Source organism: Cylas formicarius, unplaced genomic scaffold, assembly GCF_029955315.1.
Source record: "Cylas formicarius isolate icCylForm1 unplaced genomic scaffold, icCylForm1.1 PGA_scaffold_10__41_contigs__length_53128322, whole genome shotgun sequence".
NCBI classification, from domain to species: Eukaryota; Metazoa; Arthropoda; class Insecta; order Coleoptera; family Brentidae; genus Cylas; species Cylas formicarius.
In genome coordinates this window covers 29983678-30272035 of record NW_026844214.1, presented here as the reverse complement: position 1 = coordinate 30272035, position 288358 = coordinate 29983678, and the positions used below count along the sequence as shown (strand labels likewise).

General features: G+C 34.0%; 9 protein-coding genes and 3 long non-coding RNA genes across 45 annotated transcripts; 6 read left to right on the top strand and 6 right to left on the bottom strand.

The window, feature by feature from the left end:
* Positions 1 to 6484: 6484 nt before the first annotated feature.
* Positions 6485 to 51438, bottom strand: LOC132707562 (uncharacterized). Of its 4 annotated transcripts, XR_009619750.1 has the most exons (9): positions 50796 to 51438; positions 50570 to 50725; positions 41023 to 41218; positions 37662 to 37780; positions 37363 to 37609; positions 7698 to 7780; positions 7415 to 7474; positions 6988 to 7038; positions 6485 to 6708 (listed from the first exon to the last, which is right to left on the bottom strand). It is a non-coding gene; the product is annotated as an uncharacterized LOC132707562 (long non-coding RNA). The 4 variants fall into 4 exon arrangements; XR_009619747.1 differs by having other exon boundaries at positions 6485 to 7038; XR_009619749.1 differs by having other exon boundaries at positions 6485 to 7038; positions 7702 to 7780.
* Positions 51439 to 51712: 274 nt separating this feature from the next.
* Positions 51713 to 53440, bottom strand: LOC132703015 (dnaJ homolog subfamily C member 21-like). Its single transcript, XM_060672023.1, has 2 exons — positions 52771 to 53440; positions 51713 to 52716 (listed from the first exon to the last, which is right to left on the bottom strand). The coding sequence occupies exons 1-2, from the start codon at positions 53288 to 53290 to the stop codon at positions 51734 to 51736; spliced, it is 1503 nt and encodes a 500-aa protein (XP_060528006.1). The 5' UTR covers positions 53291 to 53440; the 3' UTR covers positions 51713 to 51733.
* Positions 53441 to 58382: 4942 nt separating this feature from the next.
* Positions 58383 to 65022, bottom strand: LOC132699927 (uncharacterized). Of its 7 annotated transcripts, XR_009618577.1 has the most exons (7): positions 64825 to 65022; positions 62840 to 62930; positions 62705 to 62786; positions 61419 to 61596; positions 61124 to 61361; positions 59352 to 59456; positions 58383 to 59254 (listed from the first exon to the last, which is right to left on the bottom strand). It is a non-coding gene; the product is annotated as an uncharacterized LOC132699927 (long non-coding RNA). The 7 variants fall into 7 exon arrangements; XR_009618575.1 differs by having other exon boundaries at positions 62705 to 62930; XR_009618576.1 differs by lacking the exon at positions 64825 to 65022 and having other exon boundaries at positions 62840 to 64817.
* A 379-nt stretch (positions 65023 to 65401) lies between these two features.
* On the top strand, positions 65402 to 113524 carry LOC132708820 (WD repeat-containing protein 7). Of its 7 annotated transcripts, none has more exons than XM_060681440.1 (28): positions 65402 to 65512; positions 65799 to 65941; positions 65999 to 66209; positions 66353 to 66496; positions 69514 to 69742; positions 70424 to 70556; positions 72305 to 72392; positions 72505 to 72778; positions 73369 to 73509; positions 73561 to 73781; positions 73840 to 74059; positions 74117 to 74213; positions 91282 to 91445; positions 91657 to 91839; positions 103088 to 103156; positions 104607 to 104702; positions 108342 to 108511; positions 108678 to 108985; positions 109322 to 109451; positions 109508 to 109632; positions 109692 to 109848; positions 109910 to 110108; positions 110288 to 110464; positions 110514 to 110640; positions 111047 to 111233; positions 111286 to 111412; positions 111495 to 111665; positions 112084 to 113524. In XM_060681440.1, the coding sequence occupies exons 2-28, from the start codon at positions 65805 to 65807 to the stop codon at positions 112254 to 112256; spliced, it is 4458 nt and encodes a 1485-aa protein (XP_060537423.1). In that variant the 5' UTR covers positions 65402 to 65512; positions 65799 to 65804; the 3' UTR covers positions 112257 to 113524. The 7 variants fall into 7 exon arrangements, with proteins under 7 accessions (XP_060537423.1, XP_060537415.1, XP_060537447.1 ...); XM_060681432.1 differs by having other exon boundaries at positions 72302 to 72392; positions 73369 to 73506; XM_060681464.1 differs by having other exon boundaries at positions 72302 to 72392; positions 111495 to 111613.
* A 19795-nt stretch (positions 113525 to 133319) lies between these two features.
* Positions 133320 to 163731, bottom strand: LOC132708437 (serine/threonine-protein kinase D3). Of its 4 annotated transcripts, none has more exons than XM_060680802.1 (17): positions 163524 to 163730; positions 163172 to 163327; positions 162467 to 162611; positions 161107 to 161247; positions 155562 to 155746; positions 145983 to 146241; positions 145325 to 145493; positions 144982 to 145117; positions 144675 to 144807; positions 144426 to 144617; positions 143550 to 143701; positions 142719 to 142949; positions 142276 to 142459; positions 142043 to 142225; positions 141816 to 141901; positions 141670 to 141761; positions 133320 to 136473 (listed from the first exon to the last, which is right to left on the bottom strand). In XM_060680802.1, the coding sequence occupies exons 2-17, from the start codon at positions 163301 to 163303 to the stop codon at positions 136470 to 136472; spliced, it is 2424 nt and encodes an 807-aa protein (XP_060536785.1). In that variant the 5' UTR covers positions 163304 to 163327; positions 163524 to 163730; the 3' UTR covers positions 133320 to 136469. The 4 variants fall into 4 exon arrangements, with proteins under 4 accessions (XP_060536785.1, XP_060536786.1, XP_060536784.1 ...); XM_060680803.1 differs by lacking the exon at positions 133320 to 136473 and adding an exon at positions 136524 to 138388 and having other exon boundaries at positions 163172 to 163264; positions 163524 to 163731; XM_060680801.1 differs by lacking the exon at positions 133320 to 136473 and adding an exon at positions 136524 to 138388 and having other exon boundaries at positions 163514 to 163730.
* A 1044-nt stretch (positions 163732 to 164775) lies between these two features.
* LOC132699410 (prolow-density lipoprotein receptor-related protein 1) lies at positions 164776 to 215634 on the top strand. 8 transcript variants are annotated; one of them, XM_060666092.1, is made up of 47 exons: positions 164781 to 165196; positions 168934 to 169145; positions 172679 to 172922; positions 173033 to 173209; positions 174858 to 175102; positions 176041 to 176320; positions 176380 to 176676; positions 176732 to 177063; positions 177153 to 177351; positions 177427 to 177818; positions 177873 to 178203; positions 178383 to 178612; positions 178941 to 179195; positions 179614 to 179894; positions 179946 to 180245; positions 181316 to 181912; positions 181967 to 182329; positions 183155 to 183486; positions 183803 to 184022; positions 185451 to 186640; positions 186696 to 186947; positions 187280 to 187640; positions 187696 to 187986; positions 188247 to 188447; positions 189199 to 189438; positions 189501 to 189743; positions 189858 to 190112; positions 190468 to 190783; positions 190850 to 191036; positions 191175 to 191681; positions 191737 to 192301; positions 193246 to 193556; positions 193626 to 193803; positions 193871 to 194018; positions 194068 to 194428; positions 194477 to 194635; positions 200556 to 200829; positions 200936 to 201103; positions 201464 to 201792; positions 206303 to 206672; positions 206966 to 207247; positions 207724 to 208055; positions 212289 to 212510; positions 212568 to 212647; positions 213782 to 214004; positions 214120 to 214379; positions 214494 to 215634. In XM_060666092.1, exons 1-47 carry the CDS (start codon positions 165103 to 165105, stop codon positions 214620 to 214622), a joined length of 13815 nt encoding a protein of 4604 aa, XP_060522075.1. In that variant the 5' UTR covers positions 164781 to 165102; the 3' UTR covers positions 214623 to 215634. The 8 variants fall into 8 exon arrangements, with proteins under 8 accessions (XP_060522093.1, XP_060522108.1, XP_060522075.1 ...); XM_060666101.1 differs by lacking the exon at positions 174858 to 175102 and having other exon boundaries at positions 176045 to 176320; XM_060666110.1 differs by lacking the exons at positions 214120 to 214379; positions 214494 to 215634 and having other exon boundaries at positions 164776 to 165196; positions 213796 to 213938.
* A 579-nt stretch (positions 215635 to 216213) lies between these two features.
* Positions 216214 to 218580, top strand: LOC132700599 (uncharacterized). 3 transcript variants are annotated; one of them, XM_060668034.1, is made up of 4 exons: positions 216214 to 216559; positions 216702 to 217305; positions 217364 to 217417; positions 217748 to 218580. In XM_060668034.1, exons 2-4 carry the CDS (start codon positions 217099 to 217101, stop codon positions 218435 to 218437), a joined length of 951 nt encoding a protein of 316 aa, XP_060524017.1. In that variant the 5' UTR covers positions 216214 to 216559; positions 216702 to 217098; the 3' UTR covers positions 218438 to 218580. The 3 variants fall into 3 exon arrangements, with proteins under 3 accessions (XP_060524017.1, XP_060524024.1, XP_060524008.1); XM_060668041.1 differs by having other exon boundaries at positions 216214 to 216826; positions 216914 to 217305; positions 217751 to 218580; XM_060668025.1 differs by having other exon boundaries at positions 216214 to 216826; positions 216914 to 217305.
* A 647-nt stretch (positions 218581 to 219227) lies between these two features.
* On the top strand, positions 219228 to 221574 carry LOC132700617 (uncharacterized). The gene is made up of 2 exons (XM_060668048.1): positions 219228 to 219349; positions 220531 to 221574. Exons 1-2 carry the CDS (start codon positions 219270 to 219272, stop codon positions 221045 to 221047), a joined length of 597 nt encoding a protein of 198 aa, XP_060524031.1. The 5' UTR covers positions 219228 to 219269; the 3' UTR covers positions 221048 to 221574.
* Positions 221575 to 227872: 6298 nt separating this feature from the next.
* On the top strand, positions 227873 to 235962 carry LOC132705140 (zinc finger MYND domain-containing protein 10). The gene is made up of 8 exons (XM_060675576.1): positions 227873 to 228093; positions 228994 to 229102; positions 229157 to 229337; positions 229389 to 229569; positions 234528 to 234693; positions 234810 to 234959; positions 235057 to 235247; positions 235752 to 235962. The coding sequence occupies exons 1-8, from the start codon at positions 228008 to 228010 to the stop codon at positions 235930 to 235932; spliced, it is 1245 nt and encodes a 414-aa protein (XP_060531559.1). The 5' UTR covers positions 227873 to 228007; the 3' UTR covers positions 235933 to 235962.
* A 48-nt stretch (positions 235963 to 236010) lies between these two features.
* Positions 236011 to 241542, bottom strand: LOC132695578 (DNA helicase MCM8-like). Of its 3 annotated transcripts, none has more exons than XM_060659928.1 (13): positions 240512 to 241542; positions 240346 to 240449; positions 239928 to 240293; positions 239398 to 239645; positions 239101 to 239205; positions 238885 to 239037; positions 238605 to 238821; positions 237406 to 237566; positions 237083 to 237295; positions 236899 to 237017; positions 236629 to 236848; positions 236271 to 236432; positions 236011 to 236214 (listed from the first exon to the last, which is right to left on the bottom strand). In XM_060659928.1, exons 2-13 carry the CDS (start codon positions 240410 to 240412, stop codon positions 236011 to 236013), a joined length of 2235 nt encoding a protein of 744 aa, XP_060515911.1. In that variant the 5' UTR covers positions 240413 to 240449; positions 240512 to 241542. The 3 variants fall into 3 exon arrangements, with proteins under 3 accessions (XP_060515911.1, XP_060515893.1, XP_060515902.1); XM_060659910.1 differs by having other exon boundaries at positions 240346 to 240511; positions 240570 to 241542; XM_060659919.1 differs by having other exon boundaries at positions 239934 to 240293; positions 240346 to 241541.
* A 9383-nt stretch (positions 241543 to 250925) lies between these two features.
* LOC132695552 (interaptin) lies at positions 250926 to 284443 on the top strand. Of its 5 annotated transcripts, none has more exons than XM_060659867.1 (11): positions 250926 to 251372; positions 253701 to 254021; positions 260660 to 260799; positions 262294 to 262440; positions 263849 to 263990; positions 265290 to 265310; positions 275322 to 275422; positions 277481 to 277660; positions 280244 to 280388; positions 281630 to 283437; positions 284012 to 284443. In XM_060659867.1, the coding sequence occupies exons 1-11, from the start codon at positions 251165 to 251167 to the stop codon at positions 284159 to 284161; spliced, it is 3363 nt and encodes a 1120-aa protein (XP_060515850.1). In that variant the 5' UTR covers positions 250926 to 251164; the 3' UTR covers positions 284162 to 284443. The 5 variants fall into 5 exon arrangements, with proteins under 5 accessions (XP_060515850.1, XP_060515861.1, XP_060515857.1 ...); XM_060659874.1 differs by lacking the exon at positions 275322 to 275422 and adding an exon at positions 275679 to 275767 and having other exon boundaries at positions 250927 to 251372; XM_060659878.1 differs by lacking the exon at positions 265290 to 265310.
* LOC132695591 (uncharacterized) lies at positions 259551 to 262356 on the bottom strand. Its single transcript, XR_009617857.1, has 3 exons — positions 262217 to 262356; positions 260485 to 260625; positions 259551 to 260431 (listed from the first exon to the last, which is right to left on the bottom strand). It is a non-coding gene; the product is annotated as an uncharacterized LOC132695591 (long non-coding RNA).
* Positions 284444 to 288358: the final 3915 nt, after the last annotated feature.

Genomic DNA, 288358 nt, shown 5'->3' with positions numbered 1-288358 from the left:
TAGTGCCATGAAGATGGCTTCCTGCGTAAACGAAACGTCGGACAAAATTTTAAATCATTGCATCGTCTTCAGCGAACCTCAAAACCCCCGGAACCACCTTCAAATTCCAATTATTACGAATTAGTGCTCTGAAGATGGCTTTCTGCGAAAACGAAACGTTGGACAAAATTTTAAATTATTTCATCGTCTTCAGCGAATCTCAAAACCCCCGGAACCATATTCAAATTCGAATTATTAAGAATCAATGCTCTGAAGATGGCTTCCTACTAAAACGAAACGTCGGACACAATTTTAAATCATTGCATCGACTTCAGCGATCCTCAAAATCCCCGGAACCACCTTCAAATTCCAATTATTACGAATTAGTGCTCTGAAGATGGTTTTCTGCTTAAGCGAAACGTTGGACAAAATTTTAAATGATTGCATCGTCTTCAGCGAACCCTAAAACCCCCGGAACCACCTTCAAATTCCAATTATTACGAATTAGTGCTCTGAAGATGGCTTCCTGCGAAAACGAAACGTCGGACACAATTTTAAATCATTGCGTCGTCTTCAGCAAACCTCAAAACCCCCAGAACCACCTTCAAATTCCAACTATTACGAATTAGTGCTCTGAAGATGGCTTCCTGCGAAAACGAAACGTTGGGCACAACTTTAAATCATTGCATCTTCTTCAGCGTACCTCAAAATCTCCAAAACCACCTTCAAATTCCAATTATTGAGAATCGGTGCTCTGAAGATAGCTTTATACTAAAACGAAACGTCGGACAAAATTTGAAATCATTGCATCGTCTTCAGCGAACCTCAAAACCCCCGGAACCACCTTAAAATTCCAATTAATACGAATTAGTGCTCTGAAGATGGCTTTCTGCGAAAACGAAACGTTGGACAAAATTTTAAATTATTGCATCGTCTTCAGCGAATCTCAAAACCCCCGGAACCATCTTCAAATTCGAATTATTAAGAATCAATGCTCTCAAGATGGCTTCCTACTAAAACGAAACGTCGGACACAATTTTAAATCATTGCATCGACTTCAGCGAACCTCAAAATCCCCGGAACCACCTTCAAATTCCAATTATTACGAATTAGTGCTCTGAAGATGGTTTTCTGCTAAAGCGAAACGTTGGACAAAATTTTAAATGATTGCATCGTCTTCAGCGAACCCTAAAACCCCCGGAACCACCTTCAAATTCCAATTATTACGAATTAGTGCTCTGAAGATGGTTTTCTGCTAAAGCGAAACTTTGGACAAAATTTTAAATGATTGCATCGTCTTCAGCGAACCTTAAAACCCCCGGAACCACCTTCAAATTCCAATTATTACGAATTAGTGCTCTGAAGATGGCTTCCTGCGAAAACGAAACGACGGACACAATTTTAAATCATTGCGTCGTCTTCAGCAAACCTCAAAACCCCCAGAACCACCTTCAAATTCCAACTATTACGAATTAGTGCTCTGAAGATGGCTTCCTGCGAAAACGAAACGTTGGGCACAACTTTAAATCATTGCATCTTCTTCAGCGTACCTCAAAATCTCCAAAACCACCTTCAAATTCCAATTATTGAGAATCGGTGCTCTGAAGATAGCTTTATACTAAAACGAAACGTCGGACACAATTTTAAATTATTGCATCGTCTTCAGCGCACCTCAAAACCCCCGGAACCACCTTCAAATTACAATTATTACAAATTAGTGCTCTGAAGATGGTTTTCTGCTAAAGCGAAACGTTGGACAAAATTTTAAATGATTGCATCGTCTTCAGCGAACCTCAAAACCCCCGGAACCACATTCAAATTCCAATTATTACGAATTAGTGCTCTGAAGATGGCTTTCTGCGAAAACGAAACGTTGGACAAAATTTTAAATCATTGCATCGTCTTCAGCGAACCTCAAAACCCCCGGAACCACCTTCAAATTCCAATTATTACGAATTAGTGCTCTGAAGATGGCTTTCTGCGAAAACGAAACGTTGGACAAAATTTTAAATTATTGCATCGTCTTCAGCGAATCTCAAAACCCCCGGAACCATCTTCAAATTCGAATTGTTAAGAATCAATGCTCTGAAGATGGCTTCCTACTAAAACGAAACGTCGGACACAATTTTAAATCATTGCATCGACTTCAGCGATCCTCAAAATCCCCGGAACCACCTTCAAATTCCAATTATTACGAATTAGTGCTCTGAAGATGGTTTTCTGCTAAAGCGAAACGTTGGATAAAATTTTAAATGATTGCATCGTCTTCAGCGAACCCTAAAACCCCCGGAACCACCTTCAAATTCCAATTATTACGAATTAGTGCTCTGAAGATGGCTTCCTGCGAAAACGAAACGTCGGACACAATTTTAAATCATTGCGTCGTCTTCAGCGAACCTCAAAACCCCCAGAACCACCTTCAAATTCCAACTATTACGAATTACTGCCCTGAAGATGGCTTCCTGCGAAAACGAAACGTTGGGCACAACTTTAAATCATTGCATCTTCTTCAGCGTACCTCAAAATTTCCAAAACCACCTTCAAATTCCAATTATTGAGAATCGGTGCTCTGAAGATAGCTTTATACTAAAACGAAACGTCGGACAAAATTTGAAATCATTGCATCGTCTTCAGCGAACCTCAAAACCCCCGGAACCACCTTCAAATTCCAATTAATACGAATTAGTGCTCTGAAGATGGCTTTCTGCGAAAACGAAACGTTGGACAAAATTTTAAATTATTGCATCGTCTTCAGCGAATCTCAAAACCCCCGGAACCATCTTCAAATTCGAATTATAAAGAATCAATGCTCTGAAGATGGCTTCCTACTAAAACGAAACGTCGGACACAATTTTAAATCATTGCATCGACTTCAGCGAACCTCAAAATCCCCGGAACCACCTTCAAATTCCAATTATTACGAATTAGTGCTCTGAAGATGGTTTTCTGCTAAAGCGAAACGTTGGACAAAATTTTAAATGATTGCATCGTCTTCAGCGAACCCTAAAACCCCCGGAACCACCTTCAAATTCCAATTATTACGAATTAGTGCTCTGAAGATGGCTTTCTGCGAAAACGAAACGTTGGACAAAATTTTAAATTATTGCATCGTCTTCAGCGAATCTCAAAACCCCCGGAACCATCTTCAAATTCGAATTATTAAGAATCAATGCTCTGAAGATGGCTTCCTACTAAAACGAAACGTCGGACACAATTTTAAATCATTGCATCGTCTTCAGCGCACCTCAAAACCCCCGGAACCATTTTCAAATTCCAATTATTACGAATTAGTGCTCTGAAGATGGCTTCGAAAGGTCGGTCACAATTTTAAATCATTGCATCGTCTTCAGCGCACATTAAAACCCAGGGAATCACCTGCAAATTCCTATTATTATGAATTGGGGCTCTGAAGATGGCTTCTTACTAAAACGAAACGTCAGACACAATTTTAAATCATTGCATCGTCTTCAGCGAACCTCAAAACCCCCGGAACCACCTTCAAATTCCAGTTATTACGAATTAGTGCTCTGAAGATAGCTTTCTACTAAAACGAAACGTCGGACATAATTTTAAATTATTGCATCGTCTTCAGCGCACCTTAAAACCCCCGGAATCACCTTCAAATTCCTATTATTATGAATTAATGCTCTGAAGATGGCTTCTTACTAAAACGAAACGTCGGACACAATTTTAAATCATTGCATCGTCTTCACCGCACCTTAAAACCACCGGTTTCACCTTCAAATTCCTATTATTATGAATTAGGGCTCTGAAGATAACTTCTTACTAAAACGAAACGTCAGACACAATTTTAAATCATTGCATCGTCTTCAGCGTACCTCAAAACTTTCGGAACCATCTTTAAATTCCAATTATTACGAATTAGTGCTCTGAAGATGGCTTCCTGCAATAAACGAAACGTCGGACACAATTTTAAATCATTGCATCGTCTTCAGTGAACCTCAAAATTCCCGGAACCACCTTCAAATTCCAATTATTACGAATTAGTGCTCTGAAGATGGTTTTCTGCTAAAGCGAAACTTTGGACAAAATTTTAAATGATTGCATCGTCTTCAGCGAACCTTAAAACCCCCGGAACCACCTTCAAATTCCAATTATTACGAATTAGTGCTCTGAAGATGGCTTCCTGCGAAAACGAAACGACGGACACAATTTTAAATCATTGCGTCGTCTTCAGCAAACCTCAAAACCCCCAGAACCACCTTCAAATTCCAACTATTACGAATTAGTGCTCTGAAGATGGCTTCCTGCGAAAACGAAACGTTGGGCACAACTTTAAATCATTGCATCTTCTTCAGCGTACCTCAAAATCTCCAAAAGCAAATTCAAATTCCAATTATTGAGAATCGGTGCTCTGAAGATAGCTTTATACTAAAACGAAACGTCGGACACAATTTTAAATTATTGCATCGTCTTCAGCGCACCTAAAAACCTCCGGAACCACCTTCAAATTACAATTATTACACATTAGTGCTCTGAAGATGGCTTCCTGCTAAAACGAAACGTCGGACACAATTTTAAATCATCGCATCGTCTTCAGCGCACCTTAAAACTCCCGGAACCACCTTCAAATTCCAATTATTAAGAATCAATGTTCTGAAGATGGCTTCTTACTAAAACGAAACATCTGACACAATTTGAAATCATTGCATCGTCTTCAGCGCACCTCAAAACCCCCGGAACAACCTTCAAATTCCCATTGTTAAGAATCAATGCTCTGAAGATGGCTTACTACTAAAACGAAATGTCGGATACAATTTTAAATCATCGCATCGTTTTCAGCGCACCTTAAAACTCACGGAATCACCTTCAAATTCTAATTATTAGGAATCAATGCTCTGAAGATGGCTTCCTACTAAAACGTAACGTCGGACATAATTTTAAATCATTGAATCGTCTTTAGCGCACCTCAAAACCCCCGGAACCATCTTCAAATTCCAATTATTAGAAGATGACTTCCTACTAAAACGAAAACTAAAACAAACAACAAAACTAAAACGAAACGTCGGACACAATTTTAAATCATTGCAACGTCTTCAGCGCACCTCAAAACCCCCATAACCGCCTTCGATATCGTTATCACTTCTGACGTTGTCATTCCAACGAATATCTATAATGAAAAGAGCCTCCCACGGCATGCATAGACCAATAGGATTAAAGATTAATAAAACTGCACGTAAACGAAACGTTGGGCACAATTTTAAATCATTGCATCTCCTTCAGCGTACCTCAAAATCTCCAAAACCACCTTCAAATTCAAATTATTGAGAATCAGTGCTCTGAAAATGGCTTTATACTAAAATGAAACATCGGACACAATTTTAAATCATTGCGTCGTCTTCAGCGAACCTCAAAACCCCCAGAACCACCTTCAAATTCCAACTATTACGAATTAGTGCTCTGAAGATGGCTTCCTGCGAAAACGAAACGTTGGGCACAACTTTAAATCATTGCATCTTCTTCAGCGTACCTCAAAATCTCCAAAACCACCTTCAAATTCCAATTATTCAGAATCGGTGCTCTGAAGATAGCTTTATACTAAAACGAAACGTCGGACACAATTTTAAATTATTGCATCGTCTTCAGCGCACCTCAAAACCCCCGGAACCACCTTCAAATTACAATTATTACAAATTAGTGCTCTGAAGATGACTTCCTGCTAAAACAAAACGTCGGACACAATTTTAAATCATTGCATCGTCTTCAGCGCACCTAAAAACCTTCGGAACCACCTTCAAATTACAATTATTACACATTAGTGCTCTGAAGATGGCTTCCTGCTAAAACGAAACGTCGGACACAATTTTAAATCATTGCATCGTCTTCACCGAACCTCAAAATCCTCGGCACCACCTTCAAATTCCAATTATTACGAATTAATGCTCTGAAGATGGCTTTCTGCTAAAACGAAACGTTGGACAAAATTTGAAATCATTGCATCGTCTTCAGCGAACCTTAAAACCCCCGGAACCACCTTCAAATTCCAATTATTACGAATTAGTGCCCTGAAGATGGCTTCCTGCGAAAACGAAACGTTGGGCACAACTTTAAATCATTGCATCTTCTTCAGCGTACCTCAAAATCTCCAAAACCACCTTCAAATTCCAATTATTGACAGTTGTACTAACTATTTGTTGATTTCAAAACTTTACAAGATCGATTAAGATAAAAGGCAATGTGTTTCTGATAATGTAATTTTAATTTTAATTAAAAATTTTAAATAATTGTAAGAAAAGTTAATTTTTTTTGGCATTTGCAGTTTATTTTTAATTTCAGATTTATTAAACTGTTTTTTTTTTACTTTATTTTATTAAGATTATTTCATAGATATAAAATAATTTTCTGAAATGTAATAAATTAATTATTACTTATTGTTTAATTATGCATTAATTTCTAATGAAGTAAAAATGTAATATAAATAAAAGAGTCCATGTAATATTTTAACTATTTATTATATTATTTAATATATTCAACTGCAGTTTTTTTAAATAGTAATTTCTTCCCATTCCTCTTCGACCCCTTCCCATTCCTCTTCCACCCCTTCCGGCTCTTCTTCCACCTCTTCCGGCTCTTGTTCCACCTCTTCGTTGTCCTCTTTCCCCTCTGTTATAAAAAATTCTTCCCTCTACTTTTTCGTTTTCTTTTTTTTTAATTTTTCAATTTCTATTTGTTGTTCTTTATTAATTTTCTTTAAATCTTCAATTTTATCTAGACGTTAAATAAAAAATAGTATATATAGTATATAGAACGTCATTATATCTGGACTTATTTCGCATAAAAAATTGTTATCCAGAAGTAGAAAGTTTCTAGTCATATCTCTTATTTATTTCGAAAAGTAATGGGAAGAATTTTATTAGTAGTTATTTAATGTAATTTTTATTGTATATATATTTTAGTAATAATAAACTCTTTTAATTTTTGCAATTTTTTTATTTTACTACTAATTAAATCTAAAAAATTAATTATTGGTTTCTTAATTACACTTACCACTCATTTCCCTGTCGTTATTTTTTTCTGCTACATCAATAGGTGGAAGATCTGTAATATTATTTTTATGATTTTTTTATGATTTAGAAATTTTTGAAAAAATATATGTGTCTATATTAATTGAATTTACATTTAAATGAAAATTTAGAAAAGTGCTATAGTAGGTTATTATTTAATTTTCAATTAATATGATATTTACTTATTGTTTAATCATGAGGTTATAATTTTTCAATATTTTATACATGAATTAAGTTGATGTTTTTTAAAACTATTTTGTTGAATTATTTTTTTGTTGATAATATATTTTTATTAAAATTGTAATACTTTATCAATTTTCTTTTGAGTAATTTATCCAAGTGTTTATTTTTATTATTATTATTAAAAAATGTAAATACGGTATTTTTATAATAAAATAATATATACATACCATTTAAATTATCTTCAATTTGAATGGTCGGGGTTGCCATTGTTTTTGGATTGCGCAAATCTGTAGATAGCGATATTAATATGTTAATTTTCAAAATTCTATTGTCTCAATATTTTAATAACAAATTTTATGAATGACATATTACAAAAATTTGTGTATTAGATTTGTTCAGGCAGAATTTGTCAATTATTGATTATTAAAAGTAAAAACTAGCTAATATAAAAAACATTTTTAAATACGGTGATTTTAAACTGAGAGAAATTGAGATCTATATGTTATATACCTACGTCCTTCCTCTATCCAACAACACCAAAAAGTTTCACACAAGTTGTACCGTTTGCCGTGGGGAACGGTTTTTGTGGGATGCTGAAAATTTTAAAATAATGCTTAATTACAATTCAATGGAGGGGGCTGGGGGAGACTTTATAGTATCTGCGGATAGGTCTCATTGACCTCCATCTACAGTTAAAATTTCAAGCTTCTAGTGGCAACGTAGATATTTTAAAAAATTAAAAATTTAAATTTTGGGAAAAAATCACGACCAAGAGCTCATGAAAATTTTGGATCGAGGTCGATGTTAACCGATTCGCTTGAAATTTGACACGATGATACGGGCATCACGGAGGAGGGCCTGGAGGGGCTACTGCGACGGAGTAATGAATACCCCGGACGCGGCTAGGCTCCTTAGGGTACTCAGAAGTGACCCTGCGGGAAGACTGGGGGTGGTCCGCAGGACCGGCGGTGGCTACACAGCGGGACCAGCGGACACACTACATCAGCTGCTGAACACGCACTTCCCAGGGTCCGCTGATCCGGACACAGGGGGGAATATTGAAGCCGGGGGTCGTCTTGGAGGCGACTACGCCACGGCAAGGAGGGTGGTTACCCATAGTAGGCTGAGGTGGGCTATTGACAGCTTTGGCCCCTTCAAGTCGGCGGGCGGGGATGGAGTATTTCCGGCTCTGCTGCAAAGGGATGGAGGTCTCCTGACCAGCCCGCTGATGGACCTATTCAGGGCCTCCATTGCGAGGGGGTACGTGCCCGAGCTGTGGAGACACAGCAGGGTAGTGTTCATTCCCAAGGTAGGGAAGAGTGACTACACAGACCCGAAGTCGTACCGGCCTGTTTGCCTCACCAGCTTCATTATGAAGACTCTGGAGAGGCTGGTGGACCGGTATCTGAGGGACTGGGTGGAGCTGGAGGCCCCTTTAGAGCCAGCTCAGCATGCGTACCGAAGTGGCGGGTCTGTGGGCTCAGCTCTTCACCATCTGACTTCCAGGTTGGAGGAGGGTATGGGCTCGGGACGGCTGTCGGTGTGCGTGTTCGCTGACATCGAAGGGGCTTTCAATAACACGGCCCTGTACTTGATCTGCAGGGCGGTGGAGAGTACTGGAGTGGGGACGGCCATTGTAAGGTGGATCCGCTCCATGCTAACCGACAGGAGGGTCGAGGCAAGACTGGGTGTGGAGCAGGTCTCCATCGGTTCATCACGGGGTTGTCCACAGGGCGGGGTCTTGTCCCCGTTCCTGTGGTGCCTGGTGGTGAACGAGATATTGCATATTCTGAGGGAAGAACACGGGGTCTATGCTCAGGCATATGCAGACGACCTTGTGATAATGACGCAGGGGACGGACGTGAGGAGGATGCAGGGGCTCGTGAACGGGGCATTGGCAAGATTCTCACAATGGTGCCTGGACAGCAAGTTGGCTATCAATCCTAGCAAGGTGGAGATGGTCATCTTCACTAGGAAAAGGAAGATGGAGTGCAACCTCAACATTTCTTTGATAAATTGACCTTTCTCTTTCCATCAAGGGAAGATTGGAGAGAGGGCAGAGTCGGCTCCTGGGATGGACTTGTCTGGTACACGGACGGGTCCAGAATGGGAGATCTGGCCGGAGCTGGAGCGTACTGCGAGACAACGGGATCAAGCTTGTCGGTCCCTCTGGGTCAGTACTGCACTGTGTTTCAGGCGGAAATTTTCGCTTTATTGATGGCGGCCAGAGAGGTGCTTCGGCTCAACTACGGAAGCAGGAGAGTCTTCTTCTGCTCGGATAGTAGGGCTGCACTCATGGCGCTGAAGTCAGTGCGTACGCGCTCCTTGTTGATAAAGGAGTGCAAAGGGGTACTGAGGAGGGTGGCTGAGGAGAGAAAGGTCACGTTGGTCTGGGTCCCGGGTCACACCGGTGTCCGGGGCAATGAGGCAGCGGACGCCTTAGCCAGGGAGGGCTCCTCGCATAGGCATATAGGGCCAGAGCCCCGCTTGGGGATCGAACCGTGTGTGAGGCGGGGAGCTCTCGAAGCCTGGGCGAGAGACCGGGCCGCGGGGGGCTGGAGAGTTGCTCCGGGAATGAGGCAGGCGAGGCTTATGATGGATGGGTCCGCCCTTCCTCGGACCAGGGAGCTGCTTAGACTGACCAGGAGGGAGTGTAGAGCACTAACAGGGGCCTACACAGGACATTGCAGGCTTAGGAGGCATCTCTGCTTGCTAGGCATTGGAGATGACCCGGAGTGTAGGTGGTGCATGGAAGGGGAGGAGACCCCGTATCATCTGCTCACCGAGTGCCCTGCCTTGACATGGGCAAGATTGGGAGTCTTCGGAACGGCCCTGATCGATCCGGACTCAGTGCACGGTATTGGGCTAAAGGAATTGCTGACCTTCTACAGGAGGGGCGGCATTCTGGACGCCCTCTAGAGCGGCCTGGGGGCACAACGGGCCCATCTGGTGGCCTAAGTGCTTGGACGCCCGCGAGGGCGCCCCCCTTTAATACCAATACCAATACCAATAAGGGGTCGGGGGGGTATTAAAAAAAAGTCAGTTGTTTATATATAAGCTCCTTAGTCCTTCCGGGGGACAATATATTAACAAAAAAACGAATTTTTTATATAAAATATTTTATATTTCCGTTATTTATAGTTTTAAGAATTTGAAATTTATGTTATATACTTTAGTATTTTCTCCATTTAATGATACCAAAAGATCTTAGTCAAGTGGTATAGTTTTTTGTCGGAAACGGTTTTTGTAGGAGACTACAATTTTTTTAAAAATTGTATTAATTATTTTTTATAATCAAATGGTGGGAGCTGGGAAGGACTTTATAATTTCTATGGATAGAGCTCATTGACCTCCATCTTCAAAAAAAAAATCTTTTCATAGCAATCTAAGTATTTTAAAAAAATGAAAATTTGAATTTTTGAGGAATATCATGATATCCATGAAAATTATAAATTGAGAATATTAACTAATGATAGGGGGGCTGGAGGCAGACTTTATGGTATTTGCGAAAAGACCTCATTGACCTCTAACTTCAATAAAAATTTCAATCTTCTCGGAGAAAGGTATATATTTAAAAAAATTAAGAATCTAAAATTTTTGAAGAAAAACATGATAAATATGAAAATAATATATTGAAGATATTAACCAAAAATGGGGGTTTGGAGGCGACATTGTAGTATGTGCGAATAGACTACGTTGATGTGCATCTTCCATAAAAATTTCAACTTCATCGGATCAATATAGATTGAGAAATAACCTTAAAATCTCATTTTACATGGAAAAATCGGCTTAAAAATCAATGATCAATTTTGAATGTTTTATATCTTATTTTATATCTTATTTTGAGAATTTGAGATTTATACGTTAAATACTTTGGTTCTAACTCTATAAAAGAATACCAAAAAGATTCCCACAAGTTATACCGTTTGTCGTCGGGAACGGTTTTTGTATGAGGTTGCAAAATTAAAACAAATAATTAATTATATTTAAGTGGAGGGGGCTGGGGGGACTTTTCTGGTATTTACGCATAGACCTCATCGACTTATATCTTTGCTACAATTTTTCTATTTGTCCATCAATCAGGGAGCGCAGGTTATTTGAAATAATATAAATGGAAATCGCAATTACTCGTAAAAAGTTTTATATTTAACGAACGAAGTTATCGAAATCGGCAACTATTTGACTCAGAAAGGGGGGTTTTATATCGATATCTAACGGTTTATAAAGGTTTGCGTTACTCTAATACACGAAGACGCCAACTTTGAATATAATTTGAAGCATATTGACAACAAAAGGTAACTGTGTATTGGATCAAAAAATAAGCCGATTTTGACTAGAATCTGCAGTTTTAATGTAGATTTGAGTCCGGAAAGTTATAAAAAAGCAGGTTTTAACTATAATCTGTTCGAAATCTAGAGCGGAAACCAATTATTTGTCCCAAAAAGAGGGTTTTTAAGTGCATATCTGCTTTTCTAAGGTTAATTTTTGTAAGTAGCAAGTAGTTACCTGAAGTTTTAATGTAGATTTCAGTCCGTTAAGTCATGAAAATAGCTGTTTCGACTATAATCTTATTGAAAAATGCAACAGGTGTCCCAAATTTGCAGCTATCGACTTCAAATTTGGCAGGGTGGTAAAAGTCCACCCCCGCACCCGAATACTTGAAGCTAGGCGCAATCGGACATCGGCAAATATTTTTTTAAAATTTTCGAAAAATTTTTTGTTAGTCTTTTTGGGCTGCATAAAAAAATTCATTTCGCGAAAACGATCTACCCGATCGACAAAATTCTTGAACCAAAAGACGGACAAGATCCGGGACTATAACTTTTATTACAGCCATTTTTTCGATTATATGCATAGTTTTTTCATTATAGACAAAAATCTTAATGACTCTGAAAATTGTCCATTTCCAGAGTACATTATTAGCAGTTGGTCAAAATTCGTAAAAAATATGGCCGATTGGTTAGAACGTAGGTGTAGACCACACCCAGAGCTGCAATTTTTGTATTTACGGTTTTCATCTAGAACACATGCGTAAATCAAACTTCTTGAAAAACATGGCCAACTGGTTTAAACGGTGTTATACGGTTTTCTTCTACCGGACGCGCTGCTCGAGATATTTGAAAAAATGCATGTGAAAATCGCGCCCAATTTAGACGCGATGACAACACCATTACAACGTGCTGTGCGCTACATTGTTTCAGATAAGTATTATTTTCTCGAAAACCATTTGCTCTATTGGCAAACTTCATCTACCACGGAACGTGGGAGATTCAGGGTTTTAATCTCGATTACCGTAATTTTTCCGATTATGTTTCGTGTATAAAATATTATCTATAAATGAAAAACTGTAAACATATGGTTTCAAACGTATTACGAACTGCATCGAGAGCTACAATTCTCGGATTTAGAGCTTTCGTCTACTATACAGGGTGCGTGAGATATTTGGGAAAACCTAATCAATATAATCATAAATCGTCATGAAATGACAACATTTTCGAAAAGTAGTTGCCGATTCGGATTTCTGATCTTCAGAAACCCCTTTAGCCAAAATTTTGCAACCTTTTGGGACATTACCTCGAAATCACATTTTGGGCTGAAATACCAGCTTAATAATCGATGTTGTACCGTTTGCCGTGGGGAACGGTTTTTGTGGGATGCTGCAAATTTTAAAATAATGCTTAATTACAATTCAATGGAGGGGGCTGGGGGGGGGACTTTATAGTATCTGCGGATAGGTCTCATTGACCTCCATCTACAGTTAAAATTTCAAGCTTCTAGTGGCAACGTAGATATTTTAAAAAATTAAAAATTTAAATTTTGGGAAAAAATCACGACCAAGAGCTCATGAAAATTTTGGATCGAGGTCGATGTTAACCGATTCGGCTGAAATTTGACACGAAGATAAGGGGTCGGGGGGGTATTAAAAAAAAAAGTCAGTTGTTTAATTATAAGCTCCTTAGTCCTTCCGGGGGACAATATATTAACAAAAAAATGGATTTTTTATTTTATATTTCCGTTATTTATAGTTTTAAGAATTTGAAATTTATAAGTTATATACTTTAGTATTTTCTCCATTTAATGATACCAAAAGATCTTAGTCAAGTGGTATAGTTTTTTGTCGGAAACGGTTTTTGTAGGAGACTACAATTTTTTTAAAAATTGTATTAATTATTGTTTATAATCAAATGGTGGGAGCTGGGAAGGACTATATAATTTCTATGGATAGAGCTCATTGACCTCCATCTTCAAAAAAAAAATCTTTTCATAGCAACCTAAGTATTTTAAAAAAATGAAAATTGGAATTTTTGAGGAATATGATGATATTTATATACATATTTTGGAGTAAAACTTGTTGCATTCTTAGTTTTGCCTTTGTTTACGGCAATTATACGTCAAGTTAACAAGTGTCATGGGATTCGTTACTGGCGCAGTTGCCAGGCTGTGGAATATTCTTTAAAGTTTGTAGTGGAGGATAATAATTTGTTGCTAAAATTAATTCTTCTTCAGTTTTTGGATAATTTACCTCAATAGTCAATGGCCTTTATTTCCTGTTAAGTGTTACGCTTTGCTCCATATTCTTGATTATTGAAATTGACTGCGCCTGGATACATTGATTTGCCGGTTGTTTGCCATTATGCCTTGAGTTTACTACCACCTGTGATCGTGAATGCGATGGAGTGGGATGTTCAATGGGACGACTGTATGAGTGTCGGATAAGAATATTTTAATCATGTGTTCGTGGTGGTGGATTCTGCATGTGAAAAAAATTGATTTTGACAAAAGATTTTTAGTTTCCGTACCGTTTGAATTTTGAATTAATTCAATTTTTCGGTGTGATTTTAGTGATTTTTATATACGTCAAAGATTGATCGAATAGACTTTTATAACGATATCTTGTTTGTATCTTTGAATGTTTTTGGATTTATTTTCATGCCGGTTGTCCACATAACTTTCAGGGTTGAATATATATCACGCATCCATATGAGGTTCTTATTTTTGCTTTGCTGTCATTATGCATATTTGTTGATGCATTTGCACATAAACTTCGATTAACACTTACAGAGGCTTTTCTCCTTTTTTCCACCAGTCAATCAATCACCGCTGTGCTATTGGATACAGGCGGATGCTTAATTCACAAGCCTCAAGTTATAACAACTTTTTTTATGTGGCTGATATTTAACATAATTTAAAATTAGCACATTTTATAGTTGCTATATAAATTCCTTTCCATTTGTTATTGGTGTCTGCATATAAATAGGAAATTCTGAAAAATTATAATTATGAAATTTGATTGTTATCTTTATCATTAAATTGTATTATTATACGTTACCATTTAATTGTATATACATTAAGCATTAGAGAACGCCTCACTTTGTACTGGCATCTTGACAATATTTCTTCTATAATTATTCTAGGTGTATGGTACATTAGTAAAGAGATATAGTACATAATTATTACATAATTGATAGTATATAAAGAGATGTAAATTTGAAAATGTATGAAATTAATACATTAAAAACATTCTCCAAATTTTATGTTTTGAAATATTAAATTCGATATTTGAATTAAGTTAAAAAAGAAGTTATTTTTTTAAGTAGAGCCACTAAGAGGCATATGGTTTCTACTAGTGCTCATAAGCAATAGCTAAAAATAATTATTTTTTAAAATTTCATTTTTTTTAGCTTTGATATATCTTTTATTTATGATTTCATTATTTACATTTTAAAAACTAATAATTCAATCACGTCAGTAATTTTCTAAATTTATTTAATATTGGTATTAAATATCTACATTCATCATTTTTATATCAATTTAATCACTAGATTAGAAAAATGATAAATTGAACATAATTTTTTTTACTTAATGACGTTAAATGTATTCAAAAATTATTGCACGTCATATTTTAGCTATTGTGTTGGAGCAACTAGCGGTGACGCTGCCTAATGCTTCGATTAAATCGAGAGCATAATTTATTTTCCAGACTCCTCAACCCCTACATCTGGACCAGTCCTCCCATGGCAATCGGGAATATTGTATGATAGTTGTCATAATTCTTATATAATTAATAATAATCAGTATAATAAATAATTGAATTAGTTAATGATCAATAAAGAAGTACTTCAAAATGTAATGAAATGTACGATTTAAAGTAAATATCATAACAACTACATATTCGGTATACATATCTGCTTTTCTAAGGTTGATTTTTGTAAGTAGTTACCTGAAGTTTTAATGTAGATTTCAGTCCGTTAAGTCATGAAAATAGCTGTTTCGACTATAATCTACCGTAAATCAACGCCGAAAACCAATGTTTTGTCCCCAGTACATACCTGCATTTCTAAGGTAGATTTGGGTACAATAAGAGGCGAAAAAGCAGATTCTGACTAAGATCCCATTGAAATCGGCAACTATTTGACTAAGAAACGGGGTTTTACGTCAATATCTAATGGTTTATAAAGGTTTGCTTTACTCTAATGCCCGAAGACGCCAACTTTGACTAGGATTTGAAACATATTGACAAGAAAAAGTAACTGTTTGGATGAAAAAATGATAGTTTGAGCTGATATCTGCAGTGTTGATGCGGTTTTACGTTAGATATGTGTCGGAGGAGACGATTTTGACTGGAATCTGTTTGAAAAATGAAAGAAAAGGCTACTATTAACCCAAGAAAGTAGGTTTTTAAGTAGTTATCTGCAGTTTTAATGAAGATTTGAGTCCCGTAAGTTACAAAAATGCAGGTTTTAACTATAATCTGCTCGAAATCAAGAGCGAATACCAATTTTTTGTCCCAAAAAGAATGGTTTTAAGTACATATCTGCTTTTATAAGAGATACTATAAAATTAACCCCAGCCATCTCAATTTACTTGTAATTAATTATTTTATAACAAAATTTAGCCTACCACAGAAACCGTTCCCGAAGGCAAAAGGTACGACTCGTGTGAGACTTTTTGGTATGGTTGGTTAAAGGAAGGACGTATAGATTTTTCGAGTCTTATTGTACCGAAATCTACCTTAGAAAAGCAATTATTTACTTAAAACCTTCTTTTCTGCATTTTCATAACTTATCGCACTGAAATCCACTTTAAAACTGCAGATAACTACTTGAAAACCCACTTTCTTGGATTAATAGTAGGAATCTGCTTTTTCGCCTCTTATTGTAAGATTTAAATTTCTCACAGTTTGAAATAAGCGAGATATAAATCATAAATTACTGACCATCTTGCCATGCTTGCAAAATTTAGCCTAAAGTGGTTTTTAAGGAATCTGAATCCGAAACTACCTTTAGAAAATATTGACATTTTATGATGATTTCTGATTTTATTTATTCTGTTTTTCCAAATATCTCCAGCACCCTGTATAGTAAACGAAAGCTGTAAATACGAAAATTGTAGCTCTCGGTACAGTTCAAAATACCTTTTAATAGTATATTATACAAGTGCGGTAAACGTCATTTGACTCACGAGTTTATTTGACACGAGCGGAGCGCAGCGGAGCGAGTTTTTAATAAACGAGTAAATTAAAAAGTTTACCGAACGTGTTGCATACTATACTTTTTCTACGACCGCTAGTTTTTGGGTACATTTTCGCAAAACGATACGAATACATCCACTGACATGACCGTCAGAATTGACAAACGTCAAAATTCAAAGCGTGGGAAATATTTCCGAAAACATTCGATTGCTCCCAAATCCGTGCGGTAAAATCCCGGAAATGTCCGAAGTGGCTCGGATTCATGGGAAACGAATCTGACGTGGTAAAGTGACGCTTCCCGCACGCTAGATCGGTGGGTAATTAGGTATTTTCAGACGGGAATAGAAAACCAAATTTTTCTATCTTTTACAGTTACCCATTTGCGGCTAATATTTTAACCATGAAAACGGCAATTTTTAGAGTCTTTTAGATTTTTTTTCCATAACCGATACACCCTGTCCATAATGGAGAAAATTACAGAATTAGAGATTAAAGCCCTGGACCTCCCACAATTCCTGGTAGATGAAGTTTTCCAATATAGCAAATGGTTTTCGAGAGAATAATATTTATTTGGAACAATGGTATACATATACGTGTATTACATATATATATATATATATATATATATATATATATATATATATATATATATATATATATATATATATATATATATATATATATATATATATATATATATATATATATATATATATATATATATATATATATATATATATATATATATATATATATATATATATATATATATATATATATATATATATATATATATATATATATATATATATATATATATATATATATATATATATATATATATATATATATTCTATATATAATGATGCACACCGTACTTCGTAATAGTAAGTGACGTCATCGCGTCTAAATTGAGCGTGATTTTCACATAGATTTTTTCAAATATCTCGAGCAGCGTGTGTGATACAAGAAAACCGTAAATACAAAAATTGTAGTTCTCGATGTGGACTATAACACTGTTTAAACCAATTTTTGACGAATTTTAATTTACGACTAATAATTTAATTGCAAAAAGAACAATTTTCATAGTCTTTTAGATTTTTGTCTATAATTGAAAAACCCTGCAGATAATTGAAAAAATGTCTGAAATAAAAGATTTAGTCCCAGATCTGCCGCGTTTCCCTATTCAAGAATTTTTCCGATCGGGTTAATCGAGAAAATATTTGTGTGGAAGCCAAAATAAACCAAAAAATTTTTTCAACATATTTTAAGAAATACTTTGCGATGTTTGATTTCGCCCCACTTCTAAGGGTTAAGTGCGGATATGGACTTCTACTTGCCTGCCAAATCTGAAGTCGATAGGTTCAAATTTAGGACACCTACCACATTTTTTAATATTGAAGAAAATATACCGAACTCACTGTAAAATTTGTGAAAACATTAAATACAAAAATCACGAAAAAATAACCATGAAAATTTTTACAGCCTCCAACTTTCTCCGTCATTAGTTAATATTCTCAAATTATAATATTCATGGATATTATACTCTCAAAAATTTTGGTTTTCATTTTTTTAAAACACCTACGTTGCTTCAAAAAGATTGAACTTTTTACTGAAGATCAAGATCAATCAGGTCTATAAATGAAAATTATAAAGTCCTCCTCAGCTCTCACAATTTAATTGTAAATAATAATTAATATAAATTTAAATAAATTGCAGTCTCCGACAAAAACCGTTCCCGACAAAAAACGATACAACTTGTATAAGATCTTTTGGTATCATTATATATAGAAAAGATTAAAGTATATAACGTATAAATTTCAAATTCTTAAAATTATAAATAACCGAAATATGAAACATTCTAATAAAAAATATGTTTTTTTGCCAATACTTTGTCCCCTGGAAGGACTAAGGAATTTATAATTAAACAACCTAGTTTTCTTTTAATAATCCCCCGACCCCCTATCTTAGTGACAAATTTCAACCGGATCGGTTAATATCGACCTCGATCCAAAATTTTCATGGGGTTTGGTAGATATTTTTCCCAAAAATTTACAAATGCCAGTGAAAATCGGCTTTTTCGAGTCTTTTTGTACCGAAATCTACCTTAGAAAAGCAATTATTTACTTAAAACCTTTTCTGGGACAAGTAATTTGTTTTCGCTGTTGATTTCGAGCAGATTATAGACAAAACCTGCATTTTTATAACTTACCAGACTGAAATATACATTAAAACTCCAGATGACTACTTAAAAAAGCAATTTCTTGGATTAATGGTAGGTTTTTCTTCAACATTTCAAACAGATTCCATTCAAAATCGACTTTTCCGGCATATATCTTATCAAAATATGCATCAAAACCGCAGATATCAGCTTAATCTATTATTTTTGATACAAACAGTTACCTTTTCGTGTCGATGTCTTTCAAATACTAGTCAAATCGGCCTTTTCGATCTTTATAATAACTAAAGCCGTAATAAACCATTAGATATCGACGGGTCTTCCTGCTAAAACGAAACGTCGGACACAATTTTAAATCATTGGCATCGTCTTCAGCGCACCTCAAAACTCGCGGAACAACCTTGAAATTCCAATTATTACAAATTAGTGCTCTGAAGAGGGCTTCCTCTTAAAACGAAACGTCGGACAGAATTTTAAATTATTACATCGTCTTCAACGGACCTAAAAACTCTCAGTAGATGGATAAAGGGACTTCCAGGGACCCCATAACCTCACTTTCTGGCCTCCCGGCCACGGGCCCCCCGCCCACTGGCCACTCGTCCACGGGTCTTCTTCTTTTTGGCCAATCGCCCATTGGCCACTCGCACATGGGCCAGTCGCCCATAGGTCTTCTTCTTTTGTGTGCTGGCCGTTCGGCCATTGGCCGCTCGCCCGTAGGTCGCTCGCCCTAACCTAACCAAACCGTCGTCCGTGGTGCCAACCTAACCAAATCGATGTCCGTGGTGCCAACCAAATCGTTGTCCGTGGTGCCAACCGTGGTCCGTGGTGCCAACCAAACCGTTGTCCGTGGTGCGTAGTTCGCCCACGTGCCGTTCGGGGGCCCGCGCGGGGGGGCGTAGCCTCCGCTGATAGAGTCCCCGCGGGGGGGCTGCCGCTGGTAGAGTCCCCGCCCCCCCGCCCTAACCTAACCGTCGTCCGTGGTGCCAACCTAACCAAACTGTCGTCCGTGGTTCCAACCAAATCGTTGTCCGTGGTGCCAAGCCGTCGTCCGTGGTGCCAACCAAACCGTTGTCCGTGGTGCGTAGTTCGCCCGCGTGCCGTTCGGGGGCCCTCGCGCGGGGGGGCTGCCGCTGGTAGAGTCCCCGTGGCTTAGCCCCCGCTGGTAGAGTGAGGAAATCATCGTCAGATTGGAGTTGAAAAAGCTATCATAAATGTTGATTTTTAACGAGGTCGTCGAATATAAAGGTCCTAACAAACCGTCGGTAGAGTCAGTCACGAGACCGAGGGGTACCTGTAAAGGATGCCTTACACCGATGAACAAGCAATTTCTTCGTTCGCTGGGCTACGATGTTATCCAATCAAATTTTCGACATACACAGAAAACCAAAATATGACGAGTCGATTCAGCGCGTGGAAAGTCGCACCTATCACCCGTTTGTGAAATCATTTCTCAACAATGACACAATCGAGATAACGATCAATCAAGGAGACGCGTGGTTGCTTATGCACGACGCCGCCATTTGTGTTAAAGGAACGCTAAAAAGGCTCACGGGGACCGACGATTTGGAGTTTGTAAACAATGCCGGAGCATTTTTTTTTCGAAACTGTGACTTACGAGCTGAACGGAAAGGAAGTGGACAGCGTGCGCGATCCCGGTATAGTCAGTACGCTCCGCGGCTATCTATGTCACGACGAGAAGGATTCGAAGCATTTAGACGTCGGCGGCTGGAATTTCCCGCAACGAGTTATTCTCGACAAGGACGGATCTTTCAGCATGCGGATCCCATTGCGTCATTTTTTGAACATTTTCAACGATTATAATATGATAACGTGCGGAAAACAAACCGTAAGATTGGTACGGGCGAGACACGACAAAAATTGTATGGTTATTACCCCGAAGCAAGGCACCGCCGCCGTCATTTCCAGCGAGGCGACCTCGGCGGAATTAAAAATTGATAGCGTCGATCTCAGGGTCAAACATATATTTCCAAATGACGAAATCAAATTGCAATTGTTGCAATCGATTCGAGCGGATCAGCCCATTCTGATACCGTACCGAAGATGGGAACTGCACGAACATCCAGCCCTGACCGCGGGCGCTGTCAAAGAAATTTGGTCAGTAAAAACGTGCGCGGCGGTTGAGAGTCCCCGCTATGTGATCGTCGTGTTTCAAACAAATCGTAAAGATAATGAAAATAAAGACGCCACTTATTTCGATCACATCGATATTACGGATATACGACTAACGCTAAACGGATAATATTACCCTCACGAACGCTCGCGCCTCGACTTTGACAAGAACGATTTTGTGGAGGCGCATCACAATTACACGGATTTCTATCCTAGTTATAAGGGATGCGAGGAGAGACGCGCCCTGCTCAACTACGAAACGTTCAAAAGTCGAGCCGTATTCGTCATCGATTGTTCTAGAAGAAACGACAGTCTGAAATCCAGCACGGTCGACGTTAAGTTAGATATCGAGGCTAAAAACGGATTTCCTGCAAATACGCACGCCTATTGCGTCATCATTCACAATTGCATCGTGGAACACCGGCCGCTTAGCGAAATTGTCCGAACGTTGTCGTAATAATAAATACGAGGCAAATTTGATCGAGCGGCGCCAGTTCGTGGTACAAAGTTTGTGAAGTCAAAACATTTTGTGGTAAACATGCGGTTCGTGGTGGTCGACATGCAGGGATTCCAGCTGCAAGACGGCGGCGAGGGCTTCGTCGTCAAGGAGTTGGCGGCATGTAATGGCAGTCAAAGCTGCCATTTCATTTTCAAGCCGCCAAAGGAATATGGGCGGCTGTCCTCCGCCGACAAGCGGGGGGTGCAGTGGTTGGAGGATCGCCTCCATGGATTGATATACAGCGGGGGATTTGTCGACTATGCGAGGGTGGACGACGTGATAAATCATATTAGCGCACAGGCCGACGTCATTTACGTGAGGGGACAGGTAAAGGCGGACTTTCTGGCCAAGAGGCTGGAGTCGTCGGCGTGGAAGCCCAGCATCATTAACGTGGAACAGTTTGACGACGGCGAGCCACGACGACGAGACGGCCACGCCGCAACTGTACCTCCGCCGCCGCCGCCGCCAAAGTTGGAGAAAAAAGAGAGACCGAACTGTATGTTTCACAAGGGCGGAGCACGACGGATGTGCGCCCTAAATAATATTTTCGAATTATATTCATGGGTATACGCCAGTATACCCATTATTGTATAAAAAAAAATTAAATAAAATATTTTTTTTTTTTTAAAAAACGTTGTCGTTTTATTTTGATCTGCGCAACATGTATTATTAAAAAAAAACACGTAAATATGAATAAAAAATCATCTCCCACGTCCCCTCTATAAAAACGCTAGTTATGATCCGCGTATATTTAGTACTGCAGTTACTTTGTTCGAGAGCGGGGGCAGACTTAAATTTACTTTTTTTTCCGATATTTTTGATTAAAAAATTGTATCCATTTTCGATAGGCATTTTTTTTTTAATTAACTTACCAACTTCGTTAATTTTGACTAGCATTTTGTCACTCAACTCGCCCGATTTGTGCGGTGACTCCCCCCTAGGTTAAAGTTAAAGATTTTTTTTTACAGATAACTATTCTAATAATTCCCGACGAATTTTATGATTAACGAGGATTGGATCTGTGTGAAATGCAAAACATTTTTTTCTATACTATGTTTTTTTATTTTTCAAAAAATCTAAATATGAACTACAACTGTTGTTGGTATCCCAATCATCATCTGCTGTTGTGACTGGTCCCGTCCAATTTGTTGTCGTTTGATATGAACTACAACTGTTGTTGGTATCCCAATCATCATCATCTGCTGTTGTGACTGGTCCCGTCCAATTTGTTGTCGTCTGTTGCTGTTTTTTTTTGTTGCCTTTGAGCTTGCAAGGCGTACCACTGCCGGTCCTCTTCAATTTTTTCATTAAATCTTGCTACGTGTTGATTTAGCTGCTGCTCCTTCCATGCCGGCCACTCTTGTGGGTGTTTCTTCCAGACGTGATTTGTGAGGCGCCGCTTAAGCAACAGTTGTGATTCGTCGATGGGACAGAGAGTTAAATCTTTTGAAAAGAAGAAAAAAAAATTAAAAAAATTTAAAAAAAAAATCTTCAAAAACTTACCAGCAGCGGAGTAGCAGCAATAAGGACCTTCTTTATTCATTGACATATTGAAGTTGTTCGAAGACGTGTTTTCGGAGCACGAGTACACACACAATGTTTCGCCACGAATTGCGCCGCTCGATCAAATTTGCCTCGTATTTATTACGACAACGTTCGGACAACTTCGCTAAGCGGCCGGTGTTCCACGATGCAATCGTGAATCATGACGCAATAGGCACGCGTTGCCGGCTCGCGATGTATCTCGGGAACGGCCGGTCCGATCGGGATGAAACTTGGCGGGTCGGCGGAGGGGGCGGCCGCGATTTCGGCGCCGCGAGCGGAACCGCCCCTGACTTCGGGGGGCGGAGTTACCGCCCCCGAAAAAACTTTTTTCCGGAAAATGGCGGAAACGATGTCGGATCCGGGTAAAACGGGGTCGGAAACCGTCCCATTTGGGGCGGAAATTCGCTCCGTTTCTCGATGCGACGAACCGTTTCCGAGATACGGCGGTTTTTTGGAAAATTTTTCAAAATTTTCAAATCGTCGTATCTCGAAAACGGTGCGTCGGAGGCGAAAAATAAGCGAATTTTCGTACCGGCCTCGGCATTATTAACTAAGCGGACCGGCGGACTCGGCGTGGGGAATCGACTGACAAAGTCTCAACCCCCCCCCTCCAAATTTTACCCCCTCGGTTTACGTAATTTTTGAAAAAAAAATCGGAGAAAATGCCTTCTAAGGGTAAACGGGGGGGAGAAGCGACCCCTTTGGGGCGAAAATTTCGTGCGTTTCTCGATCCGACGAGCCGTTTTCGAGATTTCGACATTTTCGAAAAATTTTCGAAAAAGGGCCGTATCTCGGAAACGGTGCGTCGGACGCGAAAAAAAACGAATTTTCGTACCGGCCTCAGCGGCATTGATTAGACGGACCGGCGGACTCGGCGTGGGGAATCGACTGACAAAGTCTCAACCCCCCCCTCCAAATTTTACCCCCCCGGGGTTTTTTAATTTTTGAAAAAAAAAATCGGAGAAAATGTCTTCTAAGGGTAAAGGGGGGTGAGAAGCGATCTCTTTAGGATGAAAATTTTGTCCTTTTTTTGATTGCACGAACCGTTTTCGAGATATAGCCATTTTAAAATGGAAAAAAAAATTCGAAAAAGGGCAATATCTCGGAAACGGTGCGTTGGAGGCGAAAAATAAGCGAATTTTCGTACCGAGTTTTTTTTTATCGCGCGTAGAGTGGTGCGGTTTCGTAAACACTATAGCCTGGTAGGTTTCCGACGGTCCTCCTATCCATTGAAGTTTGAAATTTTAAATCGAGGTAGGCTCGTAAGACTATACGATGCCGGCGGGGGTACCAAAATCAAGAAAATGAGGAAACCGATATCGGATTCCCGTAAAATGGGGCCATAAACCGTCCCCTTAGCGGCAAAAAATTGCTCGGTTTTCCCAAAAAACGAACCGTTTTCGAGTTATGGCCATTTTAAAATCGAAAAAAAAATTCGAAAAAGGGCCGTATCTCGGTAAGGGTGCGTCGGAGGCGAAAAATAAGCGAATTTTCGTACCGAGCTCATTATAGTGCGCGTAGAGTGGTGCGGTTTCGTAAACACTATAGCCTGGTAGGTTTCCGACGGTCCTCCTATCCATTCAAGTTTGAAATTTTAAAGCGAAGTAGGCTCGCAAGACTATACGATGCCGGCGGGGGTACCAAAATCAAGAAAATGGGAAAACAGATACCGGATTCCCGTAAAATGGGGCGGTAAACCGTCCCCTTTGGGGCAAAAAATTGTTCCGTTTTCCCAAAAAACGAACCGTTTTCGAGCTATAGCCATTTTAAAATGGAAAAAAAAATTCGAAAAAGGGCCGTATCTCGGTAACGGTGCGTGGGAGGCGAAAAATAAGCGAATTTTCGTACCGAGTTTCTTAAAATGCGCGTAGAGTGGTGCGGTTTCGTAAACACCATAGCGTGGTAGGTTTCCGACGTTCCTATCAAACCGCCACCGAAGAGGTTCACGGTCTAGGCAATATATATATATACTCAACTTTGGTCCATTTTGGTTAGTTTTGGTTATCGCTTTGGTGATGCCAACCACCACGGAGGCGGTCTACCATCTAGGCGGTCTATATACTTCACTTTGGTCCATTTTGGTTAGTTTCGGTTATGGAAGCGGTCTATATATAGAGACGACCTATATATGGGGGCGGTCTGTATATAGAGGCGATCTGTATATGGAGGCGGTCTATAAATGGAGGCGGTCTATATATACAGGCGGTCTATATATGGAGCCGGTCCGCATATGGAAGCGGTTTACATATAGAGGCGGTCTGTATATGGAGGCGGTCCGTATATGGAGGCGGTCTGTATACGAAGGCGGTCTGTATTTAGAGACGGTCCGTATATAATGGCGGTCCGTATATGGAGGTGATCCGTATATGGGGGCGATCAGTATATGGAGGCGTTCTGTATATCAAGGCGGTCCGTATACGAAGGCGGTCTGTATTTGGAGGCGGTCCGTATATAAAGACGTTCCGTATATGGAGGCGATCCCTATATGGAAGCGGTCCGTATAGGGAAGCGGTCCGTATACCAAGGCGATCCATATACGAAGGCGGTCTATATATGGAGCCGGTCCGCATACAAAGGCGATCCGTATACGCAAATTCAAGGTGAAACCGCGAAAGGCTCATTAAATCAGTTATGGTTCCTTAGATCGTACCCACAATTACTTGGATAACTGTGGTAATCCTAGAGCTAATACATGCAAACAGAGGTCCGACCGGAGACGGAAGGAGTGCTTTTATTAGATCAAAACCAATCGGTGGCGGGTTCGCGCCCGACATCGTTCAACTTGGTGACACTGAATAACTTTACGCTGATCGCACGGTCTCGCACCGGCGACGCATCTTTCAAATGTCTGCCTTATCAACTGTCGATGGTAGGTTCTGCGCCTACCATGGTTGTAACGGGTAACGGGGAATCAGGGTTCGATTCCGGAGAGGGAGCCTGAGAAACGGCTACCATATCCAAGGAGGGCAGCAGGCGCGCAAATTACCCACTCCCGGCACGGGGAGGTAGTGACGAAAAATAACGATGCGGGACTCATCCGAGGCCCCGTAATCGGAATGAGTACACTCTAAACCCTTAAACGAGGATCAATTGGAGGGCAAGTCTGGTGCCAGCAGCCGCGGTAATTCCAGCTCCAATAGCGTATATTAAAGTTGTTGCGGTTAAAAAGCTCGTAGTCGAATTTGTGTCTCGCGCCGCCGGTTCATCGTCCGCGGTGTTAATTGGCGTGCCGCGAGACGTCCTGCCGGTGGACTTAGCCCGTTCACGCGGGCGGTCCAACTCAATCCTGCCGCGGTGTTCTTCATTGAGTGTCGAGGTGGGCCGGCACGTTTACTTTGAACAAATTAGAGTGCTTAAAGCAGGCTAAAACTTCGCCTGAATACTGTGTGCATGGAATAATGGAATAGGACCTCGGTTCTATTTTGTTGGTTTTCGGAACCCCGAGGTAATGATTAATAGGAACGGATGGGGGCATTCGTATTGCGACGTTAGAGGTGAAATTCTTGGATCGTCGGACGGACGGACAGAAGCGAAAGCATTTGCCAAAAACGTTTTCATTGATCAAGAACGAAAGTTAGAGGTTTGAAGGCGATCAGATACCGCCCTACCAGCGGGGGCTACGCCGCGGGGACTCTACCAGCGGTAGCCCCCCGGTGGCCCCCGCGGGCGAACTACGCACCACGGACAACGGTTTGGTTGGCACCACGGACGACGGCTTGGCACCACGGACGACAGTTTGGTTAGGTTGGCACCACGGACGACGGTTTGGTTAGGTTAGGGCGAGTGGGCAATGGGCGAGCGACCTACGGGCGAGCGGTCAATGGCCGAGCGGCCAATGGCCGAACGGCCAGCACCCAAAGAAGAAGATCCATGGGCGAGTGGCCTATGGGCAAGTGGAAATGGGCGAGCGACCTACGGGTGAGCGGCCAATGGCCGAACGGCCAGCACTCAAAAGAAGAAGACCCATGGGCAAGCGGCCCATGAGCAAGCGATCCATGGGCGAGTGGCCTATGGGTGAGTGTCCTATCGGCGAGTGGCCTATGGGCGAGTGGCCTATGGGCGATTGGTCAATGAGCGAGTGGTCTGTGAGCGAGTGGTCAATGGACGATTGGCCAAAGAGAAGAAGACCCGTGGCCGAGTGGCCCGTGGGCGGGGGGGCCGTGGCCGGGAGGCCAAAAAGTGAGATTATGGGGTCCCTGGAAGTCCCTTTATCGATCTACTACTCTCGTAACCACGTTTGATACCGTTATCATTGACGACGCATAGACCAATAGGATTAAAGCTTAGGAAAATTGCACGTATAATCGTCGAACCAATCAGAATAAAGCATTCAAATAAATCTCATAGAATTAGAAACATTATTGTCAGAATATTTTCATTTTTAGTTTTTTTTTTTAAATACTTACGTTGCTCCGAGAGGGTTGAAATTTTTTTTCATGATTAATAATGTCTAATCGCAGATACTATAAACCCCCCCCCAATTTTAGTTAATATAACCGACGGCAAACGGTACAACTTGCATAAGACATTTTGGTATCGTCAGATAGGGGAAGGACCAAGGTATATAACGTATAAATTTCAAATTCTCAAAATTATAAATAAGCGCGATATTAAAGTTTCAAAATTGACCATTGATTTTCGGGCCCATTTTTAAGCCCGAAATGCGATTTCGAGGTGATTTCTCAAAAGTAGATAAAATCTTGCATAGGGGGATTTTCGAGGACGAGAATTTCGAATTTGTAATTATTTTTTCGAAAATATTGATAAATTATCGATGATTTATTGATATAACCCATTTTCACGTATACCATGCATTTATTTTTTTTTTAATTTTTTAAAATACGTTGTTCCGAGAATGTAAAAATTTTTAGCAAAGATAGAGGTCGATGATATTTAACCACAGATACCATAAAATTCCCCCAGCCCCCTCCATTTAAACATAATTAATTAATTTTTACATACAAAAACCGTTCCTGCCGACAAACGATATAACTTGCGAAAATCTTTTTAGTATCCTTTTATAGAGGAAAAACCAAAGTATTTAACGTATTAATTTGAAATTTTCAAAATTATAAACAAATGAGATATAAAACATTCAATATTGATTAATGATTTTTAAGTCGATTTCTCCATTTAAAATGAGTATTTAAGATTATTCCTCAACTTGTATTGATTCGAGAAAGTTGAAATTATTTTTTTTTTTAAACAGATTCCACTCAATATCGGCTCCTCCGACACATATCGAACCTAAAACCGCATCGAAACTGCAGATACCAGCTCAAACTATCATTTTTTGATCCAAACAGTTGTTGTTGTCAATATGTTTCAAATACTAGTCGAAATTGGCATCCTATAGAAACGAAAACCTTTATAAACCCTTAGATATCGGTGTAAAACCCCATTCTGAGTCAAATAGTTGCCAATTTCGAAAAGATCCCTGTCAGAATTTGCTTTTTCGCCACCTAGTGCACCCAAATCTACCTTAGAAAAGCAAATATCTACTTAAAACCGGGACAAATAAATGGTTTTCGCTCTTGATTTAGAGTAGATTATAGTCAACACCTGCATTCTCATAACTTACCAGATTCAAATCTACATTAAAACTGCAGATAACTACTTAAAGACCCACTTTCTTGGATTAATAGTAGGTTTTTCTTCCATTTTTCAAGCAGATTCCAGTCAAAATCGGCTCCTCCGGCGCATATCCTACCTAAAACAGCATCAAAATTGCAAATATCAGCTTAAACTATCATTTTTTGATACAAACAGTTCCATATTCACGTCAATATCTTTCAAATGCTAGTCAGAAATTGGCGTCTTTAAGCATTATAGTAGAGAAAACCTTTATAAACCATTAGATATCGGTGTAAAACCCCATTTCTGAGTGAAATAGTTGCCGATATTGGATAAGATCCAGATAGAAAAGATGAGAAATCCAAATATGTACTGAAAACCCTTCCTTTTGTTTCGCTCTTGATTTATAGCAGATTATATCCAAAACAGGCATTTGCATAACTTACCGGGAAGAAATCGACATTAAAACTGAAGATGACTACTTGGATTGATGGTAGATTTTTCTTCCTCATTTCAAACAGATCCTGGTCAAAATCGGGTTTTTCGAGTCTTATTGTACCGAAATCTACCTTAGGAAAGCAATTATTTACTTAAAACCTTCTTTTCTGCATTTTCATAAATTATCGCACTGAAATCCACTTTAAAACTGCAGATAACTACTTGAAAACCCACATTCTTGGATTAATAGTAGGAATCTGCTTTTTCGCCTCTTATTGTAAGATTTAAATTTCTCAGTTTGTAATAAGCGAGATATAAATCATAAATTACTGACCATCGATTTTAACTGGTATTTCAGATCAAAATGGGATTTCGAGGTAATATCCCAAAAGCTTGCAAAATTTTGCCTAAAGTGGTGTCTGATAATAAGAAATCTGAAACCGAAACTACTTTTGGGAAATATCGACATTTTCTGATGATTTATGATTTTATTTATTCTGTTTTTCCAAATATCTCCCGCACCCTGTATAGTAAACGAAAGCTTTAAATACGAAAATTGTAGCTCTCGGCACAGTTTATAATACATTTCAAACCAAATTTTCCTGTCTTTTATAGTTTCTCATTTGCTTGTAATATTTTACCCATGAAAACGGCAATTTTCAGGGTATTTTAGTTTTTGACCATAACCGATTCCCCCTGTACATAATCGAGAAAATTATAGAATTAGAGATTAGAGCCCTGAACCTCCCACAATTCCTGGTAGATGAAGTTTTCCAATATAGCAAATGGTTTTCGAGAGAATAATATTCGTAATAGTAAGTGACGTCATCGCATCACAGTCACAGTCTTTTAGATTTCTGCAAAACTCTGTAGATAATCGAAAAATGTCCTAAAATAAAATATTTAGTCACAGATCTGCAGCGTTTTCCTGTTCAAGAATTTTTCCGATCGAGTTTATCGTTTTGGAGAAAATGATATTTTTGTGGAAGCCAAAATAAACCAAAAAATTTTTCTAAATTTTTAAAAAAATACTTTGCGATGTTTGATTGCTCCCACTCCTAAGGTTTGAGAGCGGGTATGCACTTCTACCGGCCTGCCAAATGTGAAGTCGATAGCTTCAAATTTAGGATACCTACCACATTTTTTAATATAGAACAAAATATACCGAACACCGTGTAAAATTTGTGAAAACATTGAATACAAAAATTTTAGCTGTGTATATGCTCTGCATCACTTTGTATTGTATGTAATTTACTTTAAAAGAAGAACCCACTTTTTAGTTTTTCCAAAATTGCCGACGCACCCTGCATATATTCAAAAAAACTGATTTTTTGATACGAATCTCGCGCTTCTTTTGATGCAAACGTTTTTTCGATTCTGTTTACAGTTTTCGAGAAATGATTAAGTCTTTTAGATTTTTGCCTATAATTTGAAAACCCTGTATATAATCGAAAAAATGCCCGAAATAATTAATAAACCAACCAAATAAATTAATGGAGGGCGCTGGGGAGAACTTTATGGTATCGGTCGATAGACCTCATTGACCTCCATCTTCGATAAAAATTTCAATCTTCTCGTAGAAACGTAAATGTTTTAAAAAATTAAAAATCTAAAATTTTTGAAGAAAAACATAAACATGAAAATAATAAATCGAAAATATTAACCGAAAATGTAGGGCTGAGGTGGACATTATATTGTCTACGGATAGGCCTCATTGATCATGTTCATTTATATTTTTTTAATATCTTCCCGACCCCCTATCTTCGTGCCAAATTTCAGCCGGATGGGTTAATATCGACCGCGATCCAAAATCTTGATATTTCCAACTAATTTACATTTTTGATTTTTTAAGATTCTTTTGATGAGTGGAACGCTGAGCGAACCCTTTGTTAAAAAATTAGAAATCTATGGACTGCTTATTAATTTATTTGCCAAATGCCAAAAACAATCAAACCATCCCGTCAATTTATGGGTAAAACCGCAATTTTCACCACAATTCGTTTAAAGACACCGGAGTTTGTCTAAACACTGAACTCTCACTACATTGTCCTTGCCTGGGTGAAGTTCTGTAATTCGACCCAACCTCCATTGTTTTGGTGCCAATTTTTCTTCCGAAAGAAGAACTAGATCGCCGATTTTGAATTCTCTTCCGTCCTTGGACCTCCATTTTGATCTGGGTTAGAGAGAAGTTAGATATTCTATCGACCAACGTCGCCAGAAATGCTGAAGCAGTTGCTGCAGTCTCTCATATAAAATTAGTCGATTCTGAGGAACATCTGTCAAATCTTGTTGTGGAATGGCAGTCAATATGTCGCTTATAAGGAAGTGACTGGGTGTCAAAGGGGAATAATCGTTTGGGCCATTAAGGATGGCCTCTATTTGGCGCAGTACCGTACAAACATGTTCAAATGTCAAATGAGCATTTCCCAGAATACGTGTTAGATGGAATTTCGCTGACTTAATTGCAGCCTCGAACAATCCGCCAAAATGTGAATGGGGTGGTATAAAATGCCATTGAATGGCATTATCCGACAAAAATAATTGAAATTCAACAGATTTAGTAACAACTTGTAAGTTTTTATAAATATTTTTCAACTCCTGATCGGTTCCTACAAAATTTGTACCATTATCCGTGTAAATATTTTTAGGTAACCCTCGACGCGAGACAAATCTCTTGAATGCGTTTAAAAAACTATGAGTTGTCAAGTCTCCTACCAATTCAATATGAATTGCATGTATGATGAAGCAAATAAAGATGCAAATATATGCCTTTACTAATTTTCCAGTTCGTAATTTTCCGTCCTTTATAAAAAGTGGTCCAGTTAAATCACACCCCACGTTTAAAAACGGCCGAACAGCTGTCAAACGCGAAGATGGTAAATTTTCCATCATGGGAATCTTAAAAGACGGCCTTGCCTTAAAACAAATAACACATTTGTGTATGACGCGTTTGGTAGCATTTTTGCCATGTATCGGTCAAAATTTCAACTTAACTGCAGCTAGTGTTGCTTGCGTCCCGGAATGAAAATTACGTTTATGTTCAAAGTTGATAATTAAATCGGTTAAAATGTGTTTTGGTGGTAATAATATCGGGTGTTTTTTGCCCGGAGTAATCTCTGAAGATTACGCTAACCTCCCCCTACCCTTAATAAATCATCGCTATCTAAAAAGGGGATAATGAATGTAATTTACTAGTTTTGGGAATCGGACGTTTCTCCCTTAAGTTTTTAATTTAAATATTGAAATTGAGCTTGAGCTACCTTTAATAAAAGTATTAACGAATTATTGAGTTCGAATTGGGATAAAGCTCCTTTATATGATACTCTTAAATTTTTATATTTCAAGTTAGAAATAAATCGTAAAACATATGCAATCATTCTAATAAGTTTTGAAAAATTTGAAGTGAGTGAAAATATTCAATCATCGAAATTTTGGAAAGCAATTAGTGACACAATTGTTGGCTTCCGAATTTCAGGAATTTCTAGTAGGGTCCAGTCCACCAAATGTGAGATTCGAATAATTACTGTGGACTTGCATCTCGAGATAAAATATATGCGGGGTTTTTCTTGGAACTGACGTGCCGCCACTGACATTTCTATGACAGTTCGTGAATTTCTGTTATACGATTTGCTACGAATGCAAGAAAGGCGTCGGCGGTCTGGATTAACTGTTACAATATAGACACACGCCCCGTACGCCACGATTGAAGCGTCGCAAAAACCGTGTATTTCTATTTGGTTGTAATTTTGTGTCGTAACTTGACGAACAATTTCAATATTATTTACGAAAGGCAATTGATCGTAAAAAGTTTTCCACGGAGTATGCACGTCAACAGGAACAGATTCGTCCCAATCAAGTTTACATTCCCAGAGTTTTTGAATTATTAATTTTGCCTTAACAATAATTGGACCTAAAAATCCTAAGGGATCGAATATTTTTGACACAGTTGATAAAATTTGACGTTTTGTTATCACTTCAAAGGAGTCTAAATTTATATTAAATTTTAAATTGTCAAATTGGTGATTCCAAAATAATCCTAAAGTTTTAGAAATTTCGTCATCAGATATTAAATATTGATCGGAAGTTCCGAAGTCAGAGTTCGCGATAACTTCCGTATGATTCGAATAGAATTTACGCAATGGAAATCCCGCTGTTTTCAAAATATCTGTTATTTGTTTACGTAATATTATGGCGTCTTCAATTGTGCCCCGACCTGTTATTAAATCGTCCACGTAAAAATCTCGTAAAATCGGATTGCTTGCATCGGGGAATTTTTCCATATTTTCAAAAGCGACCTGTTGTAGAGAACGAATAGCCAAAAATCCAGCCGGTTTTGCGCCATATGTAACGGTAAGCAATGCGTAATGTTTCAGTGGTTTATTGGGACTGTCTCGCCAAAGTATACGCTGAAGATTTTTATCGTCTTCCCAAATTTTTACTTGACGATACATTTTTTCTATATCCCCAGTGAGGACTACGTTGTGTTTCCGAAATTTAAGTGATGTATTAAATAAAAATTTAGAATTTGGTCAATAGCTTCTTTGTCGATCTCCGCCATCTGTCTCAATTTTTCATATTGTGTCGTAAATTCTGTATATTCGCGTTTGTGTTTTTCACTTTTCTGCAATCGCCTTTCCAATCCGTAAAATCGTTTAATTGCTTGATTTTGGGAATTGCCTAAATTAATATAAATATCTTTTAGAGGCAATCTAACCTGTGCGTCGCGACTATAATTCTGGAGGAAATGTTCCTCGCATAGACTTTCTTCGTGAGAATATAAATTTTTTACATCCCCACAATGTTCAAGTTCCCAAAATTTTTCAATTGGTTTGTTTCTAATATGGAAATATCAAAATTGAATAACGGCAAATTTTCAGTTATTTTATCCACAAGTAAAAATGTTTCATTGCGCTTGTATTTTTCATGAATCGACAAAAATGTAGTTTCAACTTTGCTTATAGAATTGTTGATTCCGGCAACCGGGATCTCAATTCGGAACGTCTTCAATCTTAATTTTTTAGCGAACGAATTAGTCATAAATGAGGTCTGGGAGGCGCTGTCTAAAAGCACGCGCGCAGGGATTGCGTTACCATATTTATCCGATACATTAACTACCGCGGTGGACAAGATTACTTGGGTAGAGTTTTTGTCTGATTAACAATGTAAATTAATTTTTGCGTGATTTTGATTATTGTCGGTTTTCAGATTGTGGAATATGTCGTTCCAATAAACACCGGATTCGTTACTAAGTGTTCTCTAATGTTTAAATATTAAAATATAATGGTGGAAAACGGAAAATAACACGTAATTCTTAAAAACAACTTCAAAAGTGATACACTAACATTATCAAACGTTCAAAAGTCAATCTAGCGTCGCGTTCTCGATTTTTGTTTGTTTATTCGCATAGCACTCCGTCACTAAGTTACTGTTTTTTAACATCCTCCCAGGCCGCGAAATTATCGATTTCCGACGGATATAAACACTGCACTGGACGTTTCAGCTTATCACCGGTACTTGTCTTTATTTCGCACGCTCTTACTTTTCCATCGCGTCCTTGAAATGTCTGAGTAACTCCCACGAGCTTCCAGGTCAAACGCGGTCTGTCCTGGTCTTGTAAAAGTACAACATCTCCTTCTTTGATTTAGTTAGACTTTCTTGCACCGTGAATAGTCCACCCTACTTTAGTTTTTATAGCTCCAAGATCCAATAATTTTCGCTACCGATAAGCAACGATATTCCTGCTGCTTCTAAAGGCATTGTCTGAATATCCACTAACTGATTTTGTTTTGCAAAATCTTCGATAACTGGATCGGTAAGAGAATGGGGGTTAATCGAATCGAAGCATATTTCGGGAGCTTCAACTGCATGTATTGTAATTAACTTATCTGAATACTGACTCTTTACAACAACTTCAACTTTATTGCACAGTTTGGCAACACCGCGTTGCGAACTTCCGAAGACACAAATTGAAATCTTGTGCTTTCCGATAATTGGTAGGTTGAGTTGCCGTGAAACATATTGTTTTATATAAGTTAATTGGCATCCTGCATCAAAAACCGCCCGTAATAATACTTCTTTTTTATCTTCATTCGATTTTACAAAGACACACGCAGTTTGTAGATACACATTTTCGAGACGTCCTGCAGAAAATACAGTTACAGCTGCTTGTTCTTTAGAGCTGTCGTTACGTTCATTTTGACTTTCATTTTTTGTTTTTGGTTTGTATGAAGGGTCGCATAAGGCAGTAACATGTCGCCCTTTACACTTTTTGCACGTTATGTCTTTTGTTTTGCAAAATTTTGACCTATGCTTTTGCCCAGTACAACGAAAACATCTGTTACTGTCCTGCAAAAGTTTCTTTTTATCCGTCAAACTAATATAAGTACTTAAACAATAAAATTTAATAAATCTGCGATCTGTTTTTTATAGTTCACTGAGCCCAACTCTGCGTTAACCGACACACATTTGAAGATTCAGTTTCGTTAGAAAAACTCTGTATTTTAATTTTATTAAACTGAACTCGCAAATTGTACGGTAAAACTTTAAAAATCATGGATTTGAACATTAAACCATACTGATCAGCTGATATGCCCAATGATTCCACCGAGCACGTTATTGAAGAAGCCGTGTTGTACAAGCAACGTAATCCACTAACATCTTTGTCGTATTTTACCGACGCAATACCGCATAATTTTTGCACGTAACAGTCAATAATTCTTTCCGCTTGTCCGTACTCCGATTTTAATAAATCGATTGCATCATTATATGAGTTTTCACTAGATGTTAGGCCCGAAATCGTTAGAGCCGCCTTACTCGCTAAAAGCGACTTCAAATAAGTAAATTTGCAGTTCATACTTAGCTCAGAATTATTATGTATAGCTTGACTGTATTGCTCCCAGAAAGCTGGCCATGCTTCCAGGTCGTCGTTAAATTTTAATAAATCAAGTTTGGGTAATCTTACCGATTTCTGATTGGTTTGGGATTGTACGTTACCAATACTCATTTCTGGAATCGGAGAGATATCCTGAGGGTCTCGCATGTATCCAATTCCCACGTTCTGCAGCTGCTTTCCGTTCGATCTGCGTTAATGTCATATTCTGTCACTTTGTCACATTCCATTTCGATGAAATTGTCCTCTAACATCGGCACGATTTTCGCGTTCAGTTCGTTCAAAGTCACTCTTAGAAGTTTAATTTTTTCACACAAAACTGAGAGTTCGTCCGGTGAAGATTCTGCTGAATTTACGGCCTCATCTCCGGCCTTGCACAACTTCGTTAATTGCCCGCGATAATTTTTACGTAAAGACACGTCGTTTTTTGATTCCATTTTCCAAATATTATTTCGTTCCAAGTTAATTCCAATACTCAAACACTTCCCGGGTTTCGGCACCAAAATGTGGAATATGTCGTTCAAATAAACACCGGATTCGTTACTAAGTGTTCTCTAATGTTTAAATGTTAAAATATAATGGTTGGGTCGTCGCGACACTGAGGTTAATTTAAAGCGGACTGTAATTTTTTTTTAAGCAGAGCCCGCAAGACGTGGTCGTGAGGGTAGAGACGGCATCGTGTTCCTCGAATTCCGCGTCATCGGCAAGCAACATAATTACGGAATTATGAGACTTGCCGAATTCACCGTACATTTCGTCACACTCATCGGCACGAACCAAAAATTGAACTTTTTTTGAAGGATCGGTCTCGACCTTTACCCCGACCTCGTAGGTTTCCTTTAACCGATTAAGAGCAGCAGTGCATTTCATTACGAGCCTTTTCAATTTTTCGGTCATTTCGAATTAAATTGTAAAAGAACTAGACACCAAAAAATAAACGGCTACGTAAGTAGTACTAATCGACAGGAAATGTAACAAAAAAATGGCAAATACCGACTCTGTTATTATTTGTTAAAGAAACCAAAGCGGAGTAACCAACGTTTTTTATTTGATAATTTTTTGAAAAGTTATTAACACTACGGTCGTAATGCGATATCGTAGGCCTTGGTCAAACCGTGCGCCCAAACACTTGTTTTTATAATCTATATATGGATCTACCAACAAAAAAACTTTCGATATGCCGGAGGATTTAACCTATTGATGCATTTATGTACCTACCCGCAAATAAATGTTTTGAACGAAATACGCCAAGCGAACACTATGACTTTTATATGATGCAGAAAATGAGCATGTAAAATATTGAAAATATAGAAAGCGCGAAACATCCGGCATCCCGGTCGAAGGATCAAAATGGGTCGTCGCGACCCTGAGGTTAATTTAAAGCGGACTGTATTTTTTTTTTAAGCAGAGCCCGCAAGACGTGGTCGTGGCGGTAGAGACGGCACTAACCTCTTGTCGCTGCTGTCTCGCTGGACTGGGGCCCCAATAGCAGCTCCTCTCCGATCTTGAGGATCACGGTCTCGGTACGGCGGAGGTGGTTCACAGGCACACGCAATGCGGAGGGAGTCAATAGTTTTTTTCTTTTGGGGGTTCAACACTATCGGCGTGCTATCGATGCCAAGTTCGAACGCGAAAACGTTAAGCACGTTCTTCCTCGCACGTGCGCGCGCTCTCCCTCTCTTTTTCTAATTTTTCACTAAAAATATGCAGTAAGGAATGATGTTTTCTACCGCAGTGTTTGCAATTACCGGATTTACATTGTTGCTGTGAATGATTTGGCCGTAAACAGTTCAAACACAACCTGTTTTTTCTTACCTCCGCGCAAAGTTCGTCTCTCGGCATTTTATTGATTTGTTCGCAGTTATAACTGAAATGATTTTGTTTACAAAAAGCGCAAGATGTTTTTGACGTTACAACGTAAGATAGTGACTTTCCAATTTTTAAATTTGATTTTCTTAGAATTTTGTCGCCAATTGTTTCCAAAAATTGACATCGTTTTGTTAAAAAATCAGTTAATTGCAAAATTATAGGACATTTCGAGTTCCCATTCACCTTTGGTGGCGGTATCAACTTTTGAAGATAAAATTTGTACTAATAAAGTGTTCCAAGAATCAGTCGGTTGCCTCATTAACGCACGTATGTGTTTATTGAAATTGTCAATGAGCATTCTTAATTGCGAGTGAGATTCTTCTTTAATTGCATTTAGATTGAAAATGGCATTAACGTGTGTGTGAATAATCAATTTTTTGTTTTCATAGCGATCTTTTAACATTTCCCATGCAGTGGCATAATTATCGCCAGTAAGAGCGTAAGTAAATAAATTTTTGGGTGTTAAGTTGATCATTGGGATGTACAAGAGACTTAAAAATGTCGGAAAATGCTAGCCATTGACTATATGTTCCGTGAAATTCGACAAGATTAACTTAATTACTTAATTGAACTCGAAATATCCGCAACGCCCTGAAAAGAACTCTGGACATCGTCTTGCGATTGACGATTGCCGGCCGCGCTGCTGTCGACGGCAAGTGTTTGATGTTTCGCGATAATCGATCGTGCGTCTGATATAGCTTTGAAATATTTATTATCACATTCTGTGCGTACGTCTTCTTGGGGTGTCATTTCACCCGTTAGAAGTTCTATTTGGAATTGCATGTATTCAAAACTTTGTAAAATATTCTCTGTTTTTTCAAGTCCTAAAGTTAGTTCTGAGATATCTACTACGAGTGAATGTCCACAAAACCTTGTAAAAAGTTACAGAATTTTGTTAAGGTAGATTTGAGACCAGTGAGTTTTAATTCGAGTTCTCGAATTTTATATATATATATATATATATATATATATATATATATATATATATATATATATATATATATATATATATATATATATATATATATATATATATATATATATATATATATATATATATATATATATATATATATATATAATATTTAATTTATGTAAAAAGTAGTCGAAGTGTGGGGTCAAGTAGATATTTCCTAAAGTTTAAAAAATTCGACGCCTGCAAAGAGCTGGGCGTCGCGACGGGTCGAAAAATTATTCGATTGCAGAGACTTTGGAAATACGCGCATACAAAAGTACATATTATTTAAAAACTTTTTTGTTATTTACTCAAACTTATTTACTTTACCCGTTTCTAAGTTATACCGATTTAAAGTAAACATTTTTTGATTAATAAAAAATGTGATTAACGCTTATTTTTACAAGTATGCCATGAATGTTAGTTATTATGGCAACCATTGTTGTCGCAGTTGTTTTAAGTGCAATTACAAACAATAGATTTCAACTATTTTAGTATGATTTTATTTATTATTTTTTATCGATTTAGTTCTGATAACATGATAAATAAATGAAAAAACAGTAAAATACCTACAAGTTAATAACCAAAATTATTATTGCAATTAACCACATAATAAGACATTTCAAAAATTTTGTTCAAAATTATGTCCATCTGCTCGAACACTATCAAAAACTTTTAACAGGTGAGCTTGGGTCACTTGTAGGAGAGTCCTTCTTGTGATAGCGGCACACGCTGCACTAATTTTGGTAATGAGATCAGCCATATCTTCGATAGGTTCTTCATAGATAACGTTTTTTAGGTAGCTCCAAAGAAAATAATCTGGTGGTGTAATGTCCGGGGACCTCGCCGGCCACCTTACCGGTCCATTAGTACCAAACCATCTATTGGGATATTCTCGGTTCAAATGCCTCGTTACTATTTGGGCATTATGTGCAGGCGCTCCATTCTGCTGTAGCCACATATTCATTCTAGTGTCAAGAGGCACTTCTTCTAATAGTTCCGGAAGTGTAGTTTGAAGAAATTTTAAATAGCGATCTGCATTTAAAGATCCTTCGTAAAAGTAAGGTCCAATAAGGAATCCATTTAATATGCCGCACCAAACATTGATACTAAAAATTCGTTGGTTACCTCTTTCTGTAATCCAACGAGGATGGTTTTCGGACCAAAAACGACAGTTGTGTCTATTAACGATTCCATTATTTTGAAATCGACTTTCGTCGCCCCATAAAATTTTCGAGAGAAAATTTGCATCTTGGCTATACAAATCGGACAATGACGCTAAGAAATACATTCTTCTAGCATAATCGCCTGGTTCTAGTTTATGAACTAGTTTACTTTTGTACGGGTAAAAAGAGTTTCTATGTAGAATTCTCCACGAAGAACTTATGGTAACACCGGTATTTTCTTTTATCTCTGATAGGGATATCTTGGGGTTATTATCAACCTGCTGAATTGTTTTGTAGCCGTCCTGTTCCTATCTCTTTTAGGTTTTATGAAGCTGCCATATTCTCTTAAGTTTTTACATAAACTTGAAAAGGTTTTTGCATCGGGGACTCTTCTATGCGGATAACGCCGTGCGTAAACTCTTTTTGCTTCTCTACAATTGCATCTGCATTCTCCAAACACCAGTAACATGTCTACTTTTTCCTCATTGCTAAATTGCACCATTTTCACATAATTCTTAGTTTTTTTTTTAAAACCGACCAAATTTGGATATTTCTTGTGACAATTTTTTGATACAGCAATAACAACTTACGTTTGTAATTGCACTTAAAACAACTGCGATAACAATGGTTGCCATAGTAACTACATTCATGGCATACTTGTAAAAATAAGCGTTAATCACATTTTTTATTAATCAAGAAATGTTTACTTTAAATCGGTATAACTTAGAAACGGGTAAAGTAAATAAGTTTGAGTAAATAACAAAAAAGTTTTTAAATAATATGTACTTTTGTATACGCGTATTTCCAAAGTCTCTGCAATCGAATAATTTTTTGACGCGTCGCGACGCCCAGTTCTTTGCAGGCGTCGAATTTTTTAAACTTTAGGAAATATCTACTTGACCCCACACTTTGACTACTTTTTACATAAATTAAATATTTCTTTTCGATTTGGACTTATTGGCGTGCGGAGTTTTAAATGAAAAACCCTGTATATATATATATATATATATATATATATATATATATATATATATATATATATATATATATATATATATGAATAAATGGATAAAATAAAGGATGCGATTTACGTTTTCTCTCGTTGTGTGTGTGAGCTACCTTGAGATTGCGTGTTCCTTAATTCCTTTGAGAGAACGTAGGTCCCGTAAGCTTGCTTGAATCTTCTTGTGTGTATGGATGCCGTGTCAACTTAAGTTTTTAGCCTTGTGTGTGTAGACTTGGATACTTGAATGAATCTGCGTAATATCCGTTTCGAAGGACCAATGTTTTGATGAGTGCAACGCTGAGCGAATCCCTTTTTAAAAAATTAGAAATCTATGGACTGTCTATTAATTTATTTGCCAAATGAACAACATAATTTCACTGGCACCTTAGCGCCTATTACAACAACCTGCCTATACGAAGATATAAACAAGTCTGGTCAACCCTTTTTCGGAACACGGGCACACTGTCCTTTTATAAGCCGCGCACTGTTGCCACTGTTGCAAAATAACAAAATACGTATTTACAGAAAGAAACCCGTACAAAGATATCTACGTTGCTCCGAGAAGGTAGAAATTTTTATGGAAGATGGAGGTCGATGAGGTCTTGCCGCCGATACCATGAAGCATTTATTGAAAAATTGCAGCGTCCCACATGAACCGTTCCCGACGGCAAACGGTACAACTTGGATAAGACTTTTTAGTTCTGGCAGGTAGAGAAAGGACCAAAGTATATAACGCATAAACTTATAAAATTAATCACCGTTTTTCGTTCCGATTTTTCAGCCCAAAATGGGATTTTCGGATTTCTCAAATGTGGATAAAATTCTGCATAGGGGGGTTCCCAAGACGAGAAATTAGAATTTGTAATTATTTTTTGTAAATGTCTATAAACTATCTACATTTTTTTGAAAAATTGAAATTTTTGTGACCAATATTTTGTCTCCCGGAGTAGCTAAGAAACTTAGAATTAAACAACCCCCCATTTTTTTAATATCTTCCCGAAGCTTTATCAGCAGATACTATAAAATCCACTCAAACCATCTCCATTTACTCGTAATTAATTATTTTATAAAAAAAATTTGCCTCCTACAGAAACCGTTTCGCGCTCCGAGTTCAACGAGTGAACGGATGATATCCCGGAATATAGTGTCATCACATTTTTCCATCCGTGAATCAATACATGAGAATATATATATATATATATATATATATATATATATATATATATATATATATATATATATATATGATGACACTATATTCCGGGATATCATCCGTTCGCTCGTTGAACTCCGGCTGGAATCCTGCATCCGACTGGAATCCTGCAGACGTTTCGCCAAAATCTCACTTGGCATCTTCAATGCCCGCGCTCCGAAAACACTTCGAACACGGAGCGCGAGCATTGAAGATGCCAAGTGAGATTTTGGCGAAACGTCTGCAGGATTCCAGTCGGATGCAGGATTGGCAGGATTCCAGTCGGATGCGGGATTGGCAGGATTCCAGTCGGATGCAGGATTCCAGCCGGAGTTCAACGAGCGAACGGATGATATCCCGGAATATAGTGTCATCACATTTTACCATCCGTGAATCAATACGTGAGAATATATATATATATATATATATATATATATATATATATATATATATATATATATATATATATATATATATATATATATATATATATATATATATATATATATATATATATATATATATATATATATATATATATATATATATATATATATATATATATATATATATATTGTTTTTTTTTAAACGAAAAAGAAAAATTTAATGTTTACGTCCTGATACTTGACATCTCTTCTCTGCTATTATCTTTCCTATTTCTGGACAAATTGTGACCCAAGGTGAGCATCATGGATACGGTTTCTAATAGGAGACTTATTACCTTTCATGACTGAAAATAACTGCTCGCACCGATAAGTACTACCAAACATGGAAATAATTTCATATGCGAATTTTCGAGTATTTTCAAATATGGCTGGTAAATATTTGTAATTCAGGCACGCCCACTTGAATGAATTTTTCTTTCAAATTTGAGTCGCATTGAATATCGATCACCTCCATTTGCATATGGCTTGGTATTGAGTCTATACTTATTGAGAAAATCGAAGAAAACAATAAAAATTTGTCTTCGAGGGACCTAAAATCGTTAAACCTCATTTCAAATTCAGCTATTAAATTTGCAATTTTTTCTGCGTATTTTTGATATGACCAAGTATCATCTAAACTCGTTTTGTTCATGCTGCACGTCGGGAAGTGTGTCAAATCTTCATTTTTGAGTTGTTTTTCCCAAAGAACTAATTTACATTTGAATGCTTTAATTATGTCAAACATTTTCGTAATAATACGATCTTTCCCTTGTAACGATAAATTTAAATCGGTTAAGTGTTTGGTTATATCCACTAGGAAAGATAAATCTTGTATCCATATTGGATCGGAAAGTAAACTTACGTCTTGATTTTTCATTTTTAAAAATTGACATATTTCTTCTTTCAAATCCCAGAACTGTTTGAGAATCTTGGAGCAAGATAACCAACGTACCTCGGTATAGTAGGACAAACCCGAATATTCACTATCCAAGTCGCTTAAGAAAGCAGTGAATTGACGCTGATTTAAGCCTCGAGATCTTATCAAATTTATAACTTTTTTTATATATGACAAAACATTCTCCATGTTTATTACCTTCGTGCATAGAACTTCTTGATGTATAATACAATGCGTATGATGAATGTTTGAACCGTGAATTTCACTAATTTTTTTTCTTAGTAATGCGACGAAGCCCTTGTTTTTCCCGGTCATTGATGGAGCGCCATCTGTAGCGACAGAATTTAATTTTGCCAAAGGTAGCTCATATTTCTGCAGAAGTTTAAAAACACAAGTAAATATATCTTGTCCTGTGGTAGTACCAGGCATCGGTATTAATTCCAGTAATTCCTCAAAAATGTTAAAATTCTTGTCACAAGAACGAAGAAACACTGCTAATTGTGCTTTGCCACTATAGTCCGTGTTGTCGTCACAGGCAATGGAGAAATTTTCGAAATTAGATGCTTTTGCTTTAATCTGATCACTTAAATTGGCGGCTAAATCAGTAATTTTTTCCGCAACTGCATTTCGAGACAATGAAATTGATTGAAAAGCCTTCACATTTCCAGGACAAATAATTTCTCCAGCTTTTATTAGGCATTCCTTGATGAAATCACCGTCAGTAAAAGGCTTCGACTGTTTAGCCATCAACTCGGAAACGACGTAACTTGCATGTACCGCCGCTTCACTTTCTTGCAATACTTTACTAAACATCAACTGTTGCTTTTTCAGTCCTAATTTGAGTTCTTTCAACTTTTCTTCTCTCATTAATCCTTCATAATTGTTATATTTTGACTGGTGTTGTTTGTAATGACGTTTAATATTATATAACTTTGGTACATTAATAGTATTTTTACATATCATTATTTTATCTTTTATTTCACAGCAAAAGTATTCTAATTCCCATTTTACTTGGAATATCCTATGTTCGTCAATGATTTTTCGTTTAATTTTACTACCACTTGGTTTTAATACAGACATACTGAATACAATGGGCTGGAATAAATACGCTGTTGTTAAGAAAAAATAATACATTTTAATAAAATGTATAAAAAAACATTTTAATAAAATATTAATGTTAACATTAACTTACCAGAGAAACGGAATAACTGTATAAATAAATGAGAATACTATGAATTAAGTTATAATTAATATTAAAACAAAATTATTCCTATTACCTGCAGTAATTCATGTATATCGTACAAAACAATGTTCAGAGAACTGAAACCATGTGTTTGGTTACATTCGGCTATCGTTGGACGCTACTCACACGTATTTATTATTATTTGCGGATATATTGGGCGGGCCGCAAGAATGTTCGTAGTTTTTTCAATTATAGACAAAAATCTAAAAGACTGTGAAAATTGTTCTTTTTGCAATCAAATTATTAGCCGTAAACCAAAATTTGTCAAAAATAGAGCCAATTGGTTTAAACAGTGTTATAGTCCACATCGAGAACTACAATTTTTGTATTTACGGTTTTCTTGTATCACACACACTGCTCGAGATATTTGAAAAAATCCATGTGAAAATCGCACTCAATTTAGACGCGATGAAGTCACTTACTATTACGAAGTACGGTGTGCATCATTGTTCCAATTAAATATTATTCTCTCGAAAATCATTTGCTGTATTGGAAAACTTCATCTACCAGGAAATGTGGGAGATCCAGGGCTTTAATCTCTAATTCTGTAATTTTCGGTAATAATCGGTTATGGTCAAAAAACTAAAAGACCCTGAAAATTGCCGTTTTCATGGGTAAAATATTATAAGCAAATGAGAAACTGTAAAAGACAGGAAAATTTGGTTTAAAAGCATTAATTCGTAATAATTGGATTTTGAAGGTGGTTTGTATGATTCTTGAGGAATTCTGAAAACAAAACAATTATTTAATATTGTGTCCTATGTTTCGATCCAATCAAGTGCTACAATCGCAATATTGAGCCCGATCCGACCACGGCCCGATGTTTTGCCACTTTTGTTTCAATTTTTCGGCTTCGCTATAAAACACGATAATTGTCCGAAATTTGAATCTATCGACTTGAAATTTTCCACGAGGGTAGAGACCGGCCCCTAACAGAACCTATTGAAATTGAGAGGGATGGGTGATTGGGAAGTATTTTTAAAAATTCAAAAACGTTTTTTAAAAAACCAAAAAATGACTATATCTCGAAAACCGTTTATAGGATCGAAACAATTCACGAACGAGAAGATGCAGAATGTGGATACCCATAAACCTTCATTCTGTAACACTACACTGTTACCCGGTCTACTGCTTTTTCTACATGACAGTGTAGGCCGTAGGCTAAAATCCTTGTATTTAAGGTTTTCGCGTATTGTACAGGGTGTTTGAGATATGTCGAGTTTTATTGAAAAATGCAACTATTGACTTCAAATTTGGCAGGGTGGTAAAAGTCCAACCCCTCACCCAAATCCTTGAAGCTAGGCACAATCGGAAATCGGCAAATATTTTTTAAAAATTATAGAAAAAAATTTTGTCATTTTGGGCTGCATAAAAAAATTCATTTCGCGAAAACGCTTTACCCGATCGACAAAATTCTTGAACCAAAAGACGCAAAAGATCCAGGACTATAACCTTTATTTTGGGCATTTTTTCGATTATATACAGGGTTTTTTAATTATAGCCAAAAATCTGAAAGACTCTGAAAATTGTCAATTTCCAAAGTACATTCTTAGCCGTAAATCAAAATTCGTGAGAAATATGGCCAATTGGTTTAAACAGTTTTATAGGCCGCATCGAGAGCTACAAATTTTGTATATACGGTTTTCACACACGCTGCTCGAGATATTTGAAAAAATCCATGTGAAAATCGTACTCAATTTAAACGCGATGACGTCACTGGCCATTACGACGTACGGTGCGCTGCATTGTTTTAGATAAATATCTTCATCATCTACCACGGAACGTGGGAGATTCAGAGTTTTAATCTCTAATTCCGTAATTTTTCCGATTATGTACATAGTGTCTCGGTTATGGGCAAAATATCGAAAGTACCGTGTAAATTGCCTTTATCGTGTATAAAATATTAGCTGTAAATAAAAAACTGTAAAAGATGGGAAAATTTGGTTTAAAACGTATTATGAACTGTATCGAGATCTACAATTTTCGGATTTAGAGCTTTCGTTTACTATACAGAGTGCGCGAGATATTTGGAAAAACCTAATCAATAAAATCATAAATCGTCATAAAATGTCAACATTTTCAAAAAGTAGTTGCCGATTCGGATTTCTGATCGTCAGAAACCCCTTTAGCCAAAATTTTGCAAACTTTTGGAACATTACCTCGAAATCACATTTTGATCTGAAATACCAGTTCACAAATCGAAGGTCCGTAATTTATGATTTATATCTCGTTTATTTTAAACTGTGAGAAATTGAAATTTATATGTTATATACCTACGTCCTTCCTCTATCCAACAATACCAAAAAGTTTCACACAAATTGTAACGTTTGCCGTCGGGAACGGTTTTTGTAAGAAGGTGCAAATTTTTAAAAAAATGTTTAATTACAATTAAATCGACCGGGCTGGGGTTGTCTTTATGGTATCTGCGGGAATACCTCATTGACCTCCAGGTTTCATAAAAATTTCAACCTGCTCGGAACAACGTAGGTATTTTAAAAAATTAAAAACTTAAATTTTTGGGAAAAATCACGTCCAAGTGTTCATGAAAATTTTGGATCGAGGTCGATATTATTCGGGGTGGTATTCAAAAAAAATAGTCAGTTGTATTATAAGTTCCTTAGTCCTTCCGGAAGACAAAATATTGACAAAAAAGGGATTTTTTTTATAAAATATTTTATATTTCCGTTATTTATAGTTTTAAGAATTTGAAATTTATACGTTATATACTCTAGTATTTTCTCTATTTAATGATACCAAAAGATCTTACTCAAGTTGTATGGTTTAATCGGAAACGGTTTTTGTAGGAGACTGCAATTTTTTTAAAAATTGTATTAATTATTTTTTATAATTAAATGGTGGGAGCTGGGAAGGACTTTATAATTTCATTGACCTCCATCTTCAAAAAAAAATTCAATCTTTTCAAAGCAACGTAGGTATTTTAAAAAAATGAAAATGAAAATTTTTGAGGAGTGTCATGATATCCATGAACGTAATAAATTGAGAATATTAACTAATGATAGGGGGGGCTGGAGGCAGACTTTATGGTATTTACGAATAGACATCATTGACCTCTAACTTCGGTAAAAAATTTCAATCTTCTCCGAGAAACGTAGTATATATTTTAAAAAATTAAAAATCTAAAATTTTTGAAGAAAAACATGATAAATATGAAAATAATAAATTGAAAATATTAACCGAAAAGGGGGGGTTGGGGGCGACATTATAGTATCCCCGGATGGACCTCATTGTTGTGTATCTTCCATAAAAACTTCAACTTTCTCGGATCAATATAGATTGAGAAATAACTTTCAAATCTCATTTTAAATGGAAAAATCGGCTTAAAAATCAATGATCAATTTTGAATGTTTTAAATCTTATTTATTTATAATTTTGAGAATTTAAAATTTATATGTTATACACATTGGTCCTTCCTCTATCCGACGATACTAAAAAGTCTCATCCAAGTTGTATTGTTTGCCATTGGGAACGCTTTTTGTCGGATGCTGCAAATTTTTAAAAAATGCTTAATTACAATTAAATGGAGGGGGCTGGAGGGGACTTTATAGTATGTGCGGATAGACCTTATTGGAGCAACGCACGTATTTGAAAAAACCACTAGAAATGTAAATATTCTGAGAATAAGGTTTCTAATACAGGAGTAGGCTTTGAGATTTATTTGTATCCTTTATTTTGATTGGTTCAGAGATTATACGTGCAATTTTCTTAAGCTTTAATCCTATTGGTCTATGCGTTTACCTATAAATAGTAAGCTCTGCATGTCGTCGATAACTCATTACATTATTTTCGTTGGAATAACGTCGCTAATGACAATGGTATCGAAACATAAAATATTTTAAAAAATTTAAGGAAATTCCGGGGGTTGTGAGATGCGCTGAAAACGATGCAATGATTTAAAATTGTGTCCGACGTTTCGTTTTAGCAGGAAGCCATCTTCAGAGTACTAATACGTAATAATTGTAATTTGAAAGTGATTCCGGAGTTTTTTGGATGCGCTGAAGACGATGCAATGATTTAAAATTGCGGCCGACGTTTCGTTTTAGCAGGAAGCCATCTTCAGAGCATTAATTCGTAGTAATTCAAATTTGAAGGTGATTCCGGGGGTTTTGAGGTGCACTAAAAATGATGCAATAATTTAAAATTGTGTCCGAGGTTTCGTTTTAGCAGAAAGCCATCTTCAGAACATTCATTCGAATTTCAGGGTGTTTCCGGGTTTTGAGGTGCGCTGAAGATGATGCAATAATTTAAAATTGTGTCCGACGTTTCGTTTTAGCAGGAAGCCATCTTAAGGGCATTAATTCGTAATAATTATCATTTGAAGGTGGTTCCGGGGGTTTTGAGGTGCGCTGAAGACTTGGCAATGATTTAAAATTGTATCCGACATTTCGTTTCACCACGAAGCCATCATCAAAGCATTAATACGTAATATTTGGATTTTGAAGGTGAAACAAAGCAATTATTTAATATTGTGTCCTACGTGTCGATCCAATCAAGTGCTACAATTTTTGTATTTATCCATCAATAAAGGAGTCAGATTATTTGAAATAATATCAATGGAAACCACAATTACTCATAAAAAGTTTTATTTTTTAAAAAAGTTTGCCGTGATGTTGAAACTCGGCTAGACATGAACGATCCTTTATACAGGGTGCAAACATAATAAAATTACATTTTGCGAAAGTTCCATCGTGGTCCGCAGGAGCACGATAGAAAAACAATGCTTTCTCCTAGGACAAGAAGCCACTTAGCGGCTTCTCTGAAATACAAAGCCGTAGACTGCGTAGCGCATAGCACGGAGCAGTCGCCCCGCGCAGCGACGAGATTGCGAAAGCAATCTTGTTTTCATGGTGATAGTAGCAAAAGCAAAAAAAACTAGGAAAATTTTTAAGTTGACAATAGTATATTATACAACAAGTGCGGTAAACGGCATTTGACTTACGAGTTTATTTGACACCAGCGGAGCGGGTGTTTAATAAATGAGTGACTTAAAAAGTTTACTGAAAGTGTTGCATACTATACTTTTTCTATAACCGTTAATTTTTGGGTACATTTTCGCCAAACCAAACCGAATACAGTCACTGGCATGACCTGTGCGGTAAAATCCCGGAAATGTCTAAAGTGGCTCGGATCAGTGGGAAACAAAACTGAGGTGGTAAAGTGACGCTTGCCGCTCGGTGTGTAATTAGGTATTTTACAGACGGGAGTAGAAAAAAAATATTGCATGAAAATAGGACTACTTTACTGTCAAACTGAAAAGTCATATATGTTCTAGTTTTTTTTTGCGCTCGATAGTATGAAATACGTAAGTGTATACCTACATATATCGTGGAGATTAATATATAGTATATATATTAGTGTATACCTACATATATCGTGGAGATTAGTATCTAAGATCACTTTCATTTGAGTACTACCAGCGTCAAATAAAACCTTTACTTAAAAGGCGGATGTAGGTATTTTTGAAATCTGTTTTTTAAACATATGATACCAGTCTCGTTCTTTTTATTTTTTTTAAATAAAACCTGGGTTTTTCAAAACTAAAATATTTTGGGATGCAGATAAGAAGGCACACACATCACAAACATCAAAACAATGTTAGAATTAAATAGCTGGCTGAAAAAAGCTACTTTCATCAAAGAATGACACAAAACCTGTCAAATATTAGTTATTCTTGAGAGTTTAGTTCATGATATAGTATCTTACTCTATTTTTAAAATACTTTAGGTTAGGTTGTTCGATATTTTTGCTATATTATATACCTACAATTTTTTCATATCTACAATAGAACAAAAAATAGTATGAATCGGCAGTCCTTCACTTTTACCATAAAAAGCAAAATTAAACATTAAATATTAATTGGAAAAAACTTGTGCATTTCAAATATCACCTGCTATTCCAGTGATGACTTCACCAACCATACCCAATAGGTTAATTCCATCACACGCGAGTACCAAATACTGGGATAGAATTTTTATAGTCGTACAACCAATTGGACTACTGGACCATACCTTTCTAGCATTTCTAATAGGCTGTTGGAAATAACCTAGTAATTAAGTAAGGTACACTGGTATATCTATATAAGATCCTATATCCTCACAGTCGGATATACTAACCATATCTGAACTAGTATAACTGGATATCCTTAGTATGTCCTAACAAACGTCCTACGGACATAGGCATCTGATATTAGTAACATCGTATATCCTTGCGACGTCTTAAGGATGCCCCTTAGCTGAAACAGTATATCTCTAGGATAGACGCCATGTCCTGTCAGATATCCCGAGGATGTTTTACGGACGTCTTTGTGCTATTTGGGTTACCACATGTTCACATCACCGTCCGACCCAAAAATCATCGGTAACCAAAACTATTTCAGCCCGAGTCACTGACCTCTGCTCTTCTCTCTAATAATTTGCACAATAAAGATGTCCTGACAGATATCACGCGTTCGATCACAAAATACACTTCACCAGAACCTTCCAATAGCAACGAAGCCGAAAGCGATCCTACACTTGCAAACTGTGGTCCTTCCTTACATTCAAAACATCACTCAAAGCCAGATTTTCTAACCAAAAATCTTTCATCTTCGATTCGGCAAATTCCATTTGCGATGCCAGTTTAGAGCATTCCATGCATATGCGGCAAAGAATACATTGGAAAGACAGGACAAAAAATATCAACTAGGCTCACAGAACATGAAAGAGCCTTAAGACTAAAACAAATATACTCATTAGCAGTTGCCGAACACAATCACGAAACCGGACATAAAATTTTATTCGACAGATCGATGAAGTTCCGGGTGGGGCACCCTGTATTTAGTAGTGACTTTTTACTTTAAAGGCAAGTTGGTTATAGCCCTATAATTATGATGCAAATCACACTATATAAAAGTAATTTCATATTTGTCAAATTTTGGTTCAATTAAATTTAATATTTCCCTAAGAAATTACTTATATTGAAAACATAAGGGATAATATCAATATGCAGGTTATCGGAACTTTTTAATTAAAAAAAAAAGGCAAAACACAGACAGTAGTTGTATATTTCAGTGCTATTTGTGACATTTTGCATTTTTCAGGGGTACACATACTTCATGTCCCATGTTCCTCAAATGCTCAAACAACTTGTTTTTAGAAGTAAAATTTGAGTTGCAGGTTAAACAACAATGATGTAAATCGATATCTGTTAACTCAAATATGGCAGCTTTCTTTGACCCCTTTTTACCTTTATTTTTATTATATTGCCTTTGCACATCTTCTCTTGACATATTTTTATTAATATTATTTGTGCAGGATTTATTCTTTTCTATTTTATTTTCATCATCAACTTCGCCATTGTATGACAATGTTGCTAAAATGGGCATTTTTTTATTACTATGTCTATTAACATCTGCAACACTTGCTTTAGGCTCCTCCGGACTATTTTTTTTCTGTTTGTGTTTCCTTTGTTTTATCTTTCCGTGATCATTTAATTCTGAAAAAACTGAATTAGCATCATCAAGTTGTGTAGTTTGAATGTTGTCATCAAAATTATCTGAATAGTTTAAGCTTTCCTCACACATGATTTGTTTCAATATTTTCATATTCTGTTTATGTTTTTTACTAAATTCGTGATTTTCAAAAGCTTTAATGTTTTTAAATATTTTATTACATCCTATACAGTACAAATTGTTTATTTGGTCGTCAGCGTCTCCATCCGAACTTGTAACTAAAGTACCAAATTCTCTATCTAAATGTTTTTCTATCTCTTCTAACTCCGATTTAACATTTTCAAATTTGGTCCAATCTGCCTGATTTTCATCCTCACATAATTTTTTCCATTCCAATCTTTTTTGTCTATTTAATACTTGCTGCCTCTTTTTGTTTTTCAATGATTTGGCTTCCACTTCCTTTTTATTAGCTTGGACTCTTTTGTCTCTTTTTTTAACAAAGGCAACCAAATTACGTATTTCTTCATTTCTCTCTTGTCTTGCCTTTTGACGAACTTTTTGATTTTCTTTGTCAAAAATTTTAGATACTTTTCGGTTACCTTTAGCTAAAATAATGTCATCAAATTATTTTTGGTATTGAATAAATTAATTAGTATTACCTTGCTCAATGTCACAAGGGTCTAACCAAGAATAAGTTTTCTTAGTTGAGTAACCCAACCAAAAAATGTAGAAAGGATTTACAACACTAGTGTAATCACTTGTTGAATTTCCAAAAGTGGGAACTTCAATAAATTCATCCTTATTCATGAATTTGATATCTTCATTAGCAATTAGTTCAAAAACTTTTCGATATACAGTATAAAAACCATTTTCATCATCTCCATAACCTCGGAAACAGGATGTTGTAAAGAACTGATACACATCCAGACTATTTTCCAGATATTGGGAACTAGTTCTCCTCAAAATTTCTTCCTTATGTTTATCATACCATACACGCTCCTGTTTATCGCTTAACACTTCATATGCTTGCTGAACACATTGAAATTGTTCTTTTGCATACTCTGCGTTGTCCAGATTTTTGTCAGGGTGCCATTTCAGTGCCAATTTCCTGTAAGCCGTTTTAATTTCTGCAGCATCTGCATTCAGCGACACAGCCAATATTTCATAATGACACTTCATAATTAACTACATCAGATTGAGAAGCTATTATAGTTGAGTTTATTTTAACCAAATATAGTCAATCGTTTACGTGGACAACAAAATCAGCCAACTTCGAAAAAATAAACTGTATTATAACTTAGGCTGCATGGCTTATATGGAATACTCAGGTTAGTTATAGTTATACCATACCTTACTTACCACAGAACCTTCTCTTCTTCCTTTACGTTTCACCAAGCGATAGGCACGAATGTAATGAGACCTTCGGCGGAAAAAAGTGTTATTTCCATATAACTTTCATATTTGTGTTGTATAATTGTTATTGTTATTAGTAAAAATATAGGTGGTGTGGTATCATTGGCGATTCACCTTTATGGATTCATCCGAGTGTTCAACATTCAAGAAACATCTTAGTTTGAAATTTAAAAACAATTCAATCAATCTAAAAATTTTATTATTTCTTTCTCTTAATTTCAGGAGTGCTCTTTATTTTTTTTGTTGTTGCTTAATTTTTGTTTGTTGTTTAATGTCGTTTAAAGTTATCGGTGTGTGCAGTAGACTCCATTAAAATTATTTGTTTGGAATAATAATAATTGTTGAATATCTCTAACAGCGTTCGGGTTCGATTGGGAAGGGTGGTTTGTGGGAACACCTTGAACATTCGACTGTTTGTGGTGTTCCTAAAGGGAAAACCACAAATGTTATATGGTGCATTTGTCCAAATCACCGGGAAAACCACAAATGTTATAATGTGCATTGTGCATATCACCCCAGGCACCGGCGACGAACACCTGAAAGCGGCCGAACCATTTATCCAAATTAAGGGAGAGGTTAAAATACAAGTGTAAACACGGCTCAGATAGCAAATTAATTTATAAAATGCGATTCAAATATTTTACTTTGGTTAATTAAATACATAGGTGGTTTCCACTTACAAACAAAATAAAATTAACAGTTTACAAAATAAAGTAGGGGTTATTGGACATGATATAAAGAACACCAATTTACGCTATTGTTTAAGCTAAAAAACTTACAACTTCTATTAAACATACTACAATGAAAGTGTAGGTAGGTATTTCATTGGCACCTAAGGGATTTTTATTTTACAATTAGACCTTTTTAAATTGGTTGGTATCTTTAAATAGTGGGCGCTGTTCTTTTCTAAAATCTTAATGCAATTTCAATTTTTTCATACTTGTTATCCAGTTAACTACTTGGGTAACTTTTCGTTTTCAATTCCTGGGTATGCTAGGTAGCTGGTTAAATTTTTACAAAATCTAAAATGTTTTAATTGACAATCATATCCTCAAAATAGTCGCTGGATAAAGATATTGATAAATCCTATTGCTCATTGAATGAATTTAAAAATTCTCTGTCCAGCAAAAATTATTTTCACGGAAACGCTTTGCCGGCCTCCCTCTTAGTCTGCCCCGAACGCCCCGATACGATTTGGACATATGGACATTTGGCCAAATACGGCCTTCTGATCGGACACACCACAAATGATCGAATGCATAGACAACGTGAACAGCACAAATGATAGAATGTTCAAATGATCGAAAATCCCAAACGACGTTCGGTCTCGTTTCGGAAAGTCTCGGTGATTCTCGCCCCGCGAGGGATCTCGATGTAGCAGACCAGGGATGTCAAACTCGCGGCCCACGGGCCGGATGCGGCCCACTACGAACATTTTTGCGGCCCGGCCAACATATCCGCGTTCTCTGAACATAGTTTTGTACGATATACATGAATTAGTGCAGGTAATAGGAATAATTTTGTTTTAATATTAATTATAACTTAATTCATAGTACTCTCATTTATTTATACAGTTATTCCGTTTCTCTGGTAAGTTAATGTTAACATTAATATTTTATTAAAATGTTTTTTTTATACATTTTATTAAAATGTATTATTTTTCTAAACAACAGCGTATTTATTCCAGCCCATTGTATTCAGTATGTCTGTATTAAAACCAAGTGGTAGTAAAATAAACGAAAAATCATTGACGAACATAGGATATTCCAAGTAAAATGGGAATTAGAATACTTTTGCTGTGAAATAAAAGATAAAAATCTGCTTGATATGGAAAAATACTATTAATGTACCAAAGTCATATAATATTAAACGTCATTACGAACAACACCAGTCAAAATATAACAATTATGAAGGATTAATGAGAGAAGAAAAGTTGAAAGAACTCAAATTAGGACTGAAAAACAACAGTTGATGTTTAGTAAAGTATTGCAAGAAAGTGAAGCGGCGGTACATGCAAGTTACGTCGTTTCTGAGTTGATGGCTAAACACTCGAAGCCTTTTACTGAGGGTGATTTCATCAAGGAATGCCTAATAAAAGCTGGAGAAATTGTTTGTCCTGGAAATGTGAAGGCTTTTCAATCAATTTCATTGTCTCGAAATGCAGTTGCGGAAAGAATTACTGATTTAGCCGCCAATTTAAGTGATCAGATTAAAGCAAAAGCATCTAATTTCGAAAATTTCTCCATTGCCTGTGACGACAACACGGACATTAGTGGCAAAGCACAATTAGCAGTGTTTCTTCGTTCTTGTGACAAGAATTTTAACATTTTTGAGGAATTACTGGAATTAATACCGATGCCTGGTACTACCACAGGACAAGATATATTTACTTGTGTTTTTAAACTTCTGCAGAAATATGAGCTACCTTTGGCAAAATTAAATTCTGTCGCTACAGATGGCGCTCCATCAATGACCGGGAAAAACAAGGGCTTCGTCGCATTACTAAGAAAAAAAATTAGTGAAATTCACGGTTCAAACATTCATCATGCGCATTGTATTATACATCAAGAAGTTATATGCACGAAGGTAATAAACATGGAGAATGTTTTGTCATATATAAAAAAAGTTATAAATTTGATAAGATCTCGAGGCTTAAATCAGCGTCAATTCACTGCTTTCTTAAGCGACTTGGATAGTGAATATTCCGGTTTGTCCTACTATACCGAGGTACGTTGGTTATCTTGCTCCAAGATTCTCAAACAATTCTGGGATTTGACAGAAGAAATATGTCAATTTTTAAAAATGAAAAATCAAGACGTAAGTTTACTTTCCGATCCAATATGGATACAAGATTTGAATGAATGAAGATTTGACACACTTCCCGACGTGCAGCATGAACAAAACGAGTTTAGATGATACTTGTTCGTATCAAAAATACGCAGAAAAAATTGCAAATTTAATAGCTGAATTTGAAATGAGGTTTAACGATTTTAGTTCCCTCGAAGACAAATTTTTATTGTTTTCTTCGATTTTCGCAATAAGTATAGACTCAGTACCAGACCATATGCAAATGGAGGTGATCGAGATTCAATGCGACTCAAATTTGAAAGAAAAATTCATTCAAGTGGGCGTGCCTGAATTTTACAAATATTTACCAGCCATATTTGAAAATACTCGAAAATTCGCATATGAAATTATTTCCATGTTTGGTAGTACTTGTCGGTGCGAGCAGTTATTTTCAGTCATGAAAGGTAATAAGTGTCCTATTAGAAACCGTATCAATGATGCTCACCTTGGGTCACAATTTGTCCAGAAATAGGAAAGATAATAGCAGAGAAGAGATGTCAAGTATCAGGACGTAAACATTAAATTTTTCTTTTTCGTTTTAAAAAAAAAACTATATATATATATATATATATATATATATATATATATATATATATATATATATATATATATATATATATATATATATATATATATATATATATATATATATATATATATATATATATATATATATATATATATATATATATATATATATATATATATATATATATATATATATATATATATATATATATATATATATATATATATATATATATATATATATATATATATATATATATATATATATATATATATATATTCTCACGTATTGATTCACGGATGGAAAAATGTGATGACACTATATTCCGGGATATCATCCGTTCTCTCGTTGAACTCTTCGAGTCTTCGAAGTGTTTTCGGAGCGCGAGCATTGAAGATGCCAAGTGAGATTTTGGCGAAACGTCTGCAGGATTCCAGTCGGAGTTCAACAAGCAAACGAATGATATCCCGGAATATAGTGTCATCATATATATATATATATATATATATATATATATATATATATATATATATATATATATATATATATATATATATATATATATATATATATATATATATATATATATATATATATATATATATATATACATATGTACATATGTATACAAAATAAACGTTTCTATGAATAATGATTTTTTTGCGGCCCTTCTAAAGTTAAACCTTTGTTTTGTTTTGAGTTTGACATCCCTGAAGCAGACGGTCAAATGGCAGACTTTGCAATTTGACAGTAAGTACTTGATAGGTATAATCCGAATGCGAATTAGGAAAACGCTGCTTAATTTAAAGATACAGGACGTACATCGGTTGCTAAATCCACACAGGACACATGAATGGATCCGGTCAATTATTGTTTCCAAAAAAATATAGGTTAAAATTTTATCGAAGGGTGCTGCAATCCGCATTCAAAAGAATATTTTTATAACCCGTGATTATCTTTTGAATATTTTGTTGTCATTATCGCCCACTATTTATTACAGCCACCGACTAAGATAAAAGTTGACGTCTATGAAATCAAATTTATCAATATTTTATGAATGACAATGTCCACAACAAAATTCATTTTTTAGCAAAATAGGTAGGGTTTACAGCTGATGATGGGAATAAAATGGATTATAAGGTGACTGAATTCACTGTACAATTTGTTCTAGCCAGTTGCGAGTGAGCCTTGGAATAACACACATTTATGGGCCCCTACCCATAGTCTACTTCACCAATATGATGGGGCATTTCCTATAGCCACATGAGAATCATATAAAAATGTGCTTATGGTGATACAAAAGTACTTTAAATCTACAGCATCATGGATCTGGTTTCTGGACTCATGGCCCCAGAGCGGCCCAGAAATGTCCCTAGTGGTCCCATCAAATCTTTTGTTGTTGAACTGGTGTAGCACAAAATATTTGTAGATTGTTCTCTTTTATGATGTAAATCTGTTTAAATGGTTGAAATGAAACAAAAATTTTAAGCACAAGCATTTTAATAATCCTTCCCAAAACATAGTATTTACGCCATAATTTTTTTCCATCCACATTTCCTTGTATTTGACATACAATCCACAGTGCCTTGTCCAAGTAAAATCCTATACTAATATTTTTTATTTTTAGGACAAAGGCCACCTTTATATACCTTATTAGGAGTTTTTAATAAACGTCAACTAAGTTTATTTACGAAAATTACTACTTAACTTATACAAAGGTAACGGTTACCTGCTGAAAAAATATAAAATACTTGCTAAACCCACAAAAGAATCAAAATTTATGCCGATATTTGATGAAGGGTAGGTCCAACAAATTGGTTATCCTTTCATACAGGACCTTGCGATAAAAATGGCTCATGCCAAGCTTTGCCAAACTGTATAACCAAACTAATATCTAGGTCACTCGCTTGCTCCTAGAACTCTAGTCAAGTCTTTCAGTTTTACAGGTACATTCGATTGCCTCAACCTCTGCCTACAGGTACATACTGAGTTGAAGTAAGACACCTTCGGCATTTCTAAGATTACGTTAACATAATTGAAACTTATTAATACTTATGTAGTTTCAGTTATGCAGTGTAATGTACTACACATTTCTACAAACATTTTTATCATTAATAACATCTTTACCTTGTCACAAGTCTATTGCCTATATTCTTTTGGTCTCCTTTCTTACACATGTTTGCAACTCCTGTCTTGCATTTGGTCCTTCAACTGTTCATGATTATGTTGTCCCTTCCTTAAGATGAACACACCGATCTCTTCAACTTTTCCTGATGCTTGATATTCTGGTTCTGTGCTGTTGAGATATCTTTTTGCAATAACTCGAACATACATATATTTATTAAGCTTTAATCCTATAAATTGAATAATGTTATAAAAAACGACGTTCCTGCACTAAACATGCAAAATGCCTTTTTTGTGAGCTACTATAAAATATTAAATCAATTTTACCTCGTTCCGTTACACCTTCTGCATGAATAATATATAAAGTCGTTGTGAAAAACTATTTGTTAAGGAGTTATGTTCCTGTTCTGCATTACCCTATGAATTTACTACCTACAATTAGATGAATTCCTGTTTAAGAAAAATAATAAAATGTTAACTTAGTAAGATAAATCATTTTAAATAAGTTTCAAACTTATATCCCTATAAAAATCGCTGGAAATCATCACCCCAACCCCCTCCCCCGCCAGAACCCGAACCCCCACCCCTCCCCCGCCGGAACCCGAACACCGTTCGTAATTTTCGATCATTTGAACATTCGTTCAGTTGCTACCATCTCGCCTCGGGAGACCCATCCACATGGAAGTCACAACTTGGTCACAAATAATAATATTTAACCAGTACATTTACTGTTAGTAGTTCAATATTTTAGGCTTTTCCCATTTTACTTGTATTTATGGAGAGAAAGTTGAAGTCTCTGTATGAAGCTGTATTACATCATCACATTACCGAGATATTTCCCCATAATATTAATGGTACTATGGTAACAGATTATGAATCAGCATTTATTAATTCATTGAGAACGGTATACCCACAAGCAGCTATGCATGGATGTTTCTTTCATTTTTGCCAGGTATTTCTAAATTTTGTTAAATTTGACTAGTGTACTGTGTACATAGGTACAAACTCATTAGATGTAAATATATTGTTATTAATTTAAAGAGAATCCCTTATTTCCTTAACCTGTCATTGAATATAATATTAAAATTTTTCAAATTAAACGATTGAGTATTTATTTCTAAATTATCTTAGTTTCCTTACAAGAGTATCAACCAATGTTAAAAAAATATACTTCATTTTTTGTTTAAATTTAAATTGAAAGTAATTCTGCCATCACACTGCCATTTTGATGTTAAGTAGGAATATTATATCTACCAAATGATTTGACTTTTTCGAAACTATAAATATTTTGTACAAAACGAAATCAGTTTCAGTAGAAGCCGGTAAAATCTAATTTAAATTTTATGAATATGTGCGTATCAACTTCATAAACAAAAACCACCCAAAAATAGCGCCATTTCGCCCGGTTTATCATGTAATAATATAAAGGCATAATTACATTTGTTGAGCTATTTTATAACAAATGTAACGAAATAAATTTCGTTACAATATAATTTCAATTAGACATCAAGATTTATCGGTTTCCGTGCCGCTTGTGACGTGTTTGTGAGTGAAGTACACAGTAAGTAGGTCAACCTCTATTCTGAGATACATTGTTCTCTCGGAACTATTTTGACGGTACGGATATAAAACGGATGCGCGGTCGAACCGGGCGCTTTTTTCTTTTTTGGAACAGGTTCGAATTAAGACGGGAGAGATTTTTGGCGATTGGAAGAGGGCACATCGTGGTCTTGGTATTTTATAATGGTGATATATTTGATTTTATATTTTTAATTTGGCTTGGTAATGTTAAAATTCCTTTAAACGTTCAATTTTTCAGTTTGCGACAAGTAATTTCTTTTATTTTACGGGTTATGCCATAAGGCACATTTTCTTTGATTGTCATTTTTGGATTATTTGTGAAATAATAATCTCGTTTTATTTTCAAATGTGTTAGCCATCGACAGTTTAAAGTATAAATTTTGAATTTATATATTGAGGAAGCTTATGGTGCACGATATATTTTATTTTGTTTACCCACCAATCGTGATACATTCTAGTGTCGAGGTTGGGGGCCTCTTTCTCCCTTTATTGTGCCCGATATATTTTTGCTTACCTACCAATCGTGATACGTATCTTGTGTGTTGTATCGCCTTCATGCTGCAACACGTGTTTTTTTTCTTGGTATCTAGATTGGGGGCCTCTCTTTCTCTCCTTTGCTTGTGATAAATTGAACGCTGATACTGCCGGTTTCTTTTAGTGTAAAAAGAACATTGTATCAGGTTTATTTCCATTTAAAATCCAGTCGAAGAGACACCAAACAAAGGAGGTTTCTGCCAGTACTTTCAGCGAGGATACCTGCGAGTGAGTGGTTGTTTTTTTTTAACTTTACTGTTGTAAGAAATCATAAGTTACCACTGCTTAAACACCTGCACGTATCTCTCGATATCTGTGGTTTGAGACTCCTTCGTTTGAATAGTGTTCGATACCTCCTTTCAGTAACATTTAAAATTTATATTTTCAGTATTGTTTTAATGATCGATGAGCTTCATGTTCTTTTACTGATTATTTTTGCAGTTTTTGGTTTTGATACCTAAAATACAAGAAATTATATTTTGAATATCACCATTATAAATACCGCCCATCCAAAGGCAACTTAATTTTGAATTATCCATTTCAGTCATTTGTTTATTTATTTTTTGTATTAATTTGATAAATTCTATTCTAAACACGCTTCGTCAAATAGTGTTTTAATTTTTGTATTTGGGCTAAAAAAAAGGCAATTTTTGTAATAATTTTAAGGTTCTGTTGTAATTTTCATTTCATTGTTAGGGTGCCTGAGCACCATCATCATTGTTGTTAATTATTTTTAATCATTAGCCGTTAGACCTTCAGTCTATTTTAAATTTAGAAAACTGATGGTTTTGTACTCTTAAATTCCTCCGTTACAAGTTACTGCTGTTGCCTTGTCTTATTTGAGATTAAATCATCCAGAACCGCGTCAGGATCTCGGGGAACTGCCGTTCTACTCCGACATAACCTAGAAATTTGTTACCCAACCAGTCGAGCGACCAGGTTGACGGAACCAGTTGCACCGTCCTGTGACATCTGCAGCCAGTCAAGCATCAGCACCAAAACCTCAGACAAGTAACAGGGTACTTGTAAAGGGGTGCGAATTAATTAAGTTGTAGAATCCATGCAGAATTAAATTTTAACTGTTTTATATTATTTTCTGATTCTGAGACCTTGTTTGCCTCCAAATTTTTTTTTGAAATAGTAGGAAGCTAGATTTGTCCTTTTCCTAACTTCCAATTTTGTTCCGTTGTATAAAAAAAGGACTGGCGCCCGACAAAATAAAAGAAAGAGAAAAAAAGGAAACAGATAACTTCAACCCCGCCCTTCCCGCTATCAATCTGAGCAGACCAAAGGCACTCGGTTTGGTAAAGATACCACGGGTTAAAGAATTTTACTTGACACAAATTAAATAAAATACAAGTGTAAGCACGGCCCGGATAGCAAATTAATTTATAAAATGCGGTAAAATTATTTTACTTAAGTTAATTATCTATATAGTTGGTTTCCACTATATACTGTACATACAAACGAAATAAAATTAACAGTTTACAAAAAAAGTAGATGTTATTGGACATGACGTAAAGAACAACAATGTACGCTATTGTTTAAGCTAAAAAAAAACTTACAACTTCTATTGAAGGTGGAGGTTGGTATTTCATTGGACACCTAAGGGATTTTTATTTTGCAATTTGGCGTTTTCTTTTTTTTCTAAAATTTTAATGCAATTTCAAAATTTTCATACTTTTTATCCTGATAACTACTTAGGTAACTTTTACTTTTTGGCTCTTGGGTATCCTAGGTAGCTGGTTAATTTTTTGCACAATCCAAAATGTTTTCATTGACAACCATATTCTGAAAATAGTCGCAGCTGAAGTATTTAATTTATTTAATTAGAATTTAAAAATCATCAATAATTTTAGCTGTGAAAACAATTGGGCACACGTTTTTATTAACCTTTCATGATTCGTGATAATCGCCGTATGCAATTTTCCTAGTAAAAAGGTACGTAAATACAATTTTACTATGCCCGCAATGATTTATTTAAAATAATTGAGAACCTTTGAACAAACACATTTAGCTCTTTGATTAATTAAAATGCAACTGAATTTTTTAAGCTGAGTCACTGGAAATATTATCAAATAGATGTATTTAAAAAAAATTGTAATGTAAACAAATCATGGTTATTTTCTCTCCATGAAAATTCTTTCTCCACATAAACGCTTTGCCAGCCTCCCTCGCGCGAGCCCGGAACGTCCCGATACGATTTTGGACAAATACGGCCTTGTCGTTCTCATCACATAGCTATGAGATAATATAGTGACCCTACTACGGTAAAAAGTGATGCGCCGCAGGTGGCTATGATATTTTCGTAGAGGTGTGGATCTTATGCGCATGCATCACAGCCAAATAACTGAGTTGTCACATTGCCGTAATTTTTCTGAAAAAATAGCCCAATTTTCATAAGAACTCAAAATCAGCATCTGAAATCCGAATATAATTGGCAACGCCGAGCTAGGAATTGCTGTTGCCAGAGAATATGTTTTAGTGTACAAGAATTACAGGAACTATAAGAAAACGATTAAGCTGTAAGTTTGCTAGAACAATCACAAGAACTACTGCTTGACAATTACAAATCCTTGTAAAACTCAATGTGGGCAAGTTGTCACTCTTAGTGAAAACGAATTGGTTAAAATTTACTTTTCCAAAGGAATGAATTAAATCGTTGCCATTTTTTCTAATAAAATTGTATAAAGCATTTAATTCAAAACTGGCTGCTACAAAATTAGTTCCGTTGTCCGAGAATATTTGACTCGGTTTCCCTCTGCGAGACACAAATCTACGTAAAGCTAAAATAAGTGCATCCTTTGTGAGGTCGGTTACCAATTCCAAATGAATTGCCTTTATCAGACCTGTTTTACTTTTCATGGAAAATGGACCTGCGTAGTCAACACCAGTTATGTCGAAGGGATGGGTTGCTGCTTACAACATGTTTTCATTTTAGAAGTACCAGGACTAGGGAGTCAAAGAGTAGAATGTTTTATCTATGACGAAGGCTGACAAATATCAAGGAAGCTTGAGTATAAGAAAGTAACCTCTTACGAAACGCCATCGAAAGAAGCAAGAAAATGCAGGAGGAAAGAAATAAAAGTTTACAAAAAAAGAGCAATAAATTATAAAAACATATTTGCTATTTGGTTCCTCTCCTCATTTCCACCCTCATCTGCAATATCTACTTCCAGGTGTGGTAGCTCCTCTTCTAGCATCTCTTCTAAACATATCAAATGTCTCGCTGCTCCAAAACGTGCTATGTGGTAATTAATATGTTTACAAATGTCGGCCTCAAAAATATTCTAAGAATAAGTTTTCTTCATAACTCCTTGCACTCTTAGTAATACTTCTGATTTTTTGGTATTGGACACTCATCACCTTCAGTATCCTCAAATATTCGAATTGGTTCTGCTAATTCCAAAGCCATTTGACCAAATTATCCTCGGTCATTTCGTTTTGAATTAAAATGTCCATAACTCCCGTTTCTACTAGTTTCTGATGTAGTAGGTACTAGTGTACAAAGACATGTCCGCTACCGCTACGTATCGGGAACGCTTTGCTACGTCGGCTGAATACGACCATTGAATAATATCTTTGTTATCAGGTTATCACCTTTCTCATTTTTTTAAAAGGTAGGAAAAAATTATTTACCATAGGACAAGGAACAGTAGCACAAATGTAAAAAATAAAGTTTTACCTTTTATGTTTCCTTGGCACTTCTAAAAAACTATTTTGTGCAATTGAGCCCATTAAATATAAAATAATCTATTTACTCATCTACCTACATAAAATCGTTTTCAAGAAATAAATTATTTGCCCAGATTTACACCGACAAACTCGGGAAAAAGTAGGTGGTGATTTTATTACCAGCTATCTTACTTACATTAATGCATAGAAAAATAATTATTGAGAAAGAACAAGAACACGGAGTATGGTTACGTCGAGCACATACCGATAACAGTGACGTCACGTACCTAACTCTGAACAAGGTTAATGGCTTATTTAACCTTGTTTTACCTTTTGATATTTGATTTAATGACTTTTATTTTGTATGCAGATATTTCAGCCTTTAGCCGAGTAACCGGCTTTATACTGTCCGGTATTCCCTTAGCGTGCCACAAAAAAATGACACCCATTAGGACAAGACAAGTCCACATCGGTATAACTAGAATTTTTTGAGTGCGCACCGTTTTGTGCGTCAGGAACTGGCAACACATTTTAGTTAACTTATCACCTATTTTGATTACAAAAGGGCTTTGTTCGTTGCAGCTGATTATCAGTCAGAAATATATTTATCTATGGTTAATAAGACAAAATGGTTGTAGATCTTTCGTATTTTGAAATATTTTAAATAGCTTTCGTCATTTTAATTATTTTGAATAAAGGTAAGAAAGACTAATTCGAAATTATTTTGAATACTTCCTTAAGATCATATTTAAATTAACTGTTATTTAATAAATAAAGAATCTCTTTGGGTGCGTAGCCAAGCATTTAATTCTGGTTCTATTGTTTTAATTGTATTAATTTCCAATTTTCCCGTGTTTGCATTCCAAACATTATTGTATGCAAATTTAATGGACACAAGAATTAACGTTGATCAAAGTGATCATGTGATGCATTGGTTAAACAAGTTACAGCAGAAAAGTGAAAACTGTTAATGGCTGATTGTAGGACAAAATGCCTGGAACAAGTTTAGTGGTACCTGTGGTGTTGTGGGGTAAACATGCTCCAACACATTGTATATCTTGTATATTTTTATCCAAAGACCAAAAAACTTTGGCAACAGGTTGTTATGATGGCCAAATTTGTTTATGGTAAGTTCTTGGGACAAGTCTTGTCAGTATTATTGTTTGATTTATTTTTATTTTTAGGCAAGTGGATCCTGATACATTAGAAATGATTCCCAGATGTTTGTTAGTTGGACACACTGCACCTGTTTTGTGTATATCCAAAGCTTCAATAATGGTGGATAACAATTATATTGTGTCCAGTTCTGAGGCTGGTGAGATGTGTACTTGGGATATGACTGATGGCAAATGTCGGGAAGTTGTAAAATTACCTCAAGTTCATACAAATATGCAGGTATGTTCAATTATCATTTTCTAAAAACATATTTAAACCATAAATTATAGAATTATAAAAAATCTGTCCCTTATTATTAGGGACAACAAAACCTTATAATAATTATAAATACCTATTTAATAACTTTTTTTTCTGATTTCCAGTCTTATCATATGTGCAACTGTGAAGATGTGCGCCTGTTCTGCAGTGGATATTATCCAGAAATTCTTGTCATGGATCCTTTTAGCTTAGAAATTTTATTTACCCTCTCATCAAAACAAAATCCTGATTGGATTAGTGCATTACATGTAAGTTTGATATAAATTGATCATTTTGTTTTCCTATAATTTTTATATACTAGGGGTCCAAAAAAGGAAAAAAATGTAAGGAGTGATTCTACTTCAAATATAATACACAGCTTTCTATACTAAAATATGTCCAAAACTACTTTCTTATCCCTGGAAGGCCTCTTAAAGAGGGCTTTAGTGTGTCTCATATCTTCCGCTTTAAGCCACATATTGAGAAATCTATTGTTAGATCTCTGGTCAGATAGAGTTTTAATGAAGCTGTTGGGTATTGCGGTAGGAGAGATAGGTAGTGTACTTCTGTAACAAGCTCCATTTTTGCTAGTCTATCTGTCCCCTCTTTCGCGAATATATGTATATATATATATATATATATATATATATATATATATATATATATATATATATATATATATATATTTTCACGTATTGATTCACGGATGGAAAAATGTGATGACACTATATTCCGGGATATCATCCGTTCGCTTGTTGAACTCCGACTGGAATCCTGCAGACGTTTCGCCAAAATCTCACTTGGCATCTTCAATGCTCGCACTCCGAAAACACTTCGAACACTGGGGGATTCCAGTCCGATGCAGGATTCCAGTCGGAGTTCAACAAGCGAACGGATGATATCCCGGAGTATAGTGTCATCACATTTTTCCATCCGTGAATCAATATGTGAGAATATCATACACCTTTACGGGAAGGAGACCTTTACAGCCACCAAGTGTTATGAAAAACTAAGATCAGTGTTCGAAGTGTTTTCGGAGCGCGAGCATTGAAGATGCCAAGTGAGATTTTGGCGAAACGTCTGCAGGATTCCAGTCGGATGCAAGATTTGCAGGATTCCAGTCGGAGTTCAACGAGCGAACGGGTGATATCCCGGAATATAGTGTCATCACATTTTTCCATCCGTGAATCAATACGTGAGAATATATATATATATATATATATATATATATATATATATATATATATATATATATATATATATATATATATATATATATATATATATATATATATATTATATTAATAGCTGCCTCGTATTTCCGAAAATTTGAACCAAAAATTGCATGTAACATGCTTGTCAATTAGACAATAAAGTTTCACATGATTTACCAAATCATGCTTAACCACATTAAGCTAAGCCTAATCCGAAATTTGAAAAAATATTTTTGGGGAATTTGTCTGCTAACACTACACAGGATTGCTGATTAATTTGTAGACAGAACATTGTTAACCACAGAGATTCAAACCCCAAAAATTAATTAGTTTTATTATTAGTGTTATCAAAATTTGACCACTGTTATGATTAAGCAGTCTTACTATTTTGTCTGCTAAGATTATAGTTGATTAATTTTTGGTGCAAATCGAGTTATAAACATTGCTTCTATCATAAATTCAAGTAAAAATCACAATTAGTTCCTCAATAGAAGGTGACTGACTCACTAGTGCATCTACTTTTTCTTTCAGCACCACAAAAAATACTTGCATTCAAAAAAAATCTAATTCATTGGAGAATACACAATTTTCCAAAAATAAATGAATGGATACATGAAAAAGTTCTCTACATATTATTCAACAAGTCACAGTTCCATTATTTAGGCATTCCGCTGTTGTATACAATAACATCTCCAGTTTAATTTGCTCATGACTTTCTCTAATCTTCTAGTTCTATTGATTTGTAAACACTTTTCTTTTTTGTACCTCTACAAACAAATTCTCTCAGAAACTTTTATTTGCAACCAAAAAATAATGACAACCCTTTAGAACATAGATGGCGTCCCAATTATCTCCTTTTTTAACAATAACAATATGACCCGCTCTCATTTAATTAATATTTAATTAAAGTGTATATTTTTTAAATAGGTAACCAAAGGTGCTTGAATTTTAATCCTTAGACAGATTTAAACTAACTATCCCGAGAGCTATGTAATTAGGTCAAGTGTTTGAGATATATACATTATAAAATTAAATTAGGTGAGTTATAAAACTTGCACCTATAGAGATTAATTTGAAACTAGCTTATCTTTATCTTTGTAAACTAACTAAAATTATGAAGAATTTTTGCCTCTTTTTACTAATTAATTGAAATCGGCGCAGTTTGAAAACAAAACAATCCGAATCATAACAATACTTTTACTTACTTAGTTTTGTTCCATAACAATGAATTCATTATGCGCAGCGTACTTCTCGAAATTTGCATAAAATACTTACCGCAAAAATATTCGGATTATTTAGCAAGGTTGGGTTGTTGGATAGCCACTGTGATTGTCGGTCTAGTGAGATGGGTTGCCGTCATAGTCGTTCGGTTTGTGTATCACATGACTAACCTTAGGTTTACCTTAACCTTTTGTATCTTTATGGGCAAAACTGATATTAGACAGTTGGTATGTTGATGAATCCAGTTTCCCTAAGACCGCTAAACGGACGAGATGTCTTTCATTTTTCCGCTTCCTCTTTGCAAAAAATTCCAAATTTTAATACAAAATAAGAGTTTGGTCTGATAAAGTTACAAGAAAACAGCCTTTGATTGTCTAATTTTGATCGGAACAAAATATTAATTTGGAATCAGGGGGGCCCGATTTACTTACTAGTTTATATGATATAACACCCTGTATATACACCACCTTAAGCATCAAAATATATCTTTACATATTAAAAATTTTTTTAATTTGCACCAGTGCGGTTCGTGGTGTGAACAAAAATAGTACACTGCATTTGGTACAAATAAGATTGTGCCTAATATCCCACGCTGCTTTTAGCATAAAAAAAATAATTTTTATACATCCAACGTTTAAGATTTCTGTATGCAGAAAAGTGGTACACATTAAAGAACTATATTTCGGTAAAGAATTTCACTACATTGGTTTACATGGGAACCCAAAGCAACTTGAGAATTTTGATCTCCAAGGTATTAAAGAATATAATTTAATGATTGAACCTTAAACTTATATTATAACATTTTTAAATGAACTGGTATTATTTAAGTTAGTTTATTATTTTTATGACAGGTGCTGAGACCTGTAAAACGCAAGGATGATGTTGTGTTAGCTATAACAACCACTGGAATGGTAAAGGTTTGGACATTACTGGGCCATGAAAATAAACACTCAGAGCCAATTTATGAAAATGAAAGCAAACAAATAAGGACGTTAAATGCAGTTTGCTTACAGTGTTGCGCCTACAATCAAAGGACTGTGTTAGTTGTTTGTACCAAATATTGGCAAATATATGATGCCGGTAAGTTCCCTTTTAACTTGTGAATTGTGTGTTTATTATATGAACGTAAAATATTTGGAAAAGTGTAAAAATCCTACTATTCCCACATCCTCAAATTTCATAGAACCACTCTAGAATGAAACGAAAACAAAGCTTATGTAATTTGATTTGTCATGGTCTGTTGTTACTGAATCTGGCAGCCTATAATAGTTTATGGATTTTATGAATATTCACTCTAAAATGTAACTAGAGATTTTTTGGTGGAATACTTTTTAGTTATTGTAAATTTAGAAATTACTATAGCTGAATTCGACAATTCACATTAACAGACAAACATTTTTGAAAGGCAATTTATTAATTAAGTCTTATGGTGTTTCAAAAATGAAGAAATTATGTACCCCGGTTTGTAAGAATTTGTATCTTTATTTTAATGCGTAGTGATAAAATATTGATGTCTAATTTCAGAACAATTTGTATTTATTCCATAGCATCATACTACTTCACCTTTATAACTTCATCTTAGACTTTTTTTATTGAAACTTTTTAATTAATGTAAATTCTTTGAAAAAATGTATTAGGGGGAGTTTTCATTAAAAATTAAAATTAAAGGGTCTTTGAGACCGCTCCGTTTTGTTCTTTTTAATGAGTATATTTTTAAGTGAAAAAAATGCTAATACTGTATATCTTTATTTATTGTTTTAGGAGATTTCAGCGTTTTGTGCTCGTATTTGGCACCTAGAGGTGAAAGATGGATGTCAGGTGATTTTTTAGCAGTTGATAGGATCATTATGTGGTCCGATGCTGGAAAAGGTTATTTGTATAAATTACCTGCCAAGTAAGAAGCATTTTTAAATTCATTGAGTTAATATAGTATATTTGATAAATTTATATACACTTTTTGACATTTTTTAAAATTGTAATTAATATTACTAAACTATACCATTACCATAAAAAAAATTAAAATTAAAATTTGTGATTAAAAAGACTTAAAAACATACTTACTTACTTAAAATAATTAATATCTAACAAGGAAGTTGATTAATTTTTTACTATCTTGTAGTATTTTGAATGTACGGAATTAAGTTTTTACCAGTATAGTGACGATTTTTAGGAGCCTGTCATTTTGTCTTTTATTTTTAATACACTTTCATTAGCTTGCTCTAATAATATATATTTTTTTAATTTTCCATATGCAACCTGAAGAAAACTTCATGGCAAGGGTATCAGTAGGTTAGCCTGCTATTAATTTTCATATATGTTATATTTCTGTGTTTTTTAAAAACCTTTTTGCTGTTGGTGGAAGGTGCTTATAATTTTAACCTTACATTTTTTACATTGGTTTATATAATGGCACATGTCTGTCTATCTTAATTTCTTAAATATAGGGAGTTTATTTAAGGTCAGATATTTTTCCAAAAAGGATGCTAATCTATTTCATGGACTATAACAAAAGTTACAGCAGTATTACATTGTAATAAAAAATGTCTGATAAAGAACATAGCGAGATTGGTTGTTAATGTTATACTTTTGACATCTTGAGTGTTGCAAAGGATTTTGTTGACCATGTTCATTATTGATAGAAATCACCGACAATCTCACTTTGAAATATTTAGAAGGAATTTGATTATTATCATACCACTTTCTTTCTTTCATTGCATTGACCGATTTTGCATTACTGTTCTGGTGATGCGCTTAACATTACAAGTCAGTTGTATACAATATGAATAATCTTGTAATGAATTTATCATATCCTATTGGGGTGTTATATGTTTTGTTTTTTATTTAGTGCGATTTTTTGGCTTTTTTACATGTTCCTCATATGTACTGCATTGGCCTCAGTTTCTTCAACACCTTCGCATTAGTGTGTGTGTATTGATGTTAATCCTATAATTAAAGGTTCCAGAAAATTTCTCGAGTTTCTCAAATTTAATTGCATAGCTAGAACGCGCTGATAGGTTGTTTTCTTCTGAATGTATTTGAGTTCATTGAGGGCAACAGGGGTGTAAAGACCCTTCCCCCACACCTTTGCATTGGTTTGTATGCATTGATATTAATCCCTATAATTAACGGTTCTACCAAACTTCTCCAGTTTCTCAAATTTATTTGGTTAGCTGGAGTATATGGATAGATTGTTTTCTTCTGAACATATGTGACATGAGTTTGAATTTGCATTGAGGGGGTGAGGGCAACCAATTTTGTGTAGTACTCCAAACGTACAATTTTGCATATGAAACTTAAGGTTTTCAGGTGCACTGCAACTGTATATTTTTACTATGTAGGTAGCCTGTGTTTGTTTTCTAAAATTGTTTCAGATTTGTTGTTTGTGTATTGTATTGTACCTATTCTTTTAATCTCAAAATGTATGAAATGCCAAATGTTTTATTCTTAATTCACAAGCAGCTTATGTACTATTTCCATATAATATCAATAATTATTATGAAGATTGTTAATAGTTTTTGCTTTTCTGTAGCGACACTCGTAATTTTTACATTGTTATTTATGTAAAAGTACTAGCAATCTTCATATAAAATATTCTTTCCAATATTTTTTTTAATTTAACTTTTTAAATGAAATTTTTAGCAGTACTCCAGATCATAAAGATTTTCATACCGTGAGTGTGGAAAATGACAGTCCATTTTTATACTGTTTGCTTAGTCAAGCAGATGGAAAGGTAAGGTTTTATAAAAAAATAGAAGACGTGCTACACTCCTACAAAGATATTTTTTTTTACAACCCAAATTCGATATTTTAAGTTATTTATACCTATTATTTTGTTTTTTTAGCCTTTATCATGCCCTCCTGCTATGCGTCTTGTTACCACACATAGAAATGGTCAAGGTAAACGTTATTTGTTAAGAGGAGATTCGCAAGGCAGTGTCCTCCTATGGGCTATTCCTGACATTTCTGCTGCGCAGTTAGCGGCAATCAGATCGCAAGCCCCACCACAGCCTGTTACCTCTTCTGCCACATTGCTTACAAGTTTGACAAAAGCTTGGAGTTCAGTAAAGCCAGATCTAGTTGGTATATTAGATCAAATAGAAAAACAAGAAGGCCAATGTAAGAAAATATTACTTAGTAAATTCAATCAATATTATCGCAAAATAGATAAAAAAATATTTTAACACTAAGCTAAGCTAAGCATCATAGCCATTGAAGGTCCTAAGATCATCAGTTTGGTTTCATATTGCTTACTATGGTTTTTAAGGTATTTTCAAACTTTTTTATCCTTATCTGTTAATACTAATTTCTTGTTTTGATCTACTTAATTTATTTGTGAAATGATTCCTTATTTAACAGAAAACTAACCAATCTGGTCTTAAATTGTTAAATCTAGGGAATTTATTTAAAGTTAGTAGTTTTTCTAAAAATTGTTCTAATCATTTATTTAAAAAAAAATTTGCTATCTTCATACTTTCCAAAAAAATTTGAAATTTCTTTCAGGATATTCGTCTGTTTATAATTTATTATGCCTATTGCAAAAAAAGTTAGTTTTGATTTGCATAGCAATGAGAGGAAACAATGACCGAATGAAAAAATTTTGGAGTATCTGACCCTAATGAGATTGTAATTCATTTTTGCCGTACATTGTCTGTCTATTGAATTCCGCGGTTATTAATTGGTTGAGATTGTTATTTATATTATTTTAGCAATCAAGCTTACGGCGAGCATTTACTTACCATTGCAAAGTCGTTTAGTAGTTGGCAGGGAAGATGGCACAATTATTATAATTCCTGCCACACAAACTGTGATGTTACAATTATTACACGGTACCCATCAACAATATCGTAGTGAGTAAACTGTTTTGTGCATAAAAAATCAATCATTTTATAAATTTTTAGATTGGCCGTCACATCAGGTTTTAACGGGACACCATGGTCGAGTTAATTGTTTGTTACATCCTCATCGAGAACATCCACGTTATGACCGTAACCATTTGGTTTCTGGAGGTGTCGATTTTGCCGTTTGCCTGTGGGATCTCTGTGCCGGCACTCTTCTACACCGATTTTGCGTCCATGCTGGTGAAATAACGCAGCTCTTGGTACCTCCTAATGATTGTAGTGTAAGTAAATTACATTTAAATACAAATAAGTTTGACATTTGCTTATGCTTGTTCATAGGCCCGAATTCAGAAATGTATTTGTTCTGTGGCTTCTGACCATTCTGTCACACTTTTAAGTCTTGCAGAAAGAAAGTGTGTTTGCCTGGCATCGAGACATTTATTTCCGGTGACAACAATAAAATGGCGATCTAAAGATGACTTTATAATAATTGGATGCTCAGATGGAACTGTTTATGTTTGGCAGATGGAAACTGGACATTTAGATAGGGTCTTACAAGGTAAAATCTGATTTGCTTATTATGCAATTTTTGTCTAATAAGGCGTTAATTGTTTAGGGATTGCAGCCGAAGAAGTATTATATGCATGTGAAGAAGAACATGAGGCTACTAATTCCGAAGTAGGATTAGCGAATCCTGCAGTGCACTTTTTCAGGTGACTTAAAATTCAATGACAATCGTTTGTGAGTCAATTTTTCAAATTTTATTCCAAAGCTTGTTATCAACATGAATCTGTAATTATGGTTAATTAATTTTGATGTCAGTGATATATATATATATATATATATATATATATATATATATATATATATATATATATATATATATTTTATATTTCACTTTTCAAAAATAACTTTTTAAAAAATATATTTATTAACTTTAAATTAAAATAAAAATCAAAATGAAATTGGACGTAATAACCTCGTGACGAGAGAATGTTATTAGACCGTTAAAATACAAGTAAAAATGGACATAATAACCTCGTGATGAGAGAATGTTATCAGACAACGTTTTACAATAGAAATTAGTATTTATAATAAATTTATGCTGACGTTGACGGGGTCGACGGCTGCAGATGTTGCGACATATCGTTGACACGACGTTTTCGCAATCGTTGCACTCTTGCAGGTCGGTGGCATTTAACCCATGTGGACAATAGGATTTCCGGATATAACAGCTCCCCCATTAAGTGAAAAGGTGGAGCCTAGCTGCAGCTTTTCGTAGACTAATTAAAGCGTAGCTTCTCGGGTAGTTACTTCTGGGTGGATGCTAGTCCGTCTTTTCGGAGTTAGTGATTTGAGTTGCATCGGGAGCAGGGGTCTTCGACTTGGCTTCGGAGGTTGTTGGGGATCGTTACCATCGGCGATGCTGAGTGTTGTCGGTTTCTTTCTCCGGCACTTGCAAACGAAATAGCAAAGTACTAAAACAGTCATTAAAATAATCGAAATAATTGTCAGCCAGTGAGAATGTTTCTGAAGGGTTGGTTGATGAAGTAGGTTTTCTAATTTTAATTCTAATTCTAATTAAGGTCGTCGGTGTCGATCTTACTTAGCTTCAAGGGTTTCAACTCTGGGGGTTGAAACTTCTCTGGAATGTGAGAACAGCAATCATATGGAATCTCCACGGCGTGGCTCTTGTAGGTCACGTTCTTATATTCTTCGACAAAGTATTTAGCTCGTACTCTGGAGCTTCCAATAAATGCACTGCAATCTGCTTGTAGTTTAAGTAAAGAATTAGTTTTTAACATTTCGGCTACGAGGTCTCTTTTTCCACATTTAATGGAGATTGGTAGTGGTTCGGATACGGTAATTAACCAATAATTAAAGTCGATTTCTATAACATTGTAATCGGAGGCCAAGACGATTGAAGATTGACATGTAACAGGAACACGATCGGAATGTCTAAGCAACTGCGCTTCGCAAAGGGCTTCTCTATCGATGGGATATTGCATTAAGTTAAAACAGATTCTTTCTTTACCGCGAATTTGTTTGCAGCTTTTTAGATCTTCAGGTAGTACATAGAGTAAAGAATCGTCATCACGCGCAATATATTTTATTGTTGATGGAATTATATGAAATAATCGTGTTCGATTGTCCAAAATTGGAATAGGTAAAACACGATACAATGTGTATATTTCAGGCTCAATTAAGGGTATTCTTGGTACAAAAACAACTTTATTTTCGGTTTGAAATGCTTTTAGCTCCATAATATCTACAATACCTTGCAATGCTCGAAGTATAGGGTGGTAGTGGTAAATTATTTTTTGTCAAGGATTTTGAAATTTCCTGAAGAGAAATGACTAAATCTCGTGGGTAAATAATAGAACTATGTAAAACTTTGATTCGTGCGAACGTGATTGCGTTTAATATATCGCTGAGGTAAGACTCTAGGTATACATAACTTTCCATAAGGCTTTCGCAAAGATTAAGTGTTTTAATTTGACTTTCGTAAAATGCTACGGTGTCCGAAATATCATAGAGAGATTTTTGAATTTGAGTTAGATCCTGATTGAAAGTTTCTTCGTCGATTCGGAAACTTTGAATTGTAGAATTAAAAGATTTTATAACAGATGATGTAACCGATATTTGATTTTTTAACAGCTTTTCGATTTCGTGTTCGTCTTTAGTTACTTTATCTATGCATTCATTAAAGTATTCGCCGTCTGTAGAGTCTAGGTTTCCGGTAATTGATTTAAAAATAGTTCCTACACCGTTAATTAAACCGCGTTTAGTTCTAAAATTAAAATTTTCAGTGTCGATAGTAATTTCTGAAAATTTTTCTTCGACTGAGTCAGCAATTCTGGTTAGAAGACTAAAATGAGTTTGGATACTTGTTTTGAAGACTGTCATCCGAGGAGAAGAATCGTCTAACATTTCTGTGAGAGAGGAAAGTATTTTATTATTATGTCGTATGGCTTCTCGCAGAGGTTCTAGTTTCTTATATACTAGCAGCGTCCATTTGTTGTTGGATATTCTTAAACTACTTTCTTCATGGTAGAAGATGCCTACTGTATTATTTACTGGAGTAATGAGGAATTGGGGTGCGACTGTAGAGATCAGTCCCAAGATCCTGAAAGAAATTTAATCTAATCGTAATAAGGTTTAAACTTGTCAAAATTGAATTTTGAAACTTGTTCGGTAGTTAAATTTTTGACAGTGGCTGAAGTTTCAAATACTTCAAGAATTTCATACGGACCGTTAAATTTATTCTGAGCTTTATCGCTAATTTGAGTTTCCTTAACATAAACTTTATCTCCTACATTATATTTAGTCATATTTCTAGAGATTGCTTGATCAAATCTTACTTTGGATTTTTGTTTTTGTTGATCAGTGCGGGTAAGCGCGACTCTGTAATAATGCTGCATGCGATTATTTAGGTCTCGGATGTATTTGGTGATGAGTTGTTTTTCATTATACAGAATTTCTGGAGGCCTACTAGAAGTGTGCCCAAATATTAGTTCATAAGGGGAAAAACCATGTGTTTTATTCTTTGTGTTGTTGTAGCAGATTATTGCGTATGGAAGAGCATGAAAGGGGTGTTCTTTTGGATTTTCGGCTTTATGAGCTCGGATCATTTCTGTGAGCGTGGCATGGAATCTTTCTAGTGATCCATTAGATTGTGGGTGGCTAACGCTGGAGAAAGTTAACTTTATATCGTACAAAAGACAAAGATCTTTGACGAGGGATTTATCAAATTCCTGGCCATGGTCACAATGTATTCTAAGAGGAGTTCCAAAATGTTGGAAGTAGAGAAGAAGGGTAGTAACGATTGTAGAAGCTTTTTTGTGTTTTATTGGATATGCCTGGGTGAATTTTGTGAGTTCGTCTCTTATGGTAAGGGCGTAATTACGAACTGGGAATTCGAAAATATCGATGTTAATGCGCTCAAAAGGAGTTTTAGGAGTTTCTGTGATAACTAATGGTGTGTTGAGGTTTTTACGATAGATCTTGACTTTTTGACATATTTCGCACTTTCTAATATAGTTTTCGACATCTTTGGTCAAGGTTGGCCAATTGTATTTTTGCTTTATGCGCTTAACTGTTTCGTTGATTCCGCGATGTAAATTATTTTTTCCTGAATGGTATTGGTCTAAAATGTTAATTTTGTTAAACGTAAAATTTATATCTTCTTCAAAAATATCGTCCATTATTTTGTTATGCAAATCATCAAGTTTTGATTGCCAAAAGAAAGTGACAATATCTTTGTGGTTTTTGTCGAGAAGTTGCGAATTAGAGGTTTCTATTTTGGAATAATCTATAAGGGATGTGGTTTTATGAAGGTATGCGAAGTTGTTGTATTCTTCTGTAACTTCCGCTGTGTCGTCTTCGATATCTGAATTATTAGAATTGTCATCGTGAACGATTTCTTCTTTACTTGTGGATGGTCGGTTGTGAATGTCATCGTTATTAGGTGCAAGGATAAAAATTTTCTTTTGGAGATCGACACAATCTTGAATATGGTTAATTTTAACACGGGATAAAGCGTCTGCGTTTTTATTTATTTTATCGGGCTTATACACAATGGTATAGTCGTATTCTTCAAGCTTAAGACGCCATCGAGCTAAACGACTACCAGGATCATTTATCGAAAATAGCCAAGTTAAAGGACGATGATCAGTAACGAGAGTAAATTTTCTTCCGAACAGATAAGGGCGGAAGTGTTTAACTGCCCATACTATGGCGAGAAGTTCCCGTTCTATAGTTGAATATTTCGTCTCTGCACTACATAGAGTTCTAGAGGCATATGCTATGGGAAGGTCTTTTCCAATTGGACCTTGTGAAAGAACTGCACCAATGGCAAATGCACTGGCATCGGTGGTTAGGACAAAAGTTTCCTCGAAATTTGGATAAATGAGTATTGGGTCACGTATTAGAGCGTTTTTAAGCTCATTAAATGAATTTTTGCATTCTGAATTGAATACGAAGGGTGTGTCTTTTTGGAGAAGTCTAGTTAAAGGTTTTGAGATCTTAGAGAAATTGGGGATAAAACGTCGGTAGTAACCGGCTAAACCAAGGAAGGATTTAATGTCTTTTGGTGATTTTGGTTCTGAAATTTTTTGAATAGCGTCTATTTTCTCAGGGTTGGGTTTGACTCCATCTGGGGTCACAAGATGCCCTAAATAAGCTACTTCCTTTCGAAGAAATTCACACTTGTCAGGTTGGAGTTTGAGGTTTGCACCACGAAGGCGTTTGCAGACATCAGTTAACCTTTGTATATGTTCGTATATGGTAGCGGAATAAACGATAATATCGTCCATGTAAACGAGACATCGTTCGTTTTGAAGACCTAAGAGAATGTTGTCCATGACACGTTGGAAAGTGGATGGAGAATTTTTTAGTCCGAAGGGTAAACGGAGAAATTCAAAATGACCATTTTCAACTGAAAATGCAGTTTTAGCAACGTCCTTGGGATCAATTTCAATTTGGTGAAACCCAGAGGCTAGGTCCAAAGTATTGAAATATTGACATCTGCCTAACTGGTCTAAGAGATCGGAAATATTGGGAAGAGGGTATCTATCGTCGACAGAGACTTCATTTAGTTTGCGATAGTCGATGACTACGCGCCATTTTTGTTTCATAGAAGCGTCTAATTTTTTTGGGACAACCCAAACAGGGGAAGACCATGGAGAAGTGGAAGGTCGAATGATTCCTTGTTCGAGCATTTTGTTGATTTGTGACTTTACTTCTTGTTTGTGGACATGTGGGTACCTATATGATTTGGTAAAAATCGGTCTGGCGTTGTTCGTTTCAATAGTATGTTTAATTTCATTAGTAAAACTTAAATGATCTCCTTCTAAATAGAATATATCAGAAAAATCAAGACATAATTGTGTTATTAATTCTTTTTCTTCTTCGTTTAAATGATCGGTGCGTAACTGGGATTGAATTATACCGCGCCTATCAACAGGTTGAGGATTTAAATTGAAAATATTGTTTATTTCTTTTTCGTTAGGATTTATATTAAAAGGTTCGATAGATAAATTTAAAAAATCTATAGTTTTTGGGATTGCATTAGCGTTAATAACAGTAGTAAAAAATTCACCTTTGTTATTTACTTTAACTAAAGCATTAGGTAACCTAACTTTTTCACATTCTTGAGAGTGGAGAATAGCGTCTGTGTTTGTTAAACTACATTTTAATTTGAAAATTCTTTCGGTCCTAGGTTCGATTGAAATTCGATTTTGAATATTTTGTTCAGGTTTTTTACAAATTTGGGGAAGAACAGATTCGTGTCCTACTTTATGCAAAGGCATTGTTTTGAAATTCGTTATAAGTTTTTTGGACTTTAAATCGATTATACATTGGTAGCGATCAAGAAAATCTAAACCGAGAATTCCGTCAAATTCAATATCAAGATCGTAAAGATAGACTTTATGTTTGTCGTTATCGGTGAATGGAATAAGTGTGGATTCTTTAATAAAAAGTGTTTGATTTGTTATACCTTGGATGGTAATATTTTCCTTAACTCGTGTTCTGTAATTTTCAGCGGTTTTATATTTAAAGATAGAAATACCTGCGCCTGTATCTATTAATATTTTGAATTTTTGCGTAGCGTCAAAAATATAGTATAAATTTTTAGAATTTACCGTAAGAAGAGGGTTTAACAGAAGTTCTGTTCTGGAAAGTTTAGATTGGGATTCATGTTGTCTAAATTCAGGGTTTGAATTTGGGAATTGATTTCGAAAATCGGGTCTGGAGACATTTCGTCTGGTGGGATATCGTAAGGGCTTTCTTGAAAATCCTGCTCTGGTTCGCAGTTTTCTGGATGGTTAGAATAATGATTTTGAAGTTCATTATCTTCTTGAAAAGTGTAATTTTCATGTGAAAATTCCTGGGAATTTCCGGAATAACCGTCGATGTAGATCGGGTTTGAGTTTACATGATGAGTTCGCTGCGGGTTTGGATTCATAAAATGTGGCTTAGGATAAGAGTTTGAAGATTTCATCGGTATTTGATTCGAGTTGTTGCTAATGTTGCTTTGTTGGAACCAATTAGAAGGTCGCTGTGGATATTGCGAAAAATTTGGTTTGACATGCTGATGCGTACTTCTACATTGATTTGAAGTATGGCCAATTTTATTACACCAAGTGCATTTGGGTTGCTGAAGAGGGGTTCGAATATTCGCAGAATGCGATTTAGGAGAATTTAATTTGACAGATTTTTGATTTTCAAAATATGAGAGTTGGAGTTCTCGACGAATTCTTGCTTGGGCTTCTAAAAGTGAAGTGGGATTACTAGCACGAATGAGTTGACCTAATCTAGGTTCTAAACCTGTAAGAAGTGTATTAAGGGTCATAGTCTCAATTAAAGATATCTGAGCATCCTTTTGCTCTTTGGATCCTAATGTGGTGGATTTTTGAACACATGAATGCATTTTCGCATTTAGGACTTGAAGACGATTGAAAAATGTTAATGATGAGTCATTGGGCAATTGTTTAAGACGTTGAAGGTCATGAATTAGGGAAGGTAAATCTCTAGAATCACCAAAGTGTAGAGTTAATAGTTTCTTTATTTCTAGATATGAATCAGGATTCCTAGAATTAATTAATTGAGCTGATTTACCGCGGAGCTTATTTTTAATGTGAATCACTAAAAGAATTTTTTGTTGCGTTGTTGCCATATTATAAGCACAATCACACGCGTTTATAAAATTTCCTAAAAAGATTTGGTCTCCCTCAAATTCAGGTACGATACAGAAAATTTCCGAAAGTTTATATGGTTCAACTTCCAGCATTGTACTAGGTTCGTCTGATTGAGTTGCCATTATTTTAGGTTTAAGAAAAAGCAAATAAATTTATAAGAAGTTCAAACACAATTATTTTTTGTTTTAAATATTGCCAAGTTAAACTTGGAGACTAAAATTTAATCAAAATAATTATCGCGGAACGATTCTACGTTGGGAAATTCAATAAATAGGTAATTTTCAACCTTGGGTAATCGAACGTAATAAATTCAACAATGTTGCAAATTAAAAATAAATTATTCGTAACGATTCTTAACACTTACAGTACTATTTTCATTGCTGCCTTTCGAGACGGTTGATGGGTTTATCCTTGTTCCGGTACGATGGGCTGTTTTCGTTGTTCCCTAGATTTAGGGGTCGGAATCTGCCGCTACTAGTTAGAATACTCGTGTTCTAGCAACGTGAACAGATCCTACTCCGAATTCTTGCCTCTCGAAACGGTGATGGAAGGTTCCTTGTTCCGGCACGACTGGGCTGCGATGGTTCTTCTTTCCGTCTAAGGGATTGGAATCCGCCGTCACTAGTTAGAATACTCGTGTTCTAGCAACGTGAACAGATCCTACCGACTGCGCCAATTTTTATATTTCACTTTTCAAAAATAACTTTTAAAAAAATATATTTATTAACTTTAAATTAAAATAAAAATCAAAATGAAATTGGACGTAATAACCTCGTGACGAGAGAATGTTATTAGACCGTTAAAATACAAGTAAAAATGGACATAATAACCTCGTGCTGAGAGAATGTTATCAGACCGTTAAAATCAAACTAAAAATGGACATAATAACCTCGTGATGAGAGAATGTTATCAGACAACGTTTTACAATAGAAATTAGTATTTATAATAAATTTATGCTGACGTTGACGGGGTCGACGGCTGCGGATGTTGCGACATATCGTTGACACGACGTTTTCGCAATCGTTGCACTCTGGCAGGTCGGTGGCATTGGTATTGGTATTGGTATTAAAGGGGGGCGCCCTCGCGGGCGTCCAAGCACTTAGGCCACCAGATGGGCCCGTTGTGCCCCCAGGCCGCTCTAGAGGGCGTCCAGAATGCCGCCCCTCCTGTAGAAGGTCAGCAACTCCTTTAGCCCAATACCGTGCACTGAGTCCGGATCGATCAGGGCCGTTCCGAAGACTCCCAATCTTGCCCATGTCAAGGCAGGGCACTCGGTGAGCAGATGATACGGGGTCTCCTCCCCTTCCATGCACCACCTACACTCCGGGTCGTCTCCAATGCCTAGCAAGCAGAGATGCCTCCTAAGCCTGCAATGTCCTGTGTAGGCCCCTGTTAGTGCTCTACACTCCCTCCTGGTCAGTCTAAGCAGCTCCCTGGTCCGAGGAAGGGCGGGCCCATCCATCATAAGCCTCGCCTGCCTCATTCCTGGAGCAACTCTCCAGCCCCCCGCGGCCCGGTCTCTTGCCCAGGCTTCGAGAGCTCCCCGCCTCACACACGGGGCGATCCCCAAGCGGGGCTCTGGCCCTATATGCCTATGCGAGGAGCCCTCCCTGGCTAAGGCGTCCGCTGCCTCATTGCCCCGGACACCGGTGTGACCCGGAACCCAGACCAACGTGACCTTTCTCTCCTCAGCCACCCTCCTCAGTACCCCTTTGCACTCCTTTATCAACAAGGAGCGCGTACGCACTGACTTCAGCGCCATGAGTGCAGCCCTACTATCCGAGCAGAAGAAGACTCTCCTGCTTCCGTAGTTGAGCCGAAGCACCTCTCTGGCCGCCATCAATAAAGCGAAAATTTCCGCCTGAAACACAGTGCAGTACTGACCCAGAGGGACCGACAAGCTTGATCCCGTTGTCTCGCAGTACGCTCCAGCTCCGGCCAGATCTCCCATTCTGGACCCGTCCGTGTACCAGACAAGTCCATCCCAGGAGCCGACTCTGCCCTCTCTCCAATCTTCCCTTGATGGAAAGAGAAAGGTCAATTTATCAAAGAAGGTCATCTCGGGGATCATGACGTCACTCGGCATGCCCATGACCCCGCGATCCCCGCGACAGCCCTCTAAAATGTCGTACGGACCCCGATTGAGGGTTCCCTCCCTCCAGAGCCCGCAGCTCGCCAGCCTCACAGCTGTCCTGGCCGCCTCCATCTGCACCCGATCCGCCAGAGAGGGCAGCCCCACCAGAGCCTCCAGGGCCCTCGTGGGCGCCGTTCTCATGGCGCCCGTTATGCAGAGGCAAGCCAATCTCTGCAGTCTGTCAAGAACTAGCCTTGCTCCCGCTCTTTTGGTCCCCGGCCACCATGCCACTGCCCCATGCGTGAGCATAGGCACCACCATGGTACCGTAGATCCACTGCATGATCTTCGGCCCCAGGCCCCAAGTGCCCCCTACCGCTCTCCGGCACGCCCACAGAGCTCCAAAGGCCGACCTGGTCCTTGATCTTATATGTTCCTGGAAGGTCAACTTAGAGTCCAACCATACGCCCAAGTACTTGACACTTCCGCTTGCAGAAAGAGGCACCCCATCCATCGAAATGTTGAGGTTGCACTCCATCTTCCTTTTCCTAGTGAAGATTACCATCTCCACCTTGCTAGGATTGACAGCCAACTTGCTGTCCAGGCACCATTGTGAGAATCTTGCCAATGCCCCGTTCAGGAGCCCCTGCATCCTCCTCACGTCCGTCCCCTGCGTCATTATCACAAGGTCGTCTGCATATGCCTGAGCATAGACCCCGTGTTCTTCCCTCAGAATATGCAATATCTCGTTCACCACCAGGCACCACAGGAACGGGGACAAGACCCCGCCCTGTGGACAACCCCGTGATGAACCGATGGAGACCTGCTCCCCACCCAGTCTTGCCTCGACCCTCCTGTCGGTTAGCATGGAGCGGATCCACCTTACAATGGCCGTCCCCACTCCAGTACTCTCCACCGCCCTGCAGATCGAGTACAGGGCCGTGTTATTGAAAGCCCCTTCGATGTCAGCGAACACGCACACCGACAGCCGTCCCGAGCCCATACCCTCCTCCAACCTGGAAGTCAGATGGTGAAGAGCTGAGCCCACAGACCCGCCACTTCGGTACGCATGCTGAGCTGGCTCTAAAGGGGCCTCCAGCTCCACCCAGTCCCTCAGATACCGGTCCACCAGCCTCTCCAGAGTCTTCATAATGAAGCTGGTGAGGCAAACAGGCCGGTATGACTTCGGGTCTGTGTAGTCACTCTTCCCTACCTTGGGAATGAACACTACCCTGCTGTGTCTCCACAGCTCGGGCACGTACCCCCTCGCAATGGAGGCCCTGAACAGGTCCATCAGCGGGCTGGTCAGGAGACCTCCGTCCCTTTGCAGCAGAGCCGGAAAAACTCCATCCCCGCCCGCCGACTTGAAGGGGCCAAAGCTGTCAATAGCCCACCTCAGCCTACTATGGGTAACCACCCTCCTTGCCGTGGCGTAGTCGCCTCCAAGACGACCCCCGGCTTCAATATTCCCCCCTGTGTCCGGATCAGCGGACCCTGGGAAGTGCGTGTTCAGCAGCTGTTGTAGTGTGTCCGCTGGTCCCGTTGTGTAGCCACCGCCGGTCCTGCGGACCACCCCCAGTCTTCCCGCAGGGTCACTTCTGAGTACCCTAAGGAGCCTAGCCGCGTCCGGGGTATTCATTACTCCGTCGCAGTAGCCCCTCCAGGCCCTCCTCTGTGATGCTCGTAGTTCTTTTTTGTACTGTCTGCGGACCTCCCTATAGAGATCCCAGTCCGCACCTTGGCTGCCGCTCCTCGCTGTATTGAACAGCCTCCGCACTTTCCTCCTGAGACGCTCCAGGGAAGAGCTCCACCAAGGAGTCCTTCCCGCCCTATGCTCCTCTGTCTCAGGGCAACTATTCTCGAACGCCCGCATCATAGCGGAGCTGACTCGGTCGGCGGCCTCGTCAATCTCCTCCATTGTGCGGTGTTTCCTTGGTAAGCCCCCTAGGCGCCAAGCAAGTTCCTCTCTATAGAGTTCCCAGTTTGTTGCCCGGGGGTTCCTAAATCTAATGGGTTCCCGAACACCCATCTCCAACCCAAAGGATCTATGGTCCGACATAGAGTCCTCCCCACAGACACACCACCCAGTTATCTCCGAGAGCAGAGCCCTGGTACAAAGTGTTAAGTCTATGACCGAGCTCCGACCCGTCGTGAAAAACGTGGGTTCTACCCCTCTGTTGGCCACCTGCAGCCCTGCAGAGGCCATGAACTCCACAAGGTCTCCCCCCCTTCTATTCGTTGCCGCGCTGCCCCACAAAACGTGGTGAGCATTGCTGTCGCAGCCAATCAAAAGAGGAAGATTCGCCTCCTCGCAGTAGGAGACCAAGTCACTGATCTCCTGCGGAGGACAGCTGCGGTCGCCTGGAAAGTACGCAGAGGCGACCACTACCTCCCTCACGCCGTCCCGAGTGGGGGATCTGACCAGAATTGGAACCAGGTCCCTGGACGCCTTATCCCTTAGGAAAAAGGCCTCCAGCCCCATGGTTAGAATACAAGCCCTGGGACCGTCCTCTAAGGAGTCAACACTATGCAGCATCGATCCTCCCAGAGATAAGCCCCTAACCCTTGATTTTACAATCCAGGGCTCTTGGATCAGTACAATAGATGTACCGCCCTCCGAAATTTTCCTGCATAAGTGGGCCGTTGCAGCCCTGCTGTGTTGCAGGTTAATCTGTAATATCCCCGTGAAGATGTTATTGCGGGAATACCACCTGCGGGTCACGATGCTAGCCTCAGCCCGAATCCCAGGTCGGTGGTATTTAACCCATGTGGACAATAGGATTTCCGGATATAACATCCAAGATAAGGATGCACAGCATGGGGATCTCGGAAACTATAAGAGATACAGTGTCGGTTAAATTAGACCAAAGTTGCGCATTTTGATACCGAACAAGATCCCGTTTTACAAATTTGAAAATTCCAAGCCGTTCCGGAAATATCCGAGAAAAACCGAAATATTGCGATTTCGTTTTTATTATTTTTTAAAGCTATTTGAAAAGATATGAAAAAACGGAAAACACTTTTCCATTGGCACTTTTTAATCTCTCCAAATTGACGTTAACAAATTTTCATTACAGCGTTTCGATTCCATGGAACCACCATCAACTTTGATTTTTCTTATGAGACGGAAAAAAGTACACACAGTATTAGGTTGTGCTTTTCATTGCGAATTCAACGATGTACGATACAATACGGTTACTTATGTTTTTATCCAGAAAAATGGCTTTTTAATACATTTCTAGTATTTTATTGTAGTAGGCCATGAGATCCGAACGATGAAAGGCAAAAGAAAATGGTTGACAAGTTCGAGTTAATGTGTTTATTTATTTACTAACTCTAACTGTTCATTTAACATAACAACTAAATCCAACAAGTTAATGAAAAACAAATTCTATAACAAATGTTCGAATAAATGACCTCCATTTTCTAGGCATAAGTACGCCCGTCTCACGGTAGACTCCAAAACACGACTTAACATTTCAGGAGTAATTTTATTAAACGCTGCTCGTACTGATTGACGTAATTGTTCCTCGTTGTCAAAACATTCTTTGAATACCTCATTTTTTATGTAGCCCCATAAGAAAAAGTCCAAGGGAGTTAAGTCCGGGGACCTTGGAGGCCAAGGTGTTTCACTGTAAGTCCCAATGTATTTTCCATCAAACCGTTCAGTTAAATATTGGCGAACTTCTCTGGAGTTATGGGCTGGGGCACCATCTTGTTGGAACCAGCAGCCTTGCACAGCGCCTAGCGGTAAATCATCTAAGGCATCTTCTAAATCGTGCCTCAAGATGTCAAGGTACCGCTCGGAAGTTAAGGAATTATTATAGAAAATAGGGCCTATAATCTTGCTACCAAAAATCCCACACCAAATATTAAACCCAAAGCGAACTTGATGTCTGGATAGTCTATTAACACGTGGATTTTGTTGCGACCAATAGTGTGTATTGCGCCTGTTATAAATACCGTTATTGGTCACCATACTTTCATCAGACCAAATCACTTTATATGGAAAATTAAAACTCTCATCACACATCCTGGTATACCACTCACAAAAATGTCTACGTCGTTCGTCGTCACCCGGTTTTAATCCTTGACATATTCTGAATTTGTAAGGCTTAAATTCATTTTTCCGTAAAATAAACTGAGCTGTAGATTTAGCTACCCCATTCTGGTCTTCAATTTCTCTGGTAGAAGTTTGTGGATTTTCGATAACAGATTGTAGAACAATGTATTGGTTTTCTTCATTGGAAGGTTTTTGTCGGGATAATGCAGGCTTCTTAAATGATCCATATTCTTTCAGATTAAATAACAAACGCCGAAAAATACTCTTGTCAGGTTGTCTCCGCTCTGGGTATTTGTTAGAATACATACGCTCGGCTTCCACACAATTTCTTTGGCATCAGATGTAGCAAGACAGCATATCACATTTTTCTTCGTTTGTAAAATTACCTCCCTCCATTGTAGAACAAAATAAATTAGAAAAAGACAACAACAATAAAAATACAAAAACAATAACTAAAGGAATAAACTTATGATCGACTGATAACAAAGACAAATAACATTAATGTGTCATTGAAATTGACTGGATGTCATTTTGTCATGTCCTACTCCATTTAAATGCTGAAATGTATTAAAAATCCATTTTTCTGGATAAAAACATAAGTAACCATATTGTATCGTACATCGTTGAATTCGCAATGAAAAGCACAACCTAATACTGTGTGTACTTTTTTTCCGTCCCATAAGAAAAATCAAAGTTGATGGTGGTTCCATGGAATCGAAACGCTGTAATGAAAATTTGTTAACGTCAATTTGGAGAGATTAAAAAGTGCCAATGGAAAAGTGTTTTCCGTTTTTTCATATCTTTTCAAATAGCTTTAAAAAATAATAAAAACGAAATCGCAATATTTCGGTTTTTCTCGGATATTTCCGGAACGGCTTGGAATTTTCAAATTTGTAAAACGGGATCTTGTTCAGTATCAAAATGCGCAACTTTTGTCTAATTTAACCGACACTGTATCTCTTATAGTTTCCGAGATCCCCATGCTGTCCATCCTTATCTTGGACACACTGTATATATATATATATATATATATATATATATATATATATATATATATATATATATATATATATATATATATATATATATATATATACATGTATATATATATATATATATATATATATATATATATATATATATATATATATATATATATATATATATATATATATATATATATATATATATATATATATATATATATATATATATATATATATATATATATATATATATATATATATATATATATATATATATATATATATATATATATATATATATATATATATATATATATATATATATATATATATATATATATATGTATAAGTGTGTGAAGAATACTATGTTTTTCTCTTCTTTGTTCCTCGCAAATGAAGCTGAAATATCGGGTGGCCAGTATTGAGACGGCCTTATCAAAAACTGCACCATTAAACAATATGAGATAGTGGAGCAATTGATTGGGAAAGAGTCCTCTACTAGCACACTAGCACTAGCAGGACTCTGTTCCGACGGAACATGTCACCAAAACTCATGTGTAATTTTTGCTTGGCTCACACGATTACACACGAAAATATGCCAATGGTGAGGAGACAATTTGATCTAAACTTGGAGTCTGACCAAGCAACAAACTTTGCAATAATTAGTTTGTTTATATAAGATTTTCGAACGAGGTTAACTAGATCTGCTAGTAATGGAGCTACACAAAGCTCCAAATGTGGCAATGACATTTTTTTAAAAGGAGAAACCTTTGATTTTTCAACTATTAGATAAATCTTGAATCCACTGTCCATACTCAATCTGAATAATAATAACTACATCGTCGGCTGCCTCAACCGCGTGCACCTCATATTGGTCCTTCTGACACCAATTCTGATTGAAATGTCATCCATTCCAGTATGATTTCTGGTTGAGGGTTTTGATTCTTCTAAAACTAAAATCCATAGACCATAGAATCAGACTTTTAGCAAATACGGTGAGTGAAGATGACCCATTAGATCGAATATTGGCCAAATCGGACCTATTTGTACATCCTTTTAAAAGAATAGAAACTTTGTAAGTGAAACTGGTTGCTGATTATCAGCAGATCCCAATAAAACCTGACATGAATTTCTTGCCCATTTATGCAATTGGAAACGTCCTCTCAACAACAAGAAGATAATTCAAACTCGATTTTACTCAAACGTTCCGCAACCAGTTAGAATATCGTCCACATAGATGCCAGAACGAAGAATCTGCGGAGCAATTAGAAATTGTTTCTTTTCGTCTCGAGCTAATTCGTTTATTGTATCATTGGCCAAATATTAGGTACACAGAACACAAACAAAAATTTGTGAAAACATTTGCTGGATGTTAGCAATCATAGCATATTTATATACACGTAAAAGGTCAGTGACTATGTTGAAATGCAATTTCAGTCCTTTTCAAAGAAATTCCACTTGACGAATTCATCGAGGTTTCGAAAACAACTCTCAGCTTACGAGATATGCTCTCCTCCCGAAAAACGTTGGCGAGGAATAAAAACATTTTCACTATGAATCGCAGGAACTGGCGACATGTAACCCGATTCCAGGTAGTTCTGTATGAAATCCTTGAACAGCTTCAAGAGATTTTCGTCTCGATACAATTTGTTTTCTAACGAATTAAACCTACGAAGTTCTGGACTTCAGAATCACAAAATTTCCAAATCCCGAAAAAGGTTTTCACAAAATTTTTCGGGGGACACTATGACTTCATTTGAAATACTTTCTATTTCCCACAGCCTTTTCGTATTTTGATCGAGAGAATCGAAATTCGAACATAACGAGACAATTTGTGCCCTCTTTTTCATTGAATTCACGCTCACATTATCGATCATAATTAAACCAAAGATAGTAAGAACATGGGATTAATAAACCCACATGAGACAGAACTGGCTTTGACCATAAGAAGAAAATTTTCTGCTCCGATTAGCAGATCTAACCACTGGGCCTACAAAAACTTTTGTCGGCTAGCTGAAGATTATTTTGATGTTGCAAATTGATCCACGCTATTGGAGTAGCGGGCAACTGAGAACAAAACGTACCTTTCAGAATTTTGCTAAAAAAATTGAACATTTCGGTAACTTACAAGATTGTATACAAAGTACACAAGAATATTTGTTAGTCGAAAAGAAGACTGCTTGCGTTTTCTGACTATAATTATTAGCATGGCTAAATTTTGTTTTTTTGAAATGATGGGCTTCCAAAAAATTTACAAGATTTTGATAAGTAGGCCTGTCAACATTAGTGTGTTCCAATTCGAACCGATTCCTTGAATTTTTGTCTTATCCAGTAATAAATTAAACAAAATGAAATCCCATTGTTGAGTTTGATATTTCAAGGTTTTAAGTGCTTCTAAATTTCCAGAAAACGTGCTTAGAAGATGATTAAGCTCTTTAATGCTAGTATTTTTAAGATTAGTCCTAGAAAAAAAATTATTTCAATAGCAAGAAGTTTTCAATTTTGGTATTTTTTCGCTAAACCATTGAATGCTATTGTATAATTTTCACAAGTAAGTGTCAAAGAGCCTACCACATTCAACAATGCAATGTTGAAGCAATGTGGACTATATCACTATTTCTGAAAATTACTGAAAGGCGTTGTCTCTGATTTTTAAACCATGCAAAAGAAGAAACGGGGTTTTGTCCAGCAGCGGTTGAAAACGGTCTCCTGCCAATGGGCAGTACTGCATGCAAGTGCTTGATGGTGCTGCAGCCTGGACAACACTCTATATGTTTAATTTTTTAATTACCGAAACATTCAGTTTTCCCCCCAATACCCAAAATAAACAAAGACATACGAAAAATCGGCATGTACTTTGGTGCGGAACAACTTTCTAATTGACATTTTGACATTGACAAAATTGCAGCGTTTGTTTTTGTTACACTTTGGGCAATATTGCAAATTATTATTATTCTAGAGGCCTTCGTCACCGGAACCTTTCTGCTATCCGTCATGCAACTCAGAGAGGACTCCATCAATTGCAACAACTGGGCACTCATGCTAATAATGATGATCCTCATATGCAACGAAATCACGGCCAAACTCCCCTTGTTGTGCAAGGTTTTCACACTAATCCAAAAGGTAACAAACGTGAAGTGCCTTTTCAAAATTTTGAGTCAATTTAATCATGGTCTGCTAGTTTTACTTTAGTTGGGCCAACACATACTGATAAAGGAAAAAGTAAAGTTAGGCAAACTACACCAAAATTTACAAATCATCAACAATTTTTATTTATTATTATCAGTGGGACTTATTTGCTAAATTATTGTAATTATTTTTATATTGGGTCTAGATCCTGAAAGCCACATCTTGTTCTTTGACATTGAAGCATTAATCATTGAATTATTGAGCGAAGAATATGCCATGATGTCACCAGGTAGCTTGGAGGCCGCTGGTCTTACCTCACATACTGAATACATGAAGATGTTAGCAGTCACACAAAGTGCTAGTCCAGACGCTCATAAAAAAATTGCAGGTAATTATTTGCTAGAGCTTATGAAGTATTGATATCAATAGTTACACATAGATCCCGCTATCTTCCGAGCGTTCTTTCATGGATCCGTCTCTGAGCGTCAAGTAGCGTTTTCTTCAAGATTCCTACTTTAACAAGTGAATATTTTAAAGTTTTGTAAACGAGATGGCGTTGGGTTTCCTTAGGCCAGATTTTACGAAGATCATTTTTTTGAAGTTTTATGATAATGATATGTCGACGTCCTTTCATAGAGGTGACTTGGTAGCATCCAATATACACCGGAAAACTTTTACATTCCAGCATCCTAGCGTCCTTATGTATATTTTTCATTTATTGGGCAGATAGATTTCTGAGCGTCTGAGCAACGTTGCCGATTGATTGTGTAGTAAGTACATATAAATAGGTAAAGTACATATAAATAAGAAGCCTTTGTCTTCAGAACTCCTTTTTAAAATGACGGTGCACAATCGAGCGGATAAGGTGATTCATATTTCCGCTACATTTTGAAAAATCCTTTGTTGCGAACTGTTTTATTTTTTTGGTATTTTTGTTTTTGGCAGATTTGTTAGTTTTTGAAGCTTTTTGCTAAACTTAAAATAAAATAACTTAACTTAACTTAAAATATCTTTGTGTAGATGTTTTCTTTAATACGATTTCGGAAAGTAATTCTTTGATCGATTTTAAAGCAATATGTTTGCCAGCAATATTAAATATAAATAAATATAAAAACTGTGAAATTGTCGAAACTAGAAATCGTCATTTCAAAGTACATATAAATAGGTATGGTCGTTGGTCTTCAGAACATGCTTCTCCTTTTTAACATGACGGTGCACAGTCGAACGGGTGTAAGGCGATTCATATTTTCGCTACATTTTGAAAAATACTTTGTTGCGAACTGTTTTATTATTTTATTGTATTGTATTTGTTTTTGTTAGATTTGTTAGTTTTTAAAGCTCTTTGCTAAATTTAATATCTTTGTGTAGATGTTTTCTTTAATATGTGGCCCGATTTCGGAAAGTAATTCTGTGATTGATTTTAAAGCAATATGTTTGCCAGAAATATTACACTTGTATCTAGATTAGTCAGGCGCTGGTTGTACCTAAACCTGCATAAAAAGTGTTAATTTCAGGGGTGCCCTAATTTTTAAATGATAATCTAAACCGCTTCTTTACAACTTAATAATTGAAGATAAATACTAATACTTAAATATTATTTGATAAAATTGTTTTGCAAGTTCTTAACGGTTGACTTATTCGCAGATCAATAAATTATTGTATCAAATTAAGAAAAACTGTTAATTTATAAATTAGTGTCAGGAGGAATCCAGAAGTTTTGTAAAAAGTATCAAAATACTTTATTACCCAATTATTTAGATAAGTATTTAGCAAATGATGTTTTAATTTACTAATTTCTTCTTTCTTCTTTTTCTGTTGGATTAGACAACAATTTATATTGAATATTTCTATAATATAAATATTTATATTCGATATTTGTAATATTTCTAACACCGCTCTAAATAGTATTTAGCAGAAATTATCAGAAGAAAGTAATAAATCTAAATATGTACCCAAACAACAATAGCAAAACAAGGAGATTGTATATATATATATATATATATATATATATATATATATATATATATATATATATATATATATATATATATATATATATATATATATATATATATATATATATATATATGATGACACTATACTCCGGGATATCATCCGTTCGCTCGTTGAACTCCGACTGGAATCCTGCATCCGACTGGAATCCTGCAAATCCTGCAGGATGCACAGCATGGGGATCTCGGAAACTATAAGAGATACAGTGTCGGTTAAATTAGACAAAAGTTGCGCATTTTGATACCGAACAAGATCCCGTTTTACAAATTTGAAAATTCCAAGCCGTTCCGGAAATATCCGAGAAAAACCGAAATATTGCGATTTCGTTTTTATTATTTTTTAAAGCTATTTGAAAAGATATGAAAAAACGGAAAACACTTTTCCATTGGCACTTTTTAATCTCTCCAAATTGACGTTAACAAATTTTCATTACAGCGTTTCGATTCCATGGAACCACCATCAACTTTGATTTTTCTTATGGGACGGAAAAAAAGTACACACAGTATTAGGTTGTGCTTTTCATTGCGAATTCAACGATGTACGATACAATACGGTTACTTATGTTTTTATCCAGAAAAATGGCTTTTTAATACATTTCTAGTATTTTATTGTAGGCCATGAGATCCGAACGATGAAAGGCAAAAGAAAATGGTTGACAAGTTCGAGTTAATGTGTTTATTTATTTACTAACTCTAACTGTTCATTTAACATAACAACTAAATCCAACAAGTTAATGAAAAACAAATTCTATAACAAATGTTCGAATAAATGACCTCCATTTTCTAGGCATAAGTACGCCCGTCTCACGGTAGACTCCAAAACACGACTTAACATTTCAGGAGTAATTTTATTAAACGCTGCTCGTACTGATTGCCGTAATTGTTCCTCGTTGTCAAAACATTCTTTGAATACCTCATTTTTTATGTAGCCCCATAAGAAAAAGTCCAAGGGAGTTAAGTCCGGGGACCTTGGAGGCCAAGGTGTTTCACTGTAAGTCCCAATGTATTTTCCATCAAACCGTTCAGTTAAATATTGGCGAACTTCTCTGGAGTTATGGGCTGGGGCACCATCTTGTTGGAACCAGCAGCCTTGCACAGCGCCTAGCGGTAAATCATCTAAGGCATCTTCTAAATCGTGCCTCAAGATGTCAAGGTACCGCTCGGAAGTTAAGGAATTATTATAGAAAATAGGGCCTATAATCTTGCTACCAAAAATCCCACACCAAATATTAAACCCAAAGCGAACTTGATGTCTGGATAGTCTATTAACACGTGGATTTTGTTGCGACCAATAGTGTGTATTGCGCCTGTTATAAATACCGTTATTGGTCACCATACTTTCATCAGACCAAATCACTTTATATGGAAAATTAAAACTCTCATCACGCATCCTGGTATACCACTCACAAAAATGTCTACGTCGTTCGTCGTCACCCGGTTTTAATCCTTGACATATTCTGAATTTGTAAGGCTTAAATTCATTTTTCCTTAAAATAAACTGAGCTGTAGATTTAGCTACTCCATTCTGGTCTTCAATTTCTCTGGTAGAAGTTTGTGGATTTTCGATAACAGATTGTAGAACAATGTATTGGTTTTCTTCATTGGAAGGTTTTTGTCGGGATAATGCAGGCTTCTTAAATGATCCATATTCTTTCAGATTAAATAACAAACGCCGAAAAATACTCTTGTCAGGTTGTCTCCGCTCTGGGTATTTGTTAGAATACATACGCTCGGCTTCCACACAATTTCTTTGGCATCAGATGTAGCAAGACAGCATATCACATTTTTCTTCGTTTGTAAAATTACCTCCCTCCATTGTAGAACAAAATAAATTAGAAAAAGACAACAACAATAAAAATACAAAAACAATAACTAAAGGAATAAACTTATGATCGACTGATAACAAAGACAAATAACATTAATGTGTCATTGAAATTGACTGGATGTCATTTTGTCATGGCCTACTCCATTTAAATGCTGAAATGTATTAAAAATCCATTTTTCTGGATAAAAACATAAGTAACCGTATTGTATCGTACATCGTTGAATTCGCAATGAAAAGCACAACCTAATACTGTGTGTACTTTTTTTCCGTCCCATAAGAAAAATCAAAGTTGATGGTGGTTCCATGGAATCGAAACGCTGTAATGAAAATTTGTTAACGTCAATTTGGAGAGATTAAAAAGTGCCAATGGAAAAGTGTTTTCCGTTTTTTCATATCTTTTCAAATAGCTTTAAAAAATAATAAAAACGAAATCGCAATATTTCGGTTTTTCTCGGATATTTCCGGAACGGCTTGGAATTTTCAAATTTGTAAAACGGGATCTTGTTCGGTATCAAAATGCGCAACTTTTGTCTAATTTAACCGACACTGTATCTCTTATAGTTTCCGAGATCCCCATGCTGTGCATCCTTATCTTGGACACACTGTATATATATATATATATATATATATATATATATATATATATATATATATATATATATATATATATATATATATATATATATATATATATATATGATGACACTATACTCCGGGATATCATCCGTTCGCTCGTTGAACTCCGACTGGAATCCTGCATCCGACTGGAATCCTGCAAATCCTGCATCCGACTGGAATCCTGCAGACGTTTCGCCAAAATCTCACTTGGCATCTTCAATGCTCGCGCTCCGAAAACACTTCGAACACACACATATATATATATATATATATATATATATATATATATATATATATATATATATATATATATATATATATATATATATATATATATATATATATATATATATATATATATATATATATATATAATTGCAACTACAATAATAATATTGTTTTAAATTCTAATATCATTAACATCTAACATCATATAAAGAGTACGGCATTGGCAGCAGGATGTAAATATGATTTTTGTAGATTTTGAATTCTTTACCACACATTTCAAAAATAAACTTTTCTTAATTATTTAATTTTTTATTAGAAAAAAAAGTCTTGTGTATTTCCGTTACGTTTACGTTAATTCCAACTTAGCATACTTCTTAATTTGTGGTAAATCGATTTCATTCAATATGAAAAACAAATCAGCTAGGCGGTGCGGACCCGTTACCCCACAATTTCGCGCCAGTCTGGAAAAGTTAATATTGACAGAGCCACGTAACAAGGGCGCAAAGGACGCCTGGAAATTGACTAGCTAAAAGTGGAATATATCTTGTAAAATATACAGAGACTGGGTCTCGCGCCTCTACCGGGTATACAGTTGAAGTAACAATATACAAGAAAATTCAGTTTACTATGATCGTAGCATCCTTCTGAAAATTTTAATTTAATTTGTATATACCGTTTTTATAGCGTTTCATCCGGGCGTCCATATATGGACGCTTGGTTGTGGACGGACGCTCGAAAGATAGTAAATTGTTAATGTACGGACGCTATAGAAGCGGTATATACATCAATCTAAGTAGTCTAAATTAAAATTTTCAGAAGGTCGCTACGATCATAGTAAACTGAATTTTCTTATATATTGTTAGTTCAACTGTATACCCAGTAGAGGCGCGAGACCCAGTCTCTGTATATTTTACAAGATATATTCTACTTTCAGCTCGTGGATTTCCAGGCGTCCTTTGCGCGTTTGTTACGTGGCAACGCTGTCACTATTAACTTTCCAGACTGGCGCGAAATTGTGGGGTAATCTGCAACGCCTAGTTGTTTTGTTTTTCAAATTGAATTAAATCTTCAGCTCCATTAAGCAACATTATTAAAATATTGTTTTAATTAAACAAAGTTGCACCAGCAAGTTTTGGTTTTTTATATGCGAATATTATGCAATAACTTCTGAATCTTTTTTAATTTTTGGGTACATTTTTAGATTTATTACTTGCTTTCCATAATTTCTGCTAAATGCTATTTAGAGCGGTGTCTAATGCAATAGGAAAAGAAGTTGTTGGAATTCGCAAATTAAAATATCATTTGCTAAATACTTATCTAAATAATTAGGTAATAAAATATTTTGAATTTATAGTCTAATAATATTATATTAATATTAATATGTCGCCTATTAAAGCCCGCAACATATAAAAACTATTTTAAACTATTTTATTGAACGATTTAAGTTTTTGACTTTTGCTTTTAATCTATATTTTAGTAAAAATTATCATTTTGAAATGAACTTTGATAAAAGTTATTCGATAAAAGTGTCCTTTTTAATAGTTATTTTTCTTCATTGTCCCCTAAGATATAAATAAAAATAAAGTTGAACAAGGAATGAGGGGGATAAAAAGTAAAGTACGGAATATTCAATAATGTGCCACCACTGCCACCGATCAATATTTTGATATATTACTTTTTTTAATGTACCTAAACGTAGTTCGTAACAATGTTTTTCTAGATATAGTCTCAAAATGCATAACTAGTGTATAAACCTCTGAGCTAAAGTATCTTTTTAGGTGATTTTCGACATGTTTTCTGTAAACTTTTGCCTCGGGATAAAAAGTGTCTTTAGTTCCTTGGATACCATCTAAATTTTTTTCCCAAATTCATTTAAAAAATCCCCTTTAAATTCCTGCTCTAAAATATCCATTATACAGTGTGGCTTAAAGACGTTACCTAGGGCTGCGAGCCACATGGGATATTACCGGTGATATATTAGCCAGGGCTTTGGTTTGTCAATTCTGATGGTCAAGGTACGCATATAGTATGCAACACCTTGTAAACTTCTTTAGTCACTCATTTGTTAAGCACTTGCTCCGTTCGTGTCAAATAAACTAATATGGCGTTTATCAAAAATTTCTGATGATTTTTTTTTTAAAGGAAACTTTCACAGAATCATGTAAGACTATTTAGAAATATTCTGCATTCTACCTGCATCGGTGGTGGATAAATCGAACTTGCTGACGTTTCGCCAACCATCATGGAGATCTCACAGCTGGTTCTGTTCATAAATTTGACCGTTACAAGAAAAATATGTTCCAGACAAGCATTTTTCAATTCGGTTGAATAGGTTTAATTCCAGATGCCCGAATTGCAATATATCTGAAAGAGCTATGTCAAAACTAACCAGAGAAACAGAACAAAAAATATACGACTATGACTAAGTCATAAGCAGTTGCCGAAAACAATAATAAAACCGAAATCTCATTCGATCAAATTAAATCAATCAATGTAATCAATTTTTCTACCCGGAAATATCCGAGAATCTATAGAAATCTCTAAACAACCGCGACTCTTTCTTTCACTAATATGGAAGTCTGAGACAATGTTCATGTCCCTCTTTTAGCACCGCCTCTCTTAAACAGTATATAAGTGGATTTAGAATAGAATGTGAGCAAGCTTCACTTAAGCTCTGAAAAAGCGATCGGGATGATTGGCGAAACGTCAGATAGCTTTATTTATAAACAAACGATGCAGTTGTCTCTGTTCTTTATAATTTTATAAAAATTTAAAAAGTCCTTATTTTTATTAAAACTAAAATAGTAACTTCTAATTCTTCTTCCTAAATATTCCAAATAACTAACATTGGTCCATTTTAGACCAACATTAAACACATACAACACAGTGATACGATGCCTCAGTTGGCCTTGTAAAAGAAAATAATTGAAAATTACATTAATTTCTAAATTAACAGTTTTTATTAATTTGGTACAATAATTTATTGATCTGCAAGTAAGTCAACTGTCAAGAACTTAGAAAACAATTTTGAAAAATAATATTTAAATATTAGTATTTACTTTTTACAAAACTTCTAGGTTCCTCCTGCGTCGGTTTTTGCTGAGTCGAACTTGCTGACGTTTCACCAATCATTCTGTTGACTTCTTCAGAGCTTGATTGAAAGTGGCTCGCATTTTACTCAGTACCTGCATGTTGGTGACAGGTGAAGACCAGAGTCGCGGTTAAGATTGTTAGGTTGTTTATAGATTTCTATAAACTCTCGGATTTTTTGTTGATAGAATAATTGATTACATGCAAGAATTTTAGTGTGATTGTGTTCAGCAACAGCTGATGGGTTTATTTGTCTTAGTCGTAAGGCTCCTTCATATTCTTTGAGTCGAGTTGATATTTTTCGTCTGGTTTCTCCAATTTATTCTTTGCCGCATATGCATGGAATGCTGTAAATCTCATCTCAAATGGAATTTTATCTTTGACGGACCGAAGATGTCCAGAGATTTTGGACAAGTGATAAGTCTGGTTTTGACGTTATACTTCTTTAGAACTTTTGATATGTGTTCAGTGATATTTTGAATGTAAGTGGCAAGTGTAGGATTGCTTTCGGCCTCATTGCTATTGGCTCATTTAGCTCCGCCCCCCTCAAACAATATATAAGCAAGTACAGAGTAAAATGCGACCCAGTTTCAGTCAAGTTCTGAACAAGCCAACAGGTTGATTGGCGAAACGTTAGCAAGTTCGACTGACCAAACACCCACCCAGGAGGAACCCAGAAGTTTTGTAAAAAGTATTACAGTAGCCTGTTTCTTTGAATAATTAATATTAGTATTTATTTTCAATTATTAAGTTGTAAAAAAAGTCTTTTAGATTTCCATTTAAAAAATATTGGTTATTAGGGCACCCCAGAAATAAACACTTTTTATGCGAGTTTAGGTCTAATCATCGCCTGACTAACGTAGATACAAGTGCAATATTTCTGGCAAACATATTACCTTAAAATCAATCAAAGAATTACTTTCCGAAATCGCGCGACGTATTAAAGAAAACATCTACACAAAGAAATTCAGTTTAGCAAAGAGCTTTAAAAACTAACAATTCTACCAAAAACAAATATAATAAAATAAAAAAATAAAACAGTTCGCAACAAAGTATTTTTCAAAATATAGCGAAAATATGAATCGCCTTATACCCGCTCGACTGTAGACCGTTCATGTTAAAAACGAGAACCGTGTTCTGAAGACGATACCTATTTATATGTACTTTAATACACAATCATTCGGGCATTGTTGCTCGGACGCTCAGAAATCTGCGCAATAAATGAAAATTATACATAAGGACGCTAGGATGCTGGAATGTAAAAGTTTTCCCGTGTATATTGGACGCTAGCAAGTCACCTCTATGGATACGTCTCTGAACGTCCAGTATCGTTTTCTTCAAGATCTTCAAGATCAAAAAATACACTTCACCACAACCTTCCAATAGCAATGAGGCCGAAAGCAATCCTACACTTGCCACTTACATTCAAAATAAAGAAGTATAACGTCAAAACCAGATTTACTAACCAAAACTAACCAGATTTACGACTTGCCCAAATCTCTCAACATCTTCTGTGCGTCAGAGATAAAATTCCATATGCATATGCGGCAAAGAGTACATTGGCGAAACCGGACGAAAAATATCAACTAGACTCAACACAACCGTTGCCGAACACAATCACGAAAGCGGACATAAAATTTTATTCGATAAAACTAAAATTCTTGCATGTAATCAATTCTTCTACCAACGAAAAATCCGAGAGTCTATAGAAATCTATAAACAACAAATAAAGAACATGGACAACTGCGATGAGAGCGGATTCGTTACTCGCCAAAATTAACATTTTCTTCAGAAGGGTATTTGCAAATCTTCTAGATCCCTTCTGCATCGTTTGTTTATAAATAAAGCTAGCTGACGTTTCGCCAATCATCCTGATGGCTTCTTCTTCAGAGTCGCGGTTAAAATTGTTTGGTTGTTTAGAGATTTCTATGGATTTTCAGATATTTCCCTGGTAGAAGAATTGATCGAATGAGATTTCGGTTTCATTATTGTTTTCGGCAACTGCTTATGACTTTATTTGTCATAGTCGTATATTTTTTGTTCTGTTTCTCTAGTTTTGACATAGCTCTTTCAGATATATTGCGATTCGGGAATCTGGAATCAAACCTATTCAAATGAATTGAAAAATGCTTGTCTGGAATAAATATTTCTTTTAACAGTCACATTTATGAACAGGACTATCTGTGAGATCTCCAGGGTGGTTGGTGAAACGTCAGCAAGTTTTATCAACCACCAACGCAGGTAGAATGCAGAATATTTGTAAATAGTCTCACATTATTCTGTGGAAGTTTCCTTTAAAAAACTTCACAAATCTTTGCTAAACAAGTTTGATAAACGCCATATTAGTTTATTTGACACGAACGGAGCGAGTGCTTAATAATTGAGAGACTGAATAAGTTTACAAGGTGTTGCATACTATATACCTTTACCATAAAAATTCACAAACCAAAGCCCTAACTAATATATCACCGGAAATATCCGAAGAGGCTCGCAGCCCTAGGGGACCTATTTAAGTCACACTGTATAATGGGTATTTTAGAGCAGGAATTTGAATTGGAGATTTTTTTAAATGAATTTGGGAAAAAAATTAGATTGTATCCAAGGAACTAAAGAGGCACTTTTTATCCCGAGGCAAAAGTTTATAGAGAATATGTAGAAATCACCTAAAAGTTACTTTAGTTCAGAGGTTTATAAACTAGTTATGCACTTTGAGAGCATATTTATAAAAACATTGTTACGACTTACGTTTAGGTACATTGCAGTGGTAACACATTATTGAATATTCTGTACTTTACTTTTTATCCCTCTCATTACTTGTCCAACTTTATTTTTATTTATATCTTAGATGACAATGAAAAAAAAACTATTGAAAAGAACATCTTTATCGAATAACTTTTATCAAAGTTCATTTCAAAATGATAATTATTGCTAAAATATAGAAATGTTACTTTTCACATTTATTTTGGTTTGAATAAAAGCAAAGGTCAAGAACTTAAATCGTTCAATAAAATAGTGTAAAATAGTTTTTATATGTTGCAGACTTTAATAGGCGACATATTAATATTAATATAATACTATCAAATCAAAATACTTTATTACCCAATTATTTAGATAATTATTTAGCAAATGATATTTTAATTTGCAAATTCCAACAACTTCTTTTCCTATTGGGTTAGACAACCATTTATATTGAATATTTCTATAATATAAATATTTAAATTCGATATTTTTAATATTTCCAACAACACTCTAAATAGTATTTATTAGAAATATTCGGAAGAAGGTAATAGGTCTAAAGATGTTCCTAAAAATTAAAAAAGATTCAGAAATTATTGCATAACATTCGCATATAAAAAAACAAAACTTGTCGTCTCTACATGCTAGCACTATGGAGCGCCAATCGATTTCATTCAATATGAAAAACAAAATAACTAGGCGATGCAGACCCGTTACCCCACAATTTCGCGCCAGTCTGGAAAGTTAATAGTGGCAGTGTTGCCACGTAACAAACACGTAAAGGACGCCTGGAAATCGACGAGCTGAAAGTAGAATATATATTTTAAAATATACAGAGACTGGGTCTCGCGCCTCTACCGGGTATACAGTTGAACTAACAATATACAAGAAAATTCCTTCCTTCTAACAATTTTAATTTGGACTACTTAGATCGTGTATATACCGTTTCTATAGCGTTGCATCCCGGCGTCCATATATGGACGCCCGGTTGTAGATGGACGCTCGGAAGATAGCAAATTGTCATATATTCTTGAGGCTTGAGTTATAAAGACAAGAGTGACTGAGGAGGTTGATTTACTGTAATTCTAACATATTTTACTTATTAATTCTTATCTTTTTATTGCAAGAATTTTTTGGAAAAGTAAAAGACAAGGCCGAAAATATGGAGAGGATCATAAAAGAAAAAGACAAACATGGTAAAGGATTATTGAATTAGCTTTTTAGATTGCCAGAAAAGTTTTGGTCCTTCTTTTCAATGGTGCATTTGTTTAGTGCATGTGAATTCAGTCTTGTCAGCAGAATTAAATAGCTTTATTTACTTGGTTTATTTTTTAACGAAACGTTGAGAAGAGGCTTGTTTGAAGCTAAGTTTGAGTATGAAAATATTTTGGAAGTTTGTGTTTAAATTCAATGTTTTTACATCCGGGGTTTTCTTCAAAATGTTTGTATTTGTGCGATAGTTTTGATGGACGCATATTTTGTTAGTGTTTTCAAGGCCGGAGAAATATGGAATATATTGGGACGTTTATTACCATATAGAATGCAGCAATTTACGTTAAAAAGACAATCCAGGGTTCAGTTAGGACGAGGTTTGCTATGGATGACGTTACCATCCAAAATTTGTTGGTTTTATGATATATTATTCTTACCCAATGTATTAGCAAACCAGGAAGTCGACAATCGGGACTGTTTATACAATGATCCCGATGGATCTGTAAAATGATTAGGAAAGATTTGATTACATCTTTGTCTTTAAACTGACTTTGAGAACCATTGAAACTTACATAAATTGTGTAAAAAGAAATACAATTATTAGTTTTAAATTTGCTAAATGTTTCTCTGCTTCTTTTTTTTTAGGGTGTTTCTGTATTTGCGAGAATCTTACGTACATATTTAAAATTAACCTACCCAAAATTTGTGCTTGGAAATTTTGGCAGACAATTTATTCTTTCTTAACATTTTCACCACTTCGTTGATTAGTTTAAGCATTAAAAAAAAAGTTGTAATTAGCAATAATTTATTTAATTCCCTATAAAATTCAGGTCGAGACTATAAAGCACCCATTCATCAGGCGACTACATAAGTCAAGAGGCTGTACTACATAAACCAGAACTCACGTTATTTAGATTCTCAATTTAATTGAAAGCCATGTTTCATTGCAGTTTGTGGTCATATCACCCTCTTCAGATTTATGCATGGTGTGTATACTGTGTTTTTTTCTTTAATAACAAAAGATGGTGTTTACATTTAAATTTGGGTATTGCACTCCTTTGGACGAATTTTTTGATTTTTCAGTTCATCTTAGAGTGCCTACTAGTGGCCTTTTCGAACTTCCATTTTAAAAATTTGATTTGGTAACATACTTGTTGCATCAGTATTTGGAATGTATTTGATAGGTTTCGCATGTGTCACGTATCATCTATAAAACACATTTGATTTTTTTGTTATAGATTATATTATTAGATAGGTTGTCCGAAATAATTTTATGTTAGCCTTGTTTGTTTTTGATTTTGTGTTTGAGCTTGTAGGTTTCTGTTTGAATGTTTTAAATTTGCCATCAAATATCATTCCATTTGTTAATTCTACAAAAGTTCTTATGGTATTTCAGAATTTTCTAGGGTCTGTAACCATATTATTTATATATAGGTATATTGGCAAAAATGAAGGAAGGCGCTGAGACAGTACACACTAAAATTCAAGCCAAAGCCGAGAGTGTCTTAAAAGGAGGTGATAACTGCAAAGGTTGGTTTAAGCGAATTGATGGGTATATCCTGATATATAACAAATAAAAACGCGGGTTTTCGTTATATTTTATTTTTTAATATATGTGCCTTGTGTAAGTCTTTAAAATGGCGATGGCAAAGTGCGTATCTTATAGCGTGTGTAACAATCTGTAAAACGCTCTTCCTGTCATTACTGTGTTACTAATCAGAACCTCAGTCCTAAAAAAACGCATATGTCAACAAATTATCTGCTCAAGCTTAGTAAGTATTTTTGAAGTAACTCTGACAGTCTGTAAGTTTTATATTTTTTAAGATAGTTTTTTTTTATCTTGGTTCACCTAAAACTGTGTGTGCACTATATTGCTTTCAAAGAGGGAATCGACAGCCTCATGTATATTTTTTATAACCCTGATTTTTATTGTTAGAACATATTAGACTTTTTTATTAGTTCATTCGTTTGACCAGACTTTGCTCATTTGTAGTAAAAATTGCAATTTTATAACAAAAAAAATAGAATAAAACTGAGACAAGTGTTTCTCGTTACTTTGCTAGCTGCACAACGTTTCGAACAAATACCACTGTCTGGTATCAAATGTGAAACTATATATTTACCTCAATTTCTATTTTTGAAATGTTACTTTTGAGAATCCGTTATACTATGTTTTACTAAACGCAACTCATTACATATCAAACAAACATTACAATAAGAAATTTATTAGTTATACAATAATTACAAATAATATCGCTCGCATTTGATGTGTAAGTAAGTAACTGCAATGATCGATTACAGACGAAAGTTTAAAGTATAAGAGTAAATTATATTTTTAAGAAATAATAATGCGTTCACCCATCCGGTTTATAAAATAAAGACTATGTTAGTTTAAACAACTCTTTAACTAAATACACAATTGAAAATTGTGATTTAGGTCTCCAACAAATAAATTAAACTTATAGTTATCTGCGATTCCATTCTGTGTGATGTATCTTCGCGGATGTAAGAAATTCACTGAAGTTATGAAAGCGATATTGCAAAGCCCAACAGTTCTTTCAAGATAATCTTGTTTGTTTTATTATTATTGTTTATTAATTCCGCTAATGCAAGGAAACTAGTTTGCAATCGCATAATTTGTGTGGCCTAAATATGTATATAAATATGGTCAAAATATAATATTTATTATTTTTTTTACATGTTGCCATTAATGCATATCGGACCCCAAAAATTCGCTCTGGGATTCTAACCTTGGAATCACCGCGTATAATTTAATAAAATTTTAATATGATATATTAATTGAAAAAAATATAATAAATATAAATATCAATAGAAAGACTTCATGGTGTGATTTTCATTTTAGAAAAAAGCTATATATATTTACAATTAAATCATATTCTGGGAATTTGCCCACAACTATGTTACAAAAATCGAGATTTTTCAGAAACTGTTCGCATACGATATCCACACTTCCACTCGTTTTTGCGAACTTGTCTGTATTATCAGCATATATCTAGTAGTGATATGGTCTGCAAAAGTATTTCTTTCACACTACTCCTATTTTAGCGAAAGAAGTTTTTCATTGAAGTGAAATGAACATCTTATGCGAAAGAATAAACTAATAAAAAACGGGAAACTAATGGAAAAATTATTTATTTTAAATAAAGCACTGAAAATAGCGACTGATTCGAAGATGTTTACAACAAAAAAGGGTTTTGGAATTGACCGGTCAAATATTTTTGTGTTAATTGACCAAAATAATTTAAAAAATACCATGAAATTTATATTTATTTATATTGTGGGTTACATCGCCGTCGCGTCTTTCTGGGAACCAGATGAAATCAATATTATTGGGATTTCCCGAATTACACAGAGTCTTCAAATGTTTTTTGAAGGGGACTATATGTAAATTGGACATCACAAACGCATAATTATTTGTTATAAAATACATGTTATTATTAAATAATGATAACACTCTACAATTGCAAGATGTTTGACTAGTCAATTAAGAATTGGTCAGTTGGTTAGCCCAAATACTACAACAAGATCTATTAATGTAAATCTGATCGAATGGAGCGAGTATAAATAACGGGTGATTCAATAAGAGTTTCCACATTACAATCTGAAATATTTTTGAAATGCCACTGTATTTGTTTATTATCATATGAGATTTATAACCTCAAAACATAAACAAAATTAGGCATGGAGCAATATACGACTGAACAACGTGTAAAAATGGTGCAAGCCTATTATGAAAATGGTCGATCAAGAAAAAATGCATTTCGGGCTCTACGTGAATTTTTCGGCGCGCAAAATCGACCTTCTGGGAGGACAATTTGGAATGTGGTTCAAAAATTTGTTTGCAGAATGGATACGAGAACAAGGAGTTCATTTTTCAACGAAAATCATCTTAAGCGATGAGGCACAGTTTGACGTTGGTGGCTTTGTAAACAAACACAATGCTAGTATTTGGGGATTAGAAAATCCAAGAGAGATTGTTCAAAAAGCAATGCATCCCCAAAAAGTGACTGGTGCGGAGGAATAATTGGCCCTTTTTTTTCGAGGATAATGCGGAGAACGCTGTTACGGTTAATGCTGTTCACTATCGAAACATATCTGATTTTTTCTGGGAGCAGTTGGAAGGTATGGACATTGAAGATTTGTGATTCCAACAGGATGGAGCCACTTGTCACACATCCAGAGAAACGATGCAATTGCTGCGGGGCAAGCTTCCTGGTCGGAGTATCTCACGTAACTGCGATATCAATTGGCCGCCGCGATCATGTGATCTTACTCCCCTAGATTTTTTGTTTCGGGTATCTAAAAAGCAAAGTGTATACAAATAAACCAAACACTATTCCAGAGCTGAAACAGGAGATGAGACGCGAAATAGCCGGCATAGAAGCTGAATTGTGTCAAAAAGTGATAGGAAATTTCAATAAACGAATTACGTCATGCCACATGAGTCGCGGGGGCCATTTGAATGACATCATCTTTCATACCTAATTGTAATACACTAATCTAAAATGGCAAATAACAATGTTTGTATATTTTTATATTCTTCCGAGTTTTTTTTATTATTTTAATGTGGAAACCCTTATTGAATCACCCTTTATAATATGCACTTCAAAATAATCGCAAAGTTGCACTTTTCCCAGAAGCGAGGCTTTTTTCTTTTTACTCTGTTGCTCGTCGAACGATGATTATCTCGGGAAGGGGATATTTTATCTAGCTAAATAAAGCATGCGTTATTTTGCAGATAAATTTTTGACCTCTAAGTGTACTGAAAATTTAGTAATGCATATAATTTGGTCCTTGTAGGATATCTCTGTTTCAAACATTAGTAAAACAACTATGGAAAAAGTCAGTCAAATTTTGTGATTAAGAAATACTCTCGGGACACTATAATATGTATTTATTAATATTAATACTGGAATAGACTTCATTATTTAATTTAATAATTAAACCTGATATCCTAAACTCATGCTAATTAAAAGCTTTATGGAGGTTTTCGTTCTAGTTTTCTCTTAGTAGTTGTTGTATTTAATTATGTTCTCTAACACTCAGGTTTTTAATATGATAATGTTTTTCTATTTCAAATTGACATTCAATTACTAAATAGTTTTTGTTTTTGTAGTAAATGTTCGATTTTGTTTAACTGCGTTTTAGACAGCAATGATAATTCGAGGCAAGTGGTCAAGCCTGGATCTCTGGGGGTGCTTGACACGTCGCATGGTATGGAAATTGCACAGCTACTTCTATCTCTGTTGCATTCTTGGGGCCTAGATGATGATCTTGATCGCGTTTGTCAAGTAAAACTGGGCTTACTGAGACCAATGGTAATATACAAACATGTATAATTTACTACAAATATAAGCAAAGTAAAGATGATAATAATGGCGTAAAACGATACAGAATTTATAAAAACACCACACAACAAATTTGGCAAATTTTATTCATTAACAGGCAAAAGTAAAGTAATATAAAATATGTTTTATTTGTCAGGTGCCTATATCATTTGGTGTACTGTCCAAAGCAAATCATATGTCGCTGTTCCTTCCTACATGGCACAATACAATTCCCATTGATGATGATTTCGGGTTAGACCACTTAGGATTAGCAGACAGCTTACCTCCCGAGCTTTTAAGAAGAGAAAAGATTTGTCGTGTATTTACCAGTATAACTCATTGGGAACTAAGTACAACTTTAACGACTAACCATCTACTAGCTGTGATTGCCTTAAGTCACACCCTTATGAGCATGAGCAATGCAACATTCATACCTGAACAAGAAAGAAATCGAAAGCTGCATAGGTGAATAATAATTTGTTTTGGTTGTTTTGTACATGGTTTAGTAAAAAGCTGTTTTCTTACTTTAGAAAGTCTTAAAAATAAATTTAAGCTGAACTCTGATTTGAATAACAGAGGTACCAGAAATAAATTACTTAACTTTAACTTTATAATTTTTTGCCACTTGATTTAATAAATGATAATGTTGAAAAATTCAAATACGTTTATTTAACAAGCAAGTAGAATCACGCTTATTTTGATAAAAAACAAAATGAGCATTTTTCATTGTACTAAAATGGCTTCTAATATAAGGTACTTTTTATTAATTTTTATTTTTATAAACGTATGGTATTTTTTGAGGGCGTCAACAAGACTTAATTGGAGTAAAACAGATGAGGAACAGGAGGAAATATACACCCAGCAGCAAGCCCAAATTAAGCAAGGCTGGTCTCTTTTAGCAACATTGCACTGTGTTTTACTTACAGATAAAGTAAGATATTATATTCAATTAAAAAAAACAACATAGATCGTGAATATCATTTGTAGGTGGTTGAACATGGTGCTAAACATTTCAAAAAACCTCAGGTTGAAATGATGGCAAAACGATGGCAGCATCATTGTGTAGAAGTTAGGGAAGCTGCACAAACATTGCTTTTGGCAGAATTGTCTAGGTATCTGGGATATAATTTGGTATAAAAAGCAGTTTTATTATATTAAAACAATTACTTAGGATGGGCCCAAAAGGGAGAAAAATACTAGTAGATTCTTGGGCGCAATATCTTCCTTTGTACACGCAAACTGAAACTATTAACCAGCAAGCCGCTTCTCCACCTATAGGACAGAATAATGTAAATTCGAGTCCTACGCCAAATACACCGGACTCAGTGGTAATAATTCATAGTTTGGATAATTTTATAAATACAAACATCTTTAAATAAAATATTTTAGGATGAAGAATTTGAAGAAGAAGAAGAGCAAGAAGTTCGAAAACCGTCGAGTCTCTCGGAATTGAAAAAGAAACAATCAACTGCTGTCATTTTGCTGGGTGTAATAGGAGCAGAATTTGGCCAAGATATTACAAGTACTGAGAATAATAAGAAGAGAATAAGTGATGACAGAAGGAAGAGTTCATTTGTTGAAGGATTTGGTAAGTCCTTTATTGCATGTTTCTGCTTCTAAGTTAACAAGTAAAATTCTATACTAACAATGTAGCACCTGTAGCAACTCTACGAAAAAGCTGATCAATATGACCACCCGAGGTGAAAGACAAGATGTCATTAAAATCCTTTAAGTTTATCGATTTTTTCATAACTTTTTTAATTCCAGGTTCAGGAAATAACAATTTGGCACGATTGACAGCTATGGCGCTTTCCCATTTGCTTTTAGCGCCTCCTACCCCACGTCTGCCTGCGCATATTCCACTGCGCCGAGCAGCAATTGACCTCATCGGGCGGGGTTTCACTGTGTGGGCACCTTTCCTTGATATTAGCAAAGTACTATTAGGTAAGACCAAAAGTTCTTTGTTTCCATTATTTACCCTGTATAATTTTAGGTTTATTAGAATTGTGCTCGGAGGCTGATAAACTAGTTCCTAGTATGACATACGGACTTCCTTTAAATGCACAAGCTGATTCATGCAGGACGGCTAGGCACGCCTTGACCTTAATCGCCACTGCAAGGTTAGTATTTAAAACTTTCGACGATGCTAATAGATCAGTTTCTTTTAAAAATTCTATTTACCCTATTAATTTTATTATTTACCATTGTTTGCCATGTATCCTCTGTTGAGAAATATTTTATATAAACACTTGTTAACTTAGCATTAACATTAGATATATGTAATTACTACTTTCAATTATGAATTTCGTATTGACATTACTTATAGCATATCAGCCGTTTAAGCGATTTATCCCATAACTCGTGTCAAATTTGTACGCATTTTTAACAAGTATTCAAATTGAATTAATTCATTTCATTCTGATTAAAATATTTTCGTAATTAACGTTGGCGGTAACCCAAGTTTTTAATTCCAAATATTATGTAATCCTGCCAAACTAATTTAGTGTGATATTTGAAATGTTTTAGGCCAGCAGCATTTATAACTACTATGGCTAAAGAAGTGGCCCGCTACAATGCGATGCAACAGAATGCACAAACTCTCAACATTAATATGAATAACAACGTATTGCATAAAGCCAAACCTGAAATTTTAAGAGGTGTTGAACTACTTATTGAAAAGATGCAGACTGAAATGAGTGACCTTCTAGTCGAGGTTGATCCAGTTTTGAATTTGTACAAGTTTATCTATTTGTATATTTTTGCAGTTGATGGACATTATCCTTCACTGTTTGGATCCGAGTCAAATCAAGAATAAAGGATTGCAGGAGGTATTTCCTGCTGTATGCAAGTTTAATCAGGTGTCACACTGTTCGGCCACAAGAAGAATAGCAGGCAAGTGGTCATAAAATTTAATTTTACAGCAAAATTTCCAAATCCAAGAAATGAAACTAGATTATACAGATGTATTTTTTAGTTGGATCGAATAGCGGGTCACTGACGATTTACGAATTAAGACAAAGTAAATGCACAACCATTCCAGCGCATTCTGGTGCAGTAACAGCATGCGCCTTCAGTCCAGATGGAAAATTTTTGGTTAGTTACGCTTGTTCAGAAAACAAACTAAGTTTCTGGCAGACCAGCACAGGTAGGTGAATTTTGGCAAATCTTTTCATTGGATTTATAATTCTCCCAATCAGAAATCTCAGGCAGTGAAAAGATGACCTAAGAACATAGCATACTTTAACATAACATACATATAACAGGTCTAAGTTTTATAGGTTGGCGCCATTTTGACTACTAACAAGAGTAGCTACGATTAAATTAATGGACCACCCTCCTTGCAATGTTTTAAATGTTAAACAAAATTATTCACTAATGAAACGAAATATATATTGGAATTGGGAAAAAACAAGCTAATATTCTCAGAAATATAAATTAAAAAGTTATTAGTTGTTTTCTGAATATAGCTGGACATGGACAAAATATATTTCCTCCAATCACCCAATCATCTCAGTTGTGAAGTAGAATTAAAAAAAAAAATGTATAAATTATTTCTTTTACAGGCATGTTTGGTTTGGGGCAGGCGCAAACCAAAAACGTTAAATCTTATAGTACGGCACCAATTGCGGATGTTGCTCGCCTCAATCCAATGCGACTCGCCCGCCTTATATGGATAAATAATCGTACTGTCACACTCATGTTGGCGGATGGCTCAGAGACCCGATTTAATGTTTAAATGCTTTAGAAGTTAACGGTCGCAATAATTTTTTGAACAATCTTGTGAGGCATTTGTAAAAATGCCAACATAAGTATGTTAAAGCTTGTTGAAAAAAAAACAGAAATGTAACATATTTTTCAAATTTTAAATGTAAAAAAGAGATGGGCGCACAATGAATGTTCATTACCAATATTATAGATATGTATCCTATACAGGATGTCCCAGGAATTGCAACGAGATACAATATTAAAAAGATTAAGGGTTTTTCCTAGATTATAAATCGTGCTATGAGTTACGCGATTGTGATTGCTTCCAGATGAAGTGTTATGACATAATCGGATTAAAAATAATTTTATGAAAAAACTAAACACAACGATATGATGTAGATGTAGGCGGTAAATTTTAATTCATAACCACTGAATTACTAAAGTACATCAGATTTAATTTTATTGAGATTCTTTTAATTTACGGCTTAGGTTATATGGAGTATATAAACCTAAAGTTTAGAGTATAATACTACATTATAAAAACTAGATATTATATACTTTTTTAATTGGATTAAATTAAAATCGTTTGGTTTGCATGGGTAGCATTGATTTCTTGGTCAATAAACATTCGCGTCCGAATATTTATTTGTCAGCAAATTTGGTATGTTTCCGTCATTTTGCTATGTAATTCGTGCGAAATAAAAAATAATTCATCACAATAGCACTTTGTGTGCTATCGTAATGTGCGTAAATTGATTATTCAATCGACAAAGCAAAAAAAAAATTTAAATAGATATAAAAATGTCTTTATCATTTTTTACATCGTCCGAACATTTAGTTGTTAGGGCTGTAGTTGTTTATTTTTGAATATTTTGTGTTTCTCTGAGTATAAGAAAAAATCGTAGATAGCGTTACTTAACAGGAGCCTGGATACTGACCATGTGATAAGGATTCTCTTAATAATTGTTTTTCTTCTAAATTTGGTTTAGCAATCCTGTTGTTGTTTGTATGTCGCTTCTTTTTTGTTGATGTAAATGTCAATTGTTTGACCAATTTTTTGTTTGCTGGTTCTAAAAATTAATTCTTTCTATGTCTGTTCTTATACTCACATTCAGGCAATATGGAATTTGTTTTTAAAGAATTCAGCACTTTTAAGTTTTTTAACATAACATCATATTCATCGGAAGTGTAATGTTTCTTATTAAGGTTTGTAGTTAAATTTAAGGCAGCATTTTTTACCAATATTTTCTTTTTTTCTGTATCTGAGACAATGGAATTATTGGAGACATGTGATGAACTATTTAGGTTTTCTACCAAAATATCAAGTTTTTAGATTGTTCTTCTCCTGACAAAAAATTTAAAACTGATTGATCGTTAAAATCTTTCAACCTTACAATATGAATATGTTTGCATATCATATTTTTAATAATATAGTCAAGACATGTACATTCATAAATATGCCGGCAAATGCTAACAATATCGGCATGTTAATCCACAGCACACATCTTCACTTTTTTGTCTAAAAAGTAAATATGGATTTTCATCTTCTTTTCCTATGAAAAAATAAAACAATTATCACTCCCAGATATTTTTAAATCACTACTGCACATCCCACACTTATTAATCTCAATAAGATGTTTGAAAGTATCACCTTTTGTTACTTTTATTAGTCTACTAACTGCCTTCTGAGTAACAAATTTTTGAAGTGCGTGCGAAGTTTTATCAAGCCTTTTTACATTTTTACCATCCATATATTCATATTTTATTACCTTATACCTGTTCTCCAAAAACATCGTGTTTATGCCTTATTTTTTCGATAACAGTACGCCCACTTTTCTCTGTTATCATAATAATAATTTTATTTCTCGTGTATAATCTCTTGTCAATAGCATGTTGAGAAATGAATGAAGCTGTTTTTCAAATTTTTCCTCACTTAATAATGTTTGCAAATGCTTTAAAGTTTTATAAACTTGACTTCTTTCAGCAATATCTTTCACCTTTGTCAAATTTTGTTGCCATGCCTGGAGTAAAACAAATGAAGAGAAATTGAACCCATTGTTGATATCCAGCTGTTATAGTAAATAAGAGTAATATCTGTCATAAATGTGTTAACATTTGCAACTGTCATATTTACAGCATCTTTAATATGCTTTTAAAAAAATCATAAATGAATTGATGTTTTCTGTTTGAAAACAAAAAAGCCACTGGGAATCTTTCTCGGAATTCATCTAACACTAAGATGGTAGTCATTTCAAAATCATATGAGTTCAAATCATGTGTTCCATCTACACATACAAAATTATCTGCAAGTTTTTTAAACCATTCTTTTTGTATTTTGTTTATCAAAATTTTCAAGACAGTCTTCTTGCTTTTTGTAAAAAATTACAGAATTATTGTCCCCTAATTGAATACATTCAATAACATAGATTTCTACACTTGTAAAATCATTTTTATGCCGTAGTCTATCTTTTAAGGGAATATTAACAGAAGTCTTTATGTTGTTAATGTCCTTCATAGTTAACAGATCAGATCAGAATTTGTTGTCTAATTGTAGATAAAATACTGAAGGAAAAATATAAAAACGTAGTGGAAAAAATAAGAACAGAAGATAAATAGTCAACATTTAAAACTGATCAATCAAAGTTTAAACATTCATTAGGTACCACGTATTACATAACTTTTTTTTTTATTTTGAGAAAATTTTTAGGTAACAATTTCAATGTATTTGGATATAATACATGGTAAATAAAATATTTTAACATTTTTATTACTATTTTTTTCAGTGGATGTGTGCTCCAGTACATATTAAGCATGTGATCAATCACTTAACATCTTTTACAGTGCGTCCGTAACATGTACTCAGCATGTGATAAGAACATGCACAGTGTAATTTTGGAACATGCTTACCATATGCTTTTGCCTTTATGCAATATGTTATGCATGTGCTAAGTATATGTAAAAATGCTATGTGCACACTTACTATTGAGGAGCAACTTCTACAATTTGTTGGGAAGCAAAATTTTCACGAAAATCCTTGGATAAAGGAATGTGCTTCAAATCAATATCATGTTGATAATGGTCTCTAAAATATTGTGCAACAAATTGACCTGATTCAAATTTCTTTAAAATGATTTGGCTAGAGCAACCCAAATTTAATTTTGCTTTGCCCTGAACTTCCTCATCTTGCTTTCGAGGTTCCTGTGGTATTGTTCTTGACTTGCCTGTGAAAAATATAAAGTTTATTACAGAAAAAAGTAATATTTATAGTATATATAAAATCCATCACCTGATCTACTACAATTAAAGTAAGATAATTGTGAGTTGTCCACATTCCACAACCGGTTTCTAGTTCTTTGTTCTAAAGCCAAAAGCTAAAATTCTACTTTGCAAATGTAGGGTTGCCATACGTCCGTTTTTTTAACGAACAGTCCATTATTTTAATGCCATCTGTTTGTTCGATCTGTTGAATCCGGTTGTCCGTTATTTTTCATATATTCCTTGACCCCAAATTTTACTGGGTAAAATTGTGCATATAGAGCTACTTTTTCTAAAAAAAATTCACCTACGGCGCCAGCGCGCGGCGTAACTTAATTTTTTGTAAATTTATAAATAATATGGCAACCCTTTCTATAGAAAAATACTTGAACCAAAACCTCAAGATATATATTATTTAACTTACCTTCAACCCTAAAAAAATTAAATGTTTCTGAAGATATCTGAAAACTGTGCTGAGATTGCAAATGATTCGGTAAGTCTGAATGTTGTCACGCATCCTTCTAAGCATTTAAATATATATTTATCTTGGTAGTAGGCTATTTCATCATTTCTTTCCACATCACTTTGCACTTCTCTTGTGAGTCTATTAAAATTTGACTGAGTAGAAAAAATTTCTTCGCAAATGAAACAAAATACTGGCATACTTTCAACTTTCGTCAAAGTAGGTCCACTAAGAAATCAAAACAAAAATAGTAGTGAATAATGAGGTTTAGTCAACTAAGCAAAACCTAACCAAGACTAACCAATTTTATAATTTATCGAATTATTTAAGTAGTAAAATGTATATTGAAATAATCATTATTTTTCGACGATGAGTTTAAAAACGATTTTTAATGCAATAAATATTAACCAAATTTAAACTTACTAAAACGGTAGGTAATCAAGAAACTTTGACAAGCATCAAATAATGACATGAGACACGGGTTTTCATGCCAACCTTGATATTTATAAATGAATTATTTATTATCTCCAACAATTGACTAGTGACCGAGTTAGTGATTAAATATGATCGAAAAAGTGAATAAATGTTTGGAAAGAGCTAAACATGTCAACTGATTATAAAACAAAATAATAAACATAAATAATAACATTTTATTTGGTAAACCGAAAAAAATAAGCCATTAATAACAACCCGTAAAGTGATTTTTTTCCCCAAAATCCAACTTTACGTAAGCAAGTAAGCAACCAGAATTGCGTCAATCATAGCACTATTGTTAGCCTAAAAAAACCTCTTTGCCCACTTCAAGTTTATTAAATGCGTTAAGCCTCGCTCACCACTTTCTTTCCAGAGATAGAACAAACAGCGTTAAAAACAAAATGTGAACTTGTCTCAGCTTTAAAATAGTACGCACTTACAAATTTTTGTAGAATCGGAGTTTTAAATTTTAAGATAACAATTGCGCCCCCTGATGGTCATTTCAGAAACTCAAAAATAATTCTCAGCATTTCATTTCGACCGATTTACTTCATACATTTTCTTTTTCAAAATTCTAGGACCATCTCTTTCTCCCTTGTCGGCCTTTTTGGAACACCCGGTATGTGCTTAACAAATGTAGAGTTTTGGATCCAATATAAAAGAAAAAAAATCAAGCTTTTTTAGATATATCACTTTTGTTTTGTTATGTTAGTTGGACATCGGGAAACATTTATTTCTGGGTGGTGAACTTATCTATAAAGAAAAGAAATGGAAGTTAATTTTCTTTTAGCTATCCAAGGCCTCTCAGATAAACTGATAAAAGTCAAACGACAATAATGTGCAAAACGGACGATCGAATACAGGCAGCTGCATCATTTTCGAGATATTTTTAATTGGCAATTTAGATCTTGTATATTAAAAACTATATAAATATGTTGAAAATAAATACCAATGCTTTAAATTTGCCTAACTACCAAGTGCCTCACTTATAAAAGTTTTTGAAAATTGCGAAACTGTTCTTTTTGCACTATATTTGTCCACCATTTTAACATCCTTTAATTTTTTATCGGATATTTTTCAAAATTTTTCCTTCAGTGGCAATCTTATTTTTATTAAAAATTTCAAACATATTTGCAACTTGTTATCAAAGCAGTATTGTGTTTACCGTCTGTAAAAGATTTTGAGTTTTTAGAAATATTTCTGTATAATTTATGTTAAATATTGCTTGATGATTTTAAGGTTGAAGGTATGAACTGAAATGACTTTTGTTAACAATTAATTCAGCTACATTTCTCCTTCTAATTATTAGTCTTGCATTTTATAATTTAATTTAGGCAAACATAATTAACTAAGAAATTGATTCCTATGCTCAAGTGAGCTTATCTGGTTTTCATCATTTATTAGGGTTTTTGTACTTTTTTATCGCAATGGGGTATTTTAAGTTTTCTTGTAAACACATTAATATTGCGTTTCACCAACGTCTCTCTCTTTGACTTAAAGATATTATAATTCATTCCATTAGATGTGTTTGGCATAGAACTAATTATGAACTGGAAATAGATTGAATATTTTAGACATTTATTGCCAACAATAATAAGTAAAAAATACCTGGATTTAATGTATAAGTCACATAAAATTCCCAACTATTGAACTATTTGTGAATATCTGGATCAACTTGAGTGCAAGCAAAATGTTATAGAATGTTCCAACAAGAAAGTAAAGTTTAATATTTTGTATAAAATTTTGCTATTAAAATATTAGAATATTGTTTGGCCTTTTGGTTGGTTAATTTAAAACTGATATGTTTTGGTTTGTACTTATTCCCGATTGAGATTAGAGTCCTTAAATCGCATTTAGAATATCGATCTAAAAAAATCGGTTATAGACGATTTTTAAATAATTTTCAAAATAATTCTGTTTCAGATTTATTCCAATATTTATGTTCAATATCAATGGCTTCCCTGTATACCATAGCTTTAAAATTCGGCTAATGCTGCTATATTAATGTTGCAATTATGCTTAATATTCTGCAGTACGTACCGATACCCTATGATATAAGAATTACTAACACATTAATTTTTCACTTTTAAACTGACCGCTTAATGGTCTTACCGCTAAAATGAAAGGAAATATTTTATTTTCACGTGGGAATTCTAAATTGGTGGATAAAATTGTCATTCGTGATTAGAAAATTTTTTATTACAGTTATTAACTTATGTATCGCAAGTTTAAATTGATATTGTTACGTTATGTTATTTATTTGTATCTATTAAAATATTTAGTTAAATTATACTTTTTATTTTTTAGATATTTATAGAAATTGGCTTAGTTATATTCGTGTCTACATATTTTATTTAAAGTAAATGTTTTTGGAATATATACACATAGATGTTCATACAACGTTATAAAATTAATTGAATTCATCAAACAATTTTACTGTAATCTGGAGTAAAATGTCTTGAAGGTTTCATTACAAATAATGTCACTAAGTTCACCATTTTGCGACTATATTTTGAGGGCATACAATTTTTAGCAATATTTTTGTCGTGAAGGTCAGTAAATTTGGTAACTGAATGTTTAAAAAGTTATGATCTGAATCGCCCACTATTATTTGTGATAGTATGATTCATTAAGAGAGGAAACTACTGCAGCATTTTTTCTGCTTCCATCACATCCCAGGATGCTCTTTGCTTGAACTAAATTATTAGGTTTATTAAAATTCCGTCAATTTTTTAGTACATTGCCATCCAGAAGTGAAAATTTATCAGAACAGACTTATGCCAACGAAAATGTTTTAACTGTTTTTTGTTTTATTATTTGGTGCATTCTCATCTGCGACTGGATGTCTAAGAACGTCCAGGCTGTCTCTGAAATCCCAAAAATTCAAACTTCAAAGAGTTCTTCAATATGCACGTTTTTTGTTTAATAAAAAAATAACTTTATTCTAAAATAAAATGTTAAATATTTTTTCTTAAAAAATGTAGTTAAGTGTTGAAAATATCTTTTACTTTACTTTTCTAATTTTACTACTCTTATAAGAATCTTATTAACATGATGTTGAATTTTGATGTTGAAGTTTGAAAATCAAATACATTTTTTTGCAAAAATGTGTATATTGTAATGTTTTTTGTAAATGTGATTGAATGTAATTTCTATTTCAGTGATTTAATGGAATATTATTTACCAATCAAGGTTTTTTGTATTTTCATTTTTGTTAACTTCCCTTAAAAGGAATATAATTATGAATATTTAAAACTTTCAATGGTAATAAGTAATGAAAAAACAAAGAAATTCTAAATGTCCTTTAAACTTGTTACTTCTTGTTCCAGTTATTAAACTTCTACTTGTTCAAAGTTTATGCCCTAAGAATAGCCCTTTTTATTTACCCTCAGTCCCTAAATAATATTTTTAAACAAGAACACCAAAGATTTCTGGGCATTGAAATATATCTCTGTAAACTCTACTTTTAACGTTCTTATTAAATGTATATATATATATATATATATATATATATATATATATATATATATATATATATATATATATATATATATATATATATATATATATATATATATATATATATATATATATATATATATATATATATATATATATATATATATATATATATATATATATATATATATATATATATATATATGAAAAGGTTTTAGCAATATGTATGGCAAATATTCAAAATATATAAAAGTACAGTATAACTGATTGTTTTTCTGTTGGGCCAAATTATTCACACATCATGTTATCGAAGTATCTCCTATGGTTTAGCCCTCCGTAAACAGTACAGTATGATATTGATTGAACACGCAGGAAAAAAAATAAGATTTGACTACACTGTCTTCTTAATCCATTTATAAGCTATTCTTTATCCGATGTTGATCTCCTTCACCAAAGATTATATAGTTCTTTCACGTTATTCAGTGAACATATTCGTGCTGTGTTGCAAAAATGTACCCAAAAACTTAAGTCATTGGAAAAGTGTAGTATGCAATATGTTTATAAACATATTCAGACCTTCTGATTACACACTCACCCCGCTCCTGCCTAACCTCCCTCGTAAGTAAAACGTTGTTTATATTATTGCGGAAATAATAATAGGTTAAATAAAAAAAGTTCACTACAACTTGCCACGGGCATTATATTTTTTGGGGCTTACCCCACACGCATTCACTCTATCTGAAGGGTTCTTGGCTTGGCTTGGCGTGTGTCGAAATAGATCAACAGGTGCAGCGAAAGGATGGTATAAGGCTTAGGCATATACACTAAATCATGTTAAGAAATATCAAGAAATAAGTACTGAGGGAAGAAACGGAGGCGTTTAAAGCCATTTAATAATGTACATGTTATCAATTTAGATCTTGTATATTAAAAACTATATAAATATGTTGAAAATAAATGCCAATGCTTTAAATTTGCCTAACTACCAAGTGCCTCACTTATAAAAGTTTTTGAAAATTGCGAAACTGTTCTTTTTGCCCAAAAACTTAAGTCATTGGAAAAGTGTAGTATGCAATATGTTTATAAACATATTCAGACCTTCTGATTACACACTCACCCCGCTCCTGCCTAACCACCCTCGTAAGTAAAATGTTGTTTATATTATTGCGGAAATAATAATAGGTTAAATAAAAAAAGTTCACTACAACTTGCCACGGGCATTATATTTTTGGGGCTTACCCCACACGCATCCACTCTATCTGAAGGGTTCTTGGCTTCAAGATTAAATCTGATGTTATAGTGAAAGCTAGGGGCGTGTGTCGAAATAGATCAACAGGTGCAGCGAAAGGATGGTATAAGGCTTAGGCATATACACTCTAAATCATGTTAAGAAATATCAAGAAACAAGTACTGAGGGAAGAAACGGAGGCGTTTAAAGCCATTTAATAATGTACATGTTATATGTATATAAAATATTAACAATATAAGCAATTTTATTTTAAAATTAATTCCAAGATGAATAATTACGTCTCCCCCGAAAAAAATCATTAAAAGTAAATTTTTCGATAGGCTTTGCCCGATCGGAAAGTGCAATTTCACTCTTGCTTAGAACGACAATACACAATTCACTTTGCGCTCTTAAACTAATTTGAACCAGCATTAAAATATAAAAGACACTCTCCATTTGTAGTCACAGACTTTTTTTTAAATTGTTCCTTAAGAGCTGCTATATGCAGACTAACGGACTTTATATATACCATTATAAATATATTTACATTACATTCCATTACTTAAACTCCTGTTTTATAGCGTGAGAAGATAAGGGAAGGAAAATAAATGGTCGATTATAAGAGACTAATAAAATAGTGTGGGAAATTACTAGTTGGGCATAAAATCAAAAGATATACAATAGTTCGATTATTGTTTCATAAAACTGGCGATAAAAAAATCTGTATTACTTTAGTCTTTAAATGGATCTTTTGGAAATTTTATCTGGTTATTCCCTTAAAACGGAGTTGTCAACTACAGTATATGCAGGTGTTTAAATCTTAAATCTTGTATAACATTTTTTTCAAAATTTAATCAATAAAGTAACTTGAATTATACAATAAAATATGTTTCTCTAATGAGAGCCTGATAAGCTATATATTTAATTGGGTTTGAAATATTTGTATTTACTTGTGCGCTTATAGTTAGTGTTTACTAGCTCGAAAGCTTGTGACTTAATGACCTCGTTTAAGGTTGTAGATGTTTCGACATTTTCTTGGATTGACTCCTTAGACTTAACAACAACTGGATAATTATTAGTATCAATTTGTTCTTTTACTTCAGAATGTCTTTCTGTGTCTGTTATTTAAGCTCTTTGGGCAAAATCAAACCATTAATGATATTTTCTACGTCTAATTCACATGTACACAACAATTTTCTTGGGAAATTTTTCAACAGATATATATAATTTGAAACCAATTGGATTTGGTTCCATAGCTGAACTGCAGGCAATTTTGTTGGTACCTTGTTTAAATTTCCTATCTAGTGAAGAAAAAGTAAAATTTTGATGTTGGTACCTTGTTTAAATTTCCTATCTAGTGAAGAAAAAGTAAAATTTTGAAATATTTTTGGATACTTTGATGGTGCCCTAAATACATAAAACAAGTCATCATTTATTGGGTGCAGTCGTACTTGATGAGACTCACATTCCAATTCTAGAATAAATACTGAGGAAGTTAATAAGCTTCCTTTGTGTACATTTTCGAAGTGTAATAATATGTCATAAGCTGAGCCTTGAAAGGTACAGTTAGGACAGTTATAATGTCCTCCAGTACATACTTTCTCCCGCCACTAAATCCAACAGAGAAATTATGCCTGGATAGCCATTGATTGACATCTACCACATAGAATTGCTCTATTCGGATAAATAAATAATAAAGTTCATAAACATTTTAGAATAGAAAATGTAAACGCTTCGCAAAATACAGTAAATTAGGTTAAGTCTTCGTCTTTATTTCATAGTTGCATAGTCTACCAGGAAAGCTTTTTGTCAATTGATTTGTTCAGCGATGCGTGGTTGATTTTGGTCGACCGTTGAACTTCAATTACAGCCAGTTTTTTTTGGTGGTTATATTTAAATTTGAAAACTGTGATAGATTAATTATTTGGTTTCTGACAAGATTCCCACAAATTTGGGATACAAATTAAAAAATTATTGAATGTGACTACTAAAATGGAAATTTCCTTTGACAAAGGTGACCCTTTCTTTGAAAACGAGAAACTTTTATAACAAAGATGAGGACTCGATGCCAATCGCGACGTTCTGTTGAAAAATAAATATTTCTACTAATTTCTTTGGTAAATGTTATGAACGCGTTGCGACTACGCCTCCTATACTACAAGACAGTGAAACGCTAAAATATGAGTCCTCACATTAGGAAGACGATATAAATGGCTGTATGGCGTTAATATCAAATGTCAGTGACAAAGGATAAAAAACACATTGCTTTATATTATTTTAATGTTTAAAATGTAGTAATAATATGTAGAATAGAAATTTATACAGAGTGCATAAGTAGGTATTTTAATCTAACTACATTGGAGCTTAAATAAATAACTCAGACAACTAGGTAAAATACAAAATAAAGTCTTGATCAAGGGAATTTTTTTAACTGAGCTGTTAGTACTTCTCATGTTGAATCAACACTGTCTGTCTCTTTCAATTTCATGGGGTTGAAAATGAAGCTCAGATACCATAAAATGAATAAGATTAGAAATTTTTTAACTTGCCTGCCCATATTAAAAACTATTTCAGTTGTTTTTTTATTGGAACAAACTATTATCTTTTTATTGCTGGAATCCATTTTTTCCGCAAGGTCTCTGCTTCTGGAAATGAGAAAATTGTCCCTTTCGGTCCATTCTTACATTTCCCAACGTAGCAAGTGTTTATAATTATTAAATGCAGTCTTTAGTTTAAATAATTAAGGAATATCTCGCACACATAAACGATTATCTAAATATCAGCCTACAAAAAATAACAAATATTTTGATTTCGCATATTAATCTGAGATTGGTAACGACGGCTAAACTATTCACACGTGTTCGCGAATACTGTTAATTTGTCGCTTTTTCATTATCAAGAATCTCAATTAAAACGTATAAACGAACATACAACCCTACAGAGACCGACATTATTCTCACATTCATAACCAGTCATCCTTTGTTTACAGTCTATCGTTTTCTCTCCGTGTGGCAACTTCTACGTCACCTTAAAGGTTTGGTATTTGTTTTGATATATTCTAATCTTAACAAATCTTCTGGATGTTTATAAATCAAACTTGCTGCCGTTTCGCCAGTCATCCCGTTGGCTTCTTCAGAACTTAGCTGAAACAACCGAGACAGGAGGAATATAGAAGATTTGTAAATAATGTTACAGTAGCCTGTGGAAGTCTCTATGAAAAATTAATCAAACTTGTTTATACCAAAAAATAGCAGTTTAAGCTTCAACAGATTTCATAAATTTTTGACGAAATAATTTTTCGTTCATTTGTTAAAGATTACAAACATACTTCTCAGAAACGATAAACGATAAGGATAAGTTCAAAAGTTGGGTAATGGGGATCCATATAAAAATTAAACTTGTCTTTTTTTGTTACGAGTTTATTTCGCAAGTTAGAAAAAACCTACAAATACATTCACATTATTGGACCTTTTTAAACTTCTTAGTTTGTCAATTGCAAAATTGGCTTTTTCTGGCTTGGCGCTTTCTCACACCTACATCAAGTATTTTTTTATAAGCGTTATCTTCAACGAAAAATTCAATATATTACAAAAATCATCGATCTTTCACTTTCTCTTATTTAAGTTTAAGGTAGGTCAAAAAGTCACAGTTGTACTGTATAAATGGTACTGGTTAAATTATAACTTGCATTGATTTTTTTTAAGTCGCTTTAAGCCGACAGTGGATTCCTCTAGTCAAAAATCTAAAGAAGTTGCGAAAAATCCTAAATAACACCTCTGTGACAAAAATAATAACAGTTTTCAAAATAGCGCTTGTATTGCAAAAAAAAATAGCCTAATACATTAACTACTTTCATTGCGCGTTTTAAAAATATATATAAAAAATAAAATATCTATAAATAAATGCAAAAAATAAAACATTACTAAATAAAGATCTAAATGCTTAACATATTTTAAAATCTATTATTAATACATTCGAGTTATAAAGATAAATAAATACTGTAAGCACGCATATTTCGCATTAATAACTTTCAATTAGATACAATACATAATAAATAACAATGCGCAAGTCCCTCGCCATTACCAATTGCAGTGTTATACAGTTAATAACAATTTTGTTGGCGTATCAAAGATTTTTCCTTTATAAGCTCCTTCTGTTAAAAGTTGTTAGAAACTGTGTTTTAATTTAGTTTTGTTTGTTTGTTTGCTTGCTTTTTTTTGTTCCAACAGCTTTGCCGCTTAGGTAATCGTTTTACGAGAAAATGGCTTTTGATAAGTGATGCTTACTTTCTACCCTCTTTATCAACTATATAATGTTTAGCATCTCTACTGTTAGCCGATATTAATATATGTATATGTGTCAATAATAAACGAATTTACATTTAATAAAACTACATTTTAAGGTGGATTTGGATAACAAACGTATGACCAAAAAAAAAATCAAGATAATAGTTTCTGCAAATAATCTTTTGTGCAAACTGAAAAAATGACCAAGCCGCTTAATGACATTTTGACTGCATAAATTACTTATAAACAATTAAACCGTCTTGGCTTCGTTTGTACCAATTATATAAGAGACACCCTAAACCGCAGTTTGTTTTAAATGTGGCATTTCCACTCCATAAAACTTAAATATTATTCCAAACGATACCTTAGTTAACTACTTCTACAACAGTTTATATGACTATGTGATGTGTAAAGGGGCACTATTTAGTTTTTATCATTTCGCTCTCAGTAACTCAATCAAAATATTAATACTGAAAATGAGTTACACTGTTCTGTCAGCAGGTGAAATTTCCAAAAATTGTATTATATAAATTGTAACCTACAATGGCTATAGAAAAGACAAACATATTTCTACAACAAAATGACCTTTTGAAATATACTGTAAACAATCTTTTCACTAAATTTAGGTCAATTCGTTTGTGAAAATGAGTCACAGCCAAATTCTTATCTGTAAAACAAAAAACAACGTGCTTCTATTCAAGATTTGATGCCTATTAGACACTTCTTCATATTATATAACCATGTCTTATCTCGTCATTGTTTTGCTCGATACCTAAAAGGATTAAGTATTCTAATTTTAGTTAAAGTTTAGAATAAGAAAACGGGACACAAAAAATGAAAACAACTTTACACAACCTTCTGGGCGAGCATTTCGCTAATCAAGTTAGTATCATTAGTATCATTAGAAAATACATTGCTGAATCAATATGCAGATAACAAAAAAAAAATCATCAGCAAATAGCGGACACTTCGAAGGTAACAAACAAATTTGAGCGGTCAACAGATAAAAACGCGGTTCAACTTTCGTTTCTAATAGGTCAGATGTTACTGAAAAACAGACATGACCTAATACAAGCTTTGTCAGTTACATATTGCTCGTGGTACCTTTTAAATGCCAATGCTTCTAATTTTTGAGCTACTTTATAAATCAACTGACAACAATAATTACCATTAAAACCAATTAACTCCAAAGTATTCTCCACTAAGTAGTTAAAATTCTGTCGCGACCTGTTTTTTTCCCGATCTATAAATTGTTATCGAATACGTCTCGTGTATTTAGTTGATCGTTTATCAAAAATGTGGAAGTAGTGGAAAATAAAGCAATAGGTGAAAACATTTACATGGCTGGAAGAAAAGAAAATGGCATATATCAGTTTTACATTAAAACGATAGATTCAAATAAACCTGGATTTGTAAAATCTGCAAGAAAAATTCAAGGGATAGTTCAAAGACTTAAAGCACACCATGATGTTTGAGATAAGTAGCAATGATGTTTTGTTTTATTATTACTTATTTCATTTTTACAAAAAAAAAATGTTAATGTTATTATTATGTTTATTTTGAATGATGCATAAAAAAGTATTTCGTATTCATATTGTATATTTCTTTATCTTAGGAAAGAATGTACACGATTTTCAATGTATTAAAAAAATAAATAAATTTAATCCAATAAATCCAATCCCTTTACTAATTTTTTAAAAGAAAATTGAGAGCGTATTTGGTTTAGTAGATCTTGCTATTACATCGTCTGCCTCGAGTTCCCTGACACTCACGACAGATTTGTCAAGCCTTTGGAAATCTCCGCAAAGTCCAAATCAAGAAAAATAAAAAAAACTGAAAATTAGCCTAACTTGAGTAGTTTCGTAATGCAAACATCAACAGTTGAAAAAGAAATGATTGAGAAATAACTAGCAAAGGCAAAGGCACCTGGTTATACGCCGCCATCAAGAAAAACGTTATCATCAAGCCTTTTAGATGATATCTATGAGGAGGAAAATGCACAATGTTTTTCGTCTCCCTCAGGATATGTGAATATGTCCATTGACGGGTGATGAAACGTCCACAATGAGCCAGTTATATAACATAATATAATAATAACAACTAAAGATGGACGAGCGCTTCTTTACGAAACTATTGATACTTCGGGAAAACTTCATACTTCACAATATTTGACTGAACTAGTTTGTGTTCTAATTTCTTCATGTAAATCACAACAGAGGTAAAATCTTTTGTGACAGATAATGCAGCAAAAAGACGTACTCAAAAGTTATAACTTATGGCTGCTCTGCACATATTTTGAATTTACTGTACAGACTTACAAATACCCGACGTCAAAGAACATGTAGTCCAAATTGTTAAGTATTTTCGCGATAACGATTTAGCTCGAGCGAAATTCAGTCAAGAAGGAGGCAACGCTTTAGTCATTCCAATTCATGTGCGATGGAATAGCGTTGCTGACTGTTTAAAGATGTACGTCACTCAGTCACTCATTATTAATAATCTGTGAAGTAAACAAAAACTAAAATGATTCGACCATTTACCAAAAGGTGTCAAATATTGGGCTTAAAATATCAATTGTTCTTGAAACGCTACTATCTCAGATGCTGTAGAGCAGTGAAAAAATACAAAGAATTCAGGATCGATGTAAGCAGCCACTCACGTCATATCATTTTATAGCCTATACGTTGAACCCTCAAAAGCAAAAATATGAGTTAATACTGGAAGAAAAGATCTTACTTTCGAAAGAATTAATAATGGACTTTTGCCATTAGTAATAAAGTTGAATGCCCGCAGTTGTTCATTTAAAAAAGAATAAAAAACGTAAATGGACATCAGCTTCCGCAGCGTCAGTAGTACTTTTCAGCACTTTTGGTTTTGTACACTCCGATATAAGGAACAGAATGGGGATAGAAAAACGAAGAAAATTAGAATTTCTGTTCAAACTACACAACGAAAATGCAGAAGCACAAAGTGTATATTATTGTGTTATTTGTCTTATAAAAAGTTGTGTTTTACTTTTTATTTGTGATAATATTTTTTACGTTGTACTTTTTGTGTTGGTCTCAACAAAAAAATATTTTAAAGAATAAGAGTTTGATTTAAATCGTGATTTTAATCACTTTATTAAAATTAGCTCATCCCTGAAGACGAGTTGTTGGTACTAAATTAGAACGGTAATTACCCGTGGACCGCATAATTTATTTCAAAAGTCTCAAAAGTGTCAAAGACAGATAGTGAAGTACCCACTTCGCCACTAGATATATGGGGGCCTTGCATAGGTCGCTAATACAGGATTTTTTTAAGCCACAATAAGACCTTGCAGCATTTAACAATCAACCTGGCCGGACAGTTCAACAATTTTCAGTTTTATATGCGGCATTTTAACGGCAGTATTTTCTTAAAATATGGCCAGATCCCGTTGAAGGTTTAGGGAAAAACAAATTAAGTGAGTGGAACTATGTACAAATTGGCATGTGCAGATCATGCCCATCTCAACGAAATCATTATAGCTGACCAAAGCAGATCAAATATTTACCATACTGGCCACTATATTATCAAATAGCTATATGGGCGTACCAACCAAAGAAAGAAAACAACAATAGACAATGTTTTCTCGTGTGATATTTATATGGGAGGATATTTTTTTAATGTACAGTAAAATAAAAGAAAAAAAATTAATAATGATAACTAAATATTCTAACAAAAATGTTTCAGCCTTGTGGCATATTAATAAGTAAAAATATAGGCACATGTTATTTATCCTATTTTAACCATCGCAAGTACCAACAAAGAGTTAGTTTCTTGTATGTTGTTACAATTATTATTTTTAAATAGTAATGCAAAGAGGAATTCATCACTATGAAATTCAACCATCAATAACTTAATTTTGTACAATTATTTTAAAATTAAAAAATATTTTCACTCTTGGTTACGATTTTATGCATTTTTGCAGTAAAACGCAATGTTGTGAAATTATCTTTTACAGAGTAACCCGACGCAATATTAAATTACAAATAAGTAACTAATTGAATGTAATCAAAATTCAAAAACTTACTTTTCCCATCTAGCATCATCTGATTCATGAGTCAAATACCTGACACCAATTTGATTTTCCAATGTTCTCAAGTCACACCAAGTTTCATAATCCTAAATAATGCGAAAATTTATTTTGGCAATTTAGATCTTGTATATTAAAAACTATATAAATATGTTGAAAATAAATACCAATGCTTTAAATTTGCCTAACTACCAAGTGCCTCACTTATAAAAGTTTTTGAAAATTGCGAAACTGTTCTTTTTGCACTATATTTGTCCACCATTTTAACATCCTTTAATTTTTTATCGGATATTTTTCAAAATTTTTCCTTCAGTGGCAATCTTATTTTTATTAAAAATTTCAAACATATTTGCAACTTGTTATCAAAGCAGTATTGTGTTTACCGTCTGTAAAAGATTTTGAGTTTTTAGAAATATTTCTGTATAATTTATGTTAAATATTGCTTGATGATTTTAAAGTTGAAGGTATGAACTGAAATGACTTTTGTTAACAATTAATTCAGCTACATTTCTCCTTCTAATTATTAGTCTTGCATTTTATAATTTAATTTAGGCAAACATAATTAACTAAGAAATTGATTCCTATGCTCAAGTGAGCTTATCTGGTTTTCATCATTTATTAGGGTTTTTGTACTTTTTTATCGCAATGGGGTATTTTAAGTTTTCTTGTAAACACATTAATATTGCGTTTCACCAACGTCTCTCTCTTTGACTTAAAGATATTATAATTCATTCCATTAGATGTGTTTGGCATAGAATTAATTATGAACTGGAAATAGATTGAATATTTTAGACATTTATTGCCAACAATAATAAGTAAAAAATACCTGGATTTAATGTATAAGTCACATAAAATTCCCAACTATTGAACTATTTGTGAATATCTGGATCAACTTGAGTGCAAGCAAAATGTTATAGAATGTTCCAACAAGAAAGTAAAGTTTAATATTTTGTATAAAATTTTGCTATTAAAATATTAGAATATTGTTTGGCCTTTTGGTTGGTTAATTTAAAACTGATATGTTTTGGTTTGTACTTATTCCCGATTGAGATTAGAGTCCTTAAATCGCATTTAGAATATCGATCTAAAAAAATCGGTTATAGACGATTTTTAAATAATTTTCAAAATAATTCTGTTTCAGATTTATTCCAATATTTATGTTCAATATCAATGGCTTCCCTGTATACCATAGCTTTAAAATTCGGCTAATGCTGCTATATTAATGTTGCAATTATGCTTAATATTCTGCAGTACGTACCGATACCCTATGATATAAGAATTACTAACACATTAATTTTTCACTTTTAAACTGACCGCTTAATGGTCTTACCGCTAAAATGAAAGGAAATATTTTATTTTCACGTGGGAATTCTAAATTGGTGGATAAAATTGTCATTCGTGATTAGAAAATTTTTTATTACAGTTATTAACTTATGTATCGCAAGTTTAAATTGATATTGTTACGTTATGTTATTTATTTGTATCTATTAAAATATTTAGTTAAATTATACTTTTTATTTTTTAGATATTTATAGAAATTGGCTTAGTTATATTCGTGTCTACATATTTCATTTAAAGTAAATGTTTTTGGAATATATACACATAGATGTTCATACAACTTTATAAAATTAATTGAATTCATCAAACAATTTTACTGTAATCTGGAGTAAAATGTCTTGAAGGTTTCATTACAAATAATGTCACTAAGTTCACCATTTTGCGACTATATTTTGAGGGCATACAATTTTTAGCAATATTTTTGTCGTGAAGGTCAGTAAATTTGGTAACTGAATGTTTAAAAAGTTATGATCTGAATCGCCCACTATTATTTGTGATAGTATGATTCATTAAGAGAGGAAACTACTGCAGCATTTTTTCTGCTTCCATCACATCCCAGGATGCTCTTTGCTTGAACTAAATTATTAGGTTTATTAAAATTCCGTCAATTTTTTAGTACATTGCCATCCAGAAGTGAAAATTTATCAGAACAGACTTATGCCAACGAAAATGTTTTAACTGTTTTTTGTTTTATTATTTGGTGCATTCTCATCTGCGACTGGATGTCTAAGAACGTCCAGGCTGTCTCTGAAATCCCAAAAATTCAAACTTCAAAGAGTTCTTCAATATGCACGTTTTTTGTTTAATAAAAAAATAACTTTATTCTAAAATAAAATGTTAAATATTTTTTCTTAAAAAATGTAGTTAAGTGTTGAAAATATCTTTTACTTTACTTTTCTAATTTTACTACTCTTATAAGAATCTTATTAACATGATGTTGAATTTTGATGTTGAAGTTTGAAAATCAAATACATTTTTTTGCAAAAATGTGTATATTGTAATGTTTTTTGTAAATGTGATTGAATGTAATTTCTATTTCAGTGATTTAATGGAATATTATTTACCAATCAAGGTTTTTTGTATTTTCATTTTTGTTAACTTCCCTTAAAAGGAATATAATTATGAATATTTAAAACTTTCAATGGTAATAAGTAATGAAAAAACAAAGAAATTCTAAATGTCCTTTAAACTTGTTACTTCTTGTTCCAGTTATTAAACTTCTACTTGTTCAAAGTTTATGCCCTAAGAATAGCCCTTTTTATTTACCCTCAGTCCCTAAATAATATTTTTAAACAAGAACACCAAAGATTTCTGGGCATTGAAATATATCTCTGTAAACTCTACTTTTAACGTTCTTATTAAATGTATATATATATATATATATATATATATATATATATATATATATATATATATATATATATATATATATATATATATATATATATATATATATATATATATATATATATATATATATATATATATATATATATATATATATATATATATATATATATATGAAAAGGTTTTAGCAATATGTATGGCAAATATTCAAAATATATAAAAGTACAGTATAACTGATTGTTTTTCTGTTGGGCCAAATTATTCACACATCATGTTATCGAAGTATCTCCTATGGTTTAGCCCTCCGTAAACAGTACAGTATGATATTGATTGAACACGCAGGAAAAAAAATAAGATTTGACTACACTGTCTTCTTAATCCATTTATAAGCTATTCTTTATCCGATGTTGATCTCCTTCACCAAAGATTATATAGTTCTTTCACGTTATTCAGTGAACATATTCGTGCTGTGTTGCAAAAATGTACCCAAAAACTTAAGTCATTGGAAAAGTGTAGTATGCAATATGTTTATAAACATATTCAGACCTTCTGATTACACACTCACCCCGCTCCTGCCTAACCTCCCTCGTAAGTAAAACGTTGTTTATATTATTGCGGAAATAATAATAGGTTAAATAAAAAAAGTTCACTACAACTTGCCACGGGCATTATATTTTTTGGGGCTTACCCCACACGCATTCACTCTATCTGAAGGGTTCTTGGCTTGGCTTGGCGTGTGTCGAAATAGATCAACAGGTGCAGCGAAAGGATGGTATAAGGCTTAGGCATATACACTAAATCATGTTAAGAAATATCAAGAAATAAGTACTGAGGGAAGAAACGGAGGCGTTTAAAGCCATTTAATAATGTACATGTTATCAATTTAGATCTTGTATATTAAAAACTATATAAATATGTTGAAAATAAATGCCAATGCTTTAAATTTGCCTAACTACCAAGTGCCTCACTTATAAAAGTTTTTGAAAATTGCGAAACTGTTCTTTTTGCCCAAAAACTTAAGTCATTGGAAAAGTGTAGTATGCAATATGTTTATAAACATATTCAGACCTTCTGATTACACACTCACCCCGCTCCTGCCTAACCACCCTCGTAAGTAAAATGTTGTTTATATTACTGCGGAAATAATAATAGGTTAAATAAAAAAAGTTCACTACAACTTGCCACGGGCATTATATTTTTGGGGCTTACCCCACACGCATCCACTCTATCTGAAGGGTTCTTGGCTTCAAGATTAAATCTGATGTTATAGTGAAAGCTAGGGGCGTGTGTCGAAATAGATCAACAGGTGCAGCGAAAGGATGGTATAAGGCTTAGGCATATACACTCTAAATCATGTTAAGAAATATCAAGAAACAAGTACTGAGGGAAGAAACGGAGGCGTTTAAAGCCATTTAATAATGTACATGTTATATGTATATAAAATATTAACAATATAAGCAATTTTATTTTAAAATTAATTCCAAGATGAATAATTACGTCTCCCCCGAAAAAAATCATTAAAAGTAAATTTTTCGATAGGCTTTGCCCGATCGGAAAGTGCAATTTCACTCTTGCTTAGAACGACAATACACAATTCACTTTGCGCTCTTAAACTAATTTGAACCAGCATTAAAATATAAAAGACACTCTCCATTTGTAGTCACAGAGTTTTTTTTAAATTGCTCCTTAAGAGCTGCTATATGCAGACTAACGGACTTTATATATACCATTATAAATATATTTACATTACATTCCATTACTTAAACTCCTGTTTTATAGCGTGAGAAGATAAGGGAAGGAAAATAAATGGTCGATTATAAGAGACTAATAAAATAGTGTGGGAAATTACTAGTTGGGCATAAAATCAAAAGATATACAATAGTTCGATTATTGTTTCATAAAACTGGCGATAAAAAAATCTGTATTACTTTAGTCTTTAAATGGATCTTTTGGAAATTTTATCTGGTTATTCCCTTAAAACGGAGTTGTCAACTACAGTATATGCAGGTGTTTAAATCTTAAATCTTGTATAACATTTTTTTCAAAATTTAATCAATAAAGTAACTTGAATTATACAATAAAATATGTTTCTCTAATGAGAGCCTGATAAGCTATATATTTAATTGGGTTTGAAATATTTGTATTTACTTGTGCGCTTATAGTTAGTGTTTACTAGCTCGAAAGCTTGTGACTTAATGACCTCGTTTAAGGTTGTAGATGTTTCGACATTTTCTTGGATTGACTCCTTAGACTTACCAACAACTGGATAATTATTAGTATCAATTTGTTCTTTTACTTCAGAATGTCTTTCTGTGTCTGTTATTTAAGCTCTTTGGGCAAAATCAAACCATTAATGATATTTTCTACGTCTAATTCACATGTACACAACAATTTTCTTGGGAAATTTTTCAACAGATATATATAATTTGAAACCAATTGGATTTGGTTCCATAGCTGAACTGCAGGCAATTTTGTTGGTACCTTGTTTAAATTTCCTATCTAGTGAAGAAAAAGTAAAATTTTGATGTTGGTACCTTGTTTAAATTTCCTATCTAGTGAAGAAAAAGTAAAATTTTGAAATATTTTTGGATACTTTGATGGTGCCCTAAATACATAAAACAAGTCATCATTTATTGGGTGCAGTCGTACTTGATGAGACTCACATTCCAATTCTAGAATAAATACTGAGGAAGTTAATAAGCTTCCTTTGTGTACATTTTCGAAGTGTAATAATATGTCATAAGCTGAGCCTTGAAAGGTACAGTTAGGACAGTTATAATGTCCTCCAGTACATACTTTCTCCCGCCACTAAATCCAACAGAGAAATTATGCCTGGATAGCCATTGATTGACATCTACCACATAGAATTGCTCTATTCGGATAAATAAATAATAAAGTTCATAAACATTTTAGAATAGAAAATGTAAACGCTTCGCAAAATACAGTAAATTAGGTTAAGTCTTCGTCTTTATTTCATAGTTGCATAGTCTACCAGGAAAGCTTTTTGTCAATTGATTTGTTCAGCGATGCGTGGTTGATTTTGGTCGACCGTTGAACTTCAATTACAGCCAGTTTTTTTTGGTGGTTATATTTAAATTTGAAAACTGTGATAGATTAATTATTTGGTTTCTGACAAGATTCCCACAAATTTGGGATACAAATTAAAAAATTATTGAATGTGACTACTAAAATGGAAATTTCCTTTGACAAAGGTGACCCTTTCTTTGAAAACGAGAAACTTTTATAACAAAGATGAGGACTCGATGCCAATCGCGACGTTCTGTTGAAAAATAAATATTTCTACTAATTTCTTTGGTAAATGTTATGAACGCGTTGCGACTACGCCTCCTATACTACAAGACAGTGAAACGCTAAAATATGAGTCCTCACATTAGGAAGACGATATAAATGGCTGTATGGCGTTAATATCAAATGTCAGTGACAAAGGATAAAAAACACATTGCTTTATATTATTTTAATGTTTAAAATGTAGTAATAATATGTAGAATAGAAATTTATACAGAGTGCATAAGTAGGTATTTTAATCTAACTACATTGGAGCTTAAATAAATAACTCAGACAACTAGGTAAAATACAAAATAAAGTCTTGATCAAGGGAATTTTTTTAACTGAGCTGTTAGTACTTCTCATGTTGAATCAACACTGTCTGTCTCTTTCAATTTCATGGGGTTGAAAATGAAGCTCAGATACCATAAAATGAATAAGATTAGAAATTTTTTAACTTGCCTGCCCATATTAAAAACTATTTCAGTTGTTTTTTTATTGGAACAAACTATTATCTTTTTATTGCTGGAATCCATTTTTTCCGCAAGGTCTCTGCTTCTGGAAATGAGAAAATTGTCCCTTTCGGTCCATTCTTACATTTCCCAACGTAGCAAGTGTTTATAATTATTAAATGCAGTCTTTAGTTTAAATAATTAAGGAATATCTCGCACACATAAACGATTATCTAAATATCAGCCTACAAAAAATAACAAATATTTTGATTTCGCATATTAATCTGAGATTGGTAACGACGGCTAAACTATTCACACGTGTTCGCGAATACTGTTAATTTGTCGCTTTTTCATTATCAAGAATCTCAATTAAAACGTATAAACGAACATACAACCCTACAGAGACCGACATTATTCTCACATTCATAACCAGTCATCCTTTGTTTACAGTCTATCGTTTTCTCTCCGTGTGGCAACTTCTACGTCACCTTAAAGGTTTGGTATTTGTTTTGATATATTCTAATCTTAACAAATCTTCTGGATGTTTATAAATCAAACTTGCTGCCGTTTCGCCAGTCATCCCGTTGGCTTCTTCAGAACTTAGCTGAAACAACCGAGACAGGAGGAATATAGAAGATTTGTAAATAATGTTACAGTAGCCTGTGGAAGTCTCTATGAAAAATTAATCAAACTTGTTTATACCAAAAAATAGCAGTTTAAGCTTCAACAGATTTCATAAATTTTTGACGAAATAATTTTTCGTTCATTTGTTAAAGATTACAAACATACTTCTCAGAAACGATAAACGATAAGGATAAGTTCAAAAGTTGGGTAATGGGGATCCATATAAAAATTAAACTTGTCTTTTTTTGTTACGAGTTTATTTCGCAAGTTAGAAAAAACCTACAAATACATTCACATTATTGGACCTTTTTAAACTTCTTAGTTTGTCAATTGCAAAATTGGCTTTTTCTGGCTTGGCGCTTTCTCACACCTACATCAAGTATTTTTTTATAAGCGTTATCTTCAACGAAAAATTCAATATATTACAAAAATCATCGATCTTTCACTTTCTCTTATTTAAGTTTAAGGTAGGTCAAAAAGTCACAGTTGTACTGTATAAATGGTACTGGTTAAATTATAACTTGCATTGATTTTTTTTAAGTCGCTTTAAGCCGACAGTGGATTCCTCTAGTCAAAAATCTAAAGAAGTTGCGAAAAATCCTAAATAACACCTCTGTGACAAAAATAATAACAGTTTTCAAAATAGCGCTTGTATTGCAAAAAAAAATAGCCTAATACATTAACTACTTTCATTGCGCGTTTTAAAAATATATATAAAAAATAAAATATCTATAAATAAATGCAAAAAATAAAACATTACTAAATAAAGATCTAAATGCTTAACATATTTTAAAATCTATTATTAATACATTCGAGTTATAAAGATAAATAAATACTGTAAGCACGCATATTTCGCATTAATAACTTTCAATTAGATACAATACATAATAAATAACAATGCGCAAGTCCCTCGCCATTACCAATTGCAGTGTTATACAGTTAATAACAATTTTGTTGGCGTATCAAAGATTTTTCCTTTATAAGCTCCTTCTGTTAAAAGTTGTTAGAAACTGTGTTTTAATTTAGTTTTGTTTGTTTGTTTGCTTGCTTTTTTTTGTTCCAACAGCTTTGCCGCTTAGGTAATCGTTTTACGAGAAAATGGCTTTTGATAAGTGATGCTTACTTTCTACCCTCTTTATCAACTATATAATGTTTAGCATCTCTACTGTTAGCCGATATTAATATATGTATATGTGTCAATAATAAACGAATTTACATTTAATAAAACTACATTTTAAGGTGGATTTGGATAACAAACGGATGACCAAAAAAAAAATCAAGATAATAGTTTCTGCAAATAATCTTTTGTGCAAACTGAAAAAATGACCAAGCCGCTTAATGACATTTTGACTGCATAAATTACTTATAAACAATTAAACCGTCTTGGCTTCGTTTGTACCAATTATATAAGAGACACCCTAAACCGCAGTTTGTTTTAAATGTGGCATTTCCACTCCATAAAACTTAAATATTATTCCAAACGATACCTTAGTTAACTACTTCTACAACAGTTTATATGACTATGTGATGTGTAAAGGGGCACTATTTAGTTTTTATCATTTCGCTCTCAGTAACTCAATCAAAATATTAATACTGAAAATGAGTTACACTGTTCTGTCAGCAGGTGAAATTTCCAAAAATTGTATTATATAAATTGTAACCTACAATGGCTATAGAAAAGACAAACATATTTCTACAACAAAATGACCTTTTGAAATATACTGTAAACAATCTTTTCACTAAATTTAGGTCAATTCGTTTGTGAAAATGAGTCACAGCCAAATTCTTATCTGTAAAACAAAAAACAACGTGCTTCTATTCAAGATTTGATGCCTATTAGACACTTCTTCATATTATATAACCATGTCTTATCTCGTCATTGTTTTGCTCGATACCTAAAAGGATTAAGTATTCTAATTTTAGTTAAAGTTTAGAATAAGAAAACGGGACACAAAAAATGAAAACAACTTTACACAACCTTCTGGGCGAGCATTTCGCTAATCAAGTTAGTATCATTAGTATCATTAGAAAATACATTGCTGAATCAATATGCAGATAACAAAAAAAAAATCATCAGCAAATAGCGGACACTTCGAAGGTAACAAACAAATTTGAGCGGTCAACAGATAAAAACGCGGTTCAACTTTCGTTTCTAATAGGTCAGATGTTACTGAAAAACAGACATGACCTAATACAAGCTTTGTCAGTTACATATTGCTCGTGGTACCTTTTAAATGCCAATGCTTCTAATTTTTGAGCTACTTTATAAATCAACTGACAACAATAATTACCATTAAAACCAATTAACTCCAAAGTATTCTCCACTAAGTAGTTAAAATTCTGTCGCGACCTGTTTTTTTCCCGATCTATAAATTGTTATCGAATACGTCTCGTGTATTTAGTTGATCGTTTATCAAAAATGTGGAAGTAGTGGAAAATAAAGCAATAGGTGAAAACATTTACATGGCTGGAAGAAAAGAAAATGGCATATATCAGTTTTACATTAAAACGATAGATTCAAATAAACCTGGATTTGTAAAATCTGCAAGAAACATTCAAGGGATAGTTCAAAGACTTAAAGCACACCATGATGTTTGAGATAAGTAGCAATGATGTTTTGTTTTATTATTACTTATTTCATTTTTACAAAAAAAAAATGTTAATGTTATTATTATGTTTATTTTGAATGATGCATAAAAAAGTATTTCGTATTCATATTGTATATTTCTTTATCTTAGGAAAGAATGTACACGATTTTCAATGTATTAAAAAAATAAATAAATTTAATCCAATAAATCCAATCCCTTTACTAATTTTTTAAAAGAAAATTGAGAGCGTATTTGGTTTAGTAGATCTTGCTATTACATCGTCTGCCTCGAGTTCCCTGACACTCACGACAGATTTGTCAAGCCTTTGGAAATCTCCGCAAAGTCCAAATCAAGAAAAATAAAAAAAACTGAAAATTAGCCTAACTTGAGTAGTTTCGTAATGCAAACATCAACAGTTGAAAAAGAAATGATTGAGAAATAACTAGCAAAGGCAAAGGCACCTGGTTATACGCCGCCATCAAGAAAAACGTTATCATCAAGCCTTTTAGATGATATCTATGAGGAGGAAAATGCACAATGTTTTTCGTCTCCCTCAGGATATGTGAATATGTCCATTGACGGGTGATGAAACGTCCACAATGAGCCAGTTATATAACATAATATAATAATAACAACTAAAGATGGACGAGCGCTTCTTTACGAAACTATTGATACTTCGGGAAAACTTCATACTTCACAATATTTGACTGAACTAGTTTGTGTTCTAATTTCTTCATGTAAATCACAACAGAGGTAAAATCTTTTGTGACAGATAATGCAGCAAAAAGACGTACTCAAAAGTTATAACTTATGGCTGCTCTGCACATATTTTGAATTTACTGTACAGACTTACAAATACCCGACGTCAAAGAACATGTAGTCCAAATTGTTAAGTATTTTCGCGATAACGATTTAGCTCGAGCGAAATTCAGTCAAGAAGGAGGCAACGCTTTAGTCATTCCAATTCATGTGCGATGGAATAGCGTTGCTGACTGTTTAAAGATGTACGTCACTCAGTCACTCATTATTAATAATCTGTGAAGTAAACAAAAACTAAAATGATTCGACCATTTACCAAAAGGTGTCAAATATTGGGCTTAAAATATCAATTGTTCTTGAAACGCTACTATCTCAGATGCTGTAGAGCAGTGAAAAAATACAAAGAATTCAGGATCGATGTAAGCAGCCACTCACGTCATATCATTTTATAGCCTATACGTTGAACCCTCAAAAGCAAAAATATGAGTTAATACTGGAAGAAAAGATCTTACTTTCGAAAGAATTAATAATGGACTTTTGCCATTAGTAATAAAGTTGAATGCCCGCAGTTGTTCATTTAAAAAAGAATAAAAAACGTAAATGGACATCAGCTTCCGCAGCGTCAGTAGTACTTTTCAGCACTTTTGGTTTTGTACACTCCGATATAAGGAACAGAATGGGGATAGAAAAACGAAGAAAATTAGAATTTCTGTTCAAACTACACAACGAAAATGCAGAAGCACAAAGTGTATATTATTGTGTTATTTGTCTTATAAAAAGTTGTGTTTTACTTTTTATTTGTGATATTTTTTACGTTGTACTTTTTGTGTTGGTCTCAACAAAAAAATATTTTAAAGAATAAGAGTTTGATTTAAATCGTGATTTTAATCACTTTATTAAAATTAGCTCATCCCTGAAGACGAGTTGTTGGTACTAAATTAGAACGGTAATTACCCGTGGACCGCATAATTTATTTCAAAAGTCTCAAAAGTGTCAAAGACAGATAGTGAAGTACCCACTTCGCCACTAGATATATGGGGGCCTTGCATAGGTCGCTAATACAGGATTTTTTTAAGCCACAATAAGACCTTGCAGCATTTAACAATCAACCTGGCCGCTGACAGTTCAACAATTTTCAGTTTTATATGCGGCATTTTAACGGCAGCATTTTCTTAAAATATGGCCAGATCCCGTTGAAGGTTTAGGGAAAAACAAATTAAGTGAGTGGAACTATGTACAAATTGGCATGTGCAGATCATGCCCATCTCAACGAAATCATTATAGCTGACCAAAGCAGATCAAATATTTACCATACTGGCCACTATATTATCAAATAGCTATATGGGCGTACCAACCAAAGAAAGAAAACAACAATAGACAATGTTTTCTCGTGTGATATTTATATGGGAGGATATTTTTTTAATGTACAGTAAAATAAAAGAAAAAAAATTAATAATGATAACTAAATATTCTAACAAAAATGTTTCAGCCTTGTGGCATATTAATAAGTAAAAATATAGGCACATGTTATTTATCCTATTTTAACCATCGCAAGTACCAACAAAGAGTTAGTTTCTTGTATGTTGTTACAATTATTATTTTTAAATAGTAATGCAAAGAGGAATTCATCACTATGAAATTCAACCATCAATAACTTAATTTTGTACAATTATTTTAAAATTAAAAAATATTTTCACTCTTGGTTACGATTTTATGCATTTTTGCAGTAAAACGCAATGTTGTGAAATTATCTTTTACAGAGTAACCCGACGCAATATTAAATTACAAATAAGTAACTAATTGAATGTAATCAAAATTCAAAAACTTACTTTTCCCATCTAGCATCATCTGATTCATGAGTCAAATACCTGACACCAATTTGATTTTCCAATGTTCTCAAGTCACACCAAGTTTCATAATCCTAAATAATGCGAAAATTTATTTTGACAATAATTTAGAAGTCCTATTATAATACCTGCAGCCATGCATGTTGTAGCGACTTATCCACTGTATACCTTTTCCTTTGCTTAACTTGGAGTAGGTTATTAATTAAATCAATTGCTAAAAATAATTATTTAATTATTATACATGATATAATTATAATGCGACCCAATAATATATTTTGCATATTTGGTTTAACATGATACGACTCTGTAAATCTATCTAAATTTTTTTTCTTGTCTAAAATGTTACAATGCATACCATCTGAAGAAATTTCCTTCCATGGATTAGGAGGATACATAAAAGCGGCATTCTGAATTTGATCATTTATGTCCTCGTCCTCATTAAATGGAAAAGTTCCACTAAGGCTTACATAAACAATTACTCCAACACTCCACATATCTAAAGATCTGTTATAACCTTTATTTCTTAAAACTTCAGGTGCTGAAATATAAAGCTTATTTTAAAAAACTAATGGCAGTTTTTATTTGTACCTAGATAAGCGGGTGTGCCGACTACAGATCTTCTAAAAGATTTTTCACCAATAATTCTTGCAAAACCAAAATCGCACAACTTCACTTGAGGAAATTCTGAATCTGAGTTTAACAGAACATTTTCTGGCTTCAAATCGCAATGCACAATGTTTTTACTGTGCAAATGCTTCAAGGCAATAAGGATCTACAAGTCAAATAGTTTTAATTGTCCCTGGTGAATGGTAATAATTACGAAAAGGATTTGGAACTGATTCAACAAATTATCGAATATTCAGTTGGAAATATAAAAAAAAGACACATTTTAAACGTCATGAATTCGAGAAATCGCCATTTACAACAATTACAATTACAAATACAATTAGAACCAAAAATTTGAAATGTGCATAGTTCTGATCCAGTTTCAAATCCTCTCTTCCAACACATTTAAGTTTTCATCATATCACCTGAGTAATCAAAAACTTTGTAACTCTTTCAGTTAATCGACCTTTGTCATGCGATAATATCATTTCCAACATATCACCGCGCAGTTTCTCCATTACAACGAAAATGCGCTCAGGAGTTTCAAACATCCGTTCTAAATTCACTACACCAGGATGAGATAAATTCTGCAGTATTGCTACTTCATTTTTAAGTTGCGCTTCCTGTTTTGTCGGAAATCTCAACTTATCTATAACCTAAGAAACATTATAATGAATGGTTATGTATAAATGTTCACTTACAAAATAATAAATCCAATAATTTAAATTACTGTTTTGTCGGAAATCTCAACTTATCTATAAGCTAAGAAACATTATAATGAATAGTTATATATAAGTGTTCGCTTACAAAATAATAAATCCAATATTTTAAATTTGATTCAGCTAAATGTCTGAGAGAGAAAAACAAGCATTGAGTTTTAGAGTCCAAGAAGCTACCAGCCAAAACAATATACAGCAAACTGATATTAAATCCGACGGCCTAGGTGTACAATCCCTGCATGAAATTCTCAGAGACAGAAACAACCTCAAAGAACAGGGAATCTACATAAAATCGGATCAAACACCTCTTTAAGAAGCACTTCTAAAAACATCATAACTTATGTCAAAATAATCAGATCTGTTAGAAAAGTGTTTTTATTTCGAAAACCTTACCATTTAGGTATAATAATAAGTATATGAATTATGCATATTATTATAAGTATATGAATGCTGCTTAAAAGTTACATTTTCTGGAGTGTGAAAAGAAAATTTTTGAACACAACTGCAAGATTAAAATTATAAACTTAAAAAATGTACCTTTATTGCAACAGGCCTTGTACTACGCTTATGAACACCTCCATAAACTATACCGAATTGGCCAGATCCCAATACTTCATCTGGGTAAATTTGATACAGCTGACTCATATCTGTCACTTGATCTTCACTCACTACAGGCGCTTCAACGGTCTCTAGAAGAATGTTTAAAACCATTTTTTAACAACCAAATATATAACATTATCCGATCACCACATATAAATGAGTTGTCCACAACATTCTGCCATCATAAACACACCGCAATGGTCTAGTGATAATTTTAATATTCACAAAAGGTTTTCTATTTATATCATGTACTTTCAGTGAAAAGAATTGTGTTACTATATGACTTTTTGCTATTCTAAAATAATATATTTTTGTTCTGCCAATAAAAACACAAAAAGTACTAGGTACGAATCACGCTGTTGTCTGGCATAAGACTGGGCGGAATATCCAATACAGTTTAAGTAGATATGACAATATAGTCACAGTTCTTATCCAGACCAGATAATTAATATATTTAAAAAATCACAATTTACTATTTATACTTTGAGTTATAATTTGTCTTTATTCCATTGTGAGCAAAACCAAGAAAACAGGACAATTTCTAGGTATCCACAAAGTTTTATTTCATCATTGTACAACAACCGAAATTTTCAGGAAAAGAAAGTGCATGTAGATTATTGTTTAGAAACAAAAAAGCTGGTTATAGTGTGACAATTATAGAAGAAGCAAAACGTCATATATCATATAAAGCTATATGGTGACATGACTTATGAAATAAGTGAAATATAACCAATTTCTCCTGGGGCACATATAAATAGTAAACTGCAAAACTGACAAATATTACCAAAGATTCAAAACTCTAAAATTACTCACTTCCAGTATTTGCTGTAACTGGTATTAAAGCTTGTCTAATTGTAGTTTCCCAACTTTTGGCTAAATACGCGCCAATCCCACTATCAGGAGGCGGCAAATTTACACTAATACCATCTTGTAAGTCATATAATGGATCTTGCCCAACAAAATAGTCAACATTTGCTGTACGAATTTCAAAACAATGCATTGTTTCTACGAAAATTAAATAAAACATTTATAAAGTGATATTATTTGCGCATTTTAACTTACCTCCTTGCTTTGTTCTAGCTGTATCAATTGTCAAAATTTCTGATAATGGAATTTCTTTATAGTATTTAGTGCTCGTCTCTGTTTGAAAGAGAACAATCGATTTGGTATCTAAACGCCAAAAATGCCTTCTGATCTAGAAATATTAGCAACATATTAGTTGTTGCGATACTTAGTACATCAGCGATCACGGCGCAAAAATTTTTGACGGCCCAAACTTTCTGCTTTCTTTATCAATTACAATTCGAGAAGGAATTCAATATTTTCAGTTTGTTGCATATTTCCATTCCAAAAAATAAAAAACAATTACCGTTTTATCGCGACTAGTAAAGTGAACTAGCCAGCCTTCTTTTATAACTTTCGAACCTCTCCGCTTAGTATGTTTGACAGATTGAACTATTCGTTGTAGAGGAATGTTGGCACTTGGAGATGAGGAAGAACTACATCTGCAAATATTAAACACCGGTGTTTAAAGCGAAAATATATGACGAATGAAAGGAATTAATATTTTTTAATGTATGTATGACGAATGAATAAAAATTTTAATATTTTACCACCTATTCAAATAAACCACCTATTTAAATAAAACGAAGTGTTACTGAGTTACTGTTAATGAAAATAAATAAACAAAAACCAGACAAAAGAAGTCTCACGTGGAAGATGTATAATCGTTGTCATCATCATGAACTGGAATAACTTCAATGAACTTGTTAGCACCATTTTCGCTAGGGTAAGTGCTTCTATCTGATTCGCTTTCCTCTTCAACAAGGGTTGCACTACAAGAACTCTCGATTTCTACGCATTCCGCATATTCAAAATTTACTAAAATCAAAAAATATAAATTAATAACTGTTCTCATTAAATTAACGAAATTGTCAGTTAGTTTATAAATCTAGAGCTGAGGTTAAAATAAAAAGTTGTTTCTTAATAGTTTTTTGGCAACAAATTAATTTATTTCGTATTCTATGGTACTGTATACCTAACTCATAAATCAAAAATGACCTCGGTTAACTGAAAAAATGCATTTTTCAGAAACTAAAGTGGTATAGTTGTTTCTACTTTGGGAGATCCCAATATAAATAATTTCAAAGCAATGGCGCAGTAAAATTTATCATACCGCATAATACTATAAATGACCTAAAATAAAAGTAACTTTTAATTACAAGTCTAAAGCCAAATTTTAAAATTTCTTCACTATTTCTGTTGTATGTTTCACTCAAAATTCTACTTGAGTAGTTTAATTTTTGAATTGAATTTTGAAAATTGAAATTTACTGTCCATAAGAATTACTAATATTAATGTTTTGCTTACCAGCTGAATCCCGTTGCACCTCTCCAGTACAATCTTTAGGTACTTTATCAAGACACTTTTTGTGCACATTGTAATTACAATCTTTGCATTGCAATCCTTGTTTGAACAGTCCCTTCAGCAGTTTTTTACACGACTGACAAATAGTTGGTCGAGTGTAAGAGTGTATAACGAATGTGTGCGGTATTTTAACTCGTGACGATGTGTCCTTTTCTGTCCACTGTGGGCGTCCTCCCAATGATGGTAAACGGTTATTGTAAACCTAACAACAAAAATCGTAGGCAAAAATGAGAAGTATCCATTCAAATCCAGGAATCTCCGTTGGATTAGTTGCTTTTGATTTTTTTTTTGGTTTTGTATGACCAAACGTGAAATATTCAAAACAAAGTAAAATAATGGCTTCGAAGCGCCCAAAATAATTGAACTTACAAATTAACTAAAATTTGAAATTTTGACATTGTTCTTACGCGATTAGGGACCATCTAATTTTTTCAATAAGGGTCGCTTACAATTTCAGTGTTTTTTGCAGAGAGACTTCAAGTTTTGAGAGCATTTTTTTTATAATTAATACGTATGCAAAAAAATACGAATATATGAATAGAATATCAACTCGTTAATTTTGAAATTCTTAAAAAAAAATATTATATTCATTTCATTACATACATTAATGTGTGTTAATGTGTAGCATATTTTTATAAAAACATTAGTAATATCAAAACATATTTTTTAAAGTTTTCTAAAACTGTTATTCGATTCTAATGTCCACAAGTAAATTACTTAATTATATACATATCTAATTTTAGTTGCACACTATATAACTTTTATATAATTTTTAACTTACTTAGGGAAATAATACCAGAACAATCTAAAAAAGGATTTTTAATGCAAAACGATCCAAGCAAACTTTCATTTGTATTTGTTGACAATCAATCTTACAACCCCCAATGATGTCTGCTACGCGCTTCAGCTATCCCATAACATTTTGCAGTGAAAGGTCTCTTTTTTTATTTGTTTATGGGTCAACCCCAAATTGTATTTAAATGTTTTGCATTTCAATCAATTAATCATTTCCCTTAACTTATTTGAAAATAATTCAATAAAAAGTAATGTTTAACGGATTGTTTAACAGTAATAAAAACAGATACTTCACGCAATTTTTGCACGCGTTATGAGCATTTACTAGCTGCATCAGGCCCAATATTCAAAGATACTGCAAAAATCATACTAAATTCTTATTTTTTTAGAAAATATAATGCGATTAAAACATCCTATTATTATTTGGGATTAACATATCAAAAAAAGTCATTAAAAAAATATACAACAAAGAATAAATTATCAATTCAAAACAATCACCATAGACTTCAACATGTTGCTACCAATATTTCGTTTAGTTTCAACTTTGCCATTTGCTTCCAAATTTTCAAACATGATAGAAACAATCATTTAGTAAACTAATAATAATAAATAAAAACAATAAAATAATAAATAATAAGGATAAAAATGGGTGAAGAGGAAAATAAAATAAACAAACAAATAATAAACTAAATATTTTATATTAAAGATCATAAATACAATAAATATCAAAACCTTTTAACAATATTGTACTACAAATCTTAAATAGATACTTCGGAGCTCAGAGAGTGTGCAAGAAATGACCCGCTGTTTAACAAGTTATTAATTCATGCAGCTAATAAAGCAAAGGCTTTGTTATATATAATAAAGATTGTAAATTATGTGAAGTGAAAAATAAAATATCAGCTATCAGTTTAACCATGGATTTTAATACAATAGATTTGTTTGTTTATTTAATCTTTAATCTGCTAATAATCCAGCTTCCATAATAGCGAAATAGAAAAGGCAAAAGAAAAAACGGAATATTCTAAAACTTTTTTATATACGTATTCACATAAACAAAAGGATCAATATGCAAAAGCCTAAACAGTAAACGAAATTTGGTGACACTAAAGTATCTTAACAGATTTTCCCTGCAAATTGAATCAACTATAGTGGTTATTAAAGAGAAAAATGTCATTAATAAATTTGGTAGCAATTTTAAATTCATTAAAATTCTTACTTTCTTATTTTTCTTGACTTTCGGCTGTCTATTTTACTACGATATTTAAAGCGTAGCTCTTAAAAAATGAACTTCCAATCCAAACAGCAATAGGTATAATAATAGCAGATATATATTGTAAGAGAGAAGCGGGCATAATACCTTTTTTTCTATTATGAAAAATCTGGCAGCATTCAAGGTTCTAACTGTAACCGGCAACATTGCACTAGCCGCAGTAGAGATTGGCTAGTCCAAGTTACCAATCTATAAATAATAATTTAATAAATGATTCAAAGGCTGTCAGACCTTGATTCCGGTAGCCACGTTTTGTGCTTATGTGTGCTGAATCGACTGAGAAGGGTTGTTTTGTCCGACTAACCACCCGAACCCAGAGAGAGGTGAGTTCGATCTGACTAAAATGATTTGTTTTGTTGTACTGACTTTATTAACAATTATTGTTTTAATTTCAACGTGTACGATCTCGGCACGGCGCGGTAGCCGTTGGCCAACAACTCAAAATGGATTCCTCCGGGAGGACCGAAAAAAGATATTCGAAGTGACAGGCATTAGTTCTCAACACATTAATAATGACATACAAAAAAATAAAAACAATACAATCTATAATAATAAACAGAATGATACCAATAATCATGTACAAAAACAAAGTTTCTTTTATGGACGACAAGATTGTGGACCATTTGTAGTATACGTAGAATCCACACAAAGGGAAGGTAATGTGGGAAGATTCTCTAGTCTAAAAATTGCTCGCGAATTATTTAAACTTAAACTAAAAGATGTATGTAAAATTAACATATGGTCTTAACAGAATCTCTGTGGAATTTAATAATTTTCAAGCGGCAAACAAATTCTTAAAAAGTGTGGCGCTCGCGGGGAGAGGATGGAACCTATACGTTCAGGAAACCTTGTGTCCTGCAAGGGTATTGTTAGAAATGTTGATGTAGATGAAGATATAACTAAGTTTTCTCAATTTTGTAGGGCAAATGTATAAATACTCTATGGTAACCGTTTTAATCGCAAAAAAATGGCCAAGCAGAATTTATACCAACAAGAACTATTTTATTCACATTTAAAGGAACAATTCTCCCGAGATCAGTGAGTTTGTATGGTCTACCCCATCCGGTGCTGGTCTACATCCCATCAGTGAGACAATGTTACTCCTGTCTACTCTACGGACATACAAAAAACTGCAAAGGAAAAGAGAACTGCTTCAACTGTGGGGATAAGAAACATGACGAAGATGATAATGATGATTCGCATTCGTGTCCCACTAAGTGCCTTTTTTGTAGGGGCAATCACAAAACCACAAGTAAGACATGTCCCGAATATATAAAGCAGCAAAATATTAACAAGTTAAAAATAGAATAGTACAAAAATCTTATGACAAAATAGAACATAACGAAGAATTATATTTCCCAAAGGCAAGACCTGAAAAAAATGATTGGAATTCGTTTATAAAAGACTATTCGTAATCGAATGAAGTGCCTACTAATAGTGCCTTGAATCAGAGCTATGGATCGAAAGATGAGGCTTCTTTTGTAAATTCTATCTTAGTAAAATTTAAAAATATCTCTAGAGAGAATCAAAATACAATAAAAAAAATTGTTTTAAACCACTTGAGTAATAATAGTTATATGGACTTGGACATAACAAGTCCTTAAAGTAATGGTAGCGAAGTACCCTCTAACACGGACATCCAAAGAAGAAAAACAAGCTTCCAATTCAACAACCCGAAAATTATTCAATGGAATATTAGAAGCGTTAAAGCCAATAGATCGCTAGTTAGAATAGAACAATAGAATGCTAGTTGTAGAACACAAACCAGACAAAATATGTTTGAACGAAACATGGACAAAGATGGAAACCAGTTTTTATTTAAAATCATACAACATACTAAGACAAGACAGACAGGACAGCTACGGATGGGTGGCAACATGTATTAAGAATAACTTAATCTATAATCAGGTAACAACTTTCAATGACGAAAACTCACAGTTATAATCAAAATAAGCGATTTAAATATAATTAATGTTTATTCTAACTTTATAACAAACCAGTTTTTGTCCACAGTTTTTGAAGGACTCACTGATAATTCAATTGTTATGGGTGACCTTAACGCCCATCATCCATTATAGGATGAAGCCTCTCCGAACAGGGGAGAAAACTTGATAGCAGATTATGTTACTTTTTATATAATATTAAATGACGGTTCACCAACTCTTTTAAAACCACCGCAACCTCCGGGTAGCGTAGTCGACATAACGATAGTATATAACAATATAGCTCACTTGTTAAACTGGGAGGCTTTGAACGACTGCGGGAACAGTGACCATTTTCCGACTATCGTGGAGTTCAAGAATGGGAACTATAGTAAATTAAGACACAAAATGATTACTCATACCTATCGAAACTTTGGTAGGGCTGCCTGGAACAAATATTATGAAACTGTTTTAGCTGATGTATCTATTAATAGCCAAGGTCTGGGATTTGTTGCATAAAACAACATAATAAATAAATCGGAGGGTCGCTCCATCCCCATGGGAGTTAAATTTTCACCAGGAAGAATTTCCGATTCTTGGTGGGACCACGATTGCTCTGAAATAATAAACAGAAGAAAAGAATGTATTAAAAATTTTAAACTGAATCCAACTCTAGACAATTATATTCAGATAAAAAGGAATATAGCTTTCGCTAAAAGACAGAGGTCAAAATTGATTGAATTTTGCGAATCTCTTAACAGAAAATCGAATATATCGTATGTATGGAAAAAAATTAATAAATTGAAAGGGAAAAAAGAGTCTAGCAAACTTCATAATATTGATGAAACCCTGAGCGAGGGAATTTTGAATAAAATGGCCATTTGTAATATGGAACCCAATTTCACACTGAAGATTCCTATGGAACATATTAGACCATTTACCTTGGAAGAACTCAACACCGGTATAATATATAAGAAGTCCTCAGCCCCGGGTCTCGTATAAGATGATTAAACATCTACCAAACGAAGCAAAAAAAGCCTTACTAAAAATATATAACAACCTTCTGGATGGGGATGTCATCCCTCCCGAGTGGAAAAAATATAACATCATCCCGATACTTAAACCCAATAATATTGACCATTATAGACCTATTACCCATCATGTTATATTAAAGTTTTAGAGATAATAATCAAAAACCGTATGACACATATACTTGAAAGCAAAAATACTTTCTCTCCTTTCCATTTCGAGCTGTAAGTAAGTATAAATCATAACCTCGCGCTGGTTACTACACATGTCAATCTAGCCTTTGCCCGCAATTCATTGTTAGAAGCAGTTTTCCTAGATATAAAATTTGCTTATGACACAGTTAATATCTATAAACTATATAATAAACTTAACGACCTTAATATTCCTGTGCAGCTTTCCAACCTCATGTTTAAAATTCTGGAAAATAGATCTTTACTCTCCAAGAATAATGAAGTCTCCCTAACGGTTCCACAGGGGTCTCCCTTGAGTACAGTCCTTTTTAACAGTTATATATTAGATTTATATAAATTCTTTCAAAGGAAAGTCAAGATGGTGGGTTACGCAGATGATTGGGTGCTACTCTGCGAAGGGAAAGACATAGAGTTACTGGTAAGCAAACTTAATAGAGCTCTAAAAACTTTACAGAACTGGCTAGAGAACAACAACCTTTTCCTGTGTACTAATAAATGTGAAGCCGTCTGGTTTACAAAAGGTAGGAGAAGAGCCCCGCCGGTAAATATCGAAATAGATAAGGAAATTGCTTTTAAGAACCATGTTAAATATCTAGGAGTGGTTCTACAAAAAATTTCAAGTGGAATATGCACATGATAAAGCAAAAAAGGCAATTAATATAATGAAATGCGTAAGTAGTTTCTTGGGGTGCAGCCCCGCAAATCTTAATGACCTTACTCCATACTCTGATTAGGACCCACCTAGATTATGGGTCCGTTTTATTGAACCCCAACAAGTCTGCACTTAACAAGCTTAACGTGATCCATTTCGAAGGTTTGAGAAGAGCGCTGGGATGTATGAAGTCAACCCCAACGAATGTCTTGCTGGCTGAAGCATCGGAACTGGACCTGGATACAAGGACGAGAAAACTGGCAGTGTCCTTTCTGTCTGGAGTACTCGCCATTTCGGACCACCCCATAACAGAACTCCTAGAGAGATTCCGAAATTACTGTGGTATGTACGGAGGTGCTTTAGACAGAGATCTTGACAGAATATCGGGTGCCCCATAGAGGGTTCAGGCGTTTAATATGTATCTGCCTTACCGTAACAGGCTTTACTCGAGTGCGACATTTCCATGCTTTAACATAGACTTCTTTAACTCAAAACATGGTGAGAGTGTTGGATTTGGTGTATATATACTAAAATTAATTATAAATTTTCGGCAAAACTTCACAAAGAAATGTGTATTGCCACAGCAGAGATGATAGCAATAAAAGAGGGACTAAGAGTTGCTCTACAAAGGGCCTTTACAAAAATTATTATTTTCTCAGATTCCCTAAGCGGGATTTCTAAAATTTCAAATGGAAACACCGATACTAAAATGTACTACATAACTCTACAGGTTCGAGAGATGATGATAAAGGCTAAAAGTATGGGAGCAGATATTATGATGGCCTAGATACCGGGGCACTCGGGTATTAAAGGTAGTGAAAAACTGGTTAAAATAGGAAAAGACCTAAACATCCTCTTGAATATTAAACTGGACATACAAGACGTGAAGAATAAAGTTCTTAGAGATATTACTAATATTTTTCGAGAACGGTGGGAAAACTCAATACAAGAAAAAGTTAAGAGATATGGAAAGTTAATACAACTTAATTTTCCAAATAGAAGATGGTTTTCAGAACTTGCTTGCATAGACAGACGCCATATAACTACAATAATTAGAATGAGAACTGGACACTGCTCTGTGGGGGAGCATTTGGCCCGGATAGGGGTTAGGGACTCCCCTTTCTGCGAGTGCGGCGGGGTTATAACGAAAGTAAGTAGTTTAGATCTTAACTTACCACTTTGTTTTGAAAATATTCTAAGCACCCCGAGTGCGGAGATCATACGAATGGTCATATGCTTTCTAGATGATAATAAGATAAAACTTTAAGTTAGGAATCAAGGTCTGACAGCCTCTCCCTAGTAACTAGTGTTGTGTCAATCGTTCATTTTACGAGGACCGAATCATTTCAATCAATCGTTCATTTCAATACTTTTTGATACCGACATAAGCGGCAATAGTCACTGAATCCGAACAGTCCCAACGACCGATTCAGATTCATTTCAATTTGAATTATTGTTGTGTCTATATGTTATGTTTTCTGTTCTAGTTAGTATAATATTTAGCTGTGTTCTGCCTTTTATTGAATCATGATTTTATCAAAATAGGTACTACGTATTCAGTTGTACCTGTAATACATTAATTTGTTTAAACTAAATACCTGTGTGGAAATAGATATTTCATTCAATATTCAATTCAGCACATAAGCAAGTCTACCATTCGACAACGATGTCGCAACTCAATACTATAGAATAATTATAACATTACTCCCATTCCTTTTCCGTGACCTGTCTCAGTCATGCATTTAAATTTTAAACCATTCTAATGAATCGTATTCCGGCGAATTCGATTTGTTTTGGTACGGTCGGTCGGTCCTGTTCGATTACTTCAGATCGGTCAGGGCGGCAGCGGGAGCGAACAAGGTGATCGAATCGTTACAAACAAGCGGAATTCGGTCGTTCGATCCTATGAAGTGATTGAATCAGTGACCGAATCAATCGCGCTTGACACAACTCTACTAGTAACAATACTAGGTAATTTTAAATTGAATTGAATTTGTTATTTTTTCTCAGATCTGACGAGCCTGGTCCCATGGTTCATCCTAGGCCAGGAACGCCCGTCCAAAGTTCCACTGTGCTGGAGATTGTTTGTCCTTTTTTTTTTTGAAATGTGACCGTCTTGACTGCTTGTCTTTAGTTTTCGTGTGCTCTGAGCCTGCCTACTAACGGACCCTATCTCCTCAGCAGCTTTTTATGTCTCTTAATTAAAAACAGAAAACTGAAAAGTAAACTTCCCCAGGAGAACATTCTCCATTATCTGTGGCAGTTCCAAATAGTGCTGGCAAATTGCATAGTAGCAGCGCCAACCCCAAAAAAAAGAAGAATTTAATAAATAGTAATTTAATAATAATTGAACTGTTCATACCACATTTTCTTGGTTAATTAATGGCGGACAAATTGAATTGGTATGTCGTTTTGATCGTGTGTGTTTCTTAGGCGTTTAAAATTAATGTTTTTGCTAATAGATGGTTTACTCGTATAAAAGAACCACTAATAGAGGAACATAAAATTAGGTGGATACGGAGAGAGTTTACAAGCTATCCGCAATCATGAAATAGACTTTTTCAAAGCAAGTAAATCCTTTAACGTACCTACAGCAACATTACATCGTCTACTCCTAGCTTTTAGAAAAAAATCTCGTTTTTTTTTCGACAACTGGCGTATGAAGCTGCCGAAAGTTTGAATATTAAATACCTCTTAATGGATTTCATCAACGTAATTCCGGATTATCATTACAAATTTCAGAAGCAACGTCGCTTGCCGGAGCGGAAGCCTGTAATAAACCCCAAGTGAAAATATTTTTTCCAAACTGAAACAGGTTATCGAATATCAAAAAAAAAAAAACAGCAACCCTGGAGATTGTAAGTAGTGCATTTCATGATTCCGAAATATCACCGCTGCTCCCTAAAATCTTTCCTGACTACCTATTTTTACTCACTTTAACAACGTTAAAGAATTAGTGACTGAGAATAAACAACCTGTTAATGAAGATTCAGAAAATCAAAAATCTAGTGACCAAAAACAACTAACTCTTACAGAATTATATAAAAACTATATTTGTGGGCTTGACATAAACTAACTTGTTTAATCTTTGTTTAGGGAGAGAACTTAATTCTGAACTTATTCTGTTATTATCTTACTTCTGTATGCCCGACCTTTTGATGATGATTTTTAATTGAGACATATGTTTTACTTAATCAATAAAGACGGATTTTATTATGTCAAGTTATAGAGTAGAGTCATAAGCTATCAACAAACAATTCAGATAGTTTTTATAACAAAAACAAAAAACCTAGGTAAACAACAAAGTTTATATGATATTATGCCCGCCTTTCCTCTAAAAGATTAGAACTCATAATTTACTTGGACAGTGACAAATTAAAAAAAAAATAAATACATGATTTTTTTATCACAAAATATATTTTATAACAAAAACAATAAACACGACGCCCATATTGATATGCATTTGCCCAGTAATCAGACGTAAATAAAAAAAAAAATGTGTAAATTTAAGAACAATTAGAACATTCCACAACAAATTTCAATTAAAATTTTCTGGTTAACATTTCAATCAAAAGTTAACACAAAATATTTAATTGACGATTTCTTGTGCAAATACTAATCATTGAGTTGAACTCCAGTAAAAAAATTGGCAAGCCTTACCAAGCCACTCTCTTCAGTTTGTGTAGAATTTGCAGAAATTAAAGAAGAATTGCTACCTCCCGATGGACTTCGGGGAACTTGCAAATTGGCAGAACGTCTACGCTGTCGGTTGTCATCGTACGATGTATAGGAGCAGTTGCTAGGCACCTTAACAACACATCTCTTATGATAGTTTTGACCACAACCTGGCAATAGAAATTTAGGCCCCATTTAGATTAGCTGATGGTTAAAATATTTACAATGGTTAAACAAAGTTTTAAAAAATTGATTTAATATATTTGCAGAAGATACTCTCATATCATATGAACAAATTGAATTGTCAAAAAACTAAATGTATGATAATAGCATCAGCATCTAACTTTGGTGGCTATGACTATAAAGACTAATAAAGATCATTTACCAAGCCGACTGGTGATGGGAAAAATCATAATTAACTAATTTTTAATTTAATTTAATTAAAAATTCTTATTTATTTGGATACACTTTTATTGATTTCTGAACTGGTCTATTTTCTATATATCTCGAACACTAGCACCATACTCGTGAACAGAACGAGTATTGACCATATTTTTCATTTGCTTTCTGAAATCGCTACTGGATCCGAACATAAAAAGGGCGTTTTTTTTTTTAGAGGTATAGAACTTTAAGTTGGCAACAGTTTTATAACTGGTAGCCATTTTGTTAGCCATCAAGTGATTTATTTTCAGGAATTTCAACATGAATAGACTGACGCCTGAACAAGGCTTCAAATTGGGCATTTTTTTTTTGAAAATCATGGTTCTGTTCGAAATACGTATCGCGCACTAAGTCCATTTTACGGTCAACATAATCGTCCATCAGAGCAATTAATTCGATTAACTATGGACCGCCATCACACTTTACGTTTACTCTGAGTGATGATAAGCATCCTTAGAGACGTCGTACACTGCTGCTGTAAAGCGTAGCGCAGAGGAAGACCCGAATCAGTATAGCAGCCATTGTGCACAGGAATTGGATATGTGCCCATCGACTTTTTGTAAGATTTTTTTATTTATCAACGGGACAACCGCCCAATAAAAGATAAGATTCACATAAAAAGATAGTAAAAAACAAAATAAAATAAAACAGAATGAGGTAAAACCCAACCCTAGTATGAGAAACATTTGTTTTCCAAAATATTAATATAGGAGTCGTCACGACAGTAAGAACACATATAACAGTAGCGAGGCATCAACACGTTATACAATGCTATTCAGAAGTCAGGCAACTGCGTTAAGAAATAGGTTAATAATCGGCAACATATAACATGGCAACGTACCGTTTTGTTAGAATTAAGAACAGACAGAAGAAAAAGCGAGACGAGTTTATAAAATGGTGGAAGTAATAAAAAGCAAGTTTCGTTGGGTTTTCTTAAAAAGGTGTTTATTCCCATAAAAAACATCAATCGTTAACCACGACAAGTCGGAACAGGTTATGGGCCCAGAGTAGCTAAAGCTGTTGATGTGAAAAAACAAGTAAAACAAACGGTTTGTACATAAAACCATAAAAAAGTATGAAGACTTCTTACAAATAACAAAACTATCAAGCAAAGACGATTTCAGAATGTGGAAATTTTAAGTAGGTACCTTAAAAGCAGCGAGAATATATAAAGTAATATTAGCAAAAGCACAACATATAATAATATCGACCATTTCGGAGACAGCTGTGACGCACATTATGGATTGTACTACAAGTAAAGAAATGTATAAGTTGATTAAAATATATTAAGGTGATACAGAACAATTAAAATGTAAACTAATGCAAGAATTTTTTAGTGTAACAGTTAAAAAGAGTACAAACATGTCAACATTTCTAAGTGACAAAAAACTTAGTACACAAACTTAAAACACTAAAATGTGATATTGATGATGATATAGTCATATCACGAATATTCTCAGCACTTACAGAAAAATATAAATACTTTGTGAGTGCTTGGGAATCAACTGGCCAAAGTGAAAAACAACTAAAAAATCTACTGTCAAGACCATTAATTGAAGAAGAGAGATTCAAAGAAAGACCCAAAGAAAAAGAAGTTGCTTTTATAAGTGAAAAAAGGTGCTATAATTGGAATAAAATTGGGCATGTAAAGTTTCAGTGCAAAAAAACAAACCATGCAGAGAAAGATTGTTTCGTTAGGAATAAAAAGAATAAAAGTACAAAAATAAAAAGAAAAGAAAACAATGAAAGGAACAACAAAAACTCCAATATGGAATTTATTTATTGTGGATTCAGGTTGCACTTCACACACGACAAACAAAAGTATCTCCAGCAGTTTTAACACCTTAAGCGTTGAATTAAATGTAAAATCAGCAAAAATGGACATCAACGTGATAGTAAAAGGGCAGGTAACAATAAACTATGAAGAATGATTATTAAATATTCGTTAAGGCAATTACCAAAAAAAGATTTGAAGTTACAATTACTTAAGAAAAAGTAAAAATTACAAAAGATAAAATGAAAGTTATAGAAGACATAAAAAGGGCGTTTTTTTTTAGAGGTATAGAACTTTAAGTTGGCAACACTTTTTTAACTGGTAGCCATTTTGTCAGCTGTCAGGTGATTTATTTTCAGGAATTTTAACATGAATAAACAAGGTTTCAAATTGGGCAATTTTTTTTGAAAATCATGGTCCTGTTCGAAATACGAACAATAAAATATGAAGAATGTTCATTAAATAATGTGAAATTTGTTTCAGAACTCTTAAAAAAAACTATTATTCGTTAAGGCAATTACCAAAAAAGGATTTGAAATTACAATTACTGAAGAAAAAGTAAAAATTACAAAAGATAAAATAAAAGTTATAGAAGGCAAGAAAAATGAATTCATAAGAAAAAGAGGCATAGCTGTTGACTATACAGTACCGTCTTCACCACAATTAAATAGCAAAGCAGAGAGGTTAAACGGACAATTAGTAGAAAAAGCCAGGGCACTGATCTTTGACTCTAACCTCGAAAAAAAGATGTGGGATGAAGTGATCAGAGTAGGAAATGATACGGTTGAGTGATGAAGAAAATGAGGACCAAGAAAGTTATCACAAACATCAATAGGTAGAAAATACTGATGACAAACAAAATGTGAATGAAGAATATACAAAAAATAACAAGGATGTAGAAGAGGACTACTTCATAGGTAAAGACGAACAAATTTTGGAAAAATTCTAAAGTTTTATGAAGACTATAACTTGAATTATGAGCTGTTAGCATAGAATGAAGCTATAACATGAAGAAACAAAGACAAATGGCTAAAAGTAATTGAAGAGGGAAAAAGAGCACATGAAAAAAATTAAACATAGATACATATTAACAAAAATGAAGTTCAATATGAGGAAAAAGTTCTTAGTAATAAATGGGTATTTAAAATAAAAAATGATGATCGTTACAAAGCAAAGTGTGAACAAACATATGGTGTGAACTACGATGACATTTTTAGTCCAGTTGTAAACATGACAACGTTCAGAGCAATACTGGCCATAGCAACTGCAAAGAAGTGGATTTTTACATATTTTGACATAAAAATTGCATTTTTACATGGTAAATTGGATGAAGATATATTCATGGAAGTACCAGAAGGATATGAAGATAAGAGAAACAAGATCTGCAAACTACAAAAATCACTTTAGAGAAGCAGTAGGAAGTTTACTATATCTAAGTAACAAAACAAGACCAGATCTTTCATTTGCATATGTAAGTAACATAAAAAGATGTTTAAGGTACATAAGGGGAACAATCTCTAATGGCATTCAATATCTGACAAATAGCAATTTAAACACAATAAAAGCATACTGCGACTCTGATTTTGCTGCTGATTATGAAACTAGTACTACAGGTTACATAATATTCTTCGCGGGAGGACCCATCGCATGGTGTTCAAGAAGGCAACCAATAGTGACAACTTCTTCCACAGAGGCGGAATTTGTAGCGGCGGCAGAATGTACAAAAGAACTAATATATTTAACTGAAGTGATAAATGATTGTACAGAACGAAAGACAAACATTGAACTAAACATAGACAATCAAAGCGCAATTAAAAATGGTGTCTTTAATAAGAAAAGCAAACATATTGACGTAAGATATAAATTCATTCATGAGAAAGTTAATGAAGGTTTCTTGAAAATTTTGTGTTGTCCTACAGAACATCAAATAGCCGATATTTGTATGAAACCCTTTAAAAATGTTAAGTTCAACAAATTTAAAAATATGATTATCGTTTAGTTTATACAAAATTAATTCTAACAATGTTATCTTTACATGGATGGTGTGTTAAGAAATAGGTTAATAATCGGCAACATATAAGATGGCAACGTAGCGTTTTGTTAGAGTTAAGAACAGACAGAAGAAGAAGCGGGAAGAGTTTGTAAAATGGTAGAAGTAATAAAATGCAATTTTCGTTGCGTTTTCTTAAATAGGTGTTTATTCCTATAAAAACATCAATCGTTAACCACAACAACTCTCAACAAAAACAGTTTCATTGACGGCCTTTTTGTTCTTTCTTAAATATTTTTGCACTTTGGAAGCAGTCAAGTTGGTCCGAAAAGTGATTTGCTAGTGCCGCTGATGTAGTAAGAAAAGAACTCTGCCTATAGTTAGTACGATGAAACTCTACCTGGAAGAAGTGGTTTATTCTGGTCTGGAGCGGCGGAACGCGAAGCCTATCTTTGCGCAAAGATCTTGGTTTGCGTGTTTACAAAATCCAACTCGTCCAAAAATGGAACCAAAATAAGGTAGATCCAGATTTTCATAAACGAATTTTGTTTAGTAGCGAAGCTCAGTTTTGGTTGAATGAATACGTCAATAAGAACAACTGCCGTTTTTGGAGTGACGTAAATCCTCAAGTGTATGTTTATCACAGTTATATTCAGGAAAACTGCTTGGTGTACTTTAATGGCTAGTCGAAGAATGGGTCCGTACTTCTTTAAAACGATGCTGGTCAGAATGTTACATTCAATGGTAACCGCTATTGAGCAATGATTAGGGACTTTTTTCATTTATAAATTAAACAACTATGATGTGAAGGAGCTGTGGTTTCAACAAGGCGGCCCAACATGTTAACAGCTCATGCCATAATTGATTTATTGAAGGAAACTTTTGACCTTTCGGACCCGTGGATTGGCCTCCACTAGGCTACATGGATAGGCCCGAAACGATTAACCACTTGGAGGATTCGCATTCGCATTCGCTGTGTTACTGCCGATATATAGTCACACATGTTGGAAAAAGTTGAAGTTGAAAATTGGATCTTCAGATTAGACTACATCCTCATCAGCTGGGGCCGTCAAATGCCAGAAGACATATTTAAATTATAATGCCAGAAGATTATCTTTCGAATAAAGTAAATTTCATGTCAATTTATAAAAATAATCTTTGTTTTATTCCATTTCAAAGTTAGATCACATACAAAAACACCCATTATATGTTTGTAACACACATTAAAGTCCTAAAATTCCAAAAATTAAAGACAGATGCTAAAACTTTATAGGCCAAACTGAGTACTGAATATGTTAATGTCCAAGGTTTGTGTGTCTACTTACCATCACATTTTAATCCCTGACGTACCAAACCAAAGAGCATTTCTCCACAGAAATCACAAAATGTCGGTGTTTTATAAGAATGAACAGAAAGAGCATGTGGTCTGACGATATTCACTTCCAGTGACTGTTGTGGATGTGGGACTAAAACAAACAATTATCAGTAATAGAGCCATGTGAACAATAACTAATTATAAGCAAGGATGTATGATATTTAAGTTTAGTTTATTTAATATTATTTCATAAAACTTTTACAAATATCAAGCTTAAAACTAAATTTGGTAAACATTTTGTGCCAAAATAAAAATTGTAAATAATTTAGTATTTATTGTGCCCACTACAAGAAAACTTGTAAAAGGTATAAATCATATATGACAAGAAACATTAAGACTTGTGAGAAAACCCTGTGTCGTGACATCATTGCCATCTTTTCTGTTTTCTTTGTTTGCTTTTTTTACGAATCAAATCGTCAATAATTATATACGCTTCTGCTGCAACATCCATGGTGTATGCCAAACTGACTGGAACGCATGTATGTTCCCTAGAATATACGGAAAGATGCCATGACGCAAAAATAAGCATCCAAGTTCGCCACTGCAACAAAATGTTTGCGACTGTATCGAGATACGGAGTTCTATCACAAGTCTGGAGCCACTTTTACAATGAAATTTAATTAAAGAAAACTTTACATCAATTACACAAGACAAAAAACATTTATTTAAAAATTAAAAATTTTCCTGAGAAAATGAAATACATTTTTTAATTAGAAGAGTTTTGACTACAATGCATCTTTTTAATATGATAATATGATGCAGTTTATTAAATAGTTTATGTAACTGCTGTGTATTCTGATGGAGCCGGACACTTCATAATATGACACAAGGCCAGCCTTAGGTCATTCCCATGATGAGTTATGTTTATCATGATGTCTCTTAAATTTTACCAAGTTCTTTTTCACATAGATGAAATTTTTAGATGATGCAGATATAAAAGTAAAATTATTTGTATTACAAAATAAATCTACCATTATCCCTTTTCTAAGAAAATACAATCTGCCAGCTTTCTATGAAAAACTATAATTTTAGTTTTTTAGAAACTTCACATGAATATCCTCAGTTTAGCTTGAAATTGAAGTCAACTAAGAATCTAATACCTGAAGATTGAATGTGTCTTTCATGTGTTTTGTGCAGATGTTTCAAGAATTATATCACATTATACATATAGACTTATATGTCTAAGTCACATAAGTGTTACTGCTGTTTTTGTCTATTAACATTATTTAGTAAATAAATAAATAATTATTGCACACAACATTTGAAGCTAACCATTATCTCAGTATGGAAAACAAGAAACTCTCACTTACTTTTTCCAGTTAAAACAATCTCTATCAGAGTCTCATCTACAATGTCAGAAGCGGAATTAATAAATTGAAGCATATTTGTAGAATTATATTCATGCCGGAAAAGTAATAATCTATCCTCTAAATGATTTACACCATGATCCGGAATCTGAAACAGGTGAAAAAATAAATGTCATAAATTTAACTAACAGTTTACTCAACTTTCTGTAATATCTTAAATATGTGAACTCTGTATTAAAGCCCACTATTGTGACTTTTTCAGGAATTTCAATGTCAATGAGATTAGTATCAATAAATATAGATATGTTTCAACCAAACTTCCACAAGGTACTGTAATACTATTTACATATGTTCTGGATTCCTCCTGCGTCGGTTGTTGATAAACCAAACTTGAAGTTTAATGAATCATCCTGTTGGCTTCTTCATTATCAGTTAAGCTCTGAAGAAACCAACAGGATGATTGGCAAGTTTGATTTATCTGGAGGAATTCAGAAGATTTGTAAATAGTAAATAGAGAGATAGTTATAAATACCAACCATTTTTTGCACCTTTATTATATCCAATTAAATTAAGGAAAAGAGAAATGTGATATTAGAATTTGGAAAAATGTTAGTCAAATAGTTGCTCACATGGTTTTTATTCAATTAACTTCTTCCAAAAATGTTGACATCTGGATCTGGTAAAAATTGTAAGTTGAAAGAAACATACCTTTGAATTAAGAAAATCACATGCCAAATTTTTAATAGTTTTTAAGTTCAATGTGGACTGGGGTACTGTGATGGCATCTCGAAGAAATCCAAACTGGAACAAAAAGGTAACTTCTGGTCCGTGGTCGTCCATTATTAATACTAAACAAAAAATAACCTAAAACATTTCATCAATATTGTTTAATTAGCATTAACCCTTATAGTGGGAAAATATTATCACAAATAATCTGACTAACTATATGACCTTATAAAAGTTGAAGGGGAAGGTACCGTTACTTTTGGTTTACTTTCTTTATGTTGGATTTCGAGCCTTTTATATGATAATATATAAAAAAGTAATTACGTTTCCTTACACGTTTCTATTCCATCTATGCTGAAACAAAATAATAAAGTTTGCGTTTTCAGCTGCTTTGATTTTTTAAGTAAAATTTTCCGATATCATAAACAATCACATTTCGCTGTTCACTCAATTTTCCTTTTTTACGAAATCACTGAAAAGTATTAGGTGACGCTACTTTTTAATGGCCACAGTAAAACAGCAAGCTTCTCTTTATTGGGATTATCATTTCAGCATTGAAGTATAATGATGTGCTAGTTTCATTCAATAGTTATCTCTGTCTAAATAATAATTAGCAAATTACGAAATTTGCAATTAGATTTGGGAAAGCTCGTAACCTATGTACAAAACGTAGCTAACCGATACTTAAAGCCTAAGGCAAGTCAATAAAATTAGAACAAAAAATGTTCATATTTTCACAGTTTTTGGTTTATGACCGCTGTTTCGGCAACACAAAATATGACAATATTCCCACATCTATATAATAATATAAAAAAGTAGTAATCATTATTTAAAATATGAAAATTATCGTCAAACTTGTACATTTCTGAATTTAAATGAATTTCATAGTTATTGATATTTAACGTAATGAAAAATTTTTGTTCTAATTTAATTGTGTTAAGTGGATTTTCATCAAGTAAAAGTCAACTCAGTTCAATTGCTAATCGTCTTCTATGCCATGCTTATAATGTATAATTTTACTAAATAGATCAATTGAGAATTGCGCGAGCCTTCCTAGGAACCTTTTGATATTGTCATTTTGGTTCTTAAATTTCGTTTGAAAGGTAAATTTCTATTACAGATTATGTAATTTCAATTTGAGTCGTAACTTATCCGACGAAACTTCATGTAACGAAAGCGTGGAAGTGGGAATCTTATTTCGTTTGTCGTCCTTGGATTTTACCTACCAAATTGATCAAATGAGCGTTTCTAACTTAATTGGTTGAAAAGAACCGTTATTGACTTTTCCATCGATTTAAAGAATTCCTATTCATCAACAATCGTCATAAACATTGACTAAAACTGATAATTATTTATTCTATACCATTATTATGGTATACTTAGAATTTATGTTCCTACCCATCGGGAAGAAAATAGTAGAATATGACGGTAACTAATCACTTCAAAATTTCAAAATGCTTGCAGCTTCGTTGAAGGAGGGATCTAGAGATCATTCGTCTGGTAACTTCACAACCATAGATTAAGGAGAAAAGTTGGTTATTCACCAAGATCGTCTCTCTCTGCAAATTTATCAAATCGTTCGTATCTGTTCGTTATTAATCGTTGTAGAAGCATCTTTCGTTTGTTTGCGTACAATTTGGCATCGCCGACCCTTCGTGTTTGTATCGACGTCCGTGATGAAAATAAAAATTGTATTGGTCTTTAAGCGGTTGCCTTATTTTTAGAAAAAGTTATAAGTAGACAGGTTCACATCAGAATTGTGAATAGTTGCTATTTATCGTTTTGGTGATGGTTAATAAGGAATTGATTTCCTTATTTTCATTTTGGTGGATGTGCGTATTGTGTACAATATAATTATAACAAACTTTTTATAAAAAGAAAATGAACTATTAACTGATCTTGGTGTTTTCAAAATGAGACAAGCTGTGGTTTTAGTTATGTTTTTAATTTCCTTGCCCAAGGACTCAATCAATCTCAACGAATCTATAGAGCCTCTGTTTCAAATTGGTAAGTATTTTTGGTATTTCGTTCCAATTATGAAGTGGAAAAACCATATTGGAAATTATATTTTGCATAACTATTATGCATAAAATTCATAAAAACCTGTTAAGTATCCATTTTTCCAAACATTTTTTTTAAATAATTTTCAATATAATAGGTATATAACAATAAAAGTAAGTCTTAATTGCTTTATCGGTATAGTTACTTAGTTGTTTACTTGTTTATTGTTGTGTAGCGCCTAGGTACTAAAAATTTCACTTTCCTTAATTTTAAATTGTCTTAAAAAAATACTGAGCTCATCAAAATGATTGGGGGGAAGTTCTCCTACATATTTGTATCGTGTTTTTGCACAAAACTTCATTATAAACTTCAAAATATAAAAACTGGGAGAACGCAGTGGCCACAAAATTAGATAGCTTAGATTAGCCAGAGTCTATTAATTTAAAAATATAAATGTATAAAATATAAATATTTTTGAGAGACTACAGGATTCTCAATCATAATAAAAGATAACATATAAGGTGTTTCACTTACAAAATAGAGTAGGATCCAATACCTTTTTGACATAACCTCTCTTTTAGGGATGCATTATCCAATAAAGAAAAATCTTTCTATCTTAAAAGTGTCGAAAATAGGTGGCCCTCTGCATTTATCGCCAATTCATAACTTACTACGTGGAACGTTTATAACATTTATTTTTTGGGAAAATAATGTATGGCGTTACTTTTCAAACTATTGTATTTTATCCTTTCCCTAAAAATTTTAGACATCACACAAAAGAATTACAGCGGCACTTAATAAGTTTCTTAGTATCTAGTTTCGGTGCGTCTTGGTTGAGGTGAACTTAAACCGCTAAATTGTTTTGTCGTCTTAAATTACCACTAAATTCACCCGATTTTGCAACTATTTTTTCAGATGTTTGCCTTTTCCAATGAAATCTTGTCCGAATGCTGAAAAAAAAGTTAATATTTGTTTATTTTTTGTTTCATCGTAATCAGGTTTGTGAAGAAATATCTGTAATTTTATCAAAAAGTTCGTTTTTTTTTGCATTTAAATGAACCTTAGTGTCTCTTAGTTTGGTAGCAGTATCTTTTCTTAGTGCTGTGTTGTGCAAATTGTCCTACTGCGAAAAGCAGTAAAAAGAAAAAAGTATGAATTACAATACTTCCCTATTAGCATCGCAATTACCTAATAAAGTTTGAAAGCTGAAATAATCAATTGTTCAACAACAGTTCTATATTATTGTAGAGCCTTAAACACCTACATACATTTCGTTGTCGTTTTTTGTTAGTTTTCCTTTGAACGTGATTTCGAGACATTATCGGATTAACGAGCACTTGTTTGAAATTATCTTCTTCCTCCTTAACCTGTTACCCCTGTTCGTCATGTTTTATTAAATATACGTGAACTGGTTAGTCAAGACGATGTTGTAGAGCCTTCTTCAATGTTAATTACGCATATACCGTGTGAACGACCAGGTTTATTAGACGTACCTACCCAGCCGAGTTACCGATTTTGCCATCATTAATTCTATGCCTTGGCTGGTGAAGGAGTAATTTAAAGATAAGAGATATAAGGGGAGTAATTGTTGCTTTGTGTTCAAATGAGTGGTCAGGAATCAGACCTGCAATGGTTTATGCTAGTAACTTTTTAAGCAGTACATATAGAAATACTGGTTTTGAATTACTTCCGCTGGTTACTACACATAATGCAAACCTTGTGTTGTAATTTATTTTTTTGGTAAGGAAAATTTAGTTTATAAAGTAGATCTGTGGCAAACTTCCCCTCTACAATTTCAAGTCTGTAGCGAGGTTATAATACACTTTTTGTAACTCGATGTTACCTTTTTTATAGGTAATAATTATTTGAATATATTTGGATTTTGGTAGCCGCCCAGACGATTCCTAAGAGGTTTTTCCAAAGTATTTTAGATTTTGTTTTATCTATCTATCTATGTTGTTAGGTCCGTTGAATCATTAAATAATAATTTTCTTATCTCAATTATTATTATATTTAGAACAATAAAAATGTAAGTCAACATGTGAAGATGACTGCTAGTTAGTTAACTATTCTATGCGGTTGCGATGTTAGAATAAATATTGTTTTGGCATAATTTCCATAAATAGAATAGCCATGAATATCTCTAAATATATATCAAACTTATGATAAGTAGGAATTTTCATTGACTTCTATAGGCAGGAGATTCTTTATTAATTGTGATGTCCAGGAGGTATTATTATTTTTAAATTTTTATGATATGCATAGCTTCTTATTTTCAAAAATAAACAGCATAGAAATTCTTCAAATGTAACAGTGATCTAACAAAAAATGATTTGCTTGATTAACTGACAATAGATAAAAAAAGCATGCAAGTGTGTATAGTTACGTTTAGATCCGGATTATTTTAAGGAGCTATTCTTCCGATTATGAGTAGATGAAATGCAATTTCTTTATGCATCTGAATAACATTCCTTCACTCGCACAGCCGCTAATAAAATCTCTAGTTTTTTCCAAATACAAGAGAAATATTTTGTATTAATTGCGATGACTTGATTTGACCACTTATAATTTTTCCAACGTCTAGTAATTATCACTAATTTTTCTAGGCACTATAAAAATGACTACTAACTAACTACTTAAAAAATACATGTTTTCTACTATTGAATTAACCGGAAAACATTATTTTATAACTATGGGGGTTAGAATATCCAGGGCGAACAACTGATATTTCTTAAAAAAAAAACAATTTTGCATAAGCACAAAAACTGTTTTAAAGATTTTTTTGTTGTTGTAACCAAGTGCGTAACAGAAATGCAAGGGGTGGCGTTACTTTTGAAAAAAACCTCAAAAACATCGAAAATTGAAATAATACTGCTAAAGCGTGCGAACCTTTGTATATATTATATTTCATACATGCATAGATAAACCACTTCATTTAATTCATTTATGCTAAAACTAGCTAGTTTATAAATATTATATATAAAAAATGGTGCTTCCAGAATATGCTTTTGCTTATTTTGTTTTGTTTTAAAAATTATGATCAGTGTACATATAGATCTGCTTTTTAAAGCAAGTTTATTATTTTTATTGAATGGGAACATTTTAGGAATGACAACTCTTTGGTACTGTTTGCTATTAATCCAAACTCGATATGGTTCTTACGTGTGAAACTTCTTGAGAGTAGATTAAAGTAATGAACGAATACGTTGGGCTTGTTATGCGAAATTCCAAAGGTCTGTCATTTAAATTCTACCATTTGTCGAGCTTTCGAATTATCCGGTAGTTTCAAGACAATTTTTGATATTTGGTGAATACAATTTTTCGACAGCCAATCAAAAACTTTTTTTGAATGGGAATGTTCGAGTAACGATATTTATTTAAATTATATAAGTTGCTGGTTACAAAATCCATGTAAAATTCATAAAATATGCTGACTGTGGTCACTCCAATTTGTTGTGAATTTGAATTATTTCGGTATAGTATGACTGCTTATGTGAGCATACATTTTTTGTTAACTGTGACTTATAAACGTAATTCTTTTGAATAAACAAATAAATAAATAAACTAAACCGCGAAGCTAATTGAAATAATTTTTAATGAAAAACGAATCACACAAAACTTAAAACTAAATATTTTCTCTTAATCGTATTTGACTGTAGTTTTTAAAATGAGGCTATTATTTAAAGTAATGTTAGTGCTAGTCATAAACTAAATGAAAATTTACTGGAAAATGTGGATTTCAGGTTCATGTGCCCCCAATTATTTTCGTTGTGCCTCCGGTCAATGTATACCATTGGCATGGCACTGCGATTCTCACCGAGATTGTGATGACGGCACTGACGAGCCACCGGAGTGTATTGCAAACCATGCTTGTAAATTAGAGCAGTTCCGCTGTGTCCTGACTGGAAAATGCTTGCCCAATGGATGGGTTTGCGACGAAGAACCTGATTGTGGGGTAATGAAATTGTTTGGTTTGATGTAAACAAATAGAATGACCTCGATATGTCAAAAACAAGTCCAGCCATAAAGAAATAACCCTATAGGTATTAGATAATATAGTGGCCCTACTACCGTAAAAATTGATACACCGCAGGCGGCATTCGTATTTTCGTAGAGTTGAGAATAATTTTCCGTGCATGCCTGTACATTTCACCCACTAATCTGCATTTTTTGTCATTTTCTTTCCAAACAGAGATTTCCACACACTTAACTCGTTTTCCCAGAACATGTAACAAGATTTAGGCATATGTTAAGAAAATACTGCCGTAAAGATGCCGTATCCAAACTTATTGACGATCTCTCACCGGCTATGTCTTTGAATGCCGCAAGGTTATTGGTGAAAAGAAAAATTTTAAATTTCGCATGTTGAATGGTCCCTTTCAATTTTTTTTTCATAGTTGCTTCATGAGTTTCTGTATTATTGACATGGGCAGGGCCTCTATATCTCTAGTGCCTATATGGAAAGAACAATTCCTGAACTATATATCGGTTCATAATGCGAGAGGTTCGCCCAGGTCAACAGCGAGTTCGTGGACAAGGTCAAATCAATAAGAGTGGTTCGAAAAGCAAAAATTCTAAAACTAATGTTTAGATAACGGCAAGCCAGGTGCGCAGGGCAATGTCAAGCAGGTACCAAGTCAAGCATCAGTGTCGGAACGCCCTAGGTCGCGGAGATCGTTAATAGGCTCATACGTCAATACCACAGTTGTTTCCGCACGTAAGCTGGGCATGACAGCCTGCAATCTTTTTTAAGGGGTTAGGCCCCAAACATTGACTTTGGGTGTAAGGATCATAGCAGAACTGAGAAAAATTAAAGAACGCCTTACTCTGGTTCCGCAACTAGTACTGAACGCATAAATTTTCCAACAGTTTAAACGTCCGTTTGGTTATCAAGACAGTTCTTCGGTTCAGATTGGCTGAGATTGCTTTGGCGTCTGCCACATTAATATTAGCAGCCGAAGAAATAAAGTTGTGGAATTGTATCTTCTCCTTTGCTCGCTTCAGTTTTGACTGAAACCTGGTGCCTTGATGATAAAGTTAGTTTAGTAATTTTTTAAGGGTGAAGGATGAGCCATATTTATGAAAAATTATATTTCATTTAATATTAAATCGACTAAATGTGCAAGAACTGATAAAAACTTTAGATATGCTCTTTGTGAAATTAATATGTCGAATGAAAATCTGTTGATTGGATCTTTTTATCAGTCTCCTACTGGTGATTTGGATTTGTTTGTCCATTATCTAGATTTTTTGAGTGATGAAGCTATAAAAGGTAATGAAAGAAGTTGTTTTTGTTGTTTGATGGTGATTTCAGTAATAAAAATACTTCTAAAATTTCAAATGTTTTTATTTCATATGATTTGTATCAAACTATTTACGAAAGCACTCGGGTAATGATAGTACAATCGATAACATTTTTATCAATATTGATCGATCAATTTTGAACTCCCAGGTAGTGATGCCTATGTTTGAGACCATTTTCTGCAGTTGATTTTATTTCCTATTTAAGATAAGGAACCTTCAAATACCGTTGTTCAGGCGATTATTCAATGAAACTTCGAATATTAGTACCGTTCAAACTAAACTGTCAAAAGTTGACTGGTCTGTTTTAGGTGCTCTTGGAAATAACTTAGATGAAAAATTTGTTTATTTTCATAGCACATTTTTGGAAATTTTAAACTTTGCCTTTCCTTTTGAAAAAATCGTTTCCAAAAACTCCTATTCCAGGAAACCATGGATAACTCCAGACATTATTAGTGAGAGTGCTAGGTTTCGGGATCTAAATAGACAACGCAAATTCTTTCCATGTCAACACAGTCTAAATAGTTATAAAAAATTGAAAAAATCATCAAAAAATGTCCGCTTCGCAAGGGATAACTCTAACAATGATCTAATAATATTTTGAGAACTACATGGAGTGTTATTAATCAAGAAATGCTGCCATCTTTGAAACTTCCTGGGTGCTTTGTTAACTTGAGTGGTCAAGAGACATCTTACAGGGCGGTTGCTGTTGAAGAGTTCAATCTTCACTTTTTTAATAGCATCCAGGGACTTTTGCTTGGTGACCCAATTGCTTCGATTTGTTTACCATCTTTATCTCCAATAGTCTTAATCCTGCCCCAATTACTGATGCGGAAATCGTGGATATTATTTTGTCAGTTACACAGAAAAATACTTCCTGTCGTGAGCCTGAGCATATCTTGCAAATTATTCTTTCTCCACTGGAACTTTTACACCTTGCTTACAGAATGCAATTGTTTTTCCTCTTCACAAGAAGGGTGACATTAGGTCAGTTTCGAACTATAGAGGTCAGTATTTTCCATAATCTTTGAAAAAGCCTTTTACATGGGTCTGTTATCATTTTTGTAGAAAGCGTTAGACAGATTAGGCAGTTCTTTCACACTACAAACATATTCTCAATTTAGATCAAAACCGGAGAACTGCCTGTGCATTTTTTAATTTGCAACGTGCATTCGACGTTATCAATATTCAAATGCTTCTCAATAAACTATTTGTTTATGATGCAAGTGAAAATGCACTCAAATGGTTAAAATCTTCTTTGACTGATAGAAGGACAGCTACCTATCTCTCTTTGCTGATGATGCAGCTTCCGCATCTAACAGCAATATTTTCGAAATATCGGGCAACAGTACCAACAACGTCCTTAGCATGCAATCTTATTGCCCATCTAATAATCTTATTTTGAATGCGGAGAAAACGGAGTTGTTTATATTTTTGACATTATCCGATACCTGAAATCAGGTCTATGAAAATACATTTGATTTGATTTGACAAAATTTTGCAATTCAATAATGATTTTTAACTCTCTCGCATTAAGAAACAGAGCATAGAATTCAATATTCTCATTTTACCAGGTGACATTTGTGCCTATGTCATTATTTTAGATGTATGAATTTATACGTAAATAACTGGATTTGTTTTCCGGATTTTCGTATTATGACACCTTAGCCACCTAATCTAAATTATTTGAGTGGCAATGGTTGTGGAATTCTTCTGAACCTGCTACAAATTTCACATTCACATTTTCCTTATTATTCGAGATTCGTTATTTCTCGGTTTTATTCGTCCTATAGAAGAGTCTGATCCAGCGTTAATAAAACAAATTTCGTATATTCTTTGTTTCCGACTTTTTCAAAAAAACGCCTGTAGATCTGTAAATATGTAAGTCTACTCATTGCACGCATTGGCAAAATAAAATTTAAAAAATGTAACAATGTTATCTTAGGTGCATGAAAAACAAACTTATTTTCATTTTTCATATAAAAGGTGAAGCGAACAGATTTAAAGTATCTTTTTAAGTTTTTGTGATATAAGAATCGTTTAAAATACGTACATGCCATTTAAATTTGGGTGTAAATATCTAAATTTGGTTGTAAATCAATTAATTTACCACATGTTTTTATTTTTAGTAGTTCTCTTTTTAGGTTCCTTAATTTATTTTTCAAATGTTTTTGATTTTATTGAAAGGTATCTCCTGAACTTGGACCAGATACGTCTGACGAAGACTCCCAACATTGCGCGCGAGGTGTACATTGTCGCTGGAATGAGGCCTCTTGTCCTAGTGGATTAGTGTGTGCTCATTTGGAAACATTTTGCGATGGCATTCTGGGCGACTGTCCCGGCAATAGTGATGAATGGGACTTTTGTTCTAATTCAACGACATCTTGCGCTAGAATGCAGTGTAGTTACAAATGTAAACCAACACCTTCAGGTGATTTAATAATGCTTCACTAGATCGTGTTATGTTAATAATAAAGTTTCTTGGAGTATGCTAGAAATTTAGTCATCAAATCTAAACTGTGAAGCCACACATTTTTTCAGGACCTCAATGTTATTGTCCTGAAGGTCAACATTCCGATGGAAGTAAATGTCTAGATGCCGATGAATGTGAATATGATGATTCATGTTCACAAATTTGCACCAACACAATTGGCTCTTTCATTTGTTCCTGTGTTAATGGGTATGTGGCGAATGGTACCGATTGTGTCGCTGCCGACGGTAAGAGAAATTCACTAAAATCCTTTACAACAACAATTATTGATATAATATTGAGTGTCTAGTTAACAATTATCAGGGTTAGCAATACAGCTAATAAGCACTAATTCGCAATTTTGCTCGAACATTGACTCCTTGAACAACTAATCACTACCCAAATCACAGTGGTGAGAGTCAACTTAGGAACACTGGAACAAGCGTGCAATAACGAGAAATATTGTCCATAAATATGGGAAATATCCTGTGTAAAAAATATATGCAAAGATATTCGAATCAACTTGTTACTATTGCTTACAAGTGTCTATGCTGAAGGATGGTGGTGTATTTTATTTTAAAGAGCTAATACTAATGTAGCTACAGAGAGATTTGTCAATATCATAACGTTTTTCTTACATCTATTCCTCGGTGTGCTTGTCGCATTTGTTAATATTTTTGTATGTGAACAAACTGTTGAATATGCTTCTTTTGTACCTATATTATGTTATCGGCTTGAATCTTACTTTTTTACATGCTATTCTGCCTATGCCAATTTTCACGCGGGTTTCATTGGCAAAATGAATGCATGAAAGGTTGACCTTTCATTGACGCACGCGATACCAGTTTTTGTATGTCATTGTATGTGTTGTATCTATTGTATGTCAACTGCACTGGTACATTTTTTGACTGACCCAGTGACACCAACTATAAAAGGCTAAAAAGAAGTTAAATATTGTTCCATATTTGGTTAAATGATAAGTGTGTACCAAAAAAAATCAGTTATCGACATAGATATATTACAAAATATTTATGTGTTAAGTTTTAAGTGGGTTCTTAAAAGGCTCCACCTAGAACCAGAACATGATACTGGCCATTAAAATCTGTTATAAATATTAATGTCTAGAATTTTGTTTACTAGCATGAAATGTTTTTGTTTAAAATATAAAATATGGACTGTTCTTAAATGTTTAAGCAAGTTTACTGCTAAAACATCTCAACTTAGGCAAATGTTCTATGTCCTGCTGTCGTTCTTATTCACATATTAATTTCATGTAGAGTAATTTTTACAATTGTGAATCTTTGCCTTGATCTTAATAACGATTGCTAGTATTTTGGGTCTTTGATTGCCCGTTTGATAGAACTAAGGCAAGTCCAAGTTCTTGTGATTATATTCGATATTGCGTGTCCTTTTGTTTCATTTTATAATCAAAATTTTGTTTTGTTTGATTGTGATGATTTTGTGGACAAATGGTTTGTTTGACTTGGGATTCATTGCTGCAAAGATGCTGAAATAACGTCCCATCACATTCTATAATATATAGTTTGTCTCTATAATTAAGCTTTCTAGGTTCATATCTATGATAAGACTTCATAACTTCGGTAATGACTTTCTGGTGTAGTTACACACTATCAAGAAACGCTAACATTCATATTACATGTTAGTGCGTTTATTTAACTCTGCTTGCTCTAATCAGTGTTTCTTGCATTTCCGTTTGGCTTAAATTTTGCCAATGAATTTTTGTAAAAAGGACATTTTTTAAAAGTATATTGATTTAGAACAAAATCTGTAGCTACCTTTTAAAATTTATTGAGCCCTAGAGTTGAAAAAACACACAATTATATTTGTATAAAAAAAATTTCACGCTTTTTGTAATGTGTTATATTTGTTTTGTAGATTCAACTTCACCTTCATTAATTTTTTCTACTCAAACGGAGATACGAAGAGTAACGTTAGGTGGAGAGACTTGGCCAGGCAATTCAGTTCTTTATCTGCTTAATAGCAATGCTTTAGAATTCATTCACCGAAACCACAGTACTTGTTATATACACCACAATGTGACAAAAGCTTCTTTGATGTGTGCTGATATTAATGACTTCAATCAGAAATGGCAATTGACTGTTATATCACCGCTGCTGGAGGTAACAAACTACTGTTTTCTTAGAATTAGTTTAGAGCACAAATTAACAGGTATCTAATTTAGAAAAAACTACATTAAAATTTAAACGAGAAAATAACTCAAGTGACTATAAAGTTTTTTTTTGTTTTCCCTGCTTGCTGATTTTGATTGCATTTAATTATCAACCTGGAAATATGTTTTTAAACTGTCATTTCCGTTGCTTCCACAATGCTTCTGATCTGACACCTATTGCTGTTTTGTTTTTGAAATCTAAAATGGGGACAAAAAAAATTGAATATTGTTGATGTTTCATGTTGTTTCGTCCAGCACTGTTTAGTTTTTATGATGTTCTCTTTCATAACACTCAATTCTATACTGATATTCGGAACCGGAATTGAGTTTTAATTTTGTTTGATGTGTCATAATATTTTATTTATGGTGATTATGGTTATCATCCTTACTCTAACAAACGCAAGGATTTTCAAAAGTTATCTATGATCAAGTTCATTCACAGCGTATTGACTGGAGGCACCCTTCTAATATGCAAACATTAATTTTTGAAGACTAGTTGCCGTATTTGTAATTTTAATCGTATGACTTTGTTGTTGTTAATGAATATGAATGAAGTTATATGTGTTAAAATTTAGCACAAAATCTTTTTGTTTTTTTTTTTGGTAGGTACTAGAATGCACGATTCATGTAACAAAAAAGCTCTCGCCAGATAGTTCACACAGTATTGGTTATTTAAATCTTACACAAAGAATTTTCTACATAAACAGGCAATATTTTCTTATTTTATAAAAGTCTATGTTGCGGTACAGTTATAACATACACATACTTGTAAGAAATCGAAATGAGGTAGCAGTGGGCAAATCCGTTGAAATTAAGGGAATTATTTTTGTAATAATTAATCTATTGTAGTATTCGCTTTTATGACTTTTAATTGTTATTATGGTATAGGTAGAATTTATACAGCAAATAGCAGTGGATTGGGTGTCAGAAAACTTTTATTTCTTAGACGATCAAAGAGAAATGATCATTTTGTGTACTAGAAGTTTGCAGTGGTGTAATTTACTCATTGAATATGAATTGGCGAAACCTAGAGCGCTGGCGTTGGACCCAACCACTGGCTATATGTTTTTTACAAAATGGGGCCAATCGCCACCTATGTTAGAAAGATGCAACTTGGATGGAACAGGAAGAAGGACCATCGTTCAACATAAAATCGTTTATCCCTATGGTAGTTTATGCCTTTAATATATCTGGCTCATAAAGTTTACATTTAATTTTATGTCTGAGGTGTAACTATTGATTATCCTACAAAACAAGTTTATTGGGTAGACACATATTTAGACTACATAGAAAAGGTGGATTATGATGGCAAATACAGAAAAACTGTTTTGAGAGGGTCACTGGTACAAAATCTGTATGGGATCACGGTGTTTCAGAACACTGTTTTCGTTTCCTCATGGTACAATAATAGTATTCTTGGATTTAACAAATTTGAAAGGGATAAATTGAATCCTATGACTATTGTGAAAAATATTAGTAGGCCATTCAATGTTTATATTTATGATAAACTGAGACAACCTGAAAGTGAGTTTTGACACTATTGCAGTAAAATAGAGTTTAATTATTTTTGTGGTTACAGTTTTGCATCCTTGCAATGAATCTCTTCACTGTGACCATCTATGTGTACCATCTTGGACCACAGAAGGTGATCCAGTAACTAAGTGCCTTTGTGCCTCTGGTTATATCCACGTTGAAAGTAAATGCATCGTGAGAACACCTCAAGTCTTTCTGTTAGTACTGAAGAGCCGTCCATATTCTGTTAGAGGTGTTAATTTAAATACAGGAAACGATACTTTAGTTCCTATACTGAATATCGGCAGAGCTAGTGATTTGGAATTTGATGCAGTAACAAAATCCATATTATACTTTGATGGACATGGTGAAACTATACAAACCATTTCTATCGATCAGGTAAACAGTTTTGGTTAGTTTCTCTATAGTAAGCTGTTGATTGGGTGATTCTTTCACGTCTCAATGACTTATTGATTGAATTTTTTCAGAACACTCCAGCTAGAGTGCTCTTAAAAGACGTAAGATGTGATGGTTTAGCATTAGATTGGGTCACAAATAATCTATACTGGACGAATTTAGAGAAACACACAATCGAAGTTGGAAAGTTATCCAATTTCTCCTTAACTCGGACACTAATACAAGATAATGGTTACCATCCAACTGTGATTGCATTAAACCCAGCACTGGGTAATTTAATCTCTTTCCCTCAATTTTAACTCTCATAAATTACATTAGAAGGTGTTTTGCACCATAATTTTTTAGGTATAATGTTTTGGGCTGACTGGTCTAGCATGAATCCAGAGAATGGTCGTATTGGCACTGCATTTATGGATGGATCAAACCAAAGAATATTTTTAAATGATAGTGTTCATTGGCCAAGCGGTTTGACCATAGATTCATTGAATGGTCGACTTTATTGGACTGATAAACATTTAAAAACCTTACAAAGTATCAATTTAAATGGCAAGGAGCGCAGAATTGAGTTGAGTGGCTTAGGCTCACCAATGAGGCTAGCCTTTGGACCAAACAAGAAGTTATATTTCATTGAATCTGTGAATGGAACCGTTTTGAGTTATAGTAAACAGGAGGGAGTGAAGAAAGTTTATGACATGAATGGAACTTTGCAAGACCTACAGATATATGATTCTAACAGAGTAAAATGTTTTTTTACTTTACTTTACCTTTTAAAAAATAATATCTTATTTCAGAAACACAACTTGCATTCTGATTGCTTATCCTGTCCTGAACTTTGCCTGCTTGGAGGCAATGCGTCGTCAGCCTGCTATTGCAGGGATGGGTATGAATATTCGAATGACACAAACACTTGTGTAGTACTCAAAAATTACAAAATACCTTCCCTGTGTTCCGAGGGTTTTTTTCAGTGTTTTCACAAAAAACATTGCATTCCAAATTCGTACCTTTGTGATGGAGTTGATAATTGTGGAGATGGTTCAGATGAGTCTGACAGTGAAGGCGGCCCTTGTGAAAATATTAAGTGTGGAGAACAGCAGATTATGTGTGACAAAACCACATGCATAGGTACGATAAGAAATAAATCTTTAATTAAATTATCAAATTGACTAAATTGACTTAACTTTAACCAACAAACACGACATATATATGTATGTTTGATGGTTGCATGGGTCAGTAATTGGTGAAGTTACTTTTTATTTCAGTTGATAAGGATAAATAAATAAATATATTTTTTTACTTGTTAGCTCGGCATTGGGTTTGTGATGGCGAAAAGGATTGCTTGGATGGGACTGATGAGGATCCAAAAATGTGTTCAAAAATATGTCCAATAAACCAATTTAAATGTAAAAAATCTAAAAGGTGTATTCCGATGGTATGGCGATGTGATAAGGTGAATGATTGTGGCCCAAGTGATGATAGTGATGAAAGTGATTGCAAACTTAACACTTGTGATATTAACGAGTTTACATGCAAGGTAGGAGACATTTCAGTTTCTTTCCTTTAGTGCAAATTTGCAATTGTACACAATTGAAATTTAAAAGTGTTTCTTTCATTAATAATGTAATAATAAAAATTCATAAAGTTCCTTGCTTACAATTAAAAGACATATATAATAAAAATCAAAAGTATAAACAGCATGCATATCTGTTGCAAAGGTAAACAGGTCGCGTTTTTTAAAACTTTCTTTTCTGTTAATAATATTTAAATTCTAGTTCACGATTACTTATAACAGGGTGATGAATCAAAACCCCTATATACAAAATTGTTTATTTCATGTTATTTTGTTTTTCCTGTTTTTTTAGGATGGCCATTGCATACCATCGCGTTTTTATTGTGATTCTATTAAAGATTGCGATGATGGATCTGATGAAATAGATTGCATCGTATGTAATCCTATGAATCAGACAGTGTGTAAACCCTTAGGTGATTGCTTATCAAAAAGTTTGCAATGTGATGGCAAAGTAGATTGCCCTGATGGTTCTGACGAAAGAGAGTGTGGGACTAGAATATGCGAAGAAAATGAATTTGCCTGCACCAATTATGAATGTATACCTCAGGTAATGTATGTGGTAAAATGTAAATAATTTAGGCTGAAATTAATGCCAAACGCGTTAATTTTATCGGGTCAATCGCACTGACTCATCAGTATAAAATATGTACTATTGGTTTTGAAACTAAGGGCATAGACTTCGCCGATGACTCATTTCTTTAAAACCATCATAAACGTTGAATTCTTATAGAAAAATTAGCAAGTGGGTTGTGCTTCCACTAAATTCAAAAATACTTCTATTTTTAGGAAACTTGTGAAAAGTGAAATTTAAAGTCAAACAATGGTGTTCCATTAAAAACGCGTGTTTTAAGCCAACCGAAACTAAAAAACAACAGAAAAAAACAATAATATTTTTTAAATTATACCCTTTTTTCATTTAAGTTTTTGTATTTAATGTTTGTAATTTGGAATGTGTTTTATTTAAGGTGTTTATTTGTGATTCAGATCTAGATTGTGTAGACGGATCAGATGAAATTAACTGCGATATGACAAAGAAACATAACATTACACAGCCAAATAGAATAGATTGCCCTCTACCTAATAAAAACTGTGACAATAACACCAAATGTATCTCCCATTCTCAACTTTGTGATAACAGGCAAGATTGTTCCGATGGTTCTGATGAAGGTCAAAAATGTAACGAAATGTTAAATGCAACCAACACTCTGACGACTATGTCGTCGCTTCCTTGTGAATACCCCTTTAGGTAATTCTTACCATTAGAATGTTACTGCTGAAGCTTTTAGAATGTTTCTAGGTTTTGTGACAATGATACCAAATGTATTCCAGTTGTAAAACTTTGCGATAATAGGAAAGATTGTCAAGACGGATCTGATGAAGGGATGAGATGTGGAGATATGCTCTGTGATCACAGTTTCATATGTTCTCACATTTGTCATAATGCTCCAGAGGGTCTAATTTGTTCCTGTCCGCCACATCTGCATTTGCAAGCAGATAAAACTAACTGCCTAGAGACACACCCATGTAAAGCATGGGGTGTCTGCTCACAGCAATGCGTAGCTAGAGGTTCAAGATATAAGTGTACATGTTTAGATGGGTAAGTTTGCTGAGGTTAGATTTTAATGTTTAATTGAAACATTAGAAAATTTGAAATTCCATACTAATGAAATGAAATGAATGAAACTATAAAAATATCAAGTTGGACTGCATTTTTTTTTAAATAAGAAATATGTACATTACAGAAAGTTGCTAAATCAAAGTTATTGCTCAAACATTGTTAGAAAATGATGGGAAAGTCTTCATTACTCCTTAAAGTACGCATACATTGGCGAGCTCCGCCGCGAACGCGAATGTCAGTCTCACGACTAGAACTACGAAATTTTAGTGATAAGATCTCTTTATGGCAAGTTTAGAAAGAAAGAAAAGAAGAAAACGACTTTGGTGACGTACTGATCTTTTCAAAAAAACACATTACTGGCCACTCCATTACCAAGCAATCTTCAATAACACAATAAAAGCGCAAGGAAAACAGCGAACCTCTTTTATCTCCGTCCCAATTGCGCCGGGAACATATAAAGGGGGGCGTCGAAAAATCGACAGGAGAAGCATCGAAGCGCGCGCCTGTTTCAGACCAGTACTAATATAGACGAATCGGTGCGCACTTTAAGACTTCTTTGATTTTTATTTTAACATAACATAAATACCAAGTTATTTAAAACAGTATCATTGATATTTTGAAATTTTTAATTTTGAAGGAATTATTTAACAAAATATGCATATCGTGACCTATACCTGCTGTTACATTAATTCTATTTTTCAATTTTAAGACGTTTTAAATATTTATATTGAGGAAATGAAATGGACTGTATTCAAAATATAGACCCTATGCTAGAATCAAATTTAATTTATCAGCAGGATAAGTTAATAACTTTTTGTTTTTTCCTTCTTGAATTTTTCTTTCTTTTCATTAGTGTGTAACAGGACAAAGATTAAATGCTACTATTAAATTTACGTGCGGGAGCACTACTACAACTTACATACATCATCATGAACATGAAATTCGGATAAACTTTCAATACACAATAATTTTATAGTTTCACTGTTTACTGTTAACAACGCGTTTCTCTCGTAATGTGCATAATAAGTTCATTAAGTTTTTTATTTTAGGTATGTGCTTCAAGAAGATGGCTTCACTTGCAAAAGTGTTGATAGTGGTAGACCACATGCAATATTTAGCAACAGACATGAACTTCGGGGACTCGATTTGCATACTTTTAACCAAAAATCGTATATTTCCAGCCTTAAAAATACCATAGCGTTGGACTTTTATCACTCCAATAACTCTGAGATGATCTTTTGGACCGACGTCATTGATGATAAAATCTATAGAGGCTCCGTGGTGGGTGGCAGTTTAGGAAATATTGAAGTTGTAGTGCAGACAGGTTTATCTACTGCTGAAGGATTAGCGGTTGATTGGATAGGACAAAACCTTTACTGGGTTGAAAGTAATCTTGATCAGATAGAAGTAGCGAAATTGAATGGCAGTTTTCGCCGAACTCTAGTTGCTGGAGAGATGGAAAGTCCTAGGGCAATTGCTCTGGATCCCAGAGATGGATACTTGTTTTGGACTGACTGGGATAATACCTTGCCGAGAATAGAAAGGTGTTCACTAGCTGGTTTAAACAGACGCATTGTTGTGAGAATAGATAATTTTAGTAAGGGGGGATGGCCTAATGGAATAACTTTAGACTACACTATGAGACGGTAAGAGTTCTTGCAATTTTAGTTGTTCATGTGTTATATCATTTTTCAATTTAGTATTTATTGGGTTGATGCTCGATCAGATTCAATACATACAGTTACTTATGATGGAAGTGATCATCATGAGGTTATGGGAAATCATGAAATGCTTTCGCATCCATTTGCAATTACCTTATTTGAGAACTATGTATACTGGACAGATTGGAGAACTAATAGTATTGTCAGAGCAAATAAGTGGACAGGGGGAAATGTCATGGTTATTCAGCGAACGCTCACTCAACCTTTTGATATAAAAATAATGCACCCCAGCAGACAACCCAGTGGACCAAATCCATGTAAGGAAAATAATGGTGGATGTTCGCATTTATGCCTGTTACACTTGAATCAAACATATCGATGTGATTGTCCCCATATAATGAGGTAAGATTTTCTGGAACATGCAAAGATATCGTTTTTTTTTGCGGGTTTATGCAAGTTTGGACATGGTATTAGAGTACTAGGAATCAATATTTGTTAATAATAATTTATGAAATCGTACGACATTATGTACATATTTTTTATTTATAATTTGACACAATTTAAGTGGAACACTTTGTATATTTTTAGTTAAATGAAAAGTCTTTTTTAACTCGATTTGAAAAATATATAGTTTATCTGTATTTGGTTTTGCTATTTTTGAAATAACAATATAGGCAAATAAGGCACATATGGGGTCCAATATTTAAACTTCTTTTTTTTCGTTAGACTTCGTAACACGAGTGGATAGGTTCCATTATTATCGGCAGACTAAATCTAAAGTCTCTAACAACCGTCGTGCAACTTTGGAATCATTAAAAAATAACATTCTTCACGAGATAGTATCGTTTGCTATGTGGGAAAGAGTCCACAAACACCTTGGCGACAGTATCGACATCTGCAACAACGGTACACGCTTCTTTTTTAAATAACGTAATTTCAAATTTCCCACGATTAATGCTAATAAACAAATACTTTTTTATTTTTTTGGTCTTTGAAAAGAGGAAGTTGTAATACTAGACCCTGTATTTGATACCAAATATTTTAAATTAATTTGTTTCCTTTATTTGGGAAATATTCTTTGCGATTTGTGAATTGAAAGATCCGATTCAGATTTTTTAATTCTGAGAAACTTTACTTAATGCTTTAAATTAAAACTTTATTTAGTCATTACATTTTAGAAAAAAATAATGTAATTATCTTATTAATTCGTTTATTTTTGTATTATAGGTTGGGCAATGACAGTCGTACCTGTGTCATCAATGAAAAAGTCCTTCTAATTGCAAGACACGGCGAAATTCGGGGTGTTGACATTAATCAACCTTACTACCACACTATACCTACAATAAGTCTTCCACAGGTTTTGAGTCCCATTAAACTAGAATTTGTGGCAAAAAGTAAAACTTTGTTCTGGGCAGATTCCCAAATTAATGAAATTAAATGGTCAAGTCTTATCCATGGACCCACCCAGACACTAATTGACACTACCTTGCAAAATCCATCTGGACTTGCTATTGACTGGATTTCAAATTTGATGTTTATTTCGTCAGACACTGGCATAAGTATGAACTTTAAAAATTTGTCAATCTAATTTGCTGATGTAGTATTTGTCCGTTATGTGTAAAGTAACGTCATGAGGGCCAAATTTGATCGGCGATGCATTCTACACAAAATTTTTGCTTATTATTTATGTTACGAAATATATACACCAGGTTTTTGGGAAGATGTTTTTGTGTATAGTTTTTGTTTCTATCATAAATTACAAATAATGTTTTAACTAAAACGTCTAACTAAATTTCACTGGTTGATTGTTAGAATGGTTCAAATGACATTACTTTAAATTAATTTAAGTAATTGATGTTTATTTGTATTTTACAGTGGTCTGTAACACAGATGGCGAATACAGTGCCCATTTGCTACAAAATGAATTGATTCTATCAATCATTGTCGATCCAATTCGAGGTAGATTGTTTTGGATTTCCAAAAACACTGTAACAGCTGTACTGGAAACCAGTGCTGAAGATGGATCTGGTAGGGAATTTGTTTTAAATCTAACCATAAATTCAAAAGGCCTTTTTTTTGATCCCGACTCCCAACGGTGAGTTATTCAAAATGGTATACATATGTACACATATAAAATACATACTGTATATATACATACATACGTATGTAATAAAGATTGCGGCGCAAAATATACCTCTCAAGAAGTAATATAAATATAAAAGTTAACGTAAACATAAGTCCTTTTTCAAGATACAGTGCTAAATAGTTTAGCAACTTCATTTGTAATTATAAAGGGTTAAAGTCTAGGTCCGCTCCGGGAGCATAAGGATAAGTAACCGAAAATTGACTTGATTTACCAAAACTAATCTAATACCTATATGAAGCCAACAAATAAGATATTCGGTTGCTTAATATCTCAACAATCGGATTGTTTTGGAAATTGCGAATACACGGATTTTCAGCTACTTATAATGCGCCGCGGAAGGTATCCTAACTAATAGTATTGTCGAAGATATGAATGCCATCCACTTTTTTGTGTTTTTTGTGATTTAGTTTGAATAAGGCACTAAAAGTCTTACTTTGACTCTTGAGTCACACTTATTTTTTGAACCCTGTCGTAAATTTAATTCCACAAAATTAATACTTAACAAAAAGTTGAAAATGATGAATCAGATTATTAGCAGGGGCGTAAAGGGTTTTCGCACAATCCGTTTTTTTTAATATCTTGTATTTTAAAAACCAAAAATTTTCAGGACTACGTTTATATGAATTCCTTTTTTTTTGTTTTTTTGATGGACCAATCTCCAGCCAAGCTTTGGGGCATGTTTTTTAAAACACTTTGTATATATGAAAAATTAATAATTTAATTCCCAGAGAGTACGATAAGGTGTATAAGGCCAATTAATTATTGTAATGTATCAATACCATAACTTGTTAATTCATGTGAAGAAGAGATCCTTGATTGGTTGGACACAAGATCCAAAAATTAAACTTAACTAACTAAACTAAACTTAACTGTGTGCTGTGCTGTGTGGGAGGGGTATTGAAATTGACAAGTTCTACTATGTTTTTCAATCTTTTTTTTTTTAATCTTTGTAAAGTAACTATTTATATACTTGATAAGAAAAAAACAGAAAGAAAAAATATTTAGTGGCAATTAAGGCCATTACTTGTGTAAATTATTTTTGTTGATTTTTAGTTTTTTATTTTAAACGACAGAAAAGTTTTGAATACAGTCAAACGCATTAGACGTAAGGTAACAAGTGATGTTAATGTGGGTTACAAAGTGAATGAATAAAAAATATAAGAATTTATATGTCATTCCAGTACACGTCTTTTATCGCATTTATAATACTATAAGCACAAAATTTAAGTAAACAATTTCAATTCAGAAAAGAAAAAAAGTAAATATTTAAAATAACTGATATTCACCAAATTAGATATTTCTGAAATCACACTTCATATACTAGTTTATTCTCATTCGAACCTTTGAAAGTAGGTACCAATGGAATTTTTGTTGCAGATTATATTGGATTAGCAATTTTGAAATCATGTTTTGCAATTTGAATGGCACAGGACTTACTACACTTGATTTACCAACTACAGTCAGTGTCTCGGCATTTACTGTATATAAAGGTCAAGTGTATTATGCCAATGATCACGATCATTCAATTTATATTGCAAACAAAACATCGGGTCAAAAAAATAATATTTCGACGTTGAGAAACGGAACCAGTAGCATTCTATCTTTAAGGATATATGATCAATCTGAACAATATGGTCATCACCCTTGCGAAAACGGTAGTGAATGTCAGCATCTGTGTTTGCCAAAATCGGAAACTACTTTCACGTGTAAATGTGCAATTGGATATACAACTGATCCTCTCAACTTATATAAATGTATTGGCGTTGCCGAGTTTTTGCTCTTTTCAATCAATTGGGAACTTCGAGGATTGTCATTAAGTAACGCAAGTAACACGACACAAGTATTAGGACCAATATCTAGGGTATCTAGTGCCACTGCTATCGATTTTATTGCTGACGAAGATTTGATATTTTGGGCAGATAGTGAACATGGTACTGTGACTTGTATAAAACGAGATGGTACGGAAAGAAAATTAGTAATTGAGCAGAGCGAAGTTGTGGATAATATTCCCATAGATTGGCTTACTTGTCTAGCAACAGATTGGATAGCGCAAAATATATATTGGTGTGACTCAAAAAGGGGTACTATAAATGTAGCACGAATGGATGGTACCAAAGAACATGTGTTATTGTCTAATGATACTATTAAACCAAATTCCATTGCCCTTGATCCAGTAAAGGGTTACATGGTTTGGACTGCAGCTTCGCGCCTTGAAATCGCGACCTTAGATGGGCAAAATAGAAGAACCTTGATTGCTAAGCCAAGACATTTTGTAGATGTCGCTTTAGATTCAGAAAACGAACTTATTTACTTTTGTGATTCAAACTCTAACACTATTGAGAGAATAAAATATGACGGCACTAAGCATATGGTGGTTTTAAACCATTCCTTAGAAAATCCAGTAGCAATAACACTGTTTCATGATAAATTGTTTTGGATGGATACTTCTCATGTGAGGGGCAGTATAAAAGAGGCCCCAGTCAGTAATCTTTCTGATTACAAAATTATTCAACAAGGGTTAGGAGAGTCTCTTAAAGACATTCAAGTTTTCTCTAAAGTAAAACAAGGTATGTGTTAAAAAACCTAATGATAATGTCTACTTAAAACTGTATGCTGTTTCAGGTGGTACAAATGGATGCGCGCAAAATAATGGCGGATGTGAGCAATTATGTCTCTTTAATGGTACTATCCCTATATGTGTATGTTCTCACGGTCGAATATCACGAAACGGCAAAACCTGCGAACCTTTTGAGACTTTTCTAATGTATTCGCGAGTGGTTAGTATTGATTCAATCCAAATGATGAGTGATAGAAATCTTCAAAATTCTCCATATGCTAGCATTAAGAATAGTACACTTTTAAAAAATGCCATAGGTTAGTATTCCCTAGATTAGATCCAAATATTAGAAAATAATCCTATATATATATATATATATATATATATATATATATATATATATATATATGATGGAAAAATGTGATGACATATTCCGGGATATCGTCCGTTCCTTTGTTGAACTCCGACTGGAAACCTGCAGACGTTTCGCGTCTTCAATGCTCGCGCTCCGAAAAAACACTTTGAACACTAGAATGAAGATGCCAAGTGAGATCTTGGCAAAACGTCTGCAGGATTCCAGTAATGTATTACATAATTTACCTAGTTCTAAGACACACATTTTTAATAACAATAAGATTATTGCTTTTAGGTCTTACTTTCAGTTATAAATATCAACGGCTCTTTTATTCAGATATACAGAAAGGTTCCATTAATTCCGTCCACTTTAATGGTTCAGATCACATAACAGTGGTTGAAAAACAAGGTTCGGTTGAAGGTTTGGCCTATGAACAGCTACATCACGCTCTCTATTGGACATGCAACAACGCAGCCACAATCAGTAGAATCAATTTAACTCATTCCAATAACGTTGTTAATACAGTTGAGATGGTAGTCAAGCTGAGAGTTCAAGATAAACCTAGGGGAATAGCAGTTGATTCCTGTGGTGAACGGGTTTATTGGACCAATTGGAATGCTCATGAACCTAGTGTAGAAAGAGTATTCTTTTCCGGGTATGTAGTAAGAGTATCACAGCAACTTATTAATGCATATGTACTAATAATTTAGGTACGGTAAAGAGTCAATAATCACAACTGATATCCGAATGCCAAACGCAATTACTCTAGATCATAAAGCTCAAAAATTGTATTGGGGAGACGCGCGACTTGACAAAATAGAAAGATGTGAATATGATGGAACTAAGAGAGTAACTTTAGCGAAAGTTACTCCTCAACATCCTTTTGCGTTGGCCGTATATGGAGATTTTCTTTATTGGACTGATTGGATGTTACATGCTGTACTGAGGGCCGACAAATTTACAGGGCAATACGTAGTTGTACTTAGAAGAGATGTTGCCAAGTAAGAAACTTATTATTTACAAATCTTCTGGATTCATCCTGCGTCGGTTATTGATGAATCGAACTTGCTTCGCCAATCATGTTTGCTTCTTCAGATCTTAACTGAAACTGAAAGGAATGCAGAAGATTTGTAAATCGTATTACTGTGCAACTTTCTTTCAAAAATTAAGTAAGAAATTTGTAATTTTCATTTATGTGATTTCACTACCGTTTATACTAGATGATTATACTAATTGCTCTATGTTTTCATTAAAATTGTAGGCCAATGGGCATCGTAACAATTGCCAATGATACTGAAGACTGCTTTTCAAATCCTTGTAATATTGGAAATGGGGGATGTGAAGAATTTTGCGATTTGACTGTTAGTGGAACTGTAAACTGTTCTTGTTTAGACGATAGAATACTTGGAACAGACGGAAAGTGCTACTATACCAGTTTAACTTGTGGCAGTTTTGATAACAGGTAGTTTTTTACTTTTGCCTGAGCTTCCATTTCCTTATGTTCGCCAAAATACTATCCACATAGCAATCTTATTTTGTTTCAAATGTTTATTTTTTTCAAAAATATATTGAATTGAATTGAATTCACATTATATAATCTAATTAGTGCAGCGAAATTTTGTTTGATCAGATGTAAATAAAAATATGCCATAGTTTTGTAATCTTACAGACTGTACATATATTTAGCATTATTTTTTTCTTAATGGTAAAGGTTTTCTAAATTTTTTCTCATTCTCATTTGCAAAAATTTATGGGACATTAAAGTCTCACCATAAGAAGTACTGTCCTTTCCTCTTTCAACAATGTTATGTTTATTTCTTTGGCACATCTTTCCAAATAGTCTTGTCTATCCCACTGAATCGTTGTTAGGTGGCATTTTTCTGAAAACCAGTACTATTCGAGACAACCTATCATGCAACCCAATCTTGCCAAATACTCGTAAAAGTATTCCATATTTATTTATTAACTGCACTGCACTTATTAACTGCACCAACTTGTCATTAATTGTTAATTGTTTTGTGTTTGTTATAATGCTTCTTCTAAATTTATTGAGAGGATATATACATTTATTTCAATAAAATACAATTTAAAAATTGTAAGAGTATTTTTCTAAATAGTGATAATTAAGGGGGATATAGTATTTTTCCACTATTGCGTCACCTGACATATTGTATAATTTTGAAAAAATACTACAGTATTGTTCTTTTTTACAGTTTTAATTGTTCGGATGGATCTTGTATTCCTTTCCATTTAACTTGTGATGGCGTTAGTCATTGCGCTGATCAATCTGACGAAGAACCAGCGTATTGTGGATTTAGGTCATGCCCCCCGTCTTGGTTAAAGTGTATTAATAAAAAATGTGTTCCATTGAACCTTACTTGTAATGGAGTTGACGATTGTGGAGATGCCACAGATGAAATAAATTGCAACTGCTCCAAAGAACAATATTTTAGGTAATTTAAATGCACAAATATTTGGTTATCAAAACCATTGTAAAACCAAGTTCTTTTTTTAGATGTAATAATGGAGAATGTGTCCCAAACAGTGTCCGTTGTGATAGTGATCCTGATTGCAAGGATAATTCAGATGAGATTGGTTGTCCCGCACCAAATTGTACTGCCATCCATGGTGCCAATTTTATTAACTGCAATTCCACTACTTCATGCATTCATATAGATTGGATATGTGATGGTGAAGATGATTGTTGGGACAATTATGAAGAACTAAATTGTTCTACATCCAATAAAAAGTGTGACTGGTAGGTATTTTAGTAAACCTGTTTGCTGTTAATAAAAATTCATTACTCGTTTTAAAAATTAGAATATTCTATGTTAATTGAGCAAAAATTTACTTTTAAAAAAATTGGTTTCAGGTACCAGTGGCAATGTCCGGGAGGTCATTGTATTAATTCTACTGCCAGATGTAATGGCCAAGATGATTGCCATGATGGCGATCATATAGCGGGTGTCCTTAGTTCTGATGAAAAAAATTGTGGAACAAATTTTTGTTCAACTGATGAATTTATGTGTGTTGGAGATACTATATGCATTCCTGTGTCTTGGCATTGTAATGGTGTCTATGACTGTTCAGACGGTAGCGACGAAATTGAATGCAAGCATCATTGCAGGCATGATCTTATTCAATTTTTATAAAAATGGGTTTCTAAGCAAGATATTTTTCAAGTTGAAAGAAAAGTATACTAACTCACATAAATAATTCAAATACCATAAACTCTGTGAAAATAAATTTTATATCTTAATACAATTAATAAGGATGACATCCCCAGAATTCAGAATAAGTTGATTGTGCATCTTTTAATTTTCAGAGGAGGAGGAACCTATTTTCTAATAGTTATTTATGTAGCATAGATTCATCAAACATTTTTCCTTAACTTACTTCATACTCTTTCTTGTTACATTTAACCGACATTTCATCTCTATACCTGCGGCAGTTAATTTTTGCAATAAGTTTTTTTTTCATAGATTCGACAAATTTCAATGTAAAAATGGTGAGTGTATTCCAAAAGCTTGGCAATGTGATGGAAGCCCTGATTGTTCGGATCAATCAGATGAAACAGAACACTGCAGTCACACCTATTGCAGCAAGTTAGACTTCCGTTGTAATGCAACTGGGCGCTGTATTCCATTGGCTTGGCTTTGTGATGGTGAAACGGATTGTGATAATGGTCAAGATGAACACACCGACCAAGGTTGTCTCAGCAATGTGTGTACTGAAACTCAATATCAGTGTCGAAATGGATTTTGTATTAGTAGAGAATATTTTTGTGATGGAGATAAGGTAATAGTACAACCGGCGCATTTAATTGCGAGTTCCTCCCTGAGATCTATAAAAAAATTGTTTTAGGACTGTAAAGATGGTTCCGATGAACTTGATCATTGTTATCGAAGTTGTTCGCCTGGCGAATTTCGTTGTGATAATGGAAAATGTGTCTTGGAACTACACCGATGTGATGGGGTAGACAATTGCGGTGATAATAGTGATGAAGGGCAACAGTGTCCTTCCGAACCAGGACTATATTGCCAAACGAAAGGTAATTTACAAAAGTTTTAAACTGGTTCTCTGTAATGGAATCTCAGATGTGAATGTTGGAGGTTTTTGGTGAAAGTTTGCTAAAGTATTTTGAGTAATTACTCAATTTGTAATTTAATTCAAATATTTGCTTTTATAGGTTGGTTTCATTGTGCCAATGGTGTTTGTATTAATGACACGCTGCTCTGTAATGGTGAAAATAATTGCGGTGATTACTCGGATGAGAATAAGTGCAACATAAATGAATGCTCTGCATTACCTCCGATCTGTGCACAACAATGTATAGACCTTCCAGTAGGTTATGAATGCAAGTGCGACTTAGGATACCGAATTTCATCAAAAAACATCCATCACTGTGATGATATTGATGAATGTGAAGATAGACCTTGTAGCCAAATATGTAAAAATACTAGGGGATCTTATCACTGTAGTTGTCATGAACATTATGTCTTGCATTTGGATAAGAAGTCTTGTAAAGCCAACAGCACAGAAAAAGTTTCCTTGCTGCTAGCCAACAGGTATTACATAAGAGAGTTAGATTTACAGGGCAATTCAAATTTGTTGGCTCACAATCTCACCAATGCTGTCGCGTTAGACTATGATTGGGAGACACAGTGCATCTATTGGTCTGATGTTACCCAGCTGGGTAATAAATTTTGCAATATCTCTTAAAAATCTTACGTCTTCATTATATGTTCTAGGCAGCACCATTAAGAAACTTTGCGATTATAAAATGAATACAACTGTTTCAACTGTAGAGCTACTTCATTCTTCCTCAAGTTTACAAAATCCCGATGGATTGGCAGTAGATTGGATTGGAAGAAACTTGTACTGGTGTGACAAAGGTTCTGATACAATAGAAGTGTCAAGTATGGAAGGCCGTCATAGACGCATACTTCACTCTAAAGATTTGGAAGAACCTCGTGCCATAGCACTGGATCCTATAAGGAAGTTCATGTATTGGACAGATTGGGGCTCAAGAGTTCATATAGGTAAATCAGGCATGGATGGATCTAATCCCCGAGTGATAGTAAATAAAAATTTGGGCTGGCCGAATGCTTTAACAATCTCTTATGAAACAAATGAAATTTTCTGGGCGGATGCGCGTGAAGATTATATCGCTGTTGCCGACTTTGAAGGAAATAGGATGAAAGTAATTGCAAGTAGGGAAAAAGATAGCAACCTACAGTTGCACCATGTATTTGCTATTGACGTTTGGGAGGATTATATTTTTTGGACTGATTGGGAAACCAAAACAGTTGAAAGGTAGGCTAGTCTCTAGTTTTGCTTTTATTTTATTTGGAATATTTAAATTTTGATAATATGACGCATGTCCTTTAGATGTAGGTTATCTTTTTGGTTTTACATTCACTAAAACACTGAATAGTATTAACCAAGACAAGGTCTGTCTGTCGAGTCTCCTTTAGATATAGAACTGTAGGTAATGATTTATTTTATTTTTTTCAACTTTGCTTTTTCATTTAATTTTTTGGATAAAAAAATAAAGCAAAATGTTTTCGCCTGCCTTACTCTCAAAAACTTCAATTTATCTTATGTCTATTTTGATTTGTTTTATACGGGACTCTACAGAAATTAATACCATTCACATTCCATATTTAAAATTTAATAGTATACGTCCTATGGAACCTACAAAATTAATTTCTGCTTGCTTAATAATATTAATAATAATAATTGAGAGTTTCAGTGTTAAAATTGTAAAAAAATATTAAAATTATGAACTTTAATTTCTATTTTACTATAACGCGCAATTATTTTTTTACTACTTTAGTCTACTCCTTACTCTAAAATACCCAATTATGCGCACCAATAAAGCGTGTGGGACTTATCACTTTAAGACATCTTTGTTACCCACGGTATTTGTGTTTTTTTTTGCGAAAATGTACCTAAAAAGTAATGGTTGTAGAAAACGTGCAACACGTTGATAAAGTTGTTCGTTCAATCGCGCGCTTATTTAGCACTCGCTCCGCTTGTTCCAAATTAAACTCGAGACCAAAGTCGCGTTTATCAACTGTTTTGTATAATATATGATTTTCGTCTAGAAAGTGAAGACGTCAGAATCAAATTCAACTCAACTCATCAAACTGGTGACGAAAATTGAGTTTATCAAACTTGTTTTATAATATACTATTAATTGAAATTTTCTCGAAATTCCGAGCGGCTGAGTATTCAAGAATTTATTAATTTTTTAGATGCAACAAATACACTGGAAAGGATTGTTCTTCAATCATTTCCACAGTTCACCGTCCAATGGACATTCGTGTAGTCCACCCTTTCCGACAACCCAAACTAAAGGTTAATCCTTGCGATCAAGCAAATTGTTCAGCATTATGCCTTCTTTCCCCTAGAGCTCCATATTATATCTGCGCCTGTCCAGAAAATTATGTTCTCGGAAAAGACGGTAAAAATTGTGAAGCAAATTGCACCAGCGCTCACTTTGAGTGTAAGTCCAGCTATAAATGTATACCATTTTGGTGGAAATGTGATACACAAGACGATTGCGGTAAGCTTTGTAATTGTACCGCTAAAGTTTATCTAAACATAATTTTTGTTTAATTATTATTTCACGTAGGCGATGGAAGCGATGAACCACCGGATTGTCCATTATTTAAGTGTATGCCAGGGCAATATCAGTGCAAAAACGGTCAGTGTATTCACCCTACCGATTTATGTAATGGCATTAATAATTGTGGAGATGGATCTGATGAAACCGATTGTGAACATTATACGTGTCTCAATACTCAGTTTAGGTAAATTAGTCTCGTCAGCAGTGTATACTCTCTGTTTGCTAACAGTTGCCTTTTTTTATTTATGTAGATGTGAGGGCAATGGAACAATAGGACCAAGATGTATTCCTTCAAACTTGCGTTGTAACAAGGTAGAGAACTGTCCATTAGGAGAGGATGAATTAAACTGTCCCCCAATTACATGCCCCTCCAGTCAATTCAAATGTGACAATGACAAGGTAATTAATTTAAATTATTTTCTTTGAACTTGAAGCAAGTGCGTTTTAGTGTATTCCTGCAGTTTGGGTTTGTGATAATGATAATGACTGCGGCGATAATTCAGATGAACAGCAAGTTTGTGATAAACGTACTTGCGAAGCTCAACACTTCCGTTGCAATTCTGGGAGGTGTATTCCTTTGTCTTGGAAATGCGATGGAGATCATGATTGTGGTGATGGGGAAGATGAACCAAAAAGTTGTAGCGAGTTAGAATATCATACTTGCGAACCAACATATTTTAAGTGCAATAACAATCGGTGTATTCCCGGCAGATGGCGCTGCGACTATGAAAGTGACTGTGGAGATCAATCGGATGAACACAATTGTGTGCCTCGAAATTGTTCAGAATCTGAATTCCGATGCAAAAATGGTTAGTAAATTATGGTTTTTTAAAATTTGCTATGGCAATGTATTTTAGGAAAATGTATAAGAGGTAACATGAAATGTGATGGAGAATTTCAATGTGAAGATAGCTCAGATGAACTAGATTGTGACACTCAGTGCAAAGATAATGAATTTCAATGTTCACACCCAAAGATATGTATTTTTAAAGAATGGCGATGTGATGGAGAAGCAGGTAAGCTTAATCAAAAGTAGTATAGTAGTATATATATATATATATATATATATATATATATATATATATATATATATATATATATATATATATATATATATATATATATATATATATATATATATATATATATATATATATATATATATATATATATATATATATATATATATATATATATATATATATATATATATATATATATATATATATATATATATATATATATATATATATATATATATATATATATATATATATATATATATATATATATATATAGACACTATACTCCGGGATATTATCCGTTCGCTCGTTGAACTCCGACTGGAATTCTGCAAATCCTGCATCCGACTGGAATCCTGCAGACGTTTCGCCAAAATCTCACTTGGCATCTTCAATGCTCGCGCTCCGAAAACACTTCGAACACTGGGAGGTTATCGGCGGTGTGTGCGGTATTTATACTCTGCGCCGGAGATGGTAACGGTGCCGCTTGTGCGTGGGGGGAGGTGTGTCCGCCCCCTGAATTGTCGCGTTGTTAATTTCGCCCGATCGTAGTTGCGATGTCCCCGTTGGCTGCTGCGTATCGCTCTGCTGTTTGATTATCGTTCTCCACGTGTTGGATAAATGCAAAGCGTCGTCTCTCGTATTGAGGTGTCCCGACTTTTCTATTTCAATGGCCTCTCGTATAATCCTAGTCCTAAAATCAGGAATATTAGCTATTTGTTTGCAAGTGCCGAAATCAATTTTATGGCCTGTCTGATGTTGGTGCTGAAACAAAGCAGATGTTGTTTGTTTGTTTCTTATGGCTAAACGATGTTCCTCGAGCCTGGCTGAAATCCTTCTGTTGGTCTGTCCCACATACGTCAGGCTGCACGATCCGCATGCTACACTGTATACTCCTTGGTTTTCCAGAGTAATTTTTCGTTTTGGGTTTCTTAGTATTGCTCCGATGGTATGGTCAGGTTTATATGCCGTTGATATGTCGTGTTTCCGTAATATTCGGCCGATTTTGTCAGTAACCCCCTTGATGTATGGCAGGACAGCGATCGATCTTCGTTGGGTCTCGTCCTGCACTCTCTGTTGCGGCTGTTGTTGTTTACTGATTGCCTTGCTGATGGTATGCCTTTGGTATCCGTTTTGTCGAAGACAGGTACTAATTTTCTTCAGTTCTTTATCTCTGTTCCTCTCGTTTGTGAGCCTGAAGGACCGAGCAATTAATGTATTTGCCACTGCCTGTATCTGTGATGGGTGGTGATGAGATTTAGCGTTCAGATATCTATTAGTGTGTGTTGGTTTTCTATAGACAGTGTGTTCCAAGTGTCCATCTTCGGTCCTTGTGATGTGCACATCTAAAAAGGGCAGACTGTTATCCTCTTCAAGTTCTATTGTAAATTGAATCCTTGGGTGAATGGAATTCAGATGATCTAGGAATTTCAAAAGCTCCTCCTTGCCAAAAGGCTATACAACAAATACGTCATCAACGTATCTTGTCCATAGTTTTGGCTTCAGATTTGCCTTCTCTATTGCTTTCTTTTCGAAGTAAATCATGAAGAGGTTGGCAATCACAGGTGAGAGAGATGATCCCATTGCTGCTCCATCTATTTGTCGGTAAATTTTCCTGTTGTGCATAAAGTAAGCGTTTTTCAGGCAATGTCTTGACAGATCCATTATGTATGGCAAAAGATCTTCGTTTTCTTCTATAAGCAAGAGTGCCTCTTCTACTGGAATACTCGGGTAGAGGGATTTGACATCGAAACTTGCCATAATGTCGTCCTTGTCCATCCTGAGAGAACCTAAAATCTGAGTGAAATGTTCTGAGTTTTTAACATAGGAATCTGCCTTTTCCACTATAGGCTGAAGTGCACTGGCCAGATGTTTTTCCAGCTTGCATAATGGTGAGTTAAAGGCGCTTACGATTGGACGCAGGGGAACCCCGTCCTTATGGATCTTTGGGAGCCCGTAGAATTTTGGGCAACGACTCGATTTTTCCCTCGGAATAAGTTTCTTCTTTGTATCCTCGTTTATGATATATATATATATATATATATATATATATATATATATATATATATATATATATATATATATATATATATATATATATATATATATTCAATTGTATTCCATTAAATTTCATGAAACATTTATGGAGAAATGTTTAAAGGGGTAACAAAAGCCTCACGATATATATGCAGGTGTAAATTGCAGCTGATCCTCCCCGACGTAAAATAACGTATGTTCTCGATTCTAATAATAATAGTTAGGCAGGCAAACAGGTTGATTTCCATCTTTCGTTTGTTGAACTTCAACTGGAATCCTGCAGACGTTTCGCCAAGATCTCACTTGGCATCTTAATTGACTCTTAAGACTATATACTTATTCAATTAAATCCCCATTAGCGGCAATAACGGACTGAATCCAATATCGGAAACGACTGCATACCCGATCAAATGTTCTTTATCATGTTGATCATTGTGGAGTATCTTTCAGCTATGCAATAGTGTTATGGAGTGTTATTGGTCTCTTGCTCAACTGCGTCCTATAGTAGAAAAAAAAACATGTTAGGAACTACAAGGTTTTTAAGCTTGTTCGAAACACGTTTTCCTCGAATAAGTGTCTGATTCCGAGTTTGTGCCGACATAAACTGTCCTCTGTGCATAATGTAAAACTTATAGCGGAGGTCTTCATGGACACTCGACCAATTAGACCCTCAGAGACATTAAAGTCCCTTGCAATGGTACACATGGACTTTGAAGGGATTTCGTGAACGATCTCTTGCACTTGTTGGAAAAATTATTTATTTTTAGTAGTGTTCGAACGTTACTCATTGTCTCAGTTTCTACATCGACAGTTGAGAAAATTGGAGACTTCTAAATCGGTGTGTTTGGCGCATATAGCGCTGATAACTAAATAACTGATAAAATAAATCATTTCTTTCTTGCTTTTCTTACTTCTTACTTTATAGTCCTCTATTGATGAGCTAACAAAAAAAATTGTTCTCCATAAATTACAGCTACATATATGGATGTCCTCAATTACCCTACGCACCCTGAATCATATGCATTTCTTGTGGCTCAATGTTTAATCGGTTGCGTGTTAGTGGTTTATTCTGCGCTATTGTATGAATGTTTTAACTGTAATTTATATTTTTGGTATGTGTGAAGATATGGTACATCTTTGAAAGAAGTTAAAGAGAGACATTTTTTAAAGCTGCTAAAATTCAATGGATATTAACCATATAAAAAACAATGGTAATATAAAGTTTACAATTAAAATTGAACTGCACAGAATATTCTTTGCAAAAAAGTGATCAAATTAATTCAGAAATGTTTTAACAGTAAGAAAGTTATAGCACATTTGCAGCTGCTGCTGGTACAACAGCTATGCAAAGATCTTCAATCAAGTTTTCCCCATTTAACTCTTTAAAAATCTCAATAAAATTCTATTTCTTTACAGCAGCGGTCGGGGAATTTTTACCCCAATTTTTTTTCCCGAAAAAAATCTTTTAAACTAAAAAATATTTTTTATGGGGCCATATATAAAATTTAAACTAGTTTTTTCGTCTAATAATACAAGAAAAATATCATATAAATTACAAAATAACAAGAAATTATCATTTACTTATATTTTCTGTGGGGGCGATTTTTTTCCTCAACTGTATATAACAAATTGAAACCCATTGGGGTACAATTGAGGGTTGAGAATTTGGGGTACTGTAACCAATAATAATAATAATAATAATTAATAATAATAATAATTAATAATAATAATTATAATAATAGTAATAATAATTATAATAAAAATAATAATAATAATACAGTGCTTCTCTGTCTATAAAGTCGACCCCAAAATCATCAACTTTCTCACACATGCTATGGACCAGTGGGAGACACAAATAATTCCGAGAGATCAGGGGGCGCAAGAAAAGCCGATCAGCATAAAAATCCAACGAGGTATTTTCCAGGGCGATGCTCTGAGTGCCCTCTGGTTCTGCATAACGTTAAACCCACTCTCCTCCGCTCTCAATAATCTCAAACAAAGATATCCACTTAATAAAGAACTTAAGCTCTCCCACTTAATGTACATGGACGACCTTAAGATATTCTCGGACACCGAGAAGGAACTAAAACGGCAGCTCAGATGCATCGAGAAATTTTGAGGTTCGGTCTGGAGAAGTGTAAAGTTGGCAGCCTTCATAGAGGAGAGTGGCGTCAGATGGACGGCCATCAGTTTACACAACATAGTGGTGGTGGAAAAATAACGACGCTGGATAAATTTGAAACCTATAAATACCTAGGTCTTGCCCAGGCGCGAGGAATAGACTCTAAAAGTGTCAAGACGCTGCTCACCGAGAGATTTAAAGAGAGAGTCAAGCACATCTTAAAAACAAGATTGGCAGGCCGTAACATGGCGACTGCAATCAATTCCTACGCCGTCCCTGCAGTGGCGTACAGCTTCGCTATCGTCGATTGGACGCCGACAGAGCTTGATGATCTGAATAGAACCTTAAGGACAAGTCTAACTAAATTCCACGCTCACCACCCATGAGCTGGCAGAGAGAGGGTACATCTACCTCGAAACATCGGAGGCAGGGGATTCTCGGATTTGCGAATATGCCACAAGACCCAGGTGGAGCGGCTGCAGAAATACTTCTTCAAAAAAGCGAGAGCTCAGCGCTCTACCGAGCAGTGACAGGTCTAGATAGATCACTTACACCCCTCATGTTGCAGGTCACACACTATCAGTGCGACCCTAAGTATTCAATTTTCGAGCTCGAGAACCAATGACGGGGAAAGGAACTACACGGCAGATACCCAAACTTGCTTGATAGTGCTGACCTTGACAAGCCCGCATCAGTTGGCTGGCTAACGAACGGCAACCTTTTTCCCGAGACTTAAGGTTTCATGTGTGCAATTCACGATCAGGTCATACCCACTCGATCTTATCTTAAACACATAATCAAGGACCCGACAGTAACAACAACGAATTGTCGCATATGTGGAGAGGGTCATGAGAATGTTGAGCACCTCATCAGTGGGTGCCGGATACTGGCCCCGAAGGAGTACACCACAAGTCACGACAACGTAGCCAAGATAATCCATCAGGAAATAGCCTTCAACCTTAAACTTCTAAAAGAGAAGTGTCCGTACTACCGATACTCACCAGAATCCGTGCTTGAAAATGAGGGATTTAGGATATATTGGGACAGAACTGTCCAGGCGGATCGCACTGTTCAGCATAACAGGCCAGATATTCTTATTTATGACAAGGCAAATAAGGTGGTGACCCTCGTCGACGTTGCAATTCCCGCACCTAACAACTTGCAGAAGAAAGAACGTGAAAAAAGAGAAAAATACATACCGTTAGCGGATGATATAAAACAGACATGGCGTGTCGATAGGGTTAATATTGTTCCTATAGTGATCGGTGCAATGGGAGAAATACCAAAGTCCCTCAGAACCAACCTGACAACACTCACCGTAAAACCAGGCACCTACTTTGAAATGCAGAAGTCTGTGGTACTAGCTACCTGCAACATAATTAGAAGACTTCTTAATCAACCTCAACTTCAATAGCGCACATTTCATGTTTTGCTACTCACCTAGCCGACATGAGAGGACTCCATCTTCCGATGAGGAAAAAAAAAATAAATAATAGTAATAATAATTATGGTGGTACAAACAAAAATTAGAATTAAAAAAACTATAAAAAAAAAGAATAATTGAAAACATTCTTCCTTCACGTTTTGAAAAAAATGCTAACCGGCTTAAAAATAGCAAATTAAATTAATTAATTAATACTTTTAACTCACAAAGGTTTTATTTTTACCCCCAAAAATTTCATTTTTAGCCCATTTGGGTTAATTTACCCCGGTTCCCCGATCCCTGCTTTATAGTAATGTAGAAGCTAATTTTAGATTGTGGTGATGGATCAGACGAAGCAAACTGTACAGAAACATGTCCACAAAACGGCTTTCATTGTGATAATGGCTACTGCATTTATGAGGAATGGCGGTGTGATGGTACAAAAGATTGCAGTGATGGTTCAGATGAAAGTAATTGCTTTTCTACTGCTTGTCCGGCCGGACGTTTTAGATGTAAAAATCATACTTGTGTACCGATCAATTTTTTGTGTGATGGACAGTACCAATGTAGCGATAAAAGCGATGAAGACAAACACATTTGTAAAAGGTATAGATTTCCTTTTTTTCCTAGATATCATGGGTTATATGTTTTTTGCTTGTTTAATAAAAAAAACTTTTTGTAATATGAAGCCGAATTCAATTTTTCATGGCAGATATGGGTTGTGCCCTGCACACCAATTTACCTGCAAGAATGGGCGATGCATAGATGGAAGATATCATTGTGATGGCAATAATGATTGCGGTGATAACAGTGATGAGGCAGATTGTGAAAAACCATCTTGCGCTTGGGGCACGTGTTCACAAGTCTGCATAGAAGTCAGGTAATTAATTTTGTTTATTGTTAGATAGGTTTGAATTTTCTCTGAAAGGTGTTTAAGAAGTTTTTTGGGAAACTAATTAGAAACCGGCGTTTTGTACTTAAAATGGATATTTTGTAGGTGAAGTGACTAGTGGTAAGTGCATGTAAAACACTAATATTTTATGAAATTTTTTAGTTTTTTAAAATTTTGCTGTTTTGCATATAAACTCTTTTTTTTTTCATAATTATTACAAATTCAAACGAATAAAAACAAATAAGTTGAATATTATTTAGAGCAGATAGTGTATGTTATATATATTTGATTCCTATATTATCTTTTCTGATGTTTTATATTCAACTTATACAAAAAAGAATATTCCAGACAAAATTACACCACATGTAAATGTGTTGATGGATATAAACATATTGGAAGTGGCAAATGTCAAGCAGAGGGACGATTGGCCGAGTTGGTTTTGGCTTCTGAAGCAGAACTAAGAATGATTTCACCATATAAAATGGGCGATATAAATAAAATGCGAAAGACGCTAGCTATTGCTCCGGGATATAAAGTGGACGCAGTAGATATTTTATATGAAAAAAGGCAGGCTGAAGCATTTTGGACAGATCATCAGAATAAACGGGTTCAGGCAATGGAAATACAAGTTAGTGAAGATGGTAGAATGAACAGGGACGCGGAAACTGCTAGAACGGGTTAGTTTCAGTAAATATCTTCGTTTAATGACTAATTTTAAATGGAATTTAGAATATCGGGTTTTGCATTACATAATATTATGATTTGATATATACATTTTTTTTTTATTCAACGTTTTGCTTGTTTTGGAAAAAAATGTATTAAAATCTGCTTGTACTCCCAAAAAGCTACTTGATATTGTTGTAGGAAATGGTCAATTCGGGATATTTAAACAAGTCCGAAACTCAACAATATATTGACACTACAAAACGCAACATGAAAAAGTACAAAAAGTAACCACGCGTCTCTAATTCTAACATAACCTCACCTTAACTAGACCCTAGTCTGTATTCGTTCCTCGGACCATAGATGTATATTTTATTGGTTCGTTTAACGATTACCAACACGCCCCCTCAATAAAATTATTCCTTAAATGATTGTTATACATAACAAATAACACTCATTTTAGCTTTTCTATTCTAAACCTAAACCCAAATGTAACGTTTTAAATTTTACGTATGGTAATGGTTTTGTAAATAAATCTGCTAGTTGCTTTTCACTCTTAACATATGTTACAGTTACAATACCATCATCGATCTTTTCTTTGATAAAGTAAAACTTAACATCAATATGTTTTACTCGTTCATTGTTTTCAGGAATTTGAGCTATACAAATTGCTGATTGATTGTTGGGCTATCAACATGAAAACCAAAATCATACATTATTTTTCTCGGCCAACATGCTTCAGTTACTGCTAGACACAACGCTATGTATTCTGACTCTGTTGATGATATTGCTACTGTTTGCTGCTTCTTGGTGGTCCAGACGATAGTACAATTAAACATCTTAAATATAAAACCTGTGGTGGATTTGCGATCAATCATATCCCCACCCCAATCGGAATCAACATATCCTATTAACAAATTCTTGTCATCTGGCTTAAACATTAGCTTTAAATCTAGTGCCCTGCACATAACGCAATAAATACCCTTTTTAAAGCTATGCATAAGTTTTTGTTTGCTTTGTCTTTAAATCGACTTAACAATTAATGCTCTCACATAAATCAGGTCTAGACCCCCTTGCGGCATACATTAAACTTCCCACAATACGTCTGCATAATTTTTGCAATGCCAGGTCAACTTTTTTACATTTAAAAACTTTCAAATTTATATTACTGTCTAAAGGAGTGTTAAAATATTTACAACCCTGTATACCAAAACGAGTTTACACATTTTTAGATCTTCTTTTTGTCCTAATTCAGTAGTCCCTCATTTAGTCTCTGTTTAACTTCTATACCTAAGTAATTTGAAATAACTCCTGAATCTTTCAAATGAAAATTTTCATTTAAAACTAGCTTTAACCTATCTAATTCACTATCATCTGTATATATTATTAAAAGATCATCTACATATAACAATACAAATGATTTGTTGTTTTTATTCAATTTAAAGTATAAAGAATAATCATTCTGTGACCGTTCAAAACCTTGATTTCGCATGAATGAGTGAAATTTTTTGTTCCAACATTTTGGAGATTTTTTTAGACCATACAGTGACTTATTTAGCCTACATACTGTATTACTATTACTTTTATTTTTACCTGGTAACACCATGAATACCTGTTCTTCTATATCTCCATACAAAAAAGCACTTCTCACATCCATTTGGTGTATTGGTCTACCCATCTTGCTGCTCACTACCAGTAAGATGCGAAAAGTTGTTAACTTTGCTACAGGAGCTTATATGTCATACAACTTAGGATCACTTCTTTGTTGAAAACCGCGCGCAACAAGTCTTGCTTTATATTCTCGGTCACCTTTTTTTTTAAACTCCCACTTCCTATCTATGACGTTTTCGTTCACGGGCCAAGGCACTTCAGTCCACGTATTGTTTTCACGAAGCACTGCCAATTCTTTTTCCATCGCATTCTTTCATTTTGCACTATCTGTGCTGGTTATGGCTTCTTCGAAAGTAGTAGGTTCTTCTGTTATGGTGTAGAAGGTATCATCATAGTCTGTCATCCAATCTGGTCTTCTAACTTTTCTCTTTTCCAACTGTTCATTCTCTTTTACTTCTTCTTCGTTCTCTTTGTCTATTTCAGATTCTGATTCTTGTATTGGTTTATCTTCACTGTTTATGTCTGTGTCCAAATTTAACAAAACTATGTTAACTTCATTTTTCTTCGCTTTTCTGTCAGCTTTCTCACTATCCGGTATAAACACTATATCTCTGTGGATTTCTAATTCCCCTCTTTGAGGACATAAAATACGATACCCTTTAGTTGTCTGTCCGTATCCTACCAAAATTCCAAGTTTGCTCTTTGAATCCAATTTCTTTTTTTTGTTTTTAATTATTTGCACTGCTACTTTGGAACCAAATTCTTGGAACATATTCATGTCCCATTTTTTGTCATACCAAAGCTCATAAGGTGTTTTGTTCGCAATAGAACTACATCCAATTCTATTTAACACGAAAACTGAAGTGTTAATAGCTTCCGCCCATAGATTTTTGTCCAAACGTTTGCTATGTAATAACGTTCTAGCTGCTTCTACAAGGGTTCGCATTTCTCTCTCTGCTCGGCCGTTTTGCTGTGGAGTATATTCACACGACCTTTCATGAAGAATTCCTTTATTGTTTAACAATTTTTTCACTTCTAAATTTATGAACTCCAAACCGTTACCTGTTCGTAACTTCTTAACTTTGTTCTCTGTTTGTGTTTCTACCATATTCAAATAATTCTTGATCTTCTCTGCTGCTTCTGACTTATTCTTTAACAAATACACATATCTATAATTGTAAAAATCATCCTTCAGCATCAAAAAATATCTTGCCTCTCCCAGTGATGGTACTTTAATAGGCCCTTCCAAATCAGCATGTATAAGCTCTCCTATTTTTTTAGCTTGTGACTCACTACGTGAGAATGACAGCCTGTGCTGCTTTCCTGCCAAACAATCTTGACAAAATGGGTTGGCAACATCCTTGTATTTTATTTGATTGATTTAAATTGACGTGGGCTAGTTTACAATGCCAGTTTGTCTTTCTGTTATATTGCATAGTGACATACTCTCTGGAGGTTTAAACTTCATTCGATATAGTCGCCCTTTTCTCTGAGCAACTGCCCTCACGTGTCCGTTTTTATCTCGGAACTCGCTCTCTTGTTTATTAGACTGCATCATTAGACCTAGAGCTGTACTCAATGAAAATAGATTTACTTCAAGGTCAGGTACAAACAAAACTTCACATAAATTTGTTTTTATCCAGTCATGACCGTTCCATGCTTGAACTTCTACTTTTCCAATTCCTTGTACTTCTAGCAAAGAACTGTTCCCAATTTTTACATGTCTTCTTTCTTGGAGTTCTCGCATTTCTATAAAACTGTCCTTATCAAAACACATATGTTCTGTGGCTCCGCTATCTCTAGCCACCAGTCACATCCACCATTTTATTCTCCAATCAAAGCTGATATTTCTGTGCAGGATACTCCTACTAACGCTTGTTTAACATTCGCTTTTTCATTTTTTTCATCGCTTTCTGGATTACCACCTTCATCCTTTTTCTTCTTATTTTTGTTAAACCAACAGTCTTTAATTAGGTATCAATCTTTTCTGCAGCAGTGACATATTTTCTTGGTCTTCTCTGAACAATTGTTCTTTATGTGACCCTTTTTATTGCACTGAAAACATACCATATCTTTACGCTGTTGTTGAATCTTGTTTGACTTAAATGTTCTTGTGACTAAAGCTGTCCCTGAACTACTAGGTTGGTTTCTTTCTTTTTCTACTAACAATCTTGACATCAGTTCTGACAAAGTTTGTTTGTCTTCTGGCATAGATTCCCAGGCTGGAACAAAGTACTTTAAACTTTCAGGTAGAGACATAAGTATCTTTGTGATTGCCATTTTATCGCTTATTTCTTCTCCTTGCAGTATCAGATTTCCTTGAATTTCTTCAATTTTCAACCTTTCAACACATGGGTAAGGAGCTTTACTTCCAGTCTACACACCATTGAGCCTTTGCATCTTTCATAATCCATTCTGTAACATTCATATCTGTTAACAATTTCGAAGAGTCCCCTGGATTTTAAACACACCAATGTTTGAAATTTCCAAAGTGTCCAATTTTCTCCATTCAACTTCACTACTTGCAATCCTTCTGCCATCACTATTCTTTGTTGCGTTCGTTTTTATGCCCAACCCCATAACTTTTCCAAATAACTTGGTATTGCTTACACAGCATGTCTGGGCCCATAACCTGTTGGAGGAAATGTTCAATTCCGGATATTCAAACAAGTCCGAAACTCAACAACATATTGACACTACAAAAAGCAACACGAAAAAGATGAATACTAAAAGTACAAAAAGTAACCACGCGTCTCTAATTCTAACATAACCTCACCTTCTTAACTAAACCCTAGTCTGCATTCGTTCCTCGGACCGTAGATGTAGGATATATTTTATTGGTTCGTTTAACGATTACCAACAGATATTTAAAAAAACATATTTTTCATAAATATTTGCGTCTCTTTTTTACAGTCTTGTCCAATCTTCGAAATCCAAGGGGCATAGCTCTCGATTGGGTGGCTAAACGTATATACGTAACTGACGGTAATCGCATATTGGTGTCCGATCTTAAAGGTATTTTTAATTATACCTTGACATCCGGTAATATGCAAGAGCCGCGGGATATTGTTGTGTCTCCTGGAGATGGTCTTATATTTTGGGCAGAATGGGGTGGTGTTCCAAGAATTGAAATGGCCAATATGGATGGATACAATCGAAGCGTGCTAGTAAATAAATTAATATGTCCTGCGGGGTTGGCTGTAGATTATCCCGCTAGAAGAATCTATTGGAGTGATCATATTTCAATGATGGTAGAAAGTATTACATTTGATGGTAAAGATAGGTGTGTAATATTTTCATACAGACTATGATAGCTGAGAATTTCTTAAAAAGTATTAATACTATTGCAGAATATTTCTGACATGATAACATGACTGACGTCACTTGTCTTTTCCGGTTCAGGCTATCCTTAAAAGACAGATTTTTTTGACTAAGTCACACACTATTAAAATTTCTCATAAATGAACTGGAATCCATTAAAACTTATTGTTCAGTCAGTTGATTTGTTTTAAAAAGTAGAAATTCTCAGTATTTTTTTGCTACAATTTTTTAATTAGCAATTTTGTTTTTTTTTAGACGGGTTATACGAAATTTTAACAAAAGTTTAAAGCCTTTCAAGCTAGAAATATTCGAAGATAATCTTTTTATATCGACGTACAAACATGACGTAATCAGGCTTAATAAGTTTGGTACTGGGAACATAGTCCATTTAGCAAGTGGACTTCCCCGAATTTCAGATATTTTGATACTTCAGGAGCACAAGAGGCCGAAATTTAATAACTCCTGTTATGACTTTTGTAACAACAAAGAATTTTGCTTATTGACTCCCAAGGGCGCCAGGTGCTTGTGTGCTGATGGGTGGGTTTTTTGCATCACTATTTCAGGTGTTTGGATGTGGCAACAACTTAGTAAATGTATCTTGTAACTGAGCTGAAACCTTTTATTTAAAAGACACATCTTCAAAATTATTTTCAAAATGTAGGTAGATTTAAAAACATATTTTATTTTATTTAAACCCATTGGTCTGCAACAAATCCATCAGATTGGCATTTTGTTCATATTTACTCAGTTATTTCATTTAAAAAAATTTCTTTTTCTTATCACATTAAACACTCAATATTTCTATTTTTTAGACTTTAATATTATATATAATAAAACCTTTATAATGTACTTATGAAATAGGTTATTAAAACGAAAACTTATTTTCATACTTTGATAATGCATGGCGTGACTTCAAGGTATTCAAAGGCAATACTGAGTCTCTGTCTTATTTATAAAATATTCTCTTAAAACTCGTCAAGGAGTCCTGGTAAACAAGTGCTAATGTTTTTCAGATATGTTAATGATAATCTTACGTGCAAAGCAGTAAATATTGTGCCTGCAACTTCATCCAAATGCCCATTCAGTTGTAATGCAGGATATTGTAATGTAAGCGCTATTCATGGGCCACACTGTGTTTGCCCACCTGATTATATTGGAGAACGTTGTCAACATTTTCTATGTAGCCAGTATTGCAAAAATAGAGGAGTTTGCATTGTTAATAAAGAGGATACTTCAGCTCGGTGTTTCTGCCCTCCTCAGTGGTATGGGAAACGATGTGAAAAGCGAAAACTTTTGTGTAGCGATTTTTGTAGAAATGGAGGAACATGCTCTTTAATGACTACTGGTAAGTGTAAAACTATTTATAATTGCACGAGTTTTTACAATACTGCAAAGAGGATGAGTATAGTTATGATACAAAAAAATCCTTAACTCTTACCATCATTTTGGTTAGATAGTTTTTACGTTTTAATTAACTTTAATAATAAAATATAATATAAAATAAAACTATTATTACAAGTAGTTAAGTGTGCTTTCAAAGATGGCAAAGTTAAAATAAAAGAGTTTCACTAAGTATTCACCACAGTAGTACATGCTTAAGATGAATTTCAAAATAGTAACCAAGCGACTCGCGCAATTGGAATTAAGAGAGTTAATCAAATCATTAACAACAACAATATTTCTAAAAAAAACTTGCTCCAGACTCTCCTCTTCCTGCAAGTTATAAATAGAGAGAGGTTATTTGCCTTCGTAGAGTGCACAAATCCTTAATAAGATAATTTTAAATATGAAGTATGAAGTTCCATTAAAGCTCAAACTTGGAGCTAGAATTTTGCTACACTGAGCGTGAGCGCATCCATAAATTTGCGATTGTCGATATGGTTTCGATAATTTTATGGCAGACTGACTGACTTGATTTTTAGGACCCAACTGTAAGTTGAACGAGTAGAGATGCAGAAATAATGGTCTTCCAAATATAACTATATTATATATATTATTATGGTCTTACAATGTGACGGTTTCATATTTCAATGGTAAAATTTAGCATTTTTAAAGTACCAGTGCTGGCACATTTGCGAAGTAACGGTTTATTTTATTAGTACCTTGTAGAATTAATTATACTGTCCATTTCCTTCACCTTTTGCTGTTTGGCATGTTCTTTTGTAGACTCGGTTCCTTTAGTTTCGGACTTGTACTCCCCGGCCGATTGTGTTGCCGAACCATAAATATTTTATGCTGCAACGGCTGTGTGCGTGGCCCCTTGTTCGCTTGGTTTTCTCTTAAGTGACACCGGTTTACTGAGAGATACTAATGCAAAAAACAGAGTATTAGTTGCGCATTAGAAGGAATCATAACCATTACCATCTGTCACCCTATGAGACTAGGGACCACATTTGCTTTTCATTGCTTCGGTATTCTTTGGCGAGCCTAGTAAACATTGTTTTGTTTCTTAACCTATTCTTCCTCCATTTTCTGTGACTGGCCGTCCGGTCGCCACCATAGATAGCGTTCGGGTAATTCGATCTCGTTGACGCAACCTCGATTCTTTGGCACGGGCCATACGGCCATCACCACAGATATAGTTCGGTTGTTCTTTCTACTGGCGGCGTACCGTCGACTAGGTTGGCAAGAGTGGCGTTTTCCCTGTAATTTTTTTGTGCCCGTTTAGCCTTTTAATAAAACTGGTTGTCTGAATCATCCGGCATTTTGTACGCTAGCTTTTGAAGCTTGGGGTTGTAGCAGGTTTTCTTTTGTGTGACCGATTTCTTTTTGAGCCGGTAGTGCTACCCCAATAAGAGGGGGATATGTAAATTGGTCACTAATTTATGATTTCCCATACTTTTGGATCTATTTGGAGTTTGGAATGGGAATCTTCCTCAACGAGGGATTTTGAAAAGATTTGTCATTGCCCCACATTTCCAGAAAACCCTCGAATCGAGGTAAGTTACCTTTTCGCCACCTAATCAGTGTTCCTCAATTTATGCCGATTTTATTTTAGGTTTTTTTTTTTTAATTAGTATTGTACGTATTGTTGCTCCGTTTCCCGCAAACCTTCCACGTGGTTTCTTCTTTCACCGGAATACCAGACCAGACTTGGTGTCTTGCAGTGTATGCTGTCTCTTGGGTACATGTTTAGTTGTGGAGTTTCCCCTATTGAGCAGCCGGCTTTCCGGACGGACTTTGCTGGGTTAACTGGGACTGCCCACCTGCGGCTGTGCCATTGAGCCACCATTCCATCTTGGCTTGGTTCCCGGGATAGTGACAGACAACTGTGTAACGTTCGGGACATCTTGAGGTTTGGGTAGCTTAAGTGGCCTGTTCTCTTCAAGAACGGTTTGCGGAACTTATAGCCTTAAATTATAGTGTCTTACATTCTTTTGCACCTTCAAAACTTGAAGGTGAGATTTGACACTCGCACCTACCACCAGGTTGAAGAAAATAAATTATTATTCGTGATTCACTTGTTTATTTCCTTTACGGGTTGGAATACCTCGGGTTGATAAGTCTACCTTTTTCGAATCACGTGGCGCCTACCTACCACCTTCCGGGACTGACCGAGGTGCCCTTCACGGCCTTCCAACTTGGCTTTGGTTTAGTATTTTTTTTTTCTACTTTATTAATTTTTCTCGGTTGTTAATGAGCTAGCCTAGGCATTGTCTTACCTCACTACTAAATTACGAATTTAATTAATTAATGCGTTTCTTTTTCATGACCCTGAGATGGAGAGGTAAGAACAAATTAAAATTCTTGTCAGATAATTTTCCTAATTTCCAAAATTCCTGCTGGTCTATTTTAATTTATCGCCAAGCCTAAAAAAAGTCTTCAATTCGCCTCAATACCTTGATATCAAACATTTCCACTAATTTACTTTTGTACTTGTCAATTAATTTTAAAGATGTTATGTCATCTACATACAGTAATAAATACACAATTTCGCGATCAATTCTTTTCATATATAAAGAATTATCAGTCTCGGATCTTTCAAATCCCAATTTCAATAGATAGCTATTCATCTCAATGTTCAATGCATGTTTTAATCCTTATAATGATTTATCCAACTTTAAAACATGTCCAACTTTGCAAACTCCCTCTCTGGTGGGAAAACGTATATACTATCTTTTAACTCTCCATTTAAAAAGACCGTTTTCACATCTAGTTGTTTGAAAAGTGTTCTAATTTAAGACTTCTTTGGTACAACAATCAATCATCAAATCCTCTCACACAAGCCTTGCTTTATATTTATTTTCAACACATTCTTCAAAAGGTTTTGATGCAAATACCCACTTAGTGTTCAATATTTCTCCTTTACTGGGTAATTACACTTCGTTCCAACTATTGTTTTCCTCAATTGATTTGATTGCTCTTTCCATAGCTTTAATCCACAATTCTTTGTCTTGTCTACTTTCTGGCACATCATCCATATATGACATTGCATCAAACGCCACATACATTTCATAATCATTATTTCTTTCTGGTAAGTTTATCATCCTTTTCTTTTCTTTTGTTTCCATTTTTCTTTCTCAGTCATCTCCTTTTTTGATAGTAATTCTATCCTGATAACTTTCATTTTCATGGACGTCGCCTGTTTGCTTATTTTTCATTTCACTGTCAATTTCATTATCTTCTATATTCACGTTAGCCTATTTGTGGTAGAATTCTTCTGCATAAACTATAACACCTCTTGACACTATAACCTTTTGTTCATTTATATTCCATAATCTATATCGTATATAGTAATCTATCTAATAATCTAATCTATACAAAACTTCTGGATTCCTCGTGCGTCGGTTGTTGTTGAGTCGAACTTGCTAACGTTTCGCCAATCATTCTGTTGGCTCAGCTGAAACTGTCTCAGTTAAGCTCTCAAGAAGCCAACAGGATGATGATGATGAAACGTCAGCAAGTTGGACTCAACCACAACCGACGCAGGAGGAATCCAGATATTTTGTAAAAAACATCTTGTAGTTTAATCTAATTTAATGATTACTTTACTTACTTACTGACTTACTTTAATTCAATTTAATTAATGGCATACAGGATAGCACAAAATATATTTCAGTAACGTTAATCACTGCATATTTGGATAAAATTGGTATGGGGTGCGTTAGCCTCACTTAATTCCTTGGAACGTTTGAAAGTTAAATAAAAAAATCGAAAACTAAAGCGACACTTTAACACCCTGTAACTTTTTACTTGTGAACTTTTGGACTAAGGTATGTCTGACTGACTATTGATTATCGATGTATCGGTGTTCTGTTCTGTTCCTGATAGTAATAACGAGGAACCTAATTACAGTGCGAATTGACGAAGGTATTGCTCGAAGATCCTTCAGTACAATCTGCCAATGTTTTCTCAGTAGATTGTCGGTTAAGGTCCGTAAGATGTATGAATATGCCACTGGCAAAATATTAATTACAATAAATAACTTACTAACTTTTCACCCTGCACATCAGCTAATGTACCATCAACATTCGAATACGACATATTTGAGTGTATTGCTCATTATTTGTTATTTACAGTCAATTCAGTCGATTACATGGCGCATATATTAGTTATAATTTTTTTAATTTATATTTAGGTTTACCCCATTGCCATTGTCGAGAAGGCTTTTTTGGATATCGTTGCCAACATTGCACCAATTTTAGTTGTGAGAATAATGGTGCATGTTACTTTAAGAATGAAACATCTATTTGTCATTGTCCAAATGGGTATAGCGGAGAACACTGTGAGATTTCAGCCTGCGGAACCCATGGCACGATTGTTACAAATTCCACTGGACTTTTTTGCAATTGTCAAGAGGGTATTTATGAGGATTGTTATCAATTAATTGTTTTATTATTATTTTTGAATTTTCAAGGTTATACTGGTCAAAAATGTGAAACACAAATTTCTGATTGCAAATGCCGACAGGACGATGGATTATGCATAAACTGTGAGGTAAATATTTTAATTTTATTTATTATTTATTTAAATTTATATATATATATATATATATATATATATATATATATATATATATATATATATATATATATATATATATATATATATATATATATATATATATATATATATATATATATATATATATATATATATATATATATATATATATATAAATTTAAATAATTTAGTTTATTGACTGTTGTTTAATTGACATAAACACCATGTGCAGCTCTATAAACCAAGATACTCCAATATACACAAGCGCTTAGGTGTGCCATTTTCTCGTAATTTTTGTTTTTTTTTTTGCAATGTTTAAACGAGTCAATAGAAGAGAATAAATTTTATATAATAAACAATTTAAAATTGCTCTGATAAAAATTTAAAAAGAAAAACTATTATTGGAAGTATGTAAAACGGTTTTTCCGAGTTAGAATCTCTTTGATCAATCCAAATAATTGGATAATGCTTTCATAAAAAGCGAAAAAGTGTTTCGGATAGTCTACAGTTTAGAATTCAGCGTGTAAAATTTCTGTGTTGCCATATAGTCCGTAGCAAGTTCATGTTTATTTTTGCTCGAATTTAGCCAAAATACATTTGATAGAGGTTATCTTCCTTGTTTCAAATGTATTGATATTGAACCGAACTAGGAAGGGTATTATTATTAGTGCAACTGTGCGCTACCATTGTTTTAAAATCTCGGTATATTTTTGCTACTTACTATTTATTGTGTCAACATGAACACTTATGTCCGATAAAATGGCACATTCTTTATCTGAATATGATTGAAATGGGCGCAACATCTCACAGTTTGTAAACTGAGATTTTTTTTGAAGATTTTTGATTTTTGGTAAATCTTTGAAAAAAAAGTAAATAATTTTCATTTGGGCTTTTCACCATATAATATACAGTTCCATGCATTTTATTCTCGTACTTTGGGACAGCCAGACTTATCCCTTAAATTTCATATATTTGAACATAAATAATAATAATAAAGTCACATAATCTTAAAACGTTAACTAAATTAACTAAAAAAGTGAAAGTAGAAATGTAATAAAAACGGTTTTCATTTTTCAGCGCAATCTTTTTATTATATAGTTTATTTTATCTAACAGTGGATTTTTTAAGGATTCTAATCGTAGTCTAACTAATTTCGACTGTCGTGGTTATTGTCAAAATGGAGGTGTCTGCCATCTGTCTGAACCTAAAACGCCGACATGCATCTGCAAAGAAAAGTGGATAGGACCAACATGTACCATTCCAGAGATTTGCCAAAATCATTGTCAAAATGGTGGTACATGTGCAGTAACGGATGGAGTCGCTTATTGTATATGTCTATCTGAATACCAAGGTAATCAATGTCAGTGAAATGAAAACAACAAACATATTTTTGCAGCTATTTTTTTAAATTTTAATGTTTATTGTTAATGTCTGTATTTTTTACTTAAATACTTATTTAAAAACAGGACCCACATGTAATGTTAACCGAAGAGGTGAGAATATCTACATTGGAAATGAAGTTAAGGGCGAGGGAAGAAGTATGTGGGTTCCAATTATGTCTGCTTCAGCTGTTATTTTAGTCGTCTTGATTTTGGGACTAATTGGATTTGAATATTTTTACCGAAGAAGAATGTTTTTTTCACATGAAAGATTGCAAGAGCACGATTTTAATAATCCAATTTATCAAGACCGAGATGCTGAACCTTTCACCCTTGAAACTGATAAGGTAAACATAATAAATCAATTGTGTATTATTGGCTCAAAACTTCTTTTTGATTATATAAAAATCTTAATACAACAGGTTTTTTGGTAATTAATTTTAAACAGCAGCTTTTTTCAGTCTGGAAATTTTGACAACCCAGTATACGAATCTGTTTATAATGGAAATTCAAAAGGCAAGGAAGAGAAAGCAATTTTATTGGAACATAGTGTTGATAGACTTCCTTTACCGCCAACGGAGGAACTGTAATCTTAATAAGCAAATACCTCGTGATTTATTTTTTTTATATTTAAGTATTTTTTGCAAACCAGGTTATGACATATTCTTTGCTGAAGAGAACATTGACCATTGGGCATACCAGTCAAAAGTGAAACAAACATTTATTTTAAATACTTAATTTAAATGTTTTAGTTTTGACAGTGTTTGTATCATTTTTTGATGTATTATTATTTGAAAACGTCTTTTTTGATTCTGCAAATATATGGTGAAACACTTGAGTAGCCTCTTACATATCATTTTTCTTTTAATTGAACAACCGGAATTTATGTAACTTATAAAATTAGATTTTTGTGTTATTTGAATTAATGCTAACCGATGATTTTTGTTACAAATAATCAACTATTTATTTTTCCAATTTTCTAAAATTTACAAAAAAAATATATAGTGCGTTTGACATAACAAAATACAATTTAAGTTAAATTTTCTATTCGTAACATAATATGTACGATGATCATAACAATTACTTAGTTTAAAGAAATATATGGCAAGCAACTCAATTCAAAGGACTTACAGTATATGAACCTCATCTCGTTACTAAATGATGTCGAAACATATATTTATTATAATAGATGTGATGCCTAGAATCTTAGAAATTCTTAAATGAGAAGAATTGATAAAATACATTTTTAGATGGTCCATGTTCTTTGCCCATAATTACGCCAGTATCTGTCAATACTCAGAAAATGAAACCATTTAATGGGTTCTTTTGCAGTGTCATATGTGAATGTGTTTTCCAATCTGTAAAAATGATACAGAACATAAGGCTGCTAGAGTAACATTACTTTTAAATTATATTAGTAACATTTCTCGTTGTGCAGCTTTGAATTTACAATTAATATTATTTGTAAATGTATTTTGGGAATCCTATTTTTCATTACAAATTCTGTGTAAATTATGAAAAATTATTGAAGAGTTTTCCATTAAAACCAAATGTGTACAACATTAATTTTTTAAAAAAATTTCAATAAAAAAATTACATATATTTTTTGTTCTTATCATTGTTGACGTTATAAGCGCCCAGCTTTAAATTTGATACAAAAACATATTTATTGCCGAAATCCAAAAATTCAAATTAGGTGAATCTGTGGGTAATAATTAAAAGATCTGAAGCTGCTAAGAATACAAGCGGATGCAGTAATAGTAGTAGTAACATAAAAAAAAGATTGCTTCAAGTAATTTTTTCTATATATATATATATATATATATATATATATATATATATATATATATATATATATATATATATATATATATATATATATATATATATATATATATATATATATATATATATATATATATATATATATATATATATATATATATATATATATATATATATATATATATATATATATATATATATATATATATATATATATATATATATATATATATATATATATATATATATATATATATATATATATATATATATATATATATATATATATATATATATATATATATATATATATATATATATATATATATACATCCGATAAATAATGCGAAGCCCCACATGTTCCATAGGTGAATGGAAGCCTGGTTTGAGGGGTGCGGTTCGAGGTAGAACCTTTAACAACTATACCATAAGGCTTAGGAAGCCATAAGATATATTACATCTATTATGAAGCCTAATTGCATATACTGCACATATTTCATTATTTCGGGGAAGTCCAGCGACGTTGTCGCGTTGTATTTAAACCTTTAATCTTGACGAGTAGGTCGGTTAGTTTCCCCTTAGCAACACATATACGCGGATACTATTGCTTTGCTTCCAAATTTTATTTTCAGTTGCAATGAACCGAAGCAAGTTTTTACTAAAACTGGCTATGGAAAATAAGTGTGCAGTTATTAGTGATGAATCTATAAATGTTACCATGGCATCTGATAGTCTGGTGCAAGTAAGTATTCGTGCGAATTATTCCACGCCTACTTTTTTCCATCCGTTTCCTTAAAGTAATTTTTATATTGTGAGTAAAATACAGAAATTTATTTGTATTTTAATAAATTTGGGACAAACAGCAATTTTTTACTTCAAATTAGCAACTAGAACATTATTCTTGGGATACCGCAGATGTAGTATCACCTGTTCCCACTATGCCAGACATACCTACACCAGATCAGTTTAGCCTCAGCAGTAGTTCTTCAGAGAATGACAACACATCTAGGTACTTATTATACAAGACATTCGATTTACTCTCAAGAGCAATTGGCCTAGGTTCAGAATTAATTATTAATACAAATATATCTTTTAGAAACTCTGTGGCGTCGATCATACCTCCAACTGATTTGGATTTGAGCGAGATAAGTTTAAAAGAATTTAACTCACACATATCTTCAAAATATACCAAAACTTGGAATTCCTATTCAAATAACGCATATAATAGACTCCAAAAAATCACCTCCCGTGCTAAAGAAAAGGGACATAAGTGATGACGATATGCAATGCAGTGATTTTGAAGATTCTGGTTCAGAATATAGACCATCACCTAGTGCTAGCGGATCTACAGAATCATTTGTATCTGTTAACAGAAATCGTTCGTGCGACCAAGTAAAGTGTTATGAAGGAAAAGTAAATAACTCCGTAAAATCACCAGATATATTAATACCAATAGACCAACAAAATAATCAGCCAATAACTAAAGAGGTATTTTATTTACTTTTTCTTCATTTCTGGGATATTCATTAATGAAATTATTTTACAGATTTCACAAAAAATACCGAACAATTATGACATTCTACATCCACCGGACATTTTTGTAAGTCAAATCGTGGTATTTTCGGCAACAACTTTTATAATTTCGGGTACTTTTAAGCGATACTTTCAGTATAACAATAACTTAAAATAAGGTGGCATAACATTTTAATCCAGCCACTTTATTTTTGTCGAATATCTGAAATGCATAATTAGCAACGTGCATACGGGACAATCGCAAAAGCAAAAATTCGTGCAAAACATTTTTTTCTTTTTTATTCAATTTTAAATGGAGTTATATACTTATAAACCTCACTGTTCAAACTCTCCTAAAAAAATCTCGGCTGCTCTCAGCAAACTCACCAAACCACACTATATTTGTTTTTGATTTTAGCAGGATGATAACCAGCGTTATGTTAAGAAATCTTCCGCCCGAGAAAGACCTACCATTTGTCCAATTTGCTTCAACGACGTGATAACGCATTTCACGAGACACCTTTTAAGATATCACGGAGACCACAAAGACGTGATGGTGATTAAAAATCTTACACCACGTAGTAAGGAGCGGTTAGGTATGATTAATGCTTTGAGAAAGCAAGGATACTTTCATCTCAAGGTCGAAAAAAATATTCTAAATCCAATAAGAAGTTCGAAATTACCCGATACACAGTATTTTCTGTGTTCTTATTGCTTGGGGCATTATTCTAAAAAGTTATTACATAAACATATCAAGAAATGTAAGAATAAACCTGCTGATATCATTAACCCTGGAAAGAATTGCCTTAGTAAATCCCAAACATTTCAAGCATCAGTTTCATTAAAAAATCATGATTTCTTACGAAAGCTTCGCATTAAATCCGAAGTCTTTGACATCATGAGAGCCGACGAAATAAGTGCTACTGCTAAAAGTGATCCCCTCACCTGTTTATTCGGAGAAACACTTTTAGCTAAACATAAGCGACAACAAATTGCTAACATTGTGTCGAACAGAATGCGAGAAATGGCTAGGATGCTTATGGTTATTAAAACTCTGGAAGAAGGGATTCGCTCCTTTTTTGACGTTCTTAAACCTGAAATGTTCTAAACCCTTATTTTTGCGGTTAAGGACATCAGTGGCTATGACGTAGTAAAGAAAGAGTTTAGAGCCCCATCATTGGCGTTACATATGGGTACGAACATAAAAATCATGTGCGATGTTGCTTACACAATAGTATTAGAAAAAAGAATCCTTCCGAATATTAACTGGTTAAAAAATAGCGAAAAAAAGGATGAAATTAAAGATCTTAAGAAGCTAGTCGAAGCCCATTGGTGTAATGAACTGGCCAGTCTTGCGTTAAAAAATATTAAAGAAAAACAATGGGAGAACCCTAAGCAATTACCTTTATCTAGTGACATTCTTGCTTTACAAACATATATCGATGCTCTAAGTGTAGATTGTTATGACAAATTAACGAATAATATTGACATAAAAACCAATTATAAAATACTAATTGAATGTGTACTAGCTCAAACCATCATATTTAATAGAAAAAGAGTGGGTGATGTTCAATTTCTAAAAGTAGAAACGTATATGAAGGATGATAACCACTTAGATCAGGAAGCATTTACCGAATCCTTAACAACCGTGGAAAAAATTATATCCAAACAATTTAAAAGAGTGGTAACAGGAGGTAAAGGATCGAGACCTGTTCCTATCCTTTTCTCAAAACGAACACAAAAATATATATCCTGCCTTTTAAAAATTAGGGATATGACCGATTTTATTCCAAAATCAAACCCATATGTATTCGCAGTTCCTGGTTCTAAAAAATGGATTTCTGGAGCAAATGTCATTAGACGCTTAGCTATAAAATGTGGAGCTAAACACCCTCACCTCCACGCGATTTAGAAAACATATTGCTACGACTTTGCAATTAATGACAATGCAGCCGCATGAAATAGAGCAAGTAGCAACCTTTATGGGGCACACGCGAAAAACTCATGCTCAGTTTTATAGGTGAGTTATTTAATAAAACTTTTTAGTGATTGTTAAAATCGTGATCATATTGAACATTGGTTGATTGTTTCATTCAATCTCTCTCAGTGAGTGATTATTGATGTCCATAAATTTTTTTATTCTCAAAGTAATTGAGATTTTATAGCAACTTAATTTTAAAAATAACTTTTTTAACTAAAATATAATCAAATGCAAACATAATTATTTACTTTAAACCAACTTCTTTCTGTTCTATGCCTAATTCTGTGTCTGTATTTTTTTGTCACAATTAAATTAGAACAAAAAACTTTCAGACAATGTATTGCTTTATGTCAGCTGTTGACACCGTGTCGCGTGTATCAAATACAAATATAACAACATTCTGACACCTATATATACAATCAGATAGTAATAGATTCTTAATTATCGGTGTAGGGTTATAAATTTAAAATTTAACAACGGACACGCATTTAAATCCATTTGGTCATTAAGTAATAAATTCGAATATCGCATTTTATTAATCTCCATAGCTTCCATGAAATTTAGTTTTTTACTTTTTGTTTAAATTTAAATGAATGGCATAGTTAGAATCGGAACTTTTTTATACGCTCTTTTATGTTCGTTAATTCATTTCTTAAATGTTCTACCTATTTGTCCGATATATATATATATATATATATATATATATATATATATATATATATATATATATATATATATATATATATATATATATATTTTTTTTTTTTGAATTTTATTTTATTGTTTTGGGTTCGGCATTTAATGATAGATAGAGTTCCGAGTTATTTGAAACTGTTTTTTGTTATAATCTTATGTATCAAAGAGGGTTCATACGAAATCACGGAAAACTCTAAAGTCCGGAGTCTACAAGTTGAAATGTGGATCATGTTATATCGGATAAACAGGTAGAACATTTAAGAAACGGATTAACGAACGTATGAAATTCACTTAAATCCAGTCATACACACCGGTAATTAAGAATTTATTACTAATTTATTGTATATATAGTTGTCAAAGTCATATTTTGTATTTTAAAAAGGCACGGTGTTGTCGATACAGCTGTCTTAAAGTAATAAATAACTGTGAAAATCTCAACATTTTTTGTTCTAATTTAATCGTGTTTAATAGATATTCATCAATTAAAAGCCACATCAGTTCAATATATTTTTTTTTAATTTAAGGTTGCCTCAAGACATTTTTCAGACTGCTAAAGTCGCAAAAGTTCTCCTTTTGCTAGAAAAAGGGAAAGGAAAAGTGTTTAAAGGAAAATGCTTAAGTGAAATTGAAATTGAAGAAGAAGCTTCTATTTTAGAATCTAGTGACGATGACGCACCAACTAAAAAACATACTGAATCATCAATTACACAAATAAATCAGAAACCCCAATCATCTGAACAAATATATAACGCACCAACATTTATTATGTCTTCAGAAGACATACAACAAACTAATCTCGAAACCGAAAAAACAAATTGTGCAAAAGACGTTTTACACGTACCGGAAAAATCATCTCAAAATAAAGGTCGCGCTAAATGGAACAGCAAAGAGAAAAAGTTAGTATTGAACTATTTTAAAAGTCATTTAGAAGAAAAAATAACTCCCAAGAAACACGAGTGCGAAGAGTATGTTGCTAAATATCGGAATAATATAACAATTACTGACTGGGTAAAAATAAAAACTTTTTTTCAATGCCACTAAAAAATAAAAATTGATCATATTTTTTGATTTTATCTAATGACGACAAATAATTTTTGATTTCATCGAAATCATAACATCACGTTTGATGAGCCAACTCCGTTAAAGCACGCACGCTAAAAAAGCGCTCCTGACGAAATTAAATGTGTATCGCAATGAATATAAATTCAACCCAAAGAGATTGGCAATGTTGCCGTTTTTCCTGGCTTCGCAGAAGCGAGGACATCTATATACATCGGGCGATCCAAATATACACGTGTATATTTGGAAGCACCACCTGGTGGCGATCTCTGTCAACTACACGTGTATATTTTGAGATGTGTAACACCATTAGGAAGCCCATGCCTTGTTTAAATAACTTTAAATATATGGCTTCGGGTTGAGCATTCAGGCAAACAGTTTTCTGCATTGTGTAGACAACACTAAATTCAATCCCATAGCCTAGTTGCTATTTTAATAGATGTCACTATATCTTGGTATTTTCAGTTATACACACGAAAATTTACGACGCCCGTTTTAGGCCACGCAAAAATTTGTCCGGCTTCGCAATAGATGCGAGATATGCGATTTTGGGCTTGATAAAGTCGTTTAATAAGTATATATATATATATATATATATATATATATATATATATATATATATATATATATATATATATATATATATATATATATATATATATATATATATATATATATATATATCCCACTATCTTCCAAGCGTCCGTACATTAACAATTTGCTATTTTCCGAGCGTCCGTCCACAACCGGGCGTCCATATATGGACGCCCGGATGCAGCGCTATAGAAACGGTATAAACAAGATCTAAGTAGTCTAAATTAAAATTTTCACAAAGACGCTACGATCATAGTAAACTGATTTTTCTTGTATATTGTTAGTTCAGCTGTATACCCGGTAGAGGCGCCAGACCCAGTCTCTGTATATTTTACAAGATATATTCTACTTTCAGCTCGTCGATTTCCAGGCGTCCTCTGCGCCTTTGTTACATGGCAACACTGTCACTATTAACTTTTGCAGACTGGCGCGAAATTGTGGGGTAACGGCTCTGCTTCGCCTAGTTGTTTTGTTTTTCATATTGAATGAATTCGATTGGCGCTCCGTAGTTCGAGCATGTAGAGACGGTGGAAATAAAGAATTTTATTTTTTTACCACGAATTCGGAAGTAGGCTAAGTTAGAATTAACGTAAACGTAACACCAATACACAAGACTTTTTTTCTATTAAAAAATTAAATAATTAATAAAAGTTTATTTTCGAAATGTCAGAATTCAATGAAATGAAAGAATTCAAATTCAATAAAAGAATTCAAAATTTATATCCTGTTGCCAATGCCGTACGCTTTATATGATATTAGAATTTAAAACAACATTCTGTGACACGTCGCCAAACTCTTTTGTTTCGCTTGCTCTCTTCGTGAGAAAATCCGCTCATTGCATAAAGTTATTCTTTTTTCAACTACTTGTCCGCCGGTTGCATTTTTTTTTTACCTTAATTCAATGAACTCGCGTCTGTCTTTACTTAGAAGCCTGACTAGATTGAAGTCAGTCGTTAAAGTCGGGCAACAAACGCAATAACAACACCCAAGACTCCAGGTCGGAATCGAACCAACAACTTCTACTGCAAGTCGAGTTGGCAGGTCTAACGACTTACCAACCGAGCCATCCTCGATCACTTAAAAAAAATTATATTTTTTATTTAGTTGCACAAATTGCTATTTTTCGATTATTTTATTATTGCATTATATAATCTTCAGATCCATGAAGCAACATTATTAAAATGTTTTAATTAAACAAAATGGCACCAACAAGTTTTGGTTTTTTATATGCGAATACTATGCAATAACTTCTGAATCTTTTTTAATTTTTGGGCACATTTTTAGATTTATTACTTTCTTCCAATAATTTCTGCTAAATGCTATTTAGAACGGTGTTCGAAATATTAAAAATATCGAATATAAATATTTATATTATAGAAATATTGAACATAAATGGTTGTTTAATGCAATAGGAAAAGAAGTTGTTGGAATTTGCAAATTAAAATATCATTTGCTAAATACTTATCTAAATAATTAGGTAATAAAATATTTTGATTTTATCGTCTAATAATATTTCATTAATATTAATAGGTCGCCTATTAAAGTGCGCAACATATAAGAACTATTTTATTGAACGATTTAAGTTGTTGACTTTTGCTTTTAATCAAACCAAAATAAATGTGAAAAGTAACATTTCTATATTTTAGTAAAAATTATTATTTTGAAATGAACTTTGATAAAAGTTAGTCGATAAAAGTGTTCTTTTTAATAGTTATTTTTCTTCATTGTGCCCTAAGATATAAATAAAAATGAAGTTAAACAAGGAATGTGAGTAAACAAAACAAACAACAATATATATATATATATATATATATATATATATATATATATATATATATATATATATATATATATATATATATATATATATATATATATATATATATATATATATATATATACACATCCCGCTATTTTCCGAGCGTCCTTTCATGGATCCGTCTCTGAGCGTCCAGTATCGTTTTCTTCAAGATCCTTACTTTAACAAGTGAATATTTTGAAGTTTTATAAACGAGATGGCGTTGAGTTTCCTTAGGACAGATTTTACGAAGATCATTTTTGTGAAGTTTTATGATACTTATATGTCGGCGTCCTTTTATAGAGGTACCTTGCTAGAGTCCAATATACACGGGAAAACTTTTACATTTCAGCATCCTAGCGTCCGTATGTATATTTTTCATTTATTGGGCAGATTTCTGAGCGTCCGAGCAACGTTGCCCGATTGATTGTGTATTAAAGTACATATAAATAGATATGGTCTTTAGAACACGCTTCTCCTTTTTAACATGACGGTGCACAGTCGAGCGGGTATAAGGCGATTCATGTTTTCGCTATATTTTGAAAAATGTTTTGTTGCTAACTGTTTTATTTTTTATTTTATTTTTTTTTTTTTGTAGATTTGGTAGTTTTTAAAGCTCTTTGCTAAACTTAATTTCTTTGTGTAGATGTTTTCTTTAACACGTCGCCCGATTTTGGAAAGTAATTCTTGAATTTTTTGATTCTTGAATATGTTTGCCAGAAATATTGCACATGTATTTACGTTAGCCAGGCGCTGCTTGGACATAAACCTAACCAATAATAATAATAATTGAAAGCAAATACTATTATTAATTTTTCAAAGAAACTTCCACAGGCTACTGTAATACTTTCTACAAAATTTCTGGTTTCCTCCTGCGCCGGTTTTTGCTGAGTCGAACTTGCTGACGTTTCGCCAATCTTCCTGTTGGCTTCTCCAGGGATTGAGTGAAACTGGCTCGCATTTTACTCTGTACCTGTATATATATTGTTTGAGGGGGGCGGAGCTAAATGAGGGGCATGAACACCGTCTCGGATCACTGATTCCCATGTTGGTGACAGGTAAAGACCAGAGTCGCGGTTAAGATTCTTTGGTTGTTTAGAGATTTGTTTGATTACATACAAGAATTCGCCAACAGCTGATGAATTTATTTGTCTTAGTCGTAAGGCTCTTTCGTGTTCTTTGAGCCTAGTTGATATTTTTCGTCCGGTTTCTCCAATGTATTCTTTGCCGCATATGCAACCCAGAAGTTTTGTAAAAAGTAAATACTAATATGTGAATATTATTTTTTTAAATTGTTTACTAAGTTCTTGACAGTTGACTTATTTGCAGATCAATAAATTATGGTACCAAACTAAGAAAAACTGTTAATTTAGAAATTATGTAATATAATTTCAACTGGCCAACTGAGGCAATATTACTGTGTTGTTTGTGCTTAATGTTGGTCTAAAATGGGCCGATGTTAGTTATTTGGAATAATTAGAAGTTACTATTTTAATTTAATTAAAAAAAATTATAAAGAACACAGACAACTGCGATGAAAACGGCATTCGTTACTCGTTAAAATTAACATTTTCTTCAGAAGGCTATTTACAAATCTTCTAGATCGCTTCTGCATCTTTTTTTTATAAATAAAGCTAGCTGACGTTTCACCAATCATCCTGATGGCTTCCTCAGAGCTTAAGTGAAGCTTGCTCACATTCTATTCTGAACTCACTGATATACTGTTTGAGAGAGGCGGAGCTACAAGAGTGACATGAACATTGTCTCGGATTTCCATATTGTTGAAAATCAGAGTCGCGGTTAAGATTGTTTGGTTGTTTAGAGATTTCTATTAATTTTCGGATATTTCGCTGGTAGAAGAATCGATTACATTGATTAATTTTTAATTTGATCGAATGAGATTTCGGTGTCATTATTGTTTTCGGCAACTGCTTATGACTCTATTTGTCATAGTCGTATATTTTTTGTTCTGTTTCTCTTTTTTAGTTTTGACATAGCTCTTTCAGATATATTGCAATTCGGGAATCTGGAATCAAACATATTCAACCAAATTGAAAAATGCTTGTCTGGAACATATTTTTCTTGTAACGGTCAAATTTATGAACAGGACCAGCTGTGAGATCTCCAGAATGGTTGGCGAAACGTCAGAAAGTTCGATTTATCAACCACCGACGCAGGTAGAATGCAGAATATTTGTAAATAGTCTTACATTATTCTGTGAAAGTTTCCTTTAAAAAAAAATCTTCAGAAATCTTTGCTAAACAAGTTTGATAAACGCCATATTAGTTTATTTGGCACGAATGGAGCGAGTGCTTAATAAATGAGTGAAAGAAGAAGTTTACAAGGTGTTGCATACTATATGCGTGTACCTTGACCATCAGAATCGACAAACCAAAGCACTGGCTAATATATCACCGGAAATATCCGCAGTGGCTCGCAGCCCTACGTAACGTCTTTAAGCCACACTGTATAATGCGTATTTTAGAGCAGGAATGTAAAAGGGGGATTTTTTTAAATCAATTTGGGAAAAAAATTTAGATGATATCCAAGGAACTAAAGAGACACTTTTTATCCCGAGGCAAAACTTTATAGAGAATATGTCGAAAATCACCTAAAAAGATACTTTATTTCAGAGGTTCATTGTTAGGATTTAAGTTTAGGTACATTAAAAAAAGTAATATATGAAAATATTGTTCAGTGGCAGTGGTGATACATTATTGTACTTTACTTTTCATCCCTCACATTCATTGTTTAACTTCATTTTTATTTATATCTTAGGGCACAATGAAGAAAAATAACTATTAAAAAGAACACTTTTATCGAATAACTTTTATCAAAGTTCATTTCAAAATAATAATTTTTACTAAAATATAGAAATGTTACTTTTCACATTTATTTTGGTTTGATTAAAAGCAAAAGTCAACAACTTAAATCGTTCAATAAAATAGTTCTTATATGTTGCGCACTTTAATAGGCGACCTATTAATATTAATGAAATATTATTAGACGATAAAATCAAAATATTTTATTACCTAATTATTTAGATAAGTATTTAGCAAATGATATTTTAATTTGCAAATTCCAACAACTTCTTTTCCTATTGCATTAAATAACCATTTATGTTCAATATTTCTATAATATAAATATTTATATTCGATATTTTTAATATTTCGAACACCGTTCTAAATAGCATTTAGCAGAAATTATCGGAAGAAAGTAATAAATCTAAAAATGTGCCCAAAAATTAAAAAAGATTCAGAAGTTATTGCCTAGTATTCGCATATAAAAAACCAAAACTTGTTGGTGCCATTTTGTTTAATTAAAACATTTTAATAATGTTGCTTCATGGATCTGAAGATTATATAATGCAATAATAATAAAATAATCGAAAAATAGCAATTTGTGCAACTAAATAAAAAATATAATTTTTTTTAAGTGATCGAGGATGGCTCGGTTGGTAAGTCGTTAGACCTGCCAACTCGACTTGCAGTAGAAGTTGTTGGTTCGATTCCGACCTGGATGGAGTCTTGGGTGTTGTTATTGCGTTTGTTGTCCGACTTTAACGACTGACTTCAATCTAGTCAGGCTTCTAAGTAAAGACAGACGCGAGTTCATTGAATTAAGGTAAAAAAAAAATGCAACCGGCGGACAAGTAGTTGAAAAAAGAATAACTTTATGCAATGAGCGGATTTTCTCACGAAGAGAGCAAGCGAAACAAAAGAGTTTGGCGACGTGTCACAGAATGTTGTTTTAAATTCTAATATCATATAAAGCGTACGGCATTGGCAACAGGATATAAATATGATTTTTGTAAATTTTGAATTCTTTACCACACATTTCGAAAATAAACTTTTATTAATTATTTAATTTTTTAATAGAAAAAAAAAGTCTTGTGTATTGGTGTTACGTTTACGTTAATTCCAACTTAGCCTACTTCCGAATTCGTGGTAAAAAAATAAAATTCTTTATTTCCACCGTCTCTACATGCTCGAACTACGGAGCGCCAATCGAGTTCATTCAATATGAAAAACAAAACAACTAGGCGAAGCAGAGCCGTTACCCCACAATTTCGCGCCAGTCTGCAAAAGTTAATAGTGACAGTGTTGCCACGTAACAAAGGCGCAGAGGACGCCTGGAAATCGACGAGCTGAAAGTAGAATATATCTTGTAAAATATACAAAATATATATATATATATATATATATATATATATATATATATATATATATATATATATATATATATATATATATATATATATATATATATATATTATTTTTGTTTCCTTGTTTATCAAATTTTAATACCTTTTTTTGTCAGTCATATTAATAAACTAAAGCAATTGTAAATATCCATTTTAGAACTATGTATAACCACACATTCAAAATCAAAATTTGACCAAAACCCAATTTATATAAAAATTTTATTTTACAGATTCCGCTACCGAAAAATGACATTTACCAGTTGCCATGGTGATTATGTAACTGTATTGAATCTGAAATAGAATGATTTGTCAATAAATCATCTATCTGCGAAATTAAGTAAATAAAATGGATATTATTTTAATGCCAAATGAAATTGAAATGTATATTGATAGTATGAGACCTCAAAATATGTTAAACCTTGGCACTGATCAGTAAGTTTTAGATTAATATTGTAATACGTTTATTGCTTAATAATAAACCCATTTCTGTAAGAAACCGGGAATCAGTGAACAGCAAAGTGGTGCAAATAATTTTCTGTAGGTCAATTTTCACTCTGAATTTTATACAAATCAAAATAAAACAAATCGCACATCCGCAAAACTATAAAGAATCAATTAGGGTCAATAAAACCTTGTCCAATGAACTTTTGCTAAACACAACAAATGCAATGTGGACATTTCTTCAAACGAAAATGAGCATTCCGTATCCAACCCCAAATATGGGCTTTCGTTGAGCTAGTCTGTACCCAGCTTCGTAAATGATGTGTTGGGAAGTTAAACAAAAACGCCAAAAAAAATAAATGAAAGCGAATGGAAAAAGTCAAAACTTCCCACGGCAAGAATATTTTTTAATATTTCAAATTTCATTTTAATTCATCATAAAACAAGGGATTTCAAAACTACAAAGTACACATCTTGCGGTTCTAAGGAAAGTTGAGGATGCTGACGGCTTAGACAAAAGAAGCAGCACCAGAAGATCCAACGAGAATTTATTCGTAAAATTCTTGAAAAAATTCCAATAAACTTGGATCAAAAAATTGAAAATTTCAGTTTATTTGCTATATTTCCAAAAGCAGCAAATACAATTTAATTTTTTTTTAATGGAATATGAGCGGGTTCATCAAAACACAACTTTCTCCTACTTTGAGCGACCCTGTACCTCTACCGTTTCGGAGATCCTAATGTCGAGGGTCAAATTAAAAGATCCAATGATTACTATTCATAATATACATGAGCTTTTATAATACTATACTGAGCAAACCAGCCGGGCAGCCACTCGAAATTTTCAAAAATCCATTTTAAGTGAATGTTCATTGTAACTTAAATGTTCAGGTGGATGGAATGGCATAACAGATTACAAAAATTACATCAGGAAGCACTACTGGAAGCAGCAGCTTTGAGCGGGGAACACGTTAAGGAGACATTGGTGTCATTCGGAAAGGTATGACCTTGCCCACCTAATGATCTTTACATGCTAATAACAGATTTGTTTTAGACGAATATATTAGTCCATGAAATTATATTAATTAGCATTTGGAAACATAAAGTATTGCCGCATCTGTTAAAGTTGGTAAAAAGACCTGAATGTACGTTTTTTGCATATTCAATACTGTATCATGAAGGTGTGTGTGTTGCACTACTGGAATTAGTCATGTTTCACTCCGATTGTTGTGAAGGTATATATAATAAGTTACTAGTTCAATCAGTAACGAGGGACTAAATTTCAGCCCTTGATGAAGTGGCTGTGGATTTATTAGATTATGTAAGTGTTGCAGTCTCCAAACTCTTAAACCAGCAAACTGAAGAATCCGCCAACCAAGAACTAATACAACAGCGAAATAAGATATCCTTCGATATTGGCATTAGATGTTTGACCATTTTGTTCTACTTAGCAGAAAATGTTGATAAGTAATTTATAAAATGTTTACTAACTGGGGGATTTTTTTATATCTCCATAAGAGTTTATTTTATCAAAAAATTTTAAATGAAAATGAAATGAAATGAAAATAGTTGGTATTATACAGTATTATAAGTTTCTCGCAGCACGCATCTTCCTTAGTTTAATTGGAACACATTTTTGGATTTCTGAGAAAATTTCATGATAGGTTTCTTCAGGTTTCATTATAATCTTAATCTAAGATATTTTGACTAAAAAAAAATTGAAAGATGTAACATTATTTTAAACAATGCACCTTTTAACCATTTTTAATTCGTGGTGACCGTTTATACGATAAACCAGAATACAAGCATCGTCCTTTCGAAATTGGTATTGCAAAATTGATTGATTGCTTTACAATCCGATTATAAATCGATTAACTATGCCTTTCTCTATATCTATTTTCAACCGTTTTATCGCTATAGCGTTTTTTCTATCAAAATCAAACAAACGCTAGAGTTATTTCTAGTTAGCATTGATTTTGACCAAGGTCGATAATATATGTTCGTGGTTTTATTTACTTCAAAAGAGTTAAGAAACTGCAATTGGCCATCATATTACTCGATTGGTGGCCCTTGGAGTCAACGCTAGAGTACAGTTCATTATCTCATTGGTTTCAAAAGTTGTAGAGAAGCGTGACGAAAATTTTGTTTTGAGTTCCTTTTGAAATTCTTCAACTTTTTTATTGATAATACATACCTAAATCTAATAGTTTTCCCAATAGTTTAATTTAAACAAAAATGAAATAGCGCCTTTATTTTATCACTCATATTTAATTATTATTCGAAGCTGACCTAAAAGATATATGCAATGGAACGTGAATTAGGGGTATTCAAAATAAACGAATATATTTGGATCATTTTAAATTAAAAAAATATCGATTTTTATTATTGCTTTCTTTTTTCTGAAAGTCTTACAAAAACCTTCAACTTTTAGTAGGTATATCGTACATGTTACCGGCAAAGTATAAAATCAAGACATTTTGTACAAAACCTAGGTACTTTATAAAACAACTAATGATTTCAGGCAATGTATGCAATCTTTTTTGATTTAAATATTTTTTTACCTTTTGCCAGACATTTCATGGAATAACTAGGAATTTTATATAATGCCCATGCCATATTAAGAGCAGTGTTAAATGAAAAATAAAATAATAGTATATTATGCAACAAGTACGGTAAACGGCATTTGACTCATGAGTTTATTTGACAAGAGCGGAGCGAGTTTTTAATAAACGAGTGATTAAAAAGTATACCGAACGTGTTGCATACTATACTTTTTCTACGACTGTTAGTTTTTGGGTACATTTTCGCAAAACAACACGAATGCATTCACTTACATGACCGTCAGAATTGACAAATTTAAAGGGTGGGAAAGATCTCCGAAAACATCCGACTGCCTCAAAATCCCGGAAATGTCCGAAGGGGTTCGGATTCATGGGAAACGAAACTGACGTGGTAAAGTGACGCTTCCCGCACTCTAGATCGGTGGGTATTAGGTATTTTACAGACGGGAATAGAAAAAAGTATTTATTACTCTTTACTTTATTACAGAAATGCTTAACCTGACAAACGAAACAGGAACATAAACAACATCGTAAAAATATGTTTTAAAACCTATTGAAATGGTTGTTAATCTTTAATTTAACGAACGAAACAGGAGCATAACAAAAAATTTTCCTCCCAGATTCTTTAACAGGAAATATAAGCTTGACATTTTGATCAATTGTCAAAATAGCATAACGTTTCAGCAACCAATAATCCCGGGGAACCTTTTTCGTTGTTGATTTCGCACTATTAACATAATTAATTAACACTTTGTACTAATCATCTTCAATATAAACACAGTTCTTTACATTTGAACGCTTTTTAGTTTTTAATTCTGCGTAAAATCTATTTTTCATTACCGAAACCCGTGAATCGGACATATTATAATGACACAAAAGGAACGTGTACACGTCGAGAAGTATGATGCAATATTAAACTAAACGCGCCACAAGATATTTTCTTGGACGTTCCTTAGCATAAACTGTGTTATTCTCCTGCCCTCGTCCCGAATCCCATTTTCCATAGCTTCTGGTGTTGTAGGGAGATGCATATAAACACGATATTTAACATATCCCCGCGCAAAAAGAAATCTAGTGGTGGTAAGTCATATGATCGAGTGGGCCATCCAATGAATCCACCTCTACCGATTCATTTCTGTGGGTAATCATTATTTAAAAATTCTCGAATTTCTCGATCGTAATGCGGAGGAGGTCCATCTTGCTGAAGCTACATTTGTTGGATGTCAATATTATCAACTTCTTGAAGAAGTTGAGGTAAGACATTTTGCAACGATTTAAATATTAACTGGTTCGCGAAAAAAAAAGTAGTCTAATAAGTTTAAAGTGTTTGTTTCACAGATATAGCTACTAGAGATATAGAGGCTTTACCAACGCCGATAATACTGGAACTTTTGAAGCAACTATGAAAACAATTTTGAGAACCATTCACCATGCGCATGAGCGAGATTTAAAATCTCGTTTTTAAGCAATGACCTTGCTGTAAGTTCTGTAAGTTTGGATGCGGCATTTTTAGGGCAGTATTATCACTTGTTCAAAATCACGGTCTAAAAGGTCTCGGTGTACTTCCATATGGGAAGGATAATATTTGTTTTTTCTGGTGGTGCGATTAACGGTAGACTGGGATGTACCACGACGGTTGCAGACCCGAGAATTATTTTGAAATTGGTAAAAGTCAAATGTCCATTTTTTTTCTCATTGGTAGCATTCCGGTTTATCACTATCCCGTTTTTCATATTCAATACTACCACTAGCATCAAGAAAAGAAATTCAAAACAAAATTTATAAATACTTACTTATATACTTATACTTATAAATACTTACTTAAAAAAAATGTGCATCGTAACAACTTTTATATTTACCATTTTATCATAACTTTTGAAACTAATGAGATATTGAACTTTATCGTTGATTCACCCTGTACAAAAGAACTAGTGTACTATGCATGCATATTGCGTGTCTGCCAAACATCACATTATAATAGAAATTATAGAATAACAATAAAACCGTTAAAAATAGGTATACTGAGCAATATAGCCAACGAATGCAATATTATGCAGTAAAAAAGTTCACTTCAAAAATATTGTAATCTCTCATTAAAGAAAAGAACACCCTGTTTGGGCTAATTCACTTGCCAAACTGTTAATTGCTTCCATTTATGGTATAATGGTATATTATCAACAGTTAAAAACGGTAAAAATGCGCTAATCTGGAAATATTGTTACGTCATTCCAAATTTACGCTCCAGAGTTGAATATCCGGTGAAAACAGGTGATCTAGTGGTCTTCTTCTTCTTCCAATGCGTATCCATTAATGGATGTTTGCGATAACATTTTCCATTGCTTCTCTGTTTCTTGCGATATGTATCAACGTCTGTACATCATGCAGGCCAGTCCACTGTCTGATGTTTCGAAGCCACGACATTTTTTTTCTTCCGATCCCCCTCCTGCCTTCGATCTTGCCTTCAATCAACAGTTGTAAAAATTGTTATTTTTTGTTTCGCATGATATGCCCCAGATATGCCGTTTTCTTCTTCTTAATTGATTCAAAAAGTTCACGTGATTTGTTAACACGTCTTAGAATTTAATCGTTGGTCAATCTAGCCGTCCAGGGTATCTTGAGAGTTCTGCGGTGTAGCCACATCTCAAAGGCCTCTAATTTGTTTATTGTAGTTGTCTTCAGTGTCCACCCCTCCATGCCGTAAAGGAGCACCGACCAAACGTAGCATTTCACGAATCTCATTCTTAGGTCAAGGTCAAAATCGGAGCAGGTTAGCACTCTTCTGAACCTCAAGAAAGCTTGTCGGGCCTGTTCTATACGGTATTTTATTTCGTTGTCCGATGTCCAATCTTCGAAAAGCCAGGTACCCAAGTACTTGAATTTGTCCACTCTTTCTATGGGTCTAGCGTTAAATGTTATGGTGGAGTTTTGAAACGTGTTTAGATTCCTGGATATGATCATGAATTTTGTTTTTTTGGTATTAATATTTAAGCCCATTGATTTGCTCTGTTCTCCTACCTTATTGACCAGTTGTTGTAGGTCGTGTATATTGTCAGCGATTAGGACCGTGTCGTCCGCATAACGAATATTATTAATCCAAACCCCATTAACCTTGATTCCCATTTCCACGTCTTCTAAAGCCTCCTGGAAAATCGCCTCCGAATATAAATTGAACAAGAGTGGAGACAGCACACATCCCTGTCGCACTCCCCTCCTAATCTGTATGGTGTTCGACATAGTATTGTCCAGTTTTATTTGTGCCGTTTGGTTCCAGTACAAGTTCTCTATGCAACGGATGTCTTTTTGGTCTATATCAAGCCCTTTAAGAAGTTGGACTAACTATCTAGTGGTCAACCCTATAAAAAGTTCTCTTTTGATGCAGATAAAGTATATATCATCAAATATTAATGCTGACTAGAAAGAACTTTGAGTTTTGCTTGACTTTTGATAGAAAGTATGAAATGGAAAAGATAATTGTTGAAAATGCATAATAACCGTATGCAATAATATGCAGGGTGTAGTATTTGAAAAACCGAAAATAATTAAATTGATTGGTAAATTTTGGACTCCCTGTAAGCAATAAATCAATTCTCAATATCAAACAAGTTTTAAAATTGGGACCCGTTTTTAGTGGCCAATTTTTTGTGGAATACAAATATCTCCAAATGGGTATTTTATCTAAATAAATTTCGTATGCAAGTAGACATTTCAAAAACAGCTTAATCTATAGAGAAATAACAATTTCGAGAACTAAACCAAACACCCTGTATCTCACAACAGAGGCGGCATTGGCATATTTGACTTAAAATTACGAGTTTAATTTAGGATTGCTATTTGACATATTGATTACGTATACTATTTTTATAGATTACCCATTACCGTATGTTCGCGTTTATACGCTGCATATGATGTACCGGTTTTATTGAGCGAAATTATTTTAAAAAGACCTTGGGTTAAAAATGATGGAAACATTTATTCAGGTGGTAAATGGAGAAAATGGGATAATGAACAATTGCCTCAAGTTGAAGCGCAGGTAATGAGAAAAAAGAAGCATTTAGTTTCAACAGCATTGCGATTGCCTATGCTTATCTATACTTTTAAATTGAACAACGTATTTGCGTCGCGGATATGTTTTTTGTAATTATATAGGTATGGTTAACTCTCCGGCAAACTTTGCTGAGTCAAGAAGGTCATCAATACTATTCAATAACTGCAAATAGACGTTCACAACTGACGAAAATCTTACCTATGATGAACCCTATCCTTTTAGATCAACTATCCCCCCTATTTGAATTAAAGGTAAAAAAAACTTACATAAACACCCTAATCGATTTTTCAAACTATAACATAAATGTTTAAGTTGAAATTATGTTAATAAATGCTTTTCTCATTTCAGAACTGGCTGTGTCGAGTTTCATGTTTACAAGAATATGCACCACCTATTAAACCAGTATTTGTCGAGGCAATTCTTGAAATTAAAGAGAAAATCCTGCAAGAATGCCAAAGCAAATGGAAGAGCATTGCAAAGAAACAGGCACTCATAATTTTTACAAATAACAAGGAAAAAATACAGCAAACAGCAAAAATGTAATGATATGTCAAATATACCAGTTATTTGTTTCTAAAATTCTATACCTGAAAACTCCATTATGTAACAATTATAAATTGAAGACCATTTGTCTCGTGGATAAAGTGATTTCAATATTAATAAATATTTCATTAATATTAATATCTGAAGTAATAAATGCTTAAAATTGTTCTGATCAATGTAAAGTAAGGTTCTTATTTCTAATTTTTATACACTTGACATAAGTATTTGTGTTTCTAACCGTAGATTTTCACAGAGGCAACAAGTAAATTTGAAACATTAAGGTTTTAGCGGGTTTCCACTGTTTTTATAATCAACGGAAATCCGGTAACCCTTTACCTTTACCATCAATATTACATTATTTTTATTTGCTCTAAAATGGTTTCATTCTTACCACTTTTCCGTTCTAAATGAAAACTAAGGCATTACAATGCGGACAGTGTCTAGTAGTTTAGTATTAAGAAGTGCTTCTTAATATATAACTTATTTTGTAATATATTTAGGTTAACTGAAGCATATAACACGGATTTTATGGAAAAATTTGAAGTCAATGAAAGTCAAACTTGTGTCCAATGCAATAAAACAGCAGTGCAAAGATGTTCTCGATGTAAGAAATGCTGGTATTGTTCACGCAGGTGTCAAGTGAATCATTGGCCACAACATAAAGAAAATTGTTCACAATAAAGTACAGTTTTTGTACATTAGTTTGTAGTTCTGGACATAAAATATATGTATAATTGAATATTTATTAAATTAAACCTTTTACAAATAAGCCGAGTTTAATTGATATTTATTTCCGCCTTTATTCAATAAAAACCCCTGGATATTCAACGTTTCCAGCATATTTGAAAATTTTTCCTTTGGTATCCCAGCCGCATCCCCAGCTTCCCTTATTTCAGTCAACGTGAAAATTGATTTAGATTCCACTTCCGATTTTTTCTGAAGAACATTTAACAGCTTTATAACCTGATAAAACAGGATGAATGAAGTGAATGCTCACACACTCCAGTCTACCTACCTACCTTATTTTTATGGCTCATGCCAGTGCCAAGCTGGGACCTAGTAGTGTCTAAAGCTCCAGATTCATTTGTAAAAACTGCCGTTAAGCTATACCGCATAATTTCTATTACATCTTTTGCATCTTCTTCGCTTGCTTCTTCCCTGAGTTCTACTTTTGCTCGTGCCTATAATAGGGAACACTTTTAAAAAGTGTACATGTTTATTTGGAAAAACAATATCACCAATACACATTTCTCGTTTTTTTTTTTAACTAAATTTTTCGAATTAAACCAAAATAGCAGATAACTTTTATAATTATTTGTTGTTGTTTGTTACCGGTTTGAAATTGCCATCAAAAGCAAACTTACCAAAAGAACTTACCTGCGTCAATCTTATCAAAGAATGCAGTTGTCGAGCGGTAACTGAAGTGCAATTTCCACTAGCAAATTCTTGTCTCAAAGATACATAAGATTTTTTTAAAACTCGTTTGGCGTCTTCTGAAAGTTTTGGATTGACATATTTTTGAGCATATGCAATGTATTTACGAAATGCAGTGGAAGAAAGATAATTTTTGGTATCGTTATGATTTTTTAAACGTTCTCTGAAAAACCAGCCGTTTGATAATAATTTACTAACTTAAAACTAAATTACCTTAAACTGTTAAATTTTTGATTAAATGATTCACCAAAGTTTTCCAATTGTAAGGTGTGTTTCTTATTTTCATTGGAGTGTGCAGAGAGAATGTGTTTTATTATGTATTTATCTAAATACTAAAAACCAAAAATTGTGTGTGTTACTTTTGGTTTAAGGTGACTTCAGGATGGTAAAAACTGACCTGATCGGGCTGATCCAATAAAATGAATATCAAATCAAACCTCGAGAGCATTGGTGAGCCAATTTTTAAATTTTCTGATATTGTCTTCGATTTGTCATAGTGCCCACCAGCTGGATTTGCAGCTGCTAAGATAGTAGGCAATGTGGGTAAAGAGCAAACTACACCCGCTTTAGCTATGCTAATGCTTTGTTGTTCCATTGCTTCAAGAAGGCACTAAGTTAAAAAAAATGGTGTGTTTGAGTAAACTTCTAAAATATACTGCTTTTTAAGTCATATTTGCAAATTTGCAATACCCCATATAACATGTAACAATAAGTACTTACTGCATGTTGAGATTGCATTTTGTCAAATTCATCTATACAACAACAACCTTGGTCAGCTAACATTAGAACACCCGCTTCTAGGGAATAGTCTCCACCAGATTCTCGGACCATAGTAACGGTTAATCCAGAAGTGGTACTTGCATTGCCACACACATAGACGCCTAATGGAGCACATATTAAAACAAAGTTGTAGAACATGGAAGTTTAAATTTATTAATGTAATATATTGTAATTGTTTGATTTGAGTAATCCCTCAATGGATGGAAATAGCAATTAAAAAATCGCAAATATAACTAATTATTATAAATGTCATGGTTTAGATAATGTTACTTGAATTTCTTGTGTTGCAAAAATGATAAATTTCAAAATATACAGGGATCTCCGTTACTATTATATCCACGGCAAAGGTTCAACGAAGCGAGTTTTAGAGAAAGTCAATCGCTTTGGGAAATACAGGCGAATAACCGAAAATGGTGGTTTAAGAAGTTCCTGATTTGAATAGTGTTGTGAACCCGACATCCATCCTGTTGAAACCAGGTTCTTCTAAACTCATCTTCAGTTAGAGTAGGTCGTAAAGTCGGCACAATTTGGTTTCATAAAAGCGTACATCTGTCCGTTTAGACTGCATTCAAACAAAAATGGCACCATCAGTCGATTTCGTGAAATGATTGATAATTTACAATAGGTGCTTAATTAAAAAAGGTAAGTTAAATTATCGATAATAAGAAATTGCCAAAAATACATCGATACATTTTGCAAAACTACAAATTACTAACCAGTTACTAAATAAAATTTTACATAACACAACTTTTTCAATTTGTATTGAATTTGTAGGTAATTTGTCCAAAACATCTGACTTGTTGAGAAGTGGTTCATTAGGTTCATGTTCTATTGAAAATTCAATGTATGCTTTACTAAATTAATATTAAAATTAAAGTCAGAGCCTACTTATAAAATAATTTAGATCTAACTTTACCAAGTGTGATAAAATATTTTGTGCATTTGTGAGACATCAATGAACTGGAAATTTTAAGTTCTTTCTAAAAATCAAAAAGAAACGAGTTAAGTGTGAGATGGCTGTTTAGAAAGAAAATGGCACAAATTGGAAGCTAAATCACACAATGATCAAATATTCTGTAAGTAGCATTAACCCAGATATTACGAGTATTTGTGTAGATATAATATAGTCACTAACTTACCTGTTGGGGAAACCTGAACACATTCTTTTAACATCTGGCTTTTACCCAATCCCGGATCTCCTATAAGAAGCACATGGGATTCTGATCTGAAAGTGTTTGTTTTGCTTCCTCTAAATAAAGCTAAAAGAAGACCTGCTTTCACTATCTCATGCCCATATATATTGGGACACAATGAATGCACTAAATAGCAAAACAAATTTTGTTGAGCATGGATTTGCTAAAACAGTTTAAATTGTTAGGAAATCATTTGATACTACTGATAATAAACAATTTTAATTACTTTTACTGAAAAATAATCTTCCGGAGTAAAGGTGATTCTATCATAAGGGTCACTGCTATTTTTTTCGTTATGATTATAAATTGAAATTACATCTAAATATAAATCAAATTCAGAGTTCTTATTTTTACCCTTATTGTCATTTATATGTCTAGCCTAGAATGTATTGATATTAAAATTACAGGATAATAAATAAATTATTTTCTAATTTATTAATACCTTAATGACTCCAGAAACTATGATATCATCCCCAGGCGCACAAGATCTAACTAAATCTTCACTAAGTTCACATTCTAATGTTGGAGGAATTCGAGCCATTTCACACTAAAAAGAAAGTGAAAGGAAAACAGAAATTAAGGAGTATTTGAATTCAATTATATTATTTATTATTTCTTCAATTAATAATTTAATTTTTTGCATTTTATTTTATTTGAGCCATGTTTGTAAGTAGGAAGTACCACCTTATGTATGCATTAGGTACTGTTCACAAACAAATATTTTAAAAATATATCTTACTTCAGTCTGTTGGATCACTATTGACTGCCAGTCAATAGTTTTTGTATGTTTTGATTTGTAGAGGGCTTCAAAGTTGCCCGCAGATCGACAACCTTGATTTTTACATTTATCGGGGGGAGTGTAGACACCATTGTTTTGTTTCCAGATTTGTGTTGACTGGCACACTGCACACCGAAATTCTAGTAGACTGCAGATTATTTTAATACCACTAGCCTTACGTACTGTTCCTCTCAATGACAAACATTTACCTACAGACATACAGGATTAGTTAGGCAAACCTTAAAAACGAGTAGATTATTAGGCACAAATTTGTCCAATGATTTCTTTCATATCAAAATACTTTCAGTTAGTTGACATTTGCAATTTAACAAGAAATCACCCACCCAAGAAAGAATTGAGTGTATTATTATTCTCTATTACCTAATACAGGAAAACTGAGACAAATAATGTGTCACACTTACTATAATCATAACATTTAGTGATAAGAGTGACACATTAAAATATATATGGAAATGAGAGGGGATACTAACACATACCATAAGAACTGGCCTTAATTTCACTTAATTGGATAATGGGCTCCAAATTAATTACTCTTGCTCTTACAAGTGGTAGTTTCTTTTCAATTTCTTCACATTTAGATTGTTTAAGCACCTCCCTTATATAAACGTGAATTGCAAGCCCAAGACACTTTACAGTAAAATCAGTATCATTAGTAAAGTCCTCCGTAAAAGTAGTCCATTGTTTTATAAACTCATTATCATTTACTAGAAATTTGTAATCAATTATAGCATATCTTTTAGTTTCAATTTGAGCCAATGCATAATTTCCTGCATATCTGTTTATGTGAGACCGAAACGCTAATGCATATTTTCTGATTTTCTCCATATGATCTTCACCTGTGACATAAAAGCTGATTATTTCTGCGTTTCATTAAATTTTGCTATGTACCGATTTTCAAAAAATACAAATCAAGACCAGAAAATGCCTCATCAGTTTGTTTGCCTAAAGAATCCATTTCACAATGTTGAATTGAACCATACCAACACCAAAATCTAAAAACCATTATACAGGCTTAACTTTGCCTTAGAGATTTACATTAAGGAATACATTATACCTAAAACTTTGGGAAGGTGACAATAATAATAACACATAAAGATTTTTTTTTTAATTACGGTTTTTTTGGCCACTGCTGCTAAGGCAATTCGGCCAGCTTCTCGGTAGTGGTGTGCAATAAACTATTTCCATGAAGGATGCCTCCGTAAAGAGGGTCTGGGCGATACCATCATCCTACTGGACGGCTATACAGAAAAAAAATTGGACGAAAGAATTAGAAAATATGAAAACAATATTCAAAGTTTTAATCCACATGCATCTAAAAAGCGGCAAACCATTCTAGCAGCAAAATCCAACTGAGTGCGGTGAAATAAAATTGAATTAATATGCAGAGGCGAAGGAAAATTAGCACTAATGAGTGACTCATACAACTGTTGTGATTTTCTCCCAATGAAGAGCACAGTCAGACAGCACCTGACCTAAATCACCCAGTTCTCCACATTCACAGTCTCCGGAGAGTTTAGACTTTAATTCTATTTAGGTGAGCCGGAGAACAGCAATGCTTGCTTCTCGGTCTACACATAGTTGTGATTTCTCTTCTATTCAGATCGAGCTTATGAAACCAGGGTTTAGTTGGCGGAGTAGAATAATGTGAGGTGAAATTAACTCCTTTCCCTAATCCTATATGTTTCCATCTGTCACTTCAAGCATTCCAGATGTTATGCTTTAATTTAGAGAAGAATTCCCTAAAACTCAATTTTATATTTTCCCGTGGTTCTAGGAGTGCAGCATTGGCGATCTGGTCAATCGCATCATATTCAACCCACCTGAAACTTTCTGTATCATGTTTATAATTTGTGGCTCCCATGACAGTTTTGGATCAAAAATCACTCCTAAATATGTGATGCAATTTCTCCATGCTATGGTTCGAGTGTTGAGGTGAAGTCTGGGGAGATAATTAACATTGTAATTCTTTTTGGAAAAACATATAGCTGCAGATTTATTGGGGTTAATCTCAAGTCCTACATTCAAAGACCAAATATGTATATTTTTCAAAGTTCTACTCAAATTAATTCACTATTGTTTGGGCATCAGTCCCAGTACTCAGCAAGGCGGTATCGTCCGCAAACTGTAAAAGTCTTATGTTCTCAGGAATTGTTTCTTTAATTGAATTGATGTATATATTAAATATTGATGGAGAAAGAGGGAAACCTTGGGGCACCCCCTTGCTGGTTGTTCTGCCTGACACAAATGTATTAGTAGACGGATCTTTCACTTGTGAGAAAATCTTTAATAAGCAAAGTCAAATCTCTGGCTGTTCCAATTTTGGCCAGCACCGAGGTCAATAAGTCAACATTTATATTATCGTAGGCATTGGATATGTCCAGCGTCACCATTGCTGCTAGTTGATTGCGAGCCAAACGGCAGAGGACCTCTGAGGTTGTCGAAAGTTCCCTTACCCTTTCTGAAGCCACTTTGGCGAACGTCAATTAAAGCTTGGTTCTCCCCGAACCATTCCAGTCGGTTTTTCACCTTCTAAAACTGCTCCAAACTTCTTTTGAACTAGTATTGGGAGATAGCTTCTCACGAAAGTTGACATAGCCCCCCTTTTTCTTCCTATGTAGCAGCTGTCTTGTTTGTGCCCGGTTCTTAATGATTCCAGGAAGTTGGCCTCAGAGGGGTAGATTTTATAATCTCTGAATGCTTATCTTTTCCGTTTAATGGCGTTGGTGCACTCATTATCCCACCAAGGTAACCCATAGTTTAATGAGGGTTTATGCATCGGAACAGATTCTGCACTAGATAGGAAAATTACATCCATAAAATATTCGTAATTTTGGTGATAGGTGATTTTGGGTAATCCGTATAATCTTGGTGGTAAGGCGCCCGAATTGCGGAGTTTCGGCTGGATTTCTGGTTCAATGGATGACTTCTTAATTAATGAGTTGGTTTTTCTTAGGATACTGTTGGTTGGATCTTGTCGTAGCTTTTTGTATACGTTGGGATCTAATAGGTCTAGTATTTTCTTGTCATAGTCTTCGGTGTTTAGTACTACAGTGGCTCAAAAGCCCGGAAATACTTAGCAGTGTAGTTTCTGGCCGTGAAAGCCTAATACCCAAAAGTTCGTTTTATTTATTTCGCAATCTCAAAGAAATCTGACGTTGTCCCAGATATTAAAGAGCCATTTCGGAGAGCTTCAAAATTATATATTACTCAACCATCTAGAAATGGTCGGGAAGATATAAAACTACCCCCAATAATGAAATAACCAAATATTCGTTTTATTTATTTTGCAATCTCAAAAAAATCTGACGTTGTCCTAGACATTCAATTAGACTATTCAAAAGCCACTTAGGAGAGCTTCAAAATGATATATTGCTCAACCACCTCAAAACGGCCGGGAAGATATAAAACAAAATAATAACAAAATACCCAAGAATTCGTTGTATTTATTTCGAAATCTCAAAAATATCTGACGTTGTCCGAGGTATTGAATTAGACCATTAAAGAGCCACTTAGGAGAGCTCAACCACCTTGAAAAAGGCGGGAATATATAAAGCCACCCCCAATAATGAAAAAACCAAATAATTGTTTTATTTATTTCTGAATCTCAAAACCACCTGACTTCCTTAAGCCACACAAACAACCACCTTGAAACTGTTGGGAATATATAAAACCACCCCAATAATGAAATCACCAAGTATTCGTGTTATTTATTTCGGACTCTAAAAAACCCGACGTTGCCCCAGATATTGAATTAGACCATTTAAGAGCCATTTAGGAGATCGCTGCTTCAAAATGATGTATTACTCAACCACCTTGAAGCGGTAGGGAAGATATAAAACTACCCCCCATAATGAAATACCCCAATATTCATTTTATTTATTTCGGAATCTCAAAAAAAAACTTGAGCTTGTCCCACATATTGCATTAGGCAATTAAAGAGCCACTTAGGAGAGCTTCAAAATGATCTATTGCTCAACCACCTCGAAACGGTAGGGAAGATATAAAACTATCCCCAAAAGTTTGATATATTTATTTTGCAATCTCACAAAAATCAGACGTTGCAAAGTCACTTGGGAGAGCTTCAAAATGATGTATTGCTCAATCACCTTGAAACGGCCCTGCAGATATAAAACTACCCCCGATAATGTGATGCCCTAAAATTCGCCATTATCAAAGTAAAGATTTCGTTTTTAACTCGAAATTGACCCACAAAGACACATCCATCGATCATGGATACTCGCGATATTCAGGAGATTTTCTTAATTTTATTTGTACTTTTCATTTTTACTTTATTAGGCCATTAATTAAAAGTTTTCTGGGATGACATTTGCGCTTTTATATAAACTATTTCCAGTATAGGGATATATTCGAAAGGGGACTAAATTCTGTACTTGACGTTTAGTCCCATTTAAAGAAAAAACAATTTGAATCGTTTCCAGATTAGGAGCAATAGTTATCATGCGGGTTGTACAATTTTTTTCAAATAATTCAGAAACAAAAAGAAACAATCATATACACCTTTTGAAAATTAACATAAAATTAACCATAGCAATAAAACATGGTAAAATATACAACTTAACATTTTAAATATGACAACCATTTGAAAACGAATATTAGGGCATCTCATAAATGGAGGTAGTTTCATATCTTCCCGACAGTTTGGAGGTGGTTGAGCAATACATCATTTTGAAGCTCTCCTAAGTGGCTTTTAGATAGTCCAATAAAACGAACTTTTGGGTATTTCAGAATTGGGGGTAGTTTTATATATTCTGGACAGTTTCAATTGTGGTTGAGTAATACATCATTCTGAAGCTCTCCTAAGTGGATCTTTAATAGTCTGATTGAATATCTGGGACGTCAGATTTTTTTGAGATTGCAAAATCAATAAAACGAATATTTGGTTATTTCATTATTGGGGGTAGTTTTATATCTTTCCCACCGTTGCATGGTGGTTGAGTAATACATTATTTTGAAACTCTCCTACCTGGCTCTTCAATGGTCTAATTGAATATCTGAGACAAGCTCTCGTAAGCGGCTCTGCAACGGTCTAATTCATTATCTGGGACAACGTCAGGTTTTTTTGAGATTCCGAAATGAAGAAAATGAACATTTGGTTATTTAATTATTTGGGGTAGTTTTACATTTTCCCGACCGCTTAAAGGTGGTGGACAACGTCTGTTTTTTTTGCGATTGCGAAATAAATATATCGAACTTTTGGGTATTTCATAATTGGAAGTAGTTTTATATCTTCCCGACGGTTTCAAGGTGGGTGAGTAATACATCGTTTTGAAGCTCTCCTATGTGGCCCTTTAATAGACTCATTCAATATCTGGGACAACGTCAGGCTTTTTTGAGATTCCGAAATAAATAAAATGAATTTTAGCGTATCTCATTATTAGGGGTAGTTTTATATCTTCCAGACCGCCTCGAGGTGGTTGAGCAATACATCATATTGAAGCTCTCCTAAGTGGCTCTTTAATTTTCTGGTTGAATCTCTGGGACGTCAGATTTTTTGAGATTGCGAAATAAATAAAATAAATCTTTGTGTACGAAAATTTGAGTGGACTGTATTTGGGCTGGTTACTAGTTTTTTGATTTTCCCTTTAATAAAGTTTCGAGATCGACGATATAATGACGACTCCGAAAGGGTGCGGCCTACCTTGATCCTTTGAGGGGGGTTGCTGGTTCTCTGCACCCGCGGGTTTTACACGTACCGGCACTTTTTAATTGCTTTACACTTTGGAATTGTCCGTGATGCGTTCGGTTCGACGGTCGATCAGAGAGAGAGTCCGTGTGGATCGATTTAAAAGTTTTGACCTTTGTCTTCGGCCGCAAGTAAAAAGAGTCGTCATTTTTTGGGCGCGAAAAAACCGCGAAATAAATTAATATATGTATAGTAATTTAAAAAGGAGTTTGCATAATTCAGGTAGTTTTATATCTTCCCTACCGCTTCAAGGTAGTTGAGCAATACATCATTTTAAAACTCTTCTAAGTGGCTCTTCAATGATTTAATTCGACATCTGGGACGTCAGATTTTTTTGAGTTCCACAATAAATAAATCGAATTTTACGGCATTTGATTATTGGGGGTGATTTTATGTCTTGCCGACGGTTTCAAGATGGTTGAGCAATACACCATTTTGAAGCTCTCCGAAGTGGTTGTTCAAGGGTCTGGTTAAACATCTGGGACAACTTCAGATTTTTTCGAGATTTGAATGTGATTTTACAATATTTCCGTGCTTACTTTCTCGGTATTTCCACAGGAATGCGTTTTTTTTTTAATTAAGGTAAATCTCGAACTGGTCCACTGTAATATTCGCAAATTCGAATTCAAATCCAAATCTACCACATAACTTTTTTCTCTGCTTCAAATGAAAACATATGGGGTGGGGGCCAAATCATAATGCCAACAGTACAATATAATACATCACTGTTATGACATAAACAACATCCTCAATAGGAAGATGCTTAAGGGGGAATGCAATTCCATCCATTCCAGGACATGTGCTTCTCCGATCCTCAATTGTGGAAGTAAACTCTTTCAAAGAAAATCTAGGGGAAGATTTAGCCTTAAATATGCGAGGAGGGAGAATACTAACTGGTTCAACTGGAGATGTACGAGAATCACGCATCATCTGCTGGACAGAATAATTCAACGGAAAATGCCTATTAAGAGCATTAAGGGACCTGGCGAAAATCTTTACCGTTTCCCAAACTTCGGAAACCTTATTGAAAAGAGATAAGCTTTCACAGAATTTTATAAAATTGCTTTTTCTCTTAGGTCTAAGAGTCCTCTCTCTTTAGACGAATTATCCGGTGTAAGTCAAATCTGTGATTTCTCTTTCTACTCGGAATAGCTTGTTTTCCAACATTGGAGAAGATACTAGACCTGAGAATAAGCCCCAATCCGCTTTATGAAAATTAAAGTTATCGAGAGGAGGCGACTTTGACAACATATTTAATTCCATTAGCAATCTTAGTAACTCCGCTATGCCAGTCCCAAGCCTGGGGTCTCATCACGCAAGAGATGAGGAAGGAGGAGGGATCGAGGAGTAACACCTCGTTAAAAAACCAGGGTTCATCTGGCCCGGATGATAGCACTCTAAAAAAAGAAATGCAAAAAGCTGCAAAGAACATCGATTAATAAGTCTGATGAGCCATACACTAAAAATATTTCTTAAAGTCTTACACCACAGGTTACATAGAAAATGTGAGGACAGTATTAAAGACACACAATTTGGGTTTAGGAGTGGAATGGGGACGCGGGAGGCTCTTTTCAGTATTCGCGTACTGGTTCAGAATTGTTGCGATGTAAAAAAGGACGTCTTTCTTTGTTTTGTTGATTACGAAAAGGCCTTTGATAGAGTGCAGCACACAAAACTAATCGAGATATTACAAAAAATGGATGTAGATGGTAAAGATGTTCGCTGCATTCAAAATCTATATTGGCATCAAACTGCACATATAACAACAAACGAACTGAAAACACAAGATATAGAAATACGTAGAGGAGTGAGACAAGGATGCATCATGTCCCACTTTTGTTTAACGTGTACTCAGAAGCCATTTTTGGCGAAGCATTCCAAGATAAGGATATCGGAATCAAAGTAAATGGAGTATATGTGAATAACATTAGGTACGCGGATGATTCTGTCTTGATAGCGGATAATATCCAAGACTTACAACAACTGATTACTCTACTAAACGACGCCAGTAAAAACTATGGACTAAACATAAATAGTAATAAAACAAAGTTTATGATAATCAGTAGGGACAGGGTGCCTTATGTGAATGCGCAACTCTTCGTCGATGGAATGGCTTTGGAACGAGTCAAGAAATATAGATACTTGGGTAGTTGGCTGTATGACGATGGGGACAACGACAAAGAAATCAAAGCCAGAATAGAAATAGCCCGGAGCTATTTTCTCAAATTTAAACATATACTTACCAACAGAGACACAAGCCTGAACCTAAGAGGACGATACGTCGAGTGCTATATATGGTCCGTTCTATTATATGGTATGGAGACATGGACGCTCAAAACAACATCAATTAATAGATTAGAAGCGTTTGAGATGTGGACTTACCGCCGTATGCTGAGAGTATCATGGGTCGAAAGGGTTACAAACGAGGAAATTTTGAGAAAAATGGGCAGAGACAGAGAAATTCTATTACACATAAAAAAACGAAAAACGCTAATCGTCGAGGGTAAGATAGAGGGCAAGCGTGGCGTAGGAAGGAAACAAATGTCATGGCTTAGAAACGTGAGGGAATGGACTGGCTTGAAAAATATCGGGGACCTTGTACATACAGCAATAGACAGGGTAGCATACGGAAATGTGATCGCCAATATCCAATAGTAGTGGATAGGCAGCTGAAGAAGAAGAAGCAATCTTAGTAGTAATATTCCCCGTATTTTATTTGTGGTTAGGGATGCTTCCACCTCTTAGTAGTTGGTCCGCAATCTAAATCCCACAAGGTTCTCCCTGGCACCTCTTCTTTTTAATATTTATGTTTATGTTAATTGTACCTCTGAGAGTATTCCTGCGGAAGTCACCTTACTTTGGTCTAAAAAAACTATTAAACTATCTAACAAGTCTTGTTTTATGGTTGACTTGTCTCTGAGTGAGATTGTATATTATGTTATTACGTCAATCGGTTAAACTTCTGGATTCCTCCTGCGTCGTTTGTTGTTCAGTCGAACTTGCTAACGTTTCGCCAATCAGCCTTTTGGCTTTTGTTTCCATCTGGTTCAGATTCAGTTAAGCTATGAAAAAGCCAACAAAAGAAACTACAGGCCTAATTGACATATCCTTTTTGTGTAATTTAATTGAAGAATATAATTTTGGAGGTGAGGATTCATAATTATTAGTTGGTATTTTTTCTGTCATTAAGAAGTGATGAATAGGTAATTACGGTTTTGATTTGTTTTTGATATAACTCGTTTTTTGATATGTCTGGTTTAAGAAACTGTTTGGGTTTTGTAATATATTCTAGAGAATCGATAGCTTTATCTGCTCTTGTAGATGCTATATTATTTAGAGAAGCCTTATTTTTAATTGACTTTACCATAGGCATATGCGAAAGATCCTGGAATTTACTGTTAGTTGTAAGTTGAGGATTTATTAAATTAGCTAATATGTTTGTTTACGATATTGTTATTTGAGTAATCTAAATTAAAATTGAAACTCTTTTTTAAAGAATATACTTAAAAATATTTTTGAAAATAAAATAGACCAAATGTACACTTATGTCTCTTTCTTAAATTTCTCTTTTGATAATGCATAAATTGGCCAAACAACTGACACTTACGACATTGGAGTTCCATTTAGGAGAATGACATGTGGGCGCAAACGCAATCCATAATCCAAAAAATGTTTACAGAGAGATAATGCATTTTTCCATTTAGTTCTGTCAATAACTCGATTTTGTAAAAATGCAGTTACACCTTTAACCACCATTGCGGCGATATTATGCTTATGATTATACTTCTGGCATTAGTTTACAGCCAAGTTATGTCAAATTAAGATTTATTCAATAAATGTATTGGCAAATATTGGACGTTAGAATGATTCAAGGGGTTGAAAGTAAAATAATTAAATAAATAATGCCTTTATTTAAATTTTACCAAACATTATTATTACAAAATAATATATAAGTAGGTGGTGAGATCTAGCACAATGTTAGGCGCCTATGTAAGTTAGATGAAACACTCGAGCAAAACACGTAAAAGCAAAATATTTTTCAGTGAGAACCAAAGATTACTATTTAGCCTTCCGGCGGGCGCAAGGAGCCTATTCGGCACTCCTTCAAAATAAATAATAGTTAATTTAACTCTCGGACAAATATTATTAAACTTATTTACAAATTTCTCTTATCAATTATTTCTTAAATGGTAATCACTCTGAGTAAGAATCTGCATTTTTTGGAGTAAAGCACCCATCGCACACCATATTTACGTGAGACCAGCAAAGAAGTGTCTTACATTTCTTACATTCATGATTTGTAAGCATTTTCAAACCAGTTTCGTTGGTCTTTTTGGGGCTATTGATGGAGGAATACCTTCTTCTTCCTGGGAAGAAGAGCGAAATCGTTTCAGTCTATTTTGAATTTCTATAAGAATTCTAATAATTTTTAAACTTTTTCGCCTTAGTTCTGCGATTGTCAATTCGTGTGCCAAACGTTTGAGAAATATTCTTCGATGCATTGGTTGCAAATTGTTACCAAAAATAAATGACATGCTACTTTAAAGTGTCAACAAGGTTCATATCGGTAAACAAATTGTCAGCGGCAATGTTGCGGCCAGACCCAAATAAAGACTCAGGCATCCTGTATACTACTGCTGTTGCATTGTTTCTGACATAAAAAGGTCCTTCTGGTCGACATAATGATTATATTTCCATCTCATAAGTGTAATTCATTTTGAATCAATAATGGCATAACATTTTTTGCCATATTTGTTAGGTTTCCATGGTATGTACTGGCCGAAAAGGGCATTTCGCTCGAAAACCTAGGAGCATGTCATCAATAGTTACATATTCCTCGGGAATGTAACTCTTCTGGCAGTTTTGTATGAATTCGTTAAAAATGTTACGAATGTCAAAACAAAGACATATATTAATACAAGACATATATTAATCACAAGACCAAACTTTTCAAAACCATCACCCCAAAATTCCTCAAGACTTTGCCGATTACTTCTGCTTATTTCACGGGAACGGAAAGGCAACTACAGTCCTTCTCGACTTGCCCCAACAAGGGCAATATCATCGGCATACTGCAGTAAGGAATCTTCGGCTAACTAATAAAGAGGTGGAAGCATCCCTAACCACAAGCTTCCTCTCCGATAGCAACCTTTTTATTATATCCAGGCAAAAACAATTTAATAAATATCTCACAGTCAATAACTTCCTTATTTTAAATACAACATCCGGTATATTATTTTATTCTTGAATTTCTGAGAACATTTCCTTAAGGTTTTCTTACTTTATTAGTTTCTTAGATATCTTGATTAATTTAAAATTTTTAAAAGATGTAATAATGAGACTTTTAACCATTTTTGCCTAGCTGTAATCGCCTATAATCGAAAACACAGGAATCGTCTTTTCGAAATTGGTATTGAGAACTGATTTGCTTGCTTCTATATGAAGTCAATGAATTCTACAAAAATGCATCTAGCTTAAACTAACCCTGTATTTTTCAAAGTTGCGGAAATATCCAAAAAGTTCAAAAAAGTTGTCTAACAATGCTAAGGATAAAAGGTGTGTATCTTGAATGGTTCTTAAGATACCGTAAGGTAATTTAAGATGCATTGTACTTCCCGATTGGACCGCTATGTAAAATGCGGCAAACCGTTTGTTCGATGTAACCAGCGGTGGATTAATGGTATAACGCAATTTACGCAACAGTCAAATACTGTACGTACAGACGCTAAGCGTCGGCGCCAGCGTCGTCATCGATTTATTTTAGAAAACTTGTGGAAGGAAAGTCAGGCCGGTTGAATTTTCGCGAGTTTCGAATGGACGCGATCGACTAGAACACAAGGCTCGTAAATTATTGTCGAATATATCGACAAACCGCCGTGATTCATTTGCTATAAATGCTCTGTGATCTAGTAAGTCGCGAAACGACAATCCACAAACAACGGGAGTTGGCTGCGACGTTATCTACGTTTAAAAATCGTGGGGTCGGGAGTTAAAAGTGCAAACATGGCGGAAAGAATGCGCTCTGCCTCGTATAGTTATTACGGTGAATCTAAATTGTCGTCGGGTGATGATTTCAGCCCGAAAAAGACAATTTTAGTGTTGGTTGTCGTGGTTGGATGTTTCGCGGTTTTATGGCCAAAGTTGTTTTATCCAATGTTGGTCGCCAACGTCAACAACCAGATTAAACCGGGCCCGATAGACAAAACTACCAGTGAGTTTGTAAATTTTGAAATTCGTTTACATGATGTCACGGTAATCGCAAAAATATTTTAAACTCTCCTTGAAGTCTCGCCAATATGAGAATATTTGTAGCATATAGCTATTATTCACTTATATTGTCTGTTTTACATAATTTTCCCAATGTTAAATTTATAACTCTGAGTAAAAGATCAATTTTCCAATACTCTTTTCATATTCGCTTTTTAGTTCAATTTCAATTATTATTTTGTTTTTATAATTTATCGCTTTTTAAACAAGGGTTACTTAACGATGTTGATATTAAACGAATAATGTAGAAACAATTACCAATTCAGCAGTGTCTATTATTATTATTTACTTTGGTTAATACATGGATTATGGTATATTTTACTCACTGAACTATAGATAGGTACATAGTTAGTATACAAGGTGTTAAAAACTCTGTTCTCGCTTTTTAAGAGCGCCGATTCCAAAGCCCTATTGAATTCGCTAGTTAAATAGATATTTAGAAAATCTGCAAGATCTTCAAAATTATTGTTAAATCGATCGTTAACTATAACGTTCTTTTTGGTTGATAAAGGAAATTTTCAATAAAAATGCCACACTGATAAAAAAATTCAACTTGCTTCGGCCGAAATAAGAAACATTTTTAGTAATTGAAAAAATTAACTTTAATAAACTAGTAAAAGAGCTACTGATTCAGACTAAACTTAATGATACATTCATATAACACATATAACATTTTATTCTCTTTTTTCGGGGTAAGTGAAGTGATGATGTGTTGATAAGAATGTTACAACCGGGTTAGATATTGTTAGCATCAGATTTTTTTTAGTTTCGGTAATGCACAATTATTTAAAAAAGAAACACTCTAACATGTCAAACACTACAGACAAGTTCTATTAGAAATCTGTCGATTTGTTTATTCCATCTCTATAAATAAATAAATCTCTATTTTCACTTTTATATTTGTTTGGATAATGTACTATGTTGTAATAATTATATTATTATATAATTATTATGTATGAAGGCCGTACTGAAAATTTCTTCGTTTCCAAGTTTTTAATGATTCCGATGCTATCAAAACACCCTAATTGTACGTACGGTTAACCGCTAAAGCTCAAATTATAAGCATATAAACTAAAAATAAAAAAAAAACCGCAACATTAACTCTGAACAAACCAATCATTTCAGTAAATGCTGCAACAGCTAGGTAGGTAATTAATACTGTAATAATAGTTTTACTAAGTTAAAGATTTTTTGATTTGTGTGTAGAACTCATCAACTTTTCATAACTTTTTCCAATATCATTATTTAAATAACTCAAAAATGATGAAGATACAAGGTGTCCAAAGTAGAAAATTAATTTTTATTTTTTTTTTTGATAATTCCTAGAAAACACATTTTTGGTGAAAAATAATTCTTGTGTATTTCACAGAATAGAGTAGAAAAACCACTATTACAAATACGTTTTTCTACTCCTTGCTGTAAAAATTTTAAGTCATTCGTTTATTAAACACTTGCTCCGCGTGTGTCAAATAAACTCGTGGCTCAAATGCCGTTTTGTCGCACTTGTTGCACAATATACCATTTTACGTAATTACTGTGTTATAAAAATCAACAAGTACCTCCAATAAAACTTATCTTGAAAAATTTAGCGTTGAAAACACCCTTTACAACTTACATGCAAATTAAATATCTATATACATTTTTCACTTTAAAAAACCGCCGAATATAAAATATCGAACCAAAGGACTTATTATTTTTTAGCAGTTATCAAGAAAATTCAAAATTAAATTTCCAATTGGGAACCCAGTATACCTTTCTTATTTTTGGATCATTGAAAAATACGTTTCTTATGACAAGTTACAGCGCTGGTACGCTACAATGTAGTATTCGAAATGTCATTTTAGACATGGAATAGGTACGTGGAATAGTTTTATTATTATTTATTACAGGTCATACTATTTACCAACAAATCCTATCCATCTCTACCAGAAAGTACTAATATTCTTGTTTGTTCTTATAATTTTGGAACTGTATATTATTAATTGTTACCCTTTATTTGGATCTTTGATTTCCAATCCGGATCTGTGTAAAATACTAAAGTGAAGACTGAGTAATAAATTCCGAAAATAATTATACATAGTTTTTTAAAAAAAGTAAAGTCACACCTATTTTGCGGAACCCGGAGTAATTGTAAAAATATTATTGTCCACATAGCTTCCCTAGTTGATATCGATTTCAAACTTTTGGCTGCCAGAAAGTATTACTTTAACATCAAATTTTTTCTATATACGTATACCTCCGCCATTCTTTTACGAAATGTATTTTGACGTAGGATGTTGCGACGTTATCTACGACACGGACTTAAACACTATCAGAATAATGTCTGAGTTATGCAAATCGATAATCAACGCGAAAGCGGAACCACCAACTTCTCAGGCAATAGTTCGCCAATGTCGAAAAGCAGTACTTGAATCCTGCGGTATTGATATCTCCGCCGTTCTGCAAGAAAAAGTTGGACTCGGACATTCTGTTAAACAAATACTGGAAGAAGTGCGGTCTTTGAATGGTTCGCTGTGTCTGAAACACCACTTTGGAGTGTCGCCGTGGAGACTTGGCGTACCACATCGGGTTACCCTTAGCATGGGTTCTTCTAGTAAGGACTGTGTGTCGTGTTTTTTTTTTTTGGGAGAGTTGTTCTTTAACATATTTACATTGTGTACATTAACAATTGTAGTAATAAAGACAATTACGTTCTCTTAGAATTTTAAAATAAATTTAAATAAAAATGTTTTGCAGCAGTTTAACAACCCTTACTTGACTTGATTTGTGATTTTGCAAAATATTTTACTCTGATGTGGTTTTGTTAGCTTTTCCTCGACCCACGCTATATATAAAGTAGTGGAGCCAAGAAAATCCACATTTATGTAGAAACTAGAATTATATGAGACCAGGTATCCAAAAAGTATATCCGATTATGGACGCACAATGGTTTACCTCGATTAAATCCATGATCGCAATTTTTACCGACATTTATATTATAATAGCTACATGTATGTCATGTATGTCATATATATATATATATATATATATATATATATATATATATATATATATATATATATATATATATATATATATATATATATATATGTAAAGGGAAAATAATTTTTAATTTAATTTTTTTTTTGTGAAATATTAGCCAAATTAAGATCCTTCAGTGCAAGTCGAGCTCCCGAAACTTGTATGTGTTGATATATAAGATACAAGTCTCAAAACGAGATCCAGCAGCATTGTCATATTTCCACACTGCGACGGCAACGATTCAATTAATATTTTGAGCAAATTTTTGCAGTTGTTGTTTAGTAGACCAACGTACTTTAACGAAGTTAAATTTTTTACTTAACGTAGATATAACTTCGCGTGGAAGAAAATTTGTAATATTAACCTGTGGAGTGATGAGTGAAAACGATGTTAAAAATCAAAAAGGCATGAATAAACTATTTTGAACATCAGAAAATATCATTTCTATCAATGTTTTCATTTATTTTTATATCAAAATCAGTTATTCGATGCCTCAATGATACCGGATACTCTACACTTTTCCTAACGCAAAACCAGTATTGCAAAGAAGTAAAATATATTTTTTTAATGGAAAAGTTTTGCTGAAATAGAAGCGTTTATAAGTTTTGAACATCTTTAATTTTTTAACTGCTTTTTCCCAAACCAAATCACTATTTTATTAAACTTGCGTGACTGTACTTGAATTGTTTAGTATTAAACTGAGTTGCAATAAACAGACTTAACTTAACTTTGTATTATGCAAATACTCTTATTCTAGGCTTATGCTAGCCAGTTAATTTATATGAAATCAACGAATGATTTGAGATTTTCTGAATTAGTTTATCTTATTGACTTTTTTGTTATATTAAAAAATCACTAATTTTTGTTAGCGAAATAAATCGTTTCTTATTTTCTTCTATAATTCTCAAATTTCAAGATGACTGATTAGTTTTAAAAAACACACTCAACAAACCAACAAAATAGATCAAGTTGGTGCATTTATGGGGAACACGAAGGAAACCCATTAGGAATTACAAATATTGTAAGCGCCAATGATTTTTGTTTTCTAAAACTATTAATTTCAAGACTGAAGAAATTTACAAATTACTATTAATGATGGACAGAGGAGTAGGTACCGAAAATAAAGGAAACACACTTAAGCAAACTGATATTGAATAAAAGCAGTTTGCAACAAAACAAGAATGGTAAGAAACCTTAAATATTTTTTTATACAGCCTGTTATTTAACTAACTCGTTTGTGAATCTAGATAATTTGCAATATATTTCCATTTCTGATCCACGCATAATAAAAAAAACAAACAAAGAACAAAAGGTTTCATTTCAATGAATTCAATTCAGCACGTTCTATAAAAAAATCATACACAAAGCAATTCCGAAATAAAAGGGAAATACGAGACATAGAACGTCATCTAGTTTTTTTAATATACCACCCTGTTGAGTATTTTATCTTAAAAATGGCAACTGAAAATATTCGTTTCCGAGTGTTAGTGAATGAAAACGTATAGAAGTCTTGGAAATTTGTGTTCCTCGTAGATGTTATGGAAACTAATGAGCCTTATAAAGTAGATATACTTCTGGAGTTTTCCTCCCACGACACCTGAGATCTCAACTTTCTTCGGATCTTATGTCGGACACGCAAAGCGATAGCTGCAATGCAGACGGTTATACTGCAATATAGAGCAGAAGAAAGATAAACGAAGAACATGGAGTAAAAAGTTAAGAAACGAGATGCCTAATTTTTTTAAGAATTGCATAAAAGAAAAAAGGACACCAAAAAAGGGGAATGTTTGAAGTTGAAAGAAACGTGGCTTCAATTATTTAAGTGTGGGTATAAATAAAAGTATTTGTTTATAACACTTCCAGAAATGCCAAATAAGGAAATATATACTTAGTTTTGTTCTTTTTCAAATACCGCAGCAATATATACAGTATATCCCACTTAACAACCAAACTTCTGGATTCCTCCTGCGTCGGTTTTTGCTGAGTCGAAATTGCTGACGTTTCGCCAATCATCCTGTTGACTTCTTCAGAGCTTGACTGAAACTGACTCGTATTTTACTGTGTACCTGCTTATATAATGTTTGAGGGGGGCGCTAATGAGCGGTATAAACACCGTCTCGGATGACTGGTTCCCAGGTCTCTACCTGTCACCAATTTGGTTACTTAGCGCCCCCTTCAAACATTTAGTTCCGCCCTCCTCAAACAATATATAAGCAAGTACAGAGTAAAACGTGAGCCAGTTTCAGTCAAGCTCTGAAGAAGCCAACAGAATGATTGGCGAAACGACAGCAATGTCGACTCAGTAAAAACCGACGCAGGAGGAATCCAGAAGTTTTGTACAAAGTATTACAGTAGCCTGTAGAAATCTCTTTGAAAAATTAACTGTGCACTCTTGTGAAACCTTTGTTTCTGGTTCGATTTTGACAACTTTGTTATGCTGATTGTTTGAACTTAAACTCATGGTCAACTGGGACTATTTAACAAAAGAGAGAGAAGAGAGAAGTACTATTAGGGATTAAAAAAACCTTATATTTCATATTACATAAACCTGAAGTTATGGCCCACTGAGACTACTTTTTGGTGTTAAATATCGAAAAGGGCTATTAGGGATTTCTTTAAGAATAAAGTGTCACCGAATTCTTTTTAGAACTACTTAAAACCTAACTATACTAATTTCCATCACGTTCGAATCACAGGAAGCTCGAAATCGCTAGCACCCCGCTTAAGCATTACTCCTGTAGATTGTTTTTTTATGGCATACCCTATTTTAAGAAAATCGTTAGTGTCTTTCAGTAAAATCTATCCTACTAAAAAAGAATTATCAAAATTTTACGGTAGTAATGCTTAAGAGGGGCGACCGCGATATTTCAAGCACTCTACCCTGTATTCGAACTTCAAAGAAATTAGTTTAGTTATGATTTTAGTCACGTTTCTATCAACTTCAAACATTCCCCTTTTTTTGGTGCCCTTTTTTCTTTTATGTGATTCTTAAAAAAATAACGCATCTTCGCATCTCGTTTTTTTGCTTTTTACTCCATATTCCTCGAGAATTAGTGTTTTTAGTTGCCATTTTTAAGATAAAAACACTCTACAGCGTGGTCTATCAAAAAAAAACTAGATGTCATAGTGTCCCTGCAGAGACACTATTGTATTTTTTTTAAATTATATGTAGATCAAAAATGGAAATATATTACAAATTATCCAGGTTCATAAACGTGTTACTAAAATGCAAATAGCAGACTGTATAAAAAAATATTTAAAGTTTATTACCATTCTCGTTTTGTTGAAAACTGTTTTTATTCAAGGTCTTTTATTTATTTTCGCTACCTAGTCCTCTGTCCATCATTAAAAACAATTTTAAAATTTTTGCAGTTTACTATACCAGATGTGGTAATCTTGAAATGATTAGTTTTAGAAAAAAAGGTGGTTGCTTCTTAGAATATTTGTATCTACCGTACCCATCTGTAAGATTTCTGACGTGTTTTCTTTGTATGCCCCATAAATGCAGCAACTTGTTCTATTTAGTTGAGTTATTGGGTGTGTTTTTTTAAAAAGTAATCAGTCATCTTCAAATTTGAAAATTATAGAATAAAATAGTAAACAATTTATTTAAATAAGAAATTGATGGTAAGTGAGATAAATTAATAACACAACTGTTTAACGAAAGTAAGGAAGTCTTCCAACTTACGTCGTTCGAACAGCCACCAGCTGTCCTCTAGTTACTCCCCGTTCCGCCTTACAGCGGTCACTCTTGGCTCTCGCAACTGCCGTCTGTCTCTTTCCCTCCTATCGCATCGGCCATCTCTTTGTTCCAGCCGCTCGCTCTCCAAACTAAACACTCGCGCGCTACTCGAAAACTTAAAACTACTTTAAACGACTATGCTACAATACGTTATCCGCCATGGCTAACCAAATTATGGCAATTATGAGAAATGAATGAATGGAACGGATAGAATGGAATGATATGGGTGTGTAACTTTTTATAATAAATTATGCAATTTATGTAGAAAAGTCTGTATTTCCATGGCCTACTGTTAGTTATATTTGTTAAAAGCTCATAGCAAAAATTATTTAAACACATACAGGGTGTACCAACTAAAAAAGAACACAAATTTAGCTTATATAGCAAAATGTGTATGTTTCAGAAGAAAAGTGAGAACTCCACTGGATTCTACGTAAAAAACCCCATCCAGAGCAGCCTTGATCTTTTCCATAAGTTTACGCATAACAAAGGGTTTCTAAAATGCAACATTTCTAAAATCACGTTGTACTTAAAAATCCAGCATTTCTGTTTGTGCCACTTTTCGTTTTATGAAAAAGTTTTATTAATAATTACGCAGTAAAGCTATCAAAAATTGGTCACACTGTACATAGATACGACATATAAAAAACTGAGAGAATTTTGATAAATTTGATATCGGATGCATCTTTCATTTTAGCCACTAGTATGCCGCACTATTTCTAAGATATTTTGAAAAACTAAATAACCTAAATAAAAAAACATATTTTTGGCACCGAGGCTGGATTTTGGGTTTTCCGGGGTATCAAATAAAACCTTAAAAAAAAGTTTGGTGTCTATCGAAAGTGGCGTTTTTAAGAACTATTTTTCAGTTTCAAATTTTATTAAAAATCAATGAAATTTTAATTGATGAACTATTGGAAGATGACATGGGTTTCACCCTTGTAATAAGTATAGTTGTATCTTTAGTCTATCTATCTATTTATATAAATATATGAGGACATCTGTTGATCTACCCTTTATAAAGCAGACTTTGTGTTTCTACAGGTAGCTGCAGTTGACAATTTGGTTGCAGTAGCACATACTATTCCACTGGAAAGGCTAACACCAACTAAGAATGGGAATTTTTATGAGATAAACATCCCTCAGTATACCTTGGATGACTTCCATAGTCATTTTAGAATGACTAGACATACATTTGAGGTGTTTTATATGACTTCTTTGTTGGTACCCCTGGCAGAGTACATGACGCAAGGGTTTTTAGAATTAGCCCTCTGTATACCTGAATAATGAACATCCTATAACAAATCAAAATCAGCATTTAATAGGTGTTAATGCTTATCCACTTTCATTTCTCTTAAAACCATATGGAGATAATGGACATCAGACACATCAAAAAGTACGATTTAATACATAGCTTAATTCTATGCGTGTTTTAATTGAACAAAGCTTTGGATTATTAAAAGAATAATTTGAAAGCTCGAAATATTTAGATATAAGCACGGATGACAAAATTCCGTCAGTTTTAACTGCAGCATGTGTGCTGCATAATCTGATATAACTTATGAAAACTGTCCCCTTGCAGAAATGGAATGTATATAGACAATGAAGAACTGAATAAGAATTTTAATGAAAACGAAAATAATTATATCAAATTCAAGGACATATGAAAAGAGACTACTTAGCAAATGTACTATGAGTTAATTATTGTTAAAGTTAAAATATTTCACATTAAAGCTAAAATTATTTCGATAGTGCATTTCATTTCTTTACCAAAGTAAAAAAACTAAGTACAATTATTGCAAGTAGCCTATTTCTCCAACTTTACACCACCTACAATCAAAAATGTCTATATGACAAAAAAATATCCAAAAAAGTTTCCATTTGGGTAGATTCATTTTCTGGTTCTTCAATAAGTAGAGCAATTTCATTTTCTTTAATTGTTTTTCTTTAATTGAAGACATACAGTTTGTTGGATTTATTATTCTATATCTTTTAATATATTAAAATATTCCCAATCAATTTGACCTCTCCCAGTAGTTGTTTTTTTTTGTTATTCTCAATAATATTTTTGTATGTGTGTTCCATATTTCTTATTTTCCTATCAAGTAGTTCACCTTCCACATTATATCCTCTAAGTTTCATTTCTTTTGAAATTTTATCCGAAACATTTTTCTTTTTTAGTTTTGGATTTCGAAATTGTTTAATGCATTTCTTATATTGTGTGCAAGAAAATGAGGCATCTGAAATTTTTTGCAAAATAACATACACTATCATTTAATTTTACTACACTTACCAGTGCTGAGTCCAGGGCATGATATATTTGTGCTGGATAGAACCATCATAATATTTCTTCGCTGCGATGGATGCTCAATGGTATTCCCGAGGCATTACTAAACAGTTGTGCACGGCTGAACTAGCCCATTGATTCGCTTGGCTGTTAACAGAAATGCCAAATTTTTTTGTTAAAGGTATACGTCAAGAACGGCCACAACATTTAAGACCAGAAATGATACACCCGGCATTTAGAGAAAGAGGTAGAGCAATTCCACAGTCGGAAGCAGGAGCCAATTGGAGGACGAACCCTTCTCCGCGGATTGTTGAAGGACGAGTATGACTCTTGTTTTTATTGCTATTCTGCAGCGGTTTTGGCTTTCTATGATGACTTTGGATTTTTTTTAGCTTGTAATAATATTCTTTTCTTGAAAACCAGCACTTGCCTAATCAGAAATTTTCTGGAACAGTAAAACGCGGAAGTGATAATAAACGAATTTAATTTTTTTGTTTCGAAAGCCACACAAAACACTGACAATGTACAGTGTTCCTACTGTACTGGTGCCTACGAACATTTTCGTACAATGACCGTTCGCACATGTCCCTAAGTTTTATAAACTAACCTACTCTCACTCATTTTTCCTTGAATATTTAATGATATCTGGGAATATTATGAGAAAATACTGCCGTAATAAGAAAGCTGCAGAATTGATGAATTGTCAGCGGCCATCTTGGTAGTTGAACACCGCAGGGTCTTCTTGATTGTAAGCCTTGCAATGATTCGCACAGGCTCATACTGAATGTTTCTTCTAGAAAATTATTGGTGTTGTCCTTAAAAGCGCTTGATTATCAACATATATAGTACAAAAAGTATAAGAAACTTTTGGAAAAAGGTACTCTAAAGTCATCCATAGCTTATCTGATTTTACTGTCTACCTATAAACGATTTGTTAACATCCTCGGTAGTAGTAGTAGTAGTAGTAACGGACCAAGTTTGCAAGCGTTGTCAAAGTAAATTAGGAAGATATAAAAATATCAATAAGAATTTGGTACCACTGCGGGCGCAGAAACATAATTTAATATCCTTGTTTGAAATTTTTTTGACCTGATTTATTCATCCGCTTTGAGCGGCTAAAATATAGATGCGTTTCTATTTATTTATTTATTATAACGAAATTTGCCGTCTCTGTCGTTTTAAGTAGAATCTGAAAATTAGTGGAATAGCCATATATGGGAAACCAACCAACCAAAAAAAGACCGAGAAGTCGAACTTACCTCAAGTGATGGTGTGGCAACGAGCTCAAATTACAGAATCACAAGTATAAAAAATTATTTTATTTTATGTGGGTGTCGTAGAGACAGAACTGCTCTTTGATTTCAATTCTGTAAATTTTTTGCGCACTCTAACTCTTAAGATAATAGCAGCAAGAGAACTGTGAGCGTTGAGGGAGATATGCAAAGATATTACATAACAATTGCATGTAGAATTTAATGGAGAATATAAAATGTTATGTATAACATTTTCTGGTCGAAGTTACGGTTTATGAGCAAAACGCCGGAAAGCGTTGAGGTCACATTTGTGGGTGGTTTTTTAAGTGAAAGAGGATGAAGCTCCCACGAAGGGACCTGTATTTGGGTTCCTACTGGGACTTCAGTACTAAAATTTCTAAATTTTATATTATTTTTGTCTAAACTAGACATTATAACGTAAACATACAAGGCAGCACACAGACACATACTATTCTAAATATTACCTTTTATTACACGACAGCAATCTTATTCGACCACTAACAAAGAAGTCGATCGATTAGTTCATGTATAATTCTTTTAGCCTGGTCCAATTCCTGGAATGCGGCCAACTATTGGAGGCGCTGGTCACGTAGTTCCATCGAAGCAACAAAACAACGGAGTTATGGGTCTACTCATGCCCATTTATACAATTGGCTTTATAATATTTTTCACCTACACAATTATGAAGGTAAGATATCATTTAATCGTCTTAATTACTTGGATGTATACAGGTTGTTAAAAAAAATGTGGGTAAATTCTCTAGTAAACTGATATGTTGAAAAGATCCTATTTTAAGATATTATCATGTTTATAAGCGTTCCTAAAGAAGTAAAAATCTCAGTTGGGAAGGCCCATACATACTACTTTGTAGAGGTTGTGGTGCGTGATTAAATGTGAAGTGCGGCAACAGTAAATATTGGCGATGTCTGCTTAAAAGGTGGGATCGTGAGTGGGGTAGATGGGCGGAAGACCTTCAACAGGACGGTGTTCCTGGGAATAAAGAAAGTCTCGCGATTAATATTGTTTCCTGGAGAAATTATAGTGTTACTTTCAGTAAAAGTTTGGTAGTTTCCAAATCCTGTGCCTTATTTACCGCCGTAGAACCCACGACACACTCTCTCGGAGGTCCGAGAGCACTTCAAGTTGTGTCAATCGCGATTGATTCGATAACTTTGATTCAATCACTTGATAGGATCGAACAACCGAATCCCGCTTGTTGGCAACGATTCGATCACGTTTTTTGCTCTCGCTGCTGCCCTAATTGGTCTGAAGTGACACGGTGACCGATTACAGGACAACCGATCGACCGATCATTTGTAAATGGTTTAAGATTGAAATGCATGACAGAAACAAACCACGGAAAAGGAATGGGAGTATTGTTATAATAATTCTATGGTACTGAGTTGCCATATCAATTGATATATTTGCTTATGTGTTAAATTGAATATTGAATGAAATATGTATTTCCACGCAGGCATTTAATTTAAACAAATTAATGTATCACTCGTATAACCAAATACGTAGCACCTTCGTTGTTAAAATCGTGATGCAATAAAAAGCAGAAGACAGCTATGAATCTATGAATCTAACTAAAACAGAAAATATAGAAACAACAATAATTCAAATGAATCTGAATTGGTCGTTCGGATTGTTCGGGATTCAGTAACTATTGTCGCTTATGGTTTATAGCTTGCAATTGGTAAAAAAAAGTATCGAAATGAACGATTGAATGAAAAGATTCGGTCCTCTTCGAAATCCACTGATTGATTCGGTTCTCGTAAAATGAACGATTGACACAACACTACTACTTTGTATTACTCGATGAAATTTGGGTGTACGAGGTTCTTCGAAAAGGATGGTATAAAAATTGGTTCTGCAGAAATCACAAAGCAACTTTATTGGAAAACAAAAAACAACGAACTGAGTCAGTGCCCTTTAAAATTTACAACGTGATTGTGGAAATAGATTGTACTGTCTGGGCTTCAAGCGGTAAGCACTAGCGCCACCTATTTGCCTTATTCCTAAAGATAATGCTAAACAACTGGGATACTCTACCGTGGACATGGTGATAATATGAGCCCACTTCTTATTTGCAGCTTGTTTTCAAGAAGAAAGCAGATGCCTATCAAGAAGAAACGTATCCTTCCTGCGAGACCAATGAAGAATTCCGAAAGCAAGTTTTCGAGTCTGCCCAGAACTATTACAATCAACGGCCGCACACTAATAACAGTAAAATCGGTAAGTCAATATAAAAGAATTTTACACAACGCGCTTCAAAAGTTCCCTTTATGTTCCCTTCTGAGTTTAACTTTTCAAGCAGCCCAGCAGGTAGTGATTTTTGTGGTACTCACTTATGTTCTCATTTGTTGATATCAATTACTAGTTTTTGAGCTTGCCAAATTATTTTCACTAAGCGGTAAGTTACCTTAATTTTGTAAAAAATATATTTTCTATTTTAATTTTATTAATTAATTGATCTTCTTCATTAAATTAACACATCATTAAAATTCCAAAACAATCCCGATGGCCTGCAATTTTTTTTCGGAATATACAAAAATGTATAGGTTGTTGTTCCATTAAAAAAAATGATTGGCCACACGTTTCTGAAACACACTATATGTATAATTGAGAATATTTTGGTAAATGTTTGTCTTTCGATAGTGATAAATAAGGGAGATATTGCATGGCCCTACTATGACGCCACCTACGAATTTCTTTAAATAATTTGTGTTTTTCTAAACTTAGCAAAACCAAAGTAATATTAATATTTCAAATTTACATCTCTTATAACATAAACTTGCTGGCTTGAACAGAGTGACCAAAAACTAAATTTATTCAAATAATTTGCTTAATTGTTTCTTTAAATAGATATAGAGATATTTTTAATTTACTAAAAATTGTCATTTTAACTCAAAAAAGTAACTCACAAAATACATCGAATAATCCTTCTTTGCTATTTAATGGTTTGTAGAAATAAAAATTTTAGTTAATTTTGTAAATAAAAGGGTTCATGTATTTCGTTACATCTATCAAGTTTAGTTCGTTCTGTGATAGTTTGGCGATCTTTGGCAAAAATTCTATTCTAATTTAAAAATTGGTATAATAAATTTAAGCAAAGGCTCTGGATCTTGTTAACAGCAGCCTTGACTTCTTTCAAATTATAAGCTCGACGTGAATATGCAAAATATCCTATTCATGCGTATCGCGAAAAATTAATTTGAAAACACAATCATCGCGGTGTGGACTAATCTGAATCTGAATTGTTATAATTAAACACGTTTATTCAGCAAACAGCAATCTAGTCACAATAATGCAAACATAAAAATATTTATTTCGAAAAATTAAAGGTGTGCTTGAATGATGTCGTGTCTTTGGATACATTTTGATGGCCGCAATGGCTCAAGGACCCATATTTTTTATAAAAGGCGCTTTTCATTTGAAACAAAAAACTATACACTGCGAAACTGCGCGCTTAGCGTTTGTTCATGTTTTGCTCATCATTGTCATTTTCCTCTTACGCTGATAAACTGCCCACAGGATGGAAAGAGCGGGACGCAAGTAAGTTTACTAATGAAAATCATAGCGACAATATTCATGCATGGGTTATTCATAAAGTAATATTTTTTTAATTTATCTGCTATATAGTCAGTCCATTGTAATAACATTTAAAAAAGCTTTAGAGGGTTATGAAATAGTTGAATAAACATAGATAAGATTTATATAACCATTTGGATTGGAAGCATTCCAGTAAACTACATATTTTTCATGCGATCTTTGTTATATTACGCATCAAAGAGTAAACTGCGTCACAAATTTTCATAATAGAATTTTTAAGATATTCCATGTTTTTTTTTCCTTTCTTCAAAAGGCATATGGCTTTACTCCATTGTAAAAATAATAGTAACAAAATCAACAATATCCATATGTATAAAAATGAACAAATATCAGAATATTTGGATGCGTTTATGGACAAAATGTTATGCATCACAAGTAATTAGGTTTTCAATGAATTGTCGCAACCAAACAAACAACATACAAAAGGTTTGGTACGGTAAGGTACGAATTTTTTGTTTTTATTAAAGAAAAAATGGATTTTTTGTTTTAATTAAAGAAATCATTATTAGTGTATTATGCAACAAATGCCGTTTACCACACTTATTGCATAATATACTACTTTAATTTCTTGTTTTATTGAGGTTGGAAACAGATTGTCAAGGTTTGGACCGATCTAGGAGACAAAATATTGTCCCTCATTCTTTTGAAAATATACGGAATTAAATCGCTTATTTATCATTCAAATCAACAAACCTGCAAGCAGTACGTTTAGGCTCTTAAAACATCATTTGTTTTGTATGTAATAATCTTGTGACAAAAAAGAAGTGGCCTTTTCATAACGATAACTAATAAACCATTTTTACACGGGCAAAGCAACATAACGTGAATTATAAATGAAAATTTCATTTAGCAATGGTTGAAATGCATGAGTGTGCTTCCAAGTCAAATGGTCACACTCGAATTTGTTAAAAAATATTAATTTAAATTCTGCAGCCCCTCAGAACTAAGTTTTCATTACATATTTTTTAAAACAAGTGCACAAAGTGGTACTTTTCAATACCTACCTAAATCTAACAGATGCATCCACAACTAGTCGAGTTGACGTAAATATTACATTGGACAATGACCTTTCCATCCATGCCTACCCCAACTAATTTTACCGTAAATAATTTCTTTGGTGTCGTGATAACATTACCTACTGTTCGTTTTAGTTTTGTTTGCGAAAACGCTCGCCAAAATTATATAGATAGATGTAATGGCAGGTGGAAATTGTTATCCACAAGGAGGTGATCCAGTAGTCGCTTTACACAATCATATTACATCCTTCACCAGCTTTTGCAGCAACGAATGAAGATAAACAGTTAATTTATCCCTTTATGACAGCTGTTTCGACAACACCGTGCCTTTATGAAATACAAAATAGACAATATTTCCACATCTATATATAAAATCAGGTAATAATAGATTCTTAATGACCGGTGTAGGGTTAGTTTAAATTTAGCAACGGAGAGACATTTAAATCCAATTGTTCATTAAGTAATAGATTCGAATATCTTATTTTATGAATCTCCATAGCTTCCAAAAAATTTAGTTTTTTACTTTTTGGTTCATTATGTAAAATATCAAAATTATCGGCAAACTTGGGTATTTCTGACTCAAAAGTGCGGAACAAAGAACAAAACTTAAATTAAAAGATTAATTTTATAAAATTCATTAATAACAATTAATTAATAATTAAATTAATAAAAACTATGCAAAAATAATTACATTCTTGAGCTACAATAAAGTGGTACCTACTTACATTTTAATTTGACCATTACCGTAGCTATGAGTAATAATTTTAAGTTTAAAAAAAAGGGTAGCCCACTACTTTTTCAAAATTTGAGATTGCTCTTAAAATTATATAGATATTGCAAGACATTTATTGAAAATTAAAAATTAAAAGAAAATACTTATGAATACTTGTCGTCTTATTTGTGATATATGTTCTTCATTTTTTGAATAATATATTTAAGACTCTGTATTTAGAAAACAAGATATCTGTTGCTAAATGTTGATAAGCATTTTATTGTGGCATTTGGTTAGTTTTTAGGTGCTACAATTTCCAATATTTATATTTATATACATATATATATATATATATATATATATATATATATATAATATATATATATATATATATATATATATATATATATATATATATATATATATATATATATATATATATATATATATATATATATATATATATATATATATATATATATGTATATAAATATAAATATTGGAAATTGTAGCACCTTCTTTTAATTACCGGTATACTTTTCCAAAAGTTTGTTGCTTGAAAATGCCACAATAAAATGCTTATCAACATTTAGCAACAGATATCTTGTTTTCTAAATACAGAGCCTTAAATATATTATTCAAAAAATTAAGAACATATATCACAAATAAGACGACAAGTATTCATAAGTATTTTCTTTTAATTTTTAATTTTCAATAAATGTCTTGCAATATCTATATAATTTTAAGAGCAATCTCAAATTTTGAAAAAGTAGTGGGCTACCCCTTTTTTCTTAAACTTAAAATTATTACTCATAGCTACGGTAATGGTCAAATTAAAATGTAAGTAGGTACCACTTTATTGTAGCTCAAGAATGTAATTATTTTTGCATAGTTTTTATTAATTTAATTATTAATTAATTGTTATTAATGAATTTTTTGATATTTTATATATATATATATATATATATATATATATATATATATATATATATATATATATATATATATATATTCTCACGTATTGATTCACGGATGGAAAAATGTGATGACACTATATTCCGGGATATCATCCGTTCGCTCGTTGAACTCCGACTGGAATCCTGCAAATCCTGCATCCGACTGGAATTCTGCAGACGTTTCGCCAAAATCTCACTTGGCATCTTCAATGCTCGCGCTCCGAAAACACTTCGAACACTGGGAGGTTATCGGCGGTGCGTGCGGTATTTATACTCTGCGCCGGAGATGGTAACGGTGCCGCTTGTGCGTGGGGGGAGGTGTGTCCGCCCCCTGAATTGTCGCGTTGTTAATTTCACCCGATCGTAGTTGCGATGTCCCCGTTGGCTGCTGCGCATCGCTCTGCTGTTTGATTATCGTTCTCCACGTGTTGGATAAATGCAGAGCGTCGTCTCTCGAATTGAGGTGTCCGGACTTTTCTATTTCGATGGCCTCTCGTATAATCCTAGTCCTAAAATCAGGAATATTAGCTATTTGTTTGCAAGTGCCGAAATCAATTTTATGGCCTGTCTGATGTTGGTGCTGAAACAAAGCAGATGTTGTTTGTTTGTTTCTTATGGCTAAACGATGTTCCTCGAGCCTGGCTGTTGGTCTGTCCCACATACGTCAGGCTGCACGATCCGCATGCTACACTGTATACTCCTTGGTTTTCCAGAGTAATTTTTTGTTTTGGGTTTCTTAATATTGCCCCGATGGTGTGGTCAGGTTTGTATGCCGTTGATATGTCGCGTTTCCGTAATATTCGGCCGATTTTGTCAGTAACCCCCTTGATGTATGGCAGGACAGCGATCGATCTTCGTTGGGTCTCGTCCTGCACTCTCTGCCGCGGCTGTTGTTGTTTACTGATTGCCTTGCTGACGGTGCGCCTTTGGTATCCGTTTTGTCGAAGACAGGTACTAATTTTCTTCAGTTCTTTATCTCTGTTCCTCTCGTTTGTGAGCCTGAAGGACTGAGCAATTAAGGTATTTGCCACTGCCTGTATCTGTGATGGGTGGTGATGAGATTTAGCGTTCAGATATCTATTAGTGTGTGTTGGTTTTCTATAGGCAGTGTGTTCCAAGTGTCCGTCTTCGGTCCTTGTGATGTGCACATCTAAAAAGGGCAGACTGTTATCCTCTTCAAGTTCTGTTGTAAATTGAATCCTTGGGTGAATGGAATTCAGATGATCTAGAAATTTTAAAAGCTCTTCCTTGCCAAAAGGCCATACAACAAATACGTCATCAACGTATCTTGTCCATAGTTTTGGTTTCAGATTTGCCTTTTCTATTGCTTTCTTTTCGAAGTAAATCATGAAGAGGTTGGCAATCACAGGTGAGAGAGATGATCCCATTGCTGCTCCATCTATTTGTCGGTAAATTTTCCCGTTGTACATAAAGTAAGCGTTTTTCAGGCAATGTCTTGACAGATCCATTATGTATGGCGGAAGATCTTCGTTTTTTTCTATAAACAAGAGTGCCTCTTCTACTGGAATACTCGGGTAGAGGGATTTGACATCGAAACTTGCCATAATGTCGTCCTTGTCCATCCTGAGAGAACCTAAAATCTGAATGAAATGTTCTGAGTTTTTAACGTAGGAATCTGCCTTTTCCACTATAGGCTGAAGTGCACTGGCCAGATGTTTTTCCAGCTTGCATAATGGTGAGTTAAAGGCGCTTACGATTGGACGCAGGGGAACCCCGTCCTTATGGATCTTTGGGAGCCCGTAGAATTTTGGGCAACGACTCGATTTTTCCCTCGGAATAAGTTTCTTCTTTGTATCCTCGTTTATTGATGAATCGAGAATTTTGGACTTAGTTGTTTTTTCCAAATATGTCGTGAGATCTCTGGTGACTAGTTTGTATATTGGGTCGTTCAAAATATCCTCCAATTTTGCATTATAATCCGACGTATTCATGACGACAGTGGCATTTCCTTTGTCTGCTGGCATTATTAGAATGTTTTCGTTTTTGTTTAGATTCCTTAAGGCTTGCATTTCCTCTCTGCTTAAGTTTGGTTGCGGTGGTTTTGACTGTCTTAAGACTCTGGCGACATCTTGTCTAATTAACTCCGCATCTTGTTCGTCTATGGTGGAAAGACTTGCTTCGACGTTGGAAACGATCTCGGGTACTCTTTTTGGAGCAATTGCATAGTTAAATCCTTTATTCAGTACGCTGACTTCTGTATCGGAAAGATGGTATGCTGAAATATTATGAACTGTACTGCTTCGGTTTGTATTTGGCACTTGTCCTGATTTTTTGGAATTTGACTGAAGGATTTCTAATTTCTTCCACAGTTTTTTTGACGTGATGTCCTTGTCTTTCTCAGTGCGCCATGATGTTAATAATTCTATGCGGTCCCACAGCAACTGATGGATCTTGTTGCTCAGTTTCAGGTGGAGTCTGAAAAGTTGTAGCTCAGTCTCACTAATTTCGTACCGGGTCCGCCTGATCTGGTCTTGGAGTAGGGCCTTGCTAGCTTTGTCCAGGATAGCGGAGCCACCTCCCCCCACGCACAAGCAGCACCGTTACCATCTCCGGCGCAGAGTATAAAATACCCACGCACCGCCGATAACCTCCCAGTGTTTGAAGTGTTTTCGGAGCGCGAGCATTGAAGATGCCAAGTGAGATTTTGGCGAAACGTCTGCAGGATTCCAGTCGGATGCAGGATTTGCAGGATGCAGGATATATATATATATATATTATATATATAGTATATATATATATATAGTATATTATATATATTATATATATATATATATACTATATATATATATATATATTATATATATATATATATATATATATATATAATATATATATTATATTATTATATATTATATATATATATATATAATATATATATATTATATATATATATATATATATATATATATATATTATATATATATATATATATATATATATTATATATGTATATATATATATATATTATATATATATATATATATATATATATATATATATATATATTCTCACGTATTGATTCACGGATGGAAAAATGTGATGACACTATATTCCGGGATATCATCCGTTATATATATATATATATATATATTATATATATATATATATATATATATAATATATATATATATAGTATATATATATATATATTATATATATATATATATATTATATATTATATATATAATATATATATATATATATATATAATATATATATATATATAACCAAAACAGTTTTGGTTCGTCTTATCAATGTGGCTTGTCGATTTACATATTCGATATGTCTGTTGTGAATGTTGTAAAACTGTAAATTACCAAACAACTATATAGTGAACCGTTGATTTTTGGCTTAAGGTTAAAATTAAATGTCTGAAGAAGGTCTTGAAGGCCGAAACATCACAAAAAAATAAAATGTTTCACAAGTAACGGAAACTTATTTTAATTTCACTAAAAAAGGACCAAAAAAGCCCAAGAACCATTTCTTAAGAATATATAAAATCAAAAGGATCCAAGAAGTCACAAACTAGAAATATGTATATATATATAATATATATATATATATATATATATATATATATTATATATATATATATATAATATATATATATATATATATATATATTATATATATATATATATATTCGCTATATTTAAAAAAATACTTTTTTTTTATTTTATTAAATTTGTTTTTAATAGATTTCTTAGTTTTTACAGCTCTTCGCAGATCAATATATGATTGTATCAAATTAAGAAAAAATGATACTGAACATGATATTATTGTGCATTTAATGTTGGTTATTTACAATATTTAGCAGGAATAATTAGAAGTTAATATTTTAGTTGTACTCGTATTAAAAATAAGAATTTTTTAAAATTTTTATGAAATTATTAAGAACACAGGACTGCGATGAGAGCGGTATTCGTTACTTGTCACAATTAACATTTTCTTCATAAGGCTAATTACAAATCTTCTAGGTCTCTCCTGAATCGGTTGTTTATAAATAAAACTAGCTGACGTTTCGCGAATCATCCTGGTGGCTTCTTCAGAGCTTAAGTGAAACTCGCTCGCATTCCATTCTGTACGCACTTATATACTGTTTGGGAGAGACGGAGCTTAAAGAGGGACATGAACATTGTCTCAGATTTCCATATTGGTGAAAGACAGAGTCGCGGTTAAGATTGTTTGGTTGTTTAGAGATTTCTATGGATTCACGGATTTTTACTTGATTGAAGAATCTATTACTTTGATTGGCTGATGAATTGGTTGATTAATTTTTAATTTGACTGCTTATGGGTTTATTTGTCGTCGTCGTATATTTTCCATTCTGTCTCTCTGGTTAGTTTTAACATAGCTCTTTCTTATATTGCAATCCGGGAATCTGGAATCAAACACTCTCAACCGAAATGAAAAATGCTTGTCTGGAACACGTTTTACTTATAACGGTCAAATTTATGAACAGGAACAGCTGTGAGTTCTCCAGTATGATTAGCGAAACATCAGCAAGTTCGATTTATCTACCACCGGAGGAAGAATGCAAAATATTTGTAAATATTATTACATTAGCCTGTGAAAGTTTTCTATAAAAAAAAATCTTCAGAACACTTTAATTTTTGTATATTACTCAACAAGTTTAATAAACGCCATATTAGTTTATTTGGCACGAACGGAGCGAGTGCTTAATAAATGAGTGACTAAAACAAGTTACCTTGCGTACCTTGACCTTAGAATTGACAAACCAAAGCCCTGGCTAATATATCTGAAAACACCCGATAAATCCCAAACCCGTGAGTAACACACCGGAAATAACCGCTCTCAGCCGCAGGGAACAGAACTGACGTCTTTAAGCGACACTGTGAGTCAGCTCGATCGGTGTATAATTGGGTATTTTAGAGAAGGAAGTTGAAAAGGGGATTTTTTTTATGAATTTGAGGCAAAAATTTAGATGGTATCGAAGTAACTAAAGAGACATTTTTTATATCGAGGCAAACGTTTATAGAAAATATGTCGAAAATTACATAAAAAGATACTTTAGTGTAGAGGTTTATACACATTTATGCACTTTGGGAGTATATTCGCAAAAAAAATTGTTACGACTTACGTTTAGGTATATTAAAAAAAGTAATATATCAAAATATTACCCATTTTACTCTGTACTTGCATGTATATGGTTTGAGGGGGGGTGAAGTTAAATGAGGGGCATAAACATTGTCTCGGATGAGTGATTCCCATATTGGTGACAGGTAAAGACCTAAGTCGCGGTTAAGATTGTTAGGCTGCTTATAGGTTTCTACAGACTCTCGAATTTTTCGTTGGTAGAAGACCATTAAATGCAAGAATTTTAGTTTTATCGAATAAAATATTATGTCCGGTTTCGTGATTGTGTTCGGCAACTGCTGATGAGGTTATTGGTTGGTTGGTTGGTTATTGGTTATTGGTTATTGGTTATTGGTTAAGGTCTTAGTCTTAAAGCTCTTTCATGTTCTTTAAACCTAGTTCACATTTTTCGTCCGGTCTCTCCAACGTATTATTTGCCGCATATCCATGGAATGCTGTAAACTCCTGGCATCTCAACTGGAATTTTGTCTTTGACGGAGTTTTGGACAAGTCGTAAATCTGGATTTGACGTCATGTTTCTTAAGAACTTTTGATTGAAGAAAACACATTTTAATCAAATAACTTTTATCAAAGTTCAAAATGTTACTTTTCACATTTATTTTGGTTTGATTAAAGCAAAAGTCAAGAACTTAAATCGTTCAATAAATTGTGTAAAATAGTTTTTATATGTTGCTTACTTTAATAGCGATATTTTAATATTAATATTAATATAATATTATTAGACGATAAGATCAAAATACTTTATTGTGAAATTCTTCAGATAAGTATTTAGCAAATGACCTTTAAATTTGCAAATTCCTTTTCCTATTGTATTAGACAACCATTTATAGTAAATATTTCTATAATATAAACATTTATGTTAGATATTGTTAATATTTTGAACACCGCTCTAAATAGTATTTAGCACAAATTATGGAAAGAAAGTAGTAATTCTCAAAATTTACCCAAAAATTAAAAAAAAATCCAGAAGTTATTGCGAAGCTATAAATGCACAATAGAAAAATGAAGAGATTGTTTATATATATAAGAGATACCTCGCAAAATAACATTCACATTTAAAATTTTACGATAAAATAATATGATTTTTGTAGATTTTAAATCCTTGACCACACATTTCGAAAATAAACTTTTCCTGATTATTTCATTTTTTAATAGGAAAAAAAAAGTCTTGTATCTTGTAAAAAATCCAGAGACTGGGTCTCGCGCCTCTAGGAGGTATACAGTTGAACTAACAATATACAAGAAATTTCAGTATACTGTGATCGTAGCGTCCTTCTGAAAATTTTAATTTAGACTACTTAGACCGTATATACACAGTTTCTATAACGTTTCATCCGGGCGTCCACAAACTCTATTTTCTAATTCAATGGAATGGCGAGTTTAATTTGTTACAAAATTACAAAACGTATATTTTGAATTTCGTCGCGGAATAAAATAGTTAATTTGGGAACAGCATGTTCAGTATATGAATTTTTTGAAAATGAAAAATAATTATGTCCGAAACGGATTTTGAACCTTTTTAATCTAGAAATACTTTGAAACAAAGTTAAGAGTTTTGGGTTTTAATAATAAAAGTTGCAAAAAGGATTTTGCAGGCTATCTTTTACCTTTAAAGGTAGAAAATGCGACTTTCGCATTTTTTTTTAAACGAGTAGTGTTGCAAACGCAAAAGTACCTAGGGTGTTTTAATTTTCAAACTAAACTAAAAACTAATAAATCTGTTATTTATTATTATTATTAGTGTATATCTTAATTGAAATAATAATAATTTCATTTATTTTTATGTTAGTAAAGCAAATACTAAAAACTTGTCTATTTTTTAAAAATTATTGTAACATTTCTGTCACTTATGAGTTTAGTTTCCGGACGTCCTATATATATGTTAGAAACTTCAACTCCACGTTTATTACGATACCTATCCAAGTCATCATATACACTTTTGCATCAGGAGCAGCGCTAATTCTTTAAACTAGTTTCTATTCAAGTATCGAGGTCCTGAAAGTCAGTATTAAAATGTAGGCGACCCAAATCCATTACTCAATCGGGCCGATCTGATGAAGTCCAATCACAATCACCATTTCAATTAAATAAACCCGTTTGAAAGCTATGCGCGCCTGTGCTTCTGCTGCAGGAGATGTCGAGTTGGACCAGCTGCGCAGGCGACTGCGCGAAACTGAACTGGCGATGGAGCGCGTAGTCAGGCAGATGACAAGAGCCCCGCTTGTCACGCAGGTGCGCAGCTACGCTTTCACAAGTTTGCCAAATAGCTGTGTTTGACTGCTGCTTCCGCTTATTATCCCAACACTAGATATTTTCTTCTAGAATTGACTCACCTTAAAAAACAAGCGTTCAGTTTTGCAGTTTGCATTACCTAAAAAATTAATTGTATCTAACCGTCACATTCTCCATTTTTAATTATTCTGGGATAAACATATTAGTCGATATTGGTAAAATGCTGCGTCCTATTTATCCACGTCACTGTTCGTAGTTGTTAATGCAGTGTCCGCAATTCTGGAAGAAGTGGACCAAGAGATTCAGGCCCGAAAGAACAAGAGCAGGGAGACCTTGAGCGAACAGGTCGGCCATAACACGTTGTGAAAAAGTCCAGTATTTTTTGATTATTTTGACGCGGTTTGGCAAACCATTTTCAATGTATAATTTAAACTATCTTTTTATTCTCCACATTACGTTGTCGAACCGTTGACTGACACTAAACTAAAGGTTTTGTGGCGACGCTTTATTTTCGATGTCATATAAATTATAGGTGTCGTAACAAAACGATGACGATCCTTTAGAATTTGTTCAAACTACGGTTATTTTATTTATTTTAATAATTTTAATATAGATAATTCCAATAGCAAAGCTACATGGATCTTTATGTAGTTTTCTCTAGAAATGGTTTACCAATCCCCCATATTGTATGAATATTCTAATATTTGCGGGCTTCTAGAGACTGCTAATGCTTTTTTTAATAAATAAGTGTCGCACCTGTCGAGTTATTTTTGCCTATGCACCGTTAAAATTTATCTAGCCTAGCGTCTGCTTGTTAAATTTTATTGCGCTTCGGTTTGCATAGTTGGCAATTTTCCCGTTTAATTTATTTGCCTTTGCTTTTCAATAACTTTGCAGTCATCTATTTTTTAAAAACGTAGTAACAGCTAACGAAATTGTCAAGGTGTATATTTCATTTTTGGGCAGAGACATTAATTGCTTTCTTAGGTGTGTATACCCCAAGGGCTCAAATGGCAATGGCCACAAATTTTATCCTATTTAGTTCCTAAGTTTTGTTTTTTTCACATTCTTTGATAAGCATGTATCCATATTGTACACATATTGGTCTAGTCCAATTTTTTATACTTAGGGTTGTTGTAAATATGTATGACTTCTTTGCGATTGGATATTTTTCCCAAGCAACGCACTAACCAAAACTAATTATCCACATTCTTTGCCGACGCTAGTATTTATTTAAACTAAATTAAACATTCGCAAACTATCTGACAATCTGCCGATAGATACCGCCTTAGCTAGTTCCAAACTTGCTTTAAAGAATATTTATGAATTATATTAATTTTTATAAACAAGGATAAACTTTTTAAATATCCGTCTCCAACTTGATATTTCAAAAAAATGCAGATATCATTTAATAAAAGAAGATATGGTTCTTAATTTAATTCATTTAATTATTGATTTGTACTAAAAATGTTACTTTGTACAGCAGTGTTCTTTTTTACATTTACACAAAGAGTACAAGTACAAAAAGTTGCATAGGAAAACAAAAAAAATTGTATTGTGCGCGTTTATATATATATATATATATATATATATATATATATATATATATATATATATATATATATATATATATATATATATATATATATATATATATATATATATATATATATATATATATATATATATATATATATATATATATATATATATATATATATATATATATATATATATATATATATATATATATATATATATATATATATATATATATATATATATATATATATATATATATATATATATATATATAAATATATATATATATATATATTTATATATGTATATATTATATATATTAACTTTCGAATTTTTTTTGTAAAACGTCGATTCAGTAGCACCGACGGTTGAGATGATGAGACTTTTTTTCATAAACGCCGTACTACAAACTATTAAAATAATCATCTATGGTATTATATATACCTAAATAAAGCTTTAACGCTTTAAATGCGTGTTGAAGACTAAGATCAATAATGATTCGTATAATAATTGTAGAACGAGGATAAATCAGACAGTTCCCTTGTCGCGACACCGAATGAAGAGGGACCATCCGTTACCATTATGGGCATGGAAACAACTGCAAGTTGCGAAGGAGGTAAGAAGTGGCAATGTCCAACATCTACAATTCCAAAACGCCAAGTGCCCATCCAGGAAGAAGCAGAGCCACTGCCGCAGGTAATTAGAGGAGAATGAAAAGTGACGCGAATTAATGTTAGTTTGGGATTTAATTACTTACCGAAATTTGAAAAAGTTTGTTCTAGCTTGTTAAATACTTGATACTATCTTAAACTGTTTTGTTCTATGTTAATATGATTCTTAATACAATTTTTGTCTTTCTTCATTGACCCGATTCGGTAGCCTTTAGAAATGATGGGGAAAGTTAAATAAAAAAAAATATTGCTACTATGTCATCAACAAAGACCCAATAAATATTATTTTTGAATATTTTTGACAAAAGTCTTTTGAAATCTTGTTTTATGCCGCGCGACTAATGCCAAGGCATGATTTAATTAAATAAAGGAGGTCTACTTAAACGCAAAAGTACAACAATTTTTTTCTCGGAAATGCGCCATTTTCTGTTTCTACACTTTTTAAATTAAATTAATTTCTACTAATTAATTAAATTAATTACATTAGCCGAGAAGGCGGTTTAATTTTTCCTAAATTTGGTTGGTTTTGGTTACTACTTTAGTGATGCCAAACGGCCGCGGAGGCAATCAACAGTGGAGACGGTCAACCGTCTAGGCAGTTTATCGTGGAGGCGGTTTAGTTTTTTATTAAACTTTGGTTTAAAAATGGTAAATTATGCAACAAGCGCGGTAAACGGCATTTGAGTCAGTAGTTTTGTCGTCGGTGAGCGGGGCAAGTTCGTCGCAAATAGCACGAATCAGCTTTTTATTTTAAAAATAAGACGCTTCGCGGATTGTTGTCTTACATGGCGGCATTGTTTTTCTATCGTGCTCCTGTAGACCACTATGGAACTTTCGCAAAATCGATGTAATTTGATTGTGAATACACCCTGTATAGTGTCCTTCACATCTCGTCGAACTTCAAAGTTCGATAAATATTAAAATTTGTACTATTAATTGCAATTTAAAATTATATTTTTTCAAATATCTTGCGTCCCCTGTATTATGAACGAAACCTTAAACTCTCTCTCGACACAGTTTACGATACTGTTCATATCAAATTATCTTTAAAAGTTTTTCATGTATCGCTAATAATTCACCCACAAAAGCGGAAATTTCTAGGATCTATTAGAATTTTTGCCCATAAACGACGTACCCTGTATATAATTCCAACAATGTTCGAAATAGAGGATATAGCCCTGGATCTCCTTAGTTTCCTGGTATCCGAATTTTTCCAATGGCAATGGTTTTCAAAAAGCTATTTGTTTTCTGAAACCATGCAATACGTGGTAATATTAAGTGACGTCATCGCTTCTAGATTGAGGACGGGAAATGGTGATTTTCATTTGGATTTTTTCAAATACCTCGATGTGATAGACGAAAACCGTAAATACAATAATTGCAGCCCTTGATACGGCCTATAACACTGAACGGATGAGCTACTGTCTGCACGAATTTTAATTTACGGTTAATAATTTACTCTCTAAAAGAACAATTTTTAGGGTCCTTTAGATTTTTGTCCATAACTAAAACACCTTGTATATAATCCAAAAAATGCGTGAAACAATAGTTATAGCGCCGATCGGATGAATGGCTTTGGAGGAAAAGATGTTTTTCTGGATTCCAAAATAACCACAAACAAGAATTCAAAAATTAAAAAAAAATACTTCGCTCCCAATTTAAAAGATCTAAAATGCGGATCCAGACTTCTACTTCTCTCCCACCTCTGAAGTCGGTAGCTGCAAATTTGAAGTACTTATTATGTTTTTTAAAACTCACGGAATATCGCAATACAATACTTAAAAACCGTAAATACAAAAGTTTAAGCTGTCTATATGGGCTTTATCGTCATGTAAAATAAACTGACATCTAAAACACAGATTTGAAATTATTGCCAATTTTTGCGGCGCACTCTGTATATTTTTGAAAAATTGTCAAGAATAGAAGTTTACGCATGCATCTTCTGGTTCCAGAATTCTTTCGGTCTTGTAAACGGTTTCTGAAAAATGGTCTTTTTTGTAGACCCTTGCACACGCGATTTTTTTTAAATACTTCCCGACCCCCCAGCCCCCCCATTTGTAATAGGTTCCGTCATGGGGCAAAGCTGCCAAATATGAACTCGATTGCTTCAAATTTCGGCCACTTATCTTGTTTCATAGCAAGGTCCAAAAAACAGTCGAAAATCGCGGCGTCGGAGGACGCAAATTTCAATTTTGTGGCTATAGGGGTTCGAAAGTTATTCAGGAAAAACCAAAAGACGAGAACGGAGAACGGTGATCATTTCCGTACCGTAATTGATTTAAAAAGTTTAGCAAACTTGTTGCATAGTATACATTTTCTACGACCGTTAGTTTTTGCAAAATAATATGAATACATTCACTGAAATAACCGTCAGAATTGACAAAATTCAAGCCATGCATTAAAATCTCCGAAAACATCCGATTGCTCCAAAACCGGTACAGTAATATGCCGGAAATGTCCGTGAAACTCACGACTTAGGCATTTCCAGGAAAAATTTCTTGTATTTTTGTGTTCCTGTAGATTTCTTTTATATAAATCAATAAAAAAAAAATATGTATCGGATTTCAAGTAAAAGAAAGTTGAAAACTAACGAATTATTTCTTTTTAGCAAATATTTTTGGAAGCTGCCCTTCCACCGCAATCCCAAATTCTCGTCGCAGACTCTGCCACCGAAACTGAAAATAATACCGACGAAAATGCGGCAGTGATTCTTGCCGGTAAAATGACCTTATCTGTTATTAGTTTCGATTCTGGTAAGTACAAGCAATAATAAATTTGGTTCCAAATTTGCGATTTGTTTTAAAGATTTAAAGTTGATTTGTTCTAGAATAAATGAGATTTAATCTCGACAACATGTAAGCGTGCTATTCTTAATTGTACGGTTCAAAAACTAATCAATAAACATAAAAATTTTATTTCATGAATTATTTTATTGAAACAATAAAAACCTAAAAGAAATTCTAAAAGAAAATCAAGGGGATCATCACACTGCAAAGGTATGAACTATGCGTTTGTTTGATAGCTACTAATTTTACTAAGAATAATATCAGGGCGACTGTGCCTGACCCCAAATAATATGCTTTCCACTTCGATTAATTTTTCTAACATGCTAATATACAGCGTCTATTTATTGTATAATACGCACGATTTCTTAATCTTAATCAATGGGTTTTTAACATTTTAAAATTTATATACGAATACAGTACACCAATATTCTGAAAAAGGGGATATTTAATGACGTTGGAAAATTGACTTTTTTGTCAAAACCGCTGATATAATTTTTTTATCAATTATAACTTGCAGAATTCTATTCAAATACAGAGTACATTATGAAAAACTTCAGTTTAATGCTATATTTTATCTGCGCACTTTACTCATTCCATTTTAGCATTTCCAAAACATAAAAGCTGCACAACATTTAAAAAAATACTGTGAGCACCTAAATCCGACAGAGTTCAAGCTATATATTATATATTTTAGCATTAGAAGCACGTGTTGTTTGAATGCATTATAGTTAATACACGAACCTTAATCAAGTTCAAGGATAAAAAATCTCTCATTTTTGCATAGATACGAAATTAGTGTAAAAGATTTCGTTGTAAAACATTCTTTATTATTTTTCCAAAATAAAGTACCTCTTGATTCATTTTTTCCGATTAAAAAAACAATCCTTTATTTCGTAGTGTTTTTATTAACTTATTTCTATAGATTAAGAGGTCAAGATATTTCGGAAACGTTTTTGATACATTTGTTTATGGAACATATCAACACAAAATGATGATTTTTTGAGTCTTGTACTCCGAAACTAACTACATATTAATCTATTGTACGTTTAAATCAACTTTTTTAAAATAAAATTAACATAACTATATTGTTAATACTTTTATATTTTACAACTAACTTACCCAATCCTCCCAGGTCTACCACAAATACATTTATTCTAGAAACAATTCAAACAAGTTGTCACATTCAAAACCGTTTCTGCCTTTTCCAGAAAACAGTATCGAAGAGTCGCCTTCTGCGAAAAAGGAGTATTTTGAGGAAGAAAGACGAACAAGTAGCAGTAACACGTCCGATGAATTCGAAAACATGGATGCCTCACAGCTGGAAGACCAGATCGATAATATTATAGAAGAGGCCAGGGCTATAGCGGCCGTCGAAACGTTTGACGAGAGCGATGAATTAGATAAAATCAATGAAGAGATGAAAGAAAATTTAGACAAAGCTGCAGACACAGAACAACAAGACGTAATAGAGGGAATTCGGACTACTGGCGCCTTTGAATTGTTTGATCCAAGCGTAGAATTGAACAAATTAAATAAAGAAATAAAACAAAATGTTGATAAAATCGAGGATAAAAGCCAGCAAGATAAGATAATAGAAGAAATTTGGGTTACTTCTACCGCCGAAAAGTTTGAGGCAAACGACGAAATTGATAATATAATTGAAAAAGTAAAACAAAACTTAAACAAACTTGAGGACCAAAAACAACAAGAAGTAATACAAGAAATTCAAGCTACTCAGATGGTCCAAAAGTTGGAAAGTAAGGAATTTGATAAAATCAATGAAGAACTAAAACAAGACTTAAATAAACTTAATGATATAAAACAAGACATCATAGATGAAATTCATGCTAATGAAGTCGTGAAAACATTTGATCCGTACATGGAATTGGACAAAGTTAATGAAGAAGTAATGAAAAACATAGATAGAATGGCGAGAGTAAAACAGGACGTAATAAAAGAAATTCGGTCTACTGATGAGGCCGTCGAAAAGTTTGACGCCAGCGAGGAATTGGAAAAAATAAACGAAGGAATAAAACAACACTTAGATAAAGCAAATAATGCAAAACAACAAGACGTTATGAAAGAAATCAAGGGGCAGCTTAATTTGAAAGACGATCTTTTAGGTACTCTTGGTGCCCAAGAATTTACATCGTTGGAAGATAAATCGTATGGCGATGCTAAAAAAATAGAGGAATTGTCATCAATTTGCGGAGAACATGTTTGCACAGGAGGAGACAGTCAAAATGTTTTAAAAGATATATCAAGCGACGATCAACAGTTAAGGGAACGCGCTGCAGCCCTGGTTCAAAAAGAAAGAGACTTAAACAAGGGCGAGCATTATTGTGAAAATGTAAATCAAAAATCTGAATTATCAACTAAGAATGAAGATTTGACCAACTCGATTTCTTTACGCGAACTGGAGTGGATAAACAAAGAACTGGAATTTTTGTCTGAGCATCTTGTGGAACAAGAAAACAGCAGGGATATTCAACCGCACAAAATCGCCGGCGATGAAAAAAATGTATTCGGCAACAGTAATGACCAAAAACCCATTAAACAGTTAAACTACATCCACATACAGTCACAACAGAATATTGAAAACAATAAAATTGACGCTGATCAATCTCGAAGGGCTGAAACTCATTTAACAGAAAGACAAAGTAACGACGAAGGTGTTACAGGAAAATCGATTCAAGAACAAATCGCGTCCACGGACGAAAACAAACCCGATTGCGAATTGCTGAACCCAAAGGTTGTGGAAATCCAAGACGACACAGGAAACGCACAGGACCTATTTGAAACTCTGGTGCCATATCGAGAAGAGTTTGACGTTAATTATGATTCGGATATCGAAAATGTAGTGGATGATGTCGAATATGTAGACGAAAGTGATGAACAAGAGTTGGAGGACGAAATAAGAAATCTAGAAGGATCCGAAGCGCATTTGGATAGAATAACAAACGGGAACTTGAGCGAAAGCAGCACCAAAGTTGTCGAAGTCAACGAAATTTCCGACGTAAGTTTCAAAACGTATTTGAAGACAATTATCTTTATATATAAGTTTGGGATGACTTTATTTTTTGAATCATCAGATATAGGTGTCAAGTTGAAATTTTGCCAATAATATAAACATGTTCGAATAAAAACATTATTAGGACATTATTTTGAGCCAAATGCAGTCACGTACTCAGGTTTTTTGTATAATGCTTCATTTTCCCACAAATGAATACAAAATTGAGCTTTGTCTTAGAGATATAAGGCACTTTTTATTTCTGTATAAAAAGTCCATTCTGTATAAGCTGTCAATGAATTATTAATTTTAATATTTTTGGATTACTTAAGTAAGACAGTGTATATAGCTTGCTGCTATAATATTTATGTAGAGATGGCAATGAACTTCATCGCATTTCACACATTAACCTGCACTTTGCGCCATTTTCTTGATTGATTTTGTCATTAATATGTAATTAAATTATTAGTATTAAAATTTCAACTCACCAAAATGCAACTTTCATTTTAAATTTCCAAATTTATCTTCTCACGTTTCTTTTATGAAACTTTTTTCATTTCTAATCTACCATTTTCTACAGTCCACATCGGAAAGCGAACAAGCAGATGAAGACGATGAAGAAATAGAGGAAATAATAGAATATGTAGATAACACAGACGAAGAAGGAGAGGAAATCATAGAAATATCCAACAACGGTATGAGACATAATCGCGAAAATGAAACGAATTAAAACGGTAAAATTACCTGTTTGTGTTAAATTAGCGAATTCGGGGATGATATAAACCATAGTAAAATAAATAAAAAGTAGAAATATCTTTTCTACCTGGGTGCGATTTAGGTTCGATAAAAAAAAGCATCTTTTAGCCACGATAGTCTAGTGCCAATAAATGTGATTTATTTGGTAACATTATACTTGTAAAGCGTATTTGGAATTAAAAACGATTGTATTATCCGAACCTATAGACAAATAAAAAAAATGCATAATTAATATATACGAATTTCTACACATACCTACCCTACAATTTAATAAGAAGCGAACAACATAATTTACCTAATGGGTCGAAGTGGGAAAAGGAGCAAAAACGGATAAGGATAGGAATGACTTTCGATTAATAGATTAATTAAATTGGAAAAAAAAAACGCTTTGAGATTCAAACAATTTTTATTCTTTGATTTGCTGTAGCGCCATTAACTTTAGATTTTTAAATGAGACACCGTTTTTTTTTTTCATTTTTCAATTGTTTGTTAACAATTAACCTATATTTGAGTTTGTGACCGTTTGTGCAAAATCGAGGTCTTTACTAACGAGTTATATAAATTGAATTAAGCATTCGGTTGTTAAATCCCACTGACAAAGCATTAATGCAAATAGAGGATACAACATTTTTTATTACACCCATAGATCATACTAAGAATTTAACCTTGCAACAGAATTGCGTTTGACATAAATTGTGTGTGGATAGATTCTAACCTCCTTTTGAGGTGCTATACATCTTGCAGTTTTTACTCTTACATTTTCTGGTCAGGCCACTCTTTGTCGCTTTTCTTTGTTTCTTTGTAATGTCCGCTTATCTCTTTCGCCATCATTTCCTACTAGAGTGGTGGAGGCCCTGTCTCCTGTCGCTTGGCAACCAGCAGAATATATAAGTCAATCTCAATATTTTGATGCCCCATGCAACACCGACTTAAATCAACTCAAGATCAAATCCCAGTTTTCAAGTAATCCGGATATCATGGCTGAAGCTTTCTGCAAATATTCGTCCTACAGTCAACCGCAAAACCTCATTTTCCATTACCAACCAAGGACCTTTCATGATTATGGAGGGAATTACACATAAGGTAGGAAATATTCACCCCATGAATATGGGCAAACTATTCCTTCAGGCTAGCATAGAGGCCATAACCAAAATCAATCGGAAAGGCAACAATAAGATTGGAATTGAATGTCGCACATCAGCATTAGCGAACTCGTTCTTAGCACATGCAAGTTTTTCAGCGGCCAACAGATATAAGTTGTATCTTCCTCAACATCTAGTCACATGTCGTGGCATCATTAAAGATGTCGGTGATAGCATCACTGATGACGACTTTTATAATGAAGCAAAAGCTTATATTTCCATGGGGAACTGTGAAAAGCAGGTAAAGATTCTTAACATTAGGATACTAAACCGTAGAAAAAGAGTCGAGGCAATGAACGGTTCTGTAGTCTTCCAAAAAGAGCCTTCAAACACCTATGTAGTCACCTTTGAAGGAAAGATCTGTCTACAACAATGAACGGGATGTCCAAAGATACATTAGTCCGGTTGTTGTTGTGTCTCAATTGCTGCCGTTTTGGTCACTTGAACAGTCAGTGTCGTGGTAAAACCAGATGCGCTTATTGCACATCATTTGTTGTTTGCCTGCGAAAAAAACGCCCTAGCAGCAAACAAAATGCCTTGCCCGCTGGATCGTTTAGATTCTCACAAAGTATGTTACAGATCTGACTGTTTAGTCAATCAGAAACCATGGTGACCCAATTGTAAGGATGGACACGCAGCCACCAATCGAGATTGTTCCGAGTATGCTAGGCAAGCGAAAATTAATGAGGCGATGCAGTTCCGCAACCTGTCATTTTATGAAGCGGCCAAGCTGTTCCCAAGAAGCTCGTCACAGCATTCGGGCTTCACAAGAAGATATGAAGAGTTCCCTCCAGTGAGGAATCAAAGCTCTGTGTTACCCAGTACCAGCCCTATGCTCGGAAGATCTTCATACGTTTCATTTGTTAAAAAGGATCCCAGAAAAAGAAAACAAACATCCCAAGGCTACGATCAAAGGGCGCATAAACAAGCCCTCCTTCCTTTATCAGCCAGAGTGAGCACTGGACCCCTCCCGGTTGTCCCTTCAGCAAGAGAGATGGTCGGATTCTGATATGGAAACCGGTCAAGAGTTCCATCCAGCCCATGAGAATTGGTTTGAAGACCTAAGAAATTTTGTTAGTTCCTTAGATAAAGAATCAAACTTATATATACTCAGTATCCTAGCCCAAGAAAATCACGAAGAGGCAGCTGGGGAGGTTGCTTTGTGATCTTTAACTTAACTTAAATTTAAAAAGCTAAAAAAAACTTAAAAAAAAAGTCAAGTAGCTTTTTTTTCCTTTAACTAGGCTTCTATCCTCTTCTTTAATTTTAAAACTTTAGACCCCATAACTCTTCAGGACATTTGTTTAAATCAATATTATTCATTGGAATATTTGTGGTTTGCGAACGAATAGAGATGCGGGGATTAGAATTATTAGAGATCTCTCTCCACATATCCATCTATTCAACAAAACCCATCTGAAGGCAGAAGTCAGTCAGTTTCTTTGGTTATAATGTTGTGAACACAAGTTCTATCGGCAAATCCGACAGATGCCACGTTGTTACTCTTCAGTTGCTTGATCTCTATGTCGTGTCCATCTACAATCCACGGAAATTAAAACTTCCACTTCACACGCTTCAGCAAGTATCAAAACTGCTGGTTGGGAAGCCCTTTATTATGATGGGTGGTTTTAACGCACACGCTCTGGCCTGGGGGTCGAGGATCCACAATGCTAAAGGTCAGTATAATGGTAATATTGTGTTAGATTGGGATCAGAATAATAACCTTTCATTCTAAACGATGGCTCGGCCACCAGATTGACGAGTCCTGGTGTACATAGTGCTCCTGATATTGCAGTTTGTTCACAACGGTTCTTTGAAAGTTTTAGAAAGATTAGATCGAGATTGGCCAGATTTCTGTGGAATTCCCTAACAGGGACCTCTGTTTCAATTTTAAATTAGCAGATTAGTCAAAATTTGCTCACGAAGTTTCACTGCACATATAATTGTCCTCTATTGGACTATATCGATTTCCAGGACCTTTTGTACCGATCAATTAACAATTCAGTCCCTCGTCATAAACCCTGCCCTAAAGTTGGTCTACCTTGGTGTTAAACGCAAAAGATTAGTCTTTCGTACTTTTAAAGCTGTCCCTACCCTCGAGAACTTTATTCAAGTTAAAAAGATTAGAGCCTAAACTAGACTAATTTTACATCAAAAGAGAAAAGCCTCATTCAGCTCGTTTTGCGAGAACTTGTCCCCACAGCTCTCCATCAAAAAATTTGGCAAGAGTTTTAACTTTAATAATTTTCATATGACCGTTAAAACTCAAAACCTAAATTTGGACCCCATTGAGCCTATTTTTCAACAGTTAACTTCAAACGATTTTTCTTTGGATGAATTCCTTTTAATCGTCAAAAATAAAAAAACACTTGTTCCTTTTAGAGCTTTACCTCATCTACCTATTCAGGCGATTTTATTCTTAATCAACTTTTTTAACCGTATCAAGCGAGCCGTTGCCTCTATTCCTCTAGCTTGGAAAACTCATCTTATAATTCCTTTTCTCAAACCGGGTCAGGATTCCTTGGTGGCATCATCTTATAGACCCATAAGTTTAGCTTCATGTGTGAGCAAAATCTTGGAAAGCCAGGGTAAAATGGCAGTTTCTTAATTAGGGCTTAGAAAGGTAAAAGGCGTATACGACAATCTCTCTATCTTTTCTTTCCAAATCCTAAGTAAATTATCGGACAGGCAGTATGCAACTGCAGTCACCCTTGATTTGGTTGGTGCTTTTGACAACGTAAATGTTAATCTTTTGATAGGTGTCATATTGTCATCTTCACACTGGGTCCTAACCTGGTTGAGATGACCCACCGTATTAATCAAACCTTATCAAACATTTTTCATTGGACACAGAGATATGGTCTCTCTATCAGTTCTGATTAGTCTGCAGCAATCCTCTTTCACAGGAAACGTGTTATTCCCGTAGCACCACTTATTCACATCCAAGGGGAACCCATCCCTTGAAAGGGAGAGGTTAAATATTTGGGAGTGGTTTTTGACTTCCAACTTAACTGGAAAACTCATATACA

Bases quoted from the DNA above. Each gene is read 5' to 3' on its own strand.
- LOC132705140 (XM_060675576.1), top strand. From the start codon at position 228,008: ATGGATATTATTTTAATGCCAAATGAAATTGAAATGTATATTGATAGT. The intron at 228,094-228,993 runs GTAAGTTTTAGA...TTAAATGTTCAG, and splicing joins TTAAACCTTGGCACTGATCA to GTGGATGGAATGGCATAACA. The intron at 229,570-234,527 runs GTAATTTATAAA...CTATTTTTATAG, and splicing joins TTAGCAGAAAATGTTGATAA to ATTACCCATTACCGTATGTT.
- LOC132703015 (XM_060672023.1), bottom strand. From the start codon at position 53,290: ATGAAGTGTCATTATGAAATATTGGCTGTGTCGCTGAATGCAGATGCT. The intron at 52,717-52,770 runs GTAATACTAATT...ACATTATTTTAG, and splicing joins CCCTTGTGACATTGAGCAAG to CTAAAGGTAACCGAAAAGTA.
- LOC132700617 (XM_060668048.1), top strand. From the start codon at position 219,270: ATGACAATGCAGCCGCATGAAATAGAGCAAGTAGCAACCTTTATGGGG. The intron at 219,350-220,530 runs GTGAGTTATTTA...TTTTAATTTAAG, and splicing joins ACTCATGCTCAGTTTTATAG to GTTGCCTCAAGACATTTTTC.
- LOC132700599 (XM_060668034.1), top strand. From the start codon at position 217,099: ATGCAATGCAGTGATTTTGAAGATTCTGGTTCAGAATATAGACCATCA. The intron at 217,306-217,363 runs GTATTTTATTTA...ATTATTTTACAG, and splicing joins ATCAGCCAATAACTAAAGAG to ATTTCACAAAAAATACCGAA. The intron at 217,418-217,747 runs GTAAGTCAAATC...TTTTGATTTTAG, and splicing joins TACATCCACCGGACATTTTT to CAGGATGATAACCAGCGTTA.
- LOC132708437 (XM_060680801.1), bottom strand. From the start codon at position 163,303: ATGGACGACCACGGACCAGAAGTTACCTTTTTGTTCCAGTTTGGATTT. The intron at 145,494-145,982 runs GTAAGCAAAACA...TTTTGATTTTAG, and splicing joins GGTGCAACGGGATTCAGCTG to TAAATTTTGAATATGCGGAA. The intron at 141,902-142,042 runs GTATGCATTGTA...AATTATTTTTAG, and splicing joins GAAGGAAATTTCTTCAGATG to CAATTGATTTAATTAATAAC.
- LOC132708820 (XM_060681423.1), top strand. From the start codon at position 65,805: ATGCCTGGAACAAGTTTAGTGGTACCTGTGGTGTTGTGGGGTAAACAT. The intron at 111,413-111,494 runs GCAAGTGGTCAT...TGTATTTTTTAG, and splicing joins GGCCACAAGAAGAATAGCAG to TTGGATCGAATAGCGGGTCA. The intron at 111,666-112,083 runs GTAGGTGAATTT...TTTCTTTTACAG, and splicing joins TTTCTGGCAGACCAGCACAG to GCATGTTTGGTTTGGGGCAG.
- LOC132699410 (XM_060666092.1), top strand. From the start codon at position 165,103: ATGAGACAAGCTGTGGTTTTAGTTATGTTTTTAATTTCCTTGCCCAAG. The intron at 175,103-176,040 runs GTAACAAACTAC...ATTATGGTATAG, and splicing joins TTATATCACCGCTGCTGGAG to GTAGAATTTATACAGCAAAT. The intron at 191,037-191,174 runs GTAATTTACAAA...TTGCTTTTATAG, and splicing joins ACTATATTGCCAAACGAAAG to GTTGGTTTCATTGTGCCAAT.
- LOC132695578 (XM_060659910.1), bottom strand. From the start codon at position 240,460: ATGGTTTTTAGATTTTGGTGTTGGTATGGTTCAATTCAACATTGTGAA. The intron at 239,646-239,927 runs GTTAGTATCCCC...GTATGTCTGTAG, and splicing joins GGCCAGTTCTTATGGTATGT to GTAAATGTTTGTCATTGAGA. The intron at 236,433-236,628 runs GTAAGTTCTTTT...TCCCTATTATAG, and splicing joins CTTTGATAAGATTGACGCAG to GCACGAGCAAAAGTAGAACT.
- LOC132695552 (XM_060659867.1), top strand. From the start codon at position 251,165: ATGGCGGAAAGAATGCGCTCTGCCTCGTATAGTTATTACGGTGAATCT. The intron at 263,991-265,289 runs GTAAGTCAATAT...AACTGCCCACAG, and splicing joins CACTAATAACAGTAAAATCG to GATGGAAAGAGCGGGACGCA. The intron at 280,389-281,629 runs GTAAGTACAAGC...TGCCTTTTCCAG, and splicing joins TGTTATTAGTTTCGATTCTG to AAAACAGTATCGAAGAGTCG.